Raw genomic sequence first — 253,584 nt, forward strand, 5'->3', positions numbered from 1 at the left:
CTCCCAAATCACATGTAACAAAATTGCTCAGTTCTTGCCATCAATGCAGATACTTTGATCAGAGCTAATATAAATAACCCTCCCAAAAAAAAAAAAAATAAATAAATAATAATAGATGCTGGGAAACAGTCTTCTTAAAATCTTTTCAAATTACATCAAATCAAAAAAAAAGTTGTTTTTTTAGCAGGTACACGTTATTCAAAAATAATTTGAACAGAATTCAGTTAAGGAGGCCATCCATATTTTGGTAATGTTTTTTAACATCAGTATGAAAAAAAAAGTTCAGAAGTCTTTTATCATTATGGTGAAAACTACTGCTAATATTATTTGACTACCTCATAATTATATTAAAATTATAAAATATGTTATATTTTTTATAGTGAACAAAAGCATCTTGCTTATTCAAATACAATTCAAGTAACAAAGTAAAAATTCATAATCCTAATAAAATTTTATGTACTGAATTCAAATATATATAAGTAGATACATTTTCTCCATCACCCACTGTGTTTTTTTATGATACACAACAGGTAAACTTTGAAAGAAATTAAGAACTTACATGCATGCAGGGCACTTTTCAACTTATCCAAAATGTGGTAGTTATTTTCCTTTTGTGTTTGGCATCTGTAACATCCCTCATTATAATTTGTGAACATTCTGCACTCCACTACCTGTTTTCCATAACTGAAATTCACTGGTGCGTTCCCTGTGCTCATAATTTATATTGAGACTGGAAAGAAATGTAGGTGCAAATGATTCTTTAGGGACATATTACACACCATATGTTTATATGATTAATAATTCACCCACGATGTCACGGTATTCGGGGATTTATGATTTCCTGAAAAGTTTTGCACAACACTTTTAACTGATTTCCATCAGACTTTTCAACAGTTCTTTGAACTGTCAACATCATTTTTATCCTCGACTGCCTTAACAAAATTTGAATAGCTTTAATTTTATATGGAGTGGAGGTAGATGAATCATTTCCAAGTTAACTAGTGGCGGATGTGCAACATATTTCTGTCTAGGCTTCATGCTTTTTAACCTACCAGGTTGGTCTTGTGGTAAACGTGTCTTCCCAAATCAGCTGATTTGGAAGTCGAGAGTCCTAGTAAAGGCAGTTACTTTTATATGGATTTGAATATTAGATCATGGATACCAGTGTTCTTTGGTGGTTGGATTTCAATTAACCACACATCTTAGGAATGGTCAAACTGAGACTGTACAAGATTACAATTCATTTACACTCATACATATCATCATCAAAATTAATACCTGAACGGTAATTCCTGGAGGCTAAACAGAAAAAAGAAAAGGCTTCATGCTTTGGCCATTCCTTCCTGATATGATTTGTCTTGTCCTGGTGTCCCATTCGCACGAAATGTAGTCCAGTGATACTTGTGCTGAATTTTTTCTAAGAGGATTTTCATATGTTTATTTCATGTTAGTTGTTTAGAAGCAAACAGCACAGAAATAAATTTGTTGCCATTGTCTAAAAGTATAGCTTTTAAACTAGTTTTCAAAGAATGAATGAACAGTCTCCATTCCATTATCATATATAAGTTGAAGTGCATCCATGATAGCATAATTATTGTACAGTACACTAAACTATTTTCTACAGAATATAAATCTTGAATGCAAAAGAGACTCAATTAAATGTCAATCCAACAAACTTCTCCATAGAAGATTGCACCCTTTCAGTCAAGATCCAAAATTAAATAAAATGAGGTTCACAGGAAGAGGATTCTGCTTCAAATGTAGTATCACCATGTTCCTCATGTCAAACTACAATGGTTACCTCATATTGCGATCAACTTTTAAAGTTAAATGTGTTGAAGGATGCAGTTCAAATAAGTCCTCACCATCAGGCACTAGCCTTATAGCAGACAATAAATTCAGGTACTGCACTGTGCTCAGATTCACTACTTATTCCTTTTAGCTTTGTGATACAGAAATTACAGTCAGACAAATTGTCTTGTGGTTCACACCACACCATCGGTATGTAGAAACTCATATGCGATTACCCCTAGCCCAATCTGTCAGACAGGACTAGCAGATGTGAGGGGTCCAGTTCTTATCTTGATCTCCAGTTTTACAACCAAAATATAGTTCATTACATTTTTTAATCAGCAGAGTCAAACTTTGTTATTCTTATACATCAAATCCCTACAAAAGTAATATTTACAGACACATTATTTATCTGACACATATTTACCAGCCACATTATTATTACAGACACATATTTACCTACACATTTATTCACAGACATAACACACTTAACATGGTAACTCTTAATCAAAAACAGAATGAAACTACAGTTTGTGCATACACAGCAAACATTTAAACAATACTGGTGTGTTTACTGTAAGACTCAGAAGACTCTCTGTTCTGACATATCAGACCTACAGTAAATGAATTATCATGCTGTACAGCTATTACATTCATAATGTTTATATTAATGTCAATATTAATTCATAGTTTTAAATAATACATTTTATCTATCAATGCCAATCATTATTAGCATTTGGTATAAATTTAAAACATATATTTACTTGAAAAATGTCAAAATCCTCTGATATATAATGCAATCAACTCAAATATTATATTTCTTTGATTATTATTTTATCATCCTACAATAGCTGAATAAAAATAGAATTGCCTTGAAAAATTGACAAACTGGGCAATTCCAAAAGATTTAATAAATAAGTACATTAAAAAAATATATTTTATTTTTTACTTTATTTACTATTACACAAGCGATCCCTTTTCAATAATAATAAAATTAAAATACTGCTCAAAATAAAATAGTTATAAACACTTAGAATACAAGTCATTTATGAATATACATATAACCAAAACACAGATTTCGTGCGAGTAAATGAGAAATAGTTTCACAACATAATTACAGAGATGTTTAATAAATATGTACATAAAAGTGATAAATAAATATAAATAAGAGCACATACAAAGAAGAATTTAATTCAATGTTTAGCAGTGAAAAAATATTCAGAATATAGATCAACATTTACTTATAAGATAATCTTCAAAAGGAATTTTTATTTTTATTTGCAATTTACAATAAACTTTTCATAAATAAACTTCTACCAACTAAAAACTACTATTATCTACGATACCTTTTACTCAAAATATATGCGTAGTTATGAAATTTCACACAACATAACTTTTGTTTCACATGATATAACTTTAAAGTTAGAATTTAATGCCATAGCTAATGAGATAACCATCATAATATACATTGGGTTGTAAAAAACAAATGCACAATTCAGCTTTATTTGATTAAAGATTTTCTAAGAATCTATTGTAGACACAAATGTAGCAGCACCTAATTGCTTTTATGGTTTCATTTTTATATAAATTTAGTCTGCAGTAAAAACAGTACAAATTTAAAATAAAAATGAAATACATCTAAAAAAGTAAACAATTTATTCAATTTAAAAATTACTTTTTTAAATTTAAATTCATAAGTACTGTATATTACATTTTATACTTTACACTTACATGCTTTATTTTATTACATTTCTTGATTCTTGCAAATAGTCATCATGAATGATTAAATAAAATTATTACTATCAACAAAATATGATGTGGTGCTAGATAATTAAGCCTGAGTGAGATATTGAGTCATTATAAAAGACTGTTTACTGTGTTTTCAATGCCTATTATTTCACAAAAGAAAATAAGCATATTTTTTTTTTAAGTATATTTTTTAATTTTAATATTCTACTAATGAAGAACACAAAAAACACAACTGGAAAAAGTAGTTTCTAATAATCATTCAATTCAATTGTTTTTTTAAACAGTTTTAAATAATGTTGATTCTTCAACAAGTAAATGTGAATATTTTTACTGTAATTCTTACGCAATGAATTATTATTGTTTTACAAAACTGTTCAATCAAATATTTATTGAAAAAATGGAGCAATTCAGAAATTGGAGTTGTCCTCTTTAGAACTTCAATTTCTGGAGTTTTACAAAGTTTTGAACTTTAATGCATTCATACAAACAATATAATGTATTAATGCATATAATTTGTATGGACCATCTGTGAAGAAATTCTTCAAGAAAATTAAATATTGATCTTCAGAAAACAAGCTGTAATGCTGGATAAAAATTTAAGAACATTAACAAGTCTCCTTTAATAAAATTCAAAGTAATGGCTTGATTCTCCGAGTAAAATATTACTTGTATGAATTTGTAGATATATATACTGTAAGAAGAAACAGGTTTTTGATGCATTAAAATGTAGATTGGACTTCCTAAAAAAAGTCTACATTTCACAATTGTATTATTACTAGTACCATATTTCTGATCAAAGGTGAACATAACCATTTAGTAGGCGGTTGCTAGGACTGGCCAGCAAGTCCCAGTGATACGGGGGTTGATTGATATACGGTGATTGATATTACTATATAAACTAACCAGAAAAGTAAGGGAACAGTCAGAAAGTATTTTTAGCAGTAAATTATAACACTGTTTGCTGACAAACTTATTTTATGAATTCAATAAATTCCATGAAGCCTAAATTAATTTGAAAATTCTTATATTGTGTTTGATTTTGGTAGGTGTGTAATATAATCATTTGTATTAAATACATACATTTCAAAATTTTATGTAATTTTGAACTGATGTTATTAAACTGTTATAAACATTCATCATTATTATTTTTTGTTCAATTATTATATTTTACTCTTCTCATTAAAATCTAGGAGTAAATTAATTTCTGAAATTATAAAATACATAAAAAACAGTTAAACTGGAAAACTGCTAATTAAAAATATCTTATTATATGAAACATAGAAATATATCATTATAAAAAATATTTACAAGATTATAACTACACATAAGTGAAGATCATCACAGAAACATATTTTATATATCATTTATGAGGCTGGTATAAGAAAATTTTCCAGCTGATCTTTTGTTACATCACTTAAAATTGATTGCAGACGCGTAGAAAATCTTGATGCTACTGTTTCAATTACCGACTGTAAAATATAATTAAGGAAGCTATAACAAAATAATAAAAAAATCAACTAATTAAATATAAGTCATGAAATATCTTTATCTGATCATCTTTCTTCACAACTAAATTACATTCTTAAGAAATCAGTACTTCTTGTGTACTATTTTGAATAAAATTTAAAATCCTGTAAATTTGGATAAGTCTAATCATTTAACCTATAGATTTTTTTATATCATTGAAATATCTGCCTAACAGTACTATTTAAGGTAATTTTCAAGAAGATGCTCGCAGAAGAAAAGTGATCTGTAATTAGTCAGCTAGTTGTAAGATGGTGCCACTGCAGGGATAAAATAAATTAAAATTATAATAAATAAATAAATAATATAATCTAACCAAACGTAGCCTGCGCTCGCCTTGCTCACTAATCTTGACTAGTGAGCAAAGGTTAAGATTGGTTAGATTATATTTACACTTTTAGATTTATTTATTATATATAGTTACTTATATCAATTTATTATATTGATATAAGTGACTATTATATTATATAACTAACTACAGTGACCATAATTTAAAAACAAACTGCAGTGACTAACTGACTAACAGATCACCTGTGAGCATCTTCTTGAAGAGTATCCTGTTTAATTTTCAGATAAAAACAATAGCCAGACACTTTAATACTGACAGAAAGCTGAAGTAATCAGAAAAAATCTGATGTGTACTTTCCTATACACTTTTTAAATTGCATAAAAATTTTTTTTAAATAAAAAGAACAGAAAATTTTATTTCATTAATAACTTCTAATATATTTCATATTTTTTCTTTATTGTTATCGAATTATTATTTATTGTAAAATTTTTTTTACAATCAGAGGTTAATAATTATTAATAAATCAATATATTTAGATTAAAAAAAAAAAAGATGAAGTCGGATTTGAAACAATGAGTCTTCCCCTTGTAAGATCTAAATATTTCATTAATAAAAATTTTATTTGGCTATAATTCTGGAACCAATGAAAATAAGTACCACTTATGATATATCGAAAAGCTCTCAATGAGGGCTTATTACTGCAGTTAAAAAAAAGTCCAAAAACCAATTTTTTTTTGGATTTTGAGCACTTTTAGACCAATCAATTGCAATCAAAAGGGGAGGTACACAACTAGATGTTACAACAGTCCTAAATCCAAAATTTTAACATACTATGGCTATTGTTTTTGAGTTATGCAACATACATATATATATATATATATGTAAGTATGTCATGCCAAAATTAGTCAAAATGGATTCAGGGATAGTCAAAATGGACTAGGTCAGTTACCACCTTTCAGAGTAGTACCTTCTCGTCCATTCTCAGTCTATGTAATAGACTATGGAGGTCCACTTATGATTCATCATGGTGGGCAGCAGTCCAAAGCTTTAAGTAAATCCTAGTCGCTTTAAGATTATAGGTACAAGATATTTACACTTTCTAGCTAATGACACCGTGATAATTCAGGCCAGTGGACATATCTTCTCACAACAGATGCATCACGAATGACATATTTAAAGAAATCCTAGTCGCTACAAGATAACAGGTACAAGATCGATGCGATAAGTCACTAAATGTGCAATTATCATTATTACCTTTTCTAGCCAATGGTACCATGGTAATTTGAGCTATTGGACACATCTTCTTGAAATAGGTGCATCATGAACAACGTATTTTGAGAAATCCTAGTCGCTATAAGATTATAGGTACAAGTTTGCAAGAATATATATATATATATATATATATATATATACGTTTTTTTTGTCTTCAGTCATTTGACTGGTTTGATGCAGCTCTTCAAGATTCCCTATCTAATGCTAGTCGTTTCATTTCATTAAACCTTTTCTTCAGGTTTTTAAATCCCAATCTAGATTTCATTATTACTAAATTATGGTCACTATCAATGTCTGCTCCAGGGTAAGTTTTGCAGTCGGAAGTTTTGCAAGTTTAACGGAAAAAAGTAAGTCGAGTAGTAATTAACAGTTTGAATCCATTACAACATGTTTTCTATATTCTCTTGTCTAAAATTAGTTTATTGTGTTTTATATTTTAAGATTTGAAATGGTGCTAGAAGTTACTAGAATTCACGAGACAAATTCTTGAAAGAATGGTCTACAAGAAAAATAGAAGGAAAGTTCATGTTTATAGAAAATAAGTTTGCAAGTACTATAAAATGTTCAGACAGTAAAAGCGTTTCACTCAGCCATGCTGTGTGTTATTTTAAGTCTGATTTCAAGAAGAAATGGTCAGCAGCAAGTAATAAGGACGAATGATTACTGAAGCACAATTAAACATGATTCAATTCATCTATAACATTACCAAACTATGCTTCTTCAATTCCTGGTTGCCTTCAAAAAGAATTCAATAAATGCAGTAAATGGTTTTGAAGGAGAAAAACTGAAGAATTAAGAAACCAGGCTTCTTCAGAAGAAATAGTATATGCAGCAAGTATGAACTAGCAAGCTGCAGGAAACCACAATGCAGCTGAAATTATAAAAAAGAAACCCAGATGAAAGTTATAAAATTCAAAACAATTATCTCCTCTGCAGAAAAGAACTGGATCAAAAAACATACTCTATCAGAAGCGCTAGCAATATTTGTAGAAGCAGATCTGACCAGAAAACAGTATGAAGTCCGATAATCCGGCACGTTCGGGACCGGCTCGGTGCCGGACTACTGAAAATTCCGGTCTATCGGGCGGTAATTATAAGAACAATTAGGTTAATAATTAAACTACAAATACAGTAAGCAAATACATACAACAAAGTTTATTTTACATTTCATATAATGTATGTACACGTACTGTAAAACATATTTCACTTAGATTTAAAAAAGTCACGAATGTCTTTTTGTTTTCTTGACTTTTGGCGTTTAGTGTAAAATTTATTTCTAATGATATGGAAATCAATAATTTCTGAAGCATTGTAGCTAGTACTAGCCTCAGCAAAAGAGATAAAATTATTTAGTGATTCTGCAGCTTCTGCCTAGCTGATTTTTTCCTTTTCTTTAGTTTCGGCATCTGAGTCACTTTCTTCAAGATTTTGAGTAGGCTGAGGGTTTACTACAATGTTGATAATGTCCTCATCGGTTAGTTCTTGTTCAACAGGCTCATTCTCGTCGATTAGAAGCCACTCCTCTACCTCATCTTCAGGCAGGTTTTTCAAGAGATTGTCAGCACTTCTAACGACATCCAAAACTTTGGTCAGAGCGTCTTGATGGTTTTCTTCCTCATCAGTCTGTAGAGTTAGGTCAGATGCAGGGTTTGCAGCTGGCCAAAGTTTTCTCCAGCATTTTTGGAGTATTGTATTTTTTACCTGGTTCCAAGACAGTGCAATAGCATAGACGGCATCTTTTACTGTAAACTTTTTTTGAAAATCAGTCACGTCACAGTCGGCATTTAACAGGGCTTGAATAAACCCTTCTATAAAAGCATTTAAAATTTTGAATAACCCCTTGGTCCATGGGTTGAATCAAAGATGTTACGTTAGGTGGGAGCAGAGTAGTAACAATATTTCCAGAAACTAACTCATCTACTGGAGGGTGGGCTTTGCGATTGTCCAAAAGAAGAATGGCTTTAGTATCTTCTGGTAGACCAAGGCTTTTGAAGGATTCCTTGACCTCAGGCACAAAGTGGTGAAAAAACCAGTCTTTAAAGAGGGCGGCAGTCATCCACGCATTTGATTGAGCATCGTATTGAACAGGCAAGTGTGTAACATTCTTAAAAGCCCGGGGTTTTGCCGATTTACCTATCACAAAAGGGGTCACTCGGTGGTTTCTAGAGGCATTAGCACATAGCAAAACGGTTAATCTGTCTTTGTTTTTTTTAAAACCCTTGGCTGCTTTTTCTCCTCCCCCAGCTAGTGTAGATGTTGGTAAACATCGCCACAATAGCCCTGTTTCATCAGCATTGTAAATCTGTTCAGGTGTTAAATCATTATTAGCCACGATTTTCTCAAACTCGTCTTTGTATTTTTCTGCAGAGTTTTGGTTTGCTGAAAGTGTTTCTCCAGTTACATCAAGTCTTCGAATTCCATGCCGAAACTTAAAGTTTCTGAGCCAACCATCAGAATAATTACATTCACTTTCAGCAACTCCTAAATCTTGGCCGAATTTCTTTGCCTTTTCAACAATCATTGGCCCTGTTACCGTCTTTCCTTCAGAACGTACTGCACTAAACCATTTGAACAATACACTATCTAGCTGTTCCAGTTTTGGTTTTTTTTAATGTCTGTCTAAAAGCCAATTTTTCAGTTGTTACCGATTAGGAAGCAAACTTCATTAGTTCATCTTTTTGTTTTTTAATGTCATAAATAGTTGATGAGCCAATATTAAACTCATTCATTAAAACATTTCTATTCTCGCCTTTTTCTAGCCGTTTGACGATTTCTAGTTTCTGATTGAGAGTCAGTGTTACATGTTTTCGTTTCTCTCCTTTTGAACTCGAAGGCTTAGGTTTTGAAAACATGGTCACTGTACAGTTAGAACGAAAATCACTTTTTTTATAAACAGTTTCAAAAGTTATGTTTACTGCGATGTGAAAGGACACAAAACAACAACGCACAAAAAAAATGGCGAAGACGCTTCGTGATTGATTAACGGAGCTGCACTGCACCTGAATTTGTTGTGACAGCTGAGACTAGCCGGCCGCTAATTGTTCCCGAACAATACCGAGCGCTTCCGGATGATCCCAAACTACCTCGAAAACTTCCGAATAGCTCTCGAGCATTTTTATTTGCTTTAAAGACACACTTTTGGAGAAAACCAAAATTTTTACAATTTTCCTGAGCGATGCCGGACTATCGGGCATTCCGGACTGTTGGATGCCGGACTAATGGACTTCTACTGTAATTCAAGCTGCTACTAAAAATATCTACCAAACATATTCCTTTATAAAAGTCAAAAAAAGAATGCTACCCAAAAGAGAATTCTGTTTCTGTCACAGAAGAATGTCGAGGTAAATTTGCAGGATATTCTAGATCATACAGCCTTGATAGTGTGCAAGTACTTAAATGATGTGATTGAGAATCTATCAATAAAAGAAAAACAAACTTTTGTGTTAGTTTCTAAGTGGAGGTGTGATGGGTCTCAACAGACACAATTCAAACAAAAATTTCAAGATAGTGGTGAAAGTGATAGTAATACTTTTCAAAGTTCTTTCATACCATTGCAATTTTCATGTAACTCTCCAATCAGCAACCAAAAGAAAGTTGTTTGGCGAAATCCAGTATCATCATCTTTTAAGTTTTGTTGACCAATATGAATCCTTTTTACCAAACAACAAACCAAATAAATAAACAAATACATACAATATACTGAAAATAAAACAGAAATTGCAACAGATAGTGGTGTTGTAATTAAAATAAAACATGTACTGATACAGCTTATGGTAGTCGGGAAAGTCTGTAATGCAGCCATTGGCACATCATCAACAATGAGGTGTTACATTTATGGAAAGATATCAAAGATTTCAATAAATTGGATGCAGTTAACGAAGAAAATCCTGATTATTTTAAAATTTGGTCTGTCAATTTTACATGCAAGAATTCAATTTTTTGAATCTTTGCTGCATTTAGCGTATCAAATAGTGGCAAACTGAAACTCAATAAGAAAAGGAAATTGTTAAAAATTCAAAAAGAAAATACAAGATAGCTTTAAACAAGAAATGGGTCTTCTGGTAGACATCCCAAAGCAGAACTTTGTTAACACGAATGATGGTAACACGTCAGGCAAATATTTCTAACCCAGAAACGGCTGCTTATAGAAGTAGATGTATGTCTAATAAAAAACTGTGAAATTATTTTGGAGACAATCCCAAGCAAACACCAGATAGACTCCAAGAAGTTTCAAGTTTTTGCTTTGGCTACAGCAAAATTATATGTTGAACTGTATGGGTGGCACCCCATGACCCCAACCCAACATAAAATTTTGATTTATGGATCAACTGTAATTAAAAGTGCTATATTATTGATTGGTCAGCTATCAGAAGAAGCAGCTGAAGCAAGAAACAAACACTTTTGCCAATACAGATTAAAGTTCTCGAGGGAAAAGTATAACAGGGATATTTTAAATACGCTGTTTCTCAGTTCGGACCCCTTTTTGAATTGCACAAGAAAAATACCGAAGAAAAGGAGCAAGCCATTCAGCAAAAAAATAATAGAACTTCTACTGCCAAGAGCACCAACCTTGTTCATTTGAGAGAGATTATAGCAGTAAATGATGATGATAAGGATGAGAATGGCAAAGGGGTTGAAAGAAGATATTCAAGGGCAGACTGATGCCAAGGATTCAAATAGGACATAGAACTTTTGAAGCAATATATATTATTTAGTCAGTATATAATCTTTTTATTATTGTTTTGCATCACATACTTTTAGTAAGTTAAGCCTTCATAAGCAAATGTTTTGAAATCAATTTTTTATTTTTGTTTACTTGTTTTTATGTTGTTTACTGTTTATATTACCATACATAAATTTGTTTATAATACATGTTTAGTATTTAAGTAAATACAATAAACAATTTGTTCTTAGTGAAATAAACTTATTTATAATTACATGTAACTGCTTTTTTCATGAAATATTTTCTTGTCTGTATCTGCACTGCTAATCAAACAGATAAGTTTACTGTGAAAGTATACAATAACTCAAACATACAAATATACTATACAAAAACAATACTGGTATCTAAAAAGAAAAATTGTTATGCAAAATTGTCAAAAATGTGATTCATCACATAAGGATAGTTTTAAAGTAAGTAAATACAATTTAAAACAATCTCCATTGAAAAAGATTAGATTATAATAGTTAAGTAATTTTGGCCAGCTGTGGATGTCAATTACTCTATTGTGCGCCACCAGCAGTATACTGCATGTGTTTACCGTAATATATCTGTTTAATATATGTTTATCGTAATATATCTGATGATGATTATGATGGATTCAAAAGTCCATGAAAAGTGGTATCATGAACTTTGACTTTTTGTGAACTATATCATGGACTTTCTTCTTCATTCTAGTTCATACCCAAAGTCTGAGTTGAAACTGAAATACAGACTGACGGACACATGGTTAAAAAGAAATTATCACAACATCGACTGGGTTTAATGGAAGGCCTTGTTCTGTGAAGAATTATGTTCACAATTCGCTACGGTCTACACCAAAGGGTTGAAGAAAGTTGGTTTTGTACAATGTTTTCATAACAACATTTGGTTGATACTGAAGCATGGGCCAAAACTGAACTACAACAATTATTCATATCGCCATAATTCTGGTGGAAATTGTGCATTACAAAGCAGTTGTTTCTATATGGAGTGGATAATGCTTTGGATCTGGTAAAGGTATTCTGGATAGATTGCATTCATTTGAAAATGCAAATTGTAAAGAAAGAATTGGCCAAGAACGAGTTTTATTATTCTTTTAACAACTTGTATGTAAAATATTACTGGTGCTACGAGAATACTGAATCACGTAATTTGCATTCAATGAACTGCATTAAGGAAAACATACTGCTGTTAATAGTCTACTGTTCTGTGAAAAAAATTAATTGAACAGCAAAATCATAAAAGAAAAAGTAAAATAAAAAAAAAACCATTAAAAAATCTAAAAAACAAAATAATATGAAGAATGGTATCCAAGCACAGGATACCTTCTTTCTTTTTCCTGTTTAGCCTCCGGTAACTACCATTTAGATAATTCTTCAGAGGATGAATGAGGATGATATGTATGAGTGTAAATGAAGTGTTAGTCTTGTACATTCTCAGTTCGACCATTCCTGAGATGTGTGGTTAATTGAAACCCAACCACCAAAGAACACCGGTATCCACGATCTAGTATTCAAATCCATGTAAAAATATCTGGCTTTACTAGGACTTGAACGCTGTAACTCTCGACTTCCAAATCAGCTGATTTGTGAAGACGTGTTAACCACTAGACCAACCCGGTGGGTTACAGGATACCTTAAACTCAATTTAATACCATACGATTACTGTTAGATAGAAAATCAACATAGTTGTGAGGGAGTTACTGGATGAAAAGGTCCTAAGGCCTGTGCTGCAATCTGGTCCTCTTGTCAGATAATCATAAACGGCAAGGAAGATGTATGATGCTTGGCTAGTCGCAGTTTAACAATGGAGGTATGTATAGCATCATCGATGTGGTTGGTTAGATTTTTCCCATCAAAAAGCCATTGTGTAAGATAATTACAACATCTGTTTCTCACAATCTGTAGATTTCATCATTGATAAATGGTACCAGATAAATTTGTGAAAGATGGAGCACACATAATACTGTAGGAGTGTTGTCTTTTCCATCCAGAATGACACTGATTAACCATTTAACATTGTTCTTCCAAAAAAATTTGTTGATACACTGAGTGAAGAAGACCTCAACAAGGTTTTAGAGATGAAGGTGAAGTTGGTTTTCAAGGATTGAGTTGGAAGGGTCTTTGCGCAGAGTTCAACAAGGTCTCTATAGATGAGTAAGTAAACTGTCCTTTTCAGAACACCAAATGGCAGCTAATCAATAAAAGGCCCTTCAGGGCTGCTGCCCTAAAACCCCATATAGTAGTGTATAACTGTTGTTTGTTAAAAATGTATCTTTTTCAAACAACAGTTTACATATAAGTGGATGAAAAGGTCCAAAGGCCTTAATTGAGGTTTGAGTACATGTGTACATACATGTAAAATTTTGGTATAAATGGTAAGGGCATACAAAAAGAATAGGTGGTGATGGTGAGAGATAAGTCGATGTAACACAGTGAAGGAATTAATATTCCAAGATCACTTTGCACCATAACATTATGATAGAGCTCTTGAAAAAAGTAGATGTTTGGATTTTTAGTCAACATTTATCACCGACGTGTTTCAAACTAAAGATAATTATGTATACGTTGTTTAACTTAGCAGTCATATATTTAATAAAAATGGTGACAATTTAATTGTAAAGTTGAATTTCAAGCCACCATTAATCAAAAAGTTATATTGTGAATTTGGATATAATCACAACACTATTGCTCTTATTGGCAAAGAAATAATATTTTCTGTCTTGACAGTGAGGATGGTAGAGTGAAGGCCTTTACTTACACTGTAACTCTACAGATGAAAAAAAGTCCAGGTAACACAACCATCTACAAGAGACATTTAATGACAGGTTTTAACATACCACACTGTACCTTAAAACAGCAAGAAGCAAAAGACCAAGATCCACCAGGATTTAGATCAAATAAGTAGTCCTTTTCAAGACTATCTAAAACATTATAACACACATACAATCTAATAATGTACAAAACAAAAACACTTTAAACCTTTCCACACTGATATATGACTATTATTGGTTTTTTACAATAGTAGTTACTCATTGATGGATGAAAAGGTTTCAAGGCCTGCAAAAGAATCGATGACAGATGTATTTTCTGTCAAATTATGTTGCAAACGGTGAGGATTGTGTTTGACATGTACTATAAACAAAGAAATTTTACTTATTTTTATTTGGTCCATCTTATAACATTTTTCTCAATAGTTTTTTTGGTTTAAACATGATGAGTTTGGCATTGGCATATAATGAATGGACTGGCAATGTCCATTATGTGGGCTGGTACAAGTCCCAAAAGTCACTATAGATGTCACGATGCATGTCAGGAAGCTGTGCTTTTCTTCCATTGAAGCATACATGTACAAGTGCAAGCATACACTTTTAAAAGCATCTACTGTGCAATATCCTGTTTAATTAATATTTCCTCTGTGACAATGACTAGGACCATCCTCAGATATGTCTACCCACATGTTCTTCTTCAGTTGCACATCAAAACTCATACAATAAACTTGTACAAGAACTGTTGTTGCTTTCTGTGTCTCAGTGGGCACTGACCTCGACTAGAACATCATCCATCACCACCTCCCTTACAAGAGAAACAGCTGATGATTCTCCTGTTTTAGGAGACAGCAGCTGATGATTCATTTACGAAAACCCTTTGAAACATTCAAACAATTAAATAAGTAATATTTCAAAATAATTAGGTTGGCAACCCTGAGGGAAAAAGGAAAATTTCAAGATGGTGAGGCTGCAATAATAGTGCTCAAGATGATGGCACGTTCTAAATGTTGCTATCCTATTAGCTCCCGTGAGGAGGGGATTTGGGGTTCCAAATCCAATACGGAGGTGCTGTGACTAGTGCTCCTAGTGACAATCAGCAGAACTAGAGAAACAGTAATGACCAGCATTTTTTTACTACTTTACATGACCCTTTTAAGATCACTTTTTATAAACTGTAAACAACAAGAACAAAAATACATGTATACCAGTATCGTAGGAATTAATTAGAGCAGTGCATAGTAATAAAGATGTTGTTTCTAGACAAAATAAATGAAAATGAAGATAGAAAATTAAATTATGAGTTTTATCAAGGGGATGGCATTTTTGAAAGGTAGTGTACAGACTTCATGGGCATACAGACTCACATTAGGTAGATTTCATAAGAAAGCTACCTATTGCAATGGGTACCATGATTTGACTTCAAGAAAATTTTGACATCTTCATATTTCATATCCCCCACACTCCAAAGCCACCGTCAGCTCAAAAGTTTATACATACATATATTTCACTTCCTTGTGGACATGATAACTGCTGTAATTTCACACCAATCAGTTTCAAATTGTTCCTTAAAAATAACTCGTTCCAAAATCTTGGTCAAGTTTGTTAACAGTCAAAATCGGACTGTGGGGGTGGAAATAGGAGAGCTTTTTTTTAAAAAAAAAAAAACAATATATAGCCATAACTTAAAGCTATCGAATTTGTGTAAAGTTCCTACTATTCTCTGGATAGGGGCCTAAAATTTATATAAGTAAATTTTTTTTATATCACCAACCACTGGCCCAGGGGGTTGAAAAATGGGGCTTTGAAGAAAAAAAAAATCATACCTCCCTTAATAGGCACAATATCAAATCAGCTTAAAGTGATCGTTAGTCCTCTAAACATTACCTAAAACTTTTATCTGTAACAAATTTTGATATGACCAACCCTTACAGCAAGGGATGACCAAAATGTTACTGAAATTGTAAGAAGATGGGGATTGTCGTATGTTAAACTTTTTTCACATGCAACCACTGTCGTATTGTGTAAATTAAAAATTTTTCTTAACTTAAAGGTGGAAATCTTTTTTATCTTTGCACCGATGAAAGCTACGCCTTTCGGCATGCCGAAAGGAATTTTGTTAATAGCTTCAGCTACTTCTAAATCAACTATCTATTACAATATGCTTGAAACCATTTTTGATGAAAATATAGTCCATTCAAATGCCAAAAACGTATGATCGAACTGATAATCATTAATTAATTAGTTAATTTAAAATAATATATAAATATGTGGTAATAAAAAGGATATTGTCAATAGTATTCTGTAATTGCTGATATTCTAGATATGAAAGTAATAGTAACCCGGCTTGATCATCTTGACCTTCCATTAAAAGTAATTCTAAGGCTCGTTCAAATAGTCCAAGTGACATCATCAGTAATACTTCAAGATTCTGAAATATAATTCATAATATTAAATTAGTTGTAAAATAACGAGTAGATTAATTAATTAACAATATAAATAATATATTAATAAAGCAACAGGTAAAAAAAAAAAATATTTGATGAAGAGCCATACAAATGTTTGTTCTTTAAGTGATAAATGTTTTACAGCACATGACAGCAATTTGAACATTTATTCAACACTTATAAATTAAAAACAAAAATAAAATCAGTTCATGTATATTTCTTTCCATACCAGCTACAGCCTTTTTCCAAAACATGTATTCTTTGCAATGAGAGCCTCACCACCTTTTATGACATTATTACTTTAATAGATTTTTATAAGAGAATTTTTTTTAAATTTTTGCACAAACATTTTAAGTGAAAAAAGATATAAATTTGGTGGACTAAAAGTCAATTTTATAATTATTAATAAAATGTTTAACAGGCATTACAGAAAATGTACAAATACTCGTCCTTTTGGCTATATGCTCTTTTGTGGCAGTATGTAACCACTGAAATGCACATTCTTCCAGTGAAGTTTTGTTCCAATTTAAAAAAATAACTGCATTTCAGAATCGACAGATTTGAGAAAATTCAAGTAATTTGGATATGAAAATGTACCACATTGCTGATAATTTTCCAGAATGTAAAATGCAAGTCATTAAATAATATGAAATGGTTGTGGAAAATTAAGACAGTTTACATAGAATTCTTCACAAACAGAAGAAATATTAAATAAAAAGAAAAGAAACAAAAAACAATTTTTAAATATATTTTTGAAAATCAAATAATATATTTTGCTTATTTTCTTTTTGTTATGAGAATTTTCAAATAACAGCTTCATCCATTCGATTAGCAGTAATACATTGAACATTGAACAGTGGACATTGAAGTATAAAAAAACTAACTAGTTCTTGTTTTGTGTACTTATACGCTATTATTCTCATTACAGATATAAAATCGAACTTAATAACAATTGAATTGTAATTACATCAGTTGATTACTGCAGGATTGCAAACCAAAATTATCAACCTGTTAATTTAATATTCTTAAGCATTGTGGAAAACTCACCTTTAGCCCACGAAGCATACATTAATAATTGAATTCTTTTTTAATGTAGAAGATAATTTAATTTACATTATTATAATTGAAGTTTTATTGCACATAAATTTTAGTCAAAGCAAAATTAATGTGGTAGATATGAGCATAACAGAAAGTAAGTTAAACAAGAAAAAAGTCAATGTGATATAACTCTTTCAAAGGTTATGTGATTATAATTCTTTCAAATGTTATTATAGGCAACAAAAAACTAAATGATCTGAAAAAGCTATATCAATTCTTAAAAAAAAATCTATACCTTGTTTCCAGTTTTATGTAGATGTTCAGCCCATTTTCGCATAACTTCAACACTTTCATTCGGAGGAAGAATAGATTTACCTAACCATACAGCAGAATCCCAAAGTCCATAAGAAATTAAGTAACGACAACCATCTAGACCTTTACCGATGAGGCAAAGCAACTGCACACCTGAAAATTAAAACATACATTTTAATTAAATTTCAGAGAATATGAGTTGACTGATTCAATATAAAAGTATTGAACATAAAAATCAAAATCTTGTTATCATAAATTATAAATTTAACAAAATATTTGTACATTTTTAAAGGTTATTTTTATAAAAGAATTTGTTAATTTACCTTCCCATATTTTGCCATTAGCTATAAGATTTGTAGCAACTAATTTGATAGTACTTTGTGCTGCACCAGTTGATTGAATTGTTGCAATAAGGCATGCTCTAAAAAAAAGAGAACAATTTTTGACCCAAGTAAAAAGAAAATATATAAGTACTGAAAAAATTTTCATATTAAACATTAAAAATATGAGGAGAATATGTTACAAACTAACAAAAAAATACAGATGGTGTTTAATAGATTATGTCATTGTACTTGTAGAAAGGATAAACATACTATTTTTATTATGAGAGGAGATGAAGTTCGTATGATGTTTTTTGGCCGGATGCTTGACTTGTAAATGATCACAGTGGTCTTCATAAATACAAATTTTTTAGTTAAATCTTATTTTTTTTAGTTCTTTCAAGTAGTGTAACTTATGCAGATTTCGAAGTCGAGAGTCCTAAGGTTCAAATCCTAGTAAAAGCAATTATTTTTATATGGATTTGAATACTAGGTTGTGGATACCGGTGTTGTTTGGTGGTTGGGTTTCAATTAATCACACATCTCAGGGCTGGCTGGCTTGAGACTATACAAGACTAACTACACTTCATTTACATTCATCCTCTAAAGTAATACCTTACGATGGTTCCGAAGGCTAAACAGACAAAAATAAAGTGTAATTTATGTTGTCACTAAAATATTTAAGAAAATGAGGCTGAGAAAAATTTTCTACATTTCTGAATCCATTCATTTTAAGAGCAATTAAAAACAATTTGTTGTGTAGTTTATGAGAACAGATGTATACATAGTGCATTGTGTTTACTTTATTTGAAATCAACAGAATATAAAATATATGTACATTGAAATGATTTTTGAAAACTGATGTCATGTAACATTTTTAGAAGAAGTGCATGTAAGGGTGCATATATCATTTTGATTTACACCAATAAAATATATATATATATATGAAGCATGAATGTAAACAAAGATGAATTCATTTAAATTTTTACAAATCCTTTATTTAAATTTGTCTTGTGATTCCTTTTTTTCTGCTTGATGACACATTTTGGGAACAAGATGTCATTCATACCAGGTGCAAATGTTAGTACACTATTGTTCATTGTGGTGATAAAGGAAAAATATTAAAATAAAAAAAATTATCATAAAATACATTGAAACATATTACTGTTCAAGTAGATGAGGCAGATGTATGAATGTTCTGTTTGGTGGATTTGAGTAGACTAATGTTCAAATGTTTGTGTACAATCAACGGATGTTCTGACTAAAATTACAAATAATAGTATTTGAAAGGAAGATTGTTATTAAGTAATTTTTTTTTTATAATTTTTTATGGTTTATACATTTATAACTCCTGATGGCATTTGTATACTGTCTTTTATTACAAAAATTGTATAGGAATAACATTTCAGAAAAGCTATTATAAATATTTCGAGTTAAAACAAACATGCAGAAATCTATAGAGTATTGGTCAGGAATTAATAAAATTACATGCAGTGATTGTAATAAATCTATCAGTCAAACAGGAAGAAATTCACAGATAGATTTAAAGAACATTTAAACCAATGCATTCAATATAATATATTTAATAAATATTAATGAAATCACAGTAGTTTTTCTTAAATGTTTTATGCCCATAAGCTTTTGTGGTAAAAATCAATACATGAATACTATTTAAAAAACAAAGTGTTTCAAAAATAAAAATTACTGTACTTAATGATCATTTAGCTTTTAAATCTAGCACTTTCAATAACGTTATAATGCAAATGCAACTTCAGTTGAAACATATCCAAAATAAATTCTGAGTGAACATTTTAATATTATCTGTTAAAACCATTGTATAGTTCACATCTGCCAAAATCTACTTGAATAATGTACAGGGTGCGGCAGAACCAACTAAGAGGTTAGGAGAGGTCAATGCTCTGACAGTGGTGGAGGTAACTAGATGCATGTGGTCTCCCTCTGTTCCGTCGGTGACCCCATTTCAGTAGCAAACATGATTTGGACTGAAGCACATTGTGGCATATTTTGAAAGCATCCGATCTGTGATCACAATGCAAAGAGCTTTTCAACATTCTGTGCAACAATGACGTTCCTAATGTGAACACAAACCGATACTGGGTTAGGCAGTTTGAGGAAACTGGCAGCACACTAAAAAGAGGTACACATGGCTGATCCAGGTCCATTTGAACACCAGAAAATGTGCAGCTGGTGAGAGCAGTAATCGAGCAATCACCAAGATGATGTACTTGGAGGCATGTTGTTGCCTTGAGGATGTCAGACCACAGTTTGAGGAGTATTCTGCATTTCAATTTGAATTTTCAACCCTTCAAAATAATAATGTCTCAATGAGCCCAGTAGACTATGCCAACTGCCAAAATCTGTGTGAGCAAATGCTTGCACAGATCACTTCTGAGGTAGCTTTCTTCAGTACCGACAAGACACATTTTCACCACAGTGGGTCTGTGAATTAGCAAAATTTCCACTAAGCTGAATATAACCACCAAATTATTCATGAAAGACCATTACATTCCCCTAAACTGTGTGGTGTGCCATATAACAATTTGACATGATAGGTCTGTACTTCTTTGAGGAGGACAGCATGACTGTGACCATGAATTCTGAATGTTATGTCTCAATGTTGCTGCTACTGGCCACCATCTTGAGGGAATTATTTTCAAACTTAATGATTATTAAATGATATGTACTGCTAATTTAGAAAATAAACACATTTTTCTTTATATACCTCGATTACGTTTTTATAACTCTCAAAACTACTTAATCGGTTCTGCCACACTCTGTATTACAATAATAACTGAATAGTAAGTGTTTACATGTGTATTTATGTATTTTAATATTCCATCTTCATCACCACAACCTACAATAATAATAATAATAGATATATTTGCATCTGATGATGGAAATCTGTTTTCAAAAGATGTCATCAGACTGAGAAAACAAGTTACAAGATAGATTTAAATAAAATAATTAAAATTGTTTGAAAAGACAATAATCTGCATTCACATGGCAATAGCAGTAATTTTATAGGCATCTAGGCATCAATACACTCTGTAAGTCCAATTAAACTAGTTGTTCTGTGATTAGCAGATCTCACTCAGTTTTGCTGAAGAAGAAAGCAGTAAGCAGTCAACATATAATTTTAAAGCCTATTAAATCATATCATAAATATCTTCTATAACCAATCAATTCAAACAATGGCTCTAACAAAACAATTAGTAATGTGATTTAAATCAAAATAAAATTTTATATCCTATTTATCTTACATACTATCCACATACAAATAACAAATAATTGTACAAAAGATATAATTGTACCTTTTCAAGTATATTTATTGAATAATTTAGTAGAAATAATTTATTTATTTTAACTTCAATTATATTTATAACTAAAGTATTGCAATTGTAAAGCTATTTGTGATGCAAGTTTTCCCTCTCCTTTTGCATATTTAAGCATTTACACCCACTCACAAAACTGAGCATGTTTGTATGTAGAGCTTGTTGCAAACCATAAGTTTGTCCTTGTTGGTGTTTCCATACAAACAACACATTTTTGGCGGTGGGGGTATGCATTCATTCAATTTTTCACTGTTTGTTACTATGTTTGTATGAGTGTGTGTATAAAACATAAGTTTTTTTCACAAACATAAGTTTGTGTTTTTCACAAAACATAAGTTTTATGAAAACTTATTCAGGTATGTGGTATGTGTAGGTAACTTATTATTACAGGTTGTGTTTTGTTTATAAAAATTGTTGTCATTGTTACGATTTTTTAATTTTTACATTTTCTGTTGAAACAGATTGTGTTTCTTTAGATTACAATAGATTTAACACAGGGTAGTATTTATAATTCCATTTTATTACCAAGAAAGGTAAAACTAGTGGAGTATACAAGAAAAAATTGGGGAGGTTGTAAATTTAACCATAATCAGATGAGAGAAGTCGTGATTAATGTTTTTAATTTTATGCACAAGGTGGACTGATCCTTTTCAAAGAAGTTCAGAAACATGTTGCTCAAACTACGGGAATTTCACTCAGTATTGTTCAAAAAAATTTTTAAATGAAACAGAAGTTTATCCCAATAAAGACTTTAGCACTCCTAAAAAAAAATTGTAATGCTAAAAAAACTAAAATGTCTACGGATAACTTTGATAAAAGCGTCATTTGGTGAACAAGTATAATTTTCACATTGATAAAAGTGAACATATTGTTATTCAATTGCAATACCTATAAAAGAGAAAATCAATTTTCAACGAAGCCTTTCGTCTTTATATTGCATTATCAAAGACATGGGGTTCAAATGGGAAAAAAACTATGAACAGAAAATTTACAATTTGACTGCAGTTCAGATGCATGTTATGGTACGAAACACTATCTATGATTGAAGATTGAGTTAGGGGGAAGATTAGGAATTAATTTTTGTTCTACCCAGTGCTCGTAATTAACAGAATTCATATAGTCATGGTAATCTCCTGTTTTGGTAATATGTTTAAAATTAAGAAGCACGTTCTTGACAAAACCATTTTCGGGATCAGGATGAACTATGCAAACACGCTTGCCTTCAGAGATTGGAACAGCAAGGCTGCAGTCAGGGCAATACCACACTATATTTGGTTTGGAATCACTGGCATGTTCATAGGATTCATCAGTGTATCTTTTGGTGATTGTATCCTTTAATAGCTCTTAAGTAATGTGCTCTCAGTACTAGAGAATTTTTACTAAAAAAAGTTTCTAGTAATCTAAAAAAATGATGTACTTGCTCTCTTTCTTTACATGACACGCTGGGAATAAAACAAATTGGTGAGTATCATTAATGTTTCACTTTGTTCAGAACTTGAATATACAGGATAAAATGAAAAGAGTAATAGATAAACAAAAAATGCAAAAATAAAACTATACAACAGTACACTAATATATTTACAATGCAAGCATTTTATGGGTGAGTGTATGTGTATGTGCATACAAGTATTAATACTAAATATTTTAATAAGCAGTTATAAAAATGCTTATTGCACATATTATTTTTTTTAAATTCCTATGCATCTTGATTTTTTAATAACTTATTATTTACAAATAAAACAGTTACTTTATAGCATCTGTATAATAATTGGAATTATCCAAGTCAGTTTCAAGAAGTAACTGTACAGCTTTATCCATTTCACCAAGAAGAATCAAACGTTCAACTACTTTCTGTGTGTGCTGATAGTCACCCCGTCTCCATTCATACACACCTACTCGTTCAAGTTGATGTCTCTGAAAATCAGAAACAGTTCAATTTTAATAATTAAAATATTCTGTAACCTGAACATATCAGTTCATGCAGTATACTTGTATCTTTGAGGGCAGTTACAATAATCTATGAAATATAAAAACAATGATAAATATAAATTTTTCTGTTCTAAGTTTGTTATTGAAGAGGGCATTGCTCACGTTTTTAGTGATTATGGTTGACGGTTGTGTTGGTAAATAGTTGAGTTGTATGTGTGTGTTAGATGGCAGGTGTGTGTTTTGGTAGAAAAGTTATGTCTTATGGCCATATCTTCATGATTGTTGTGCGCTTGTCTTGTGTTAGCTTGATTGTATGAATGTGTGTGGTACATCTTAGTACCTGTCAGGTGTGATTTTTTTCTGGATGTTTTTCTCCTTTAGGTATTTGTGGTTTGCAGTGTATGCGTGTTGCGGTCTGGTATGGAAGATGTTTGCTTGTGGAGATCGAATGTATGTGTAGGAGCTTACACCCTCTCCTGAAGTAATGCTTTATTAGCGGTTTCCCAGGAGGTAGGGTCGCCAGTGGAGGAAGTTTAGTCAGTAAGTGCGCAGGAATAAATACGTATTTTCTGTAACAGCTTGTTGAACCTGTTAGTGAGTACACTGCTTTAGCGCCAATAAATGGGGTTCCTCCACCTCAAAAAAAAAAAAAAAGTTTCTTATTGATAAGTTAAATAATATTAGACAAATCTGCACTAATACAAATTTACATAAAGATAAGATTTTTTTCAAATAAAATGTAATTTATGTGATTCTATATCAATTCAGACAAGTATCAGCAGTATTTTTTTTAATAAAAAAAATAATCTACCATAGAATCCCATGATAAAGACCTTAAATAGCTTTATAAATGATAACAAATTATCAATTAATACGCAGCTCTAAGCAAGTAACAACGTATATAATACAAAAATGAACAAAACCATAGAAAATTAATAATAATAATTAGTTAAGGACATAATTAGTAATGCTAATTAACATTAAAAATTATGACTAAAATTTTATTTAATATATGATTGTACCACTCAAGCACTCATATCAAGTCAATATTATATATAATTCAATCAATATGTCTTTAGGAATAATAGGTATTAATGTTGATTAATGTGAGCAAGATGTAAATACCAGTATCTCCTTAAAACTTGATGGTTCTTCAACAACTGCAAGTCTCAGGGTGCAGTACTCTGGAAATAAGGTAAAATTGCAACATCAGTCACATTCAGTGAACTGGTTCACCAAAATCATACATGAAAAAAGTCAGGAGACTGATTTTTGCAGGGAAATTTAAAGTGTTCAAAGTGGCAGTCCTGAATTCATACAAGTACCCAATGTGTTGTCTAATTCCTGTGTTTATTTCAAGTTGATTGTTGTAATTATTCAGTTCCATGTCTCGTTTCCTTCTTATTGATGGTACACAAACTAACTGTTTCCTCTTCTTATTTCTTAAAAGCATATAAATTTGTTATTCCAATTGTTGAGTTCACCAGCTGATTTTTATGATATATTACATTTTATTTACTGTATTGTTAGTATAAATCATTCTTTCATATGTGTAACTTAACTATTAATCAAATATAAATACATTAATCATGATTCTAATGAAAACACTAATTAATTAACAAGTATGCTATTAAAACTTAATATAATGTGATATAAAGGATATCCTATCTAAATATGTTATAATCTACAAGGTATATTCAGAAAATAAGAGCCATTTGGTCATTAAAAAACATTAACTTGTGAGAAAAGGTTTTTATTTACAGATTTAGTTTACTACATACCTACTTCACTTTTCTACATAATCGCCATTCAGTTCTAAGCACTTTTCAAATGATGTACCAGTTTCTTTAACCCCTCTGCATAGAAGTTTGCCACCTGGGAATTGAACCAGTTGACAATGGCAGTCTTGCGTTCCTCATCGTTTTCAAACTGTTGTCCACCAAGCCACTTTTTCAAATGCAAGAAGAGGAATTAGTCGCTAGGTGCAAGGTCTGGACTATATGATCAAAAAGTTCCCAAAGAAAATCTTGAATCTTCTTCTTGGTTAAGGCAGTGGTGTGAGGACGCATGTTGTCGTGAAGGAGGATTACGCCGGACAACAGTTTCCCGCGTCATTGATTTTGGATCGCATGTCTTAGTTTAAAGAACGTTTCACAGTACACATCAGCCGTAATTGTTGATCCACATTCCATGAAATCAACCAAAATGAAGCCCTTTTCATCTCAAAAAACATTAGCCAATATTTTTTGACTCGTGTACGAAGATTGCTTAAACTTTTCAGTTTTGGGGAACTTGAATGGTGCCACTGCATTGACTGCTGTTTCAATTCTGTATAGGTGTAGGATATCCACGTCTTGTCGCCCGTAACAATGTGGGAAAATAAATCATCTCAATCTTGTCAATAGCAGTCCAAAAACACTCATCTACTGCACATTCTTTGCTCTTTGTGTTGGTCAATGAGCATTTTCAGTACCCACCTTGCACACAATTTGTGATAGCCAAGCTTTTCTGTGATAATTATGCAGTTAGAGGTGCATCCAACATGCAGAAATTCATCAGCCAGAGCACTAATCAATAATTGCCGATCACATCGCAGTTTTCGCTTCACTTGTTTAACGATTTCATCAATCTGTATACTGGGCCTGTCACTCTGCTCTTTATCATGCACATTTGTGCGGCCATTTTTAAATTCTTGACACCATTGTCTAACCTTTCCGTTACTCATTTCTGAAGGTCCATATACAAGGCACAACTCCAAATGAATTTCAGCAGCTGAAGATCCTTTTACCCAAAAACTGAATCATAGCTTGCGTGCACTTCACAACTGGCAGGAGAAACGATTGTCACAGACACTGCGATCTGCATTCACCGGCAGGCAAACATTTACTGAATCAAAACAGCAACTGCAGTGGCTTTGAAAATAGCCGATAGATGCCCTACATGCGTGAAAGTATGTTCAGAGCCGCTAATATTTAAATACAAGTTGATGGCCCTTACTTTATGAATACGCCTCGTATATATAAATATGTGATAATCTATATGCTAAATAAACATATTGAACAGACTAACAATGATTTAATTAGAAATATAAATGATCCAGTACCGTAAAGGTTCAGAATAATTAAAGGTGCAATAAGCATAGTTATTTGAACAGTAGTCATCGAGTGTCAGTAATCATTTGCCTAAAGTGTGTTGGCTAATCACCTCCATGGGAAAAAATACCATGTTACACAATTCAGTTTTGTGTCCATTTAAAAAAATCTTCTGAAATGTAACATTTTTAAAGAAGCATTCAATGAAGAGAATGGAAGACATGGCAAGAGTGGGTTGACTGGCATGTCGATTAATAATGTTTGTTATGGTGAAGCAAGCAATATTATTGGAGAAATCATCATATTGGTGAAGGGCAGTTGGGGGAACTGTTATAAATCTCAAAAAGCAGTGCACACAATTCTGAGTGAGCAGATGCATATGAAATACAGTGTGTATTGTTGGGTTTCACAGCTCCTAATGCTTGATCAAATGCTGAATCTCATATTCGTCTGCAAAAAATTGCTGGCTTGCTACAAGGAAGGAACATGCTTTTTGCATAATCTGGTAACCACTAACAAGTCTTGGATGTTCCATTATGACCCAAGATGAAAAATAAAGCTCCCAGTAGCAGTCAACTTCAACACCTCTGAAAAAAGCAAAAGCTGCACACAGTGCAGTTAAAGTCATGAAGATCACTTTTTTGATAATGAAGGATTTATTTCCCAATATCAGGTAGGTACTTGATGACCTACAGGCACAGGGATGACTGTAAATGCTATCAAGTACATCAATGTGCTGAAGATAATGCTGATTCACTTTAAAAAAAAATATGACCTGAAACAAATTTAAGAACTTCTGCCACATCATGATAATGTGTGTCCCTGTTTCTCAGATAATCCACAAATTTTTTAATGAAAAAGACTAAAACTGTTCTCAACCACTGTACAGCCCAGATCTATGTTCATGCGACTTCTGGCTGTTTCCAGAGGTGAAGAAGGATCTGAAAGGAGAAAATTTACTATGAATCTAAAGGTCATAAAAGCCAAGGAGGTGAAATGCAAAGTGCTTTAGAAAGATGGCCTGGATTTCGTGTTTGAAAAGTGGATCAAGAACTGGAAGCATTGTATTGCACTTAAAGGAGACTATTTTGAAGAGAAACATGTAAAAGTAAATTCAGAATAAAAAATCTTTTGAATTACAGTTGTGTGTTTAATTTTTGGTTCGCCCTCATATATTGGCTGGAGTTCATTGCAAACTATTGTTATTTTCAACAGATAATGACCATATACATCAGTGCCATTTCAAATAGAAAAAATTATTTTAATTACAATTATAAACTGAATCCTTGAAACCTGATGGTTATGCAATATCTGAAATCTCAAAAGATAGCATCATTGAAAAGTGTGAAGTGATGTTAAAATGCCAATGACCAAACCTAAAATGAAATGGTTTTCACAGATATAAAGAACTGAGAACAGTAAAACAATAAGATTCATCCCTTGCAATTTAAAGAATCTCCAACTCCTGAAACTTCTCTATGGAGCAGCATCCTGGAAGATGAAGGATGTAAAGTATAGGTAAACTCCAACAGGTAAACAAACACTTAATAAACCAGTGCCTATAGATCAATCAACAATGCTGTTATCAAATTTCATTCCTGCTATCAATGTTTATTAAACTGCAGTAGTTGATGATCCTTACAATTTACAAAACAGGAAGTTACAATAAAAGAAAGTAGCATCAAATGTTTAACAGAAAAAATAAGCCACAGATGAAATAAAACTGGCATAAAAAACAAAAAGTTAAAAACTGTTCTTTTTCCTTGCTAACATGTTCTCTAATTTACCTGTTTAACCTTTTCCCATCATAATGATCCGCGGTTGATTAGCGCTCAGCGAAAATATGTTGGTATCTGATTGCCTCCCTTCATAGTCTTATGCTACCCTCTTGTGAAAAAATTTCAAAAAATTACAGTATATTAAAGAGATTTAATAGATTCTGACAAAAAAAAACCGGTTACGATTGGATATTTTTTATTCCTGTAACAATAAAAAAATTGAAACAGTATAAAAATTACGATAATTTAATTTAATTGCAGAAATTTTTGCGCATTTCTACCGCGCTTTTTAATAGCAATTTTTTTTTTTTTTTGCTGTGTTTATGAAACATAGTTTTCTGATTTTAAAAATAATACTTTCAAGCAAATCGGTTGAAAATTGGGCAAAATATGATGAAAAACCCGTGTCATAAATCACACATTAGTAACACATGTTAGTATAAGTGAAAGCAGATTCAGAAAACTATGTTTTATAAAAATTCCCACCACTCAAAAGGCTATTCAGAATGACAAAAAAAACATTTTTACTGTATACTGTTATTCATTACAAATCAATATGTGTTACATGTTTACCGATATCATTTGTCAGAAAAGATATTTATAGACCTCAAGTAAAAGTGACGTATTTATGACCACAAATTCCTTCTTTTTTTTTGTGTCCCATATATCATAATTTATTATGTGTTTCAATACATCGATATGTTGCTAGTAAGATAAGCTATTTTTGTAAATAATAAATAAATCCGTAATCCTCATAGCAATTATAATACACAAGTCACACACACACATATACACAAGCACATTTCTGAGAAAAAATGGTCATATTCTTTCTAGTCTAAATAAAACATTTTACATTGTATAAACGTCGTTCAAATTGTGTAATAAAACTGATTCTTTTGTGAATATAAAAAAAAAATAACTGACTTAGATCCCATATAAAATGATTTTGTAACAGCGTTTTAAAACTGATGCCGCCATACATAACCAGTTCCAAGGCTACATGATGTGAAAAGGTTAATTAATTTTAAAAAAAGATTTGTCTAGTTGTTCAAATAACTAAAACTAGAAATACTGACTAATTGCTGCCTATTACTGTATTACCTATTGCCTAATTTACAAGTTACTTATTGCCTAATTATTTAAATAGATAATCTTAAAACAGAAATAATTCAAAATAATAATGATAAAAAAAATCTGATTTAGAAAAATGGAAAAACTAAAATTGAGATATCCTACAAACTTCACCAACATATTCTTCAGCTCAAAATGTTTTTAATAAAAATGCAAATTTAAGGCATTACATGTTAATTGTGCCAGAACGCTGTGTATATGAGTGCTTAACTTCCATAATTAAAACTGAAATTAAAAGTTTTTTAGATAAATTAAAAGTTTTTTTAGATAAATGAGAAAATTCTCTAAAAGCTTTTAGGAGCAAAAATGATAAATGGAGAAAAGAAAACGAGACCCAATGAAGATAATTACCAAAACCTGTAAAAAGTTTCACATGAAATTAAAAAGAGAAAAATCATTTTATATGGACATCTAAATAGAATGAATTTTGAAAGACCATTGTACAAGAAAACTGGAAACCAATGAATTAATCTTACAAGATATCTATTCAAAAAATAACCTTAATTTTTCTAAAAATAATTTTATTGAGCATTTTCAGTATTATAATAAATCTCCTTTAAAATATTCTCCTTCCTGTTATCTATGCTTTTCCCAGCATCCCTTCCTTTGAGAAGTAGTTCTTTAATGCACTTTTCATGAAAACAGCTTACAGGGCATCCAGCAAATTTTATTTATGAGCTCTGTTGTTTCAAATCTCTGTCCTTTTAATGTAAATTTTAATTCTCAAAATAAACAAAAATCAGCCAGACTAGATCAGATGAGTACAATGGGTGGGGGGATGATACTGAAAGAATTGTTTTACTAAACTCATGAACTAGCAGTGATCCGTGGGTTGGTACACTGTAATGTTGAAGGAACTATAAGTTATCATCATGACTGAGACTTTGTCTCCACATCCATCCATGCCTCTTCACTCATTATGATAGTGAAAAAGAAGGCTTAATCATCTTTTGCACAATTAAAAAGTTCCTGACAGATCACTACATAACTATCTTTTTGCTTCTGTACCAAAAATTTCAGAACAAACTTGGTGGTGACACAATGCATTCTGTATGAATACATTCTTTTTTTTTCTGTTTAGTTTACAGAACCACTGTAAGGTATTATTTCAGAGTATGATATATATGAATGCAAATGAAATGTAGTCTTGTACAGTCTCAGGTCGACCATTCCTGAGATGGGGTAAATTGAAACCCAACTACCAAAGAACACTGGTATCTACAATCTAGTATTCAAATCCATAGAAAAGTAACTTATAAAAGTATCTTATGAACGAACTGAGAAATTCCAATCTCTTCTGTTATCTTATGAACTGTTAAATGTTAATTTGACCTTACCAAACCAGGATGTCCACTAACATCGACATCACCTTCCTGGATAACCACCATCATAGATTCTCTACAACTTTTTAAAATACCTGAGCCACTCATAGCATTGTAGGTGGCTCAGAGAATCCTCCACCTGTAAACTTTTTGAATAACTTTGTGTGAATCAATGAAAGTTTTGCCAAGTTTAACAAAAAAATTTCACTGCAACTCTTTGTTTGTGTAAGTCGCTTATTGTAAAAATCAATGAAGTTACTAAACAGTTATTTCAAATGAAAGCTGTGTGTAACTATTAAAGTGTTTAAAGAGGTTCCAAGAGAAAAAGAACATTTTCCAAAATAGCATTCAATGGGAAGAGGGAAATGTTGAAAATGAAAGAATACTGGGCAAAGAGAAAAGCAAAAATCTAGTAAAAACGTTGTCACTCAAGCTATTTAGCCACAAAAAGTGATTCTTTGTTACATGTGTATTTTTCCAGAGTTAATGATTTTTATAGATATTTGTATGGAAGTGAGATGCCTTTTATTTTCCAACTGATCATGAGGTGAGATAATATTTACTTTTTAGACAAAATGTTATCATTTTGTTTGCTGAATTGGAAGAAACACAATTCTTTGTAAATGGGGAATACAAACAAAAAAAATATATATAAAACTGAAGTATTATACATTTATATTAAATGTTAATAGAATTAAGGGCTAAGAAAGGGTTGAAGAAAGGAATGTTAAAATAAATAAATACAAAACAAGCTTGTACATTAAAGAAAAAAAGCTGACAACTGTTGTTATACTTTACTGGCATTGATTATTTATTCTCATGTAGTGGAAAAATAATGGTTCATGAAGAAAGTTTAAAAAATCAATATTTTTATACTTTATACTCCCTCACATCCAAAATCACCACCAAGAAATTTTTTGATTTCTCTACATTTACTATGTCAAAAAAAATTCCAACAAAAAATTTACATCAATAAAAAGTTACCTAAAATTTCTTTTTTGGGGGTGGGAGTGAATTACGATGAAATTTTATTGAAATATTGTTAAAAGTTTAAATAAGGTTAAAAAAATTTTATATTTTTAAAATCTGATCTGCTCCCTCACTTACAGTACCGTGTCAAAGTATTTTTTTGCACCACTACCACTATGCTTAGAAAAACATAAAAATAGTCTGGTTAAAAAATATACAATAAATAAAAAGATAGCAGCTTTTTTGATTTTTGGGGAGGGGGAAAATTTGGGGGCAAATTTTTTTTTAAATGGTAAGATAAGCTTATATCCATCCATGTATTGAATCAGATGATTGGCATCCAAAGCAGCATTTGGGTTCAGAAGTCGATCCAATCCAAACACCAGCTACAGTACAAAAGAAGAAGAAGAGCTTAATAGAGCGATGTTATGTTTACAGAATTTTGAGAAAATTGACCCCAAAGAAACTATCTATCCCAGGGTGGGATGAATGTTCCGAGCCTGAATAAGAAAACATTTTCCTGGGTACACTTTGATTTATTTTTCAATATAGTCACCATTAAGGACTATACTCTTAGCCCAGATTTCCTCAAGCACTTATGCCAGTTCAATACATTGGTTTATCCAACTCCTTAAAATAACAATGTATGGTGACAATAACTTCAATATTGGTCGAAAATATCATCCCTTCAAGCCACTTTTTTTAGGTTAAGAAAGCAGTGATAGTCAATGGGAGCCAGATCAGTCTCAACAACCATCACAAGTTTACGTAAAAATTTGTCTGCATTGCATTGAAAGAGCTCGAGACAATCACTTCAAATAGTTTTTTTTTAACACTGTTTTTGGTTGGACGTGAGGAAATGCAACATCCATCTAGTGCACTTTTTCATGCCCAAATGTTCAAGTAAAATATTTTGCACGCATTCTGTTGACAAGTCCAGAGATTCTGCTACTTATTCACTGTCACTCATCGATCTGCCAAAACGATTTAATGCACTTTTTGCATCATTTCAAACGTAGTCACTTCAGAAGGGCGTCCGCTGTGTGGTTATTGCTAGTACGTGTTTGACCCATTTTAAACTCTGCGACCCACTGTTTAACTGTTGAATTTGATGGAGATAAGCCTCCCAATGTTGTATCAAGCTCCTTTTTAATTTAGTTTGGACTTAAGCCTTTCAGAAAAAGTATTTAATCACTGCACGAATTTCCAGTTTTTCCTTTTTCCCAAAAACACCCCAATTCTCCACTTTGACAGACTGTAAATACTATACTAACTGATGCAGTGACTTGAAACTCTTATAATAAACTAATGAAGAATGGAATCAATCATGTAATGCCACTGAGAAATTAAGTTTACTAACACTATCTCCATGTGTGGCCTGGAACTTTCACCCCACTCTCATACACACAGGTGTCTGTACAAATCAATTTATTCAGTAAAATTTTACTAAGCTTCAAACAAGCCAACACATGAACATATATATGCATGTGTGAACATTGCCACCCATTTGTTTTTTCTTTTTTTTTTGGTCCGTGGGTCATGAAATGTTGAGAAATGCAAAAAAACCTATACCCATTTTTTTGACTGATTACCATACTTTCCTTGTTACAGCACAACTCTAGAGTTATGATGCCAGGAAAATAAAAACGTACTACATATAGCCATTCATTCTGCAGTCAATTCTTGACTGCAAATATCTCTTTCAAGAATTCATTCATTTAGATTACAATGAAAAATTATATCTTTTTTAAATATACCACATTTTAGAATACTGCCAGAATATTTTACTTGTGAGCAAAACTTTTAAATTTAATGCGCAGTTTCTATTACAAAAACAACTATGCTAAATACATGTTATAATTCGGAATTAAAAGTAGTATATTTTTAAATTAAAGTGGTAATAATGATACAATATAATTAACATTAAAAAGAAACACAACAAAGAATTTTATTAACCATATCCACATCATTATGTACATAAATAATTTTGCATAATTTATACATGATTAATTTATATTTATAATTGTGTTACTTCTAATTAATAAACAAATTAATAAACAAATTCATTAATCTAAACATCTGTAACAGACAGCATAATATTAAAGAATGATTACCACTGAAGAAGCTTGCTTTATGTTACATATGAAAACCATGTCACAAATCAGGTTGGTCTAAAACCTAATAATTTGCATGTTGTTTGTCACAAAAAGTATCTAAATTATGGCAAGAAGTAAGTACTGAATGATGAAATAAGATTACAATAAATTAATACACAATAAGTGAAGCTGTCAAAAGAAAATGAAATTTGAGAAATTATAAAAATTACTTGAAATAACAGTATGAGAGTTGCGGCCCTTGAACTGAGTAATAAATTCTTTAACCAAACAGGAACTTCATACACTCATCCTATTAGGAAGCCTTGACAGAAGTCAAATCAAACTTTGGCACTTCTTAACAAGTCAATTAGTTAGGCTTAATAGATATAGGAATTAACACACTGTCATATAGTTAACAATGGAAATGATAAAAAATAATTATATGTTAAATAAACACTTGTAATTGATACTGACATACCTGATATGAGTATGGATCACACAAGGTGTCATAGCATGTATCTAAAGGTTCCAAGTCAGGATGTTTATTAACACGTTTTAAATCAGGAGGTGATGTTGATTCCATATGAAATAACATATTAGTTTTAGTCTCTCCACTTGAATATTCACTAGAATAACAAATTTAATTTTAAATAGATTGTAAAATTATGATAAAAAACTTTATTATTGTATAAAAATAAAGTTTGTTTGCTGGAGTAATCTCAAGAACTGCTAAGCTGATATGAAAAATTCCTACACTGTTTTAAAGATTACTCTTTCCTGAGCGACATATGCTAGACAGTAATTACAAAACCCTTATACACTGGGATGTACTAACATTAACAGGGCGGTGAAGTTAAGAATTTCACCCACTTTGGCACCCTATATATAGTAAAATATAATAAATAAATAAATATCAAAAAAATAATTTATAAATAAATTTAATTTATCTATAAATAAATAATAGTAAATATACTGACTAAAATAACATTTGATTGAAAATTCATATATACTCCCACTAAATTTTCTAATTAAACTCCACAGACCAGAAACATACCATCAGAAAATATGAAAACCTTTGAGACCCTTTTCCCCAATCTACTCCTGCATTAACATTTTCCTTTTAAAAGTGCATTCTAGCTTTAAAAAAATAATTTTAAAAAATCATAAAAGAGAAGATGCTCTAGCTCCTTTACTTTCCACGTGCCTCCACTTCATACTAAATTAACAAAAATTAAAGCAATGAGATGTTTAAAAAACATCACATTTATATAAAAAAGCTTTTCTTTCTACTTTAAGAAAATATTAAATATTAAAATAAACATTACTGTTCAACAGTTTCAGAATTCCTTGTTTACCACAGGCTCTACATGCTAGCCCCCAAAAATTGAAGTACTATTATATATGATAATTCAAATTTTTGTAAAAAAACTTTTAAATCCACAGATTTGAAAGATAATGTACTTCATCATAAATAATTAATCAACTATACAAATTAGTAAGTTTATATAAAGATTGCTACTTTGGATTTTTCATAAATTGTTATTATTAATTACAACAAACTAGACAACATGTATAAAAAAATTACATATATATATATTTCATATTATATAAGATAAAAACCATCATAGTAAATAAAAACCAACATAGTAACTTAAACTTACCTTTAATTACCAATAACCAGTTTTCACAGTATTCCACACCTTCAGTTGGTATTAAATTCTATTTTATAACATTAAAATTTGTTATTTTCAATTATTTTTCATTTTTTCCAGAAATTATATTTTTCTAATGTCAAAGTTTAAATAATATTGTACATGTACATGTATTCATGCAGTACAGCACTTAAATAATATAAATTTTAATTCTATTGTCATTATTACCAATTGTTAGATTGTAGTTTTATTACATTATTAATTAAATCATCATTCTCAAATGTGATCTGGTGATTCATCATCAACTAATACTTCTTGAGTATATTCATTTTTTTAAACATTATCAGAAATGTCCAAAATCCCTTCAGTTGTTTTTACAATCCGTAGTACCATGTTTGCATTCTAATAGATACTCAGTTACATTAGATATACCTCTTTTTCTATTTTTGTATTCTATGTAATGTTCTGTAAATACTTAAAAAACTGATCTATTGGTTTGACCTATAAAAATATTGCTGCATTCATTGCATCTACTTTTATATATTGCTCTTATTTTATTTAAGTAACTGTATTTTATATATAAAGAATTAATAATCTTTGTTTTTTTTTGCTTTTAATCAATTTTTTCTATAAGTTCACCATTAAAATCATTAAATACTACTGCTATTTGTTTTATTTTGTATATTCCTTTTTTGAGTTTAGTTTTATTATTTTTCGTATAATAAATTGCTCTGAATATCATGTTTTTATATGTATTAATTCTTTGTGACTATGGATGGTTAGAATTTAAATGTATAAATGTAGTAGAAATAATGAAGATGGTCCACTGAATATAAAAATAGGAAGAGAAAAGCTTATGGAAGTAGAAGAATCTTGTTATTTGGGAAGTCGAATTACTAAAGATGGACAAAGCAGGAGCGATATAAAATAACAAATAGCACAAGCGAAACAAGCTTTCAGTCAGAAATATAATTTGCTTACATCAAAAATTAATTTAAATGTCAGGAAAAACTTTCTGAAAGTATATGTTTGGAAAATAGTTTTATATGGAATTGAAACTTGGACAATCCGAGTACCTGAGAAGAAAAGATTAGAAACTTTTGAAATGTGATGCTACAGGAGAATGTTAAAAACCAGATGAGTGGATAAAGTGATAAATGAAGAGGTGTTGTGGCAAATTGATGAAGAAAGAAGCATTTGGAAAAATATAGTTAAAAGTTAAAAGATCACATATGAAGGCATCCTGGAATAGTTGCTTTGATATTGGAGGGACAGGTAGATGGGAAAAATTGTGCAAGCAGGCAATGTTTGGAATATGTAAAACAAATTGTTAGGAATGTAGGATGTAGGGGGTATTATACTGAAATGAAATGACTGGCACTTGATAGGGAATCTTGGAGAGCTGCATCAAACCATTCAAATGACTGAAGACAAAAAAAAAAATGTGTATTTAATTTAGGTAATTAGAGAAGTCCAGAGAGTTTTGGGGGTGATAGGTGATGGTTCTGATGGATGATTACATCTCTATATACCATCACCTCCAAAACTAAAATAAAAATATGAATATACTTGAGAAATATTACAATTATATAAATATAAAATTATGAACCACCACATCACATTTGAGAATGATGATTTAATTAACAACATAATAAAATCTAACAGTTGGCAACAATGACAGTAAAATTAAAAGAAGATAATACAATTTAAAGATTAGATTACTCTAGTACTGGATAGCACAAGTACATCTATTTTTACAATATTATTTAAACTTTGACAACGGAAAAATATAGAGGACAAAATAATAAAGTTTAATGTAATAAAACAGAATTTAATTCCAGCTGATGAGATGCAGGATACCGTCGTGAACTGGTTATTGAAAAAGAAGTTTAACTTATCGAATTACGGTATTTTGTAGTTTGTATTTTATATAATATTAAATTTTATTTCTACAATGGTCAAAATGATGCTGAATTATTTGGATTTTCAAAAAAGAAATATATATATGTACATGTACACGTATATTGTACTGTTTTATTAAATTTAATTAGTAAAACAACTGGGTGGCTATTTATAACCACAAAATTAAATATGTACACGCAATTACTTTACAATATCAAAGAAAATTAGTATTTCTTCCAGCATAATTACTACTATCAAATTTAATAAATTATAATATACATTTTGAAATAGGATTTTTTTATGCGAAAACTATTCTAAATAAAATCTTTAAATTGTGGGATTATAGAAAAATTTTGGAAATTATGTGGAATGATAAAGTACAAAATGAAGGGGTCTTAGTAAATAGACCAAAATGTTGCTGAACACACACAATACATACAAATACTGCTACAATGCAATATTACTGCTACAGATAGATTAGAAAAGAAATTTGTGGCAGATTCTTGTAAATATATTACCTAGATTAGTAGGCCAAATATTAAGATATCAAAGTTTAGTTAATTTGGTAATATGAAGATTTAAATAAAGTATAAATTAGAGAAAAACATAGATTGGATATTATAAAACAGATAACTTAGGATGCAGGAAATGGTAATTAAATATAAATATGAAGGTAAAGTATATATAGATCGGTCCAAAATTTTGATGTCAAGTTTTTTGTGAATGTCGATACTTCACAACCCCCTTAAGTCAAACAATGTAAAAAAAAAACACAGAAATTTCCAGAAAATGTATATATGTACATATTTGAGTTCACCGATATTTGATTACATTTAATTATAGACAAAATTAAAAAAAAGGGAAAGCTAAGTTTTACAAGATGAATTTTTGTAGTGATCGCAGGAAATTGGGCTTCAATAAAATGATAAGACCTAATAAGTTAAAGGTTATTTAAAATTCCAAACTTTTACGTAAATGGATTTAGGGAGAGTACTCAATATTATTTCTAAACAGTTTTTGCCCAATCTCAAAAACTTAACAAAAAAAAGTTGAAATGTGGTAGAAATATTTTATTTTTATTTTTTCCTGTTTAGCCTCCGGGAATTACCGTTCAGGTATTATTTCAGAGGATGAATGAGGATATGTATGAGTGTAAATGAAGTCTTGCCTTGTACAGTCTCAGTTTGACCACTTCTAAGATGTGTGGTTAATTGAAACCCAACCACCGAAGAACACCGGTATCCATGATCTAGTATTCAAAAGAAATATTTATCTACATGTATCCCACTTTTCATCTGATAATTAACAATAGGATAAAGAATCAGTCATTACAATAATATAAAATAATGTTCTTAAAAAGATATCATCTACAAAATAAATAAATTTGAAAAGTCTATCTTTAGAAATTAAGAAATTGCGGCTATCAAGAGTATTAATTAATCATTAATAGTCCTGTAAATATTAGTTTCACTGACAATGTTGACCCTTTTATTGTGAACAAAATGACAACTCATCAAGTTCAAGTGGTTCACAAAAATTATGTGTGAAAACAGGCACAAAATCTCTGACTGCATAATTTACAGTCTGCACTCCTACTAACAAGCAGTTGAAGTGGTTCTCAATTATACCAGTTTATTCGTTTTTTTCTAATGTCATTAAACAGATTTTGTATGAAATTAAAATATTTACTTTAAATATTTCCTTTTAAGGGAAATATTTATTATTAATATATATTAATCTTTTTGGATTTTTTAAAAATAATTTCTTAAACTTATCTGTTTTTCAAGTTTTAGCTGTTATTTAAAATGTTATACAAGCTAGACCCAAATGTTTTTACTAAAAATATAAATTAAAAAATTTTTTTTTTCTACAGCAATTATACTTTAAATACAGTATAAATTTGATGATAAAAATATAATTTGGTCAAGGAGTCAACATTTTTTACCAAGATTTCTGATTTTTGTTTTCAATTATACTTTTAATAAAGTACTAGCTTCTCCCAGCATGCCTAGGGCACACCCTCTGCAGCTAGGTCCTCCAGACGGGTTGTGTCTCAGAATGGGATTATTAGGTGTCCATAATTGATTACCTCTTGTGTAAAAATGTTTTTTTTTTTAATGATAAAAATCGATCAAGGAAAAGTGAAAAAATATCAGTAAATCTTCCCAATTAAATTTTGTTTAGATTAGTTTAGGCATAGATGCCAGAGTTTTATATATATTTTTTTTTTTGAGAGTGCTCAGAGAAAAATAAGGATAAAGGATAAGTTACAAAATGATATTAAACAGTATAATGTAAATTTATATATATATATATATATATATATATAAACTCAAACAGACAAACAAAAACACAAAGAAATCTCTTAATAAACATACAAACAAAAAACCTTGGTAACTCTTTTATTATATTTGAAATATTGGCCCTGAAGAGGACCATTGGGTTCGTCATTGTTCAGTTAAGCACCCTTCCTCATTAGGAAATAAGTTTTAGGGTGGATTACAATCATTGCGCTTTCTAAAACCAAAATAACTTCAAAACAAAATATCTGCTTGGACTTTTAAACTCTTCTCTTCAATAAATAAAAATCACTGTTCTATTTATCAGTCTAGACCATCCAAAATTTCTCTAAAAACAATATTTTTCACTTGTTTATACTCTGGAAACAATTTCACTTTCACTCCACTCCATGCTCTTACTTTTGATGATATTTAACAATGTTAGAATAAGAATTACCTTAAAAGAAAAACTACACATAATTCAGAGTACTCTGTAATGGGCTCTAAATAGAACTATAAAAATATATTTAAAATTAATAAAAATTCAATATTAAATAATAATAGAAAACTTGAATTTATAAGGTGAATTAAAACATCGGTATTAATAATAAAAAAAGTGTTAGCAGTTCCTTTTTTTAAATTAAAATAAATATTCAATGAATAATGAATGGGAAAATTAAATGAAATCAGGAAAGGTTAATGAAGGATGGTCAGAAGAAACAGTTTTCCAGTTGTATCATGGTTAATTTGAGTAATTACTTTTTGGTTATAGTTCACTATTTTATGAAGAAAAACAGTCATATAGAAAAAAAAAATTATTAACATACATTTTGCATATATACCGATTAAAGAAATAAATGTATATTACAAGTATAAATAATAACAAGCACAAGTAATGAATATATAGTAATAAAAAGTATACACTTGACCACCACGAGACATGTACTAACAAATCAGGATTTTCCATTAGTGATCATTACATTCTAGTGCCTGTTATCTGAGCACATTATTACTTATTGTTGTACGGAATGACATCGCTCAGAATACTGATATTTTGTGTGCTACGCTAAGGGGGATGGACACACAACAGACAGACACACATACAAATGCCCTTTGGTAGAGTAGAATAATTTTTAAGTAAAAACATCATTTGATCAAGGAGATCAAATTTTTTTATTCATTTTGATTGTTTTCTTAATTGGAATCAAAATATTGCATGCATTTAAGTTATTAATAATTAAAAACCATACAGCTATTTTTTTTTAAACAGAAATATATTCAGATTCAGTTCTCACCCCAGATCACTTGGTTTAGGTTTTAATCTCAAGACTCATTATAGTTTCCTTACAATTTAATTTTTGTATGATGGGAAATGAATTCAGAGAGTGAAAAATACCAAACCCGATAGAGTTTTAGTCCAGAACTTTCAAGATGAAAGGCAAACTTTCTCACTCTTTATTCATTGAATCTCTGAATCTGAAATTTTATCACTCTACAAAACTTTTCAGCTTCTTTCTATTTAATACCACCTTCTGTAAATTATGTGCACAAGTTATAATACAATAACTATTAAATGAGTGTTGCAGATGATTTTTTTTTAAATTTTCTTCCAACAAGGTTTGACCCATTCTGAAATTTCTACTGTACTTAGCATCTGCCATCAAAAGTCATTTTGATGGCAAAATAATCAAGCCTCATTTTCTTGCCTTATGTTATTTTTAATAGTTTGTTTACTGACATCACTTAGCTAAATCTGACACATCATTCCACTCAAAATGACTTTTAACATTTTTCTTTTTGTAACATCCTTTTTTATTTTTTACATGGTTTGATGCATGTTTTTTTACATCGAATGCATCTTTAAGTAATGTGTAATATGGAAGCAAAGAACCCCTGATTGCTCTTTTCTAAATGACTTGATCCAATTTTCCATAACTTCAATAGTTACACACTTTTTATGAGCTTCTACATAAGCCTTACCCAATGTTTTACATAGCTTATATTTATTTTTTTCATACTTTTAAATTTACAAGATATATAAAACCACATAAGTCTCATGAGTTTACTATTTGGCTAAATATAAATACATAATTTTTGTATACACTTCTTATTAACCTGATGGTAAATTAAAATTATAGAAAATAAAAAGTTTTATTCCAAAATTTGTCTGTAAACTATAGTAAATGGATGGCTCAAGGAAAATTCTCACCAATGCACAATCTATCACACCAATCTTTCTAGTGCAAAGAATTTTTGCTGCCAATGTATGAATAGCTTCTATACAATGTACGTGATTATGATAAATGTTAAAGCTCCTTCAATTATATGGTACATTCTATTTTCTTCTTCTTCTTTCCATAACCCTTTAACTTAGTCTCAGGTTTCAACCAACATCAATTCAACACCTCCACCCTCCTCTGTCCACAAATCAGACATATTGTACTACCTATATCTATTTTTCTAGTTTTTTACACTCTCAATTACCCTCTTTCATCTGTCTGTCCTCCTGCAGGTTCACTTTCCTCTGGTCTCAGTCGCAAATAATGCTTTACTCTGCCATTACCATTTGCTAACTTGCAAGTTCAAACAACTTTAAATTATATTCCTGAGAATGCTTAGCATTATTTGCTCATTGCTGTTGCCTGATGAGTTTCTTCATCATGGGTAAAAAAAGATTGGTAAAGAGTTGCATAACTTTCCTAAATAGACATAACTTTTTATAAATAGAACACATGGTGACTGTGTCTTTCTCCCCTCTAAATAAATTGCATAACCATAATAATTGGCACCAATGACATATTCACAAGTCATCAAACAAGATTTCATAAAAACTGGTTAATCAGTCTGAAGATATCAAGCAATATGATAACTGAAGTAAAAGCAAAATTACATACATCTATATGTATGTACAAACATATATGTGCATACATATATCTTTCCAGAATTTTTCAATGCTAAATTGTGTTTGTTTTTTTTTTTTTGTTAGAGGGATGTTGTGAAACATCAAGATCTGTAAAAATTTTGATGTGAAAAATCTGACTTGATAAGCAAACTTTTCCTAATATAGGTATACTGTATACAGTATACTACACAGCAGTAAAACTAAAACTATCAATGAAATCAATATTGATATGCACACTAATATGCATGAAAACAATAGATGAAATCCACAATACTATAATGTTATTTATTAACAAATAAAAAAATGAATCTCACTATTAACAGACTAACAAAGTTTTACTTTATCGTAAAAATATATATCTTTTTATATACCTTTTTGTTAGGTAATTCTAGGTTTAAGTGGGTGGGATATGACAATTTTTTAATAAGCAATTACCTTTTAAACATCAACCTGGTATATATCAATGGCTGATAATATACTATATTATTACTATATACTGTTTACTACACATAGATGAACTTAAAAACAATAATACAGAAATTCATATAAATATCCTGGTCAGGCATGGCATTTTTTCATACCTTAAAACAACTCCCACAACACAACCTTTGAGCTTATGTGGTAAATTAATCATAAAAAAAAGATAATTAACAAAACCAGAGGATTTTTCAATTTTTCTCAGAATAATAAGGAAACTGAAAAATCAAGAAATTCTTGCATTAAAAAAACCCTACTGAAATATCAATATCTAGAGAATAATAAATGTTTATGCTACCAATATAAAAACAGTACTTTGTAAATTTACAAGATGAATTTACACATACTAATACTGTAAATCCTCATAATGATTATTACCATCCTAAAAGTTCACTTTCCACAGTATTCAATGTTACTAAAAATAATGAAATATTATGTAGTCAAATTTTAATCTAATTACACAAATATTATTTGCAAACATACCGACGTGTTGCATCTGCAGCTGATACTTTCAAATAATACAAAGCTACAGTCCAAAAATCAATAGACTTTTGATCCCCCATCAAATGAGAAGCTAATAAGCAGCGTTCAGCAGTTTTCAATGTACTGTTAGATAACATATCTGTATTCATCATAGCCAACTGTTCATTAATCACTGAAATATCAACAACATAAATGTTTTATTAACAATAGTAAATAAAATATCACTTACTGCTTTTTTTTTTTTTAAATTCTTTTACATTACTGCTTTTGCATACTGCTTATCAAATGTATTTGAAAAAAGGATGTTACTCATTGTTATAACCCAGGCAGTAACTGTTTTAAAATGGACATATTTGAACTTTTTCTATATGATCACTAATTTTTGTTTTAATGCCTCTGGAGTATCATCAGAAATGATTATTTTGTTATGCGTCAGTTGAAAAGAGTGTGCTTAAATTTTTATTAAACAAAGTGTAAAAAAAAAAAAATAGCAAAATATTCATTTTTTCTCCCATTTTCCTAGATAACTCAATAACTGTTAATTTTAGAAAAAAAGCTAAAGAAAAAACATTTTATTAAATTTTACACACAATCATGGATTGCAAATCAAAAAATACATTATTATTGATGCAAAAATAACAACTGTCAAAAAAAAAGAAGAAAAAAAACGTTTTTGTGGGAATTTTTTAAGTACTTATATTACACACAGGACCTTCAAATTTTGCCTCAAAACATTTTTTGTTGTTTAAAGCAACACGGAAAATTGCAACAAAATCGGTCGGACAGTGTTTGCACAATAATTTTGTAATCCAGATTTAAAAACAACAAGTAATTTTTCCAAATTATGTAGAGCCTGAAATAAAGTTTCTAGATACTTGAAAATTTAATCATATATAAAAGAGTACTCAAATTTTCAGATGCATTTTGAAAAATTTAAATTGGTTAATTATGAGAGCCTAGAAAATTTTTCAAGCATACTTGCAATTTTAAAAAACAAAATTGTTTCTTTTTTTAATCGATGTTTTGTAAGCTAAAAAATTAAAATATTATACTGGCAAATGCAAATTATTGTAAAATATCAGTTTATTAATTTATACAAAATAATTTATTCCAAAATGCATAATGGTGGTCAACTTTGAAACTTGTTTTTTTTAAAAAAAAGCGTCTTTCCAAGTACTTTTAGGCTGGGCTTTTAAAATTAATTTAGATAAAAATTTTTGAAGATATTCAATTTGTGTAAAAGCAAAAAATTGCAAGTATGTTTGAAAGATTCCCTAGACTCATCTAATCAAATTTTTAAAAATGCACTTGAAAGTTCGAGTACTCTTTTATATGTGATTACATTTTCTATTATCTAGACTTTATTTCAGGCTCTAAACAATTTGGAAAAATCACATTTTTTTTAAAAATCTGGATTGAAAAATTATTGTGCAAAAACTGTCAAACCGATTTTGTTGAAATTTTGCAAGTTGCTTTATCATATCAAAAAGTTATTTGAGGCAAAATCTGGAGATCCTATGTGTAATATAATTACTGGAAAAAAATCACTAGTACTGGACATCACTATTTTGTATCACTATTATATTGTTTTTATTTGCAACCAATGATATTGTGAGTAATATTTAATAATAAAACTTTTTTCTCTCCTGATCTTTTCTCTAAAATAAACAGTTATCAAGTTATCTAGGAAAGTGAGAGAAAAAAATAGATATATTTTGTTATTTTTTTACATTTTGTTTAATAAAATTAAAGTACAAATTTTTCAACTGGTGCATAACAAAATAATCATTTCTATGATATTCTGGGGAGGCATTAAAGCAAAAATTAGCAATCATATAGAAAGAGTCCAACCTAAAACAAATACTGCCTGGGTTACTAGTCAAATTGTTAAATGGCAATTTATTTTATTTTCCAAATGTGTACGTTACAACCTGTGAACAATAAGCAACCCCCCCCCCCCCAGCCCAACGAGATGAGGATAAGTCTGAAATTTTCTTTAAACCATAAAGAAAATTTTCTCATCAGTCCACTTATCAATTACATAAATACATGTTTTTGTAAAATTTCCAAATTTATATCAGACTACTTAAAAAATAACATCAAACTTTATTAACATATACATCAAAAATTATTTTGAAGTTATAAAAAAATTAAAAGAAATAAAATTAAATAACAATGACAAGTTAGTTTCACGATATAAACAATATGTATACAAAAATTAAAAAAAACTGTAAATATTGAAAAAATTATTACATAAGGATAAAATAAACATTTCTATAAATCAAATAATAATATCACTGGAACTTGCCCTAAACATAATTATAGTACATTTAATAAAGAATTTTACTTACAGGAAGAAGGCTTACTAATAGGATCCCAATTAAGTTCTATTTTATCAGAAATATTTTTATAAAATACAGAAGAAATTATTATATTTAATATTAGGACATTTCACAACATAAAACTTTGGATTAGATATGTAGATGATATTTTTGTAATATTTAACAAACAAATAAATTGGAACACTTAATAATTCTTAATAAACTTAATGATTTCCATAAAAATATAACACATACTATAGAAATTGAGAATAATAACACTATAAATTTTCTTGACATATTCTGTTTTTTTTTAAAAAATGTTGGGTTTTAAAGTTATATAATATTTATTCAGTTTTACTTAATGATAAATTATACATTCAATGAAAGAGTAACTCAAACAGTTTCTCCTATAAGTGTTGAATGTGAGCACAGTTTGTGACAGGCACATATCCAGCTGATAGGAGAGTTCATCTCATCCTTTAACCAGCAAGTCTGGAGTAATTAATGAGACAGCTGCTTCAATCTGTGTCTGAAGTCGAGTAGATCAGCTGGTAACTGTGACATATACACTTGATTCTTTATAAATTCCCAAAGAAAAAGATCGCATGGGATCAGATCAGGCAAACATGGAGGCCATGGCAAACAAGCCCTGTCATCTGGTTCCCAGCAACCAATCCAGCGGTTGAGAAGAATTTCACCAATCACATACAGCATTATGCTAGTGAGGAGGTGCACGACCTTGTTGCTAAATAAAGTTCTGTGGTTCGTATTGCAGTTGAGGAAAGAGCCATAGTTATAGCATATCAAGATAGTTCATTCCAGACACACTTGCTTCCACAAAAAAGAATGATCTGTAAACTTGCCATCAGGATGTAGCACAAAAAACATTCAGTTTTGGGGAGTCTTGTTTACACTGCAATGTTTTGTGAGGATTTTCTGATCCCCAGATAAGCACATTATGAGTATTTACTTTTCCATTAACATGAAATGTTGATAGATCACTGAATACGACAAAATAAAGAAAGTCTTCATCACAATGGTGCATCATTTCATTTGCGAAGCTAGCACTCAAACCATAATCTGTAGGCTTTAGAGCTTGTAACAGCTGTAAACGATATGGACACAGTTGTAAGTGTTTCCTTAAAACCTTCCATACAGACATCACTGGGATTGCTAATTTCTGGCTACAATTCCTAACAGTTTCCAAGACTATGCACAAAAGACTCTTACACGTTCAACATTATCTTCAGCCACACTCAGCCATCCTGTATTCTTCCCTTTAGAAATACAACCACTGGTTTTAAATTGTTTATACCACCTATGAACATTATTTTCATTTGGGAGATTGCAAGAGAACTTCCAACAGAATGCATGTCGAATGGTAATTACAGATTTACACTTTGCAAACTGCAAGCACAGAACGCTTTCTGTTAGGGGGTTGCCATCTTTGCTACTAGCGCTTTCAAATGGAAGGTACAGGAAACAGTTTATGAGCATGTGCACAGATAAAACTGTTTGAGTTGCTCTTTCATTCTTGAAAATTAATTTCTAAAGGGAAACAATTGCTATATAGTTTTACGAGTAAAACCCTGATATTCATTTTGAGACACAATGTATATTAAGAAGGATAAAGGAAAATTGAAACTAGGAGTATACAGAAAACCAATTTTTACCAATAACAACTATAAATAACATTTCCATCCATTCATAAAAAAATTGCTACATACAATTAGGTGATAAACACAACTTTATAACACATTGATGAAAATATTAAAAAATGAATTAAATTTAATTAAACATATAGCAACTGAAAATGAATACAATGAAAACATCATTAATAATTTAACAAATAAATTAATATACAAATACAACAATAAAAAAACATTATCTACTCGTATAGTTAATGATAATAAAACTTTACTATCTAACCATCTGCATGAAGGTTAGATTTTTACGATTGTGGTTTGATCAACGACAGACGTGGGTTATACATTTAAACATCCAAAAATGCTGTTCTATCTAATACGCGTTGGGGAACTGATCGAGTGTGCATATTGCGCATCTACCAAGCTCTCGTCTGTTCTTGCTTGGCTTGTTGGCTTGTGGGTTATTCTTCTACACATGCCACTACTTTTAGAATGCTCGATGTGGTCTATCATTCATTTATTTGTCTTGCTATAGGTGCATTTCGTTCAAGCTCTGTGATAATCTACTAGTGGATAGTGGTGAGCCATTTCTTTGGTAGAAACAAAACAAATAATCTGCTCCTATGAAGCTTGCATTAAAGCGCAACCTAATCATCTGACTTTTGATGTGATGTTCTCCAAACAACATCTAAATCAATATAAGGAATGGCCAAGATCTACTGCCCTGCTAGGCATCAGAGCTCATGGCCTTCTCTTTTCTCTAAACCTATAATTACCTCCTGTTACTCAACATTATTACCACCCTTGGCAGCCTTGTTTTGTAAATTATTGTTTTACTTTTTTCGATATCATAAAAAATATACAAATCCTGTTATCTTACAAGAGAAATTCTACAATATTGTAAATAGCTTGAATCCAGGTGCTATTGTTTATACAGACGGCTCTAACACAGTATCTATGTTGGTTGTGCTTTTGTGGTTGGCAACAGCACATACATGTTTGGCTTTCCTAGCATTGCCAGTGTTTTTATCATGAACTGTTTGCTATTAATAAGTGTTAAATATACTTAGCCCGACATTCCAACATGTACTTGTCTGCTCAGATTCCTTGAGTGCCTTGCAGGCAATTAGTGACATGTACTCAAGACACCCCGTTGTGCATGAGATAGTCTGTTATTTCTGAAAAGACTCAACGTAACACAGGAATGAGCCAATGTGTTGGATCCACAGCCACACTGGAATTTCAAGCAATAACGCACTGATCATGCAGCAAAAGAGACTGGTTTTCCAGCCTCCTTTCACTGATTGTGTTATTTCTGAGGATCTTATCTGTTTTTTTGAAAAAGGTGATTAATAACGAGTGGCAAAGTGAATGACATGTTACTATCAATAATAAACTTCATTCAGTTATAGACAATGTGTCACCATGGGGCTTTTCAACCAGTAGTAATCAATGAGAGGAAGTTATTTGCTGTTTGCGAATAGGGCACACTAGACTCGCTCACGGATGTCTCATGACTTGGACTGATGCACCTGTTTGTGTTTGGCTGCGACTGCTAACTGATTGTACATTACATACTTGTATAACTTGTGGACTGTGCCATTTTGTAAAAATTTAAATTTGGGGCTAACATCAGAAATACAGAGTGTTTGGAAAGTTGCCGTATACTGGAATTATGAAAGTATAATGACAAAACATTTTTAATTATAACTCTGTATTATTTTTAACTCTATTTTATAACTCTATATATTTTAATTTCATTATTTTATAGAAATGAATACTACAATAACTGGAATAGTTTATAAAAGGTGTTGAAAACAACTTCCTCCAATATCAACACAACACTGCACATGTTTCAATTTGTTTTCAAACACTTTAACCAGCTAATGTACTGGAATGTCTAATATGTATGTCATTATGGCGGTTTTTAGTTTGTCAATCGTATGTGATTGCTGCAGTAGTTTTTTCTTGCTCCCCATAGAAAGTAATATGGAAGAATCAGATCAGAAATCAAATCAAGACAATTCATAAAAAAGTCAACCTGTTAGCTATGTACTCTGTGTCGGCATCTTGTTGGCACCAACCATAATTGATTTTCACATTTGCTAATTAACTAATGAAGTTTGTAAAAACAGTATTTATTAACTGTATTTTCAAAATAGAGTGGACCCACAATGCGCATTCTATTCACACCGACCCAACCTCCCACTTTTGCTTCGTGTAAAGATTGTTCATGTAATTCATGGAGGTTAGATACTGACTACAGTTGTATATTTTATGAATTAATATATCCTCCCAGATAAAACAATGCTTTAACTGTAAAAACCATAATGTTGAGGAAACCTAAGGAATTTTGTATATAAAACATTGACAATAATCTAGTCTTTTGGCATGATCTGTAGGTTTTAATTCTAGAATGCACATTACTTTGTAGGAGAAAAGTTTCAGTTCTTTCCTTACAGCTTTATATATGATAGCAAGCCCTCCGCTGCCTTGTGCGACGAATGCAATTTGCAAAGACGAGACCAAGCGTTTCTTCCAGTTTTTCTTCACAACAGCTCAAATTACGATTCGTATTTCATTGTCAAGGAGCTGGGATACATTGATATCTTGCTTTTATAATGAACCTAGAGGAAAACTAGCCTAATGCTGAAAGAAAAGAATGCACCACATAATTCTGAAGCATACTGAACAGCGACTTTCTGAACGCACTGTATTTTGGGTAACTGTAAAACTGTTATCCAATGTTACTATTTCTTAAGGCCATGCATCTGTATTCAAGTATTTGATTATTATTATGAGTTTTGTCGATTTGATCCGTTTGGCTTATGCAAGACAGCAATTTTGTTGTTTTAAGTTAAAATTTTTAATATTGTAGTTTTATTTACTTTTAGCAAACAGAATAGGTGTTTTAAATAAGTTAAACTTTTAAATTAATGTTTACTTGCTTAGAGTAGTAATATAATGTCCAGGCGCTGATAACAATATTGTGTGCCCAGGGAAAAAATAATAAATCAAATAGCTCCTAAAACTAACAATAACAAATTAAAAACATAATAAATAATAATAAATCATATAATAAAAACAATTATGATAAACCAGGTGTATATAGAATTAATTGTGGTAATAGGGATTATAATAAATTCTATGTAGGTATAACAAATAGAATATTTAAAGAAAGACTTAAAGAATAGTTACAAGTATTTAAATGAAGGTGGGTCAAATAAAACCGGCCCCAAGGAATAAAAATTAAAAAATGAAAAACAAAAAATTTTATTAAATTACTTACATTTATTTATTCTTGATTACAAAATGCTTTTGAAAAAAAATTATTATATTATTGCAATGTAATTTTAAAATCTCTGTTCAAAATGCTCACCACCAGTCACTAAACAAAGTTCAGCACGGCAAATCATATTCAGAAAAACTTTCTGTAATTCTCCAACTGGAATCCTGGAAATTTCTTGTCATATGCTGCCTTTCAACTCTACAAAGTCGTGAGTTGTTCTTGTAGACTATCCCTTTCAGACAGGCCCAGAAGTAAAACTTACATGGTGATAAGTCTGGAGATCGGCGTGGCCACAAGTCCTTCCTGATTGTTCTATACTTCGTGAAATGTTGGTGGATTCAAGTGACAGACTGATCAGAAGTGTGGCAAGTCTTGTTGGAAGTATCCATGAGAAAGATCTTCAGGAATCAAGTTATGCCTAAATTCCTTGTACAGCCATAACTAGATGTTGGTATTTAACAGTCTCCTCAAAGCCAATACATTCAATGATCCGGCTTCCAGAAAGTGCACACCAAACACTAATTTTTAAATCATGGAGTGGTTTCTGATGGGTTTCATTTTAGTTCTATGTAGTGTTGTGTATACTAAGAATTAATGTAGCCTGATAAATGAAATCGTGCTTTGTCTGTTGAAATGAAGAGATAAGAATCAAGGAATCCTTTGCTAATATTCTGTAATAAAAACTGGTAGCAATTCACTTGTTTACCCTTATCAAGTTTTTTTAATTTATGCACAACACTCATACGATAGGCTTTCATCTGTAAACTATCAAGTATACACCAACGCAATGTTTGAGAAACTCCTGTTTGTGCTGACTTGTAAGGACTCCTTCTAACACGATTTGCTACATCAGCGACAACTTCCAGAATTCAAACAGTTTGTTGTTTCACTCTTTTCGCATTGGTAACAGAACCGGTTGTTTGCCACTTTTTCATTAAATCTTGAATTGTTGGTTTTGCAGGAACATTACTTCTACGACATGTCCCTTGAAACCCTTCATGAACCAAATTTATTGAAGTATTCTGAACATCCTCCATGATGAAAACATGCTGCTCAATTGATTATACCATGATGCACTAACACTACAGACCCACTGAACAGGAGGGAAGGCTGAAAGGCTTATGAGTGAGTCAATGAATTTTAATTAATATGTGTGCATGAAAAACACACCATCTTCTGATACATTCTATATCAGAAGATACTGTGCCAGACGGCTGAGACTGGTTTTATACCATAAAAAACTGGTATATTAAACAAAAATCAAACTATGCAGATCACATAAAATACAACACACATACATTTTCAAATCTACAAGACATAAATATATTAGAAATAACTAATAATAAATTAAAAACATAGTCTCTTGAAAAAATACATATAATAAAAAGCAATTATATTATTATAAATGTGCAAATAAAATTTGAATATGATGAATGGATTCCGAAAAAAAAAGAATTCATACAATTATAAATTCATCCAACAGATGGCAGTATATTGTTATCATCAGTAAATATTTTCCTTCATATTGCCATTTATCCCTCTGGGCTGGTCTGGTTAACTCGTCGCAAATCAGCTGATTTTTGAAGTTGAAAGGTTCTGAGATTGAAATGCTAGTAAACGTTAGTTGGTGTTATATGTTTCTGAATACTAGACAGTGAACATCGGTGTACTTTGGTGGTAGAGGTTTAACCACACATCTCAGGAATGAGTGGCCTGAGTCTGTACAAGACCTACATCTTATTTACATGTCATACATATTATCCTCATTTCATCTGGCTATGATGGGGCAGGGGGGTTGCTTATTGTTCACTAGTTCAGACTGTAACATACACATTAGGAAAATAAAATAAAATAATAAATTGCCATTTAACAATCTGTCTAAGGAGTAACATCCTTTTTTAAAATTAAAATTTTTTTAAAAGTTTTTTATACATCAGATAAAGCACTGTGACCACAAAAGCACTAATGTAGAAGAATTTAAAAAAAAAAATAAGCAGTAAGTGATACTTTTATGTTATTTATTACTGATAATAATCATTATATATTGCTAAGATGCTGAACTACAAATTCATTAACATAAAAGTATCATTATTATTATTATTTTCTTTTTAAACAAATTTTACATAATAAAAATGTTATTATTTTCAATATTGTGAAGTACATCACAAATATTTTAAATTGTAAATTTTTAAACTGAATAATCATTATATATGAAAATTGCAGGACAAAAACTGAAAATAGATATAACAATCTACCAGGTGCTTCAAAAAGGACTTCACAACTTTAAAAGCAAATGAAAATTTATTGAGATAAATTACAGATTTGGTTGAAGTCTCACTTTATAGAAAAACACATAAACTTTGTCATTCAACATTCACTTTGGTTCGATATGGCTTCCATTTGTAAGGCGACATACATCCCACCTAAAGTAAATTTCATTCAAGACTGTAGTCAGCAAGTCAGACATTACCTCTGCAGCTGCGGCATTAATTCGAAGTCTTAGCTCAAGATCAGAAGGCAAACCTGATGCTTAATGAAACCCCACAAGAAAAAATCTAGCGGGGTCAAATCAGGGGAGCGAGATGGCCGTGAAATTGGGCCTTTGCAACCAATCCACAGACCTGGGAATAAAGTATCAAAAAAATCATGTACTTCTAGGTGGTGACCATCTTGATGATAGTAATGATGTCCATCTGGGTCATCATCATCTAACTGAGGAATAAGAAAATTTGGAAGCATATCCAGATGAACTATACCATTTACAGTTGCCTCCTGGAAGAAGAATGGGCCGTACAGTTTTTGTTTGCTTAGGGCAGCCTTTCTCAACTTTTCCGTATTTGCGACCCAATTTTCAATCATAATTTTAGTCAGCAAGTCAGACATTACCTCTGCAGCTGCGGCATTAATTCGAAGTCTTAGCTCAAGATCAGAAGGCAAACCTGATGCTTAATGAAACCCCACAAGAAAAAATCTAGCGGGGTCAAATCAGGGGAGCGAGATGGCCGTGAAATTGGGCCTTTGCAACCAATCCACAGACCTGGGAATAAAGTATCAAAAAAATCATGTACTTCTAGGTGGTGACCATCTTGATGATAGTAATGATGTCCATCGGGTCATCATCATCTAACTGAGGAATAAGAAAATTTGGAAGCATATCCAGATGAACTATACCATTTACAGTTGCCTCCTGGAAGAAGAATGGGCCGTACAGTTTTTGTTTGCTTAGGGCAGCCTTTCTCAACTTTTCCGTATTTGCGACCCAATTTTCAATCATAATTTTCACTGCACTCCCCTTCTCATACAATAATAATATATTCTGACAGTAAAGCTACACTACAACCTTACAAATTATCAAGAATAAGTAAATTTATTGATATTTGGCAACACACATTCGCTGCAGTGACAAAACCAGAATTGATGCCTCTCTACTGCTCTCTGTCTTATGTCTACCATATCAGACATTCTCGCGACTTCGCAAGAAGTTCTGATTTGTCTCAAACATTTTGGAACGTCTGCGTGATCAACTGTGCAAACATGTATAAATGCTGCACCTCGTTTAATTCCAGCCAGTATTAGTCGAGTTGATCCTTCTATCGTTATTGAATCTACAGGGTGTCCCATATAAAACGCAACCCATCAATCACTCATCCATGAAATTTCAAAAGTCAAGCTTACTCCCCTACTTGTTACTGAAATGGACTCGTCCAACATCTAAACATCACGACGACGCAGTAGAACACTACCGATAGTAACAACAATGCATTAACGTTCAGTGTATTGCTAGAGACAAGATGGTGTTTTCGCTAGATGAACGTGTTTTCATTGTTGAGTCGTACTTCAGTATGAAATCAGTGGTTGCAGTGCAAGATTTGTTTCGCCATAAGTACCCATATAAACCAGCTCCATCAGCATTAAGGTTAGTTGCAAAATTTAGAGAGACTGGTTCTGTTAATAACAAGGAACACAAAAGATCTGTGTCAGTGTTGAATACAGATACAGTCACTGAAATCAAAGACCGATTACTCGCCTCGCCAAATAAATCGATCAGACGTTTGTCTGCTGAAATTAATTTGTCTAAATTAACTGTTCATCGGGCGACCAAACAATTACAATTACAACCTTATCGCATTCAAACGGTTCATCAACTTCTTGAGCCCGACAAAGAAAATCGGCTACAATATTGTCAATGGTTCCGTCGATTTCTGCATGAGGGAATTACTGTTATGGATTCGTTATTTTTCACAGATGAACCATGGTTTCATTTGGATGGCTACGTAAACAGCCAAAACAGTAGAATTTGGAGCGCTGAATATCCCCACGTTTATCACGAAAAACAATTACACCCGCAGAAGTTGGGCGTGTGGTGCACGATATCGCAGAAGAAAATAATCGGTCCTATTTTTTTAGAGTACACCATTAATGCAGAACAATATCAGGATATTTTATTTCAGTTCATTGCACTCTTGGAAGAGGAAGACAGACACTGCTGGCTACAACATGACAGTGCGACATCGCACTACGCAGGTTCAACTTTTGATTTTGTTGAGGAATTCTTTGGTATTCGTGTTATTGGTTGAGGCTAGTGGCCACCAAGATCTCGAGATTTGACTGCGGCGGATTTTTTTCTATGGGGTTACCTCAAAGAAAAAGCCTACAGCAACAAACCACGAACACTTGAACAATTGAAAGTCAATATTGAACAAGCTGTATTAAATATCCAGCCACAAACTTTGAAAAAAGTTGCAAGAAACGCTGTAAAAAGAATTTAAGCTTGTATTCAAGAAGATGGCGGCCACTTCCAACATTTACTCTAAATGTAAGGTAATGGATGGTAATAATAAAAATTACATTTACAGTTACACATGCCTTTTTATTATTTCAATACCTACCAATATAAGGTTGGGTTGCGTTTTATATGGGACACCCTGTATTATGAATGTATATGTTCTAACTTGCACGTTAATTGCGATTCATGATATTAAATATTCATGGCAGTTGATTTATACAGAATCATGGATAAATTTTTAAGTAGGCGAAGTGAGCATTAGACAATAGTGAAGCATCAACAAGTGCAAGACGAGCATGGTTACAAAAATAAAATCAATAAAATATTCTCAAGAATACTTAAATTTTGGGTTTACCAATACTGAAATAAATGAAGAAGAAAGACCCCTATGTGTCATTAGCTCAAAAATTTTGGTAGGAGATACCATGAAACATAATAAACTTAAACAACATTTGGAAATGCTTCATAGTGAGTATGTTAACAAACTCTGAGAATTCTTCGGATTAAAATTAAAATCATATGAAAAGCAAACATCATTTTTAAATAAAACTTTGTCTGCAAATGAAAAAGCTTCACTTGCATCTTACAAAGTTTCTCATATAAACAAGCCAGATTTAAAAAGCCTCACTCAATTGTTAAAACGCTTATTTTACCAGCTGCAATTGAGATTGTAGAAACTATGTTTGGAGATAATTTTGCCAAAAAATTGCAGTCCATACCTTTATCAAATGTTACTGTTGCCCGTTGAATTGGTGATATAGCTGAAGATGTACAGCATTAACTTTTCAGAAAGTTGTGTGACAATTGCTTTCAATTCAGCTTGATGAGGCAACAGATAGCAATAAAGATGTAAATTTCATTGCCTATGTTCAATTTTCTGATGGTATGTCAGCAGCAGCAGAACTATCTTTCTGCACCAATAGAACTCAAAGCAACAGCACTTGCATTATTTGCTATCTTAAATGATTTTATAAATGAGACAAACGTAGAGTGGAAAAATTGTGTTGGAATATGCACTGATGGTGCTTGTTCAATGTCTGGAAGATTCCAAAGTATACAAGCACTTGTGGAACAAAAATCTCCACGGTGTGTCTGGACATATTGCAAGATCCATAGAGAAGCTCAGGCTTCCAAAGAAATGAGTCCTGGTTTGAATATTGTGCTAATGACGGTTGTAACCATAGTAAATTATATAAAAATGAGATCCCTAAAGTCAAGAATCTTTTCTGCACTTTGTAAAGACATTGGTGCAGTACATTCAGCGTTACTATTTTACTGCGAGGCAAGATGGTTATCACGTGGGAAATTTTTGCAACGTATTTATGAATTAAGTAATGAAATTGCTGCCATTTTTATAGAAGAGGAAAACAGATCGAAAGCTGAGAAGTTTCAACATGTCTTATTTGTGATGGAACTGAGCTACTTGGTCAACATATTCGAGAAATTAAATACCTTGAACCTTCAACTCCATAAAGCAAATATACATATGTTGGATACGAGTGATAAAGTTAATACTTTTTGTACAAAATTGGAATTGTGGAGCAGAAATTTAAAGCAAAAACCTAGAAATGTTTGCAAATGTGGATAAATGTGTTAAGACTTAGAAGGCTGAAGAACATGTGAAAGTAGTTTTTGTAACCACTGAAAATCATTTAACCATGTTGACAAAGAATTTAAAAACATATTTTACTGCTGACAACTTGGTAACAAGTTAAGAATTACTCGGTAGCAATAAATCACTTTGAATTTTGGGCAAGGGTGGATGATGAGTTTTCTGTACTGAAAACAAGAGCACTTCATATACTATTTCCGTTTTTAACATCTTGCCTTTGCGAAACCAGATTTTCTGCAGAGGCTGCTTTGAAGACAAAATATAGATCTCAGCTAAATACAGAAAAAGAACTCAGAATGTCTAGCTCTAATATTAAACCTACCTTCGAAAAAATTTGCTCTGCAAGACAGGCTCAAGGGAGTCACTAATAATTATTAAACTTGTTTTTAATTTAGTACTGATAAGTTATTATTAAATACATTGTGAAGTACTGATACAATCCTTTCTATAAATGTATATCAGTGTAAATGTGTATTTTATTATTTATGTCAGAATGCATTTTTTTTGCTTTCCTTCTAGTAAAGTAATACATTTTTTGAATAATATTTTCTTTTCAATATGCTCATGCCCCCCTACGAAGGTGCATCCCACAGGTTGAACTGGTTTAAGACACAAAAAAACATTGACCCTAGGGCTATCACGAATTTGCTACAAAGTTTCACGAGGGTTTTCACTACCCCATATTCGGCAGCTATTTTGATATTTTATTTGTAAAATTTACTGTTTTTATTTGGGAATGTTCACCTCGTCACTAATGTGAAATGTTGACTCATCACTCAAAAATTACATTGTCTAAAAATGTACCGTCTGCAATTCTATCCATTATTTCTACACATAACTGCGGCTGAACAACTTTGTCATCATACATAATGTGTTGAACCATGGCTAATTTATATGGCTTCAAGTACAATTGTTTATGTAATATGCACCAAAATGTTTGCGGAATGCCAATCTCATGTGGCACACATCAAGTTGATTTTGGACTAAATGCAAAGTTTTCTCTGAATTGTTCCACAGTAGTTTGAGAGGGGCATACTGTTGATTTTGTATGTTTACCATAACAACCAGTCTCAACGAAGGTTTGGGGCCAAGTATAAATTATATACCTACTAGGAGGGGCTCCCTAACTTACACTATGAAAATTATGTTGAACTGCAGTTGCCGACTGCAAATTATGAAACCACAACACACAGCAAGCATGTTTCGTACCAGTAAATGTATCCATTTTTAACATCACTGGTGGCCGAATTCAGTACTAATACTATTACTATGCTAATCAAAACTTGATAACTTTTGCTACGAAACGACACCTCAACTGAATCTGTAAGTTATCTAAATAAATTTTTTTATGATGTTAAAGTTGTGAAGTTTTTTTGAATCGCCTGGTATAATACAATCCAAACAAAGAAAAATAAAAAAATAAATTTTATAAATAAAATATCAAACTTATAACAAACCATGAACATCAGCAGGAGAAAATCCATCAGACACCGAAAAATTTGAATAATTTGGAAAATCTTTCCAAAACTGTGTTGAAAGCAATAACTGAACATGTGAAGCAATTTTTGATGGCAAAAAGGCAGGACAACACACTGGATCTATAAAAATGTGAAGATATTAGGATTTAATATTAGGATATTAAAGACTAATTATATGTACATATATATATATATATATATATATATAGTATGTGTAAACTAATAAATAGATATAAAATGTTACAAATAAAATAAATAAAAATACAATCACAGTTAATAGTATAAAATAATCTGGTTTTTTTCCTGCTAGTACTCAATTAGAGATATATGTTATATATTCAACACACTTGACATTTAACTCTACAATTCCATCTGAATTTTTGTTTATATTGTTTTCAACATGTCTGATTTTTAAGGTTTTGCTGAAACCCTCAAGGTGACTCACCTATTGAATGGTCACTTATTGGAAACAAATTATAGCTGGCTCATTAACCTAAAAATTGTTAATCTGCCATTTAAGTGTATTTACTGTGATTTGTCATTTTTTGATTGCTAATAAAAAAAAAAAGAAAAAATAATATTTTTCCACACAAAAAATTTACCATACATTATATGATTATTTTAAATTTACTCGCTGCTACACCAGAAAAAATATACACTATCTTAACTTTTTCTAAATTATTATCAGCCCAAAAAATCTAACATACATTACCTCTATCAAACAATTTATTATTACAAAATAACAATATGATGGATATTTCTAAATTTAATAAGTAGTCAACTTTCTTTATTTTTGAATGACATGTGAAACTATTTTTTTATGATCTTTCACACTTGACTAATTTCATGATTGCAAGGTAATTCATAAAAACATCATAAATATTTTAAACAAAATTTTGATCAGAAATGAACAATTAATTTAATTTTTTATTGATTAAGTAATAGATACAAAAATAGTAAAAAATTATTGACAACAAATAACCAATCCTTTATTGAATAGTGCATGTATAAAATGATTTTTTCTTAAAAAAAAAAAGGTACGTTACTTTTACACTTTACATGAACTGACCCAGTTGTTTCAACAATTAATTGACACATGTAAAGTGTCTAAGCTAAAAGAAACCTCAATCAAAGCGGTTTTCTCTGAGATAATTATGATTATTTATAAACCTTTAATGAACTGAGTGAAGATGTATCCTCTAGAGGTCAGAAAATCATATGTATAATGCTGAGCTCAATATACAGTTATGAAACATTATGATACTTTGTAAGTGAAATAAGTGATAGTAAACCAGTTTATTTCTAACTTTATCTAGTAAGCCTGATTATCTTGTTATTCTTAAGGATGACTATGCTAATTTCAGAAGTAACTTGACTTCATCTCAGTTCACCGTTCACCTATAACCTATCGACTACAGCTATTAACACAGATGCCAAATAAACCACATATGCATACAGCATGAGTATGTAACTGTACAATACTTACAAATGCAGCCTAAAATAAAAACAAAGATTAAAATAAATCAATTACAACAGTTACCTTCAAAAGTATACTCTTCAACTGGTGAACTACAAGTGGTTAATTTAATATCCATAATACGTATACACCCATCTTCTGTAGCAAGTACAACTGTATCTTGAGTTGCCCAGTCAATATCAATTATCTTGACCATATCACGAGGGCATTTTAGTTGGGCAATGCGTTCATATTGATGCTATAAAAAATTTAAAAAAAATTAAATACACTTTTAACACATACATATATATATATATATATATATATATATATATATATATATATATAAATTCTATTAAATAAACCACCTAGTACATAATATTGAGATAAGAAATATCTTATCTCAATTTTAAAACAAAAAAAACTATGTTTTTCGACAACCAGTTATTCTGTTTTATGTTGGATATTATGAAAACTATTACTGATGTGGTTCTGAAACCTGTTATATCCAATTTGTCAGATCAAAAATCATAAGAAGCCATCATGTTTACCCCTAAATTTGGATTCCTAGAATTTCAGTATGGTTTTACTTCACGGTTTGCCCAGGAATCAAGGTGAAATCTTTCACTAGTCGTAACTCGCGAGCGAGTGTTTCCAGACCCATGTTTATAAAAATCTTTTTCATTATTTTCACTACTAGAATGAGCTCAGAAACTGTCAGTAACATTACACGAATCACTCTATATAATATGCTAAGGAAAGGCATAACGATTGTGCACCATTTATAAGACGCCATTAACACAATCCCCCATAAATGTAGTATTGCTTGATAGAGAATTACTCCCCAGGTGCACATCACACAGATTTAAGATCGGAAGTGAAAAAGTGTAATTAGTGCAAAAAAGTTAAAATTAAAATATGTTTAACTGGCCCACTAAGGCATCCAATCGCCACCGATGTATCACCATCACCAGCCAGTTCTTTTATACATTTGTATATATATTTCAATCATTGTACAACAGTGTTTTTCATTTTGCAAAATTTTCACATGTGTCTGCAAGCTGTAGACATTCTGACATGGGTAAGAAATGACAATTACCAGGGAAAGTATAGAGTGAAAAGGTTTCCAGTTGTCTTTTTTACTGAGCCAAGCATACAGTTACTTATTGGTATGCCAAACTTACCAAAACACAGGTGATATTCAGCCTTACAACTGATATCATAAATCTGTTCTCCACAGAGACTGGCTGTATAGTGAACATAATTACTATCAGAAAAAGCAGACTGGTCCATTTTGAACCTAAGTCAATTTTACATGTTTCACAGCCATAAAGAAAAATCAGGTCAGATCATGTAAACCAATAGATTCTTAGTTCAGTAATTTTTTTAGAAAAAAAATTACGACAAACTATGGTTAAGATTGTAAAAAAAACCACTGTAAAAAACATTTATCTTTCTAAATATGCAGAAATGTGGTTCTAAATATGTGAAATTGTTTCATGCTATTATGCCTAAGATCTGTAAGAATATTTAAACAAAGTTAGATAGCGTTTTGTATTTTAACTTAAATAGAATATTTAAATAAGTTAGTAACAACATTATAATTACTCTAAATATGTTTTAACAAAATTTATGACAATAAAACTATTAAAGAATTTCTAAATTAACACTACAGTAAATTTAATTTACACTAAGATTAAATCAAACCTGTTTCAAATCAACTACATCAACACCATCAGTAAAGAGAACAAGTAATTTAAGATTTCCTTTAGCAGGAGCAAATTTCATTTTACGAATCCACCCTCTTGCAGTACTTATATTACAAGATGAACGACCTTTAAGATCCCAAATATTTAAAGAACCATCAACATCGCCTTGAATAATCTGATTACTCTTGAATGCTATCGATGTTACCATCCCCACACCAGACTAAAACAAGAAATAAAATCATTAAAGTTATCGCTTCATAACTTTTTAGGTTTTTTTTTTATTATGGCCTTCCCTGCAAGTCCAATTTAGTTTACATAAAATCATTGAATTATAAGTTATTGACTATTATGCTAGTTAAATAAAAAGTTCAGTATTTTAATTAAATATTATTTTTAATTGTTTAAAAAATCCTAAATTATACTTGTATGATTTAGTACGTAATACGTTCATCTTCCAATGCCTATATTCATTCACTTTTCTAATCTAACTAGAATGAATAACTAATTCAATTATAGTAAGTTTTAGATATCACTAATTTTAGAAGTAACTCATAAGAATTATGACAAACATCGTCCTTGTTCATTTTTTCAATGAATTCTCAATTAACACCAAATTACATCACATCATAAATAATAATTTATGTATTACTTACTTGTCTGTTTAATTGTTTCTTTGTTTATTAATCACAAATTAGTAGCCACCATTGTTCACTGTAATTATAACAAAATGACTAAATAAAAATACCTTAAAAGGTTTCAGGTATGTATACAACTAATTTTGTGTATTAATCTATTAAAGAATCCCAATCTTGTAATTAAACATTTTTAGATTACAGATTTTTTTCTAATTGTGCAATCTAATGATAGTTATAGAGAATTTTTTTTTAATAACATGCAGAACTCACTACTAATTTTGTTTACCTAGTGTGTAATTTATAAATTTTGTGATATCAAACTCAAGGTGTACTGAAATAGTGCTTAAGTGCTCTTGTACAAAATTGTAATCAATTTTTATACTGAATGGTTATTATTTTAATTATCTTATAATAATACTGTTCTCATAGGAAAATATCATCACAGCTTTACGTTTAGTTAATGGTATGTAACCTCGGTTATTGCCAATTCTCTGAAAGTGCAGGCCAAAGAAGAATGAAGAGGTCATCGGAAGAAGAAGAGGCAGAAGATGAAGAAGAAGGAAGATCCTCTACTTGACCCAACATCACGGACAGGAGTCCGGAAAAGAGCCCAGCAGAGATGCGTTCCGAAAGGCAGCCATCACAGAAGTGGATGAAGAGCTTCTACTCAACCTCTCTCTTTAAAACTTACATTTAAATTAACTTAAATCAGCAATTGCGACTCCTCCGAAGAAGGGAGCGCATTGCTCCCTCCATACAGTTAGTGCCCCGTTGTGGCGTATTCCTGCTAGCCTATGAAGCGTTAGCACCGAAAGGACTTCAGTGGATGGTCTGAGGGGGAATTACATCGGGAGAACAGGTTTCATAAGCCTAGCCTTCCACGGTCGGCCCATAAAATGGGTTTGATAACGCTGGTTTAACAACGGATTGGAATGCAATTAAATCCGTCCTTAAAAACACAAAATATTAAATAAGTCAAAAATTGAAAAATTAGACCCGTCACCTAAAATAAACCTCTAAAAACACGCCTGATAGAATCATCCAGCAGCAAGGGACTCTGTCCTGGTTCTGCGATCCTTAAGGAGAATCTATAAACTCCCGCCAACTTTGCATTCCATTCCATTCCTTTATGTTTTTTTTTAAAGTTGATAATATTACATTTTAAAAATGTTCAAGACAGTATGACAGACATCAACCCAAATGATTTTTCCACTTAATTCATTTTCCAATACATCTATTATAGCAGCAACTAATGTTTCCATAATTAATTATTTGCATTTCATTGAAGATTACATTAAAAGCCATGATACATGAAAATAAAATTTGATATGCCCAGACCTATAATTAATTGCAATAAAATAAATTAATGAAATAATGTATCTTTGGCTACAGATCATATAACTACCTCAGGTGGAATTTTGATTCCATCTTTAACCACACTACCTTCCACAGAGAAATGATATAATTGACTTTCTGTATCACTGAATACAAAGTGTTCACGAGCCACAATCTGCTCCACATTCTGTGACGCTGAAGATGAGCTTATGACTGGAGCTAATTAAAAAACAGAAATTGCAATAAAAAGATTAATAATTTTTAAAGCAAAAATTACATTTAATATAAAATTTATGAAAATTTCTTACAACAATTTAAATTTTACTGGTAAGACATTTCTATATATAATTGCAATTTGAAAAATTATCTCAATTCATCAGGTTCTTTAAAAATCATAAATCCAATACGGTTTCTCATTTCAAAATTCACATTTAATTTGTACTAATTTAACACCAAACCTGAAATCTACAGTATAAGAAAACAAATAATTTTATGTGTCTAAAAATACCTTGTTCTCCAACTGGACTCATAACAACAGGTATAGGTTCTTCAGCAAGAGGTTTTTTCTTTGTTTTCAAAGATTTTACACTATGAATTGGAGACCATTCCTAAAACATAAGCTTCTTTTAAAAATTTTAAAATAAACTTAGATATTCACTAAATTACTTATAATAGGTAGGTATTATAGCATGGTCCATTGATTTCCTAGCACCAGAAGTTAATTTCTTGCATTCAATGATAAAATTAAAGTTCTCAATTTAAAACTTGGTAGGATGCTATTCATCCAAATCCTAGTAGTTATTATAAAATGTACATTAAGAGCTACCACATAATTAAAATTAATGCAGTTTAATGTACTGCCAACCTCCATGGCAGAATGGCAGTATCTGTAAATTTTATACAAAAGATTCTTGATTTAAATCCTTGACAGGCATTTTTCATCAATACATTACAAAATTCATTTCTCATTAATTGGTGTCAGCCTGTTGTTAGAGAAACAGTTAAAATAACTTCAGTTTAAACTTAAAAAAATAAATAAATATACATCAATGAGGATTGTTATTTATAATTAATTATTTGTAATGATGATGATGATGATATAAATATAATATGTCATATATATTCTTATATAAACAACATGAGCAACTTAAAACCAAACTGAGGTGAGCCAGCTCAAACTCCAGTTATCTTACTGTTGTACTACTGGTGCCATTATTGATCATATACATTGTTACTATTTTCTATAGTTGGAAGTTGAAAACTTTTATGCTTCACTGCAGTATAGTTTTATTCTTTACAGTTGTATTTTCTAAAAAGGCTTATTCAATCAAGCAAGGGTTGTAGTGGAAGATTATTTGCATTCTCAAAAACATTGTCGATGAGCAGATAGACCTGATGTTGTATTCATGTAAGAAGAGGCATGGTTTCTTAAATCTTTTTCTTTCTTTTTCCTGTTTAGCCTCTGGTAACTACCATTTAGATAATTCTTCAGAGGATAAATGAGGATGAATGTATGAGTGCAAATGAAGTGTAGTCTTGTACATTCTCAGTTCGACCATTCCTGAGATGTGTGGTTAATTGAAACCCAACCACCAAAGAACACCGGTATCCACGATCTAGTATTCAAATCCGTGTAAAAATAACTGGCTTTACTAGGACTTGAACGCTGTAATTCTCGAGGGCACATTAATTTGCACAATAGCAGGTACTGGATTACTGAGCATCTTCATTCTGTTAATTGAAGAGTGGAACTATATTTTTTGATCACAGAATGTCAATATAGAAGTGCACCACAAAATTTTCAAAGAATCCTACGCTCTGTTAAAAGATCATGAAAAAAGAAACAGCTTCTTCCAAAAAGACAAAGAAATATGTCACATATCTAACAATTCACCAGCATATGTTCAAGTGGGTTTTACAGAAGAATGAACTGTCAGCAAAAGGTGGTGGCTTCCACATTCCCCAGATATGTCTAATTGAAATTTTTCCCTTTGGGGCTTTGAAGGAAAGTTTATGAAACAAATACGGATTTTAATATAATTTACAATTCATTTTTTCATTTCATTAATAAAATGTTACATGTTGCATCTGTGTTTAGTCTGAGTGGTTCAGTTTTAAGTTGTTCAACTCTTTTCAGTAGTTGTTAAGTCAGGATGACTAAAACGGCCATATCAACATCACTCAATCCTCTGAGTACTGCGCAGCTGAAAGTAATGGAAAACTACAGCTGCTTTTTTTCAGGATAAAGAAGGAAGTGCCTTCCTTGGTAAAATATTCCTGAGGTAAACTAGCCCCCTGTTCAGATCTCCGGGTGGGGACTACTGAGGAAGGGGTCACCAGAAAATTAAAAAATAACATTTTACAAGTCGAAGCATAGAATGTTAGAAGTCTAAAAAAGGTTGGAAGGTTAGAAAATTTAAAAAGGGAAATGTATAGGATAAATATAGATGTAGTAGGAATTAGTGAGATTCGGTGGGAAGAGGAAAATGACTTTTGGTCAGGCGATTTTAGAATAATTAACTCAGCGTCAAATAATGGGCAGGCAGGAGTATGTTTTGTAGTGAACAAGAAGATAAAAAAGAAAGTAAAGTATTTCAAAATGCATAGCGATAGAATCATTGTAACAAGGATAAAATCAAAACCTAAACCGACAATGATTGTTAACGTCTATATGCCTACAAGCACTTATGATGATGATGATGAGGTAGAGTGTGTATACAAAGAAACTGACGAAGCAATTAAACATATAAAAGGGGATGAAAATTTAATAATAGTTAGAGATTGGAATGCAAGCTTTGGAAAAGGGAAGGAAGGAAATATAGTGGGTGAATAAGGGCTGGGCAGAAGGAATGAAAGAGTGGACCGACTTATAGAGTTTTGCACAAAGTATAATTTAGAAATAGCCAACACCCAGTTTAAAAATCATAATAAAAGAATATACACATGGAAAAAGCCAGGTGATACTGCAAGGTATCAGACAGATTATATCATGGTTAAGCAAAGATTTAGAAATCAAGTCATCAATTGCAAAACTTACCCTGGAGCAGACATTGATAGCAACCATCATTTAGTGATAGATTGGGGTTTAAAAACCTGAAGAAAAGGTGTCAGATGAATTGATGGAATTTAGAAAAGCTTGAGGAAGAGGAGGTAAAGAAGAGTTTTGAGGAGGACATCGCAAGAGGTCTGAGTAAAGCAGGTAAGGTAGAAAATGTAGAAGAAGAATGGGAGAATGTTAAAAAGGAAATTCTTAAATCAGCAGAAGCGAACTTAGGTGGAACAAAAAGAACTGGTAGAACCTTGGATTTCAGATGATATATTGCAGTTGATAGATGAATGTAAAAAATATAAGAATGCTAGTGATGAAGAAAATAAAAGAAACTATCGACAATTAAGAAATACTATAAACAGGAAGTGCAAACTAGTGAAAGAAGAGTGGATTAAAGAAAAGTGTTCAGAATTGGAAAGAGAAATGAACATTGGTAAAATGGACGAAGCATACAAGAAAGTTAAGGAAAATTTTGGGGTACATAAATTAAAATCTAATAATGTGTTAAACAAAGATGGTACACCAATTTATAATATGAAAGGCAAAGTCGATAGGTGGGTGGAATATGTTGAGGAGTTATAGAGGAAATTTAAATTATAAAGGAAATCCTATCAGTAAAGTATTCTATTGTATGTAATACATGTTATTAAATTTGAAATAATTCTGTTGGCATATGTTCCTAATGATGGTAACAATATTATCTATAAATTTTGGGTCCTCAGTATTATATTTCAATTTATTTTTTATTACACAAATACAAAGGTAAGTCAATTATTATCCACAATATAGTTTTTAAATTTTATTGCAATACAAATAGGAAACTTACATGTACATCATTTTTGATCAACTGATGATGAGAGAAAATCCTTGAAAGCACTTTTGATGTATAAATGAAGAAGTAATAAGGTAAGAAATATTATTAGATTCTCTGCTGTGGTAGATTGCTGAGTTTTACTTTTAGTAATATAATTAGTACAGAGGAAGATAACGACGACAACAATAAAGGAAGAATTGATTTTACTAAATTAATAAATATATATCAAAAAATTTTCATTCTCATTATATGAGGGCAGTCCAGAAAATAACTTAGTTTGTGCCTAGCGTGGAGATGAGTGGGGATAGAGCCGCCATCTTAGTGTTAAAACACTTCTACACTCAGTACGCATCAAAGTGTCATAGCATGTGGACTGTGATTTTTCTACTTTGTTTGTTGTGAATTATTGAAGTGTGCGCTTCAATAGAAAATCCCACAAACTGTGAGGTGTGTTCAGTGATTACGTTTTTACTGGCAAAACACCACAAACCAATTGAAATTCATCGACAACTTTGTGAGGTGTATGGAGATGGAATAATGAGTGAAGGTGGAGTGAGCAAGTGATGCATTCAGTTTAAAAATGGTAGCACTAATGTTCATGATGAGGATTGCAGTGGTCGGCCTAGTCTTGTGACTGATGAACTGATGATGAAAATCAACGATAAAAGTCTGTGAAAATCGCCGCATTACGATTACGGAACTCTTGCTTTATTTTCCCCAAATTTCAGAAAGTTTACTGCAAGAAATTGTATTGAGTACCTACAATTGTGGGTAGGTTTTAACTACTACTACCTTTTACTATGACAAAATATTTAAACAAACAGGGTAACAATGTAGAATGGTAGCATAAATAAAAAAACTTTTTTAACAATATCTTTACTAGTTCTAAGTTTTGATTGTATTAAAAAACATACCTTACGTAAAAATAACTCTCATATATACTTAAAAAAAAAAATTCTGATGTGGACACTATATGACTTCCTTGTACACCTATTAAATTGCATACACACATTTTTTGCTGCATTTAATTTAAACTAATTTCATTTGAAAGTGAGATACGAATGTCCAATTCTTTAATTGTGGTGGACACCACATGCATCTAATTTTTTTGTGGTGTCCATATCAGCATTTTATCCGTGCATACATTGGTTCAAACCTAACTTCATGTATATATATATTTTTTAACTATTTTTTTTTAAATTTAAATGATTTATTAATAATTATTAATCTTTGTAAAAATTTTTGAAATAAAATAAAAAGTACATAAAACTTCATTTCACTAATAACTTCTAATTTTTTTCATATTCTTTTTTTATTGTTAAATTGAATTATTATTTATTGTAAAAATTTTTTACAATCAAAGGTTAATAATTATTAATAAATCAATATATTTAAATTATAAAAAAAAGTTAAAAAAATATATGTACATGAAGTCAGATTCGAACCGATGTGCCTTCGCCTTATAAGATCCAAATATTTCATTAATTAAAATTTTATTTGGTTATAACTCTGGAACCAATGAAAATAAGTACCACTTATGATATATTGAAAAGCTCTCAATGAGGGCTTATTACTGCAGTTACGAAAAAGTCCAAAATCCAAATTTTTTGGATTTTTGTTTTTTTTGGGCACTTTTGGACCAGTCAATTGCAATCAAAAGGGGAGGTGCAGAACTAGATGTTACAACAGTCCTAAATCAAAAATGTTAACATCCTATGGCTATTGTTTTTGGGTTATGCAACACACATAACATACATACATACATACATATATGTATGTCATGCCAAAATTAGTCAAAATGGATTCAGGGATGGTCAAAATTTCTTTTGAAATCTGAAAACCAGAATTTTTTGCTATCACAATACTTCCTTTACTTCATACAAGGAAATAAAAACACATAAATTTTAACACATAATTCTATTTTTTGTAAGTAACTTTGCAGGATTTGCTGTTCTCTGACTCTAACTTTACCTGCTGTGTAAACATATACACAAATGTATTTTAGATATACCTAATAATTCGCTGTTTATGGTTTTTAAAACTTTTATGATGTTCCAAAAGTGCACTATGCAGTCAGCAAGGTATAACAGTAAAAATATTTACAGTTTTAACTTTCTGTTCTTAGTTCTGCTGATCCAACAAAATACACTAAGAAACTCTCATAATAAATGAACATTACTGAAACATACTGAAATTTTAACCAAAAAAGACTGTGATCATAACCAGGGCCATAAATTAAATTAAAAGGTCAATTTTGCACAATGTGGACCTCATTGAATTTCCAATCAATATAACAAAAACTAATTTAAGAACTACAGATCTCATCAATAATATTTACATAATGTTTTTTTAAACAAATAAATCATATTTAGATAGTTACAATTTTTTATTATTGAAAATAATAATAATAATAATTTAAAATTTAATATAATAAATTAAATTTAAAATAATTTTTTATTATTTTTTTTAATTAAAGGTTGACGTATCAACCTTTAATATGCATTAACAAATTATAGATTATTTTAAAATAATATATTATACTTGCCAAAGCAGTAACAAAGGGAAATTTCTTTGGCATTGTCCTAAGCAATGTAAGATTTTTTAAATCCCAAAGTTCAAATGGACCATCCTTCATTACAACAACAAAATACTGCCTGAAAAAGAAATTATTATGTCAATACTACTAATAATACTTTAATTAAAGCGGTAATATACTTCAGTTATAACAGCTAAATACTTCAGTTATATATATTTTTTTATATAATAAGCCATTAAGCAGGTATTACATACCATTTCATTCCATTCATTTCCATAATATCCATTCAGTTCCAGTTCATTATTTCAGTGTATTTCTCAAATCATGCTTTCAGTATGGTAACTTCATTATAACTAACATCAATAATTAAAAAAAAATTAATTTAATTAAATTTAAAAACAGGAATAAGATACAAAAAAAAATCATAGTACCTTAAGGGTGAAACTCGTACTATTTCAATTGGATTTTCTTCCCCATGATCTTTACGAAGAGGTATGGACTGTCCAGTACTGACATCAGTCAAAAGCACTTCATTTCTAACAACAGTATTTGTACTAGAATATGCATATGTTATAAATGATGATAAACTTGTCCACTCAATACCCCTATAAAATAATATATAAGATAATAAATATTATTTAACATAATATATAACAAAAAACTTAAAAATTAATAATTTGAGATTAAATACAAAAAGTGATACTTTTAATACGCCAAATTATTATGGCTATTAATATTATTATTAATACAGTTTAATAATTATATTAGCATACCAAAACTTTCTCTATTTTCAGGATATCACAAAATAAAAATGGGGTTTTCTGTTGCTAAGGAATTAGAAATCTTGAGAAATTTCATTGGATTTACAAGATACCCCCTTTTCAAAAAGAATATTTTCTTAGTGACTGTTATAATTATAAAAAGAATGTCAACAGCATGCAATAAAAAAAATAATAACTGCATCAACACTGTCAAACTCTTTGATGGTATTCTGGAACCAATTTATTAAATGTGAATTTTTTGTTATTGGCATTTTGAATTTCTTCACACCCATCTAGTTCCAGGAACCTATTCTCTGAAACATTCCAATCATTGCAGAACTATCTATGTTATGAAGAATAAAATTTATCATTTCACTTATACAAGGATGGTTTGATTCATATTTCTACTCTTATTTATCTATTCCTTATTCCTACTCCCATTAACTCTACTTACTTTAATTAACCTTTTATTTATTACTTTTTTGTTTTTATTGTTTATTTTAAATCTATTTTTTCTAGTAAAGTACAGTAATCCATCTAAATCAAAAGGTATAAATAAATCTGACAGAAATTTTTTACTCTATAAATCTGTTAATACTTGTTAATTAAGTTATAAGTATTTATATCATTCAGTTATCTGCACAAAGGAAGGTTCCCCTTGAACCACATCCATCTTTATTTTTTCCAGCTAAACAAGGATCACAAGAGCTCCTTCTAAATTTTCTATAATTTTCACTCTTTTCTGGCCTCTTTCCTTTGAATCTTCTTTGATCTTTCTAAAACTCTCAAGCCTCTTCCTCTAATGATGTGTTCCAGTTAGCTTTCCTGTTCTGAAATTTTCTAAATAAGTATAATTTTTATTATTGATTCAGAATAATATCTGTTAAGGAATATTCTGATAACATCAGTACTAATCTACAACTTATTAATTCAAGAGAAATTTTTCACTGAAAAACTTTTTTATTTTTTTAACTGCTAACTGTTGAGTTTTATACTTTAACACTGACATGGGCCAGATTTTTTAAAAATCTTAGGAATGAAATGTAATTTAATTTAATTTAATGACTAAGATAAATGTACGTCCTGTTACAAATTATTCAATATTATAATTTGTTATAAATCAGAAAATATATGAATACAAAAATTGTTAAGACTATTGTTATTGCAGTAAAAAACTTGAATTCTCACTTCTCTCTTTTGTTTTGCTGCTGACTATTAGTTTACACATTCACTCTTTCCAAACTACTTTAATTAACAACAATGTTAGAAAAAAAAAAATTACTTCATAAACTTCTAATTTTGAATTAAAATAAAATGATATCTCATTAGTTACAATAGTAAGCAAACTATTTACCTGACATGTTTTAAAACAATGACTGGCTAGTAAATAGTTGCTAAGAATTCAATGATTTCAGAAGTATAAAAATACTTTTATTCAAATTGTAACTCATTGCAATTATAAAACACCATAGGCTACACCTACTTAGATTCTGAAACTAACATTATAAAAAAATTAGAATCAAGTTTAGAATAAATAACATGATGAGTAACGTAATGAAGTTTATTCAAATTCAACAGTACTGAATAAATAATTGTTTCTTTATATTTTTGTATATGAAAAATATGGATAGAATGTTAATGGCATTGATAAACATTATTGTGTAGAAAATAATGGTACAGAAAACATTTATCCTCTACAATATAAATTCTATAACTAAACAAAAATTATTAAGAAATTTCAAAGACAAATAAGACTAATTATCAAACTAAACATTTCAGTATGGAATGGTGTTCAAAAATAATGAAAAAAGAATTAAATAGTCAGCCATTTTATCATGACTGCCTGATGGTACAAATCTGTGAAGAAGAAATGACTTTAAATCCAGAGGCTGCATTGTACAAGACAGAAAGAAAGATATTAACTAATATCAATCCCTTATCATTTAAATATTCGGCAATGAAAACAAACATCAGTCAACCTGACAGACCAGCAACAGCAGTAAATAAAAATAAATAATACATGAAAACTTACTACCAATAAAATAAAATAAAATCAATTTTATGTATATTTAAAAGAGAGAAAATAAAGTAATAATGAATATAATTTGTGTTAGCCTCAATCAATATCACACAGTCCAAGGACAAAGGAAAATTAAGCATTCTGCATTCCCCATTACTGAGTAGTAAGATCAGAAAATGAAAGCAATAAATAACTGAAGTACTGATTCAACCAATTAACCAATGCATAGCAGATTCAGAAAAGAACACTACAACTATGTGCCTGAACAGGTCTAAATTAAATAAATATCTTCTACAGCAAAGAACACGTGAGTTCATTTAAAGTTAATTAATTTACTTTTAATTACGAAAAGCTACTCTTCAAGTTACTGTTTTAGTTTTCAAATTTTCTAGTCAAAGTTAAAATGAAGTAAACATATCCTCCCTTTAATAATAACATCTCAACTCTTGATAACGTTTAACTATATAAATATTATTTATATTAACAGTACTGTAATAAACTTTGTAATAAAGCTTATTGAATGCTATAATATAACGACAAAAACATCATCTTCCTTTAAACTTCTTGGTCGAAGGAAAGAGCAATACCTCAAGAACTGCTGGAATTGGTAGCAAACATTTTGGAACAAAAAAAGAAAATTATAATGATCAATTTTTTAAAATATTATTTGTCAATATATATATTATTTTTTAATTAATATTATTACCTCACAGGATATGAATGGATTGCAAATTCTTTATCAACAGTTCCTCTTGCCATATTATAAACTTGAATTATACCAGTATTTGTCCCAGCGGCCATTAAGGGTAAATAATGTTGCCTGTTTTTTGTTGTCATAGGAGGACACATACGTATAACAGACAATGGACTAGAAACACTACTCAATAAACCTTCCAAGAGTAGACGCAACTGAGGAATAACAGTCATTTCCTAAAATAAAAGTAACAAATATCAATAAAAATAATTTATTTTAAGAACTGATAATAGTGATTTTGGTGCACAATAACAAATGAAAAAAAAAGTAAAAATGTATAACAGGTATTATCTGCCTTCAAAAGATATTAGCTCTTAACAGTTATCAATTAAATAAAACAATCTCATTATAAACTAATAATGTACTGTTGTAGTCTGAAGTAATGAAAAAAGTTCTGCGCCTAACCTTATCTTTGCAATCACTTTTATTAACTCAGCTACATTTAACAATTTATTGATGATACCTTTTTGTGCCATACTTATGTATACATTTTCATAGCTATTTTCTCCATGTAAATAACTCACTATCCAATTTCAATCCAATGTTTGTATAACACAAAAAAATCATAATTCTTGTTTATATTCTGATAAAAATAATCTATTTTTGTATGTTACAATTATAATAACTGTTATAAAATATAATAAAAAAATAAAAATTGTGACAATTGTCAGATTGTTTAAAAAAAAAGAATTCACATGCTTCTGGCTAATTATTACTGAAAAGTTTAATATCAAATTTGTAAACATCAAAAATGAATTTATTAAAATTTTATTTTAAAAAAATACTTTTAATTCTGAGTCTTACATAACTGATTAAAGCCCACCCATTTATGTTAATACCCGACATCATGTATATTAGTAATAATAATAATATAAAATGATCAATATTTGATAATAATAGTAATAGATGAATTGTTATTACAAATTAGGCAATAATTATAACATAAATATTATTTATTATATTAATTACATCTGATATAATGTGAATACAAAACTTTCAACATAATGTTTACATTAAAAATATAGTAGTAGTTACAATAATTAACATCTTAATTTTATTGTATAATCAGCTTTCAGCCTGCAAACAGTTATGATACAAACTGTTCTGTCAGGTGGGCAAGGTCTCAACTAGTCTTGTGTCTCATCCACAGTAAATACTGAGTTTGGTTTCCTTTCTGTATTAGTTCCTAACTAATATCCAGAAAGAAAATTCCAGTTAAAATTTTCAAATATTTCCTATGAAAATTATTTCATATTTTGTTTTAATTCTTGTTTCCTGAAATATTTTACTAAAATATATCCCCAGCAAGCAAATCACAAATGTAATGTTCCTGTACAGGAAAGTAACTTTCTTTGTTTTAATTTTCAAAAGATTCTATGAAAATTGTTTAAAACTCTACTCAATTAAAATTCTCATAATCTGAAATTGTTCACTAAAACAAACATTCAGCCATTAAATCCAAAACTGTTTATACAGTAATTGGATTACAAATATTTTTGGATCTGGTTTATATAAAGCCACTGTGACTGAAACCTAATCAGTAGGGGTTAAGTAATGCAGACTGAAGAATATTATGAATTGAAAAGTTATTCAAAAAGTATTGGGTTTGAAAACTCCTGATGATTAAGTATATTTAAAAAACAATATAAAACAATTTACTTAAAACTGTTACGTGAAACAGTTTCACATAACTTAAAAAAAAAAATAACTTACATCAGTAGATGGTCCAAACAACTGATTTAGTGATACTTCAGTACCTCCACCAACTCGTTCTAATTCAAGAAACACTAATTTACCAGAACTTAACAACAAACCTATAGAAAAAGAGAAGCATTTTAGAAAATTGCAAAAATACTAATCCAATACGATTAGCTGTAAAATACTCATGATCTAAACATTCAGTTTCTCCTAAAAAGCTACATTAGGAGGCATCAAATTACATTTAAATTAACCTTCATGAAACAAAAGAAATAAAAAAAAGGCAGACATGTTGCACAGCTATATCTTACCACCTTATCAAATACAGTCAATCACATGGATATATATAAATACAGGAAATGTAAAATATCTTTTTTACAAACAAATTTCTAAAAAATTATGAATACTTTATAAACTGACTATAATTTCAAACTTAATAAATTACACAATTATCACATTACAAGTATTCTAATATAAATACATTCAAAAATCAACAAAAAAAAAAGAAAAAATCAAGAAGAAAAAAATACTAACATACCTAGATTTTTCTCTGATATTGGATTGCAGGTTAAACCTAATACACGAGAACCTTTCATCTGTCTAATAACTTCACTTTGACAACGGTGTTCATAAGAACATATGAATACACACATATCAGCATTGTACGTAGTGATATCTGTAAAAATAAAAATACATAATAACTGCAGTTTTGAAATCTGAAACTTAAATGAATAAATTAGTTGAAAGTTTATTTTACATTTGGGTTGGTTGGTTGGTAATAAAACAATTAATAAATCTAATTTTATAATTCTTTGTATCAATTAATGAATGTATATTATTATTATTGTGTATTGTACTATTAGAAAAATTTATATAAGCAACAAATAAAATAATCAAATACTAATCAGTATAACCTACAGAAACCTCTGATAAAAGAAAAACTACATACAAGACTGTTTATGTTTTAAACTATAATACTAAATATCACTAAACTAATTAACTTCTACTTGTTTTTAAAATAAGCTTTAGAAAAAACATTAGAGAAAAATATACACAATTTCTTAACAATACCAAGGCTAGATAAACTCTCAGCAGGTGCATCAAGTGGTGATGCAATATATGGAACATGACCTCCTTTTCGTCGTACTCTGACACTAACGCTACCAGACTCATGTAAACAGTATATAACATCACGCTGACGAGCTGATATTATCTGTGGGTAAAAAATTAAAGCTTATAATAATTATATAATAAAACTAAATTAAAAAACAAAAACCATATTTCTAACTGCTGTCATATACGAGGTGCGACAATAAAGTAATGAGACTGATGTGAAAAAAATGTTGCTTACTGTTTTAGTCATGTTTACTGTTGTCTCCTTCAAAGTAGTTCTCCTCTGATTGCACACACTTATTCCAGCGCTTCTGCCATTGATGGTAACATTTCTGGAACTCATCTTCTGTAATATCCTCCAAGACCCTCGTCACAGCTTTTTGGACATCTTGTGTTGTTTGAAAATGGTGTCCCTTGACCGCCATTTTGACTCTTGGAAATAGAAAAAAGTCGCACGGAGCGATATCTGGTGAATAAGGTGGCTGTGGTAGTACTGAAATTTGTTTTGAGGTTAAAAATTGCTGAACTGACAGAGCAGTATGGGATGGCGCATTATCGTGATGCAGAATCCAATTATCAGCAATGTTGGCACGGACACGAAGAACTCGTTTACGAAGCCTTTCTAAAATTTCTTTGTAGAAATATTGGTTAACTGTTTGTCCAGGAGGCACCCACTCTTTATGAACAATTCCCTTGGAATCTAAGAAGCACACAAGCATGCATTTCACTTTTGACTTTGACATGCGAGCTTTTTTTGGTCTGGGTAATCCCTTTGAGCACCATTGCGAACTTTGGCGTTTTTTCTCTGGATTGTATTGAAAAAACCAACCTTCATCACCAGTGATAACACGGTGATGAACAAATCTGGATTGATTTCCGTTTACTCTAACAGATCGGCTGCCACATTTTTCCGTGTTTCTCGCTGTTATTGTGTGAGATTTTTGGGGACAATTTTTGCACAAATCTTTCTCATACCAAGATCTTCAGTTAATATTAGACGAACCGTTTCTCGATTGATGTTGAGTTCTTCTGCAATCATTTTCACGGATAATCTTCGATCAGATCGTACGATTTCACGCACCCTGGTCAAGTTGACATCTGTCCGTAAGGTTGATGGTCGTCCACTGCGGTCTTCTTCTTCAACATTCGTTCTGCCTTCACTAAAAATGTTATGCCAACGAAAAACTTGAGCTCTTGACATAATCTCCTCTCCAAAAGCCTTCTGAAGCTTACCGTAAGTTGTCGTCGCGTTTTCACCCAATTTAACGCAAAAAGAAATGGCATACCATTGCGCAATATTTTGCAGTTTCATCTCTGTGACGAGCAACACAAACACGTGTTCACTTATTACAGCACAACTCACGACTGAGCAGTTGCATCAATGTGCCACTTGGACTAGAAGTAGCTTATAGACCAAGGTCAAAGATGGTGTGCCTACGCAAGCTGCAGGATTGCCACATCTTGCAAAGAAAAATCAGTCTCATTACTTTATTGTCGCACCTCATATAACACTTCAAGTAAAGAAGAACCTAAGTCCAAAATATAAATTTATACACTTATGTTATACTTAAGCCATAGTAAATGGAAGATGGGTCACCTTTGTGAAGATCTTCAAAAACTGAATGTTAATAAAACAAAAACACAGACCATACTTATCTCATACTTTAATCAAACCTTTTATGTTCCTATAGGAAACATTTATTTTTTTGAGGTACAAGAACACTATTTTTTACCTCTTGTAAATGATTTTCTTGTTAATAATATACTGACAGTTATAACTTTGAATACTAGAAGGTCATATGCTAAAGTAAGAATTATTTTTCACTAAAAACCAAGGTGTTTTGGACGTCATGAATTTGATAAAATACCAAATGAAAGCTATGGGATGATTTTAATATGAAAATTCTCATATGGAGTGATTTCAAGTACCAGGGAGAGACCTCCTTTCTCCTAAATTATCAGCAATTAAGTTTATCTATCATGAAGAGAAAGAAGGATGAAGACAATCAATAAATCTTATTACCAACTGTATATATATATATATATATATATATCCAAAGTTGATTTCCCCACTCAACTTACCTTTTTCGTTCATATTTGAATATTATGCTTTTAATTCTGAGGTCCTAACAAAAAAATTTCAAATCCATGAATAGCTCAACTGCTTCCACATCACTTGATAGTTATCATAGTATTTATCAAGATGATTTGGTAATACATAGTATTTACTGACCAACATACAATTCCTAAAATATTGCTGGTACATAAATCTGTGCCAGTGAAGATGAGGCAAAGTAGTCACCATACTTTCTGACTTAGCACCAGAATGATTTCTTTCTTACTTGAAATCAACTCTGAAAGGAAAATAATAATGTTACTATTAATATAACACTGTTCACAACATAAAAAAGGTTACCAATACGAACGAATTCGATGAACACTTTAAAGAAATCAATCAACACAGGCAAAAGTGCGTAACTGCCAAAGAAAACTACTTTGAAATAAATATAATTACTTAGAAACATAATAAGATTATTTTTAATGTGAACAATGTTTGTAAAATAAAAGTATCAAACAATTTTTTAAGTTATCTTACATCATCTTTTGTAACCTTTTATCCAGGCTTTGCATCACAGAGCATTTTTTGAGGAAGAAAGGGTAGTTATTGCCATAATTCCAGAGCTAGTTCATCTTATCACTGCTATTTGAGCTTTGCTAAAATCTTGTGGTAACATTAGTGAAAATCAAATTAATTATTAATTTTTATATAACTAAATAAATTACCTGAACAAGGGGGGACATAGCCTTTTCAATGCTAATGATTCCAACAGTCTGATTAATGTGTAAATCAACAATCAGTATATCTCTTGGATAAAGAAGTAATATATGATCTCTTTGTGATCTATGATAAATAAGTTGTAAACATTCCGAAACTGTCATTGCATCTTCAGGTCTGAAACAAAATGTACTTAGAATAAAACATACATGCAATAATATTTACACAAATTAGAATTACTTATAATAAACACTTGAATATATATAAAGTCTGAATGCTTAAGTATCCATATAATGAAAGTATCAAAATCGTTAAGAGGAGTAAGTATTACATAAAATTATTTTTGAAAATTGCCATATTTTTCCAATTTAAATAAAATAAAGAAAAACATGTTCTAAGCTATTATGTCAACCAAAAAATCAGTCATCATGAAAGTACCAAAAATCTGATCTTTTTTACAATCATTCGCCTAGATACAAGTTGGTCATGTAGAAAGAAAAGAGATCATTGGAAAGGAACAAACACACTGGAAAGGAACAATAGTTACTCATCAACACAGAAACCAGATCCAATTGTAACATTAACAAACACAATAGTGCTGTTCCAAACTGTTGTCATCTGTGGAATGAAAAATATGTCACAAACAACACCAGTGATGAAAGGTTATTACTTTAGGAAAGGGATGAAAGGATGAAATTCATTTTATTTAATATAATTTTATATTTTAATAATATTTTTAAATAAAAATTGTGTATTCATATTGTCTATGAAAAAGTAATGAATAAATGAAAGTGCTTCAACAAAAAATCACAAAACAATAGTAAGCATTATATGGTAAATCAACATTTTAATATCTATTTACCGTATATTATACCTAGGATGCATTTTAATAAGCTATTGCATTATATTAGGTCTATTTACAATTCAATTTATATTGTACACTCAAAATAAAAATTAAACAAAAAATATACTCTACCAAAATAAAAAATAGACAAGTAAACTGTCCTCTAACACTGGAGTGAAGAGTTATATAATGTTAAAAACTATTTATTTAAGCACTAAATATTGTTAAATCTAAATCCAAGTTTTTAATCTACACCTTGGCCTAGCCTTTTCTAGACGATACAGCTAAACACCAATAATATTTGTCATTAATCCAAACAACAATTGCATCCATCAATGTTAACAGACAACAAAATGATTTAAATAAAGATGATATTTTTTTTAAATAAAAAATTGTTTTATTAAATTAAAATTCTTAATGACCTAGGTTTAGTTTCAGCAACAACTAATCCTTTCATTAAACGTTTAAGTCTATCACGAGTTCTAACAGAATCTTCAGGACCATCTGATAATCTTGGGCTTGAAATATAAAACTTTGTTCCATTTGTTGAAGGAATTTTATTTGGATTAAAATCATCAACAAATAATATGCAATCAGGACATAAAACTGAAACACAAAAAAAAATTAAATTTCAAACATAAAACTGAAATGGATTATGAGAAAAAAATCTTATAAAACATCATGAGTTATAAAATAAAAATAAGTACACAGTAAAACAATAATAAAAATATTATAAATACATTCCCATCTAATGACCTGAATGATAATAAGCAAATGATTGTGTTCGGGTCATGGTAAGGAAATCTTGTCATGTGCATGATCTTGATTCAGAGCTCACTGATTAGTATAAAGTTTAATGGTGTCATGTGAGCTCAACTTCAATGTAAAGTATTCTCATGTTGGTTAGCAGTTTAATTATATAATAATGCATTGTGTAGCGTAGATTGTTTCAAAAGATTTTTGTAGTTGTAGTAACCTTAAGTGAAGTTTTTATCATTACACTGTGCTTTTTTAGTTTATTTGCTTTATATTATAGCTAATTTAATGTTAATGATTTAGGTTTTACTTTTAATATGAGGGTGAACCAAATATAAATGGTAATGTTTCTTAATAAATTTATTGATTAATAATATACACCAATTCATACCTTCATCATTTCCCTATAAGTCTCCTGCACAATCTACACACTTTTGCCAACAATTTGGAAGCTTGAATGTTCCTTATTCATAAAAAGTCTGAGGACAAGTCATTAACCAATTGCGCATCCACTCCTCGATGTCTTCACTGTGAATTGTTCCCCTCCAAGCGATTCTTTCAATGGTGCAAACAAAAAATAGTTACAGGTGGATAAATCTGCACTGTAGGGAGAGTGGTCAAGGGTTCCACATTGCATTTTTTTCTAATTTATTGCTTGTCAAAATCGCAGTATGCGGCCTGGCATAGTCATGGAGAAGGACGACATCTTTGATATCCCATCTTTTGTTTCAGTAGGTGGCTTTTGTTGACTGTAATAGCTGGCAATAGTAAACCACATTCACAATTTGTTGATTGTGCAAAAAATACATGTAAAACACAACTTGAGCAAAAAAAATCGTTGCAAGAACTTTCTGGCTGACAGACAGGTTTTAGCCTTCACTAGGCAGCCCTCACCCTTCCTTTGACACTCCTTACTCCTTACTCATCCATTTTTGAATCCAGAGTGTAATGATGGACCCATATCTCAACATGTGATGATGCGCCTCAAAAAATCATTCCCTTCTTGCTGAAATCGATTCAGAAGTCTATCACAGATCTCCAACCTGACCTGTTTTTGATTTTCAGTCAACTATCTCAGAACCCATCAAGCACTAATTTTTTTGGATTGAGCATTCCCATAGCTGATATCCACTTCTGGTGCAATTTCTTCAACAGTGAACCAGTGATCACCTTCAATAAGCTCTCGAATGGCATGGATGTTGTCAGCTGTGAGAGTTGACCTTGAGCATCAATCATGACTTTTGTTTTCTACACTTTCTCGCCCGCGTAGATTGTCTGATCCATATATACATTCGGTTCTGTGACAGTGTAGCATCCCCAAAGTGTACCTTTAAACTAATTAAAATTTCCATGTGTTTACTGTCTTCATTAGTTAAAAACTTTATGATTATATGTTGTCCAAAAGACGATAGAACGTCTTGCTCACTCATGGCTGTTCTGATAACAGAACAGAGTGGAGCTAACCAAGGTGTTTTCCCCTCTCTAACACACCAACCATTAACTCCCCACACTGTTATCCAGCTCGGAACTGCTTGTTGCATAAAATAGCAAAATTGCTGGTTAAATTTGATTCAGCCTCGTATTATTGTGTGTGTGTGTGTGTGTGTGTGTGTGTGTGTGTGTATTTACAATGGCTGGTTTAAATGAAACTTTGGTAACCAAAATGAAAATGAACTTGACTAAGATGATTTTTTTAACAATGTCAGTATAGACAGTGGTAGTGATATTGTCTTAGATCACAGTGAGGATGGTGAATTGGATATGAAACCAAACCCATTATGGCATAAAAATTATAGTGGCTTAAAAAAAATATCCCATTTACCAGGGAAAAAAAATTAGTTTTTCATTTGCTGCAGATGCACAACTGAATGACAATTTTAACATACTTTATGTGATATATTTCTTGAAAATATTTTTAATTAAACTGACAGATGCAGTTCACAAATTGCCCCCAAAGGGCCAAATCACATACAACACATTTTAAAACATTGACAGTAGATGAACTTAAAACATTTACTGATTTATTTTTGCATACTGGAACAACAAAGATGAACTATCTTCAAAACTAGGGGAAGACGCATTGCTCATTTCACTGAGAATGCTTTCAACAGTATATGAGTGGCAATCAATTTTTTTTAATTATTAGGTATCTTTTTTTTGTAAAAAATAGAGATGATATCACAGATCATGATCATAGAGTGAGGTATTCACAGTCAACTTTAACAAAAATTGCTCGACATTTCTCTCTTACTAGAGAACTTAATATTGATGAGGTGATGGTTTTATGAAGAAGATAGTGATATGCCAATATATAAAAAACAAAAAAAGTATAAGATTAAAATGTACTCCCTTGTGGAACCCCATGGCCCAAATTTAAGATTCACAATTTTTGGTGGGAAAAATTATCCTTTGTTGAAGAAAGATAAAACAAAATGCAGACATGTAATTTTTTAAAAATTTTATCGATTGTGGTCACTCTGTCTATATGGACAATTTCTACAACAGCTTTAGTCTTACATCCACATTACTATCATACTATCAAAAGAAACTTATTGCACTGGTACATTACATGTAAATTGATATATAACCCAGCTGTGATTGGTGCAAACCTTATAAAGGGCCAAACTGTAGCATAACATAATAACAGAATTTTAATCAAACAAAAGGATATGATTAATTATATATCGTCTGAACAAGAAAATGGTAAGGTCACTTTTCTAAATAAGCATTATACAAAACAAGGAAACCACTTCCAGTAGTGAAATATAATGCCTTTATGTAATTAATGGCTTTATATTATTAACAATTACTAATTTTTAATTAGTATTAAGTAATTGTAAATTAGTGTATAAATAAATATTTATAACAATAAACTCAGTTGAGTTTATCTGTCAGTTGTTTACAATAGAAGCAATATTTCTAGCATTTGTTCAAAACAAGGGTAAAATTCCCTGTTTAAATCTGAATAAGTGGTGTATTGTTCGATTACATGGTTTAATGTTTCATGACATACTGCATGACTATCCTTAATTATAAATAATTTTGGTAGCATCTCAAGTCTGTAACAGTGAATAGGTAGATATTATTAAAAAAATTATAACATTTTAAGTAAATGATGCAACTACTGCCCAACAAGTTTGAAGTAAGTGTACTGGTACATATAATATACATACTGTTATATATTTTTCACATTAATAAGGCTTTTAAAATCTAATTCATAAAAATAAAATTCTTACATGCCAATTTTGTGCTATCAAATGGATTGAAATTGAAACTTATGAGTGTATCAGTAAAACCTTTCTTCCATATCTTAGAATGTTTCATTAAATCCCAAATAATCAAGTAATATGGTGAGTGTAAAGTAGCTAAATGTAATTGTCCATCTTCTAAACCTGGAATCCACTCCATTCCTAACAAAAAAAAAGAAACAATATAACAACAATAAAAGGATTTATTCAAGTCTACTTTTCTCTAGTTTTTTGATCTTAGATAAAAGGGATTTTGTAGCTGGATGCTATCAAATTATAAATGTGGTAACATGATAATATTAATATAAGTCTATTAGCAAAAACTTACCTTTTTGCAAAAATTGAAAAATTTAACTTAATTAACTAGCTATATTTAACAAGAAATATCATAAGAAACAATCAGGTAGAATATCTCTTTATTAAATTTGAACTGAATAGCACAAACTTGTCATGTCAACCACTGAGTGGTTGACACGACAATTGGACAATTGGTTGTTCAGTGCAAATGGCAACTCTTGAACTAAATCTGCAGGCACTCATATCAGAAACTTTATCTATTACAGATTGATTTTGATCATATAAATCAGCATTAAATACTCCAGATAAGGTGAGTGCTTATTTCCCTACAAAATTTCATACATTTTTGCAGTTACATGAGCATTTTAGTTCACTATATTGTGTGGTTATAAGTTAAAAAAAGAATCTAAAGTTAGACGACATTTTATTTAACTTATAATCCTGCTGAAGATACCAACAATGATGAAATGGGAAGATGATGATATAAAGAGTAAAAATAACATGCTAAAAAGAAAAAGGCATATTAGAAGAAAAAATCTTATGAGAAAAGACTTTCTTAGAAAGACTGTAAAGAAAAACTTCATTCAGCAAAGGTATTTGATCATCCAAGCTCTAAAAAAAATATATAGATGAAAATCTGATCATACAATCTATTGTATGGCTTTACACAATACTTAAAGCCATTAAATACTTGTGACTGGAATGAAATATCCATTTTTTGTTTTGAGACAATGAGGTTTCATACCTGCCCCATTGGGGTGTCTGATTAATTTATCACTAAAGACAGAAATCTTTCCAGATTTACCTAAATTTGCTAACAAAATACCAGTTTTCAAAAAAGGTTCAAAATCTGATTTTAATGATTTATCACCCAATTGTGATTCTTCCTGCACTATCAAAGGTCTTTGAGAAGGCTATAGCTTCCCAGCTACTCTCTTTGAAAATAATAAATTGTTGCATTATACACAGTTTGGTTTCATAAAGGTAAGAAAGGTAAGAATTAAAGCTATAAATGAATTTTTAACAAAAATTGTTGATTCTCTTGAAGGTCACAACTGGATCTTGATGTCTTCTATGACTTACCAAAGGTGTTTGACTGTGTGAATTACAAGCTGCTGTTCCAAAAGCTTGAGTACTATGGCATTTGTGAAGCTGCTCTAACTTTTCTTAAATCCTATTTAAAAGACTGAAGGCAGAGTGTTCATGACAGATTATTAAACAGTAGTAGCAACTACGAGTTGATACCTAATGGTGTACCTCCGGGGTCTATTCTCAGGCTAATATTATTTTTGATTTATGTAGATTTACCAAATTCGATGCGTCTTTCAAGGCTGATTATGTCTGCTGATGATACCATGGTGGCTTTTACAAATTTAAATTATTCAAATCTCTCTAATTTAATGAGTAGTGATCTTATTAGAATGAACAAATGATTTCTGACTAATGGCTTGCTACTTAATTCCAATAAAACACAAGCAATAAGGTTTCAGTTGAATCACAAAAGTTACCGACACTCCATTTCTGGGTGTCTTGAAATTTTCAGGCTATGATAATTTTCTGGATCTCACGATTGATGATGTCCAAATGACAGAGAAATAATATTTATTTTTTATAATAGTAAACATCAATCACAGTTAAGGGGTATTCTTTGCTGTTAGCCTTGGCAACACAATATAATAGAGTACTTGATTGCTATGCTGTTTGGGAAGGCTCAACACATGAAAAACTAGCAGACATCACTGTTAAATCAATGCCATGTATTGTATCTGGATGTCTTAAACCAACAACTACACAATAATTGTGAATCCCTTCTTGGTATTGTATCCCTAATATTCAAAGAAACATGATCATATGTATAGATGTTGAAAAGTAGAAACAGGAACAAGATCCTTGGCACCTTTTGTATGGATGCCAACAGGCAATCTGATTACTTCATTCAAGAGCTATCTATCAAGATCCCATGATCTTCAGAGCGCCCAAATAAACAATCATATTAATAAATAGAAATTAAGGTATTTCTTAATAAAGGCAAATTAAGGTATAAATCACTATCAACCTTATAACAGAAATTTTTGCTTATTTTCCTAAAACAAATAAGACAAGTTTAAAAGGAATTTAATAAATAATAATGTTTTTAATAAATAAGTGTAATAATGGAGAAATGTTTAATAATAAAAGACAACTACAGCACAAATATTAACACAGGGCAAGTAAAGATTAGAATATATATATTTCATTAATTAATACTTACAAATAATTCATTTTTATCATCAACAAGTCCTGTAATGATGTCATAATAAAATAGAATTGGGCATTAATTAATGCAATGGATTAACAAGGATTGGATGGAGAAGACCTTGTAGAGGTGGCAAATTCAGCTTAATTATATAAAATTAAGTTTTAAAATGAAGAAAATAAATAGGTACAACAAATTGATAGATTGAACAAAAAAAATCTTACAACTGAATTTTCTCATAACAGCAGCCATTTAAAGAAGGCAAGTGTTATATCAAATGTGCTGAGTTTTTCTTCAGAAACTACTGATCAAGTTTTTTACTTTAAATAAAATCCTTTTAAGCAATACACCTTCATAAAAAAATTGTTATTTAGAGTTGTTTGTTAACAAAGATTCTAATTTGTCAGGGCATTTTAAAAAATTCAGGAGAAAATTTTGAAAAATGGATGAAAAATGTTTTATGGAAAAGATTAGAAGGAATAATACTATATAATTGTAAATTATATACAAATGATTATTTAATATTAAAAAAATACATACAGTGAAACCTATGCAAAATGGAACTTCTTAAAAACAGAAACTTTCTTAAAACGTATAGTTTCCAAAGTTTCAATTTATTTTAATAGAGATTAATTTTTTCATGAGTATAATACAGAAATGTGTTTTTTAATCACCTTATTTTATTATAGGCTATTCCATTTTTTATTTTCTTTCTGTCTGTTAAGATTCACTCTATTTTTTTCTTATTAATTTATAAATACATAAACTGTCTCGTTCTTCTTACTCTTTTGTAAAAGTAAATAAATTTGTATATTCAGCTAGCCTATTTTATCAGCTGATATTTTATATTAATAATTCATTATTATTAATGCATTGTTCAGTCTAAATTTAGAGTTCATTACATTAATATTTAATCATCAACTGAACATGTCTTTTATTTATTACAAAATATGAACTAGAAATTGTGTTGTATTTCATAGTAGTAAAACAGAAAAGAAAAGAATATTACTGGACCTTTTTTAACATGGTATTACAGAAAGAGGTTAAAAACTGATCTGGATTGACAAAGTTCAAAATGCAAGTGTCTAAAGAATTAGAAACTAGTTCATGAATAGTTTTAATAGACAACATCCTAGCAGTAAATATATTAATTTACTATAATTAATGAAAAACTGTTTCACTCACTGCTTATCTTTTTGTTTGTGTTAAGAGCACTTTCACAGAGATATCTGTTTTTTAGAACAGACTTTTCTGTTTTAATAAATTAATTGAAATAACAAAAATAAATTTGAAAATTGTAGAGAAAGGTGTTTACTACCTCAGTCCCTGCAATAAAATGAATTATTTCTGTTGCAATTATAATAAACTAATAGATAAATTATTCTGATATATCACATTTAAATAAATTTTTAATGTAAATTATAATTAATTTAAATTAAATTTACTATTTTTCTAAGCTAATCTTCATATTCAAATATTACTAGTTCATTAATTAATCTTCAATTTTTTTTCAAGAACAAGAGATTTAAATTTGTCAGTATTCTGAAGAAGCAGAGATATCAGCAAAAGTGTAATGGGGACACAAAATAGAAAAGCAATTCTTTTTAATTAATTTTAATAAATTAAAAAACGTAACATTTGGTAGGCCATATGCTAAGACATGCAGGTGTACTTATTTTTTAACAGACTGTAAGAAGATTTCTAACAGAAGAAAAAATAAGGAATGGTATTCATAAATTGGATTAACAGAGGATGTAGAATATAATAAAAATGTTGGGGTTAAGAAATTATTTTTAGAAAGAAACTGAAAGTAGCAATTAAAGTAGTAAATGAGTCAAATAAAAAATAACCGTATTTTGTGGTTTTTCAGGAGAACTGCTGGCAAAAATACGTCATTTGAAAGTATAACATTGATTAGGGGTGCTGATTTAAATGAATCAAAGTACTTAAAAATAAAACAATGCAATAAGATGATAAAAATTAAATTATTTTACCTAAAACAGGTTTATTTCCATCTTGTAATGCTGTAATTACAGAAGCACCTTTGACATCCCAGTAAATAATCTGACCACCAATATCAGAGGATATCAAAGTTACACGATCATGGTTGTCAGTTTTAGGAGCCCATAACACCTGAAATTTAATTTAAATCAATTACTGTTATTCATATAATAAAAAAATATAATTCACACAATCTTATCTTCTGGTTGGCACTGTCCACTATTTCCAAAATTGGTGAATTATTTTGTAATCACCTTCATCAGTCATTTCTAACAGCATCACTTAAACAGTATCCAACATATATTTGCTTAATCCATTTAGCACTAAATAATAATTTCATTATTGTGATCGACAATTCTTGTATTACAGTAATGAAAGACCATCAGTACTTTGTAACTGGACACAGAATTTTGATCAATGAGGCAGACTAAAAAAGAATATTCTTGACTGGACAAAATAAAAAGAGTAGCTACTACTACCTTCCTATTTTAACAGAAACTAACTTTTTTTATCTTATTAAATACTTAATGCTTTTAACTGTATGTAATAGGCCTGCCACATTGTTCAATTATATTTCAAGAATTTTAGAGTTTATATTACATAATTACTATTTTTTTTAAATTATTTCTTATTATTTATTAATTACTTTGATTAAGAAATTGCATCTTAAATATGTTAAACCACATAATGGGAATTTAATACTATGCAAACATTAAACAATTCCTCAATATAATTTTTACAGGTAATCTATGTCTTTCTGTTCAATATATCAAACTACTTTAACTTTTCTACTTTGACTATAAAAATAGATTATTTATGAATTGTTAGATCTACAACATTCCAAATATATATTTTACTATTGTCAGTAATACACATGATTCATCATTAAATCATTCTGTAATAATTCATCATATGATTCATCATTACAATGATTAATTATGTAATTATTACAGTTCATTATTCTGTTGGATAAATTAAACTAAATTAACTTTTAATGTTTGTTATAAAAATAGATTATTTTATAAGTTAGTTACAATATTCCAAATATATAAATTATATGTATGAATAATACGTATCATTCATCATTAAATAATTTGTAAGCATTATTTAATACTGTTATCAACTACCATTTGTCTTTTTTTTAAGCACTAAAATAAAAATGATTGACAAGAAATTTCTAAACTTAAAATAAAAATTTATTTTTAAATATATATTTTCATTTCTGCTTTGTAATTCATTCCAACAAACAATATTTCAGAACAAATCATCATAGGCGGTGACAAGTTAGTGTATGTCCCAACCTGCAGTGTAGCCATGATAGACACTGTTTTAGTATAATTTGCCTTTTAGCTGTGTTAGTGAAAAGAAGTATTGATGTAATCATGGTCAAAAACTGAATACCGAGTAATTTTCCACTACAATTATGCATATAGTTAAGTATTTACCAGTCTTTAGAGGAAATGAATCCTGTACTTGGAGAGGATTGTCCTCATCGTACAAAAACATTTAGGTGGTACAGAGAGTTAGAAAGAGGAATTAGGCTTGAGGTTGCTCCAAGGTCAGACTGACCATCTTTGTCTGTGTCTGAGGGAAACATTGTAGTAGTAAAAAATTCTTAAAGACAGGCATGAGGACCTACCATCAAATTGATGTGACCTTGGGCATAAATGTTCAATGCTGGTGCTACTCTGCAAGAACAATTCAAGTTAGAAAGCTTTGTTTCCTTTGGTTGTCATGTAACTTAACTGAAGATAAAATAACACATTGTATTTCGTGTTTCACAGTGTTTTTGTGTTTCATTGTGTTTTTTAGCATTTCACAAAAATGTGAAATGCTGAAAAAGTTTGAAAATTGGAAATCTCCCCATGTAATCAATACTGTGACAGGTGAAAAAACTTGACTGTACTATTAAAACGTCCCACCCAAGGCTCAGAACAAAATGTGGGTGTTTGAAGATGAGGAGACCCATGTTGCTACTCAAAAATCCAGATCAGTGAAGAAGAGAATGGCGGCTGTATTTTTTTAGTTTGAGGAGTTTTAGAGTGAGTTGTGTTGGAAACTCAGAAGACAGAAACAGGAAAGTGGTCTACTGAAACATGCCTGCCTGAAGTTGTTGAAGCTCTCAAAAAGCTGTGCCAAAACCCAAGGATGGACACATGGTTTCTTCACCATGATAACATTCCAGAGTTAACTCCATGATAACTGCTCTAAAGTTTGATCCAAGTATCTGGCCAGCACTGAAATAAAATTGTTAAAGTACTCTCCCTACAGTTCTGACCTCACTCCATGTGACTTCACCCTGTTCCCCCAAGTAAAAAACTAACTGAAAGGAAGATATTTTATGAGTGATGATGATCTCCTGCAGGCCTGGGACGTCCGGGTTGGTCTAGTGGTGAACGTGTCTTCCCAAATCAGCTGATTTGGAAGTCGAGAGTTCCAGCGTTCAAGTCCTAGTAAAGCCAGTTATTTTTACACGGATTTGAATACTAGATCGTGGATACCGGTGTTCTTTGGTGGTTGGGTTTCAATTAACCACACATCTCAGGAATGGTCGAACTGAGAATGTACAAGACTACACTTCATTTACACTCATACATATCATCCTCAGTAATCCTCTGAAGAATTATCTAAACGGTAGTTACCGGAGGCTAAACAGGAAAGAAAGAAGAAGAAGAAGGCCTGGGATGAGCTGATTTCAAAGTTGAGAGTTCTAAGGTTCAAATCCTAGTAAAGGCAGTAATATGGATTTGAATACTAGATCGTGGATCATGTTCTTTGGTGGTTGGGTTTCAATTAACCAATATAATGAAGTAGACTATTAGCAGTAGCTATAACAAAGCAATCAGAACACTCAATGCATTGTTAATGAGAAGATGGCATTTTTACAGAGGAACATGTTTTTATTAGCGAGTAATACTTCAGTGCACAATCAGTCAGTACCAAGATAGATCAGTTCCTAATAAAACATCATACTGAGGTTAGTGTTTAAATTCAGAGAAGCATGTTCTATCAGTGGAGGGAACATAAAAGATCAAGGACAGTGTTGAATGCAGCCACAGTTGCAGAAATCAATGACCAATTAACAAACTCACAAAAAATCAATTAGATGCTTATCAGCTGCAATTAATTTAGCAAATTAATTTAACAATTCATCAAATGAAAAAAAAAGACAGTTAATCTGTAGAGTTTTTGTGCTACAAGGCACGTGGCAATGACTGCTGGTGTAAGGACCACTACAACAAGCAAGGGTTTGGCAAGGTAGGACTCGCTCTAGTCCTGCTTGTGCTCTTTTCAGAGTGGGGGGGACTGTAATCAATGTTTTTGTAATTTACCTGCATAAACAATACAGCTGCAGCGAAGAGTGACCAGAGGACAATCAGGGCTCTGGCTGCTTGTATCTTGCTGCAAGCAGTTGTCACATTTATCTACTACATTATTGGCTTGCCAACAATGTAGTAGATATCAGCCAGTAAGTACATAGATACGCTTAACTTATCTTATTTACTTAGGGATGCACTGATGATGAAGATGTTGACTATAGAATCTGGAGAGTCTACGGGAAAACCCATGTCTGTTAGAAATGAAGAGGTTGTCAGGAGGGAAGTGGAGGATATTTCCGTATTCTCCTCAGATGATGAACGCCAAGCTCATCAAGTAGGTATGTCCACCCACGTACCAAAACATAGTCTGATTAGTGGCTTCATTAAGGCTGGGGGGCAGGGCTGGTAGGTATGTCCCTCTAGTAATACAATTTGAGGCACAATGTGAGCAGTTGCTGGGGTTTCATGAAGACACTCAGTGCCTCTGAAGCGGTTCACAGATGAGCGAGTGATCCTGAGACTTAATGAGTTTAAGACAATGTTCTCTGCTTAGGTGAAGAGATTTGAGGCGCTCTCCTCTAAGCCAACTGAAGTCAAGGAGATTATAGTTAAAAAGTCAGCTTGAGTTCCGGTATCAGCGCCTGTGCCTATTAGGGCAGAGTGGAAATGATACACCGAGGTGCTTAAAGGCAAGTAGGAGGCCAGCTTAGTCTATAAGCAGCCAAAACTCAGAAGGGCTCCACAAAAACAATTAAAGAAATTAATAAGGATTTTGCCCTTCAGGGCAAGAGATCAAATTTGAAAATTAGGAACATAAAGGATACTAGGTAGTCTGGTTGTCATAGCAAATGACAAAAACAGTTAGAATTATTTCAGAATCTGTTGTTAGTAAAATGTTGGAGGTCAAGGTGGATCAGAAATGTAAAAGGAGACCTTGAGTCACTGTCTATGATAAAGATTGTCACCTGTCCAAGCAGGAGGAGGTTGTTCTATCATATGGGAGAAAAACGGTGACTTGAATGAAGTGACATTCAAGTCTGCGTACAGGTTTTTGTTCAAAACTGGTAGATGTAATGCCCAAAAGTATCATGGTGTATTTGAAGTTGGGCCTACAGTTTAATAAGTTTGTTGCTGAGGGTAGGTTGTTTGTGGATTTCTCTTCTTGTAGAGTAAATGAGTACACTAATGTTCAGAGACATTTTAAGTATTGTAGATTTGGTCATAGGGCAAAATTCTGTCAATAGCTACACTCTGTGTGCATTGTGGTGATAAGGGTCAAAAGCGTGAAGAGTGTTCAAAAAAGTCTAAAGCTCCTACTTGTGCAAATTGCAGAAGGTTGCACAAGGATTACAAACACTCAGTTGAAAGTAAGGACTGTTGAGATATATTTTAATTCACTGCATGGTTAAATTTAAACAGATAAAATTCTCAAGGTGCTTACATTGCTCAAATCGAGTTAGGTAAAACTGTTGAAAGGAGGTCCCTATATAATTCTTCTGCAACATCCATACATGGTACAGAATGTTCTGCAGGGTTTTAATAGTTGGCAAAAATGTTATACTGGAAGTAACAGTGTCTGCAGTTCTGTATAGGAGGACATTGGAAGAATTCTTGATCTTGTTGGTAACTGTCCTGTTAGGGGCTGATGTAAATGGTAAGTCGCTTCTTTGGTGTACTGGAATCACAGATGTTAGTGGTGAATTAGCTGAAGGATTTGTTGTGCAGTATGGATTAGAGGTATTAATGATTTCGGTGAGTTACCAACATATGTTAGAATGGTAGATGGAAGGAGATTATTTGCTGGAACAAATATTGATTTTACTGTTGCTTGGAATATTCCTGATAGTTGATGATTTTTCAAGTCATCATTGATTAACAATCTTTAAGTTGGTTAGGAAGTTGCGAGATGCTTGTATATGCAATGTCACTATTCATCAGGGGCACTTCCTGCACAAGAAGGCAGACTGGCCTAAATTTGTTAATATTCTCTTGGCTAGACTCCATATCTTAGACAGGAGTCTGAATGATATTCAATTGGAAGACTTGACAGAAATATTTTCTCTAGCTTTCATCAATAACACTGAGAAATCAATTCCCCATAGTTCAGATTGAGAGAAGTGGTCCTTGGTGGACTCGACAGTTGTCATTGTTGAAACAGTTCGTGAAGCATCTCAGGAGAGCTGCTCCATAGCAGAGAACCTGAACAGCAAGTGATCTAGGTAGATGACTATCAAAGGCAGAAATCTGAATATTTCCAATTGGTGAGGACATAAAAAAGGGACTCTTGGTGTTCTTTTGTTAGAGGGTAAGGAAAAACGATCCTGGGGATCTTATGTACAGATGCCTAGGGCATATTGTAAGAAAACTATTCTTTTACCAGCTCTCAACCCAGCAGGGTGTTGTTTCTAATAAAGTTGAAATTTTAGATATTCTATTGAATGATTTATTGTTGAACGATGTTGTTACTAATGAAACTTCATATTATCTGCGATTTCAGGAGGAAGTTACTGCTTATTATTCTGATATTTTATCTGTGGAAATTACAGAAGCAGAGTTACATCAGGTAATTTGCAGTTCTGGTAGTAATAAAGCTCCGGGTTTCAATTAAATCATGGTGGAGCTCTTTGTCTGTTATGTTGGAATTTATGTTGGTACTTTGACTAGAACTTTTAATAGGATGCTTTTTGCTGGCTATTTCCTTGTTTGGTGGAAAAAAGATCTTCTAAAATTATTGTTTATATGTGGTGACATGAACCCCACTGTGAGCTTCTCTTACTGGACTTAACGCTCCTGCCAGTTATTGAAAAGGTTTTGAATCCTCATATTACTGATAAGATTGAATTCTAGAAAGTTATTAATGGATGGTCTATATGCTTTTCGTCTAGGCAAGGCCATAGAAGATGCTATTTTTAAGGTTATCAACATTGTTTCTTATTGTGAGTCTGAGTATGTTTTAGGCATTTTCTTGGACATACCAGGGGCTTTTCATAATTTGTGGTCGTCCTCTGCCCTATTTCAGCTCCAGAAGTGTGACTGTAAGCAAAACAAGCTGAATGTATTATCTAGTTACTTCAGCAATCAAGATGTCATTCTTCAAGACAGCATTTCAGAAGTAGGAAAAACGCTAACTAAAGATAGTCTGCAGGGTAGTGTTTTCATTAGAGGCTTATTAAATTTGTGAATCTGTTTCTTGATTTTTAAGAAAATCAAGAGGACTTTAAATAAGTTGAACTGTAGGACAAAATTGTTCCTGCAATCAACACTTGTTTAATTGCTTTGAGGATAGTATTTTTTTTGTTTAAAGACTCAATCAAGTAATGATCTGAGGACATAGTCTAATTGATGTTAGATATAGGAAGAGTCTTTGTGTGAAACCTTTGGTTTTAAAGAAAGGTGCAGGGTCGTGCTTCCGCTAGTCAGTTAATTTGATAATTGAGAGTTGTAAGTTATGGTAAGTGATTATGGTTGTAAGAGGCTGTACGAAAATGTTAGTAAGTTGTGTAAATACACTGAGGGAAATATCTGCTGAAGCATTTAGATCGGCATCTGACAGAGGTGAAACTGATGACTGTGATGTGTTATCAGGTTTAGAAGGTCTAAAGGACAACATCCGGAAACGCCCATCAGGGCTAGGAAAAGGGTGATGTGGTGACTGGGATCATCACATTCCAGGTGGGTGTCTTCCCCTATAGGAGTCAGTATGACAAACATAAAATGGCTAGAATATTATCACTAGTTTAATCAGTTTGTGGACGAAGGGATTCATGGTGTGGACTTGCTATTTTTCTCTGAAAAGGTATGGTTTCATTTGGACATAAACAGTCAAAACAGCACAATTTGGAATGCTGAAATTTCCAAACATATACCATAAAAACCCATTGCATTCACAGAAGACGCATGATATATGGAAAGTGACATCATGAAAAAGAATTGTTGGTCTTATTTTCTCTGAGTACATAATTAATGCAGAATGATATCCGAATATTTTATTGCAATTCATAAAATACAGGAAAGAAAAAAATTGATACTATTGATACTAACAAGATACTTTGTATCTTCATATCTGATACCAAAGAGTTTTCTTGGAAATTAATGGAAGAAAAATTCTAATCAACAAATCATGAACATTAGAACAAAATATCAAAGCATTAAATACCTAGTCACAAACTGAAAACTATTGCAACAAACATAGTGAAAAGGATAGAAGTATGCTTTCAGGTAGATGGTGGCCACTTTCAGTATTTACTCTAGAATTTAGGCAATATAAAATTTAATAACTTACTCAAGCCTTTTGTATTTAATACATTTACTGACATAATACTATGTTACTAGAAAATTGCATATTATATAATTATAATTCGACAAGCAAGACGACATTCTTTTATAAATTGTAGTCATAAGCTTCTGAGACATTCTTTAAACTTTAGCATAACTTATAATATTCAGTTCATAAACATCACAGATATGCTTATGAATTCCAGCCACAGAATTGATTTTTGCCATCTAAAATCAGATTACTCCATGTACTTGACAGGGTCACTAAATGTAGCATTCATTATTAATGGATGAATATTAACATCAAACAACAAAATGACTAAACTGTTGTTGCTAACAGCTATCAATTGAAATACCTAAGCAATAAAAGCATCATTTGTTTATATCAAACACAGGTAGCAATTTCAAAACAGAACTTAATTTAAAGACAAGCCTTGTATTAATGATGATCGCATCTTCACTTCTCTGATGATAGCATAATACTTCAAAAAACATTTCAGATAAATATTTACACTTTTTTGTGGTGATCAGCCACTCTTTCAATACTAGAGAATTTAGCAAACGCTTTTCTAGTCCAAGATTCAGCGAAGGGAAAATCCTAATATTCACTTTTCCATGGTAGAGAGAGGGCAAAAGTTATATATATTAAAAACAGCTAGTACGTACAAGTGGTTAATGAATGAAGGGCCAAAGTTACTCAGGTACAAGGAGTTTCCTCATTACAAGTGCCAACAGTGTCCTCAGAGGACAGTGAGCTGTGGTGGTACAGGAAACTCTATTGCCCTAGGGGTGGAAACTGCCCCCAAAAGTGGAGAAACTTCTTTAGCAAGTCAATGGAATTAGAGTACAAGAGGCAACAGAAAACCATGAATTAAAGATTCTAGTGATAACTTCTTGCATTATACTATGATGCTAGCTTTTTCTGTTAAATGTTCTGAAGTTAAAATAGTTTCTCATTCATATCTCTGAGAGAATCAGAAAAAGGACCTGTTGCATACAGAAACTTGGGATGTCAAGACTTTGTCACAGAGTGGAAGGTCAGGGAACCTCAAGAAGGGAAACAGATGCTAAATAAAATGGAATATTAGGATTAAGTGAAGTAGGGTAGGATGACAGGGTGAAATGAATGATGGAGAATTTTTACCATTTCTATTCTGGAAGGAAGGAAGAAAGAAAGAAAAGAAAAAGCAGAGTGGCAATAATTATGATGAATAAAGTAGCAAAACAAGTGTAGACGATACTGGAGAAACATATGAGTATTAAAGATGTAATAAAATCGGAAAAGGACTGCTGTAAGGTACTGATGGGAATTGAATGCTGTGGTTGGAGAATGTGAAGAAGTGTGGTAGAAAAATTTGACTTAGGGATAAGTAAAGGAAGGAGCAGATTATTAGAATTTTTCCATGATAAAAAATTATTCATAACCAAAATTCTATACAAAAACCATAAAAGGAGAAGATAAATATGGGTATTCCTTGAAGACAAAGCAAGCTATCTGTCTATACATCATAACTTAGTAGATAAACTAACTCCTATAAAGATAAAGGAATGCTGTAAAGAAAGCCTATCGATTACCAGGTGCAGATGTCAATAGTCATAGAATGTTGTGCTACTTATGATGGAAATGAGATTAGCTTTAAAAAAAATGAAGATCTCTTTAAAGAAAAAAGTAGAAAAACTGAAGATAGTTAAGAAATGGAATTTAGATAAGTTGAAGAAATTGAATGAGAAAAACTAGCTATGTCAATTAAAGAAAGGAAAAAAGAAAATGAGTATAGTGAGGAAACTTGGATGAGAATAAAAAATGTAAAAAAAATACAGCAGAGAATGTAGGCTATTATGAGAAAAATAAAGCCAAGAAACAATGTTTCCTATGGATTCTTGGCTTTATTTACCTCATACAGAGAAGATAATATTTTATTTTCACATATAGAGAGATAATAGAAATGCTAAAAAAATGGAAAAAAGGAGTGGTATAAGGAAAACACAGAAGAAAATGAAAGAGCAATATATCAAATATTTAGCAATGAATTAAACTAAAAGCTAGAAAAATGTTGAAGGAGGAATGCAATGTTATTTTTTAGAAAAAAAGGACAGTAAATTATGATAAATAGGAAGGTAAATAAAATTACATGGTATAAATGAGAAGGGAATGATAAGCTGTGAGAAATTGAGAATAAGGGTGGTAAAAAACTAAGAAGAAAGAAGGAGAAATAAATAAAAGAAAGATGGAAGGAATATGTGGAGAACCTGTATATGACAAAAAGAAACCTGAGGAACTAAACATAGAAAAGGAATGGAAGGTAGTAGAAGAAGATAAAGAACCCCCAATATTAAAATGTGAAATACAGAAAACAATTAAGGAAATGAAGAATAAGAAATGTACAAAATTATTAGAAAATTATTAGAAATTACTGGAGCAGGATTGAATTGTGTAACAGAATATACAATATGGGAGAATGACCTGAAGACTTATGAAAATGGTAATGATACAAATTCAGAAGAAAACTGATATCAGAAAATATACAGAGTACATATATGGATTGTCTTGAATGGAAGTGAAGCATGGATGACAAAGAGAAAGAGAGAAACTGGATTGAGGCTGGATGAAGTATGATTATGGAGAAAGTAAAACGGATGGATAAGGTGAGGGGAAAGTAATGAACTGGATTAAAGAAGAAAGAGCCCTTATACAGGAAGTACACAAAAGAAACAGGTTAGGACACATGAATAGAGGAAGAGGAATCTTGATAACTGCATTGAAAGGGCCAGTAGAAGGAGACAGGAAGTGAGATAGAAGGATATATGTTTCTAAATGTTTGTAACTTCTTTCCATAAAAGCAATTTTATATTTTCTTGAATAAGTTTATTAAACATACATATATCAATGTAAAAGAAATAGCAAACTTTTGTCATTAAATATATTCCTTTTTTTTTAAAAAAAGGAACATATTGAATGATTTTTACATATTAATATCCAGCTGCAAAAAATAATTTTCAAATAGAACTAATAATTATATCAATCATTTTTGCTAAAATTTACAAAAGCAAATGCTATCAAGAGATGCACAAATGAAAAATGTTAGGAACTGTTGAACTAAGTAATTTTAGAGATAAAAAAGTAAACAAAGTATAACTGAAAATAACTAATGAAACAGTAAATCAAAATAAAATACTAAAAAAAATTATGCAATATTTGCATGAATAGACATAAATCTGTTTTGTATAAAAGCTTCTATTATAACACATATACCTCTACATAAGGAATAAGATGGCAATTATTTTTTTTTAAAGAAAAAGCTTTATTCAAAGTTTTTTTATGGATTGACAATTACATTCTCAGCAATTAAATTTCAAGTTAGTATCTACTTTTAATAGTGCATGCATTCACATCTAAAAGACTGATAGAATGTTTAATAAGCGTACCTTATTAACAATACCTTTATGTTTGTTAAGACACTGTACAGGTTGTATGTTTACAGTATCAACAGCCACAACCGAACAGTTAGAACCAAATGCTAACATACCATGATATCCCCTGAAAATAATCACAAAAAGAGATTATACATATATTGATCAGAATTACTATTTCTTTTATAAATTATACTCCCAAATCATATTAAGTCATATAATATAAGAAAAATATTAGGGAAACTAAAAAAAAAAAACAATTGTTATAACAATTTAAAAATTCTGTTTAATAATGAACAAAAAAAATTAAAATTATAATTACTTTCCCGGTAAATATAGCAAGAATAGCTAAAATAGGGGGAAAGTATGGTGATTATCAATTTGTTTTTGCAAATATTTATGTCTATGGTCTAACTAGTTCATCTATACAAAAAAAAACATATATGTTTGTATCTACATATGTGTGACCCACTGCTTTTGGGCTTATATCTCAGGATCTATTTACCAAATGGATTTTCTTCAAATTTGGCGTAAGTATTTCTATATATAGAAAGACTATATTAATTTATATGCTGCTTTTTATAAAGAGCAGCATATAAATTAATTTTTTTAATCAATATTAATTTTGTAGTTCTGAGGAATGTATTATGTGCTGAAAAAGCTGTAATCTTTTTAATAAATTTTGTGAAAATCAAAAAACATATTTTGTTTTAATTTTATTTTTATTATGTAAAAGAATAAACTAAAACTATTTGAGTTCTTGTTGACATGCCTGATATAGAAAATACAGTTCTTCAGAAAGAATTTCCAATATTATAACCTTTTTTGTTTATTTCAAAAAATTGCCTTTGCTTGAAACATGATTATGGAAGAACAACATATTGTGGTAAAATTTTTATTTTCTGAAAGTGTAAAACCAGCTGAAATTTACTCATAGATGTTAAAACAGTATGGTAAAAATGTATTTAACTATATCAATTTTTATAAGCAGTTAAATCAAGCAGTATAAGCGTCACAAATTTTCATCATAACAGAAAACTCATGGAAGTTTTGATTGAGGCTTTGCAAAATCACATGCATCTTGTTCACGATATACAAATAAAAAATTTGGGAAATTGCTGACATTTGTAGCCCAAGTAACACACTCTCCACTCCATTATCCATGATAAGCAAATTACTGAAAAATATGTTCAAGGTGGGCTCTGAAACAATTCTCAAAATCACAGACACCCAAATTCACAATTGTACAAAAATCAAACAGCGGAAGGTAAAATCTTCCTTTAAAACCTTTTTTTAAATCACATAATAACTTGTAATGAAACTTCGATTCATCATTTTGGGCCGGAATCCAAACATCAGAGTATGGAATGGAAAAATACAAATTCAACCTTCACAAAAATAAAAACCTATACACGTTAGCTGGTAAAACGATGCTAACAGTGTTTTGGTACTACAAAAGCCCAAATTATTGTGCTTTTTTGGAAAAACAACTTACAATCAATAGCAAGTACTACTGTAACATGCTAGAAAATAAAATGAACCTGCAAAAAGGAGAAAACATTCTGGTTCTCTCTCAAACGGCGTAATTCATCTGAATGATAATGCCCACCCTCATACCACTCAATAAACATGGAAAGCTATTCATAAGTTGGATTGGGAAATGTTGTCAAATCCACCTTAGTGTCCTAATCTCACACTATCAGATTTTTTCTGCTAGATCCTCTCAAAGAGTTTTTAAGTAGTACCAAGTTCAACAATCAGCAAGTCAAGAATACACTAAAAAAATGGCTGACACCAAGTTAAACAATAATTGCTCACTACTGAAATAAGTAAGTTCAGAGAAAGATGAACTAATCCTAAATATAGCCAGCATTAGTTTCATTGTCATTAAATAAATAATCATTTTTCTACAGACATTTGTCTCTTTAATTATTAAATAACCCTTCTATAACCAAATTAAATTTTTAACTTATTTGTATATTACATAAAAGAAAATTAAATAACTTTATTTTAATATTACCAAAGATTGAAAATTATTCATAAAAGCTATTTTTTACAGGACTCCTCAAAAAGAGTGTAGTGTATATTTGTTCCACCATAGCAGCTAAATGACTAAACCAATTTAGATGTATGACCGCACATTGGAATCTTTATGTTACAAGGAGTGTCATACGCTACATAAATATATATATATGTTTAAATAAATTTTAAAAATTGAAAAAAAATTATACTAAACACAAAATTGTCACCTGCACGCTCTTTAATTATCCTGTATTAAAGATAAATGTTTGTCAGCAATGTTTTTTTTTGGCAGTTGTGTTTTTTAATTTTTTATATTTATCAGTTATTTATCTTAGGTTTAAGATACACTAACATGTACTTCAACAGCTTTAAAAAATAAAATGAATTATGACAAATAGTTTATCAAACAATTTACTGTATGTTTAAAAACATCATAATATTGTAATATCTGACTAAAAAATATTTTTTTAAAGAAAAGAATGATTTACAGATAAATCAACAGATTTTTTAGACTTTGCAAAATTGTTAATTCACTTGGAAGATTTTTAATTTTTTTTTATAAATAAATTTAGCAAATAAGCAATGTTTACAAAAAGCAATTCAGCATAAGATTTTCAGCTAATAAATGAAAACATCTAATGATGATGTTGGCTTGGTTATAATAATCCAAACTTTCATTACATATTCAAAGAATTATTAATAATCAAATTTATAAATCACCCCTTTCGTGCTAATACTGACTTTAAAGTAGAGTTTACAAATCTTTAAATGAAAACTTACCAATCAACTGAACCTCTATTAAATGATAATTGGTTTGTAACTCCAGTAATTGTTCTGGGAGCAACAGCATGTATGAGGGTTCCTGTTGGTTGTTTTAATTCTAAATCTTCTGGCGACAGAAGTTTCTCTACCATTAAATCTTTTGGTGTTTTATCACCTTCAACATCATCATTTGACTTTTCATTCATTGTTATTTCTGAAACAAGGAAAAAACTGAAAATAAGATAAATTAAAATGATGTACTTAACAGATTTTTCCTGAAATATTTTTCAGTGAATTCCATCATTAGAAAACTATTACTAAAATCTAACAAATCAAACTGTTTTAAACAATTTTGATGTACAGCAATAATTCTTTGTATAAAATTGTTCTTTTCATAACTAATAGAAAATTTATATGAATATAGAATTTATTATACTACTTTGAATTCTTAGAATACTACTAACTTAAAGTAATCCATCACTTTCATAATTATCAAATTTAACAGAATACTTAATTAAAAATAAATATATCACCAATACAGATAGTATGAGTAGAAAAGCTTAGAAATGATTCATTCTAATTTAGAAGAAATTTTAAATAGAAAATTAGAAAAATTTTGAAGCAATGATTTGTTCAATGAATTAATTATAACTGGAAAAATTATAGATTTAACAATTTATGAGGGATGTTTACTGAAATTATAATACTGTTAGAATAAATAGTACAAGAAATTTTATATTCATCTCACTATTCTATTAGTAACGAATAAAAAAGTTGTTATTGACAATTATTATATAAAATGATTTTTTTCCCAAATTTTAGGGAGTTGCATATGAAATTTAGCAAAGTGCGAGTGTATTTTTTTTTTTGTATTTTTAATTATCATTAGATGAGTTTTACTGCAGTTATATTGGACAATTTAGTAGCACATTTGGAATGTATCAGACCAGTATACCATAATTAACGCTTTTTCTTAGGGTTATTGGGCCATTTTTAGTGTAGTACTTTCAAGAAAAACAATATGAATTCAGTATTGTTTTCTTCTGCAGATGGAAGAAAAAGATTAAGTTTTATCACTGCACATTTTTGTAGAAGCATACACACTAATAATAAGTAGTTATGTCATAATTTTTGTTATTTTATTTTATGCTTAGTAATTATCCTAAATTGATTATTGTTTTCGTTCTATATAATTTAACTTTTTCAAAAAATGTATTATAACAATGGACTAGTTTATTACATTGTGCCAAAGATCACATTTCACTATACTAATTTTCTTTGATTCTACAATAACAATTAAATTCAATTTATTGTAATATTTTAAGTTTTTAAAGGTAATTATGATCAATTTGAACCAACTTTTACCATTCTTTAAAAAACTGAAAAATGATCTTAAAAACAATCGTCTGCAAACAAAAAATTAAATTAGTAATTTGAATCTCATTCTCACTAAAAATTAAAACAGTAAAATTAAAAAACTGTTATTGGAAAATTGTGATTCTTACAGAAATATTACAAAAAATTTGGATGGAAGAACAAAACACCTGGTTTTTTTTTGTGTTGTGGAAAATGACAATGAATATTTTGAAAAATTGGAATATTAAATATTTTCAATAAAATAATGTAAGTAAATGTTTTAGAAAGTGAATTTAATTCTGTCTGCAGACTAGGGAGTCTTTATTAGAAAGTACTTTTATTTCTTATTTCTAATATGAAGAAAATTAATTAAAGTAATTAAAAAATATAATAAAAATCAATTTGTTCACTACTGAAATAAGAAACAAAAGGGAAGTGATTTTTTTTAAATCAAGGTCTGAATCAATAAAATAAATTAAAATAAAAAATTGCCATAAATTAAGACTGTAAAATTATGAAGCAATGAGTTGGTAGTGAATTTCTTATTTGCAGGGCCGGATTTACAAGTTTTGTGCCCATGGACCCAGGCAAAATTGCTGCCATCTATCTCATCCCTGCCCCTTGGCTGACCTTCTGGATCCAATCTTTAACCAACACTATTCCAGCTATCCTACTAAATCACCTTCATAAATCATGAAAGTTTGTAATAATTTTCTTTTAAAATTCTGAACCAACATAAACAAGTTACACACTGATATACCCTACTGTATACTTACTATGTTAACTTTTTGTACTTTATTACTGTATTTCAAAGGTGAAAATCAAACTATGGTATAAAAGGTAAAATAACAATTATGTGTAATAGATAACAACAATTTTCAACTATAATATGGAGGTTATATTACCTAAAAAACTAACTCTTAAATATGTAAGTTTCTTACACAAGTGAAACTGTAATACGCCATAACTGCTTACATCTTGCTTTGATATGAAAAATCATTAATAACATCATGAAAATGAAGTTTCATAGTCAAGTATTTTTCAGTTGCTGAAACAGCTAGATGAACCATCTCTTCTGAGTAAGAATAGATCTCAAATAATTTTTGATTGTTGACAGTGTGGAATATGATCTTTCAGTTGCACACATAAATACTCTTTATGGCAAATACTTATGTTAGGATATAAGTCCTGAAGACTTTTCAATGTTAGAAAAATGTTAAGTTGTGAAATGACATTTCTTCAACATTAGTATCGTCTAATTTGTCTTGAGCTAAAGGTCCTTTTAAATGAAGATACCCAAAAACAAAAAAAGATTTTTTAATGCCAGTTACATAAATTTTTCTGCAAAGATGCTGCAGTGGAGATTTCCTTGCCATTCAGGCTGCATAGATTTGTTAAGAAGGAGAATCTGCTAAGAAACTCAGTAAAGACAGTGATTCTCTTATCCAAGTCAGAAAGAAGCTTATTAAGGATTACATCAAAGCTATTTGAAAACTATAGTCAGTGTTTTCTTCTTCCTCCTCCTCTCCTGGTTCCAATGAGTCAGATTCATCAAAAAACTTCTTCCTTTTCTTGTACTTTTAGGCCTATCTTCTACACATTCACTACCGAATTCAGTTTCAAGAACAGTTTGGATAGTTTTTAATTTTTTTTTCACCATCTCATAGAAGTAAAACAGATCTTTCAGTTCATCGACAAATGCAATCACAGATTTGTACAGCATTACATCTGTAGCTACAATCACATGGAGCAATTGTATCTTTTCACTAACAGAGCTAAATTTATTGACATAAGGCTGTCATAAACAAAGTACAGCGTTATATTGCTAAGTCGAGTGAACTGACTTCAGAGAAAATAAAGGAGATAGAACAGCCTGGTGTCGCCCTGTGGCAGGCCAGATGGGATGAAACAGAGTGTAGGCGTTTTTGATCTGCAGGACACCTCTTGGGTACACCCAAACATGTATGTGATGGAATTTCTTTCAGGGCATGGCACTTTTCAGAACAGACTACAGAAATTCAGCCAGACGGAGTCTGGTATGTGTTTGCAATGCAGATTATTGGACGATGCTTATCATGTGGTTATGAATGTGCTAGGTATGACTTAATGCGCACAGAGACCGTTTGTCAGCTTGATATTCTTGGGTTGACAATTGATCTCTGTGTTAATTGAGAAAGCCAGGTTGAATGGGTGATCATAGAAAGTTTTATTGCATATTTGGCAAAAGAAAGGATTGCTGAAGGGGTGTGATGTTCCACTTGGACTTTCCTTCTTTGTGTAGTATGGTTTTATTGTTATTTTGTTTTATGGTTTGCTAACCTGTTGCTGTTTTTGTTTGTTTATAGGTTTTTTTTTCATTCATTATGTTTTATGTTACAATTATGTTACACTATTTATTATTACTGTTGTTTTGTTAGTATTTTTGGATTGCACTTTTTGATTCATTGTGCGTCGAACTCATTTTTACCTTTAGAGTTCAGTTCCTTCATACTTCGAAAGTCATTCACTCTTGTTTGAGACTTGGCTCAAGTGTTTTGTTTGAAGTTTATGTTAGTAGTACACTAATAAAACTGTTGCTTGTAGCATTCGCATCAGTGGCATCCTGTGAGGGTTGACTGAAAGATGTCATTTCCAAGGTACTGAAGATGACCTCTGGTAAAGCCCATAAGGGATGAGTACGAAGGGAGTGGCATGGCGACCAAAACCATCACATGGAAGATGTCTTCTCCTATGGGGTCAGGTTGGTCGAGAGAGTTGGCTTGAAAGGTGGCCTGTACAGGGACAAGCATACATGCACATGGCATATGAGACAGCATTACCCTCTGCGTACATTGCCTGCTGCTGCCCTCTCCAACTAATGTATGTATAATCGATCATACACTTACTGACTTCACATGCTTTCTGGCAAATGACAATGTTGTGCTGCAACTGATTGCTGCAATTACTATGCTTTAGACTAGTTTGATAATCACATTTTTTTGAGAATATTAACTTAATGCTACTGCACTAATAGTAACAGCAAATTTACCTAATAATTGGGCAACAAATTTCATGTGTTATACCTGTATCTTTGTGCTATATCGAAGTAGTTATTACTTTTTATTGATAAACTGTTAATACTTCTTTCAAATGTTTTCTGATCTTCCAGGGTCTGCAAGGTTTGTATTAATCATATTAAATTGTTCAATAAAATTCTCCCACTGCTTTTCAAGTCAAAACTAAAAAATCACTAATCATACTGAGTACATTAGAGAAAAGTGTAGAAGTATATAGTTTCTGATCATATGATTACATTGTAAATGTTTACTACAATTATTCAAAATTGTTTGCCAACAATATATGTCAATTTAAATAAAATATATTTTCAAAAAAATTATGTTCAATATACAATATCAATGAATGCATGAATGTCTTTTTAAGTTATTGAAGACCGATTTTGACAATACAGAGTCAATAATTAAAGTTACATGAATAATATAATAGTTTATAAGGTGACAAGAAGTAGCTTTATTAAAATAAATGTGTAAATAGTTTTAAATAAAAAGCTCTAGGGTTCTAAAAATTGATTTATTCCTTCAGGAAGAAAAAGAGTATCAAATGGATAAATATAAATATCAGAATGTGTGGTCCATTTTAAATACTTTAAATCCATTATTACACCTAAAGTTATATGAAACTATGTAGAAAACAAAGTTCCAGAAGCATCCTTTTCCATACAAGTGCTAAACATTGTTTTAAAGAAAGCTAAAGATAACAAAGCTCCTGATGGTGTTGATGATATTTCACATGAGTTTTAAGAATGACCCATCAAAAAAAATTGAAAGTTATGAAATTGGAATTATCTTTTACAGTTTCATAAAAAAGTTGATTTTAGTGATATTTCAAAATACAAAGGCACTTTGGAATACTATAGGCAAGTTATTTGCTTGGGTGTTACATAACAGACTCATTTTCTGGAGAAAGTTTCATGAACAAAATTTGCCATTACGGTTTTTAGTTATAATTCTTGGTAACACAATCTTGAAACTAATATAAAGTTTTCTGTGAAACTCAAAATATTTAGTGGAATTTCCTGAGCAATACTGTGCTATGCTCCTAAAGTGTATAATAATGTTAATTTGAGGAGAAAGTTCAGCTGTTCTTAAAAGTGAAAAAAAAAATAGCTTTTAATCTTTCAAGAATATTTCATGTAATTGTCTATTCACAAATGTTTTAACTATTTCTCCATGGGCTATTTTTACTCTTAAAATACATTCATAAATCTATGAATCTGTTTTCAGACACATATCCGTACATTTAGCTGAAAGAGATAATTAGAAGAAAATATTTCGGAGTGATAAGATTTTTTAAACAGATAAAAAAAAAATTAAGTGGGTTTGATATTATTACTGCCTTAAATAAGGTCAAAAATGTAATTTGGAATAAATTTAAAATTCAATTTGGAAATAGTTATTAGGCACAATTATTTCACATCAATTTTGATGTGAACTATGTAAATAGTGTCATTTCATAAATTAATTATCTATTACATATACAAATATTGAGTGGTTTCTGCAAGTCTGTTACTCTTTCATGCAAATCTACTCAACCAAATAGGATGAAATTTTGCATTAACAGTTTTTATACCTGGCTTGTGGTATTAACCAGATTATGTTCCTTGCCAGTATTCAACTTTACTATGGCAAAACTGCTGGTCAAATTGAATTCAGACATCATTTACAGAATTTGAAATAAATTTTCTCTAAAAAAAGGTTTCTGTCTTTTTAGATGTCCCTTTTGGTTATTGAGAAAAGTAGTTTTAAAGGTGAGATGCTGTATGGCATACATTCATTTAGATTTGCCCTTCACTTTCAAGCGGCTCCAGTTTCCACTCAAATTGCTTTTTTGATGACAATAAATAAGTCACAAAAGTAGATACTTCTTGTAGCTGATCTCCTATTGGAGAGTCTATACTTCTCGCATGGACTCTTGTGGAATCAGTATACATACATTCCCAAAGCAAAAGGCTGTAAACATTGTATAGAAGTTCATCCCTTTAATTATGTTAACAAACTGATCTAAAAAAAAAGTTAAAAACATTAAAAGAAAGAAAGAAAGAAAGAGAAATGAAGTATGGCGACCTCCTTGTGGTGTTTGGTTAAGCTAAGAACCATCCAAAATAATTTTTACCTGAACGAAGCATAGGTAAACTGCTATTTTTAGTATGAGGGCTGACTATTCTGAAATACACATACAGAAAGTTTCAAGTCTTGCACTGGCCAAACTGTGGCTCTGAAGAAATTAAAATACACTGATAATTTTTATAAATTGAACAGGCTTTAATTGTTATTAGTATTATTTTCACAAACAAGAGGATAAAAAACAGTGGTGGTCCAGGGGTTGGAAACCCCTAGCTAGATGGAAAAGCAAGTCCTGACTTGCTATTCATTTATTGAAATGCTTATTTTAAACTAGACATAACTCTTCCACTTAATTACACATATTTTAAGTTTGTGTCAAGACTATGGTAACATAGCAAGAAGAGGGTGCCTAACATTTCATGTGCAATAGTTATAATTTAAAATAAATTTATTAAATATATTTAAAAAAATCAGTATTGAGTAAACAAGATGAAAGATTAACTACACGGTAAAAATTTTAAATTATACTGTATCTTTTACAAAACTGCACTAATGATATCATCGCAGTATACCAGTATTTTACTCTGAACCAGAATGTCCCAGTAAACTTTTAGGACTGATATATTTAATACACAACAACTAGCAAGAGATGCCTGTACATAAATGGTTGTACAAATACAAACATTTATGGTTGTATTGATCCTACCTGCTTTGATCTCAGTACTGCAATGACTGGTAGTGAAATTATGTAACCCACGCTCGCTAAAGATCAGACAAGTTAATTTTTTTTTTTGGACTTGATTTGGAAAACATTTTATTTAATAACTAGCAGTTCTTTCAATTTCAAAGTTTAGTCAAAGAACCATATTCTACATTTTTTTCAGATTTTTACAATTAATAGGCATTAATTAATGACATAGGATTAATGGCATTTCACAACCTACTGCTCTTATCAGTATATATAGTCTTCACTCAATAGGCAGTTATAGTAAAGTAATCCCTTACTTATCTAGTTTTTCTTTGTAATTTTCATTTGTGGTTCTGTAAAAGACTGAAAAAATAAAAATGTCCAGTCCAAAACCACATATATTACTTTTTCTGTCAAATACATCCTAGTTGTAATCACTAGACCCAAGCATTAGCAGCTTTCCAAAGCAAAAATTGCCAGAATTAGGCTTTCAGAAGATTTCAGTTTAAAATAAAAGACCAGAATAGACAGCAATAAATACTAATTTTTTTCTAATTTAATTAAAAACTTAAAGCTAACAATAGCATTTTATGCCTGTAAAAACTATCATTCTTATTCTACTCACTTGCTATCTATGGTTTTAATGTTCTCAGAATTTTGAGAATGTAACTGAATGATTGCTGTACTTGTAAATTCCAATTTTGACTGACTGACAGCCAATCAGAAATAAGTTTAACCACACTATATACAAGTTTTTTTTAACCAAACTAGTTTTTTTTTCAGTGTTAAATTTAATAAATATTTCAAAGACAGTAAATAAGACATTTTTTTAACAACTTCCTGTCAAAGAAATAGGTTTTAAAATTTTAAATGACCTTCCATTCAAAATTTGTACTTGTTCGATTTCAGAAATTTCTTTAGTAATTACTCAGAGAATAAGTAGTAAAAAAAGGTAAAAATAAGTAGTAAAATTTAATTTTAACAAATAAATGTCAATGGACAAGAATACATAATTTTAAGCAATTTTTATAATAAACATTTTTTTTAGAATTTTATTTTGAGGGTTCCTTCAAGGTGACAGATCACTTCTGAACTCCATGACAGATCTGAATCTTCAACATCTTTCACCAAAAAATCCAAGTTCAAATTTGTATCATGCTTAGCATTTTTCACAACTTAAAAAAAATTATCATGACAATGTAATGCAGGTAGACGTAATTGATAATCAGCCATACTTCTCACAACAGATAAATAACTGATGAAATGGCAGCTACCTAATTCATCTACAGTTCATTCCATCTAAATTACAACGAAGTTATGGAGTACAGTATTATCATGCAGAATAAAATGGATGCATAGAAATAACTCACAATGCTAATGCTATCAATCATCAACTTGACTAGATCATGTTGTATATTTCTCATTTTATTTAATTTAGTTAATAAATACCATTATCAAAGCTTATATGCATTATTAACTATAAAATTTATTTTCTTTCTTTTTTCACATAATAGATTATCTTTTTGCTACTTCTATTCTTTTCCAAAACATTATGTCCAACTGGTTTTCTTGACCAATATGTATAAAACTGTTTGTTTCTTCTTGATTTCATTTCAAAATGAAGTAACTGAGGCTCCATTATTCTTCACTTAAAGATTTATTTCCTTTCTTGCCACACTTCAGACACATTTCCAGAAAAATAACTTCATACAAAAAAACCATTACAAAATTAAATAGTAACTAACAATACCAGAGATGCAATAGAAAATTCATATTATAATAAAAATAATATTCATTGCAACATTCTAATAAATATATAACAGATATTTTACAGCACAAATATAATTTAAAAGATGATCTGAAAAGCAGAAAATATAATAAATAAATATTGGGGAAACCATATAATAAAATTAAAGAATCTTATTGAAAAGGAAATGTGTAAGTAAAGGAGATCTTTTAATGGCATAAATCATTACAAAGTCCAAGCATCATCCTTTGTTCGAATCAGAGAAAGTTACTTTCTTCACAAGTTTTTAATAATAGTAATTAAATAAATCTGAAATTTCTGCCACCTTGTTTAATGTGTACAAATATTATTTCTTCAGATAATTCCAATTTACTGCCAAATTATCATTTCATTTCATGGTGATTTTATCTTTTGCAACACCATTAGTATATATAAAAGTTTTTACACAAATAACTATGAACACTTTTCTTAATACTTAATTCTGAATTTAATCACAGTTTCAATCAAGATTTTCTTAAGGTATTCCTTCATCCTTTCATTCTAATGCATAGAGAAGAGGCAGATCCTTTTTTATCAAAGTAGTGAAAGTCCCCTTTCACCTTTCTAACATGATATACATAATGTATAATTGTATAGAGATTTTAACCAAATATTTACAATTAATGCCCTGAGTTATATCAAGATTCTTTTTTTTTTTTATTAGTCTAGATCACTGTAAAATATTACTTCAGAGGATGAGATATTTGTAGTACATGAGAAAGCCATGCCTCACCAGGATTCAAACCCAGGACCTCCGGATGAAAGGCCGAGATGCTAGCAATCATGCCATGGAGGCCGGCTATGGATTATACAATTGATACTTCTTATCTATTCTAGTCTGAACTTCATCTAACAATTGAACGTATCACAGAAAATAATTCTGAGCATTTTTCTTACTACACAATATATATCTATCTCTTACAAAAAAATTTTCACGCTTGTACAAAAAATGAATATTGAATAATATTCATTTTATAATAATAATAATATCTAATAGAACAAAAAAGTTATAAACTACAATTATCTAAAGAAACAAAGTCAGTAAACGATGTTAAATTCTAAGTTTCACAGTGACTTTGTAACAATTCTTTACTGAAGATAATACTTTGATGTGGTGATTATTTTGTATGGTAATTTTTTTTAAATGGGAAATTTTGAAAAATCTGGCAGCAGCACACTTAAGAAAAAGGATGCTGTTTTAGGAATTTGACAGAACCATATAATACTAACTGTAGCATAAAGATAAGACAAGCTGTAATTAAAAGCATATGTAAAATATAATTTTTATATTGACTGAATTTTTCATTAAATTAACACACTATTTGTCCCAAAATTCAGTTAGTAGTAAAAGAAAAATTCTACATGTACTTTCTTGCAGAGAGCAAATAAATTAAATTTTTTATTTGCATTGTTCATTCTTTAGAATAAACAATTTCTAGTTTATTCTAACTGTAAAAAAATACAAAGATACATCCAATTAGATCTTAAAAGTACAAAATCAATCAACTAAATTTAATGAAACCAGCAATGATGAAAACATCAGTATTTAAAAATAACTTTATTTTACACTACATTATAAGCAGTCAAGCTGTTTAAATAAAGGAATAAATAATAAAAATCAAGTTAAGTGCTTTAACTTTTCCCACTATAAAATAAATGACCGCTACTCTTCAGAAATTGTTATTTGGCTTGGTATTCAGAAGTAGCACTAATCATCTGATTACATAAGGAAGCTCTGGAGCTTGTGGATTTTAAAATACCATACAACGCTTTACTTGAAGAAGGTGACAAATTTTGACGATTACCACGATCAGAAAAAAATGACTGATTTTCAACCACTGGAGTTTGCGTCGATATACTTTGAACCCTCCCAGATGGTAAACTTATAATAAATTGTCCCCAAATTAAAGTACCAACACCAAAAAATACACTCCAGCACCACAACTCTAAAGAAAGTTTCTCAGTATTAAAAACTTGTCCACCATATTGAACAATAATAATCTGAGCAAGAATAGAGATGAACCAAATGTTCACAAACAACAGATTTGAAGTTAATCCTTCAAATACATTCCTTTCTTCATTAAGTTTTCTGGTATTTATTTCATTAAACAAAGTCATTAACACAAATGTGTTAAACACCATAGTAAAATGCACTGAAGATGGAGATCTAACCGTTACATTTGGAGTTATTCCAGAAGGAATATCAAAAATCTTATCTCCAAAAAAAACAAGAAAAAACACAACAATTAACTGATAAATTGCATGGCCAATTATACTCTTCAACATTATGGCAGAAATAAGTGGTCTAGTACGACCATAAGGTTTTCTTAACAATAACCTTTTTGAAGGTAACTCTGTAGCAAGAGCAAGAGATGCAAATGTATCCATTATGAGGTTTACCCATAACATTTGTACTGCTTTTATCGGGGTTTCCTGAACTGTGCAAGCACCAATGAAAGCGACAATAACTGCCACAATATTAACTGTTAGCTGGAACTGTAAAAACTTAGAAATGCTATCATAAACATTTCTACCCCACACAACCGCTTTAACTATGCTAGAAAAATTATCATCAGTCAGAATAATATCTGAAGCTAGCTTTGCAACATCTGTCCCGGCAATACCCATTGCAAATCCAACATCAGACTTCTTAAGAGCTGGACCATCATTTGTGCCATCACCAGTAACTGCAACTACTTCACGACAACCACTAATTTTACTGTTAATAATACCTTTAACAAGATTATATTTATCTCGAGGAGAAGAACGAGCCAACACACGCAATTTTGGCCAAATTTTATCAAATTTATTCTGATTTATATTCCCATCTGAATCACAAATCAATTTGTTAAATTCCTTTCCTTCAATCACATATGAGCCATCATTCTTTGTTATTATTCCACATTTTAATGCTATAGATTGAGCGGTATGAATATTGTCCCCAGTTACCATTCGTACAGTAATTCCAGCAGTTTGGCAAGATTTTATGGCAGAAGGCACTTCTGGTCGAACAGGATCCTCAATTCCAACAATACATATCCCAGTTAAATCCTTGATAATATAGTCTTCATTCTCCCATAGTGGCTCATGTTTAATTAGAACCTGGTTCTCAATTGTCTTTTCAACAACAAAATCACAGTGAGCTAACATTATAGTTCTCAACCCATCTGAAGCCATGGGTTCAATAACTTTATGAATCAATCTATTTTTAACTGATGCTGTAAGGTTTACCAAAGAACCTTCACTACCATACATATACTTACACTTATTCAATACAATCTCAGATGCTCCCTTTGTATAAAGACGGTATCCATTCTCTTTAAAACGAACAACTGTACTCATTGATTTTCGATCAGAATTGAACGTATATACATGAATAAAAGTTGATTCTGGATTAGATTCTCTGATGCGTCCATAACTTTCACCTAACATCTCCACAAACCCAAGCAGAGCACATTCTGTTTTATTTCCTACTTGCTTTGGGAGCTCAGTTGGTTGACTTGAAGGTTTAATTTCAGATGTGTAAATAGTGTTAATAGAAATCCCATACACTAATAATTTACCAATGTTTGAAGGAATAGAAGAATAGTTTGGAGTATTAAAATGCCTCACTTCACAAATATATGATTGTACTACTGTCATTCTGTTAGTAGTTAAAGTTCCAGTTTTATCAGAACAGATTGTAGTAGCATTCCCCATAGTTTCACATGCATCCAGATGTCTAACTAGATTATTATCTTTCATCATTTTTTTAACAGAATAAGCTAATGAAAGAGTGACAGCAAGAGGCAAACCTTCAGGTACAGCAACAACAAGAATTGTTACACCAATAATAAAAAAATGAACAAAATTACTAATATATTTTCCACTCCATGGTTTATTATTTATTGTAAATTCTTGCAAACAAAACCGAATGATCAAAATAAGTACTGTCAGAAATGCAATTACTGAACCAGCATAACCTATCTGCATGGCAAGTACAGTAAGCTTTTCTTGAAGAACAGACTGTTCTTTTTTTGAATGTTCGGAAAAACTAGTTCTAAGATTTTCACCATCTGAGGTCGCATTTTTAAGACCTTTTACCCTTTTCACACCACTCCTTCTTAATAAATGCTCTGGTGTATTACCACCTGCACCCAAAAGACAAAAAATTATACCTGCCTGTGAATTAATACCTACTGCGGTAATAAGTATTCTACCTGTACCTTCCATTACTTGCGTACCCGAGAGTACGACTGGATCAACATCAATACTTTTTTTAATATTTGTTGACTCACCAGTTAAATTAGATTCATCAACAAGAAGATCATTACTCTGTATAATTATACCATCTGCTGGGATAACATCACCATATTTTATCTGGCAAATATCACCAACAACAATGCTACTTATTGTTTTATACAATAGTTCACCATCACGAATAACAAAAAACTTTTGTTCAGTTTGAAGCCGGCTCTGCAGACTAAGAAACTGACGTTCTTTTGTATAATCATTAAAAGATGATATTATCACAACCACAATAACTGACAAACAAATCGCCAGTCCCTCAATCCAACCACTTTTACCTTCATCTGGATCATAAATATATTCTGCTGGATGATAAAATGAAAGAGCTAAAGATAAAAGTGCAGAAATTTGTAGAACTATTAATGTTACATCCTGAAGTGCTTCCCACATTAATTGCCATATAGATTTTGGAGGTTTCACAGGCAAAACATTTGAACCATATACATTCTGTCTGTGCAATAATTCTCCAGGAATTTCTTTCAAACCATTCACTGGGGATGTATTAAGTTTTTTGCACAGTTCTTTAATACCTCCATAAAATTGTATTTTTTCTACAGCTTCTTTCCCACGTAATTCCATGAGTTCTTTCAGTTCTTCAAGAGAAAGTGCATAAGTATAATGTGCCTTCTGTTGATGAGGCATTATAAACCAGTTTTTAAAAAGTTGCCAAAAATCTTAAAAGAAAAATAAATTTACAATATTTGAAACAATTCAGTTAAGTATGATTCAAAAGATTAAAAACTGACCAATCTTTGTAAAAAAAATGTAACAATATCAAAAATACACTTTCAGTAATCTTTACAAAACATATATGAACATGTGCTGCTGAATAATATTGATCTTTGTTGTGATTAATAGTTCAATGTAATAATGGATAATATAAAATACATTTAAGAGGCAAGCACCATACTTAACCATATTCAATCACACAAAAAATTACAAATGCTATTTCAAAATTATGGTAATGTTGTATATTCACAGGTCTACTATCACAGCCACTATACAGAAAATACATTCTCATTAAGTTAATTTCAAGTAAACTAACAAAAAAATCCTTCTTAATAATAAATGCAACAAATAGGTCACTTTATTGAAATATTTCAAAATTTATTTTGAAATCATAACCTTCTTAATCACAGCAGTAATATACTAAATATACTCAAAGCAGTGAAAATACTATACTCAGAAAAAATACGGGAATTATAGACAACAATAAGAAGCAAAAACTATTTTATATCTTTCCTAAATTTCAATTAATATTTTTTTTTTTTTTAATTAGCCTCTCACATAACAGGAACCGTTTATTGGTTATATAAGATATGCTTTCAATCACAACATACGAAAAAATATCCTAAATCATTTGAAATATGTAAATATTAGAAATATAAAGCTTCCACAAGGAAAGCATTTTATTGAAATAAAAAATCAACAGAAAAGAAACACCGCCCACAACTACTTTCAAAGAGTAAATTTTAATAATTAACAGAAAAGTAAGGTATGAAAACGGTGAAGGGGAAAACAAACCATTGATTACAATAAAATAACTCATTATAAGAAAAACATAAACAGGTACCCAATTTTAATACAGTTAAATAAGAACATAATTACGGGAAAACAATGCCCCTAAGAGTAATTATTTGTAAAAAATTATAATTAAATGCACCACTGACATCTATCACCGTACGATGACTTGAGCAACCCTTATCAACAAAACGAAAACCGACGATCCCGACGTGACAAAACTGTTATTACGATTACTGCGTGAATACTTCGTAATACAGTACTGCCATCTCTAGAAAATGCATTTTATTAATCTTCCTACATTTATAAGTTTTCCTTCTTACACATTTAGTGCTTTCTACCTTACACGTATATGAGTGTATGAGTGTGTGCGTGCATGTGTGTATATATATATATATATATATATAAATAATTATTAAAACGTAGCAATTGTATGATCAGGATAATTCATGATTTTTTTTATTATTGGTATATTGTACTTTGAGAAGGGGAACTTTTAAATTGAATATTTAAAGTAAAATGTAAATAAAAACAAGATAAAAAATGCTATGAATGTTTAATTTCTTAAGAATACTTTAAATAAATTTGTAACTTGTTTTATACTGTTAGTTTTTCTCGATAAACGTATCGAACGTTTCAGAATAGAACAAATTGTTTATAACTAATCCTAAGTGAAAAATGTACCAACATAACGATTTAAATTCAACAAACCACTATATTTTCATTCAAGTATTTGGTCTCAGCTGTTTCAGTATGACATCATCATTGTTTTCTAAATATAGTTTTACAGGGCATGCGCAACGAGACAGACAATCCATCCGCCATTCTCATTCATCATTTTTAGTCTTTCAATGTTTTTATTAGTTAAATAATTATTTTAAGATTATGCGAATTGTACGTTGTAATTAGTTTTATATTTTATGTAAAATGTCTCCCTATTTACTTAATAATCGAGATCAAGAGAAAATATAAGGTAATTTAGGCTTTTAAGAATTAATCAAATTAATTTTATGTTATTTTTAAAAAATACTATTGAGGTCTGTGGTGGCTTTTAGTAATTAGACCTCAATACAGTGAATTAATTTCGTATTAGAATTTAAGAGTGGATTCTAAAAAAAATTAAAAGTAGGAATAATTAAGTAGTGAAATAATAGGAATTACTTCGTGTTTGAATTTATTTAACTGTGTTATACATCGTTCGACTTATAAAGTTTTGGTTATAATATTGTCAGTTAATCCTAATTTGCACTGTATGTGTGTATTTTGTGATTTAAACTTTTCCTATGTATGTGTAATTTTGTTTGATGATGTGTGTCTTGTGTCTAATTATTGTGATTTGCAAGATCAAGTTCTCCAATTTACATTCAGTTCAAAAGTCTTCTGTCATCGTTTTGTAATTATTTTATATAAGGTAACATGCATATTAATTGCTTTCCATTTTATTACCCTGTTCTTTATTTGTTTGAAAAATTCAGTGTGTTATACATTATGTGAACCTTAGATCATTTATCTGATTGGTTTCCTCAAAAATGTCTTGTGAGGTTGACAAGTACTAGTTCATTGCATTTTATGTAATTGTATTGTGAAATTTTGTCTTTATAGGAAATATGTTAAGATACTTTTGTACATGTCAGGATTCTGTTTTAGGAATTCGGTTGAAGTCTGATTTCCATTGTTTAAAAAAAAGTACAATATATTTACATCTTTTTTTTTGTAGTGCTTATCAACCCTATATTAATATATAGTAACCTGTGTATTAAGTAAATAAATAATTTCTGTGTAGCCAAATTTGTTCATTTCTACAAATTATTTAGGTATACTGAAGAAATTATGAATTATTGTATTCTATTTTGATTATTATTTTTAATGAATTTTTATAATTTTCATTTTATTATATAGTTATGTAAGTTATGCATGTTGTAATTTTCCCAAGATATTATTGAGGTGGTGTTTTTTCATATCCCGATACGATTTTGCTGTAAAATAGTTAGAAATAATTTATTGTCTACTTTGAGAAAAATTATTCTCCTTTATTAAAAAAGTTATTATCTCTAATTCTCCATCAGTATGAAAAACAAGTAATGAATTAAGAAGAGGTAATTTCATTCCAAAATTTCCATTTTCTTAATAGGCTTTCTTTTGTTTTATTGTGTATATTTTAACATAGCTAATAATTTTTAAATGATATGGAAAAATGCAAAATTAAGCTAAGGTTATGTCTTAAAATGATATGTTTGTAATAAAACCCCACAACTAGATTACTTTCTTGATTCTGGGGTAATTTATCTCATTTTTTCTAATATAAATTTTTGTTTAAATATAATTAATTATTTTATTATAACAGAATTCATTTCAACAGAAATATTTATTATAAGATATAAATATGTAGTATTTTACTAAATCATTTAGACAGAAACTAGATACCATGCTGTAATTACTAATAAACTTGCATTACATTCTAAAACCAAGTAAAAATTGATTTCTTAAGTATATATATTATATCTTGAATATTTCTATTCCATTTATTAAGACATTCTTTTATCTTGTTACATTAAGTTATTTAAAACTAATCAATTTACTTTGGTTTCATTTTATTTATTTGTATTGTACTTATAATTATTTATGGTATATCATATAAAAATTAATACAAAAAGTTAAAAATAAAATATTAATTCTTTTAGTCCCAATCCTCTTGAAGTGTTTGAAACTTTCTTTTATCTTGATGTTTTCCCAAGTATATAGATATTTGTCAACTAATTTGCCATTTTTCACATTTAAAAGTTTTTGTTTTGTATTCCTTTTAACAATTCTCAAGCTTGTGGCTTATTAATTGTCTACGTAAAGAAAAATTATTATTTTGTTTTATTTGTACTATTTGCATACATTGTGGTGGATGCTGAACTGTTTTACAGAGTATTTTGAATGCTACCAGATTACTTGAATTATTTTGATTGATTATTGCCTCAATTGATCATAATAAACAAGATTTTTGTGTTAATTACTATTTACAGAATGAAATGTTTGGATTTGTGTGATTTTATATTTTGTTGGGCTAGAAGAATTCATATGGAACTCAGTATAAATTGTGTGTGTTTTTACCAAATAATAGCAGGTTATCAGTCCAGTAATAGTTAATCTATTCCAAATAAAGGCTGAAAATTCTTATTTAGGAGTTTTTTGTTGACATTAAGTTTTTTGAATTTGGCATGAGCTTGTCAAATTAAAAAAAAAAAATAGTAGTGCCAGTATTTTTATTGGAAATTAGCTTCTGTTAAATAATTAAATTTTGAAATATTGTCAGGAGGTTGATTAATTTAATTGTTTTTATTATTATGTGTTATTAAATAGAAATATTATTGTGCTGATTTACAGTCATTTCTTCTTTTTTTTAGGTACTGAAGATGGTAGAACGATAATTTAATTAAAATTGGGGTAATTTGAATAATGGGAACCTTTTTAGATAAGCCAAAAACAGATAAACATAATGAACATGGTTGTGGCAATGGCCTTCGATATGGGGTATCCAGCATGCAAGGGTGGCGTGTTGAGATGGAAGATGCACATTGCGCAATAACTGGTTTAGGTGAAGAATTAAGAGATTGGTCATTCTTTGCTGTATTTGATGGCCATGCAGGGGCGAGTGTTTCAGCGCATTGTGCAGAACATCTATTAGAGTGTATTGTTGGAACGGAGGAATTTAGACGATCTGATATCACCAAAGGCATACGTTCTGGATTTTTAAATCTGGATGATAGAATGAGGGAATTACCTGAGCTTGCAAGCGGTGAGGATAAATCAGGGTCTACTGCTGTTTGTGCTTTGATTTCACCAAAGCAGGTATTTGTTGCAAATTGTGGTGATTCACGAGCTGTGTTATGTAGTAATGGTGAACCTGTGTTTTCAACTCAAGATCATAAACCTATATTACCAACAGAAAAAGAAAGAATTCAACAAGCTGGAGGAAGTGTTATGATACAACGCATCAATGGATCTCTAGCAGTATCACGGGCTCTTGGTGATTATGATTACAAAAATGTTGAAGGAAGAGGACCCTGTGAGCAGCTGGTATCACCAGAACCAGAAGTATTTGTTAAGGACAGAGATGAAGAAAATGATGAATTCCTTGTATTAGCTTGTGATGGAGTCTGGGATGTAATGACTAATGAAGATGTATGTGATTACATTAGATCAAGGCTTGCAATTACTGATGATTTGGAAGCCATTACTAATCAAGTTATTGACACCTGTCTATATAAAGTAGGTTATTATTATTATTATTTATTTATTTTTATCATTCTTTTGCAGTATTTAAGATCAATTATGTCATATTTTAATTCTTTTGCTTAGAAATTAGATTTTATTTCAGAAAGGTAAATGAGGTCAATATTACTTTATAAAAAGTCCATTCTATATTGAGTTTAATTGTTCAAAACATTACTATAGAACTGTTATTATTTGCTGAGCCTATAATATTACTGAATATTATTATATGCCCCTCCTAACAACACTTAATCTTTGTGTTGGTCATAACATGTTGCACAATGTTATTTAGGTGTTAATGAGGAAGTTCTGCTATGATTGGATTTATTTCTGTAGTTTGTAATTGTAAGTTTAGCATCCAGTATATGAGCTCTTAGTTAAGGTTTTTATTTTATAATATTCCTCAAACATATGACATTTTAATGAGGATGAAATAGTGAAAAAAAGTTTACGGTATTTCAAAGTAAAGGTGTATAAAAATTTGAAAAAGAAAATCTCTTTTTATATATTTCTTTATGTTGAAAGTAATATAATAGTCAATTATATAAATAATTTTGAAATTCTGCTTCTCTATATTTCTTATTATCTTTTGAAAATAATATTACTAACTGCTTTAATTTTAAATAAACACATTTAAACAAAAATTAACTATGCAATTTCTATTAAAAGTTTTTTACAAGTTTAATATTTTCATCAGGATTTATTTGTTATTATTCAATAAAATTATCTCTATATATTTTTTTATTTAACATTTAATGCAATTTTGTAGTTTTGTAATTATAACCAGTTATTTGATATTATTATTTATTATTCTATTTTATTAAAGGGTAGCCAAGATAACATGAGTATAGTGCTGGTTACATTCCCTGCTGCTCCTACTCCATCACCTGAGGCTATTCAACGGGAAGCAGAACTAGAAGCCACGATAGAGAGGAGAATTCAAGGTTAGTTATTATTTAGGTTTGGCTTTTATTGATTGTTAGTAGGAATTACATGCTTTTTGTTGACAGAGAAATTATTATGATAAATTATTACTACAGATTAAATTTTGGACCTGCAGTTCTGCATTTAAGCACTTTAATAACCTAATTTAAGATGCATGTCATTCTGTATATCTGTTTCAAAATTCTTCATTAATAATTTTACTACCTTTAATAATTCTTTTTTTCATCACTGTATGTGATGACATTTCCTGATTTAATTAAAAATAAGAAATCGCTACATAAAACAAAAAGAACAAAATTGAATGTGGCTAACAGCGATAGTATTGACAATATTGAGCTTAAAAACACTACAGAAAAATTCAATTTGTTATATTCACATTGTTAATAAAATTAATTTGTTTATATGATGTTTTATTGATTCTTCTAAGAAAAATGTTCAAAGAATAAAAAGGTGATATTGATATTAATAATTGTAAAACAAGTATATTTTGTAATGAAAACTTTTATGTAATGTGTGTGTGTTAGGTGTTATATGTTGATGTTAATGTTACGTATTAGGCACTAGATGTTAGGTTTTAATTATTTCGATCTCTGATTTCTTTATTTGTATTGCCCCTGATAAAAGTTCCATTAGGTAAGGTTTTTCACCTTTACACCGAGCGGGGGTCATGCCGCTTCAATGTTTAGAGTAGGTTTCTTCATGGATGTTGGGATGGCTGTTAATGGAGAGAGGGCCATCTATACTAAAAAAAAAAATTATTGTTAAATGCTGCTTGTCATTGCCATTCTTATTTTCACCTTCACAATCTTCTGCTTAGAGTATCTTTGCAAATGGTTCCTAACTACTTGTATTGTTTTAATTATTCAGTACTTCCTTGTTTTATAGAAATTTATTGGCTAATTTTAATACCATATTACCACCAACAGTTGTTATTAGCCTAATTGTCACCTGTATATATCCCTCTGGGATCATATTAAGAAATATATATACAAAAGGCCTATCTCTGAGATGCACATCAATTACTTAATTTCAGTTATGGTTTTGATGCATAACTTCTGTAAAGATTAATGTAATTTAAAACCATAAAAAATATTTTGTATAAATTGTGTTTTATTAAAAATTATTGTAGTAAATCTACATATTCAGGATGTATTTTCACTTAAGTCTTGCAAGTGTTTTTTGCGAGTTATGGTTTTATTGTTATACGATACTCAACTATCCTCCATTCAGGTACCAGATATTAATTGATTAACTGGAAATGAACCTTCAGACAAAATTACAATAATTTATTTTTAGTTGCTTTAATGTTATCACCTAAAAAATTTGTTATTAGCTTCATCCTTAAGAGTGTAAATCACAAGAACCTCTGTCAGAAAGAAGAAAAGGAATTGTCTTTGAAATGTCAAAGATGTTTCTGTTAAAAGAGTTTACAATCTGTTTATTTTTTTAAATAAGTCTTAAAATGTTTAAATACATAAAGAGAACAGTGTGATTTATTATAGTTTTTTGGGGTTGTGTATCCTGAGTAAGTAAATGGCAAAAATAAATTTTTGATCAAGTGAGGTCAGCCCACTGATTTATATTTCAAGTTAAAAAAATAGTAAATATTATTAAGGTTTCAGATTTGTAATTGTTGTATCTTGTCAAAATATATTCATTCTTTAAGTGTCAATGAAACAGGTTAGGTTATTTATGTATAATACTAGAAAAGACAGTAAATAGCTGGTCTAAATTGAAATAAACAAAGTGATATCAAAGTAAAAGCCTGTTTATTGTAACTTTTTTAGGGTATGCTAAGGTAAAATGAAAACAAATTTTGGTTTCCTGCTTACATGCATAGCTTTAATTATGTGTACAGACATAGGAAATGCTTATGGAAATTTATGTGTTATATTCATCCACGATCATGTTACAATAAAATTTTCTATTTAATAGTTCACATCTCAAAAATAGTTTATTCAATTTTGATTTATGAAATACCAAAATAAAATTAATCTTATTCTAAATTTTATTATCTCATACAGAATGTGATTTATAATGCATGATATATAACGCAAATATTAGCATGTAAAAAAATAATACTGTTAAATACCAAGTACAGTATAGCTCTGTTTTAAGTTTTTTTGTTCATTCAGAATACAGTAATAGAGCTGCTTGAATAAATATATCCCTCAAACCATCCTCAAATTTCTGAAAACATTGATAAAAAGAATCATTCAGATCTGCTTAGAAGCACTTGGGTTTTAAGTGAATATTAGTACATATATATAAATATTCTGATGTATATATGCATACATACACAAGGGTAAGTCAAAAATTATCTACACGTCTGCTATAACACACCTTCAAGGTTGCCAAACTGCCATCTACGCATGAGTGCTTGAGTTAGTACAATTGCAGTCACATGTGCGAAATTTGATCCCGATTGGATCATTTGCCTTTTGACTATTACAATGTAATCATGTCTGCTGTGCTAGCAGTTTCCATCAAGGAGGACCAATGAGCAGTGATCTGATTTCTCTAGTCATATGGTGCGAAGGGGCTGAAGTATTATAAACTTTTACAGTAATATTGAAACAATGCTTTATTATCACATAAAAGTGTTTTTTCATGGATTAAGTGATTTAAAAGTGGCTGGATGAGAGTGATGCATGTAAAGGGAGCAGGACATAGTCATCCTCTACCACAGACAACAAGATTAGGAAGCTTTGAGAGATGGTTGTAGCGAATAGATGAGTTACCATCGATGAGGTAGTGTTTTCTTTCGACATCAGTCATGGTTCTGCTCATCAAGTCATCCACGATGAGCTCAACTCCCTTAGTCTATTGTCAAAGAAAGTGTTGTTGCATCACAACACCTGCCCTTACATGACTCACCATATTGTTAAAAAAATAAATTTAATTTTGAGGTGCTAGAACACGCTCCCTAAAGCCCAAATCTTGCTCCCTCAAACTTTCTGTTTGGGCTTCCCAAGGGTGCTTTGCAAAGTCATTGATTTTCAACAGGCTTAATGTGCAGGAAACAATGATATTGGCTTTGTGATTAACTGAAAACTTTCTTAGAAGGATTATACAAGTTTGTGGACAGCTGGACCAAGTGCATTGTTAAGAGAAGTGACTTCGAAATTTGAAATTTGCTATCATTGTCTTATTAATTGCCATAACCAAACGGTTGTTGGTTACCTGAACTGTTATTTGTCAAACATTGCCCATGTAGCGTTCATGTCAAACGATTGTAGCAGACAGAGTGATTGTTTTCTTAAGTCCCTCGCAACACTCTGTGATTTTGTGATGCCAAACTTTAAGGAACTCCAACATCAAATTCTATTTACTGTTAACAAAATCAGCAACAGAGACAGTTTCAATGCTTCAGGAAGATTATGGGAAGGAAGCTCTTGAATCACGCAAGAATTTACAAATAGTTTCCCCTTTCAAAAGTGACCAATCACTTGAAGGTGAACCCTGTTTGGGTTACCCCTCAATGTCCACAACAGACAAAAATGTTGCCATTATGTGCATCATGCCATCATGTTTAATTGATGCAGGACAATCGATAAATTGGAGAAAATAATTGGAACTTCCTGGAGTTCATGCCATCCTAACATGACGCATCATGGCAAAGTTAGTTCCACAACTACTTTCTTCCAATGATCAAGGGGAGAACCGTTTGAGAGTGCAGGAATTGAAAGAACAGGCACAAACTAACCTGGATTTTTTATCAAAAGTCATAACAGGGGTTACCTCTTGGTGTTATGGCTATGACCCTGAAACAAAGTAGCAATTCAGCCAATGGAAGACAGATTCATCATCCAAACCAAAAAAAGCACTGCAAATGGAATCAAATTTGAAGTCAATGGTTTGTTTTTTGACATCAGAGGAGTCATTCATTTGAATTTGTACCCCAAGGCACCACTCTGAACCAACATTACTATCTGCAAATGCTGAAGCAATTGCATGAAGCAGTAAGAAAAAAACAACCTGAATTGTAGCAATCATGGGACTGGCTGCTTCATCACAATGCACCTGCCCACACTGTTGAAAATCAACCAGTTTTTGACGAAAAGCAGTATGAAAACTGTTTCTCACTCCTCATACTGGCCAACCTAGTCCCCTGTAACTTTTTTCCCAATAATAAAGAAAAACCTAAAGGGAATTTTTACAGGATGAAGAAGAGGTTACAAAAACATCACTGGAGGCCCTCAACAGCATTAGTTACGAAGAATATAAAAAGTGTTGCGAACTGTGAAAAAATTGTTGGGACAAGCACATATCATCTAGTGGACAGTATTTTGAAGATGATTGATGTTTTCACAATTTTTTCTTTAATGAAAATTTGAATAAATAAATAATTCTCATTTTTTCGAGTACCCCCTCGTACATATTATCTATGTAACTCTCAAATGATTCCACATATTCAGTGTAGAACTGTGCAGTGTATATGGCTAACCTTGTGGATTTTTACAAACTTAATTATAAATATTTCACTTGCATTTTTAAAGTAATAATTACTATGAAGTGTTATTCATTTGTAATGATATTCATATAATTGTTTACATTAATGGTAAATGTAGAGGGATGCATGTACACATGGAACTTTAAAACAAATAAGTTGAATAAGTTATATTGTCATGAAAGTGTACGGTTACATATTTTATATATAATCTAATATTCTATTTTGGTTATTTCATGTTTAATTATGTACATACATTTTGTTTTATGTTTGAGCCAATATGGGCGTACACAGTATGTGTGAAAAGTCCCTGAACTAAATTAAATAAAAATACAGATTCAAAAATGAACAAATTTACTCACATCAGCCCTCTACATAGAATTCTTTTGTAGTTATACAGTTGTTGCAGCACTGGTAGAGCCCATAAATGCTCAGGAGAAATCACTTTGTGAGATCGCCTTCAACTGCTCTGTGCAAGCCCTTTGGATGGCCAGAATATTGTTGAAAAAGCGGCCTTTCATCTTCAACTTGAGTTTCGGGAACAGAAATTAGTGTACTGCAGCCAAGTCGGGTGAGTAGGGTAAGACGGTGATTTGATTTGCGGCATAATAACATGTTGAAACTGTTGCCATGTGTGCCGGGCATTGTCGTGCAAGAGAGTCCATTGTTCGGATCTTGGTACTCGAGCTGGATTTGACAAATGTGACGCATCAGGGGTTTTATTACTTCCAAACAGAAATTAGAATTTACAGTTTGAACAATTGGGACAAATTCAAGATGAATCAGACCCTTTGAATCGAAGATGCAATCAACATTGTTTTCACTCTTGATTTTTGCTGCCTGACATTTGCTGGTCTTTGTGCTCCAGGACTCAACCAAGCAGCGGATTGACACTTGGTTTGCGGATCATACATGAAGCACCAGCTTTCACCCTCAGTTAATATTTGTTTGTAAAAAATTCGGGTCACTATAGGCAGTTTCAATGAAGTCTTGAGCACTTGTTTTTTGTTCTTCAGTCAAGAAGTGTGGAACAAAATGAGAGCATACCTTTCGGCGGTTCATTTTTTCTGTTAGAATTATTCATACCTCATTTTTACCGATGTTTAGCTCTTCTGCTATGGCCCAAATGGTAAGATGAGATGTTGTTTGAGCTAGAGTGTGCGCACTTTCTCAACATTTTGTCGTGAACAGCTGCTGACTGCTTCCCGCTTCGTTCATCATCATCATCTAATGTTTACTGTTTTTAATCCGCTTCCACCATGTGTATGTTATAGTAAAAGATGCAGCTTCATCACCGAGTGCTTGCTGTATCAAAGAATAAGTATCAATGAAAGATTTTTGAATTCAAACACAAAATTTTATCACACATTCTGTTCAATGTTGTGAGCTCATACAGTGTCACATGAATACAACATACGCGGCTAAATATAACTCAAGACTGGAGTGATGAAACTGAAATTTTGTACACACACACTCATCAGACTTCATACTACATAGGTCCTTGGTTGTCCAAGAGATGGTGCTACTTGTATAGACTACAGAAATTTTGTTTGGGAACTTGCTGTGGGAACCTACTGTGTATATTCAGGTTACATTTCAGTTGTTGCATGGTTATTTTTTAAGTTTCTTCACATCAAATTTTATTACAACACTATATATGATTGTTAAATTCAGGTAATTCCTGTCCAGATATATATTTCCTACTGACAAATTACACTGGTTGATAACAAATCTGATACTTCAATCATTTATAACAGTTTCTAATTAGTCTCATTTTAAAATCAGAAATGCTTCAAAAGATTTCATTATTTAATGTAACAGAAATATATTTACTACATTAATTATTTATCTTTCATTCTTTTTTATTTGAAAAACTTCTAGAGGTGGTTGCTGAGAAGTCCGATATTGATTTTGGAACATTATTGCAGACTCTAACAGAAGACAATATACTGGGATTACCTCCTGGTGGAGGTCTTAGCGCAAAGTATGTATTTATTTATAACCATAATTTATTATTATTTTTCTATTTTAGGGTTCTGTTAGAGTTTTTCTTATTTTGTTTATTATTAGTTCTAGCTGAACATTGTTGCCATGAAGGTATAAAATTGTGAAGTAATGTGAACCACTCAGGTGCTGAATTCATTAAAATAAAAATTGGCAGTTCTAAGTGAACATTTTCACTATGAAGATGACACAACAGTTATCAGTTCATTTTCAAATAGAATTTCCCTTTGTAGTTTTGTTAATTTCTTCAGGAAACTGAAGAATATCATTGTAGAGCATCTCAAGCCTGATAAGACGACTATTTAAAAGCAAAAACCCTAAAACAGTTTTTTTTGTACTTGGAAGTGTTTGTAATGCTTGCAATGTTAAAGTGCTGTTCTTTGTCATAAAGTAAGACAAGAAATAAAATTAAATGTAAAATAAAATCAGTGAATCATCAAGATTTAATTAACATTTTTTGAGTTTTGTTAATTCTTTTTTATCATTAAGTGTAATTTTCAATTAGACAGTGATGCAGTAGAGTTTTTAGATTCTTGATATTATAAAATTTCCCTTCAGCAAAAATTTCTGTACAATTTTTAAACCGCTGGATTTCCATGTACTTTTGAATTTGACAAGTTATTTACATAGCATTTATCCAGAAAAACGGTACGACCATTTTCAAACTGCTGCTACATATTTCTATATTCTGAATAGATAACTTCTGTTCTATTAGAAAAAAAAATTATGAATCAACATGAAATATCAGTAATTTATTTATTTTGATAATACATGAATTGGACTAAAAGATTTTCAAAAAGAAAATAGTTTAAAGTTTTAGCCTCGTTATGATTTTAGTAGTTGGGTTCCAGATTGAACATGTATGATTAAATTCTACAGAGCTTTTGTAAGATTAGATTATTCTTCAATATAATCTTTCGCAAACAAACATGGGTTTAACATTTTAAGGATGTTAAGGACATCCAAGAACATTTTAAGGATGTGCATCTGTAGCAACTTCTTCATTCTTGAACCTGTGGGTTATAGTCTAGTTCAGTACTAATCATTTTAAAGAACAGTATTGAATTTTCTTTCCAGCAGTGACAAAATTGGCTAACAATGGCTTATGTATGTTCTAAGGCATAACCTTAGTATCCATTTAGTGATATTATTTTTAGGAGTAAATAACTGGTTTACCAGTCATAGAGCAAGTATATATTTTCTACATACAGATTTCAAACTGCCTGCTATTTTTCTGTCCATCAGAGTATTTTTTTTTATATCGCACATTTCCACTACATACTTTGTAGTTGTTCCCATATAGGAATCTCAGCCAATGAAAGAGCTAATATAACTACTAGGAATCTTTCAGTTGGCCAACTTTCTTCAAATATTTTATCTATTTGATTATGGTATACCTTGTGAGTTTGTAGAATGAGCAGTTGACAATTGTCAATAATTAGCTGCTTCATTTTATAACTTATACATTGTGTGATAGTTGCTATGAAGTGATAATCACTGTGAAAAAGTTGTCTACATTTAGGGTACACCATGTTAATGCATCGATTCAAGTCATATGATTATGCTCCAAATGCTTTTTCGAGACTATTACCTAAACGTTAATGTATTTTTTCAGTTATTTGGTTGGAGCCCTTTACACTTATAATTTAATTACTTGCAGCTTACATATGTGTCTGCATATCTCTTTGTGTATGTATGTACGTACATGTATTAATGATGAAAAAATAATTTTAGATTTCTACCCTTCTCTTTGCCTATCTCTTTCTTAATGTTATGTCCTTTTGTCGTTATGCTGCTGCATATTGTTAACTTTTATCACAATCTCCAGTTTTAACATAACTAAAAGAGATTATCTCTGTAAACTAAAGATTGTTTCATTGTAAAAAAAATGTATTCTGAAAACTTTATAAATATTATTTATTTTTCTTAAACTACATACCTTATACTACTTCTCTATATGATCACCATATGAATTAAGACATTTATCCTAGTGATACACCAGATTCAGTATGTCTTCATCATATTCTCCACCAGTTCATTTAGCCACTGATTGACAGCATTTTTAAGTTAATTGTCACCTGCGAATTTTTTACCATCTAAAAATCTTTCAATTTCCCAAACAAATTGTAATCAGAAGGAGCTTAGTCCAGACTATATGGTAGGTGTATGTAAATTTCCCATCCAAATGTTCTCAGTAAATCATGTGTCAGACCTGCAACATGTGAGTGAATATTCATTATCGTGCAGCAGGACGATGGTGTTAGCTGCCTATATCGCCAATTTTTAATGGCACGCTGTCAGGTTGGTAGAGTTTCTCAGTAGGCTTCTGTATTTATAGTCATTCCTCGTTGCATGAAATCAATCAGCAGTATGCCAAACCGATTCCAAAAGACTGTGGTCATCAGGTTGTGTCCAAATGGCTGTGGCTTTGTTGGTCTGGTTGGTGATTGAAGAAGATGATGCCATTTTCTCTCTGGCATGTAATACGAAATCCATGTATCATTGCCGGTAACAATTGAATTAAGGAACTCATCACCTTTTTCTGTGTAGCTCATCAAAAATTGCAAAGCAGATCCCATTTGGGTTCTTTTTTGTGACATTCCATTGAGACGTGAGGCACTCAACATGAACAAACCTTTCTGAAGCCTAAATGGTCATGAACAATGCGACCAATAACAGCTCTTGAAACGTCAGGAAAGAGAAGGGCCAGTTTGGAAATTGTTGAGTGACAATCTTTTCTGATTTCATCATCGACACATTTCAAAAGTCCTCAGTAGTTATCAAGGGCCTCCCTGAATGTTCTTCATCGTGCACATTAATTCTGTTATTTCTAAACCTTTCACACTATTTTCATAGTTTCTTTCATTCATTATTTAATCACCATACACACAATCAACTGCCTATGAATTTTGGCTAGCTTAACGTTTTGTTTGTTTAAAAGTACAACTCCATGTATTTCACACTTTGTGGCAACATCGATTTTCCTATATATTTTATAACGTAATAACTCGCACATAATCAAAGGTACTGCAATGCGACAACAACAAACAACAAATGCAGTGTGTACATTATTAGCGTGGCCATGAACATCACAGGTTCACCAACCTTAAGGAAAGAAATTTCCCAGCGGTCTTTACTTTAGAGATATCCATCATAATTGTTTTTCAGTTTATTTATTATTTTTGCATTTTAAAACTGCTTGTACTACCACAGCTAACAAATGCCAGCAGTATGCAGTGTAGTATTAGTTTATTCTAAAGGAACCAGTTATTGTTGGTTCCTGGTTTTGCTTATTTTGTATATAAGCCTCCTTAAATAGTCAAAAAATTAAAATTGATTGTTCTAACTTTTCTGAATATTTACATTTTTTCTTTTAATTTTAGTTTTCATTTGCTTTTTTCTAGGAGACAGTTCATAGAGACAGTGTACATGAAGCTGTGTCCAAACAAGGCAGAGAGTGTAAGTCTTAAATTAGGTTATGGTATGTTATGAGATGTCAAAACCACTGTTTTAAGTTATTCTAAATAATTCATTAAAAAATGAAACTACAAAAAATATGTGTATTCTATATTTTACATCCAGTGAGTCTGGCAAGTATGATGAAATTTATATATGTTAATTGAAGATTGAATTTAGTTCCATGCTCTTGTCCCATACTCCTCTTCAGTTGGCTGGCCTTGTTAAAGATCTTTTTATTAGAAAATTTTGTGCATTAGATTTTATATGCATAATGAGTGATGTTGATAAGGTTTGTGTCGTATTTTGTTGTGTTCAATCTGCTCTGTTATAACTAAAAATTTGAACATTTATTTTCTTTTCTAGAATTTGTAAAGTTGCTGTATTTTATTTTTCCATTAAATAAGTATGAACTCCATGACAGATTGGATATACATCTACAATTACATCAACATTACATTTTTACACATTTCATTCACAAAGTTGTTACATATATACATCAGAAAAAACTTGTTCGGGTTTTCTATGTAATGTAAGTATTACTAAAATAGCTACGAATGATTTATGTGTCAGTTATATTTACTGCAATTCATTAACTGGAAATTTTAAGTAGATTTTATAAATCATGTACTTTGTAGGGTTCTAGGTTTATCACGCAAATTTATTTTTATATGGTTTTACTTTTATGTGTTTTTCTTAACCTGGTAGTTAAACAATTAATATTTTTAAATGCTTGTTTTTAACTAAACATTAATTTATTGGATAATTAAAATAAGAAAAAACGTGTCAAAAAATAGCATATAATGCATTTTGTACAAATATATATGCATTTTGTTCATTAACCTCCATGAAATGGTTCCTCTTACCTGGATATTTCCCTTGAAACTGTAAAAAAAAATTTCAGTGTAAAAAATGTTAACTACTGTGTATTCAGATATATTACTTGAGTTACATACTTCAAATTGCAGGAAAAGGGCAGTTTTTATTTATTTATTCAGTGAGTGAGGACAGTTTTTATTTATTTATTCAGTGAGTGAGGACAGTTTAGTCGTCATAAAAATATTTTATGTTGCATCTTCAATGATTTGTCTATTTAGGATTCCCAAAATCAAACTAGCTAATTGTACCAAAAGCATTTGTATGTATGTGCATCCACGTGTAACTGAGTAGCCTGTGCACAAGTGTTATTTGTATTACTGATGATTGTGATAGTCTAAAAGCCAACCAACCAATTTTAAGATTATCTTTATAAAATATTAAGTCTGTTAGGGTTATACCTTTTTTTGTTTTAATCTGATTTAAAACTTAATATGGTTTTGGTTACATTAGGCCAAAAAATCAATTAGGCTGAATAAATCTGATTTAAATAACTAAACAGAAAAATTACTGTATAATTCTTGACTATTTTTCATTTTTACATACACATATATAATTATAAATGATTATTTACGAGTTTCGGCTAGTGAAAAATTAAAGTAGAAGATAATGTCAGATTTCAGCTACTCTGGTGAAACAAAATTTTTAGGACGTTTATTAAGGGACAGAATTAATCATTTCTTATGGTTTTTTACCTGAAAAATTTAATAAAATAGGTCCCAGAACTTTATTTCCAGTTGTTTTTGAGAAATCTAGGATGAAAACAGAGTAAAAAACCCTGTTTTTATGTTTGCGTATAATAACGTTGTTAAATGGGTAAAAATGCATAAGAATAAAACAAAACTAGAGAATTTAATTCTGAAGAAAATTGTGTATTATAAGTTGAATAAAACTAAGAAAAGTTAGAAAAATTCAAATTTTATTTAGAAACTGTAGACTACTACATTTATCAGAAGCATACTTATTTATTGTAAATAAAAACAAATTCTTTTTTGGTGATATGAAAAGTTTTTAAAAACAAAATTTACTGTTAAAAATTTTCGTTGAAAAATGAAAAAAAACTTGAAATTACATAACGATTATAAAATAAAAATGAGCTTATATGGACAGAAGTAAATTCTCATGAAACTGTGGAAAGCAGTTTTCAACAGCATTTGCATAAATCGCAAATGAACTGTTTTAAGATATATGTTTATATGAACTTTTCCATTATTTTCATGAGTAGGATAGGTTATTAATGTCCTGAGGGAACTTCATTATTCATCCAATATATATATATACTTGATACTTGAAGAACATAAGAAAGAAGCCGTAATACAAAAGGGAGTCTAACAAGAGTGTCCCTATCACTGTTACTAGCAGTTAATGATGTTAAAGAACAATTTAGATCCAGAGTAACAGTACAAGGTGAAAAGATAAGTATGCTACAATTTGCTACTAAAGATGGATGATGCAGAAACAATATAAAATGCCGAATAGCACAGGCAAGATGAGCCTTCAGTCAGAAATATAATTTGCTAATATCAAAAATTAATTTAAACCTCAGGAAAACATCTTTTAAAGTATATTTTCGGAGCATAGCTTTATATGGAAGTGAAACTTTTGGACAATTGGAGTACCTGAGAAGAAAAGATTAGAAGAAGCTTTTGAAATGTGGTGCTATAGGAGATTGTTAAAAATCAGATGGATGGATAAAATGGCAAATGAAGAGGTTGTTGCAGCAAATTGATGAAAAAGAAGCATTTGGAAAAATGTATTTAAAAGAAAAGACAGACTTATAGGCCACATATTAAGACATCATGAAATAGTCGTTTTGTTATTGGAGGAACAGGTAGAAGGGAAAAATTGTGCAGGCAGGCAGTGTTTGGAATATGTAAAACAAATTGTTAGGAATGAAGGATGTAGGGGGTATACCAAAATGAAACGACTGGCACTAGATAGGGAATCTTGGAGAGCTGCATCAAACCAGTCAAATGAAGACAAAAAAAATATATATATATATATATATATTATATGTATTGTATTTTATAATCAAAAAACAAACTTGAACAATCCATGTACAGAATTACAAAGTAAATGCCTTATTTTTATTTCAAAAGCATTTTCGCAGGATCCCGCAACATCGGTTGTATATAAGATACTATACTTATATAAAATTACATATCAAACCTTTTTTTTTTTTTTATATATATATATATATATAAATCAGATATACATCATAATTAAAAAGGAAATCAAACATGCATATTATAAAAGAAATTTAATAAATAGAAAGTTGTACAATACAAAACTCCAGTTAGTGCAGGTCTTGGTAGTTGTAATGTTTGCTTATGTTTTTAATTTGATCAAACTAACATTGAAATTCTTAAAAATAAACTTAATCAATCCAAACATATTAAAATTAATAATTTGATAAAAACTAGAAATAATATGATAGTAATTATAATTATAGGGGTTTAGATGATTGTAAGTTGCGGGAAGACATTGTAACAAATGATACTCGTAATGATGTACATTTTAAAGATGGACATGTAGATTCAAAGTTATTTAATAGTAATTGTATTGATTTGATTAATTTTTACTGATGTTGACTTTGATAAGGAAAAGTTTAATGCATTTAAATTTAATTTGAGTGATGGTAAAAGAATAATATTATGAAAAATATAGTAACTGATTCTGAAATAAGTATTAATAAAGTAAATCTCAATGACAAAGAACAATTACGTAACATGATCAGCAGTAAAACTCATAAAATTAAAAGTAAAAAATTTGACTTGCAAACCAATTTCCAAAAACTTTAATAAAAAAGTAATTTAACAATTAAAAAATAAATTAAAAAGATTAATTGCATTATCTTAAAATCGGGCGAAACTAAGACACCTGCCATTATTTGTATTAAAAAAATATAATCATCTGATGAAACAGTATTTATTAGAAAATAATTTCAAAGAAACATATGACCGCTCTAACAAATTTCTAAAAGTAACTTAAAATATCATTCCCATTTAAAATATACCCATTTGAACCAAGTGCACAAAAATTGACAGGACTCCTAAAAATACCTGGTATAACTATGCGACCTTTGGTTGATTTCACAACTGCTCCATCGTATGTTATATCAAAATTTACAGGTAAAATACTTAGGATAAAAATTAATTTGGATTATAAAATACAACATAAAAAACAGATTTGATAAAAGATTTAACAATTGGAGAAAAAACTAAGTTACAATATAATATAATATGGATGGTAAGTTACAATATTAGTAATATGTACCGTACCACACCCATAGATAAAACAGTTCAAATAATAAACAAACAAATTAATATACAATAATGAAGACCTGTTGTTTATTGATAATGTTATTATTTACTATATTGTTAAAAATATTTGCCAACAAAATTACTTAATGATAAATATCATATTCAGGATGCGGTATATTCAGGAAAATACTTTACCAATGGGTTTTCCATTATCAGCTATCATTTCTGAGATTTATTTACAGGGTTTTGAAGATAAAATATATATGGCATTATTCATACATAGGATATTCTATTATGGACTAGATATGTTGTTGATATTTTTGTAGTTTATAATCCAATTATACACAATGAACATTTAATAATTTTGAGTAAAATTAATTCATATTATAATAGTTTGAAATTGACGTAAAAAATAAATTTTGTAAATGTTAGTATCAAAATTAACAAAAATAATCAATTTATAATGTCAGTATATAGGAAATCCACAACCAATAAAACGACAATACATAGAAATTCAGATCACAAAAAATAATATTTTTAACATTAATTGAACATATTAAGCATATCAAAATTATATGGAATCATATATTTTGAATCATGTATATGGAGTCATAGAAAACACATTTCCACACTACTCGTCTGTCATATTTAAAAAAATAAAATAATTAACATTAACAATACAATAAAATAATTTTTTAATATTAGTTAAACATATTATTTATATCAGAATTATATGGAATCATATATTTTGAATCATATATATGGAATCATAGAAAACACATTTCCACACTACTCGTCTGTCATATTTAAAAAAAATATCTTATCATTAATTTTTCTCTTCATATACATAAGGATACTTTCTTGCACATATAAAAATAATGATGACCTCGCATCGAATACACCTATTTACCCAGTCTCACTGTACTGTCTCATCGAACAAAGAACACATCACCACTTCCTTGCGATCCAACTCAAAACACGTCTCCACTCCAAGACTGCTAAATTCACACTAGCCCCGAAACAAAGAATGTCAGTCTGGCTTCCCCCACCAGATGCTCGTTCGTATTTATTCACGTATACACCTTTTCTGAGAATGTATATGCTCTCACCAGCCCACAATGACATCACCGTCTGGCTATCCAGACCATGTCAGACATCAAAAGACAAAGTTATATAATACAATTTCTTATCAAACTAATTACGTTTATTTAACTATTAAAATAATATAATACTATCTTGCCTATTTTCTGTTTTTAATATCAACTAAGCCAAATGAATATTAACTACCTTTTAAAATATTGAAACTTTTTTCTTTATGACATGATATATATTGTTCGTAACCAACAAAATTTAGAATGGTTACAAATGTTGAAAACATAACCAATATTTATGATAAAAGTAAATTTAAATCGACATACTAGACAAACATATAATAAAATATTTAAAAAATAACAACACTGACATGCAGAATTTATAAAATAAAGTGTAATGATTGTGACCATCCATACAGATAAAATTAACAGGTCTTTTAAAACTAAATTTTTAGAACACATTAGAAATTATAAAAATGGTAAATTGGGTATATTTAATATTGCTAACTACCCCTTATTAATAACAAACATACAGTATCTGATATTTGAACAAATTTGGAAATAGTGGAAATCAAGAAATTTAATTTATTAATAGTAGTAAAAGTTTGGACATTTTGGAGAGATTTTATATTTATAAATACAAAAGAATTTCAATTTTCAGACAGAATATGAAGATGACATTCTTATAAAAGCGGCAACAAATGACAGCAAATTTTTAGATAAAAATAGATATAATCATAAGTACTTAAGTAATTTAATTCAAATCCACTCAGTAATGTAACATTGGCTGGCCAGGTTACCTAGTATAAATTTCTATTTATTTTATTTAAAATGTTTAATTATGACATCATATATAAACATTATGACAACTGCACATAAACTACATATATATATGTAGTTATTTTATTTATTTGACTTCATATGTTTTTGTATATATGATTGTAAGTTTAATAATTTTTATCTTTTAATTTTACAAAAAAAAATTCTGTTTGATATGTAATTTTATAAAAATATATCTTATACAACTGATGATGTGGAATCCTGTGAAAGTGCTTTTGGAATAAAAAAAAAAGAAGGTAAGTGTCATTTCATATACTTTGTAATTCTGTATTTGGGTTGTTCAAGTTGGTTTTTGATTATAAAAGTACAATATATTGGTACAGAAGAATGTGGGTCTTTAATAGCATCTTTGTCGGCCTTTCATTGAAGTGAAGGCTTAATCAAGCTGGTCACAGCTTGTATTTGTATTACTTATTTGTATCACAGGCTTTGTATTTTACAATTTTTACATATCAGACTGGTGTTAAATTAATAAAAAAAAAGAGTGAAAGAGATCAGTTTCAATATTATCATGATAAAGAGAAAGCGTGTGAAAAGTCCAATACTTATAGGATCCCATGGAAGCATAATGTGTGATATGTGAAACAGTTTATTAGTAAACAGTTTTATACTGCAGCAGGAGTTTTTTCTGAGCAGTTTATAGTTAAATCTTAAACCTTCACACACTGCACAATTATATGAATGAACTACTGGTATTTTTCCGAATCTTTTCTTGGCTGGCTGTTCTTAAAAAAAATAAATACAAATGAATGGTTGCTGCATTTACAAATATAAGTTAGTATTTCTTCTGTTCAATGCAAAATTGTTGATCAATAGTGTGCTTTGCTATCATCCAGGTAAAAATGGGCTAAACCACCAGGTTGGTCTAGTGGTGAACGCCCAAATCAGCTGATTTGGAAGTAGAGAGCTCCAGCGTTCAAGTCCTAGTAAAGTCAGTTATTTTTACATGGATTTGAATAATAGATTGTGGATACCGGTGTTCTTTGATGTTTGGGTTTCAATTAACTACACATCTCAGGAATGGTCGAACTGAGAATGTACAAAACTACACTCAAACATATCATCCTCTGAAATATTATCTGAACGGTAATTACTGTAGGCTAAACAGGAAAAAGAAAGAAAGGTAAAAATGGGCTGATATCCTGAGGGATTATAGATTTAATGGGCTTCTACTGAATGGAGAGGGCTTTGGGCTTTCTTCCAGGTAACATGCACTCCTTTCAAGGCTAGATCATCCTTTTCTTTATTTTTTTCCTGTGGATCTAACCCTGCTTGCTAGGTATTTGCTGAAATGCCTAGAAAATACAATTAAGAAATTCTGAAAATAGATCTAATTCAAAACATCTGGAAAAAAGTTTTACTTGCTAGAGAGTAAAATATAAAAACAGAAAATGAAAAATTACACCAGCTAACATAAAATTTGTATCTAATATGTTTCACAACTTTTCTCACTGTAATTGTGGTGCTGATTTCAAATATACTATTGAAATTGTGTTAACCACGTAAAGGTTTTTTGCAGGTCGTCAATTATTTTTGTAATAAACTCATTTTGATGAATTACTGCTTACAATTAAGAATAGTTCTGTATTTTTACTTTTAAACAAAATGTATAAATGCTTAATAAAGAAAAAAAAATAAATATATGCACTTTATCGTGAGAAGTAGATGCGTACAAACATGTCTATATAATGACATCATCTGTGGTTGACTACTACAGAGGTTATAATCTTATTCAGTCTAACTCCACTTGTCTATATGATATGTTGTCATATCACAGAGTTATTAGTCTTTTGCTACATTTTCGTCAATTCTTTATAATACAAAAGTGATTTTCTCATTTTTGCAAATGATTGTGGATGTTTAAATCATCCAGACAATTTTTATTATGTCTGGTAAGAAAACTTAACGCTTAAATTTCTAAATTTATAAAAACAGCTTACAGAATTTTATTTTGATTGTGCACTCTTGGATCAAGATGAAATCTGGGCACCTCATGTTGTTTGCACATCTTACTCAGTAACTCTAACTGAATGTTTGGAGGGGAAACGACGTGACATGCCACTTGCTGTACCAGTGGTTTGGCGTGAACCTATGGATCACTTCACAGACTACTACTTTTGTATGACAAACATATTTTCATTCAAAAATGGAAAGTTATAAAACATACAAATATATATTCAGCTTTAAAGCCGGTATCACACAGGGAGAGAGTTACCTGTACCACTGTCTAATCCGACATTACTAGAACAATCTGAAAATGAAGCAGATAATGTAGAGGATGTTGAAGAATTTCTTCCTGAATCTGATGAGAAATCTCATTTAATTTAACTACATGAACTTAATTTAGCACTACTTCATGATTTAATGTTAGCAAACTGAACTTGTGAGATGTAGACTGCAACAGTGGAATCTTTTAGTGGAAAAAACAGAAGTTACTACGTTTAGAACATGAATTTCAACTTATTTTACTCTGAATAATTCATTGTGCATTTGTGATGTTTATGGCCTGATGTTTAAAGCTTGGAATTCAACATATTCGTGAAAAATTATGTCTTTAACTCTTCTGAAGTTTGCATTAAAGCAGTTTTAGTGTATAATGTAACAAACAGCCATCCATTCCATTAGCTCATGCTATCGACATGAATGAAACTATGGTTTCAGTATTAGAAGCAATAAAATGCAAAGAGCATATGTGGCAAGTTTGCAGTGATGTTGAAAGTTGCGTTACTTCTTACGGTCAGTTTGGGATATGGGATAGTCATGATACAAAAGTCATTTACAAAGTAAAGAACTGGCCATTTCAGTAGAACTTTGTGGCTGGTGAAAAAAATGTAAAGTATTTATCATTAATTGAGAATGGTAAAATCATACTGCCACCACTTCACTAAAACAAAGACTCATGAAAGATTTTGTAAGGCACTAGACCAAGATGGACCAGGATTTAATCATTTAAAAATTGGTTTTCCTAAATTGAGTGATGTAAGCTCAAGGAGGGTATATTTATCGGTGCACAAATCAATTGCTTAAGGGCTCAACTTTCTTGAAAATTCAGGCTCATGTCACTGATGAGCAAGGAGAGTTATTCAATCAGGATATTCTGGCCATGGAACGTTGGTACCTAGGAAGATGGCATCCTGGAATGATTGGTAACTATTGTTGGTTTTTGTTTAGAGAAACTGATCAAACATCGTACAAATGAAAAAGTTTGTCAACATATTTTAAAAATTAAAGGCAAGACAATTGCAATGATTTAAAACTTTTAAAAACTGATATTTTAAAAACATTTCCAGTGATTTAGACTTTTAAAACTGTTACTTTAAAATTGTATTGATGTATTTCAATTTATCTGGGTTTGAATAAATAAAAATTTAGTTGATTTAAACAAATTTAAAAAAAATGAAACGCAGATAATCATTTTTTTAAATAGTGATTTCATAGTGATTATGCATTTATTTGTAAATAAATCATATTTATCTAAAACGAATGTGTTGTATTACACAAATTCTCATAACAGTTTTGAATTCAGCACCCAAAAATTAGTTAAAATCACTGTGTATAATTCCATATAAATGAAAAAAGATTTTTTGTTGACTAGTGTTATCAGCTCTTACCTTTTAGCACAGATTAAAAAGATTAATCAAAAGATGTACTTTTGGTGTAGCAAGTATTTAATGAAACTATATCAAATGAAAACTGATGAAATGAAATGAGTGTAATGCAAGACAGCAAAAATGAAGAAATGTACATTAATGAAAATGTGGCAACAGTGAAATAACTAATATCCATCCCTTCAGTCCAAGAAATTCATGATAAAGAACTATCTGTAATCACATGGTTGAAAGTGTGAAAACCTACAAATTAATGGAGCTGTTAAATTTCTTTCTGCCAAAAATCATATTTATAGAGTAAACTGTCAAAAACACCTCTAATAACATACAGTTAGAAAAAATTGTTTTTTTATATAATGTTACTTGAGATTAAAAACTTATTTATTCTTCCCCGGTTGAGTTATTTCTTGTAATTTAAAGATTATCTTTTATTCGTATTAGATTTAAAAAATTTTCTTCAAGTATACATTTTTAAATAAAGTAAATTTATTTTCTATTTTTTTTACAAATACTATATTAAATTCTTACTTAAACATGTTTATTACAGGACTGTGTTCCTGTTGTGTTTTTTAGAATTAATATTAGTCATAAATATTCTCAAACTGTTTACAGCATAAACCATAAAAATGAGAAAATGCAATTCATATGGCAAGTAAGGCTGCCATGTGTTTATGTCTCCCTTTAATTGTTGTATAACCATGGAGTCCTTCCTGTAGGTTCAAGAATATTTTCAGTGTTCTTCTGGTGTTAACATTTTATGTTTAGGATTGTGGGTATTGTCATAGATTGTAGCATGAGCTTGCAGTACTGTTTTATTATCAGTCTGTTTTAATGTTATTGATTATGTTTTGTACAGTTTTGTATTAGAAATAGTACCCATTAATATGAATAAAAGTTATATTGAGGTATAACTGTTTATTCAGAGGTTGCTCATATTGTAAGCTAAAAATATCAGGTTTCTTATAGTTTATACATTAAAATAAGCTTGAGATTAAGATAAAAGGTCAGTTGAACTTGTGTAGATTCTTTCTTGATCGTGTTTGCTAGTAAACTTGTTCTTCATAAATTAGTTTACATGTAATATATTGAATGATTTTTATTAGGGATTTTAGTTCTGATTTTTAATTGACAAAAACCTTTTTCAATATGTTATTAAATTAAGTTCAATAAATTTTTCTTTCTGTTTTAATGTGTTTGTTGATTTGATGTTACATTGTGATCGGCATTTTTACAATGAAAGCGAGTATTTAAATAACTCAATATTTTGAACAGTGAAATTTGCTAACATAATAAAATAAAAAATAACTAAGAGTACTGAATAAAGACTGCGTAAATCCAATCAGTTTATGAATACCTATAGAGTTGTTTCTCTGACTGCTCAAAAATATATGCAATTAAAGACTGACCTTGCATGAAACAAAGCAGAAACTCGCCTAATAAAGGAATTAAATTGAAGTTTTAAGCAAAAACTGCAGTATTGTTCATCTCTTTTATAACCTATAGAAAGTAGGAAGTGAAGAGTGAATTACTTTATTTTCAAATTTTTTATTGTTTTTTATTTTGTTTTTATTCTTGTTTATTAAGATTCATCAGCATATATTTATTTTTTTATGTTTTGTGCTGTAGGTAATAACATATTTTCAATTTTTGTTAATATGCATTTATGTATTATAGCATGTCTGATTTATCCGTAATTCCTCAGGTTTTACCATTCGTCAATCCAAATCCTTCTTTATTGGCTCCTTCGACTTTTTTCTCCATCCTCCCAGGTGACAATTATAATGATGGAAATGGTGATGATGATGATGACGATAATGATGATTGGAGTGATGATAATTCTGATGTTTTAAGTGTTAATGTAGTTAAAAATGATGCTGATAACATTGAAAGTGGCCAGAATTCTTCAGACATTGATAATCCTGTAGCTCAAGACTAAATTACTAACTTATATTAATATATTTTTAATTACTAATCCTCTCTTACTGACAATAACTGAATTTTCGTTAAACATCTTGAACTGAATTTTGTAAATATATTATTTTGTTTTTTAAGTTTGTGGTGTATGATCATGTTTTTTTATGAGTAGTTTATTAGTGATTTTTTAAAAATATTTTTTGTGTGTCTTAATTTCTTATGTTTTATTGGTATTAAATTTTTGTTAAAGCACTTAACTTTGTTATTTCTCACAATTTTATACAAATAATATTTCAAATATTCTTACACACACACACATATATATATATATATATATATATATATATATATATTAATTTAAATGAAGTATTAATTTTTATTGGCTTGACGTTTAAAAAAAAAATACACTTCAAGTATGTATAGAAAAAATTATTTACGTTAGTGTATTTTTTTTTTTTTTAAGAATTTACTTTTTATGAATTATTATTTATTTATTAATAAATATTTTATTGTTATAAACTGGTGACAAAATATCCATTATATTGTAACTCTATTGTGTTTGTAATGATGTATTAGTAAAGCTCTACTACTTTTTAATTCATAAATTGAATTTGATTTTAATAAATTTCTCCTTCAAAAGATTTTTTTTAAAGAATTTCTTTACCTTGCATTCATTTTTCATACCTTTGTTAATGATTTGATACTCTGTAATTCATATTAGAATTGTTGAATAATTGTTTTAAAATAAAGTAAGAGTAATGTTATTTATTTTATATATAGTATAAAAATTTACGCAAGACTATTAACAACAAAAATAACAATTTTTAAAATTGTTATTTTTAATTTGGAAAGTTTTTTTTTTATTATTTTTTTTTAAGTTTTTTTTAATTTGGAGTAAGTTATAATTTTATTAAATTATAATAAAAGTATTTATCAGTATTTAATAGCAACTTTTAAAAAATAGATTAATGTCAAAAGTGAAACTTAAAAATAAAAATACAATTTTTTACACTGGTATTTTTTTTTTCAAATTTGTTAATACTGAAACACATATAAGTTTGTTAGTGAACATTTTAAATGGTAGGTTAACTATTTTGAGCTGCCTTAAATGGTAGGTTAACTATTTTGAGCTGCCTTTTTGCATTCATGGTTCGTGTTCTGTGCTGTTATTCTTACTTACATGGCATTGCTATATTCAAAACAGGACTTCTAAGAAGTCCATATTCTGAAAAATTTATGGCAAAAACGGCTGTATTACCACAAACACTCATATACTTATTAGATTAAAAGAGTTATCTTTTTCTTTTGTAACATTATATGATGTACCTGCTTAACAAATAGGAAACTTTCAATTTTTATTTTATTTTTCTCATAACACTTTTCATGAAAATAATTAAACACAATAGTAAATAGAAGAAAGTTACAGAATTAATTCACTAATTTCTATTACCTGTTTTATGAGTCATCAGAATCTTCACACAAAAAAAAAAATTCTTTTAATACATGCCATGTAATGGTAAGAATGTATGAATCGTTAACTGTTAATGCATTCACTGTAAACCATAAAAAAATAAGTCCAAAATACAGTTTTTATTTTTTACATGTAAGTTTTCCTTTTTTTTATGGACAATCTTTACCAAGGTAATTTTCATTCTTTGCCATTTTATTTGGTGATTGATTTAATTAATTTCCTGTTTTAATTCTGAGGTTTCATTTATCTTTTGAATGCAGAATAAGGAATGCTTATTCTGCATTATTAAGTGCACAATTATTAACTTATGTAACAATCTGTTGGATTTTTTTAAATAAAATAAATAGAAATTACTGGTAAGGGAAGCTGAGGTTATTTGCTTCTTGTGAGATTATCTTTGATTTAACATTAGGTGATTTAATGTTATAGATTTTGTAAAAGTATAATCATATAGAGTTACCTGTACATCTTAGAAGTTTACCTGTGTAGGTAACTTTATTATTGTAATAGTCTGTACCAATATTTACATGTAATTGCAATTTTTTATAAGTAACAAGTTAATAATGAGTTCAAAAGTTTATAAAAGAAATATAATTTACAAACCATCAATTAATTTCAATTCATTTTAGTACTAATACTTGCATGGTTGTTATGCTTTTTATAGTTTAAAGTATGTATGTTTTAAGAATAACTTTTAGTAAATAACAAAATTTTAATTTTATTGGTTTTAACAAGCTGTATTAGTTTTGTAATGTGTAACCTATATATTGTAGAACTAGATTTTCTAGACTTAGATTTTTGTAATGATTTTGTTTCACCAAAAATAATTTGAGTTTTAAATTACACCATATTCTAAAATTAGCTTATTTATTAAAAAAGTAAATTTTATTTTCAATTTTAAACAGAAAGAATCAACTAAACTAACTTAAATAATTTTTTTAAATTTTGATTATTTAAAAAATTTGTAACAAATTGTAGGAAATTAAATCTGCCATATTTTCAAGTGCCCCTGGGGTGCTATTTGAAAATTGGGGAGGGGCTGTGATGGGGTATACCAAAATATCTTTGCTATCTGGAAATTAAATCGTTGAGTCCTATATTTTGATTGCACTCACCCACCTTAAAACATACCGATTTGATCTTTTGCTAAAAAAGCTCAAATCTGTGCGCTAGCGCTGCTCTATAAGTATAAACTTAAGAAGACTAAAAAGTAGAAAATAAAAATTATGTAAAAAAGTTTTTAAAACACTTCTCTTAAATTAAACATACTAAGAGGTTGTTTAAATAATAATTTTAGGACGGTATCTCAGAATGGATTTGACAACAAGCTTTGATGGTGATACATAAGATTATGTGAAAGTCATAGCTTCAAATAAAAATGAGATATTTTTGCCAATTTTTTTATATGCATGATGAATGACCTAAAGAGTGGGTTGCAAGCACCCCAGTCCACTTTAAAAATGTGTTGCCGTTCATCTGAGAATGGTAATCACCAAAGGAATATTTGGCTTTCCATACTTTCAACCAATTTGAAACAAATTCCATTTCACTACCAGTGTGAATAATTATTATCCTTTCTCCTTTGCACAGCAGACTTAAACTTTCTCACTTTGCACTCGGGCACATCTGAAGGTTGCCTAGATTTCTGTTGGCAATAAGAACTTAAAATAAAAATCTCATTAACCTAGACAATTGGTCTTCCTTCAACTATATTTTCTTGGTCTTCTTCAACTTTATTCAAATACACAAACGTTTGTACTGAATATACAAACGTTTGCAAATATTTTTTATATTTTCTATGGCATTCTGATCAAAACTATCCGGGTTTCTCACTTCCTTTTTGTGTTTTATTCCTTTGTGAGGAGGACTGAATTTTTTCTGAAGCTGTTTCACCAGTAATTCGTTAAACTGTTCGTTTTGAGACTCCTGTGTCAAACGCAGCATGTTATACAACTTTTTTGGTGTCGCTAACAAACTTTCCAACTGTAGCTTTCCTGCCATGTGATGTGTATAATGTCTTTTTCATGTAAATTAAACGTAATATGCAAAATAATAAAATCAGTCCACTACCATAAGAACAGAGCTGACAAAAATCTACTAATTTAACATGAATAAATTACTTTTAAAATTTCACTTAAGACTTCAACTATTATCAAAATTGAACTCAAAGAATGCTATAATTTGACAATAACCTTACTCTTTGGATATACATAATTAACTGGACAAGTTTTAACTACAAATACAGTATAGATTAGAATGGAATCATTTACAAAAACAAGTTAGTATCTGAAGGAATCAGGAACAGTTTGTATAAATAAAGATTTAATGTTTCATTTGAATGTTTAGAATGACACATCGTTTAGTTATTATTAACACAAACCTGCTTAAAGAAATTTTTCTTATGTATGAATCATAGCTTAGGCTAGTGTACGGTTGTTCACCACTCCCAGAACAAAGGGCAAAGAGTGTAGCAAAAACAGTAGACATCTGTTTTTTTTTAAAAACAATAGCAACAGTAGAATCTGTTTTTATAAACACACACAATCTTGTGTGTGTTTGGCTTGGATATTTTATACAGTTATAAAACTGTAACAGCCAATTGGTCTGCATAATATATCTATTTCAGTTTATAATAAAGAAGAATTATTAATTTATTATATAAACTCAGGATTAAATTCATGACTGAATTTGTTCATTGATTGGAATAAACAATAGTCGTACCATATACATACTACTATCTTTAATCGAGTAGTATTATAAACCCATACTTGTTAGGCAGCAAGATATACAGCTATGCTGCTATTTATCAGACCTGTACCAATTCGGCTTGGATACCATCTTATGTTACGAAAGTCATAACAGTCACTTTTAGATTGTGTATTATTGTTTATTTAAGTCTGTGAATGAAAAGTAACAATCATTGTTGGAACTGAAAGGGCATGCCTTCCAGTACCATTTTCTCTAAATTGTTCGCAATGCAAACAGATGTATATATAATAGAGAGCAACTTATTACAGAAAATCCTGTAGTAAATTCATGGATATAAACATTTTTTAACATTTAAAAAATTTCAGCTTTTCAAATACATGAAAATAACATTTATTAGGAGAAGGTGTTAGCAGCACTGTGGAGAAATATGACCAAAAATGATTTGATGGGATGAGACACAAGTAGTTTGTATTAGTAGTAATAATATGCCAACACCATCCACAGTGAAGGTTATAAGTTTGTGGCAATTTTTTTTACAATCACCCTTGCTAGAAAGTTAAATTGTTGAAACAAATTCATTAACATTGTCCTAAAAGGTTTAGTATGCTGTTTGTTAATTTTTTCTTGAGAAAATTTTTTCACCTATATGATATATTGGTAACTCTTTTAAAAACCAATTCTTAGTAGATTAAAGATTAAAATTCAATAACAGTTCTGTTCAGCTTAATTAAACTGTACATAATATTTCTCTAAAATAATTACTTAACTAAAACTCACTTTACCTTATTACTAATAAAAAAATCAATTATGTAAGTTTTATATTATGAGATTAAACATTACAAATGTGTACGTCAATCAGTGAAATCTTATGACACTAACAATTATATTTAAATTGTACTTGATATTATGTAAATAATGTTATCCAAATTAATTAATTCACCTAAGCAATAAGTTTAAGAAAAATATTCTTACTTGAAGTATTATTATTTTACTTAGACTGAAGAACTTATTTTCATATACACCTTAATTAGTTATTATTAAAAAAAAAAATTTAATTTGTTGTAAGCTGATGTTACTTAGTCAAATTGTTAAATGTAATTCACTGTTTATCATTAATAACGTAGAAAGATTTGTACCAAGTAACACTGTTTTTTAAATTCTTAAATTTTATTTTATCTTCATCATATAATTTTAGAATTTAATAAGCCATTTTTATATATGAAATAATAAATGATACATTAAACTACAATATGTTCCTTAAAATTCACTGCTTGGACAAATCATTAACTTGGATAATATCAAATTAAAAGCAATGGTATTTGTAAGAAAAGTTTTAGCAAAATCATATTATATACTTATATACTTTTTTAAATTAATGTTGCACTTAAAACACAAACTTACCTTCCTCCTCCCATTTTACCAATAATAATTTATAATTTGTATAACTCATATTGAGGGAATGTGATCATCATTAATTGGTAATTTTAAACTAAACAAACAATTTGAAAAAAAATTCATAAGTTTTTGAAAAATGGGAGAATTAAACAAAAAAAACTTGGAAGGGAGTAAGAAAAATTTACATTTTCTTTTTGGAAACTATATTTTTAAAAAATCCTTATTTTCTGTCAATGTACAAATCACTACACTAGACAAACTAAAATTTGCAAGCAAGAACACTTTATTGCATTTATATAAAAATTAGTAAATTGAATTTTACATAAAATTAGAAAAAAAGATAATTTTATATAAGTACATATATACATTCAGTAAATAGTGAGATCACTTATCACTAATTTCAGGATTACTTTTATTATGTTACCATAAAAGAAAAACCTCAGCTAATAGTTATTTAAATATAATTTGTTAAAAATTATTGCAACTATATATTTGTTATTAGCCCAAATTTAAAAAAAAAAAAAAAAAATTTATGCAATTTTAGCATAAATGAGTAAATTCTTAAATTAAGATTTTAAGTTGAATTTTCAATAACAATTCTGTTCAGTTTAATTAAACTGTACATAATAATTTTCTAAAATAATTACTGGTGGGCTAAAACTCAGTTTCCCCAATTAAAAATTTATATATTTTTTTATTGCACATTCAGTGCTACATTGAGGAAGTATTCAGTGTTATTCTTGTGCTTTTACACATTTAACCATTGAATTAAAAACATTTATAATGATAAAGTTTTGTCTCAATATAAAATTATTCTTATAAATTGAATTGAGTTCGATAACTTGAACCAGTTTATCATTTGGATTTTAAGAAAATACTGTGTCTTGTTGATAGCCAAGATCAAAAAATTGAAAAGCATAAATCAACCATTCATTTAACAGTCATCATATCCATTCAAGAAGATTTTGATTGAGTTAGTCTTTAACTTTAAGAAAAGCACAATAAGGAAGTGCTCAACCTTAGTGCCAAGCATGAGGCTAGCAAATGTTAAGTACAAGTTGTGTAGTAACTCAGGAATAACATTGTGTAATATCTGAAGGTATGAATGAATCGTCTATTACACTAATGTCTATGAAGGAAGTTCTTAGCAGTTCTTTTTTGTGACCTACACCAAACCTGAACTCCAGATACATTAACTTTCTTCTCAATAATATGCAAGTATTTTCATAGACCAAGAAACGCAATTATGATGGTTTACTAGGCCATTCAATTTGAAGCATGCTTTATCAGATCTTATAACTGGGCTAGAGAAGTGATACAACAAATAATAAGTTCCTCAAAAAAATCTACCTTTCTGTCTAAATCATCTTTGTAAAGTGCATGAAGTAAAGTTGACAAATTTTTATAAAGTTTTTAACCTTAATTCCTATAGAATGTTTGATGAACTTGTTTTCTCAAGTCAAGTAAAGAGAGTGGCAACAAAGTTTTACGACTTTCCCATCATGCAGCTTTTTTCTGATGCACAGCTTAACACACACACACACACAACTTAATATAAAATATTTATCACTTATTTAAATATAATATTTTTCTATAACAGCTGTATGTTGGAGCTACTCTAGTGCTTCTTGTGATGCAGGTGATACTACTGACACAGTACACCCACTTAGTTACTAGTTTAGAACATTTTTGGGGTGGGGATGTGATTTTGAAAAAGTTTTTTGCAAATATTACTTTTAATTGTTAACAAATTAGCCTAAGAAAAATAAAATTTTAATTAGGCGAAAGCTTGAGATACTGAGGTTGACCTTGCTCTACAGCCTCACCCCCTTGACCTTTTAAATTGAAAATGTAATGGCATCAGTGGCCCATATACAGAAGTAATCTGACCAAGTTTGGTCAAAATCGGTCCAGTAGTTCTGGAGATATAAGACCTTAATTAGGCAAAATCTTAAGATACGAGGGTGACCTTACTGTGCAGCCTCACCCCCTTAACCTTTTAAGTTGAGATTTTAATGGCATCATTGCCCCATATGCAGAAGTAATCTAACCGAGTTAGGTCAAAATCGGTCCAATAGATATGGAGATATAAGGTGTGAGGCACCAAACATGTACATATGAACATCTGGTTTTTTGGGTTCCTTAAGTGTCAAAATGTTACGATCCGGTGAAAACCATATATGCTCAAATTGGACCAATTACAATGCTTTCCCTGCTACAGCACTAGAGGGAAGGTAAAAATGAACTGAACAGTTTTGTAATATCAGCCAATAATTATAAACTGCATATATTTTTGTCCACATTACAAAATCTTGTAACTGATTTTTAAAGTTTATTACTTGCTCTTCATGTTTGCATTTTTAACATGCACCTGTAAACAGTTTCCTGAATAATTTGTCTTTCTTTTTTTTTTTAAATACGAGTATATAAAAAAGCTTACTGACATAAACAAGTGATAAACTTTTGTCATGCATTTTTTTAATTTCTGATGCAGCCCATACTTAAGAAAGAATTTTAAAACTTGAAAAAGTCTGAATTGAAAAGGCTACTTATGTTTTATTTAAAGATATCATTAACTGAAAACAGGTTTCAGTTTTTTATCCAAAATATCTAACAATGATTAAACTGGTAATGTTAAAATAGCTTAAATTGGATTTATGTTCATTCTCAGTTTTGAATAATTTTCATTAATTAAATTTCCAACAGAACTGTCAATAATTAACAATGCTTAATTAGCATTAGCCTGGGACAGTATTTTAGTACTGTCCCAGGTCATTTGTTCCAAACTGTTGCAACCCAATTTTTCATCGAACTTTAAGCTGTAATTTATAACCGGTTGTTACAAGAATCAGTGCTAGCATAAATATTCATGTATGTTTTTATATTATTGAAGTGTTTTAATAATAACACTTTTCACACTTTGTCATCGTCAGTCATTTTACTTGGTTTTTTAAAGAAAACGGGTGTGAGGGTAGCTTATCAGATACTATTTGTAATTTTAAAAGTACTATTAAAATAACATATAGTTATTTTATTTTCTTAGTTTATGTACATTTATGTGTCTGAGTGATTCTATTGTTATAATTTTCTTGCATTTTTTTTACTGGTAGTACAAAAAGTTTTACATTTCATAAATTTCAAGTCTATACTGTGATTGCTTTAAACTTATTTTTTGGCTCAGTCTGATTCTCAAGCCTTTGTTTTAAAATTAAGTCACATGACTAAGCATTCATTTTTTTACCTTTCTGAATGCATTTTATATGTTTTAGGAATGTGAAACACTTTAAAAAAATTTTTTTTTTTTGCTTGATGATATCAAGCTTGAAACTTATGCCACATAAGCTTGAAACTTATCTATGGGATATGGAAATGAAAGTTTTGTAATGTATGAAAAATGCCATGCCTGACTGGGATTTGAACCCAGGACCTCCGTATGAAAGTCCGAGACGCTACCACTAGTGCCATGAAAATTATTTTTACAATTTTCTAATATTTACACTACTAATATCAAATTCATAATTTGCTTCTCTGTTATCTTTTCTTTCAGCTAGAGAATAACACATAATTTAAACGGGATTGTATAATTTTCCCTTAACTGTACCACGGCAGCAGAAAAATAAATAGTAGCTCACAATCTTAACTTGAATAAAATTCAAAATGTGCAGCAATTAGAAATAAAAAAAATTGTTATAACGATATTAGGAGTTATTTTTTCCTGCTTAATGAATTACATCTACTGAGTTATGCCATAGTTTTGATGCAATGTAAAAATAATTCCAAGTATTGTCAGTATCCAATATCTTCTTGATTTGTGTATTTAATTCACATTACTAGACCTTGCAGTGGATATAAAAGAGGTTATACTTATTAAGCTGAATAAGATATTTTATAAGAATTGTTTATATTTATAGTATGTAGTACTTGTACAATATTTTGATGAAAAATTTAATAGATATTTCAAGTCCTGGTCATGTCATTTTTTGACAGTTTTTTTGGTATTTAGCCAATTGTTGTTATTAAATAAATCCTATCTATGATTAAATACAGCATTACACTACTACTAGCAAATATGTGTTACCATTGCAGTTAATAAGCTGCCTATGTCCATTGGCTACATATTTATTGCCTCATGATAATTTTTACTATTATGATGTTAATTTATATTTACATCAGTTAATAAATTTAAAGATTTCTTATTTTTTTCCAACATCATTTAAATTACACAGCAATGTTATTATATTATTGCAATGGAGCAGCCTATACTTTACTAGTGTAAATTAGGGGTTATATTGAATATTTTTTAATAGTTCAATCTTCTTTTTTTTTACTAATGAATTAATTCACCACAGAAGCTTGTATGTGGAAATAGAGATTTGTAGCATTTGGAAAATGCCAGGCCTAATTGGAATTTGAACCTGGGATCTCTGACTGAAAGGCTGAGATGCTACATACCACCATGGAGATTGGCCTTGAGTTTTATAATAAATATAAAGTATTAATATAAATTTATACTAAATGTAATATAGAGACCATAATTTTATAGTATTTATTTTTTTTATCAATAAATAAAACATACACTTGTAGATGTCTTAAGTATCATATAAATAAATCATGTAACTTCTGAAATAGTTTTCTAAAAATAAAAAAAATTATAAAGTAGAGGTAAATATAATCTTTAAATTCAATTATAACTATCCTATTGCACATTTAAAACAATGAATGTGTGCGTTCACATTTACAAATTCAAAACCTGAAACTTGTGTGCTTTAAATCCATTGTGTATGCAAATATAAATTGAAAAATTTTCTTAACTTTTAAAGTATATGTAAAAAAAATCTTTAGAACTGTCCAGAAAAGATTTCTGAAAAAACTACTTAGCATTTTTTTAAGCCTTAAAATTGTTAAATTATAACCAAAATCTAGTTTGTTCCCATTGGTGTTGGGCATTAATACAATATTTAACTGTTTGAAAAACTGTTAGTTATAAAGGTACAATGTTTTTAATGAATTACAAATACTGTGTTTCATACTTTTTTTGTATATCCAATTTCTGAGCTTTTTACAAAACAGTTGTATAAAATCTCTAGCAAACTTATGTTAAAATATGGACTTTTATATTTACCCTCTTAAAATTAGGTCATGTCAATAATATGTTGTTGATGGTTGGGGTTTTATTTTTAAATTGTTATTCTTAAACCAGTATCATCATCTGTTGTTCCGTCTGGTGGCAGTTCCTTATGCCACCGCTGTCTCAAGCCTTCTCCTTCAATCCCATATAGTTTCCAAACTTCAGATATTCATCTATTAACTTCTTCCTCATTTCCTTTCACCTTCTACTGACCTTTCTAGTGCATTTGTAAAGATTTCACTTCCTCTAACCATATGTCCTAATCAGTTTTCTTTTGTATACGTCCCGGATACATGTTCTTTCTTCTTTAATCCTCATTTCTCACTTTTTCCATCCTCCATATTAACATCTCAAAAGCCTTAATCCAGTTACTTTTTTTTTGCTTATCATCCATGCTTCACTTCCATACAAGATACTTACTTCATACGTAGCATTTGCCTAACCTCTTTCATAACTTAAAGTCCTTGATATTCTGACTTTTACTACATGTTAATTATTTTTTATTGAAGGCTTCCTTTGCCATCACCATCCTTACTTTTATTTCCATTGCACTCTTCTGTCGCCATATTACCTAAATATCTGTAATTTTTACTTTTTCTATTCTTCATTCGCTTGTCCTTGCCACTAAATCCCTTTGTTGTTTACTTCCATTACTTTAGTTTTTTCGTATAATTACAAGGTTGGGCTGTAAAGTTTCCATCCTGACAATGAAAATAGTTTAATTATTTTGCTTTTATCTTTCAACATAATTTCCGCAAAGACTAATACACTTTTAATAACAGTGCTCCAATGCAGTTTACCAACTTTATAATGTGATTCATTGAGCTCCTCAAAATACCCATTTACTTACAGCTCCAATGACTTCCTCTTTGCTCACAAATCGTTATCTACCAAGCCATTTTTTGAGATTAGGAAATAGGTGATAGTCACTGGGTGCTAAATCTGGCAATTAAGGTAGTTGGGAAAGTAATTGGAACTTCAATTAATTGATTTTAGCCATTGCGGCAGTTGACGAATGTACTGGTGCATTATCAGGTGAATCAAGATTTTTTTTCGCTAGATGTGGTCATTTTCTTTTTACTTTGTTGCTCAAATGTTGCATTAAGTTTGTGTAGTACTAACCATTGATTGTTTTACTGTTTTTTATAGGTAATCAATACAAATAATTTGTTTTGTGTCCAGTAAATAGTCACCATAACCTTATCGGATGACAAAGTTGTTTTTGCCTTCTTTGGGGTCGGTTCACCTGATCCTGGCTATTGTTTATTTTCAGGAGCTTAGTTGTGGACTCAAGGCTGATCCCCAGTTATGAATCAATGCAAAAATTCTTTGGGGTTCCAACAGTTTTCCATCACAACTTTTGCTTGAGCATTAACAAACATGGCACCCACCTTCGCAAAGCTCTCCATGCCCAAATGATTTTGTAAAATATCACCTACACATTCATTTGACATTTTAACAGTCTCAGCTACCTCATTTATTTATAATCTGTGGTCCTCCAGCACAATTATATAATGATTTTTTGTGTCATTTCAGGAGTTGTGTCCTTGATGGAGATCTGAAGCATGGTTCATCTTTAGTGCTTTTGCAACCTTTTTTTAAATTCAGAAACCCACTGTTTTTATAATTGAATATGATGGAGAAAAGTGTTTTAGTGTTGAATCCATTTCTTGTTTGATCTCAAATGGAGTTATATATTTCAAATAGAAATATTTTTTAAATTTCTCCATTTTCATGAAAATACAAAGACGTTTCTTTCAATAGGTTGTCAAAACTATACCAACAAGGCTACTAACTTGAAATTTGGTTTACAAGTTAGAGAAGGGTAATATTATAGAATGACAGTAAGAAATTAGACCTGCTGGCATAGTCTATCTGTCAGGTCAGAATCTTCTCAGCCCACCCTCATATTTTTATTCGTTCATCCTGGATTGTTAATGATCTTTGAAGCTTTTTTGTGCCATTCGCTAGAATTACCATATCATCAGCAAACCTTATACGAGTATATCTTATTTTTTATCCTCCTATTCCTACTTCTACACCTCCTCTTATTTTTTGTACTATCCCTGCTTCTCTTTCTTTAGTACATCCCTTAACATATCTTCTATGTAAACGTTGTACAGTAATAATCCTATTAAAAATTAGTTACTTTTATAGTTTTGAATACTAACAGTGGATACTGGTGTACTTTGGTGGTAGGGGTTCAATTAACCAACCGTACATGTCGAGAATGGTTGATCTGAGTCTGTTCAAGACTACATCTCATTTACATGTTATACAAATCATCCTCATCTCATAGGGCCATGTGAGAGGAGGTTGTTTATTGTTCACTAGTTGAACAGATTGCAATGTACACAGTAAAATAAAATAGATTTTTCATCTTTAATAGGTTGGAAAAAAAGATAAATTAAAAACTTCATTTCAGACTTTCATTTAAATTATTAATTAAAATAATGAATAATATGTGTTTATATAATGCATTTTTTCATAAAGAAGAAAATACAGTCGCTTGCAAATGATAAAAGTATTAGTAACTACTTTTATAATCCTACTATCCATTTTTTAATTTCATTTTATTATATAAAACTACCTCCTTTTAATTAATCATTTCAATTAGGTTTTTTCATGTTTGCGTGTCTGTGGTTTGTATGTATTATATTTATATATATGACAACTACATAGTTTGTTTTTGATTTTTTCATTACTGTAGTTTAATAGTAAGCTGAAGTTATACAAAAATTTAATCACCATTTTCAAGTATAGATTTACTGTTACATTTATATTTTACTTATTGGCTGAAACATGAATCTATTATTTCAGATATGAGATTTACACGTATTAGAATTTATGTAAAAGATAACATTGTATGTAAATTATTGTAATAGCAATGTGAATTTATAGAATGTATATTGTTTTGTGTATCTATTGAAATCATAACAAAAGTTAATCTAAAGAACATAATTCTACTCAGCAAGTACAATTTTATTATATTATTTATATTATAATTACATTACCAGTTCACATAGATCAGTTCTAATACTTTCAAAAATGTATTTTCTTCTTATCAATTCAATCTAATAATTGGTCAGTAGCTGTTCATCTTCATTGCTTCATTATTCTCAGCTCTGGCATCTTTGGTAACTTGGTTTAAAAATAATTTAATTGTTCCTTGTAGTCAGAAAATAATTAAATTACAATAGCTACTGTAGTAAATATTATAACCTTTGTTAACATTTATACAAGTAGATTTAGCTTAAATAAACATTTTTATTGTAAACTTTTGTAGGCATTAGAGCCAATTAATGTGAAGTGTTAATATAGTTATAAGTATATTAATAATAAACAACTTATACTTGCTGTATAGAAATATTTTCTTCAGATTAACTTTGATTTGATTCAATGAGTCGTAGATAAATAAGCAAAAAATGATATGTTCTATAAGCTCATATTGTTATTAAAATGGTATCAATGACAATGATATCTATAAACTTATTTTTTATAATCTGTTTACATCTCACAGTATCTGATTAATTGGATCATGTTTCTGCTATTTTAACCCAATTTTTAAAATGTAAAATCTATTACCTGTGGTGATTAAATTTTCATAACAACTTCAGATTAGTATTAAATTACAATAATTAAATAATACAAAACAAATTATGTAAGGATATATATACATTAGAGATGTCATAGAGAGTTGCTAACCTCATTTTTATAAAGAAAAAGAAAAGAGAAAAGATTTTCAACTATATATTAAAGGGTTTTTCTAATCAAGTTTAGTCAAGTACCCCTTACCATTGATAAAGGAGAAGAGGATAGCTTTGAAAAGTAATCTGAAAGCACATATTTCACAAGTCCTAAGTTTTGTAAAGAAGTGCTTAATTTTTTTTTTTAAATATATTGGCAGGAATTTGGAGTAATTATTTAGTAATAGAAACAACTTAATCATTTAAGATTTGAGGATAAGAAGCTATTGGACAAACATGTCTGTATCTACAAATGATGTTGAAACAAAAAATAAAAAAATAAAAATTTTTAATTAAAAAAAAATTTACAAAAAATTAAAAAAATGTTTAGCTGTGAATCTTTAAAAAAATGTAAATATATATGTAAATAAAACTAGACAGAATTTTATTTAAACCAGGAAAAGTTAATGCAATATTAAATCAAGAACACGAATAGGAAAGGCTGTTAGTTTTACTACAATATAGTATAGTGTAAATTGAACCACAGTCAAATTAAAGAAACTTATTCCGCAAAAACTCAATAAATATTTAATTTAAGATCAAATGTAAATGTTTATACACAGACATTTATAACATAGAGAAAGAAAAAAAATAATTATGCAATACTCCAGTTACTCAGTATCTAGTTGGAGATATGTTGAGACCTGTGGTGTAACTGGAAATGACTGCCTGCCTTATTGATTGTATTTTCTAATTTGTATTGAATATAGAGTAATTTTATATTGAGAAAATTCATACAACTCATTAATAAATTTATTTTCAGGTGTAAAAATCTGAAATTAGTTTTTGATTGAGTATAAAAAGAGACTATAATTAATCCCCTATCATAAGATCTGATATTCTTAAAAAACATAGAAAAACATTTGTAATGGGAACACAGTTTAGTACTTGTAATAAACAGAAATAATAAGATACTACATAAACTATTTATAAGTAATGAGTATTACAGTAATAAAAATAAATATATTTTAAAAGTTTACAAGAACACATTCTATGAATCTGTTTAATACATCATAACTTTTAATTTGCAAAAAAAAAAATTTATTCTATTTGATTATAGTCTCCAGTTTTTAGTTTTCTGTAACACCAGTTTTCAGCTTACAGTTTTCTTCATTTTTCTGTTGTTAACTTTGTAAAATATGATTGATTTGATTAAGTTGTAGACTTCTACTAAATTGGTGATTTTTGCATTAACTACTCTATTGGCAACTATTGGTTTATTCTGCCCAATCTCGAACTGAAGAAACATTGAATGCTTAAATTTTGTCTTCATCTTCATTTTCTTGAATTCCATCTATTTTCTTAAGTAATTAAATGTAGACAATCGATCTGTTACCATCAATATTTGCTCTCTACGCTACTAGAATTAATATTAAATGTGGTTCATAAGTGTATCTTGTAATTGATTAAAATTATTCGTTTATGCTGACAGTCCAAAAATTGATAATTATTCAGTTTTGAATTTTTTCATATTTACCATGAAATTTCACAAAACACTTATAGATTTTGTTATAAGATTAAATTTTCTTACAGAAGTAACTTTTCATGAAAAATATGCTGACATCATTTATGTATAATTTATTGGGAGCACTGTATTAAGTGTAGTCACTGCAGTTTAATTCATATACTCCTGTTCATCCAGTCTGCCTTATTCATTGATCACAACTTCAAATTTTACTCTTATAAAAACAATGATTCCACTGTACTTGAACGTTATGAAATTTACAATTGTGCTGACAATAGACAAAAACAATGTTTATGGAAACAAATATAAACTATATGACCACATACTAAAGGGATTTTGTAATTGCATCAAAATTAGTGTCATTTACAACTGCAATTACAGATGAACAAACTTGTTTATTCAAATCATCTGGAAGCATAATTACATCTGTTTGGAAACTGAGTCATACTTTTAATATTAAATATTAATATTTTTATTGTCTCATTAACATTAAAAATAATGTTAGTGTTTTCAAAATTAAGACAATTCTATTTTATTTTGAAATTATGTAATGAAATCAGCCTGACAAGTATAAAATTATTTGTTCCTATGAAACAAGTTGTCTATTTTATAATGTGAATACTGCAGGACTTGCCAATGTACCTGTTTCGAATTGCTCATTCTCTTTAGCAATATTTTGAAGCATGTAAAAATTAATTTGATATTAATAGATATACAAATGTTAAGTTTTTTAACTTATTTATTTAGTTTGTAATATATCAAAGTATATTTCAGATTCAGTGGGGAAAACTTCCAAAGAACCACTGTGAATAGTCTAAAGTTCACTAAATTGAATTATACAATACAGTTAGTTAAATTTAGTACAATTATTTTAATTATGTTTAATGTGCTAAAGTGAACACATATTTTGATATGAATAAATTTGATAGTTTTTTATTAAGCGTATTCAGTAATTTCTTGCATGTTATGATGATTATTATTCCAAGTAACTGTTGTTTGTATAGATTAATTTACATTTTAACTTGATTAACTGTACATTGAGTTTTCATTGGGAATTAACTTACTAAGATTTAGCTCTGATTGTAAGTTATACCTTGCTCTGCTGTGCTATAATAGAACAGACATCCTGTAAAATATTAGCCCCTTTTATTTATGTTCTGAATTTAACACTGCATTATTTTTTCTTAGCTTAAATAACTTTTTTTACTTATCTCTTCCTTTCAGCATGCTTTTTGAATCTGTTTCAACATCAATTGTAGGTACAGACATCTTTACCTATTAGCATTTCATAATCTAAAAATCTTTAATGATTAACTAAGTTGTGTCAGTTAATAAATAATTATTCCACATTTCTGCCAATCTTATTTTCAAAAAACATTTTCTAAAATATTCTTTATAATGTATAGGACTAACTTGTGAAGAATGTGGAATATTTTCTTCCAGATGACTAAAACTGTCCTCAACTCCTTCACCAACGTAATTGCAAGCAGTACTATTGTAAATAGCATTGACCTGGAATTGTGTAGAAAATCCCTTTAATGTGTGGTTAAATTTTTTTTGTAAAAATATTCTTAAAACCCCTATTGGCATTATCTTTAATCTACACAATGTAGAAGATGTAAAAAGACTAACTACAGTCTTATTTCTGAGTTTACTCTTTTTAAGTTGGTTTAAATAAGCGTTTACACTTACTGTAGTGATGTCCATATTCCTTAGTTGAGATATTATTAAAATCCTTTTTGTTATCTAAAATGTAATTTACAGGGAAATTTATTAATTTGTAATTTTATTTTAATGATCATCACTATTGAACTAAGATATCAATGTGCTTGAACTGTGTGTATTTATAACTAACTATCTTGTTTGGTCATTACTCTGAATTTATTAAAATTTAAACACTAGACTTTGAGGCAGTTTGATGTGCAGAATGTTCAAAATGATAAAATGGTTGCTCATGGCCTTGTCACTATCCAGTTTTAGGAAATTCCATTATCCATTGCATTTTTTTATTACACGAGTTAGAATTTTACCAAATATATCTGACTGTACAATTGACATTTGAGAACGAGTGTGAGTGAATAGTTGTAGTCTGGTAACTATGGTTCCATTTGCCCTGACCTTGTCATCCTTCTACCGATAAACTCCAAATAATCTTTGAATCAGACTAATTGACAAGTGATTTTCTATTATTTTATTTCTTTTATAACTAAAATAGTTATTATGTAATCCTACTCATTTGTTTTTCATCAGAGATTCAAACATTTCTGTTTATTGAAGTTGTTCAGTTTTAACAAATTTCTTTCATATTGATTATTTGTAATGAAATTTCATATTTTTTTTAAAGGAAGATTCTTCACTTAAAATATTTTCAAAATGTTGACTGTATTTATTTATGTATATATGATTATTTTTAAAATGTAAGAAATTAATAATAGTTTTCTTTACTGATTTCAGGATGAAGCAGAAACTAAATAATAAAAATTAACTATTAAAAAATAAAATTAAACAGGGAAGCATTCATAAAAGGGTACATCCTATTTGAATTAATACAAATAAATAAAGTACATGACATAGTGGATTCTTGTAGTTATAGGGCTGTAATAATTTTGATGTATAGCCAAGTTAATTAATTATTAAGTCTTGTGTTTTTGTATGCATGTATGTAAAATGCAAAAGAATGTATGAATGTAAGAATGGAGATATATGATACAAAAATATATATTTTGAGTGAGTGTGTTTGTATTATTGCACAGTTTCTGTAGTATAAATATCTTGGTTTTCTTTTTATTAATTATTATAATAAATGAAGTTTCCTTATTTGATCATCAGTTAACAAACATGGTATATGCATAAATATTTTTTTATTAATTAGTTGATACCTATAATTATAAAAGTAGTTTGTTATACACAAAGAGTTTTTAAATAATGATAATATTATTTATTATATTTTATTGTTTGTTGTATTTTATTTTCCCTTATAGTAATTATTGTTTTCCCATTACTTAAGTTGTATTTTAAAAATGACAAGGTAATGATGTATTATGTTGTTGATTATTTTAAATAGTGTCAATATTTTAGTTTTTCTTATTTTATTTTTTTCTTTGTCTGGTTAGTAGCAGTTATAGTCATTGTAACTAATATTTAATAATAGCATAATAGTAAAAAAAGAAGAAATCAATGTGATAGAAATAAAAATGGTTATTTAGCACTTAAAATTATCATATTTTTATGTTTCTTATTTTGTTATAATTTTTACACCATAATGTATAACTGAGACTACATTTTTCTAAAGTACAAGGTTATGAATGCAGTGTATATTAATAATATTATTATTACATTATATTATAAAATACTTTGTCAATCAATAATTAATTATAATTTCATCTGATAAAATTTATATAATATATGATAATAATAATTATAAGTACATATTGTTATTAGAAATTTTTTTGTGAACTATATTTTAATCTTTCAAAATTGTAATGTTGTTAAGGGTAGCTTATTACAAATTAATTATTATTATATTACTATTATTACTTTGATTATTATTATATTAGTGAAGGATAATTGTTGTTTTTACAAGGTAAAATAAAATATGCTCTTAAAAAGACTATAATTTTTATTGTACCCTTAATTACTAATAACATTGAATGTAATGTTTGCTAAAATTATTTTTAGAAAGAATTTTAAGGAAAAATCCCTTCAGGGTTATTTTCTTGATGAAAGTTTTATGACAAAGAGCTGAGGAATATCACCAGATTCATATGAGTCATTTATTATGAAACTATGTAATTGGATCTGATCAGTATATGGTATAGAACTATTTAATTTTAAAAAGTGACAAATGTGGGAAAAATTCAACCAGCTTCTGAGAAATAATAGCTTATATGTAAAGATTACTAGGAAAGGTTATTTATTTTCACTGAATAATCCCTTTTATACATTAAACAAAACATGAAATTCTGCGATGCTTGTCTTACATCATAATGAAATACGCAGGAGAATGAGTTGATTACATTATAGCTCCTACAAAAATAATCCAATAAAATCAAATACATGTCAGCATTATGAAATATGAAATTATAGTAATGGTTGAAAATAGCTTCTTCCTTAAGAAGTTCATGTCAGATCTTATGAATTTCGTGTATGGATCAGGATTTGTACTTTCCTTGTAGATGTGCTTTATTTTTAGCATTTGTTTCTATCTGTCTTTCCATGTTTATTGTTCTGTTTAAAGAAGTCTTAAAACTGAATAAGTCCCATTAAACTTTATTTAATCCTTTAGTGTGTCTGTTTTGTATAATTTTTTTTATTATAAATCATTTTTTTTACAGTTTTTTTTTTATAAACCATTAACAAGCTGTTAACTTACCATTTGATTAGATTGCTTTATTTATAACTTTTGTATGTATGATGGCTAATGCAAATTTTTTGATGGAATGAAGAAATTTTTGACATAAAAAAATAGTCTACAAAAAGGGAGAAGCTATGAATGCATGTTTTGTGCATTATACTGTTTATACTGTCTATATTTAGAGTATCAATTGTTTTATCTAATTTTGTTGGTCTTAATAATGTTTAAATTTTTTATCTGTTTGACATTACATGTATGTCTGTTTATTTAACTGATATGGCAAAGAGCCATTATCTGAGCTAAAAAAATAGATATGAATTTAAAATTACAATAATTAGCATCTTATGAAAGTAAATAGTAAGGTTGATACTATGCAGGATTGTAAAAAGACCCTACTACTTTCTACCTCATAGATTGTCACTGGATATATCACATTTATCCTGTCAGGTCAATTGTTTGAGTCACAGCTGCAATAGCAAATTAATTTTGCTATGCGTATCCTTTAAAAAATTCTTCAAATGTAATAAAATAAAATTTAATTACTTCATCTTCAATTATTCTTTTAAATATTTTTTTTTTTAAATTCCAATAGTCATAGTCATGACTACTGATGATCTCAAAAATGTGCTGAATGAACTAAGCTAAAAAGTATGTTATGCGAGTACATATTGTATAACCAATTGATGATCGGATTGATAATACAGATAGTAGTAGTTAACCTTATAAATATAACTTAATTTTGTACATCATAGGAACTGGCTGTGTAATCAACATCATTTCTCTCAAAGAAAATCATGACTGTTTCTAAGGCTTTAAAAAAAAAGAACAGTGACAGACAGTTGTTCAGTCTTCCCAGCAGAAATAATTGTGTACCCCTTTCCATGGAAAATAAAAACACTGCCTTTATTTAGTATGGAAAAGGTTATTTACAAAACAATCTGAATTGTACAAAATTTATGGTAGGTTGCAGAAAATCTCTTAAAAACTGTAGAGCTTAAGTTTATGTAATATATCCTTTGTCTATTCAGTTTAACAAAACATATTTCTTTCAAAGCCTTTATGCTAAACTGTACATAGAGCAATTGTGTAATAAAATACTTTAGACAAAATAACAAATACTTTAGTTATAAATTTAGACAAGATAATTTACAACTGGAAAGAGCAGCATAATAGCAAACTGGAAGTAGGTAACAATTCATTAACTTTATATTGACATGATCAGCCAGGTTCCAGTTACACTCCATAGTCCAAATAACCTATAATTTATCTTCTAACAGGGTAACATCCTGTTTTTCAGATCAACTAATTTTCATAAGTTTGTCTAATTAAGACGTAAACTTTGCAAGAAAGTCTACCTTGGTTATCAAACATTGTCTTTTTCTAAGCTTATGTTTCATAGAGTTACATAAAATTACGTTCAGGTAAGTTTAGTAGTATAATAAAACAAAAATATATTATCTATATCATTTATCCATCCTTATCCCTCAGGGGAAGACTTTATACTGTATTTAAAAATATGGCCTTGTATGATCCCGGTTGCACACACCACCCCCCTTCGTTCCCAGCCCTGATGGGCTTTACCAGAGGTCATCTTCTAGACCCTCAATACCCAATTACAATTTTAGTCATCAGGATAGCACCAATGCAAATGCCTCAAAAGACATTTCCGTCAGTATTAAAACCCATCAACTAACAAAAGATATTTTTCAAACTGACCTAAACGAAATCAAAAAAAAAACTGAAACAATAAGAATTTATTACAAACTGAGCTATAGAAAACAATCTCATACCCTCAAAAATTGAAATTGTTCGCAACATCACAATTTTGACCTTCAGTACTACAGCAACCAAAATTACCAATCAAGCCACAAACATACCAAACAACTTGGCACAATTGCCGAATGCACCTAATCTGGTGAAAAAGCACCCAATCCCAGGCTACTATTCCACATACCCTTTGCAGTCCTTTAAAGCACCAAAAACCTTAAAAATTATTTAACAATGTGCCACTGTAGGCTAACTTTCTAGTTAGCCTACAGATTCAGACTTGAACCAATACTCTCTAACTCCCTGACCATCTCTGCATGCCTTAACTAATATTTTGAGCAGATGTATAGCACGTGATATGCATCATCTGATATTAAGCATTGAAGACACTGATCTGAATCTGATAAGCCAGCCAGCCAGCCTGTCCCGAAAGGAACTGAGTGACATATCGGTTCTAGGAGTTGCAAGAGGTGATTCTCAATGCACTTATGTCTGAAAAGAGATTGTGATACTGTTAAGACACAAGGTATTTAAATGACAAACTTTAAATTTTATTTAAACAAGGACTTTTAAAAATTAAAAGTTTGAACAGCTACATTCAGCTCCATATGGTCCACATAGCTCCTGGCAGCTTGCTCAGCTCCGTCCATGATATAAAAGCTGGCTCCGCACTAAATAGTGGGGTCTAGTTTCTTCATCCAGATTCAATTTGTGTTTGTTATGAATGTACAAGTAATTAATATAATAATGTTAAATATATAATTTACAAATTCATGATTATAATAAAAACAATTTATATTATAAATGAAGTCTTATTTATTTATTTATTTAAGTCTTACTTATTTATTTGTATGAACCAGCGAACAACTAATATTTAGAATAATTTAAACCCAACTGAGGTATTAAACCAAGGTGACAAATTATTCGACACATACACCATCCACCTGTTGTCTCATCCCACCTGCCCTGCCAATACCAAAACCTTCCTCCTCTATTTCACAAATACACTGAGCAGTCACCATAATGTAACTGATGTTCCGACATAAGGACATCAATTGGTTTAATACCCGTGTTAACTAGAACTGGCTCACATGAAATATATACCCCTATCACAGTAACAGGAGACACTGAGCCCCCAACAGAATATCGCTTTTATACCTCATTCTGTTACCCCAAACAGGTGCTGGATAAAGCATAATCACCTCGCATATATCTTTATACAAAATTTTCATTGTATTAAAATTTAGATCCCAATCAGGGTGGACCACCCTACAAATGCTGAAAAAGGCTTCACACGCCTTTGAAAGTGCTCCTTGAATCTGAAATTCTCATAACATTGCAACGAGACAAAAGAATTAGATGGCCAGTCATTAATTCATGGGCTCGCTGCATAGCAACCCTTTTAGCAGTATCATAGTGGTGGTCTTCTCAGAACTAATTACCATTTTTATTAACTGCTCCCACATCTCTACTACTCTACAAGCTTGAGTTGCTCAAAATTCAATCTCTTTTGACCAGCAGAAGCTCTTCATCATTATAAGCGATGACATGACAACCACTGGGCAACCTCAACCGCATAATAGTCACAACCCAAAGCAGAGGATCCAGCAAACTGCCTTGAGGACACCCCTTCAACAGCATCTTGCTTACCTCAGTGCCACAATCACCAAGCACTATATATAGGTTACAAAAGTAACTTTGTGGCACCCCAATTTCATCACAACTACATGCCTGCTCAACAGCAGGACATGTCTATTTATACTTGTCACTGCCTTATATCAATTAGTTGTAATTGATAGTCAGAGGGCCACCACATGTTGTTAAATACCTCAGATATATCCAAAAATATACGCAGTCACAGTTAGTGATGATATCAGTTACTTTTAAAATTGCATTCTTTGCATCTTTCCCCAGTTGAAAACCGTACTGGTCCTCCATCAAGAGATTTTGCAAGGCCAACCTTCCATTAATCCACAAGTACAGCAGCTTCTCAAACACCTTACCAAGCAGTGGCAGAAGCCTGTATGACAAACTCTCAGTAGGATTCTTGACACCATCTTTAAAAAGAAGCTTAATTATACCTCTTTTCCACAAAGTGGAAAATAGCCAGCAAAAAGCATTCTATTCAGAACCTTCATTTTTGGACCTACACTTAGGCACAATGAGTGAACTAGAAGTTCCACAGTGATTCCATCATACCCAGGAGCCTTATGCCTTGCAAAACTGCAAACAACCTGCCGCATCTCAGGCTCAGTAATCTCCAAAGATGCTATACCAGAACGAAAAGAAGCGACCTCACCTAAGATCCAGATTTTACTGACACTCACCCTCCATCACGCAACTACCACTTGCATAATTCCCATACTTCTGATCACATGTGCTGAACTATATCAACAAGACAATGCAAAACCTGCACATAATGAAGATTCTTCAATAACCGTTTGGATTTCTGGTACGTGTTCATGATGTACAATTAGCAAAAAACAGTTATCTTCTCTTCATTGCTTATTTATGCTTTCTTCAACCTTGGTAATGAATGTGATATTCACTGTGTGACAACTGAGTTTTAGTTTTTGGACTGACCCTGTGGACCCCAGGATTCATGGTGGCCTTATATGGGCCCACTCCAGCATACCTTGAGCAACATCAAGACCAATCTCTTTTTGTTCAAGCAAAAATAACTTTGGCACAAATTCTCAGATCATCCATTAAAATTCTGAATGAAACTATTGTCTATCCCATTGTAAATTTGTACTTCTTGTAGAGCGATTCATTTCTGATCAATCAACAGCCCCTTCTTATAATCAGCCATTGATTTTACATTATCAAACTTTGCAAATAGTGAATGACATTTGGATTTTGGCTTGAAGATCTAATAATGTGCTGGTTACTCTCAACTGAAGTTTGGCATTTTAAAAGAGTTGTCACTTTAATTTGTGTAACTTCCATAGCTCCATTACCAAAAACCTTCTTAATCTTACAAATTGTTTCACTTTGGGATCAAGAAGCAGTAACGCTGTTCAATGATTTTTGTTATGTACAAAATAGAAATGCAATACAAAAGCACCTGTTACACTAATACATACAATGGGTGATAAACAACTAATTTGTTCTATAATGTTATAAAAACATACGCATCCCTACTGTTAAGAGTCACTATTTTTCTTCTTATTAATCTATATATACATACACTGTCTTGTTCTTCTTACCCTTTTGTAAAAGTAAATAAATTTATATATTCAGCTAATCTATTTTATCAGCTGATATTTTATATCAGTAATTTATTATTTAGTCTAAATTTAGATCTCATTATGTCAAATACACTTTCATTAACAATGTAATCTTCTTTTAATATAACTCAAACATTAAACATGTTATGATCATTACAGCTTATTAAAATTAATATTTAATCACCAACTGGGCATTGCCTTTTATTTATTACAAAATATGAACCAGCAAAGTTAATATATAATTACACCAAACTGAAGTATTACACTGAAGCAGTTACTTATTCAAACACCTACTCCTTGACCCTAAAACTTTTTATTGGTTGCATTCATCAAATACTTTGCAAGAAAAAAATTATGTTATTATAAATAGATCTTGAGTATATAATGTTTTTATTATTATATTATTATATAATCTGTTCTTTACAAACTAAATGAAGCAAGTAAAAATGTAGAAAAACTCATTTTTATTTTTTGCATTGAAATAAACAAGCAAAACATATAATTCTGCTTATATTAATTTAGACATATTTAACACTAAGAAAGATTATTACTTTTTTAACTTAATTTTCTTGAGAATTTAACTAAAAAATTATCACAATGAAAATAGAAACAGATGAGTTGGCAGATAAGATTACAGAGATCCACTAGCGATTACATAAGTGTTTTACCATTATAATGGGTGTTAAAAAAGTGATGGAAAAATCACCTTATGGAACCTTATGGAAAAATCTTTTCTTCTTTTGTTGCAGGTTTGGTTGAAGAAAAATGGGTAACACAATGCAGCAGAGAATATTAACTGTCTCCAAATATAATAGATGTGCCAGTTATGCCCAGACCCAGAATACCATCACAGAAAAGTATGGTGTGGATGTACCAAAGAAGTCCTCAATCAAACGCCTGTATGACAAGTTCCAAGAGACAGGGAATGTAGTAGATACAGACAAAAGTGCTAACACCAGAAAATTTGATCGGCATGCAAGCTGTATATTCTGTTTTTCCCAAGAAGTCTGTGTGACACCTGCTTAGCCAGTCTGATCTCTCTGTAGACAGGGCCTACACAGCATTTTGCAAGTATTTAAAGATGCATCCGTACAGAATTTGTGTTGCAGGCACTGGAAAAAGTGTAGCTTTCTGTCAGTGGTTAAGCTCATCTAACATGCCAGATGGGAAAGAACTCTATGATTGTTTGGTCTGACGAGGCATGACTTCACCTTGATGGTTATGCGAATGCAAAGAATTCATGCGTTTGGTGTACAAAAAATCTACATTACTGCATGAATCCCTCTGCACGGACAAAAAGTGGGTGTTTGGTATGCAATTTCACGTAGGCAAATCCTCATGACATTCTTTCATGGCACATTGAACAGTAAGCGCTACATACAGATAGTGCAACAATTTGTAAATACTACACCTGCAGACAGCTAAAGTTAATGTGGTTTCACCAGGACAATGCTACGGCTGATATAGCCAATAATACTATCATTTTTTTGGATCTCAAAGGGGTTGTGGTTCCATTGGTCTCCTGGTTTATCCCCTGCTGGCTTTTTCTTGTGAAAAAAATTGCAGAGCGAAATTGAACGATGTGTCACTGCAATTCCTCAATAGACACATTCGATTACATGAATTGCATACCGGAGGCCACTTTCAACAATTATTGTAACTTACTCATTTTCCCATAAGGTTGTGTCACTTTTTGAACACCTGTATGTTGCAACAATCAAAGGAGTAATAGAATTGAAAAAAGATAAATTTTCTGGTTTAAGGAGGGGAAAAGTTTAATTTTTCATTCACAAAAATAATTATGATCAGTGAAAACAATTTACAAATTTTTGCAGTTAAAATAACTTGTAAAACAGTGTTAAAAAAAATTGTTCAAGTTTAATTATTGTTTATAATTTGTGTAATATTGAACCATAATGAACAATAAAAGCTATTCACACAGTTTAATAAACACATCTAATAAGAAATATCATTTGTTGTCAATATTTATATGGAAGAGCAGTAAATGAATAACTCTGCTGTAATTTACCTTATACTCTTATACGTATACATATTGTTTTTCCTGAATATGCACTTTTTTTTGTAGAATTTAATGAAATGATAAAAAAATGTTCATACATTACCTAAGAGCGATAAAATTAGGTTATTTTCAACTATAGGAACTTATATGTATATAAAAGCTTATTATTTTTACTGAAATTAATATTTTTAAGATTCATATTATTCCTCTGTACTGCTAAATTATATTTAAATAAAGTTTAAATGTTTATTTAATAGAATTTAAGTACACTTATGTATGTGAGGAGTGTGTTTATGTATATATATATATATATTTTTATTTTTTTTCATTAATGTTTATTGTTTTAATAGAAAATAAGAATTATAATTAATTTTAAAACATTAATTTTATAGCTAAATTATTAAATACTATATTTAAAGCAAGTTTTAATGAAGAAAACTAAGAAAGTTTTAAGCAAAAAAATATAATGGTGCAACTAGAGTTATATAAGCAGGTGAAATTTAAAACAATCCTGAATGGCAAAGATGCATCTTTCCAAGCAGCAAAGTTAACATAATTTTTTACTTTGGGACCATTTTTTATAAATTAAGCACAGAAAGTTTATAAAACAATTGTAGTAAAAGACTAAAATTAGTACTATTAAATTTACCTTATAAAGTGTGACTTCTGTTTTATTTTAGTGTCATTAAAATTTATCTTATAAGGGCTTAAATTATCATTATAATTATCATAAATGATAAGTTTATATTAAATGATATATGATAAATGATAATTATATATTTATATTAAATGATAATTTAAGCCCTTAAGTTATTTTCAATTAGAGGGGATTTATGAATTTTTTTTGTTCTAATAAAAAACAATATACTTTTAAAAAATAAGAAAAATACAGCTTCCCCTGAGGCTCAAACTAATGAAACTGTACATAAAAAGGGTTGTTAAAGATACTGCTGCACATTAAACCTTTATAATTGCAATATTGACATCAATATAATGAAAAAGATGAATTTTAAACAAACTGTAGCTAATTTACTCTGCTGGTCTCTAGTAAAAATATTCTATATATAATAAACCTTAATTACTATCAGTAACCATATATATTCAATACTGTTTATTTATGAAGACTTCTGCAAGGAAAAATACACCAATAAAAATCACAAATATAAAAGATTTTTTCAACAATGAAAAAGCGAGTTTATTACACAAATAAAATTTGCTACAAAATGAAGTCTTGTTTTAAGTATCAAAATTTCATTACATTCTCAACAACTAAGATTAACAGAGATCAAAAACAAAGAAGTGATGTAACTTTAAAGAGGAAAGTTTTTTATTACATATATATAAATTTTATTTCCAAATATAACAATATCTGGGCAGCACTTGATCCACTGTGATTAAAATTAAATATCCTTTCCAAAATTGTTGGACAATTGTACCTGAAACATTAGTAAAAACTTATTAATCACAAAAAAAGGTTACATTTAAGTTAATTATCACAAATAACCATTACTGATAACAAAATGTACAATGGACAGCAGCACAGATTTAGCTGGTAAACAATGATCATGATACAGACAATATTCTAAACTCTCCCAACTGACTAATGAAGTTCTAAAATATCAAAATTTTGATAAAAATTGTAAAAATTTAATTTTTTGAAGTAATTTAATTAATTATTTTGTTTATGGAATAATAATGTTTGTTTTATGAAATTATTCTGTTATAATATTGCTAACTGGTTTTGTTATAATATTGTGTTTAATGTAATTTTTCTGTACCATTTTTATTGAAAATGCAAATTATTTACTTTCTGTGGTTTACTGTTTTTTCAACCTGTTTTATTTTTTGCAGTTTTTAAAATCTTTTCCTAAAATTGTAAAAGATAAATTTTTTGACTTTTTAATTATACAGAATAATTCAAAATGATCGATTCAATCTCATAACTCTGTATTCATTTAGAATTAATGACAAATATGAAGTAAATTACATCTGATAATACTCGCAATAAAATTTACAGATAAAATCCATAATGTTCAATGTGGCCCCCTCTGGTTGCATGGCACACATCTAAGCAGTAGCTGAACTCATCCCACATGCGAGGAAGCACATCTTGTGGTCATCTTGTAAGTTCAGCTGGGATGCAGTTCCACAGGTTGGCCACATTTGTTGGTGCTATTTGTAGGTGATATATAAACTACATCACACCCTCACAAGATAAAGTCATATGGCATAAGATCAGGTGATCAGGGCCAGAACTGAAGAGCTTGTCTTCATTTCCAATGCATTCATTGTTGAGGTAGAGATTCATTTAGATACCATCAAACATCAAGGGGCCAATGGGGCAGAACTCCATCCTGTTTCAAAATGAAGTCTTGTGAATCTTCATTTAGTTGAGGGAAAACCCAGTTTTCTAACATGTCCTGGTACATTATCCCAGTAACCATGTGTTCTACAAAAAAAGAATGGTTCATAAACATTTGTTTGTGATAGGGTGCAAAACATATTAACCTTGAGATTTTGTAGATCCCCATATGTGAGCATTGTGTCTATTCCCTTTTCTACTGAGATGGAATGTTGCATCATCGCTAAAAATTAAACATGGAAGAAAAGTGTCAACCTCCATGTTTTCAAGCAGTTGATCACAAAATTCAACACACTTTGGTTTGTCACCTCTGTGAAGAGTCTAAATATTGTAGGCAGTATGGCTTGAAAAGGAAACAACACATCAGACAGTTGATTGAGGTATTTTAAGTTTCTGCTTACTCTATGGGTTGATTTTCTTGGGCTTCATAAAAAACTTTCAATTCGTCTTGCGTTCTCCTCTGTCACACAAGACGGCCCATGCTCTTGCCTTTACAGAGATATCCTGTTTGTTCAAACTGGTGAAACCAACCGCATATGCTCTTCCTTGTTGAAGATCAATATTAAATTGGAGACAAAACAAACACTGCATTACAGTTGTTGACTGAGATTTGCCATACTCAAGAACACAAAAAACCTTGTTGCACTGTAGCCATCTTATTCACAATTGACACATAATGGCAGCACATGTACCCTAATGGTTATTTACGCAACTACATGCGCTCTAACAATGTTATTCAAAACTTTCAAACCTATTCTCTAAACTACTACACAGTTAATTCAGGTACAATGTATAGTTCAGGAAATATAGTGTTACTAAATTGAGTCCATCATTTAGAATTGCCCTGTATTTTACAGGTATTTTTCAAAAAGCAATCAGTGCAAGACACTGGGGCTAATTTAAAAAAATCTTTACATAAAATTACACTAAAATCATAAATTTAGCGATAATCTTTTTTCAAGTTCACCATCACATTCTTTTCAATAATTGAGCCAAAAAATGGGGAACAGTTTCAACTGACTGAAATTCAAAAACTAAGTGCTTACAAACCCATATTTGTATGAACTTTTTTCATTGCTTTAATCACAGGAATAGGCTTGTAAAGTTTGGTAGGAACCCATTTGGTATCTGTATTCACACTCAATGTTAATTTTGAAATTTCATTCAAAAAAGAAAGAAAAAGACAAGAATTAGCAAGAGAAAAACATCAGGGTAGGAGATAATTACGTAACTTGTTGCAGGACTAACCAGTGATAATAAAAATTCATTCAATCCATGTGAGTCCTTTATTAAAATTCAATGATGTCCCAAAAATTAACTTAAATACTATTAACTACTGTTGTAAAATGAAAAAGATAATAAGGTCCATCAAGAATCATTTAAATACTCTACAATTCTGAATTAAATGAATATTTCAATTTTTAGACACTCATCAATACTTATAAAGAAATTATTAAAAATACATATAAATACAAAAAAAATCTGATGTGGATACCATATGACTTTCTTTTATGCCTATTAAATTACATATACACAATTTTTTAAAATGAAAAGTTCATACAATTTTATTTCATTAACAACTTCTGATATTTTTTCATAATTTTTTTTTTTATTGAATTATTATTTATTGTACATTTTTTTTACAATCAGAGGTTATTAATTATTAATTAATCAATATATTTAAATTTAAAAAAAAGATAGAAAAAAAGGAGATGAAGTCAGATTCGAATTGATGTGCCTTTCCCTTGTAAGATCCAAATATTTTATTAATTAAAACTTTATTTGGCTATAACTCTGGAACCAATGAAAATAAGTACCACTTATGATATCACTGAAAAGATCTCAATGAGAGCTTATTACTGCAGTTAAGAAAAAGTCCAAATCCAAACTTTTTTGATTTTGGGCTTTTTTGGACACTTCTGGTTCAGTCGATTGCATTCAAAGGGGGAGGTGCACAACTATACGTTACAACAGTCCTAAATCCAAAATTTCAACATCCTACTGCAGCTAATCATTTTTGAGTTATGCGAGATACATACATATGTCATGCCAAAACTAGTCAAAATAGATTCAGGGATGGTCAAAATAGATATTTTTGTTGAAATCTGAAAACCGAAATTTTTCGCTATCACAATACTTCCTTTACTTCATACAAGTAAGTAATAAAACAAAAAAGATACAAGAATTATTGTTTTGTTTAAACATTTTATTTTTTAATTTATCTTGTTTTCAAACAAAATACCTTACTAGTGAATACAAAAGGTTTACCAGTATTAATAAAATAAAACATTGTTGAAATCTAAAAATGTAATAAAACTAGTTACCATCAGCACAAGTTCGAAAAGTTATCTTAAAAGTAGTCTCCAAGAAACTTTGTTCAAAGCAAACAGGGAAGACATTAGGACATGACCAAATACAAGTATAGTTACAGGTGACTGGTCATAGTAAGTTTTTTAGCTTTTGTAAATTACCTAATTTTATGTTGCTTTGTAAGCTGTTTTGCTGCAACTTATTTTTTTATGGTTTGTTTTACAAATTAGTTATCAAGTATGGATTACCATTGTTTAATGATCAAAATGCTCACTTAGTTTTAAATTTTTACATTATGTCAAAAGTTCTTGAATACTCTGCTAATTTTTTTTTTTTAATTCAAATAACTATTCAGCAAATTTCAATCTTTGTAAGTATCCACCTAATGAGTTTTCCAATGTTTTCTTATGTTATTGGTTCATTTTGCTCTGTCACTAAAATAAATTTTTCCTATTTCTAAAAAAGGTAATTCTCATCAGGTTTTCTGAAAAAAAGTGCTCTTCAAGCACTTTTTTTAATGACTATAATTTTCATTTACCAATAATCAGACACTATAATTCTTCCACTTTTCCATTAGACTGATTAAAAAAAATGAATTGTAGTATAAACAAACGACAACAAGCCAGTTATGAGTTATCAAATAAGCGAGTTATTAATATGAGATGACTTATATTATCATATTAGTTATAGTTATCAAAAGAATTACCAGCAAGAAAAAATGCAAATAACATTAAATTAATGCGATATAATTTACCTGCTATCTTTGCCCTGTCCATCCTTTCCATATGGAAGCAATGCTAGCTGCAGCTGAATTAACAAGGCCACTAGCAACACTTGTAGTTTGATTAGTATTAGCTGTGTATTGTTGAGAAATTTGGCCTGAACCAACCTCAGGACAAGACACATGTGGTACCTATGCATTAATAATAGTAATTAATTAAGGATTTAGCATAACAACCAGCTAATAATTACCTGGTTATATATATTATATATTTTTTTAAATGCTACTGTACACAAAAAGATAGATAAATAAACAGCTTATAAATTATTCAGATTGAATTTATATTTAACATTTTTTTTTTTTTTTTACAATTAACCACAAAAGTTTAAAGTTTTTGTTTGTAAACAAGGATTAAAAAGCTTGCAGCTCATTAAAAATGCCATGATTGTCCAGGATTTGAACCCAAGACCTTCCAGATGAAAGGCTGAGATGCTGTCTCATCATCTACATGTTTTTAGTTTGACACATATTGAAGGCCAACCTCAGTTGAAGGCCATTACACTTAAATGAAAAAAAATTGTCCAACCCTTTAGACATCCCAAAAATTCAATAATTTCATTGTCAACAAACTTTCTTTCTTCCAACCTTTTGTTTAGGTTTGAAAATAAATGTAAATTGCAGGAAGCCAAATCTGATGAGTAGGCCAGATGTGGTAGCAATTCAAACCCAATTTGGCCAGAAAAACCAACTTCATTTGTTTTCAATTGAAATGCTATCAACTTTTGGATGAACAATTTTTTGCTGGAATGCAATTAATGTAGCATCTAAAGCAAAATTTCTTAATAGCCAAATGTTATTGTGGGATGTTATACACATATTCAGTTGAGGACCTTCTCAGTCATTTCTCTGCCTTTCAATCGACAGTTTGCCAAATCAATTTTGCTCATTTTTGTAACCAATTCTTCAGTTGTAACCTCATTTGGGTGTTCCTTGCAGTTTTCGTCTTCACAACCCATTCAACTATGTTTAAACTTGACAATCAAGTGTGAACGGCTTTAAGTGAGAGACAGCTCACCAAAAACTGCATCTCACTTTTGTTCTTTAATTAGAAAATAGTTTTCTTAAAAAAAAAAATTGATTACAATATTTCTACGAAAGTTCCTTTTTCTCCTGTTTATCAAAATAACTGAAAGTAACTTCTTTATTGAACTGTCAAATATCAACTAAGTAATATTTATGATTTGAGCATTTCAACAATGAATAAAAACTGGCTGACAAAGAATGCTGTTAATAGTGCTACCTCCTATGCATCACTTATTTTAACTGTTCTCACATAATAATATTATGAATTAAACAACATACATATAAACATCCCCATATTATGTACAACATGGTATAGTACAGTAATAAAATAAAATTTTTGAATAGTAAGTCATGACTAGAAAAAAATAATACTAAGGAAACAACTACAAAAGAATTATAAAGAACCAACAGTAATTAAATTACATAAAATTTTTTCATCCCTCATCATAGTAAAATTTTCCATGCTGAAAAGCTCTATAAATATTTTCTCTCTTTTTTTAAAAAGAAATATAGTTCTTTAATAAAGGATTATAATAAAACTATACATTGTATTAAATAGCTCATGACAATACTAAAGAGACCAGATCTGTAGGAATTACTCAAGTAGTTTAACACAATAACCTGTTCACTCTAGTTCTAATCCAGGATTTCTTGGTCAAGCACAGAAATCCTCAAGTTCACTAGACTTCTTACTCTGCAGACATAGTTCCTTGTGATTTTTGGTCATTCCCCGAGCTGAAGGTACTACTGAAAGGGTACTCATTTAACAGGAGAGAAGACTCCTGATAATGGCAACTACAGAACAGCAGAGTTGCTAGCCATCTCTTTATGCATGCTTATAAAAGTGACAAATTTTATGGGCACAGCTGCTAAACATGTCACAGTGAGCACAGGAAAATGAAAATTCTTCCAGCAATGAAAGAACAGCTGGATTAAGTGTATGGAATCACAAAAAAAGACTACTTTAGAGAAGACTAGGAATAGAAGTCATTGACAGTAAGCTATTTTTCATTCAACAAATTTCCAACTTTTTCATGACTATAATCTATATTAAAGTGCATTTTGGTACACATAAATTAAGTAACCACTTAAACACATCCTGTTTCCTTCAACTGACTGTAACAGATGGTTGGTTTCTGTTTGATAACAGAACCCAACTGGAAGACACCAGTATTGGCAGAAGTGTTGAATGTGCTTAGGAATCCTATTCATATATAATGCAATTTATCTGTACATATAAATTAGGATATCAACTGTATGCATGTTAATACCAATATGCAATAAAAACTCTAGATCCACTGCAACAATCAGAATGATTCTTTTACAAATATGTTTACTGAAATTTAAGTATAGTTTGAAGTCTAAACTGATCCAGGTACCATTACCAGGGTAATAATTTTATTTTGGTAGTTCATTCAGGGTCAATCCATTTGAAGTGTCCCAAAAAAACCATAAGCTGGTTGCTTGACTAATTAAAAAAAAATTGAAGCTTACCCACTTGTTTCCTACATATCTCAGGACCTATTTTTTTTAATTTTTTATTTAAGCAGTTTACCTGTGGTGGCCATTTTTGTTACAGTGTGCACAGCTATTTTTGTGATCGTAAGGGTTTATGGAAAAGATCTTAACTAAAAAAACTATTGGTCCTGGAAGGATAAAACAAAAAGCAATTTATTCATACTTTCTCAAGGTAAAAAATTGGTTCAGTGGTTAATTTACCTATTACTCTTCTTTCTATGAGAAAATTACCAATAGAATTGAATGTGAAAAATGGTGAAATTTCACTTTTGATAATTTTTTTTAAGAGGCAGGGATAGCATACACAGTTTGAATTATTTTTTTATGTGCAGGTATATGTTAGTAGTTTTACAATAAATAATATTAATAATGGTGATATACTTACCCCTAAATGTTTATGAATTTTTGAAAATTTGAATATTTGAATTTTTTTTTAAATTCAAATTTTGGCTTCAAATAACTGTGATAAAAATCTTAAATTTGCACAACTTGCAGTGTTTCTATAGATGTTTATGGAAAATAGAAAAGTTTCTTGTGTATTGTACTAATAAAAGCGTTTTAACCTTTCAAACATCATGAAAAACTTGTTGAAAGTGAAACAATTTTGACATCTTGAAGACAATTCTTGTCTTCTTTGCACATTTTGTTTTTTTATATTTATCCCCTATGTTGTTGAAGTTGATATTTTCAATATTTTTAAAATAGTTTATTTTTAAATTATTAATGACAGATCATAATTTAATGATAAATAAACCAATACCAGCAATCTAATAAAATTTTTATTCAAAAATGACTGTAAAAGTTACCTGAACTGAGAATTCAATGAGTAGCCTACATCTTTTTTCTAGAATTCATTTTCATTTTTATATTGCTTTATTTTTGTAAACACTATCGAAGAAAAAATAAATTGTAGAAAAATTTTAATTATTCTTCAATGAAATAGCCTAGCCTATTTTTATAGCAATGAAAGTTTAACGTTTATTAAAATGACTGAAAAATGCTTCCAACAATGGAACATGGCAGTGATACATGTGTTACATCACAAGCAATCTACTTTTATGGGGGAAAAGTCATTAAACTAAATAAATTAAATATTTTTGTTTTTATGACCCAAGGTTGGATACTTTTTGACTACATCTCGTAAGTTACATGATGTGCAGAAGCAGAAATGAAATACTAGATCGTGTTTGGTGGTTGGGTTTCAATTAACCACACATCTCAAGAATAGTCGAACTGAGACTGTACAAGACTACACTTCATTTACACTCACACATGTCATCCTCAGTCATCCTCTGAAGAAATAGCTGAACAATAATTCCTGAAGGCTAAACAGGAAAAAGAAAAAGAAAGGCAGAAATTAAATATCAATTGGTATTTTCTGAGCCACACAGAGCCTGCACACTGAATGTTATTGATTTCAATAATAAATTAATTGAATAGGTAAAAAAACTGTAGGATGTGAAGAATCCAATAAATAAGACAGCAAATATCAAAGTTTTTTTAATTGAAGTTTTAAACTCTACCAATATTTTATAATAGTTCTGGAAATATTTAAGTTATCCTAAAAAAAAATTAACTGCTCTGAAACAGATGTAGTCTATGTGAAATCATTACAATTAAAAAAAATTTTGAAATTATACTCGGTCATTTACCATGGATTGGCAAAAAATTTATATCCACATAACAGATTTCAAATTATTTATCAGCCAATATAATTATTACTACAAACTATTTTTCGTATTGTAGGAAAAACAATATCTGTAAACTAAAAGGGCTGTAAAATGAAGTGGTTTAAAAAACTAATAAATAAATCTTTAAATTTGCCTAGAATAAAGTAATTATACTCATACATTCACAAGTAACCAACAGTTCAACACAATTGTATATCTGACAAGATTTTATCCTCATCAAAACTTGAACTGGTAATACTATTTTGACACTTAATTAAATAAAATATAAAAATTTAATTAACCCAAAATACTTACAGCTTCCCATTCGCAAGGCAAATGGTCACTATCTTCTTCAGAACTGGAATCATCAGAATTTTCTTCGATTTGTTTGCGTAACTGGTCTTCTAATGAGTGAGCCATGACAGGATCTACTTCTACAGGGCCAACCCTAAAGCATAAAATATTATACTCTTACAGTACAAAAGAGCTAAAAAAAATTAATAAATTAAAATAACAATAGTATCTCCAATAACAATATTTTGTTTTCTTTACAACAGACTACAGTAAGTAAATAAAAAGGTGGTCCAAATTGTAATAAGACAATTGTAGTTTGAAAAAACTTTATTCTGAATTTTACATTTACATGTTCCTCTTCAAAATAGGCTTCCCTAAGTACAATACACTGCTCCCAGTGCTTCATTCACTTTTCAAACATCAAATCCAGTCCATCCTTCAAAAGCACTTTGCATTTTGTCTCCATAGCTTTTATAACCTCTGTTAATTTTCTAATTTTCATCCTTTCACGTTTTTCGTCACCTCTGGAAACAGCCAGAAATCCAACGGGGTAGTTCTGGGCGAATGGTGGATGAGGAATCATTTTAATTTTTCGTAAAGCGAGTACCGAGTAAAGCGAGTTTAATATCTTCAGCACACTGATGAACCAGAGAGAATTTACAGTCATTCCTGTAAATATCTAAGTCTGAAAATGAATCCTTCACGACCAAAAAAAAGATGATCATCGTGATTTTACCCACTTTCATGAAAAAAATGAAAGCATACAACTTCATTTTTTCAGAGATGGTGAAAAAGATTTCTTCCATTATCTGGATACTAGTAAGCATGCAGGAGGACTGCCACTTTGTATACTTTAAATTTCTCTGTGAAAATCAGTTTCATTACTTTTTGGAACACCTCAAATGAATCTCAACCTGATAGGTATTGACAGAAAACTAATCTCTGTCATAATTAAAAGACGATTATCAGTTAAGGCATATAGAGTTTAAAATCAAGAAGAATCAAAGCAGCTCATACCAAATTTAGTACTATTGTACAATTGTATACAAATTTATATATATGATTTATATATATAAATCAACTTCCACATGAGTCTCTCTCAGAAAGCTGTTCTAGTTATATATCTACTTATATATATACTTTATATTTACTTATAATAGTGGACTCAAAAACATTCTATTTACTAAAATTTACATACAAAATTTCATGGCACAACTTTAGAAAATAAAGAATAACAAGCATACAATACAGATTTCATTATCTCTAAAAAAGTTTTTTTCCTTAAATTATTAAAAAACAAAACAAAAATTATCTCTTGTTTTACTTAGAAATTATGTCTCAAGTTAATTCTACTGTTCAGTTCATATCCTTCTTCTTCTTCTTCTATCAAGTTTATAAATCCTTACAATACACATGTTATTTTATAATTTCACAGTATTTTTTGATAAAAAGGTAGTTAAATGAAAATTTATACAATACTTAGAAATAGTAGAGATCAATACGAAAAAACTAATTACAATTTGACTGAATTGCTTTAACTAAACAGAATATTGTTATGTTATCAAAACATCAAATTTTATGATGGCAATAGTTTGATTAAAAAACAAGGTATTTTAGAAGCTATTAAAACATTTTGCTGTTTTTTAAACAATTTAAATTGAACAAGAAAATTTTTGCCTGCATTTGCAATATTCTTTTTTTAATAAGAAAAAAAGAATACTACTTAGTTTATGAAATATATGTTAGTTACAGTATGTAATTAAAAAAAAAAGAAAAGTTACCCTTATAATAATAATTAAATATTGACACACACACATTAAATATTGTACACACACACACACACACACAATATTTAATGTGTGTGTGTGTGTGTGTGTGTGTGTGTGTGTGTGTGTGTGTGTGTGTGTGTGTGTGTGTGTGTGTGTGTGTGTGTGTGCAGAAAGTGACAATTATCATATATCTATATAGCTTAACAACTGATATTTATCTTCTTAAATAATTCAACACACAATAATATTTTTTTAATAATTACATAGTATTAGAATAAAATAAAACAAAACAGAATTTGCTATAGTGAATATCAACCCAAATGTTTTTGATTATGGGCCCATCAGTTTTCTGAATCTCTTGCCTTAGGCCTTTTGGTCTCACAATTTCAATTAAATTTTTCTTAACTGAAATTGTTGCTTATGTGAAATTAACAGTGGAATTTTATATTTAATCTACATTGAACATTAGAAAATAAAACCAAATAAAATGTTAAAATTCAGTTTTTTTTCTATAAAAATTTGTTCACTTAAAGACTCAACCCAAACACAATAAGGAAAGATTTAATGCACACTGAATGCATAATTTATTATTCCACTTTATTTTCTTAACCAATTACAGTAAGTGACACAAATGGAAAGTAATTTCTTATCACCATTTTTAAATAATATATACCAAATTTAATTTATACATATATATATATATATAATCATATATATACATATATATACATATATAATCATAATCTTATTACGATTTCATAAATACTAAAGAATATTTAGTGATCTGATTTCCATTTTTTCAAGCACAATTTTATATATTAGTTGACTAAAAAAAAATGCATTACATGAACATTTTCATTACTTCATTTATTAAAATAAACTACAAGTGAACATACCTGCCAAGATCACTGACTTTCGTATCTAACAGACGTAATAAATTGTGTAAAGTATGAGCAGGTTTTAATAAATTAGGATCTACACTTTGAGAGAAGCAAAGATGCAATACATTCCAATTTAAACGAGCTACTCTTCGAGCAAACTTCTGTTCACTCAATTCTGGACCACAAAACTCACTGAAATTGAACACATCAAACATATAGTATCATGAAGATATATTTCTACTTTCACAATCAAATAATTAAAATCAGCTTCATTAATAACTTCAGTCAATTATCATAACAAAATTCTATAGCACTAGGCCATAATGAAATTCTCTCCTAGTTGCAACAGCTTTTTAGAGGTAATCAGAATATTACTGAACTATATAAACATCAACTTAATTAAATGACTTAATATATTAAAGAGTTTCATAGAGAAACAAAAATTACAAAGATCCATTTCGATTAAAATGTTGTATTTAGACATTCTATTAAAATATTAACAGTAGTTTTAAAACATTTATAATTTGTTCCTTTATTTACTTATCTCACATATCAATACATTTTTTCAGTGACTTTATTTTTAATATATAGTTCTAGATATGCACTTCAATATAGATCTTTTATGGTGAAAGATTTAAAGTTCCAGTAAAAAAACAAAATATTTTTTAAAAAATTACAACTAAAACAAAACCAATATCACAAACTACTATACATGTAATTTAATTTAATCATCAATTTGATGTCAAACTAAAATACCAAATGTTAAGTTTTAATAAAAACTATTTTCAGCAACAGGTTCATCAAAAGCATTAACAGCCTGTTTACAGTATGTGCTGTAATTAAGCAATTTAAACTGCTTTTTTATGTTTTCCAAATGGAGCTTATAACCCTCTGAACAATAAAAATTCTAATACCCAGAATAATGAATGTGGAATAAATTCCAAACATGGGAAAATTCTGACTGCAAAAAAAATGCATTTTCTTGTTTTAAACTTTATACATATAATTACTAATCAGTAAATTTTGACATAATTATAACATTTAATTTGTTCACTGATGTCATTATACAGATGAACTTAAAAATGTACATAATTGTAAATAAAATATTTATGTAATACTACAGATTCAGCTTTAAATTAAACATTCACCTTTTTTTCTACTCTAGTAATGGATTTCAGGTTTTTTTATTATAATCACAACTATTCATTTTGTTTATGTCATATCACACAACATGTGAATAAGGTGTGAAAATTTGAAGATGTGAGACAAAAAAAGAAAATAATCTACAATAACACTTTTAAACTGTAACTCCTCTCTGAGCAGTCACCACAGACAAATAAACAAAAATGATAAAAACCATGATAAAAAAGACATGAACTTAAGTTCATGTCTTTACCATATACATGATGCAGCACACTTGCCTGTAAAAGATTAATCAGGTTGATGACTAATCCCACACACAAATACCTATATCACTAAGATATTTATGTTTATACAATACAGTACATTTTACTACATAACAGGATTTTCTTAGAATCATATGATTAAGATTCTTTAATAGGTCACTAGATCAACTGAATAAATATGATTTTTTTCATAAAAACAGGTAAAATTAAGTATCTATTATACAAATTTTCAATTTTACTAAGTGAAATAGAAAGCAAAAGTACAAAAGTTTTATTTTTATTACTTTCTCCAGTTCTCTTTATTTCTGGTCGTGAGAGAATATGGAACTGAAGTTAGGATAAGGGAATTATTTTAGAAATTGAGATTTGGTTAATTTTAGAAATTGACATTATATTAGAAGTACTTAAAATTAATGCTGAAGTACCATATTATTCTTTCAGCTATTCTTACAAAAAATAAATATTCAAAAGGACTATTAGGCCTTTATCTGCATAATCTGTAAGAATTAAACCAGTTTTTAATTACATGAATAAACTGTAGTAAAATTTATATAAGGAAATAATAATAATAGATATCCATTCAATTAAAAAATAACTATAAAGAGATTAAAAAACAAAATAAAGAAATAAATACATTAAAAATAACAAATATAAAAAGTTACAACTTAAAACAAAATAGCTTCAATACTCATACCTATAACATAATTTGGAAGGCAATCTGACATCAAGATAAAATGCCAAGACATTAATAAGTTGAGTGGTATACGTAAGAGCAGCACTAATATTATACGCAGGATTATGTAGAACATTTTCACTATGACTAACAGGTACTATACCATCTTTATTAGCTGCAACTAAGTAAATAGAAAGAAAAGTATTTAAAAATAGAACAATGTGAGTAATTAATAAATTATGATACTAAATTATAAAAAAGGTTTTATTTAATCCTTTCAGTGTGTGAGAATATAGTTAAAATGTGAAACATTTGAAAATGGGAAAATCAGTCAGGGGAAATTAGTAGAGCTGATGCAAGAGGATATGTCAAAAAGTACAAGTTTAATATGAAATATAAAAGTACCACTAAAATTTAAGTTTTTAAAAGTTCTACTTCCTTAACCTAATACATAGTTCACAGCCAAGACAGTTACCTGAGAAGAGGAAATTTAGATATAAATAATTGAGATACGCTTTTAAGAAATACAGTAGTTGAAACCAGATGAGGTAACTAAAAAATTCTGAAGTAGAAGAATATGTAGGTTATAGAACACTGCAGAAGAGAACTGAACAGTGTAGACTAAGATAATTTAGACACAATTTTTATTAAACAAACAGTTGGAAGAGGATGTAGAGGAAGACCAAGAAAGAGATAGACTCAGTTAAGTCAAAAAAGAGATCTATGAGAAGTTTTTGAGGAAAAATGGTTAAGCGAAAGTCCATGATGTATAGCCTGACTTAATAAAGGCTGAATTAAGGTAAAGGATGATGATTAAAAGTTTTTACTTAATTACCTACAATTCATCCTCAAATATTTAAAATGAGTTACTAGTAACATATAAAGTAACACTGGTTTTTCACCAATACTTACATAACCAAATTAATAGAAAAATCAGAAATTGATGAGGAAAATTAAGTAAATCTCATAAACTAAAGGTAATTGGCATTCACACATAAAACAACAAATATTTAATTAGTTAATCCACTAAGCACTACAGGTCATCATGGAATGTATCATATACCAGAATACCATAATGAACAATGGCAGAATATCATAGAAAATCTGATAAGTTAGAAGTAATACCTTTTAACAGTAACATGTCAGGACAAAAATTTTAACATATTACATCGATCAAAGTAAACACATAATAAACAAAGTAAACACCATAATGAACAATGGCAGAATATCATAGAAAATCTGATAAGTTAGAAGTAATACCTTTTAACAGTAACATGTCAGGACAAAAATTTTAACATATTACATCGATCAAAGTAAACACATAAACCTGAGTCTGTAGTTATTTTACTAAAGAAAATACATCAATTTTTAGTTTGTTTTAAAGTTTTTTTTTTGGTCAAATTTTCACTTTCATAATTTTGAACAGTAAGCATTTAAAAAATAAGAATATTTTTAATTTGTATTTATATTTAACAGATTTCAATTACTTTTACCACACAAGACACTAATTTGGAAAATAAAATTTAATAAATAATTTTTTTGATTCCCTATATAATAAAATTCTCCCAATTTGATATTCTGAGTACCCCTGTCTTAAAATTTAATTCCTCACTATTCTCATTTCTGCCATATTTCATTACCTTTATATTATTCTTATTTATTTTTTTTTACATCAAAAGAACAATTTCATCAGTGAATCTGATATTTTTATTTTCTCATTTTGAATATTAACTCTACTCTCAAATTTGTCCTTCAATTCCTGTATTACTTCTTCTACATAAAGCTGACAAATAACCAGCAACACTCTACAGCCTTGTCTCACTAGTTTGTGAATCAGAGCCTGCCTGGGGTTTTTCATGTTTTACTCTCTTTTCAATTTCCTACCTGGTCTTATATTTATTTATTTACCTCAATATGAAACTTATACATTTTCTGTAAAATATATAAGTAATTGTGAATTTAGCTGTTTTATCCATAAATTCTGTGAAACCTTTCTTTGGCAGGGGCACGCAAACTAATTTCATTTATAAAAATGAAGCGACCATACCAGCAATCAGCAGATAAAAGGGAATAACTGGATGGGTCATTATTGCTGAAAATTATGGCCAATAAATACCCATCATTATAGAAAGCAAATTTTTAGAAAAAAAGTAAATGAATAAACATAATAAAAAAAAATCTTATTTTTTAAGAACTACAAACTACAATATCATAACAGATGTCAGATTTTAACAATAAAAATAAAACTGAAAAATGTGCATATATATGTACCTATATTCAAACATACAAAATATTTTTTTTATTCAAATACAAAGAAGATAAATATTTGTATTTATTTATGCATTTATTAATATTGAAAAATTTCAGAAGTGTGTCAGAGAATGTTGATTTAGAATTAAATAGTAGAAGTAGTAATGTCTTCAGGTTCATATGCATATGGGGAAAGAAAGATTCATACATAGAGTGAACTTGTAATAATAGAAGGATAAAATAGATCACTCACCTCTGGATACTTAAAATGTACTAGATTATATGTAAACATGTTTTCCTTTATTTTTAACAAGTACAATTTGTCTGCCCATTAATTCTTTATTACCAAACTCTTTACTGCACTTCTATTTTTCCTGTAAAGCTCTGCTATCAATCCCAGGACATTACTTTAATGAATGCATAGAATACAGAAAGGAGCGGTTTTGAAAAACTGTTCACAATTGGGATTACTTCCCAGATGATATTTATAAATGAACTCGTACTTTGAAAATTGGAGAAGCTTTAACATTCTGATTAACCAATGGTAATAAATTTCTAATATTAGTTTTAAATTTATTGTAATGGGGTAGCTTAATTTTTTAAAATGATTTATTAATGGATTATTTATAAGCTGTTTTTGTTTTAATTTATATTTGTTGATAATAGTTAATATAACCAAGTATATTGACAAATGCATTTAATAAAGTTAATTAAAATATATCAAGAAATTCATCTGAGTTCACAGCTATCAAATACAGACTGTTTATTATTTACCTATGTTTGTTTTAATATTACATTTTTGTTAATTTATATTTGATTCATAATTTATGTATTGACAAGCACAATTTGAGTATATTAGCAGATGTCTAATGTTTATTTTTGATTTATCTTCATGTAGATCATTGATTTTTGTCTTCTGGCATATTTTTTTATTATATGAGATGCATTTGCATTTATTGTAAATTTAAGTAAACCATAATTTGGTTTTTTTCTTGTTGTTCAGATAAGCTGAACTCCTTGCTAAAGGACTGTAAATTCCTGTATACAATAAATAAATATTAAAACACATCAAGTGAGATAAGCATGTAAACTGACCAAAATAATTCGTCAACTAAAACTGAATTAAATTTTAAACATAAGTCTGAGTGATTTCAGCTAATTTTATATGTAATTCACAAACAAAAAACCGACATTAAATAGTAGTGAACACAATTAGAACATTTATTTCATAATAATAATCACTAATTTAATAATTATACTCACAGACCAATAACAAAGACATCATATATTATAAACAAAGAAAAAACTAGTCAATGAACTGACTAGTCATTATTAAACAGGAATGAAACTAAACATAAAAAAGTATGAATAAAGAACTTCAACTAATAAAGTTTAATTGAACTCTTGATTGTCAAAACAAGATCTCTCAAGTAAATATAGTTAAGCCTTCTAGTAAAATGACTTCCATATCAGATTGTACATTGTTTACTGATAAAACCAGTGCTATATTTTAACTGTAAACGTAAATTGGCATTTGGTTCTTTAATTCTAATCTGTAGTTCATAACAGTCCTGTTATCTGAATTATTTCACTGGTTGTCATAGTGTACAATACAACTAGTGAAAAAAGTCAGAATACTTAGCTGGAATGAAGCTAAGTCATTTTAGAATTATTCCGACTGATGATGATAAAGGATTAAAGTTTCAGTTACTAACCCTTAATTTTATTTACTGTTAATAATAAACACCTTACCCCAATCACTATATGAGGAATAATCCCCAGACCCAGGAAGAGTAGGTGCTACAATACAATGATGCAATTCACCAGAACTGTGAGTGTAAACCCAACGACCCCTTATATATGCAGTTCGTGTTGCTTCAGCTAAGGCACTTACAGTATCACAGTCTTCTTGGCTAAAAAAAATAATTACAAAATATATTAACATAGATGGTTACACATATCTTGTTTTCAACCAATTTAGACAATGTATACCTTTTCTTTTTCCTGTTTAGCCTCCGGTAACTACCGTTTAGATAATTCTTCAGAGGATGAATGAGGATGATATGTATGAGTGTAAATGAGTGTATAAGTCTTGTACATTCTCAGTTCAACCATTCCTGAGATGTGTGGTTAATTGAAACCCAACCACCAAAGAACACCGGTATCCACGATCTAGTATTCAAATCCGTGTAAAAATAACTGGCTTTACTAGGACTTGAACGCTGTAACTCTCGACTTCCAAATCAGCTGATTTGGGAAGACGCGTTGTTAACCACTAGACCAACCCGGTGGGTTAGACAATGTATACCTGAGAGTCAAAAACTACACAAAAATATTAATGTAAAAGAAAAAGAGAACGAAGATATATAATTCCATATAAGCACATCAGAAATGGTGTACTAACCCATCAATTATGCTGCATTAAATAATGAGAATGGAAGGTTAATTTATATGGAAAACATAATAACAAATACAACCATTGTTTAATTGCAAAATGTAACAATTTCTCAAAAAATTTCATTTTGTCAATTCCAATTTTATTTGAAAACTAAAATTAAAACTGATTTAATACAAAAATCTAAACTAACTCAATTAAGTGTAGAAAAGACAATAAGTATGGCATGAAGAAAGTAAGTTTAGAATGAAATAAAAATTATTTAGTGTCAGTAATAAACGATTGAAAAATCATAATTTTGTAATTTAAGATATGCTAAATTTGATACATTAGTGGAAGGTAATTGCAATTTATTACAGAAGTATATAGCTTTGAATCAGAGCATACCACAATTAAATATTCATGCAATAAGCGCATATATCTTATTATAGATAATATACTATAAATAGAAGATATTTCAACAGGAAATGTATAAAATAATGTATTTATTCCTCAGGGATGCTTTAAATCTGTTATTAATTACAATAATAAGTGTAATTATAAGTAAGTTAACTGTATCTTCGTAAGCTTAACTTTAGACATTGTAAGCTTAAAGTAATTTAGGTAAGGTGAAGTTATAATTACAAAGTTTTATAAACTTTGTAACTTTATAAAGTAAATGAAGCTTATAAAATTCTGAAGAGATTGGTTTTTTTTATTTCTGTAGTTGCAAAACGAACCAAATTATGCCTTGATGAAGGTAACTTTTTTTCACTGAAAACTGAAGTCAAGCCTTTCAACATTAAACTAATGGAAAAACAGAAAATTTTTGGAGGAAAACTGATAGGATATTTTTCAAAATACTTGAAGTATATTTTTAAAAATAAATTTTTTTTAAAATAAACTGAGACAGTAGGAAAAGATATTACCGTCTACAAAACATAAGAATTAACCCAAATTTCATGTGTATGTATTTACATATAAGTTGAAGTATTTATGTATATGTATACAGATATATATATAAAATAAAGACAGAAATAAACACTATAATAAAATAAAATCTACACCATAAACAGGAGGAAAAAACCATTTATGAATATAGTGTTTGTTTTTTAATCTGGAACTTGATTTGTTCTGTTTTTTTACCATTTATTTATTCATTTTTTTTTTTTATAGACATGATTTGTTGGGTGAATACCAATCATACAGCCAATAAAATTCCAATTATAAACCAATACCAATCATAAAATTATAAACTGCTTTCTAATAAATATAAGAAATTGTTTCTTAAACATCTGTAATTGTAGATTCGGTATTTCTGAATCACATTCTAGCTATTGCAAACTGCATCCTGTACATTGGTTATTGATGGATGATTCCCTAGGTATAAAAAAGTTCAATTCCTAATTAAAAATACTGAATTCTTACTCATTTAATGTATAAAACTAATAATGTATTGTGTATGTACATGCGCATGCACATATAAGAAAGAAAAATGATATTAATGTTTACAGAAATATCTGTCATACAACACAGATGTTTAGTTATAAATGAGTAGGAAAGAAATTTTTTTGGTAAATATAAATAAAGAAGGAATCAAGATTTATTAGCACAAAAGATTCCTTGTTTTGCATTATGATTTTCATTAGGTCAATCCAATTTTCTTTTTAGTACTAGTATAATGCAAATCTATAAAAGGCAATTTTTTTAAAATAGTAAGTTTTTTAAAACTATTACTAAAACATTTATTTAACATCCTTAGTTAATAACTATTTATATTATTATCCTGTTTCTTGAATGGTCTCTCAGTAAGATTTATTTAATTTTTTTTCTTCACTTTATGAGTAAACCATACATTAATAATTCATAAATACATTATTACAGTTTTGAATGATCTGCAACCTTAAAAATTAAAATGATCATTGGCAAATACGAAATGAAAATGGGTAACTGATATATATCATGAGACAGTACTTCTCAAAATATATTTCTAGAACAAATGACCGCCACACTCAAGAGGAACTTAGTGCTGCTACACCACAGACAAACTCAAAATAACAACTGTGCCTTAAACTGCAGTAAATGCAGTAAACTGCAGGAATTCTACTTCAAAAATGGATTACTCTACAAAAACTTGGTACAGATGTTTAATCTGACATTTTCTATAAAATATTCAAATTTGTACTTTTACATTTTTAAGATTTCAAACCAGCTGCCATTCCAATTTCTTAACAGATTTAATATCTTACTAACTCTTTGTAAAATTATGTTTTATAAGGTAAAATCTGGAACTGAACCAACTAATCAGTTCCAATATAATTTCAATAAAATTAATGTTGCCAGAAACCATTATTGATGCTCCAACCAAACTAGTAAAAAATAGACTGAACTTTGAATGTTTTTTATTTCCTTTACTATGAAAAACAAAATAATCTTTAATAATGAATGTGCTGTAAACACTAGTGATACAAAAGACTATTTTTATCACAGATGAAAATATAAAAGTATATCCTACCATCAGTGACAGAATTACTTCCTATTATTTTTTTGAATCTTACATTTATAGTAATATGGTGAAGCATAAATATAAGTAAGGTCTTTAGTATATTTTTACACATACTATTTTGCTAATAATGCCCTGAATAATTTCTCAAAGTTATGCTGTTCAATAAAATCTACGTAAAATAGGTAATAAATAAAAAATACCTTCTAGAAGGTTTAACTTCAGATATAGGAAATATATATTGCACAAGTTGTTTCACATGTTTTCTTATATGCTGTTTTATTTCAACATGTAACTGTGTTATTCTGTCTTTCCTTATGGAAGCTTCATTGCAGTGAGCTTTAACAAAACCTTCTAATTTGTTCACTCTTGACTCATAACGTGGTAAACGTAACTGTCTCTTTTGATTACATTCTCTTAAATCTTGTGACCGCTTTTTCTCTAACATAAAAAGACAAAAACCATTTAAATATGATAAACACTTCTAACAGATTAAATTTCAAATAACTAAATAAAATAATTTAATTGGTAACAATAGTACAACCAATAAACTGTCTAATTCTATTAATTCAACTTATAACTCTATTTGTTGCAAACCATGCAACATGGAAAAGTTGCAAATACAATAATCAGAAATATAAGTAAATGGGGAATAAAAGGTATAAAATACAAGCAGATAATAAAAGTTCAAATAAAACATCAAATTAGATTAATACAATCTAATAGAAATCATAAATAATAAATTATTAATAGATTTAATAAAATTAGATCACTGGTAACAATGATCTAATATATTTTGATAGATGGTTATCAAATAATTAATTTAGAAATGAATTCAGTAGGTTAGAAAATGAACAAGAAAGAGAAAGTTTGATGCTGAAACCCTGAGGTATCCCATAAATAATATACCAAATAATTAAAAGAACAAACAAAACGGATGATTGCCCTTTGCTTCCTATCTTCAAAATAAGAACAACTCAAAATGATGTTCCAGTGAATTCTTAAATCCAATCGGAAAACACTGATTTGCAAAATAAAAATTGTTTTTGAAAGATTACATAACTTTCCAGGGTAACAAGAGTTATAAAATTATTATCTGCCCCATTGATATATTTAATCTTACAGAAATCAAACTAGATTTTTTAACAGATTATAATATTTTAGAATCTAAGAACATATTGAATAATACATTAATTAATTAATGGATCTGGTAATAAATTTTGTGAAATGTTTTAATAGAGAAAGAGATAATTCATCTTTGACAGGTTTCCTAAACAAGTTTAACATAGTTTTGTTTACGCTCAACAACTGATGAACTGAAGGTAAAAGTAAACAACTACCAGTAAACAACTACCATGCAGTTTACACATGTTATGATCATAAAGATCATCAAACATACTACTTAAGTACTAATGTAAGTAATTTAATGAAAATCTAAGATTGGAGACATTTTTACTATTAAAATTTAATGCTGACTTATGTGAAAATGCATAAAATAATTAACTATGATAAACAACTTATTTTGGAAAGAATTAATTACACTATGATATCATTATACTTACCTAATTTATTTTGCTAACTTAACATACACAAGCAAATAAATTGTTAAGGAATGGTACTTACGGTAGGAAAACAATCATCTTAGAATACAGTAATAATATAGATTATAGCAATATTGAGAACAATGACAGGACAGCATCAGCTCTAACAATTGACGAGTCTTTCAAAAAGAAGTCTAATGCAATAAAGAAGTTGCTTCATAAATAACCTGCTGTTTGCCAAAGATCAAGCTATTCTGGCTGTGAGAAGGACGACATAGTTTATAGGGAGGAAACTGATACCTTAGACTGACCCTTTGTAATTCAGTCTGTGATATTATATTGCAAATTGGGATGATGAAATGTGTAAAGAAGATTTCATGTATTTGAGATTCACGCTTTCACCAGCAGAGATAGGACTAGAAAATGTAAAGAAATATTCCAGCATGAGGGAGACATATACTAAAAACTGCTTAACAGTGAGTATATAAAAAATTTAAAGCTAGCCACCAAGTATGTATTCTATGTCAAGTTCTGACATAAATTTTGGCAGTTAATAAAAAATCCAATTTTGACCCGATTTGAATAATCATTAAGTAATGTTATCTTAATAAAAACACAATAGAGTTATATATTACATCATTACTTACTTTACTTGATGATGAGTTAAAAATTTCAATAATGAATCTGTTAGCCAGCAATATTAGAAATATTTATTGATAAAAGTGAAGATCCTTGAAAATTTTTTTCAGGATTCAAAAAACAACAGAGTGAAATCAACTGAGAGTGGTATTTTTAAATGCTATGAATAAATCAAGACTGGATAGCAGCAGAAAAATTTGGTTGTTTTACTATTTCAATAAAAACAAAAATCATTCTTTAATATGTACAGCTGAAATAGATGATTGGATTAATACATAATTAGAAGGTAAATATATAAAAAACTTAAAAATAATGTTACAAACTTAATATGTTTATACAATTAAGGTGACTTCTGCAAGTCATACAAGAAATTTTTACGGAAAAAGGTTGATATTAGAGGTCAAATAATTAACAACAAAAATTACTATTTGGTACTGTAATATTTTTTATTTATGTTTTGGATTATGAAATTAGAAAATAAGCTCATTTACTCACTTCTCTCGTCTACTGTATCAGATGTTAACAGAATGAGTACCGACTGGCAAGTGGTTAGAGGTAAATGTGAGTTTTATCATATTCTCATAATAATCCCTAAACTTTTCAAGATAACTATTTTTATTTATTTTTTTAAATAGAGAGATTTTGCCTAATTTGTTGGTATAATACTTACTTTTAGATATACTTTCCTTAGTTTCAGTAGTTAACTGTTTTAATAATTCTATACGTTCCCTATATAAATCAATGTCACTTGCCTAGAAAAAAAATTATTTCATATTAACAAAAATAAATCACAGCTTCATAAATAAAGAATAAAAAAGTAAAGAAATACAATATCTTAATATGACAAACAATTGATTATACACTTTGTCCCTTTCAAAACTCAACAGAAAAGATCATTTTAAATCTGACTTTCTGATTACAACATGAAAAGTTTTTAACTGTATCAATTTTTGAGTCCCTTGTCAAAACTGATGGCATAAAAAAAGTTTCTAAAGTAACAGTTAATAAGACAATATCCCAATGTGCTGTACATATTAAAAAATTATAAAATAATTCTAATAATAATCATTATCATACTTATGCTGCCTAAAATTAAATCTAAAGCCTAGCTTTAAATCCAAACAGTTTATCAGTTCAACATCATAAAAATATAATTCAACACTTATTTTTCCAAATAAACAAATAAACTTGAGAAGTTTATTTGTAAACCTTAAACCATTAATAAAAAAGATTTAAACCATTTTTTAAATAGCTTTTTATGATAAATGCTATAAAGCAATTCTTTATACAAAATATTATTCTTCAGAAGGAATAGGAATATTCTCTTATATGTTTTTATTATGTCAGTGGGTAAGTCATCTAATGCAGGGGATAATTTTATTTATTCTTAATTACTTTTTGTTTCTACCGATTTTGATTCAATCAATGTTTCTGAAAAAAAAGAACTACCACATTAGTGTAAACAATGTTAACACAAGATAAAAAATATATAATTTATACTGACTAGATACCGTAACAAACTAACCAAAACAGATACTATAGGTTAGGTACTATGACGAAACCTACAGGTTAAAAATGACCTGACATATCTAAGTACTTAAAATGACATAGGCACTCTCAAGAAGAACAACATACCATGCCAGGCATAGGGAAAGTGAAGCATGAAGTGTTTTCTCATTACCTTCTTCATTCATCCAAATATGACTCCAGTAAATCAGCGTACCAAACCCATTGAAATGCAAGCAATATTCAGTCCTACAAGAGACATATTCACTCAGTTAACCACAGGTATTGTCTGTCTAGTAAACATTATTACTCTCAGAGAACACAATTCTTGTTTTGTGTCTCATATACTTTAACGTGCTTTACATACCATAAGAATGACTGGATAAATAAATAAATATATATATATATATATACTGCTGAATTACATGAACCAAATTTGTAAACACATGGATTAAGATAGCTTTCAACTTCAGTATGCTCGTATGATGTTTAGAATAATTAAAATTTATAGCATAATGGTTCTTGGCTTGTCTTAGCTCTGATCTATGTTTTTCACTAACAGAAAGGTTTAAAGGTAATTTGGAATTATACCAGCAACATTTTTTTGGATACTATTGCCTTTATAGTTAGATAACTCAGCTTTACTAATTGGCTAATAACTATGAATTGAAGATGACTAAAAGTATAGTTTTTTTTTTTAATTTTACTAAAATATGGGAACATTTTGGAATGTCCATTCTTATTGACCCCTAACATTAATGTGAGTTTTTCAAGGCATCCAACTGCCTTAAGTTATGTATGTCAGTCATGAATCCTTTATAAGATTCATCAGTTTAAGGGTAGGTACTAAACGGACAAGTACAAAATGATCTAAAGTTGAAAAATACAAAAAATTTCCCCAATTGTAATATTTGTAACAGTGATTTCTGTTATTACTATAACTTCCAAGAGTCAATAATTACTTAGCTGTCTGTTATATAAAAAAATAAATGTGAGCAGTGTGTTCTGCTCACTACTTGCCACCACTTTGACAGAACAACATGGTAATAACTGTTAGATTTAAATACCATTCTGCTGATTTCTGTGGCAGAGTGGTTGTGCCTCAGACTTTTATTCAGGAGTCCAGGTTCAAATTCCAGTCAGGCATGACATTTTTCATACGCTACATTCCAAATAGAACTATTTGGAAAAAACTGAAATATGAATGTGAAGAACACTGACTAATTGTTTGTAAGGCAAGTGCTCAATTTTTTTAATCCAAAAGAATAAAACAAAATTTAATGTGGAAAAACATCAATTTAATGTATAGAAACATCTATAATCTCCTATATAAAAATAAACCAAAACCTAAATGTTAATTTCCTGCAGAAAATTTTCACATTTCTGCAAAAAACTAATGATAATAATCTGGAATATCAACATCCCTTTTTTTCATCTTAGGAGAAACATTTAATAGTAAGAGCTATTGCAGGAACTGAAGCAAAAAATTGGATAAAAAAATATGGGAAAGATTCCACAAATAATCTTCACTCAGGAAAATATTTGACTTCAACACTCAACAAATATCTCTTAGCCTTATGGAGATAAGATCTTTGCCTTAGGATCTTGGTTCTGAGTAATTTATCATCCACCAAATAGCTTTGAATGGGCTCCAAACAACTTTCCACTCTTTGGCTCAATGAAAGAACTAAGAAGATAATAAATAAACATCTACATCAGATTTAGAGGTCTATGAAACAATGAAAATAATTCCAAGTTTCTTTCAGCATAAAACTCAAAACCTCATTAAAAAAGACTACATTAAAAGTGGGTGCCATTATTTTGAAAAAACTATTCTTGTAAGAATAATTAAGGGAAGTGATATCTAAGATGTCCTTTTACTTTTTTCAAGTTAAACAGTAGTTTTTCTAATTTTATGCCTAATATTCAAACACAAGAGTTATCGTTTCTTCTAGAACATATACCAACCATCTTCTGCTTCTCTCAGAATTCCTAATTTATGTATCTGAAGCTGCATGTATCTATCCCAAGTCAGTAAATTTCAATATTTCTCATCTAGTTTATTTTTAACCTTAGTTAAAAAGATAATTTTCTTTTATCTTAAAAGGTAAGGTAAATTTCTTTTACCTTAGTTAAGCTACATCAGTTATTAATTTTTCAAATTAATGATCAGCATCACATTTGAGCAATTTATATGACTCGATTTCCTTCCAATTTCAAATTTTCTAATCTAAATATTTTCTTTTTTATAATCAGAAACAGATTTGATGTATTTAATCTGGAACTTATAAACAGTGGTATCAACACTTCTGCACAAAATATGATTCATAAAAATATAAACCTAGTATTTAAGTTTACTGAGAAAAAATTATTAATTTTTTAATAAAACAAAAATAATAGATCAGATACAAACCAATTGTGATTTTCTTAGTCTATTAACTAACTTAGCTTCACATAACATTTCCATTTCTTTTCTATCCTTTTTTAAACGTATTAAACGAAGCTGCTTCTCAGCAAACCTAATAATAGATAGAACACAAGCAAATTATATGGCTATTGAGAATGAGATTTATATTATATAAAAAAATTTAATTTTTTTGTTGTATATTTAGCTTATATGTCATATTACAAAGCACATTGCAAATTTACAAATTTTCAATAGCTGACTGTTATTGAATTAATAGGCCTCATTTTTTTACTACAATAAAAAATAAAAAGCTACTTCTTCCAATTATAAACACAATTTTTTTTTATAAGAATAATTAAAAAAAAAAATTATTTCTATTCTAATGAAAATAGAAATAATCAAACAATAAAAAGGCATATTCATAAAATTAATTAGCCACAAAAGATGAATTTAAATAAGAAATAATGTGTGAGGTCGGGGATTATCTTTCATAACATTATCTTGATAATTTCCATTCGAAACGAAGAAACTGCATTGAAGTTAAAAAAACTTAATCCTTAAATATAACATAACCTAGGTTAATAATTTAGTAACACAGAGCATTAAAGTAACTCTAAAAAATAAAGTATAGTAGTACAGATAATATTTATAAAAATATTTTTCAGTTCCTAATTTTCTTTTCATGCAATATAAAACTGCTTCATTTCTGGCATATTTAAAATAAAATCTATGATTGTAATTTATTAAATGAGAAAAAATATACATATTTCACCACAACTAATAGGCTGAGAAGTGTCAATAGCCCATAAATCTAATTTAATATTTTATGCCCAGAAATGGAAAATGAAAGATAATTTACATAACAGCATAACAGACAGTGGTGATATGTAGAAGCTTAGTAGAAGGTATTTAAAAATGCAACTTGTGCGTACGTGCATGTAGATGTATGTATGTAAGTATGTATATATATATATATATTTATAAAAGGTGTTTGGGGGCGCGTGCACATGTGTATATTCCAACCCCCATATAGGGGAAGACACCCACCTTGTGACGCTTCCAGTCATCACATCCCCCCCCGGTCATAGCACTTATGGGTTTGATCAACAATGCTTTACATATTTATTAATGCTTTATAGAGAACAAAATTTTAATTCACTGACACCCACTCAAGCACTACTGTAATCACCTCTACTGCTACAATAAATTACAAATAAAATAATATTATTAATGAATAGTATTAATTAATTTAATAAAATAAAATAACAGTTTGGATAAATTTTTCAAAATACAATGAAGCCTAATGAAAGACATTTTGTAACCAACTTCTGCAAGTACAACTTGAAATATTTTCGACTTTCATTATTTTAAATAAACATTACAAAAAAAGCATTACAAGCTGAAACACATTTATAATAATAAATTCCTTTTGATTTCCAAACAAAAAAAGAAGAGGATTAGGGATTCCCTTGAATACACCCTTGCATGCTTCAAATTAGCTATTTTTCTTCTAATATTTATTTCAAGTAAAAATTACAGCATTACCCATGTAACATTAAAAAAAAAATCACGTATTGCAAAGTACTAGATACTCACCTCTCGGCAATGTGTGACGACGAATGAACAAAATCTCCATTGCGAACACAAATTTTACAGTAAAATACCTTCCTAGCTTTGCTACATAATGGGCATTCTTCTGCTGGCGAACTAAATTTGCTATTATCATCTAATGAGTTAGATACATGAAATTCTAAAGGAGCAGAACTGTCATCAGAACTCGTTGTAGTCATTTCCATCTGTATACTTTCTTTTCACACTCATGAAAGCAAAATATTATGAGCGATCAGCTGTTCTTCAGCAGCTGTCTTAAGTAGAACACTACCAACGCTAAATCCATCTTAAGTTAAAAAATAAATTATAACAAGTGTATTAAACAATACGATAATAATTTGTATTTTATTGGATTTGTTCGGTAATAATAGGAAAGGATAATAATTTTTTTATTGGATGTATTCAAGACAACTATTCAAGACAAAAAATTGTCCTAACATGAAAAAAATTAGAATTGTATTGTAACTTAAACTTTTATGGAAATTGTAGTAACTTGTAAAATTAGGTTTATATATATTTAAATTAATAATTCCAGGATTTTTCCAGTATCAGTAAAAATAAACTGTACTTTAGGAAAAGTTTCTGCAATACGAAACCTTTTTGGAGGAGTTTTTGAATGTGACGAATAGTAGGGCGGGTTGATGGCAGCATATTTAAGAATAGTTCGCTACTTACTGTATTTGTTTTCAAACCGTATTACTTCACTTCAACGTTTATTTCTAACGAAATTTCTTAATTCATCAACAGAAAATTATAAATACGGCATCATTTGAAAGAGCATATAAAGTGGATCTGTTAATTATAATTTATATATTTCAATTAGTATTTATTTAAAAATTAATTACATTTCTTAATGTTTGATATCAATTAATGAAAATATATTCATATATAATTATCAAAATATAATATAATGGCAATATTTTTATTAATTTATATCAAACAATTACAATTAAATTTTAATAACTGGACCCATTCTGTACTTTGTTATCAAAAAAAAATTATATTCTTTATAAGGTTATTTCAAATAAAGAAGTTATTTGGTTTAGGTTACTCTGAGCATAGGTTCAAAGCAGCTAATCAAAACTTAACTGCTTCTTGTGGTCAGTTTAAACAACTTTTTTCTCTCCTAAAAATACACAGCCTATTTGGATGACACAATTATAGTTATGACATTAATTTTTTTCTTTGATTAAGTGGTAGAAAGAGATGAATTGACATGCATTAAAAAGCATCTGATGCTGGTAGCAAGGGATCCTGAATGGTTTACTGTGGAGGATCAGTGAACGGCCTTTTACACCATCTATCTGATTTTAAAATGTATTTACGTTTTTTAATATAAGTGTTTAATAATTTTTTTGTGTAGTGGTGAAATGTATTTGATAATTTTGATGTTTTGTTAGAAATGGTTTATGTTTATAAGTGACAAGAGTCATTTACACCCTTACAATTTTGTGTTGCTTTTTTGGGTTTTTTAATAACTTTTTGACAACTCTATATTTAGATGATATGTTTTGACAAAACTAGTCTGTCAACTATGTTGAATTAATGGCAAGGGAAAGAAAAATTTCTCCCCTTTTTCTTTTTTGGTGTGGAAAGGGAATAATGACATGTAGTCGATACCCGTAAAACCTCAAAAAAAAAAAAATTGGATTGAATTTTATTTCCATATAAACATTACAGGTTTTATAAACCTACACAGGTTTTTCAGGTTTTATACTATAAGGCCTATCCATGCTAATTAAAGCTTATTGGAGTGGTTTATATACTCTATGACATATAAATTTCAATTCAAACTTCATAAAACATTTATATTACATAAACACTGACACAAATAATAGACATATTGCACTTTACAATACTACTACTTGGTACTTTAAAAGCTGTGGGATTCATGGGTTGCCAACATTGTTACACATAATTAGCAACCCATTTACTGTGTGTATAATTATACTGTGTATGAAGAATTTCATCAAATGAAATGTTTAAATTAAACGTCATAATTGCAATACCATGAATGATACAATACTGACATTTTACATAATTTTAAAATCAAACTTAATAAAAATCTTCTCAAAAATAAATAAATAAAAAATAAAATAATACAAATTATCACCACAAAACTAACTGCAAAAAAACAACATCTAAATTCTTTAGAATATTTATCACTGTTACAATAATTTCAAATGTATGTGTACTAATTTCTATTATGTTTACTATGACCGACTAACCTCACTGTTTGTTATTAAAATGCTATATTTATGTCTACTAAATTTCCTAGTTTGAAATTTAAATCTGTACTATTATATAAAGTAGAAAAGGGTTTTTATTTGTTTGGGATAAACAAAAAATTCTCGATCAATCACAACCAAATTTTTAACCATGTTTCTTGGCATAACTGAGAAGATTTTTAGATATATTTCATCTCGAAAAAAAAAATATAATGTACTAGTGGAGATTTGCCAGTTGAAGCACAAATATTAATGAATTGTGAGTTTCTATCACCGTGTGAACTGGGTTTGAACTGAATGATTCGAATTGGTCAAATGAATAATATTACAAAAATAATAGAATTAAATTTACACTAAATAAAGTAATATTAAATAAATTAAACAAATTTCTATTTAACAGTAATGGGCTTCCCATGAAAACTGCATGTGAGGCTAGGGTAGTGAGGTATGCGAGCATATCATATGTGGATATATACATACCTAGCCAAGTTCTGGCTAGACGGGTCGGCTGGTATAGTTATAAATTAATAATAATAATTTTTATCTTATTTGTATTATTTTACACTAGAACAGACATAGATCTTAGTATAGTACACACAGAAAACTACAACAACTAGAATATGTATATAGTTCAGTTTATGTATAATCACATAGCCCATATACTAATAAACATATACAGATAGAAATCCTTAATAGTGATTTCAAGTTGTAATCATTATTGAAAACAAACAATAAGCAGAAAATAAGTAAAATATTAAATAAAACAAATCTCTTTTATATTTTTGAAAAATTGAAAAAAAGGTTAAAAGGAATCAATTTGAATTCCCAAATGAGATGCTAGATTGACATATAGGGTGAGACATCATAAGGGATTGACACATAGAGTATTGACATCATAAGGTGAGATGGAGTGATTTTGCAAGATGCAGAGACATGTGTTATGAGAATTCAAATGAGGAACACGCAAGTAGGTGAAGGAAGTGACCATGCAGATGCTTATAAAAGAAAAGGAGATCAAGAAGTCCCTTCTATCTGTTAACATTGGAAGACTGAACAGATGACAGTTTTGTGTCCTGAGATCGAAAAAGTTGAATTTAAACCATAGCCAGAAGAGAAAACTATTATGAACCCCTTCTGTTTTGTTGCAGATGTGTAACTTTGTTTTCTGTTCCAAATACATGCGTTATATTCAAGTAGGCTGCATACCAAAATCTATACAAAACCAATGCTTAAGGAACACCAAAATTAGGAACATCCAAAACCAACATACTTGAGGAAAATGAAAAGGTATCACAACCCATTTGATAAGACCAAGATTACGTCTTGCTCTACGAAAAATTCAATCAATATGATCATATAAATAAAGTTTGGAGTCCAGTAAGACACCCAAATCCATTACAGTGTATCTCTCTGTACAATTTTTCACATAGAGAGTATTAAAAAAATAAGAAATCTTTGTCTTTGTTGAAAAAGAATTGAACTTAATTTGATGAAAATTTAAGGGCGTAAAATTCTGTAAAGACCATTGGAGAACATCGTATATATTCTTCTGTAACAGGCAATGGTCAGCAGGAGAAAATATAGTCCAAAAAATCTTTAAATCGTCCATACATATGGCAAAATCAATGGAAATGACATCAGCAACATTATTTATGAATAGAAGGAAGAACAAGGGGACAAGATTGGACCTTGTGGAACTCCAGATGTTGCAAGAAACTCATGGTTAGATGTAGCACCAGCACAGCAAACAACAAATCATCTTTCGCTAAGGTAAGAAGAAATCCATCTTATGTGATAATTACTGAAGCCAAAATTCTGCATCTTATGAACAAGCAGGTGGTGGAGTATCTTATCAAATACCTTCTGAAAGTCGAATAAAACCACATTGACCTGTCCCTGATCCTTCACAATCCTCCCAGTAACATTAAAAAATGAAGCAAGATTTGAAAACGTAACGCAACCACTCAGAAAACAATGTATGTTGAGAAAAGTAGATAGTATGATCAACATGATTAAATACGTGGAACTATCTTTTCTACAACTTTTAAAAAAGAAATAAGATCAAATATGGGATGATAATTTTGAGTAGAGAGAATACCGGGCTTAGGAAAGGGGGTTACAGAAGCTTTATCCAAAAATCAGGGGATATGCTGGTCCAAAGACTCCATCTTCATAAAGATGTTAGAATAATAAATGATATAACATCAACAATGCCTTTGACTTTGATGACAAAAGGGGAAACACCATCAGGACTAACATCAGACCTAGGATTCAAGGATCTTATCATGTCAATAACGACCTCTACATCCATATTAGGAACATCAACATCAGCACAGTTCAACTACTCCAGAAGTAAACTCTGGGGCTTAAATCCTCCTCAAAAGCCTGATACATCAACTGAAACTGAACACCGAAGTGATAACAAAGTTCAATTGTATCAATCACACAATTGCCATTAAGCAAAGAAGTAATGGTTCTCCAACTGCCAGTTCTAAGTTTGGAAATATAATCCCAAAACTGAGATGATTTACTTGAAAAATCCTGGTTGCAATCCTGAGCATACCTTAATTTGTCTCGTCTCAGAGTGCTCTTGACTCGGTGTTTAAACTGTGCAAAGATCTCATAAACAGTATAACATAATGACAATAGGTGTTTTTCTTAATTTTAATGAGTCCAACGTGATGCTGGGAAAACCAAGATGGAAATCTTGAAGACTTACACCTAAAGTGTGGTACATTGTATCTATGGCATTGATTATGACATGCTGAAAAGCCGACAAGGAGTCATTTAGGTTGTTTAAAAGTAAAATGTTGGACCAGCCAGCACTTTTGGAAAAATATAAAAATGTAATTATAAAAATGTATTATGATACAATGAAATAAAATCACCTTTGAAGAAGTTAAAAGTAGAAGATCATTCAAAATGAATGTACTTAATATCCCTAACAAACACGATAATTGGAGGATGGAATTTGTCAGGCCTAACTAACTTCATCAGAATGAGAAACATCAACAAGAAAGTTGGGTAATATTAAATCAAGTTGTGACAGCATAGCTGGATTCGAATTACATGATAAATAAATAAAAATTTTTTTAATGAAGCGTGATAGCATTTCTTGAATTGCATTTTGTGTACACTACAGATCTGTAAATGCAACTTTTTTATTACCTTTAATTTGAAATAAATTACACTTAAAAAAAATTAAGGAAAAGTATAGTTAAAACCTGTAAAATTTATAATTTTGCATGGCCATACCTGTGTTAGAATGATTTCGCTGATGCTTTTCTTTTATATACAGCCTCAGGCACATCCTGAATTAATGTTCAACAGTAATTGGCTAGCATGTTAGTTCCATTTCCCTTTATAGTGGCTTTCCATTACCAAAATGACTTGGTGGAAACGTTCACCGTGTTTGTCACTTATGTCTCCGAGGTAGTCTGGGAAAAAAACCAGTGTAAGTGAAGGAAATGTATTTTCAAAACCATATTACATCCCATACTTCTTTATGAAGTAAGAAGTTGATTAATATATTATGGTAATTGTCGGATTTTTATTTACCGATAAAAGTTTTGCAAACGTCTAAATGAAACCCAAGCTGCACTTTCTACATTACTTAACATTGAGTTAACGACATCATCTTTGACCAACTCTCTTATTTGAGGACCAACAAATATTACTTCTTTAATTTTTCCTTCACTTACATTTGGAAATTTCTGTCTGATGTACAAAAATCTGAGACTATCCTTCTTCATTGCTTTTACAAAATTTTTCATTAGTTCTAGCTTGTTATGGGGAGGGGATAAAAATATTTTTTTTTGTTTTCAACTAAGGGCTCATGAATAATATTTTTCCCATTTGCATTTAAGTTGTCTTGTTTTTTCCACTTGTTTAAAATAATGTTTATCCCTAGCTTGGCTGTCCCATTCGCAAAGAAAACACATGTACTTAGTAAAGTCTAACTGCATGCATAACAAAATAGCTACTTTCAAATCACCACATATGTTCCAGCTATGTTTTTTATAATTTATTTTTTCAAGAATGTCTTTCATCGCATCATATGTCTCTTTCAAATTAATACCATAAGTGATTGGTATCGAGGGATATTTGTTACTGTTGTGTAGTAGAACTACTTTTGAACTGTACTTGGACAAAACTATGAAAAGTTCTCAGGTTTATGAACTTGTCCTAAGTGCAACATAAGCTCATCAATATTTGTGCAATAAACCAAATTATTTTCATCAATAAAATACCGAGAAAGTTCTTTCTGACAGCTTCGAAAGCCCAAAATTTTTGTATTTTTTTTAAGTTAATTCCAACCTTGCAGTCTTGATCATAACAGTTCAGCTTGATTTTTTGATAAATTTAAATCCCTAACCAAGTCATTTAATTCACCTTGTGATATAAGATTGACTTATTGGAAGATAATTCAAAATCAAAATCATTGTTGTCTTCTTCAGTACTGTCTAATTTTTCATCGCTGCTTTTGAAACATACATTCACAGGTGGCTCGGTGGCTCAGGAACTGGAATAATTTCACTGTGAGGGTACAGGCCTGATTACAGATTGCAATGAAGGATATTTTACAGTACGTTTAGATTTTTTAGAAACCAGACACACTTTTTAAACAAAAGTAACAATCAGTTACATGATGCTCTGGTTCACGCCAAACCATAGGTACACCAAATTGCAAAGCTTTCCATATACCTTTCCCCATCCTCTTAAATATACAGAACAATTAGTGCATACTATATACATCTTATCCTGATCACCAATTTTACACTGAAAGTACATATGATATGCTTTTTTAATTAAAGGTGTAATGTTTTTCTACTTGATTTTATGGTAAACTCACCATATATATAACAAAAGACATCCACATCATTTACACAATTTTGAGGCATTATGACACTGCACTGTTAACAAACTTAAGACAGCAATAAAACTGAACAAAATTAATTCAGTCCTTAATCCAATGCAATCCAATACAAACAACACAGCTGTGTTTTCAGCTACATGTTTTGACCTGCATAGACATGGCATAAAAGTTTACACCGGGGAAAAAGGAACAAGAGCACTAGACAATATCCAGTGGCATTAAAATCTCCAAGGATCAAGATATCAAAACAAAAAGAATCAATCAACTCCTTCCGAAAATTTTTATAACTTTTCAAAATAGAGGGCTGAAGAAAAGGGAAAAGTAGTGGTTCCCAATCAATAAGCTTCTTCTACCACTCCTAGGACTCTCGATCCAAACAGACTTCAGAGTTAACTCAAGGTTACCCCTCTGAAAGCAGGCGATGCTAGAGCTCACCGAAATTAGGGATCCAACACCACAAATCAGTGAAGACTTGTAGTCGTGATCAATTCTAAGGATTTTATATGAAGTTGAAAGAAATCAAAGTTACAGTCAACAGACAACCAGGTATCAGACAATGCAATACATCATACACACAGGCGACCAGGAAAGCTCATCCTGTTTACTCTGAAGACCATGAATGTTTTAATAGAAAATTGAAAAGTATATCAAGGATCAGTTGATGGTGAACTGTCTTCCATCAGTAAATGAGAATTTTTCACACTTCTTGAAAGATCTATAGAAGGGAGCAATCAGGACACCAAATGGTCATATGTCTAGATTATTAATCTTGTTAAACTCAAAATAATAGACTTCAACATGAAACAAATTATTAGTTGAGTGTTTCATTTTTAATTTAAAACGTTTCAAGATCTTTAAATCTACGACTTTGGGAAAATTTTCAATGTCGATCTCTGACTGAAGTATTAAATCTGGTCATGAACAAAGCATGTTTTCTGAAGCTGTTAGGAGCAACTAATTCAGGATTTGAAGGCAGTTTACTGAACTAGACTATTATTTAAAGATTTTCAGGACAGCAACTTGGCCACTTAATTTAGATTCATCAGTAGACTCCAAGTTCTGCTGTGATTCCCTTTAACAACAGTAGCCATGTGTGAGTAACATAATCGACATGATGAACATTATTTGTGTAATTTTGTTCAGGAAGAGGTGACATAATCCTATTAGATGAAAAAACATTCTTAGAAAAAAGCTATCCATATCAGAATGATGAGCCCTGCCAATATCATTATCTTGGTTATATTTGGTATTAAAAGCAATAGTATCTTTAGTAATAACATATTTGGAATTAGTTCAATCATCAACACCATTACTATAATTAATTTTGGATGCTGAACAATTCTTCTTGCGTTTTATCTTAGAGCTTTGTTATCTGAATTAGGTTTGTAAAGGTAACTAGTGAAAAGGTCAGATGTCTGAGAAGGAATCAAGGAAGCAACTGGAAATGAAGAGCTGAGAGATGCTTCCTTTTGAAGGTAGATAAGCTCAGATAAGAGGATTTTAAGATGAGTGTTCAAAGATCTTACAGATGCTAATTCATTCTTGACAATAACCAAATCACTGTGCTTATCATGAAGACCTTGATTTAGTATTCTTCGATTGCAATGAAGAAAGTTCTTCCATAAGAAAATTAGAATTGCAGTGCTCCAAAATCATACTCATTTCAAAGTCATGTTCACAGTTCTCCAATTAAGTCCAGAAATTTTTTCTCCATGTGAACTTATATGTTTTTGAAATGCAGAAAACATTTCTTGCATTGTAATGTGAACAGCATCATGAACAGATGAGTGAATGGAGGATATGACAGAAGACAACTCAGATTTTACTAAGTCAGTTTGTTTATTCATATGCGAAGATGACAACAAGACTTCTGCCAGACTAAAAATAGATCAAGTCCTAGTAAAGCCAGTTATTTTTACACGGATTTGAATACTAGATCGTGGATACCGGTGTTCTTTGGTGGTTGGGTTTCAATTAACCACACATCTCAGGAATGGTCGAACTAAGAATGTACCAGGCTATACTTCATTTACACTCAACATATCATCATCCTCTGAAGAATTATCTAAACGGTAGTTACGGAGGCTAAACAGGAAAAGAAAGACTAAAAATAGATGGACTTGTTAGACTGAAGAAAAGAACGTTCATCAGTTGAAACCAAAAATACTGAAATGGTTCCATCCAAAGGCTTAATGTCCTCCTTTGTCAGTATAAACGTTCTACCGAATGGTATATTTTAATTATTTAGTTGTGTTTTCCATACACATCTGTAGGTATTCTTTGTTAAATAAATTTCTTAATTATCCTTAGTCAATGTTTACGCCAACGCGTAAAGTTGTTTTATTCCAATGAATTCAAGGTTATGGTCGAGTCTTGTAGTTTACAGGCTTGGTAATTTATTTCGCATTTTTTGTAAGGCTTATCATACGTGTATTTTTAAAATAGGTTGTTTGGGTTTGTTTTCGATATCATTTCTCTCAGGCTCCAGCTTGACTGACTGTTGCATCATCTTTTTGGTGTTAGCTTATTTCATATCTCGCATTATTTATTGCTCTTTAGTTTTAATATATATATATATATATATTAGTCTTTAGTGTTTTTTATTCTCACCAATTTCAATATTGTCATAGTTCCTATAAGTCTATTTCTCTTGGTCTGCCTTGATGTCATTTCTTCAACTTGCGTATTCAGAAATTATTTTATCACTCTTACGTAATTCTTTAGTGGTCTGCTTGCTTGTAAATTATTTTTGTTATGTCTTCGTTCTCGAATTCCACACGTTTTCTCTAATCGTTCTCATACTAACACTAAGACACTACTCTTGTTGCCAACACACACTCTCTTAGGTCTGCCTAGGTGTGGTTTCCCCCTCCTTTCACTCATGCCATTTTTTCGGCAGAGTAGATCCAACATTCATCCTGTACAGTCGCCTATGGCCATTCTCTCTCAAACTTTGTGATAATATTTTCATCGCATTCATAGTCGCACAAACGTTGTGGTATTTCTCCGACGAAACATTCTCTAGCTCTACTCGGCAGTGTCTCGCAATTTCACCGATCTCTATGTTTTGTTTTGCCTCGTTTCTTCGTTAAGTTATTCTTCAAATTCTATATTACGTCTCTGTGGAAAGTGTTTCAATCACTACAAACTGCCAATTCTATCGACGCCGAATCTTCTCGAGCTCCTGATTACATTTTCATCGATGCAGAATCTCTCCAAACTCGTTGCTACATTTTTGAGACGCCACGTCCTGCTCAACCCCTAAACCACGTCTCACCCCTGCATTCCTGATATACCACTGCAGGCTACGCCCAGGATTACTGTATTTATTCATTTACCTTCATTCACGAGTTCGTCTCTTGTTAATATTTGCGTGCTACAGGCAAGTTCAATTTTAATTATTTATTACGTTAAACAGTTATTTTATCATTAAAATTTGTGGAACATTCCGTTCGTCATACCTTATGCCTTTCAAGTTTCAACTTCATGTGTAGTTTAAAAACCATTTATTCACTTAAGTGCAGTCACGAAAGGTGACTTATATAAGGTTGTGTCATTGTTCAGTTGCAACCTACTTTACGTGCCTAATTATTTCAATTTGTTGTTATGGTAATTAACTCTATAATTTAATCTTGTAACTTGTTAATCGCCGAGATTAATCCTTTTCTACTCATGAACTGTATTCATAATACCTCTCTAAATTAACCCAAAGCAAATTACTCCTGATGTGCAGTTATGTTTTAGGACTTTGTAATTTTATATTTTCAAGAATGCTTATTTACCAAAATGAACTCTATTTATATATTATTACATATTTTAATGTGATTATATTGTAATTAACTCTTTTTTATACTGAAATTATTGTAATTTATTTTTCTAAGTTAAGGACATCTGTTCTTTGTTAATTTTCACATTACAGTATATGTCAGTAGTGAAACTGTTTTCCAGTTACACTTTTCTATTTATGTTTTAAGTATCTAATTGAAAATAAGGTATTTTATGTTCTCTTGTTTTCAGTCTTTACTAAATTGTGTATTTAAAAAATGTTTATTCGTGTATTTGCTCATTTAATATCATTGTTCATATGTTGATTCAGTTGATATTTATTAAGTATCATTAAGTTATGTTAATTTAAGGTTATCCTTTAATATAAGTTCAGTTGTTTTACATAATTAAAGTCCAATTTCTTTTGGCAAATACAAGCTGTGTGTTTTTTGTTAACTTTACCCAACAGTCAAGTTGAGGCAGGTTAAGGGATGATGATGAATGGCAAAAATTGTGCAGGTAATTATTTTTTGTTTGCCATAAAACAGCTTATCATAAATGGGAAAAGAATCAGAACTACCTGGCACATTGGGGCTTATAGAGGAAGCCTAGTAAAATAAAGTTATAACTTAATGATTGAAAAATGAAGAACAAATAACTCTGAGACCAGCTGAAAGTGAAAGACTAATCAAATAAACAAAAATCAGCTGTGTTTTGTTTTGCCTGTAAATGCCAGCATTCCATGATTTAATTTTGTCCTTCATCTTTTACAATTGACACCAACAGTCTGGATTTTTCGGCCACCTGCAGATCATGGACAATTAAATGATTTGGAAATGGACTTATACTACATTTATAGTTGGCGAGGGTCAATGTTATTGCAGGTATAATGGAGACCCTTCTGTTGTCCACATGTTCCCTGTCATGTAGCGAAGGTGCCCATGTATGTTGGTGCATGGGAGCTCTGAAAGCTTCGGTGAGTAGGAGCTTGGAGTCTGTGCAGAGATTGTGCGCATCCACTCTTTGTTAGCACATATACCGGTTCCACTGGAGTACCAGATCAGACCTCCAAGGTACTAGCCCTGGAGTAGGGGTGTTCACCGGCAGCTAGCCTCGCTACAGAAGGGAGAGAGTGCTACAACATGGGAGAGGGTGCACATAAACCTTGTTTAGACACAGCCGATTCGCCACAAGCAAAGAGGAAATGTAGTAAGGAGACAGAGAAAATCAGAAAAGATGCTGACAGAATCAGTAGAGACTTGAAAAAAGCTTTGTTTGGTAATAATGCACCCAAACCAAGATATTTCGTTATTACGAAGGAGAATGAAAACAAAGGTTAGCCCATTCCTAATTGTGCTGGTGGTCTGGTCAAGGAGATTCAGAAGACTTTTAATGGATTTCACGACAAAACTGTTAACGATAGTTAAAGCCAAAAAGTTCAAACGTTGAAGAAGTTCAAAGAAGAATTCATGGTATCTATGCAACTGCATAATACGCTTAACTCATCAAAAGGAGTTGTTGTATGCATGAATTGTTGACCTTCTTAATTGCATGGAAGAAGAAATAGTAGAGGAAATCTGGAGTCAAAGAGTCATTCAATGCCACAGGCTAACCATGAGAAGAAATGGTGAAGTTTTTCCTTTGGCCTTGCATGTATTGACCTTCAATAGACCCAATTTTCCTGAAAAAGTACGAGCTGGCATATATTGGCTTGATGTACACACATTCATCCCGCAACCCATGTGATGTTTTAAGTGTCAATGTTTCAGACACGCTGTGGTCAGATGTGAGTGCAAGAAATCTGTGTGTGTGGAATGAAAACACGTGAGGGGGATCCATGTAAAGATCCCCCGGTGTGCATTAACTGCAAAGGACACCACTGCCAATCAAGGAACTGCCTGGTGTATAAATTGGAAACAGCCATCCAGGAGGTTAAAACACTTCAAAAGTTAAGCTAGCCTTAAGTGAAGAAAATTGTCAACCTTAGAACACCTCGACCGACAACTACTTATGCAGAAGCAGCTACTGCCCCTTCGTCATCTAAAGTTAATGTGGAGCAGTTGCTTACTACGATTGCACCAAGTCTTGCTACAATACTAGAGAGAATCATTAATACTAAGAGAGTCTAATCAGCAGAAAGAATCACTAAAACTTATCCCCAGACTGACATCGTTGATACAAGGATCATACCTGCACAACGTAAAGAATCAGTAAAACCTGTGACCATGACACCACCAATCGATGTAGTACATGAAGATCACGATGTATCTGGTAAAGCCAAAATAATCACTCCATCGACAAGTCATAAGGCAAAGGAGAGTGTGGCAAGAGTACAGTAAAAATCTGAGAGTAGTGCAATGGAGGTGCAAGTAATTATAGAGAAAGCTCCAGACACAGATGATATAGAATCTGTATCTATAGAACCTCCAAAAGCCCAGAGGACGTGTATTTCAGCTGCCCTAAGTACACCTATAAAGATTGAATTGAGTTCCTCAGCTGCTGAAAATGTACCACTAGCGATAGCATCGAGTTTTGATTCAATAACAGCGATGCTAACTGCTCCATCTACGCTATCATTGCCCGATATCAGCTGTAGAACATCATTGCTATCAGAAAGGGAGGAAGATGCCATGTCCAAGGCCTCAGACACATTGTTATCAGAAGTCGAGGCCGTAAGAAGAATGGAAAAAATGTGCAAGAAAGGAAAGCCTAGGCAGTAAACAAAAATAAAATTTGTGATATATTGAAGAATCTAAATTGATCTAGATTAAATTTCTGCATTTGTTCGATTTTGTAAGTAAAAAAGAATTAACAGTGCTAGTATCATTGAAAGTATGAAAAGTTTAAGTTTTTTCCCCATCTTTTTTTTGAAGTGGGACGGGGCTAATGACCAAAGTAGTCAATGCCCCTAAAACCTACCTCCAAAAAAAAAAATAATAATGATAATGAATCAATAGATAAATAAGAAACAAAATATTATCATTCTAGTATGAATAAAACTAAATCTGATATACTCTTATTACATGAGAGTGTATGTGTTAGAGAAGAAATAGATTAAAAGCTTACTTATCTAAAAATAACAGTATTCAAAAAGATGTTATAAATTTAAATGAGGCTCAGCATATAATGAATAAAACATATAAATTATCATCAGAATTATATATGATAATATTACTGAAATTATTATTAAATATAACTGTTGAATACAAAAGAACTTTTATTTACAAACATTACATATAACATACTTATTTACTAATAATATAATGCAAACAAAGGTTGTGTACAAAAAATATGATAAGAATAATTTTTATCTTTATTGTCAAAAACTATTTTTGTCATTTTCATTTTTTAAATCTATAAAAAGGTTTTAAGTAATAATTATTAAAATCTGTTCTTTCACCTGTAGCAAAAATGAGGTGCATTAAAGATTTAACTGACAGATCTTTTTGTGACTGATGATCTCAAGAAGAGCTTGACTGGTTTTTATGCTTAAATATAATATGAATGAATCCCTGCTCATAAAACAAGGCCAGGCAAATATTTAGGTGAATTAGGCATACATACTACAATCAAGTAATTTGATTATTTTCTTTCCATTTTCTTAAAATACCCTTATATTATTTCTTTTATCTAGCTACAGAAAATAATGAACTAAATACAGAAATAAATTTGTAGTATGTAATTATTCTATATAGAGGTGTTTATAAGTAATAAAATTGTTTATTGCAATACCTCATTCAGTGTTCTTTAAATTTCTCTGCTTTTTTAAAAAGTCAGCATTGTAATTAGAGTTTAAACTATGATAACCTGTAACTAACAGAAGAATATATGACACAATTTTTTTTATTGGTAGGTTTATGGTAGAGAGCAAATGTAACCTAAAAAAAATTGAATTGAGTCCACTTAATAAATAACCATTTTATACATTATGTAGATCACATCTTTTTAAAATAAATTATAAATATAAAAACAAATTATAAGATACAAATTAGATGTGATTGAAGTCCATATAAATCATTTAACTACAAACACATGAAATAATGTAAACATAAATACTTGAATTTACTAAATATAAAAAATTTTGAAAATCATATCAAGAATATTTTTGAAAATCATTTCAAGAATATATTAATATACAAGTAGCAGATAAACAATCTTTTTTTTTAAAATGAGTATTATTTAAAATTCATCAACAAACTAATATTGTTTCAGCAAAAGAAAATCTTTAATTGTATTTTAAATATTATGGAGGGAAGATTTTTCAAATGGTTTGGCAATTTATTAAAAATGGCAACAGAATCACAAGATCCCTTCTTGTAAGCTAAAGTACTGTGTAGAGTTATACGAAAACAATTCTATTGTCTGATTTGGTTTAGAGAGTTATTGTAATTTTTTGATAATAAATGACACCTATTATTCTTAGCAAACATTGCCCATTCATAAATACACACACAAGAATTAGTTAAATGTTTAATTTTCTTAATATTGATTTATACGATCCATATTTATGGATACCAGATAATGATCTGCCTTTTTTTGTATCTTAAAATTTTATTCTGACTTTTTGATAGAGCTCCAAGAGATATTATTATACTTTATACAAGAATATGTGCAGGCATAACAAATATTTAATAATGATTACAAGTTTAGCGTTATATTAAGGCGCTTCAGAAAAGAACAGTAGGGCTGTTATTTTATTAGAAATGAAACCAATTTGGTCATCCCATGAGAACTTGTCATCTAATAAAGACCAGAAGTTTTGCTATGTGAGTAACAGAAATGTTAGCGTTATCATTAATAAGAATTTTATTCACACGATCAGCAATTTTATGTCTACCTGAGAAGCACATTGCAGGAGTTTTATTCATGTTTAAAGTTAAACAGTTTGAATAATTTTTTCAGTTGCTATTGTAGAATTTTCAATTCATTTTAAATAATTACATTAATATATGTATTTATAATATACATAGTTATATTCTGTATATGAACAACTAAATATTAACACATCACATCCTTCTTCAACAGCTTCAGAAACCTTAAGCTACTGAATCTAATTTTCATTAAAAAATTACTGTATCTTATTTACAGTGATAGTTATTTTTAGAGTAGAGTCGCATTCATATGCATTTATACTGCAATTTTTCAGTTATATTAACTCATAACCTACACGCATCACAAAAATCTTATAGAAATGTTAAAATATGATTATCAGTTCCACCTTCAAATAAATTAGTTAATTATTATTGTGGTGAAGTGTAATGGGGATTTATATACCAATATGTATAACTATTTGAATTCCAATATACTCGTGTGTGTGTGCGCGCGTGCATGTGTTAATACAGAGTGATTCAGGAGGATAGGGCAATACTTTGACAACTCATTCTAGAGGCTAAAAATAAGAAAAGAGTTCATATAAACATAGGTCCGAAAACGCTTCGTTAGCTAGTTATACAGGTGAAAGATTTCGCCCGAGTTTCAGTTCCTACGAATAAATTAAGGCTTTCTGAAATTCTGGGAAGGTCAATTAAGGGGCAAATTCAATTGTTTCTTATGGATTTTGAGCTGGGAAATATAAAAAAATAGGCCCCACAACTGTATCTCTCCTAGTTTCTAAGATATCCCATGTAAAACGCCAAAAATAGGGTAAAAAACACTTTTTTTTTACGTTTGACGTATAAAAATGTTGTTAAATTGGCAATAAATCATACATTTAAAAAAAATAAATTGTAGAGAATTTAATTATAAGAAGATTGATGTAAATAATGTCAACAGAAAACAAATCAAATTTTAAACATGTCGACTCTTATTAACAACCGACGAAAACTTAGAAGAAAATGTTACAAAAAAGAAAAAAAAAGATGTGTCTAGTAGGTGCAATAATTTTAGACCTACGAAGAACAAGTTGGCAACACTGATTTTTTCATCACAATTTGTATAAATACTACTCATTGTTGTCAGTTAATTGTGGTAATGTGTTAGATAACCATTCGCTGATCAATCGTGTTTGCAGTATTACGTCGAATTGATATCGTAAAAATTTCAGAAAACTGTTAAGAAGTGTAATTTTGCATTCATTTTACAGTGCATAAAAATCAAGTCTGTTAAAAGAATTGAAATTTTGTTTTGAAAAATGCCGTGTATCTTCAATAATGCCGCATATGCCGACATGATTTTCATCTATGGATTTTGCAATAGAATTGCTGCGGCAGCGGTTACGGAATATCCACATAGATATCCTGGTCGTGTTGTACCAAATGGTAAAGTATTTAAGAGAATTTTTAATAATCTTCTTGAGAATGGTACACATCCCAGCGCTCATCTGAACGACAAGCAAATCATGCTGATGGTTCAACGTAGTCCAGCAACGAGCACACGATTAATTGCAACACGGCTCAATATTTCACAAAGTAGAGTATGGAGGACATTAAATAATAATGGATTGCATCCTTTTCATGCTCAGAAAGTGCAACATCTCCAGCCTGGTGACTACGCCAGCCGGCTGCAGTTTTGTCAATGGGTTAATTGGAATCAACATTTAATTCCATTTATACTATTTTTGGATGAAGCTACTTTCACTCGAACGGAATAAACAACACACGGAATGCGCATCGGTGGTCTGAAGAAAACCCACATGTTACAGTGGAAAAAAATTTCCAGCAACGATTTTCAGTTAATATTTGGTGTGGTATCATAGATGACCAATTAATTGGTTCTTTCATACTACAACATCGTGTCACAGGGAGAAATTATCTGGAATTTTTACGTAATGAATTTATTATATTGCTGGAAAATATCCCCTTAGCAAAACGAATTGAAATTTATGACCAACTTGATGGAGCTCCTACACATTTCACTAATGAAGTAAGGCAATGTCTTGATGAAAAGTTTGCTGGTAAATGAATAGGATGTGGTGGGTCGGTTAATTGGCCACCGAGATCCTCAGACCTCACTCCGTTGGATTATTGTTTGTGGGGATGGTTGAAAAATGAGGTTTACAAGCAAAAAGTAGACTCACGCGATGAACTGATTGCTTGCATTCTCAACACTGGAGCTATAATAAAGGAACACAAAGATACCGATAGACTGACAACACAAAATCTAGTGCAACGCGTTGAAAAGTGCATTGAACACAATGATGGCATTTTTAAAAGTTATTAAACCACATGAAATACTACTTGTAAGCAGCATTTTATCATTATCATAAAAAAAAACAGTAAGTATTCTTTCTTCCTCAGTTATTTTCTACTGTAATAACGAAAAAGTTTTTTCAATCTGTTAAAAATTAATCTGTTTTGTTGTTAATAAAAGTCAACATGTTTAAAATTTTATTTGTTTTCTGTTTACATCAATCTTCTTATAATTAAATTCTATACAATTTATTTTTTAAAAATGTATGATTTATTGCCAATTTAACAACGTTATTGTACGTCAAACGTAAAAAAATGTGTTTTTGAGCCTATTTTTGGCGTTTTACATGGGATATCTTAGAAACTAAGAGAGATACAGTTGTGGGACCTATTTTTTCGATTTCCCAGCTCAAAATCCATAAGAAACAATTGAATTTGCCCCTTAATTGACCTTCCCAGAATTTCAGAAAGCCTTAATTTTTTCGTTGGAACTGAAACTCGGGCAAAATCTTTCACTCTGTATAACTCGCTAACGAAGCATTTTGGGACCTATGTTTATATGAACTTTTTTCTTATTTTTAGCCTCTAGAATGAGTTATCAAAGTATTGCCCTAAACTCCTGAATCACTCTGTATACATATAGTATTTTTTGGTAGTATTAGTTGGTTTTTGATTATAAAAAGAAAAACAATATAATGGTACAGAGGAATATGGGTCTTATAAGTACTGACTTTAGAAAAGTCACTATATATATAATTTAATCAATATGTATTATGGATTTTGAAAATCTTAAATATACACAACACTGAATTTTTGTTGTATGAGGTTTAACATTATTACATTGTTAAATTAATTAATTCTGCATCACAAACTTATTGTATTCTGTTAGTGAAATATTACATACATTTGATACAACACATCAATAATAAATAAATAAATTATTCATTACATATGAGTATACAACCGTCAATAGTTTTTTAAAAATAATTTAGCAATTTGACTTGTTCAATTTTTTTACAACATTAACTAAATTATAATTTCAATATGATACATCAAAATTTGTTATGAAAATCTACTCCTTGTGTTGCTATCAAAATCACAAGCAAAATACACAAAATTACACAACTTACTAACAACACAGTATGTATAATTGCCACACATATAAGCATTACATATTAAAGAATCCCCCTTTGAAAATCAACTCATCGAAATCAGATACTTGTACAAAGATATTATTCCTATTATTATTTAAGAATAACGCCATTTGGAATTTTATAAACATCACTTGCATAATGTGATCTAGTCCTTTGAGATCTGTTTTTGTCTACTTTACCGAGACTGTATGTAACAACTGGAATTGTTGAAAATGTGTTCTTATTATATGTTTACTGTTATTATTATCATTTTTTCCTTTGTGTTGGAGATTACAATACAAATACCATTGATTTGCTTTTATTTCAAAAGAGGAGGTATTGAGATTATCAAGACTCAGATCTAGAGGTACAACTGGTGTTAAATGCTACTCCACCATTTACAATCAAAGGCCTGAATGATTGTGTTGCTCTAGTATTGTAAAACCGTTCTATTTAAGTATAATAAGTGGAATTTTTCCCACTTGAAAGAAGAAAGCCCTGGGTCCTCTGTTCCTGAAAAGATACATCTCCATTTAATTTTGAACAAAAGGTCTCTTGATCAATATTGCATGTGGTTTCAAGTCTGAAAAAATTATCCACCAATATTTATATTACAGAATACTCTGTTTCATAGTATCTTGCCTTGTCAACATGGTTTTGTGATTTTTTTGTCAATATGTATGAGATTTACCTTAACTATTGTTAATGCAAAGTCATTATTCATGGGTCTTGAGATTGAAGGTAGAAAACAGGTTGGTATAAATTTTGTTTTTCAGATACTCTTTGACATGATTTACTTTTGTAAAAACTTCCTCTCTTTAATGTCAAAGTGTATATGTTAAGTTTTTCTTATGTCCAACCATTTTGAGTAAACATTTAAATTAAAGGTGCTGGGAGAATTTCTAGTATGTGTATTGCTCGATTAGGTATTCCTCTGGTAAATGACATTACCACTTTTATTTCTTCTAAGAAATAAAAGACATTTTCTTGGCAGATAATGTCAAAATTTGTGCTAAGATGAATAATTGATTTTCCAGACTGACATTAACACATTCACAGACAGAACTGCTATAGAATTCACGTGAAAGACTGTTGTCCTGTGGCAAGTGGATTTCAGCTGGGACAGGAATGATGTAGCAGCCAATATGATTCCATATTTTACTGTCCAGATAGCTCTGGTAGCATCATTGTAATGCTGTGTACTTGTTCTTTCAACATACCTCTGTTGGTACAACATGCGAAACAACTGGACGCACTTTTAATTTAAGGTTGGCAGCCCTTTTTCTCTTCTCCTGCCACTCATGAGTGTTGTACTGTTCTCGCTGTTGTTCGTTTGTGCTATTAGTTCCTGTATCCTTTACACTGTAATTATTGTGTTCACAATTTATTGGATTTGTGTAGTTTTGTGAGTAATATAAAGTACTTATTAATAATGAACCTGTTTTCAGATTTATTTCATGAAACTGTATTTTACAAGAGAGTAGTGATGATGCTGAACTGTATAATAAGGTAATGAGTGGCAATGTAAATTGTATTTCTAGTAATTTAAGTAGATGTCATGATAATCAGTCAAATATTGATGGCATAAATATGACTGAGGTAAACAGGCCAACTATGAACATTTTTCATGATCATAATTATAATAATAGCAATGAAACAATTAGTTATGATACCATTAATAAATTAGAAATAAATATTCCTAACACTTCAAACAGTTATGACAGTGAATTAGAATTAGATGTTCCCAATATGTTATATATTAAAATTAGTGATTCAAAATTGAATGTTCCAAATACCAGTACTTCAAATAGTAATAACAGTGATTTGCAATTAGATGTTTTCAGTATATTAAACAGCAGCACCAGTGATTTAGAATTGAATGTGGCAGCTGCTTCAAATGTTTCTATCAATTGTGAGTCAAATATAACTAAGTTTTCTGTAAATAATTCAACTGACAAGTCTAATGAAGAAAATGTTTATGAAACAGATAGCTCACTAGATGATGACCTTGTTCAGATGATTCAGATTCATCTTCAGAAACAAACACTAGTGAAGATGTAATTAGCCCTGCTTCATTTTCTTCTCAGGATGAATCCTTTACTTGACAAGTAAGTAATATGATAAATTCGATGATGATGATGATGTTTGGGTAAACTCACTAGCTCCAATTCCTGACTTTGGATTTGATGAATCTGCTGTTGGAATAAGAATGCCAATTGACAATAACACAGACCCTTTTCATGTTTTTAGTAAATTATGGGATAATAATCTGATGCACGTTATTTCTAAATCTGTTAATAATTACGTCAATAAGGTAAAAACAATTGTACTACTACATACCAAGAACAAACAAATACTTTTAAAGCAATAACATTTGAAGAAGTTCAAAAACATTTAGGCCTTTGTTTGCTCGATGGTCAAGTGAAATTTCTAACTTTGCAGAAAATGTTTTCAAACAACCCACAGTACTATCACCCCATTTTTGTAGCTAGTATGTCTGGCGCATGTTTTGAGCAGATTCTTAGATGCTTCAGTTGTTTTGTTTTCCTGATTTTTATACAAGTGACAGATGTTACAAAGTGAATATATTAATAGAAAAACTTATTAAAAAGTTCCAAGAAGAATATTATCTTGGGATGAAAGTTTGCTGCTTTTTTGAAACTGACTTGTAATGCATCAATATTTGAAAGGTAAGATATGAAATTAAGTTTTATGAGCTCTGCACACCAAATGATTTTGTTTTGAATTTACAAATATATAAAGGCAAATCTAACAATAACCAAGAAAGGGGAAAAATTTATGATATTGTTTTAAGGTTGGTGGAACCATATTTAGGAAAGCATCATCATGTTTATGCGATAATTATTACAACAGCACCAGCCTTTCTGAAAAATTATTGTGGGAAAAAATGCATTCAACGGGAACGTTACGAAAAGACCGACAGGGAAATCCACCAGGAGTGATAAAACATAATATTAAAAAAATGATCATATATGGTTTAGGAAAGGCAATATTTACATTCCTAAATGGAAAGATAAGCAAGAGATCTTATGTATTACAACTGGACACCATCCTGAGATGACTGAAGTAGAAAATCATTATGGTAAAAAACAACTTAAACCAGTCAAATAGTTTTTTTCAATCGAAGCATTTCTGGGATTGATCGATGTGAACAAATGACATGGTATTATTCGTGTCCAAGAAGAACCGTAAGATGGTATAAAAAAGTAATGTTTTATTAGCTTGATATTGCAATATGTAATGCATACCTCTTATTTAAGAAAAAAAATGAATTCAAACTGCCTTTTATTGGCTTCTGAGACATGATTATTTTAAAATTAATACATCTACCAGAAGATGTAATGCACGGTAAGTAGTTAATTAAGTTAGCTTAAACCAAGACCTAAGAAAAATAATTTAATAACATTGCTTTCTGTTGAAGGTGATGAAATACATTTTCAAGAGAATATTCCAATCCCTGAAGGTTGGAAATGTAAAATGGTTTACTACCGTAAGTGTCGGAAATGCACTCAAAACAAATCGTAAAAACAGACTCGATATAGATGTAAGATTTGTCTTATGTCATTATGTTCCAGTAAGTGTTTTGAAGAATGGCATAAAAATCTTAACAAACTTTAAAAATATAAGTTTACTATTTTTGAGTGGTTTTTTGTAATATTTATACAAATTTCAATATAGTGTCTGTGAAAGAACTGAAGTAATAGTGAATTATTAAGTGTTTATGAACTTATCTAAATATTATAATAGTTAATATAATAGTTAGATAATATCTAATAGGTTTAGTTAATTTAACTGTATAAAACTTACATTGATTTTAGTAATAATGGTTTTACTATATTACAAAAAGAAAGGTTTACAGGTGTGGAATAATGAAATTCAAGATGCCATTTCAAGGGAAAAAAAGACTTATATTAAATGATTGACTAATCCCATGCATCAGAATAGGAATAAATATAAAAGAGTAAGGAATTATGTTAAACTTGTTGGTAGGCAGGCTTATGAAAGCTCGTGGGAAAGATTAATTGCTAACATTGAGGATGATCTGTATGGCAGACAGGAGCTAGCTTATACATTTTTAATGTCGACGGGACAAACATAAAGAGAACATGTGCGAATAGATTGTGTGTCAGGGGAGGAGTGGATAAAGCATTATATGGGTCTATAGTTTGACGTAGCTTCCCCTGCTTCTGAATTTGTTGACTGCTCTGACATACTGGATATCATCATGGATGAGCTTCAGAAAGCTATTAAGAGTTTAAAAAACCGCAAAGCAACAGATTTAGATGGTGTGAATGCTGAGATTATAAAATATGGTGGTTTGTTCTTTCATTTGAGGTTATTACACCTTTATAACATGTGTTGGAAGAAACACCGAATGCCATAGGCCTGGGCTTCTTCAAAAGTAATATCTATTTATAAGAAAGGACTGAAATCACAGCTAGGAAATTACTGCGGGATCAGTCTTCTTAATGTTGCTTATAAATGTCAGCCTTATAATGCTGCCTTTATTTTGAATCAGTGCTTGCTAGCAACAACAGACTGTTTAATTGGAGAAGAGCAAATGGGTTTTCACCAAAGTCAGTCGTGTATAAATGCAGTTTTTGTTTTATCCCAAGTTATAGAAAAGCATCACGAATTATAACTATGAAAGTCACATGGTTTTTATAGACTGGAAAAAGCTTTTGATAACGTTCAGAGGCCCATGGTATAGAATATAATGCTTGGAGATGGATATCTGACACTTCTTGTAGCAGCTATTGCAGGAATGTATGTTGACACACCCATAGTGATTTCCTAGAATGGAAATAAAATAATGGGAAAATTAAAGATTAATAAGGGAGTGTACAAGGTTGTCCAGTGTCTTTGACACTTTTTAATATTTATCTGGATAAAATCTTAAAGATTTGGAAACATCAGGTTGACTCAGGTATTAGGCTTTGTGATGGTACTTACTTAAATTCTTTGTTGTATGCAGACGACATTGTAATTATTTTTGATAGTAAGGTTAAGTTACAACTTGCAACTTATGTCCTAAATCAAACAAGTTAGAAATTGGGTATGAAAATCTCGCCTGCAAAATCAAAAATTGTGGCTTTTAAAGGTAAATGGCCAGTATGCTTGAAAATAATCTTGGAAGGGCAGATCTTGGAACAAGTATGAGTTTTTATCTTGGTTATGATCTATCATACGACAGAAAAACAGATGTTGATAAGAAGCTGAGCCGATTTGGGTGAGTCTGTGGTTTAATACCAGGACATTAGGGAAATAGGCCAGACAGGAGACTCAGTTAAGATTCTACATAACAACGGCCATGCCTACTGTTACTTATGGTAATGAAGTGTGGGTTTTGTGGAGTTGGGATGAGTCATGGATTCAGGCTGCTGAGATGAGGTTTTTAGAGCGGTCAAAGGATGTACTCGAGTAGACTGCATAAGGAATGAGGAGATAAGAAGACAGCTAAGTGTGATGCCACTGTTGGGTACATTAAAGGAATATCATAGAAGATCATTTGATGTGTATGCCACTTTGTAGACTTCCTTCTCAAGTATGGAGATACAAACTGAGGGGAAGAAGAAATATAGGACGTCCAAGAAAACGATGGATGCTGGAACAGGCCAATGAGCCTAACCCATGACAAATGATGATGATAATTTTATTATAATTCTTAGTTAAGTGAGAGAAATATTCAAATCCATTACTTGCGAATTATTTTGTTTTAATTCGTAATTTCTAAGTCAATTTTTACTGTATTCAAAATAGCTAATTATTATTTCATTTATGTTCTTTTAAAATATTAGTCATTAAATATATTTTTTTAAATAAATAACAAAAAGAAAAATCACTGCAAACTTTTATAATACATATAATTCATTCATAAAGAGCAAGTGAAATACGTGCAGCATGCGACTGCTATAGCAGTCCTGACCTATAAGAGAAAAACTAACAAAATGGGTAAGGTATGCTATAGCAATCGTATGTTTAATTATGTGTTTTTCGCCCTTTTATTATCATAATGTAGTAAAAATTTTAAATTGATTGGAAAGTATTTTTGGAAATTTGAAAGTGCTACTGGGAGAGCTCTCTTAATCACGACTGCTATAGCAGTCGTGTCAAACTGTCCGCGAACGTGTTAATAGAGTAGATCAATGGTTAATAGAATGTCCCTCAATCTATAAACTGTTGTCATTACTATACTTTATCAAGAGTTACCATATATACTAACTGTAGTCGTTACATACTGTAAGAGACGTTAAAAGCTAAATAATTTTATATGTATTTTAAATATTTGCGTATATGTAGAGAAGAAGCAGTTATGGACTTGGGTGTTTTGTTTGCCAACTGTTGTTTAATGAACATATTTTTCTAGTGACATCCAAAGCAAGAGAAACCTTGCGCTGCTGTTGTGGAACCTCTATTTCAAGATGTTCAATCGATCCTTATCTGTATAAGAAAATGGTTAGGCCACTGCTTAAATTCTACACCCAATATCGAATTATAATAAAAACAACAATTCTAATTTAATTGAAGGTGTTCAGAGACATCTTTTTTTCATTTTTGACACATACAGGTTTTGTAGTGTCTTATTACAAAATGTTCGGAAAGTTGTTGTACAGTATGCTTTAAAATTATATGGTGTATTCTATTCTTTCGGCGTTAGGTTCGCTGCCCTGTGGGTTCGTTGGGCGTTGCACAGTAATAAACCAAGATTTCAGTTGGTGAGTTGTGATTGAACATGCTTCATTTCGTGTTGTTTCGTTTATCGGAATCAATAGTTGCGAAAAACGTAATGATTCTTTCGGTAGAGGAACACATTTTTCTCGTTGAACATGTCTTTCATGAAGGTATACTAATTAAGTGAAGCATAAGTTTTCTGAAAAGTTTCCAAATATTCCTGTTCGACATCGCTATGCAGTTCGAACAATTATCGAAAAATTTCGGGCAAAAGACTTTATTGAAGACGCTGATCGAAGATGAATGATTTGTAGCGCGTGAGAAAATGCCATGCGGTCCCGGGTTCGAATCTTGGTCAGGCATGACATTTTCACACACGCTACAAATCATTCATCTCATCCTCTGACGCAATACCTAACGGTGGTCCCGAAGGTAAAAAAAAAAAAAAAAAAATGAACGGAAGCTGCTTGATATTTCGGATATTGTGGCCGAAAGTCCATCAAAGTCAATGCGTAAGTTAGCAAAGCACCAAGATATCGGATTGCTACTGCACATAGAGCTAGAAGAAAAGAACTGAAACTTCTCCATTACAAGGAAATGTGTGTCCAAGAACTGAAACTGAAATTTTAAATCACCTTAAAATAAAATGAATTAAAATAAATGAATATTTGCTTGCCTCTGTAGCTCTCTCTTCATTAAGCCAAAACATAAAATGGCATGAGTCTGTCTCTAAAACTATTGCATGCCTACTGAGGCTTATTTTCCAGCAAGCGCTTAGGTATTCTGCACGATATATTTTAGCCTTCACCTGTTTAGTGAATATAAAACATACACAGTATGTCTGAAGAGTTCCCGAACAAAATTAAATAAAAATACAGAAACGAATAAAGAACAAATAAAGATAAACGAATTACTCACATCAGCCCTCTACATAGAATCCTTCTCTAGTTATATGTACACTCGTTGCACCGCCGGTAGAGCCCGTAAACGTTCTGGAGAAATCACTTTGTGGGATTTTACCCTTTTCTATAGCATAATGCTATAGATATATGCGTATGACAGGGCCATAGCAGTAAGATGATGTTGTTCAAACAAGAGCGCGCGCACTTTCTCAACATTTGCTTCGTGAACAGCTGTTGACAGCTTCCCGCTTCGTTCATCGTCATCCAACAACTCCCTACCATCTATAAACCGCTGCTGTATCATACAATAAGTTTCAACAAAAGACTTTTGAAGTCAAACACAAAATTTTACCGAGCGTCTCTGTTCCATGTCACGAGTTAGAGGACGAAAGACGACTCCCATTAAAGCCCATCAGGCAAGGAACGGGGGCAGGTGTGGCGACAATAATTGTCACAAGGCGGGTGTCTGCCCCTACAGGGTTGGGATGTTCCATGTCACGGGCTCGCGTAAGGTCAATTAAACTCGGGGCTGGAGGGATGAAATTTTACACACACTCGTCAGACATCGTAATACATAGTCCCTTGGTTCTCCAAGACATAGCGCTACTTGTATCAACTACAGAAATTTAGTTCAGGAACTTTTCATACCTACTGTGTATGTGTAAAAGAAGACCATTCTGTGGTTATATGTATAATTGTGCCACCTCAGAAATAAAATCTTTCTGTTTCACCTGGATACAGACAGTAAATTGATGAGACTTGTTTTGTTTTATCAGACCTTATGTCAAGAAAAGTCATTACACGTTAGAGAGAATGATGAGTGTCCAGGCATAAAAATGTCTCCCTCCAGTATGCAGGACTAACTCAGGACTAAACTGCTAACTGGGTCTTGGTAATTATGCATTGATTCAATAGACTTAACCTACAGCTACGTGCAATAAGGAAATTATGAATATGATTATATGAATTAAAATTATAATTTATATGAAATTATAAGAAATGACGGTAGGAGTGCTCCTGAAACCTTGTAGATTATTTTTTCCTTCACAGTACATTGCTGAACTGCCCTTCACCTTACCAGAATACCAATCATAATCCATTGCTTCACTTCAGATCGACTTGATGTCTGGCATAGAAGAAATGTTATTCCCCACTTTTGACCTAACAGATGCCTACAACCCATTAGTGATACTTGGATTTTTTGATAATCTTATCCACATATATTTTCAATTTAGGAAACTATGATATTAATTACAAGATTTTTAAACTCATTTGAACACTCCAAAATGATATCAGCCTATTAGCCTGATAATACTAGTTCCCTCAGGCGAAATAGTGGACTCTTGTGTTCAAGTAGAATCTGATGGCAAAAAATGTGTAAGAAATATCTAACAGTTGCATTGCTTCCCTACTAACCTGTATGAACTGGCATGCATAACAGCCTGATCATGGACAATTGCTGAACAGGTACCAACAACTGCTTATTTCCTATATATCCAGTGTTTTACTTCCACACTCATCAACATAGAGCATTCACTCTAGAAAGTAACTCCTCACATTTTTTGGAATAAAATTTTGTTTTATTTTTTTATAATAAAAACAAAGATATTTCATGAAAATAAAAAATAAACATTTCATGAACTATTTTTTTAAATCAACTTATTTTTCATTGTGAAGGGTTTGTTTCAAAATATTTTTGACAAGATGTATAAGAAATATAATTCCACATTCATTTACTGCATTTATTATATACCTTATTATGAATGCAATTCTTAGAAATTGAGATTAAAGTACTTGTTGAAAGCATTCTGATTGGAAATACTTTCTTACAGTAATAATTTTTTTACTTATTGTTCAATCAGTTACATCATAAAGATGTAATTCTAAATATCAGTTATTATTCATCAACATTAATTCATTATAAATAAATGCAGTAAAAAAAGGTGTAAGTTTGAAGACAAGTAATGTGTTTCAAAATTGTATTTCACATATCAAATCTAATAAATATTTAAACAACATATTAATTCAAAAATGTATTGTGTTGGTTATATTCTAAATTATAAATTTAATAATGTGTAGTCACAAATCTATTTAATAATTATTCAACAACCTATCTTTCATGTAAATTGATTTTTGGAGTATATTATAAAAAGTGGTTTATAATTTGGTCATTTTATGAAACACTGAGTTGTGAATGATTTTATTTAAACATTGAAGTACTTTATTCAGATTCAACTTAAAATGACTCTCAAACTAAAAAATTTGATAGCAGTATTCCTGCTTACTCAGGTACTTATAAAAGATTTAATTAATCAAATATTAATATTTTACATTATCACTTATTTAACTCACTGATTAATTATTACTCTTAAATAATTGTTTGTTATGGATTAAAATCTCATTCATTAATATTTCATTCATCATCATCCAACTTCATCAACCTTAATATTTCATCATTATTTCTAATCGTTAGAAATAATGACAAAATATTATAGTCCAAGAAGTATTTTCTTTTGATTCATTCATGGAAACATTTACTGTATTTTGTGTTATTTACGTTCTCTTTTCTTTTTTTGGTTTGATGATTGCAAACATGATCACTATTTTTACTGTGTTCTAATAAGTATACTGTACTAAGTCTAGCATTTTTTTACCATCAATTTATTCATGTACTTCTTAAAATAAAAAATAAAATAAAAATTAATAGAGTTAAATCAGTTCTGAGGAATATTCATTTTCAAATAAATCCAACTGAAATATACTGGTACAAAGGACCTAAAAATTCAAATAAAGAAAAAACTTTCCTTGAAGTATGCTATTGACCTGGATTGATCTAAAAGCACATGCAATAAGACAAAGAAAAGCATGATGTACGGCACAGTTTATGATGTGGCCATATTAATATCCAAGAGAACTCAGTGGTAACTATAATTAGTTTTTAAAAAATTGTCTACAATATGTTTTTTGAAGGTAATGTTATAAAAATTTGATCTGTTTTTAGTAGAGGTTCTGACACAGCTTTTTAAGTTCAACTTTGAGTGAAAGGTAGCTCAGATACAGATAACATTTTAATACAACCTTTTAATAAATGTACAGGAGATGATTTTTATAACCGACAATTTTCTGAATTATGGTGCATCATGATTATCACTATTCAAACTTATAGTTAATTATTGTGCTTAATTACAACACATACTATTTCAAATAATTACTAAAGTAAAAATAAAACTATAAATTTTTAAGAAACAATTAATTTAATATATTGAAAGAGCTATGCTAAACGGTTACTTAATTTTACAAAAAGCAAAAAGAAAACACTCAAGAACCATTGAAAAAATATAAATGTCCTTTTAACTAGATAACTTTTAACTGCTGAATACTCATCACAGTCAGTAAAGAATTGTATAAATAAAATCCTTGCTAATATTATAAATGTGAATGTGAGTTTGTTTGTTTGTTACGCTTTCACGCAGAAACTACTCAACCGATCATCATGAAACTTCATACACATATTCTCAAAGGTATTGCGATGGACATAGGACACTTTTTAGTAAAAAAAAACAATATTTTTCGGGAGGGTAAAAACATTTATATAGTAGGTATGATCGTCCGACAAAAAATTTGACCAAATTCAACGCCATCTAGCGTTCCAGTAAGTAAATGAAATAAAGTGCCAATCCAACACTGTAATACCGACGGTCAAGTCACTATTCAATTGAGTATAGTGCTTCTGCTGTTTCGAATCCTTCTATATTTATTGTTATTTTTCTGTCACTTCTAAGCAATACTAAAACTTTTCCAGTTTTTGAAGTTAGGTGCCTGTTTATTGTGGAACGCTATTTTCAGTTTTGGGTTTTTACCCTGTTTTTTTCTAAAGTGCCTCGGAAGCGCAAATCTAACCTGTCCAGGGATTCATAACGGGCCCGGGCGGCAAAAGTTGCTCGAACTCAAGAATCTTCCGCTCACGCAGAACTAAGACGACAACAAGCGAGGGAACAATGTGGTTTGAGGGCTGGTGAAACAACTTCTCAGAGACAAGAAAGGTTGAATGAGCAAGCTGAACGCCAAGCTACCTTAAGAGCAGCTGAAACGCAATTCAAACACCAATTCGTTTTGAAAGACAAGCTGAACAGCAGGCAGCTATAAGAGCGAGAGAAACCCAGAACAATCGCAGGCGAGAAGAATCGTTCATGCAGAAATGCAAATCGCGCGCCGTCGAAATTTCATGCGTAACAGTTGGTCTGTATTTAATAATTCTGGATTTCAATATGATCCTTCACTTGAATACTATAAGCATTCTTTAAGTGGTATTGGCTCAATGAATAAAAAATGTCAGGATTGCGATGCTTTGAAATGGAAAGATGAAACTGCTGGAATGTAAAGTTTTGCTTCCTTTACTTGGTGAACCAGAGGATCCTTTGAAAACTCCATATTTAGGTGTTATAGATGAGTCGAAGCAATTTTTAAGTAAAATCAGAAAGTATAACTCTTGCTTCCAAATGACATCCTTTGGAGTAGATAAAGTGATAAGAATGCCCGGATTTTCACAAACTTTTACTGTGCAAGGACAGATATATCATCAAATTGGATAACTTTTTCCAGCAGATAATGAACAGCAAAAATTTTTGCAGGTGTATTTTATGGGTGATGAAGAAAATGAAGTAAACCGTCGTTGTCAGTTTATTGAAGGAGTCGAAAGAGATACAGTATTGAAAATTGAACGAATGTTATACAGCCACAATTTGTTGGTAAATACCTTTAAAAGTGCAATAGAATACTGGCCTCCAGATAATTACATAGTGGTCAGTCATGCTGATCGGACTCCACGTGGCGAACATGAGAGGCGTTATAATGCGCCGATGATCAATGAAGTTGCTGTTTTGGTTTCTGGTGTCCACGAGAAATAGTGTTACGGGCACATGATAATATGCTGAAACGCGTAGCCGATACTCATAAATTGTATGGTGCTTTGCAGTACCTGTTAATTTTCAGTAAAGGTGAGTCAGGATATCATTTCAATATTCCAGTCATTAATCCAACAAGACAGCCAGTTCCCAATAAAAAGGTTTTCTGCATGGATTTTTATGCGTATCACATGATGCTTCGAGAGCACGACTTCAATTTCCTTTCACGGTCAAGGCAACTCTTTCATCAATTCTTGGTAGATATGTATATTAAAGTAGAGCCTTCGTTATATTTCTATAAACCAGACGAAATTACGAGCTGAAAATTACATTCATCTACAAGATGCGATTAGCGCAGATGGTAATATTAGACCTAACGACAAAGGTAAGATGGTTATTCTGCCTTCTACTTTTATGAACAGTTCCCGTTATCTGCATGAATACACTCAAGACGCTTTCGCTTGTGTACGAACTTACGGCAGGCTCTTTGTAACATTTACCTGTAATCCTTCGTGGCAGGATGTAACTAAACAGCTAATGCCCGGACAAAAAGCCACTGATCGACATGACATAGTTGCTCGCGTGTTTCGTTTAAAGCTTCACCGCGAGTGAAGCCGCGGGTAAAAGCTAGTATAAATATAAAATCAAAGCATAAAAAATTAAATAAATAAATAGGCATAATAAGAACAAATTAATAAACAAAACAAAAAACATAATAAAATTGTTTACTTTATATAAAATAATTAAAGAAAATTAATTAATTAAACATATATATATATATATATATATATATATATATATATGTGTTAGTTTATATATTTCAGTTTATTAGTTTATAATATATAATATAATATCATAATATAATATAATATATAATATAATATTAGTTTATAATATAATATATATATATATATATATATATATATATATATATGTGTTAGTTTATATATTTCAGTTTATTAGTTTATATATATATATATATATATATATATATATATATATATATACACACTAACATCCTGTTGCGCCTATGTTTACTTACATTTCCTGTCACGATCAAGGGATGTTTAGCCAGTCAGAGCCTGAACAAGCTGTGTTTATAAAACACATGCTTTTGAGAATAGTAATGATAAATAAAAATTAAAACCTGTTTAATTTATAATCAATGTATTGTAATTTCTTCAGAACAAAAGTTTGATCAATACAGGACAGGTCAGTTCACTAACTGGTTTCTAAATTTCCCATCTCAGCTTCACTTGTGAATTACACAATCAGAATTACAAACATAAATTACCATCACAATGTTACCAAATCTCATAAAGATTGATTTATTAGCGGTAGCATAAAACACCAAAGATGTAAAAAAACAATTTGTGTTTTTTTACCCCTTAAAATATTAAAATTAAAAATACTTGAAAATGGTTTTTTTATATTTATCTGGAGATTGTTTGCAAGCTCAAATCCAGTGAATATTTCCTTTAGTATAGTTGGAATGGGGAAAATTTTCAATTATTGTTCAAAGTTGTTTTACCTTTCTTCATCCTTTTCTAGAGAGAGAGAGAGAGAGATTTTTTTTACAAAAAAATCTCTCTCTCTCTCTCTCTAGAAATATTTTATATATTCACATGAACATTAAACACACCAAAAATCAAGTTGATATCATCATTTGTTACCAAGAAATTAAAAAAAAAAAAAAAAAAAAAAATTGTAAATTGTAACACTAATCTAAAAAAAATCCTTTCTTAGTGCACACTTACACTATAAGAAGAGCGTGTAACCAAAATTTCATCAATTTCTCTATTGAAACTAATCTCTTGAAATTTTTCAAGGTATTTTCAAAAATAAGCTTTGTCCTCCCTTCACCCTTGTAGTATGAAGTACAATTAATATTTTTTTAAACATTTCTTTCCATAGCAAGTATGTATTTTTAAACACAAACAAATATTTAATTTAGTTTTTTATCATAATCTACTTTTCCCAGATTTAAATAGTTTTTACTTAAGTACCTAGTGGTTATGAGAGAAGATCGTAATTTTGAGCAGCTAAGCCCTTTTCTTATTGCTTGTGAAGTCAGTAGTGCTAGTGCCTCGGTAAAAGAAATATGCAAAACTTGTAGTCAGTGGTCTTTATATCCAAACAACCAATCTGAGAATATTTTAGTTTTAAGAAATATAGTTGCATATGCTTTAGGTGTTGAGCCTCACAGCACTTTCAATACATCGAAGAGTGTTGTGATTTATCACAACTTATTTAATTGCTCTGAGCAGGGAATTGTTGAGGAGTTGTCAACACAGGTTGTAATAGAATGCCTAGAAGATATTTCATGAGAAGAAATGGTGAAGTTCTACTTTCTGCTTCTGATGTGTTCACTTTTAACAGATCCTCCTTGCCCAAGAAAGTGTGCGTTGGCATACATCATCTAGATTTCAGAACTTTTGAGTTGCAACCAATGTAATGCTCATATGCCAGTTATTTGGCCATACTGCAGTTCAGTGAGAGAGACTGTAATTATGTGTATATGGCAAGAAAATCACAAAGGTGAACCATGTAGAGATCTTCTCCTCTGTGTCAACTGCAAAGGACAACATACATAACGGTTCAAAAAACTGTCCTGTTTACAAAGATGAAATAGTTGTTCATAAACTGAAAACATTGTGGAAGATCAGCTATTATAAAGCCAAAAAAAAATGTTAACAGCTGTAAACCAAAAGCAACAATTTATATTCAGGCAGTGGCAACAGCTTCCACCACAAATATTGATGCAGATCAATTCCTCAATTAGACATCTCAAGTTGATTCTGCTGTCAAAGCAAAGTAATAAGCCTACAATACTTTTAAGCCCTAATGCAGGGAAATCTTATCCTTTTTAAGAAATGCAGAGCATATGCCAAGAAAACAGTTTTTTAATGCCAAAAGAACATCAAAGCAGAAATATGTATGGATAAATATCTCCTACATGAGATCTAAGGTGTGGAAGAAAGTTAAATCTGTAGCTGCTCAGTCTTCCTCTAATTATTTGTCTACAAAATGAAGACAATTTAGTTCACTCCTTGAAAGACATTGTTGAACTTCTCATAACTAATTTGAACCTTTCAGTAAAACAGGAAACTATTGCAATGACTACAAAAAGAAATAACAAAAATAACCAAAAATTCCATAATAAAACAAACCTGTCTTACAATGTGGAATTCAATATTAAAGAATTTATGTTTGCATTGTCAAAAGTTGCTAATTCCTTATTGGACCAGATAATATTCAATACATTATGTTAAAACAGCTAAATCTATGTCCAAAAAGAAGAATCCTGGAGCTCATAATGAGATATGGCATAAAGGAGTTTTTCCAAAGCAGTAGAAAGAAACAATTTAACACTACTACAAAAGAGAGACAAACATTTTACAGAGCCTCAAAGTTACAGGCCAATATTTCTTGCACAATTGGCAAAATATTTGAGCTTATGATTAATAACAGACTCACATGACAATTAGAAAAGGCAGGCTACAAATCACATCAATCTTGTTGACAGCTGTCAAAAGTTTCACTCTACTATTGATCAGTAGTCAATTTGGAAGACGCCATCCTGAGTGCTTTTAAGCACAGAAAGCACCATGTTGAAGTTTTCTTTGACTTAAAGAAGGTATCCGACATGACATGGAGATATGGCATATCAGAACAACCATATGTATGAAGGTTTAGAGATGAGATGCCCAAATTCAGTTTGGGTGTCTCGCCTCAAAACCTCTAAAGCTTTACCTGTAAAGTAAACAAACTTAATTAACTTTTTAGTGGGATCACTCACATGGAAAATACTGCAACATAATGTAAAACAGCTTTAACATTTCAACACAATATATATAATATATTCAAATGTTTTTGAATACTAGCTAGGTTGTAGAAAAAACAAACACTATTACAATTTTATAAATTGTTAATTCATTCAAAAATTAACTATGGATTTATAGTACATTCACCTTCTAGAAAGTTGCAGTTAAAGAAATTAGAGATTCTTAACAAACAATTAGGTACAATTAAAAATGCTAAATTTAGGTGAAAAAGTGATGCTGCCCTTTCCCATGAAGAACAAGTCACTTGACAAAGCTACACATATGTCGCACAAAGCTCATGCAGTTGTATTTTTAACAGGAGCAAAGAGATCTTTAAGTGTTTATTGAAATGCTCTTCTTACATATAATATATAATAGAGGAATATACTATTTATGATGACCTGAGACAAAAGTTGAACATAAAGGGCAAGATCATTTATGAACTTAGAAAAAGAAAAATCGTTGAGATATTTTTTATTTTATATCACAACAGAAAAAGTTAATATAAGAAAACAGACCAATAAGCAGTATATAGATTGTTTTATGTTTTGATTTTATTTCCATTTAAGGGCCCTTTATACCCGTACATCTTCATGTTATTTGTTTGTGTTGTCTGGCACAATATAAGGAACTTTACATCTTATGGAATGACATTTTAATTGTATTAAGATTTGTATCAAATTATCTATAATATGTATTTGTTGTGTTGTACTCCATAAGGCAATTTCATAAGGTGTAAATTTTAATTATGAAAATACAATGTAAATTTAATATAAATTAAACAGAATATAATAAAGAAAAGTCAGACTCCTTGTGCAGAACTGCGCAACAATTGTTTTCAATTGATAACTGAGGGAAGGTATAGTAATGAATCAATTGTACTTTTAATGTTTAAATAATAAAAAAAACTTTCCTCAATTCATTTTTATCTGAATTTATATTTATGACATTTTTATAACAAAAAAGGTCAAACTATACTTAAATAATGATGGATTAATTGGTTCTTGAATGTGATCTTTTTAATAAAAACTTAAACATAATTATTTTCAGATAATTAATTTATATATATATAGTTATTTAAAAATTCAAATATAACTTAAAAATTATAGTTATATATTAATTCAATAAAAGCAGATGGATAATTTGTGTTTGAAAAAAACTGAATTAATTTGATTTGATATTTCTTATAGGTTACAACCTATACATATTAAATATTTAATTTAATAATGAGAAACAATTTATTTTAAATGTGTACAAAGGTCCAATCCAATTAATGTAATTGATATTGTTACTATACCACTGTAACATAAAACTAAATGTCAAAGATTGATAACTGTCTCTAGTTGATACCTTTATGCAGGCCACCATGGTGCGAGTGGTAGCATCTCAGCCTTTCACCCGGAGGTCCTGGGTTTAAATCCCAGTCAGGCATGGCATTTTTCACACAAAATATTCATCTCATTCTCTGCGGAATGAATTGCTTGACTGCGGTATCAACATAAAGTTGATGATACCTTTATGCAAAGTGCAAAGAAGCTAACTGGAGTAGATGGTTATACTACTTGGTTTACTAACAACATGCAATTATTTCAGTTATCATAATAAAGAAAGTGTCCTTTCCTATAACTATTGAAATGTGAGATGTGTATTATGTAAATAAGTATGAATGTATGTGTGTATGCATGCACACATCTGGTACTTGTTTCTGTGTTACATACCATAAGTCCCTTCACACCTTGTACAGTGTAATGTTTACTAATAATCATGTAATGTATAATCTTCAAACACTACAATTAAAAATAATTTCATATAAAATATTTTATCATTTAGCATTATTCAACTTATATTCATAAATCTTCTTTCATTCCCCCTTATAATATTTTTACAGTAAAATAAATATAACTATTATAATAAATTAAAATACAAATAGTTGCAATATTTGACTTTAAACAATAACAAAAAAAAGAAAAAACTTCCTTCCTGTTTAACTTCCTGTCTTTTATTCTTTATATCAAGAACTGTCTATCACAATTTAGGTTCTGTTCCCCTTCACAAAAGGCAGAATATTGCCTTGGGATTGCCATGGGAATAAATTGAACATATTACTAAAAAGTGTTTAAAGTTCAAGATCTTAGACATTACAGATATTACATCACCATCATTAATTTTTCATCACCTTTTTTATCATCATTACTTTTTTAATTTTTCATCATTATATCATTAATTTTCATCACCTTCAAATTTGTGTCATGCCCTCCTAAAATAAATTTGATGTCGAAGTTATAAGCTTTGCCAAACTAAACTGACTAACCAATCTTTGTTTTTAGATTGGTATGCTTAATCTTATGTTTTTTTTGTCAGCTCCAATAGTACTCTCTAACTGATAAAGATAATTATAATTTAAAATATTATTGACATCATTACCTACACATTTAAATTAAGACCAAGCTCTTAATCTTAATATGTCTTCCCTAAGATTTTGAAAATCTTTTTTCAGTAGATTGTGTTCAGTCAATACCTCCTTTATACTCCTTTCATTTGCATTTTCCTATTTAAGTTCATTCTATCCTTCCCTTCATTATCCAGCTCCATTAGCATTTTCAAATAAATATTTGACAGTCAATCATCATCTATCTGCTTCACTTTCGTTCAACAATTATTTCATCATTCTGTAATATTCTTGAACTTCCAATGATTGGATTCTCACCTCCACTCATATAAAATGATTGGGTGTTTTGTTGTCTATAATATAGTACAATTGAATAATATCATGGTACACATATTAAAATTTTATTTTTTAATTACAAACTGAACAAAATTTAAACCTGTTTCATTTTCAACTATGTTTGTGACCATTGGTGAAATTAAAATTATTGTTCTACCATGAATTTATGGCTGAAGTTTTTTTTACATTGTAGTCTAATATTGTATTAATTTCGATTCAATTTACTTCCATAATTCCACACAAATTTACAAATATTTAATTATACAGTAGTAAAGTACGAATGTTTCTGTGTCTGTTCTTTAATTGTAATAGTATATCTGTTTGTGAGTTTAGATGTATAACACAAGTCAAAAAAAATAATAATAATTTGGAACTGAGATAAAAAAGTAGGTGAATTAGAATGTATTTTTTATGCTGATCTTAAAATGAAATCAGTTTCTCTTCATCACCCAAAAATTTTTAGTTATGACCCTTTAAAATATTGAGAAACTACTTAAATAATAGAATACAAAAATAATAATATTAATAATAATAATAATAATAATAATAATTGCAATTAAAATTCCTACCTTTATTTTGCAGACCTTTACCTTAATTTCTTTTTTCTTATTTTCCTTTTGTGTTCAGTGAAGTCTTCTCTTTTTATCATCCAGCAGTAGTCACTCAACATAGATTCAGCCCTGCCTTGATAATGTTGTTCCACATGCAATATATCTTGTATATATATATATATATATATATATGTATATGTAATGACCCCTTTGAATGACTTCCATACTACTAGTTCTTTGGGATTCAGTTTGCTGTCAAATATATTTTCACGGATTAATTTTCTTATTTTTGGCCTAATAAATATTCGCTTAATTGTGAAAAAACCACAGCTAATTATGTAAAGCCGCCTCCACCTTTATCTAATGCTTTTACAAAATTCTTCATCAGGCCTAGTTTTATGTGTAGAGGTGTTAAAATAATACGATCTACTTCAACAAATGGAATATTGACAACTTTTTCCTTTCCTGATTTCTTTTTAGCCAGTCTTTAAATGCATAGTGTTTATCTGTAGCCCTTTAGCCTGTAAGGATGTTGATTGGATTCATGACTGAATGATTGACTTAAAAATGAAATGCCTTTGAATCTTGACAAAATTGTAGTTACGACTTATACTAAGAAGACACTACTAGTTAAACACCAGTATATGATAGATACTCAAGAAACTGATGAATAAATTCAATCTATGATTTAGAAGTTAACTCTGATGCAAAGCTTTTATTTGCACAACACATAGATATTATGAGATTCTAAGCACAAAGGAAGAAACCATGGGTTGATTTTACAGATGAGTAGATTTTTTCAGCAGATCAACACTACTTGGTACCTCTATCAAACACTGATCAGATCAGTACTGTTCTCTAATTTGGTACTACAATAGGGAGGTTACCAATCTGAATATTGAAGCAGTAAAGGAGTGAGTACCTTTGGAATTTGTGACAGAGAGGGATGATTGTGCATCTAAATTCTTAGAAGTGGAATGCAATAATTTGGGCATATGTCCTTGGAGACAAGGGGAAAGATACAAAATGTAATGTTTATATATAAGGTAATTCATTGGTACCCTCATATTCCTATACCCATAAATCAGTATTTTACAACTACCATATTCTGAGGCTTTTTGTTTAGTAATGCCAAATATGTATCATGATCTACTGATAGTTTTGGTGGTTTCTGCTGGTATGATTAGTGTTGATATCATGGTTTGTTGAGAGAATACCCTTAGACAGAATACCCTTAGATACCCTGAGACAGAATATCCCTAGATACCCTAGATAGAATTTGAAGAATCAGAGAAGCTGAAAATCAAGCCAAAAAATTTCTGTAAATATATTAAATTGTGATTTTGTTTGTTGGCATATGTCCTATCGCCATAAAAAGTATTGGTTAATTGCAGCAACTGTAATGTATTGGTTTTTAATCTGAGCTTAAAGTCTGTTGATTTTACCAACATTTGGAAAACTGCAATGCAATATGTCTTGTGCCAAACAGGAGAGATTTACATGATGTTAGTAACACAGGCCAATTTATGTGATTAGTATAAAATAAAAAATAATTGCAAAAATTGTTCATGCACATTTTTTAATTCCATCTTTCATCTGATCCATCTGCAAAACATGGTTTTATAACTGGACAATCGGCTGCTACCAATCTAGTTGAAATAATGTCATTTGTTGCTCCTATTTTTGAAAATAGAGAACTGGACATTTTGACTTTAAGAATCTTTTAATACAATCCTTCAAAACACCTTCTTACAGAAGATTTATTTTGTTGGAATAGTTTGTAATATGTATTAGCAAACCAAGATTTACCTTGAAGATAGAAAATTTAGGATTTATGATGGGAGGATAAACTTCTTTATTAACTGCACACCTGGTGTCCCACTATCTAATCTTGGACCATTATTATATTTGCTTTTTATTAATGATCTACCTGTTGGTTTAAATTCAAAAGACTCTTGAACGCAGATAATCTGAAAATATTTGTTAACATAAGCAGTGAACATGATTTTTTCCAGAATGATATTGATAAGGTGATAGATAGGTGATTCAATTGATGTTTCCTAATCACATGAGGTTGAATTTTAATAATATAGTTGTGATCTGTAATTAAAATTTAGTGCAAAAATATGAACATAAGATAAAGTCCAGCAATATTAAGAAAGTAAGTATGGTAAAGGATTTTAATGTTTTGTTAGAAACCAAAATTTTTTTTCATAAACATTTGAGGGAAATAACAAGTTTAGCAAAAAGGAATCTTGGTCTTGTGTTTTAGGTGAGCAATTATTTTAAAAATATCATTCTAATTATATCCCTGTATAAATCACAATTTAGGTCCATTCCTGAAGTATCTACACACTCAGTAATAACAGAAGAAGCACTATTTACTTCTTCAAATTTGTGAATGACTTCATCTTGGATAAAGTTTCTTCTCAAATCTAATCAAATTTTTCCAATCAAATTTAAACCCAAATCAAATCTTAAACTAAATCCATCTGATTTGGGTTTAAATCTTAAACCCAAATTTAAATCTTTCTAATCAAATTTAAACCCAATACTATTCTCACAAAAATTCAAGATTTTTCTTTACAAACACTTCATCTCTTTCTATAGGAAGATTTATTGCTATTGCCAACACAGTGGGAGAAGAAATTAACTTATTTGGGGGTAATATGTCTAAACCAAATAAAGATTAGATGTCTGATAAGGGAAAACTAACTACAGATCAACTGATTTGTATTAGCTAGATTATGTGTATATGATACGCATTATTTTTAATTTCTTTGTGTTTGCATATGTAAAATATGTTATATCAAATACGAGTACATAAATAACTTCTTTCACTTGACATTTATTCACCAGTATTCGCAAGGGAACCCCATATTGCTTTCATGGCCAGCCAGGATTCTGTTGTCCTAGAAACACATAATTCAATATCTGCAGAGGATTGCAATCTGCATGCACACATAGCAAGCAATTGTATATAATTGTAATAAATAGCATTACAAAATAAGAAAATAGTAAAAATACTAATCTCAGAAGGTCCCTTACAGAATCTCCAGAAACCACCAGATCATCTGTAAAAGTAATTAATTTAAGGAGTTTAATTTCCAATTCTGTTGTTTAGACTATTTAATTGTTATCTTACATTAACTTTTAAATATCTATTTGAAGATAAAATGAAAAACCACAACTCAATGAAGGTAAAATATTTTGATTTGCATATTATACCATTTTATGTACTACTATTGTACAATACCCAGCTTCACATAAGCGCTTCCGAAATAATTCTTGTCATGTTTTCCATTTTGAAAAATGCATAATAATTTTTTTTTTCTTCACAGGAAATGATTGGATATTAATTAAAAGTTTTTTAGTGATCCAATTAAACTTGATATATATATATATATATATATATATAATTAAATTAAATTACATTTAAAAATTTAATAATGTTCAAATTATTAGCTATACATTGAGGTGATTAAGATTTGTAAAAGTTGTGATCTGCGATCCAATACCAACACTGCAATACACATATGTCTCACAAAGGCCTATTTTCTGTTAGGTAATGAAGCAAATGTTATGCTACAAAAGGATAGTAGAATGATGCGAAGTGCATCTGTTGTTGCCGTGGCACTAAGCATCAAGATTGGTTGTGCCACCTATACCTTTAAGTGAATTTGCATTCAGGCAGTTAGATACAGTAATTTTTTGTTGTAACTGGTATTCTATATCAGATATCTCCCACAGATACAAGATCTGTGTGCATGTTCTTTATCTGTGCACAATATACAGAACTACAGAATCAACCTTTGCAAATTCCCTTACAGAAACAGAACATGTATGAAAAGGCATTAGCCAGAGCGTGCAAATTTTACACATAACATAAAAATCACACAATCAGTACACTTCAGTTATATGAAATTTCAGAGAAAAAAAAAATTATTTTGGCATCATGTAAAATGAACATAATATAATGATTAGTATAATGATATTTTTATATAACAAAAATATCGGGGAACAGCTAAGATTAGACAGACTGTTAAATATCTTGACATTCCCTCTGCTAAAAGACCAGTGCCTTGGATGTAATATGCCACTAAAAATCAATTTCTTATACTCTCACCTGGATTTTCCCTACCAAACTTGGAGTTGTGAGAGACAAACATGCAGAATGCTTTTACCAAGAAATATGCACCTTGGAAACACAGTATCAGGGAAAATGAAACTCAAGAATGCTGGAATACCTACAGCAAACTAAACCAGAAAGTACAAAAGAAGCAGATTTTAAGGATGTAGAAATTACACTACCATGTAATCATTACACTACCGTCACAATGCTTTTTTATTACAACAAAAAATGGTAATATATAAAAAAAAACCATGCATGATAAAAAGAAATAACTTACATATTTGAAATCAATGTCAAAAAATACTGTAAGATTCAGCTATTAACATTCTTCTAACAAACAAAAAATGAAATTTTGTGGTCCAGTGTAACAGATAACTATGTGAACATAACAAATATCATATAAGTATAATAATAACTTTTTATATCACTAGATAATTTATTTAAAATAATAATAACAATAACGATAATAATTCCCTGAGATAGATAATCCCCACATCTGGAACACAACACCTAAGTTCCACATCCAGGGTGGCAACAGCTGTACATATGTACATTAGATACAGCTGGCTTACGGGGCTCTGAGTCTTTTCCTCAGAATATGTTCTTTTGTTTGACCTGTCTTCCACCTTCAGGTCACCAAGATGGACTGGAGTATTTTCACCTGCAAATCATGGACACTTAAATGATTTGGAAATGGACCTATACTAGACTTAGAGCTGGTGATGTGCTGGCCAGAGTCGATGTTATTGCATGTGTAACGGAGACCCTTCCATTGTCCACATGCGCCCTGCGATGGCAAGCATGTAGTGAAGGTGCCCATGTATGTCGGTGCATGGAAGCTCTGAAAGCTTCGGTGAGTAGGAGCCTGGAGTCAGTGCAGAGATTGTGCGCATCCACTCTTTGCTAGGACATATGCTGATTCCACCAGAGTACCAGATCAGACCTCCAAGGTTGGTAGCCCTGGAGTGGGGATGTACCCCAGCGACTAGCCTTGCTACAGAAGCAAACTAGCCAGAAGCTAGTAACTAGCTAGCCTAGCTACAGAAGTTGGAAGCTAGCCTTGCTTCCAACTTTAATGTATCACCTTGAACAAATCAATGTGGAGAGGGTGCACGTAAACACCCTCGTTTACAAGGGTGTTTACACCCTTGTAAACGAGGGTTTTTTTCGTTACAAGGGTGTAAACACCCTTGTAACGAAACATCTGATTCACCAGAAGCAAAGAGGAAATGCAGCAAGGAATCTGCAAGAATTAAGAAAGACACTGACAGAATTAGAAAAGATTTGTGTAAAGTTCTGTTCAGCAGCAATGGGCCCAAACCTAGGCATCTAGTGATAACGAGAAAGAATGGAAACTTGCAGAAAGTCAGTCCATTGCTGCTCATGATTGCTCGAGAAATTACAAATTGTGCTGGTAGTGCTGTTAAGGAGATTTGCAAGACTTTTAACAGTTTGTACGTCAAAACCGTAAATGATAACCAAAGTTTAAATATTCAAGCTCTAAAGAAGATCGGTGAGTTCCCTGTGTCTGTTCAACCTCACAGTACACTTAACTCATCGAAAGGAGTCATTTGCTTCTTAATTGCACAGAAGAGAAAATAATAGATGAGATGTCGAGAGTCAAGGAGTGATTCATTGCCGCAGGTTAACAATGAGGAGAAATGGTGAAGTTCTTCCTTCAGTATCACATGTGTTAACCTTCAATCGACCTTATTTGCCTGAAGGAGTATGTGCTGGAATTCATCATCTGGATGTGCGTGCATTTATCCCACAGCCTATGCGATGTTTTAAATGTCAACAATTTAGACACACTGCAGTCAGATGTATAAGACAAGAAATCTGTGTGTGCAGAGTTGAAACTCATGAAGGCGATCCATATAAAGATCCTCCTGTTTGCATTAATTGCAAAGGGCATCATAATAGTTCAAGAAACTGTCGTGTATATAAATTGGAAAGAAATTTAGGAAGTCAAGATGCTTCAGAAAATAAGTTACCCTGAAGCCAGGAAAATCGTTAGTAGTAGAACTCCTTGACCAGCAACAACATATGCTGAAGCAGCTGCTGCCCTTCCATCATCCAAAGTTAATGTGGAGCAGCTGCTTTCCATGCTTGCACCAAGCCTTGCGACTATGACAGAAAGAATCATCGACACAAAGTTGGAAACTAGTCAGCGAATGGAAATAACTTCTCCTGTGAAAACTCACACACAGATGGATGTTGGAATGGAACACCTTCCACGGATAGAACAATAAAACCTGTGATCATGGGACCACCAACTGATGTGAGTAAGGACAGAGTAACATCTGAAAAAGCCAAATCCATCACTCCTTCGACCAGCCATAAGGTGAGGGAGAGTGTAGCAAGGGCACAGAAAAAGCATGAAAATAGTTCGATGGAGGGGCAAGTAACAATTGAGAAAATACCAGATGTACAAGTTATTGAACTGGCACCTATGAAACCTCCAAAAGCCCAGAGGGCATCAAAGGACAGTTTGAGTGCTTCAGCCAGGCCAAGTTTATCACTAGAGATTGAATCGAGTTTGGAATCAGTAACATGTATGTTGATCGTTCCGTCTAAATTATCATCACCAGATGACAGCCGCAGAACATTGTTGGTATTTGAAAGGAAGGAAGATGCCATGTCCGGGGCTTCAGACACATTGTCATCTGAAGTAGAAGCTGTAAAGAGGATGGAGAAAAACCTCAAAAAAGGATGGCCGAAAGGAAAGCCTAGGAGGTAAACTAGCTAACATCAATTAACATTTTCAAGAATGAAGCTTTTTCATAATTGTTTTTCTTTATCTGTTCATGTAAATCAGGATTTAAGTGATAGTGATTAGTTTCATGTGAAATGTCATGATTTAAAATTATTTTTTTTTATGTGGATGGGGCTAATGACCAAAATAGTCGATGCCCCTGAAAACCTCAAGAATAATAATAATCAAACAGAATAAACATAAGAATGAAAAGATACTTCACAATCTTTAAATTCTGTTTAATTACTATGGTTGATTTATTAATATGCTCGTACTAAACTATGATCAATAAGGTACAAGGATACAACATTTAAATAATTTCAATTATTAATATTTATATGCATTATTATTACCACATAGGATCACTTTGGTCCGTCCATTATCCAAATCTCTTTGATGGGACTGTTTGGGGCTTGCAGTCCTTCCAATAATTTTTCTTATGTTCCAATTTTTGTACCCTTTCTAGTGTTGAAAATATTTGTGTAGTGAGTTTTTTCTTGTGAGTGTGAAGCCAGGGTTTTTGATCTTGATTTTCCTGTTTAATTTTTCTTAAATGTGGTGTCTTCTTTTCTTCTGGTGTAAGGCCAATTCCTTCAGATCCTCTCTTATTTATCTGATCCACCTGTATCCTGTCTTGGTGTTTTTCAAGTCAAGATTGTACTGTGCTAGCTGTTTCAGAAGTCTTGAATCTTGCATCCTCATGATATGTCCAAAAAATCCTGGACTTTCATTATGCATGGTATCAATGATGGGTTCTAACTCACTGTACATGACTTTGTCGGGCACAATCCACCACTGCCTGTCTTTTTGGAACTTTTTATTGACACAGGATCTTCCAATTCTTTTTTGGATTTTCTGGAGCCTATCTGTCTTGATTGTTCATTCAGATGAAAGAGTGTTTCTGCTGCATAAGTTGCTTCTGGTTTTATAACTGTTGTAGTGTCTTGTATGTAACTGTGTTTGTATATATATATATTATTTATTATATAATATTATATATATATAATACCTTGTTTTATGTATATATAAATTCTGAAACTAAATAAACCTCATATATATATTTTTTTAAACACTGTTTTCAATTTTTCAGTTGTGGTCTGCATTTGTTATATCTTCAGCAGCTTTAGTTGAAAAACCATCTTCCTCACCTGAGAAAAATGGAGTTAATTCAAATGATAAACCAGAGTCTGGTCCTTCTCCAAATCCAGAGTCTCCTCCTAAAGAAAGTCCTTCAGAAACTCAGACTAAGCTAACAACATCATCTTCTGACAAAGTTTCTACACACACAGCTCAAGAAATGGCTTTACCAGTAATTGAACCAGTTAAATCTAAGTCTTCATCAAGCGTAACAGCTATTAGTGAAAACCAATCTTCTAACACCCAACCTAAGATTTCAGATCCACCCACTTCAGCTGCTGAGACCAACTTGAATAATAAAGAAATAACACCTAATTCCTCTGCTACCACTATGATAAATTCAAATAATTCTAAACAGGAAAATCAGGAAATAGATCTAAATTCATTGTTTTTTAACCCTATTAATAAATTAGTTAATAATTTGAGTGGTACTATAAGTAATAATATTAAAAAAATAGAATTTATTTTAACTCAAGCTTCTGATATCGTAATTAACTTTATCAATATATCATGGGGAAAACTTGGTTCACCGTTACCTGATGATTTACCAGACCTAAACAAAATACGAAACCAAATTTTACAAACAATGTTGAATGTTTTAGATAACATAATTAAAACAGTTGAAAAAAATAAAGTAACTTCTACTCAAACATCTAAAATTAGCATAACAGATTTAGGATTTCCTATTCCACTTTTGGGATCTGACTTGTTCAAAAATTTATCAATGTCTAACAGTGAATCCAAAAACTCATATGCACAAGATAGTAAAAAGTATTTAGAATTATTTAAATCTGCCACTCAACTTGTAGTTGATGAATACAGTAAAAAATTAAAATCACCATTCAATCAAGTAAATGCACCAGAAATTATACAAAATTTCCTTCTAGAATCAATGAAGCCTGTTCTAGATAGCTTAAATCAAAGTAATAATTTAACTGATATAATATCTCCAATAGTTAAAAACATTCAAGACATAAAAAAAGTATTAAAAATTCCTGGTTAACCTTAACAGTCAAATATTGTAGAGTAAATATTTTATTTTTCACATCAGTTTACACAATATTCTACTGTAAAAAAAACTAGAAAATACATAACAAAAAAAAAGGTTAGTACTCATGGGATGCAATAACCAGCACATGTTAAGATAAGATAATATATATATATATATATATAATATTATGTGTGAATAGTAAATTAAAAAAATAAAATGCAATTTTAAAAATTCTCCAATTATTTATTTTTCAATTATTTTGTGTTTCCGGTTCACTACTGTATGTTGAACTTCAAATTATTAAATATTGTGCTATGTACTGTTTGAATTTGATGACAAAATAAAATTTAATAGAATAGCAGTGTCATCTACAATAGAAATAATATAGCATCTGTAGCACAAACTTCAATTGATAGTGAGATTGGTGCTGTAATATGCTCCTATTATTTTACTATGTAATACATGAAATAATAATTGCATTTAGCTGAAGATGCACTGCAATAGTGTGAAATCTCTATCAACACTATACAAGTAATTGAGTGGTTCTATTAATTTGGTGTTCAACAAATAAATTATTTATATTATGTCCATTTTTTTTTTATCTGAAGTTTCATATAACTGAAGTGTACTGAATGTGTGATTTTTATGTTATGTGTAAAATTTGAATGCTCTAGCTAACACCTTTTCATACATGTTCTGTTTCTGTAAGGGAATTTGCAAAGGTTGATTCTGTAGTTCTGTATAATGTACACAGATAAGGAACATGTACACAGATAAGGAACATGTACACAGATCTTGTATCTGTGGGTGATATCTGATGTAGAATACCAGTTACAACAAAAAATTACTGTATCTAACTGCCTGAATGCAAATTCACTTAAAGGTATAGCTGGCACAACCAGTCTTGGTGCTTGGTCCCACAGAAACAACAGATGTATTTTGAATCATTTTACTATCCTTTTAGCATAACATTTGCTTCATTATCTAACAGCGAATAGGCCTTTCTAAGGCAAATGTGTACTGTGGTGTTACTATTGGATTGCAGATCACAATTTTTACACATCTTAATCACCTCAATATATAGCTAATATTTTGAACATTATTTAATTTTTTAATTTAATTAAATTAAATTATATATATGTCAAATTTAATTGGATCACTAAAAAACTTTTTATTAATATCTGACCATTTTCTGTAAAAAAAAAAAATTATTATGCATTTTTAAAAATGGTAAACATGACAAGAATTAGTACAAAAGTGCTAGTGTGAAGCTGGGTATTGTACAATAGTAGGCCTACACATAAAGTGGTATAACACGTAAATCAAAATGTATTACCTTCATCGAGTTGTGGTGTTTCATTTTATTTTCAAATAAATATTTAAAAGTTAATGTAAGATAACGATTAAATACTCTAAATAGTGGAATCGGAAATTACAGAAGAAACTAATTATTTTTTAAATGTTAAAACAAAATAAAACTATTCTAATTAAAGAGGTGAATGCCAACCACTTTGCAAGAAATATTAGAATTTCTATGGTTACTGTCCAGAATCATCATAATCATCACTGTCACGTTCACTATCTTCTTTCAAAGAAATAATTAATGATCCATAGTATTGTCAATAATCTATTCTTGTAGCATATATTCAGTTTCTGTTTCCTTAACATTATAACAATGCATTTTCTAGTCTTTTTCATTCATGTTGGCCACTTTATTTTTGCATAGCCTTTGAATATCTTTGATATCAAAGGTTATGCACTTGCTATGTATCCTTTAACTTCTGACCAAACTATCTCGATAGGATTTAAATCTGGGTGGTATGAAGGTAGTCGGAGAATGTCATACCATTTTTTTAAAAAGTTCGTCAAACACAGAGACAGTAAATTTTTCCCTGTTTGGTTTTACCAAATTGTACAAATGTGGTTTCAGCATCGAGGAAGAATGAGGAGCAGTAAATGCTTCTGCAATCATTTTATCTTATCTTCTTTTCTTGAATGGAAATTGGTGGTTTTTCTAAAACGGCACTGTGATAGGGTGCCTTGTTAGCAATTATCACAGAATAATTGGGAAGTTTTTGGAATTAGTATTTCTTCTGTCCATTTTCAATAATTTTCCTTTCATTTGAAAGGAAAATTATTGCTACATTTCATTCCCCTGTAATTGCTACATTTTAAACTTGCTTGCCAAGTTAGTAAGGCGTTTGTGATGAAACCCATTTCTCCTCTGTCATGCTAGAATAAGTTTTCTGCCTTTTGAAATAGGAACTTTCTGCCCATCAGTTAAATCAATACATCACAGATTATTTTTAGTGTGAGAAGATAATTGATATGGCTCGTCAAGGTAAGTAAATAAAATATGCCGTTGAAGCGCAAATTCAAGGTCATTCGATGCCGCCAGGTGAGGTGTTTTTCTAAATTGTCCCTCCTTCGTACTTGTTTTTATATTTCGAAAAGAAATAAAAAGTTATTTTCATATTTCGAAAAGTAATAAAAATTAATTACTGGAGATTAGTTTTATATTTTAAAAGGAAATAAACATAATTGCTATTGAAGGTTATTTTTATATTTCTAACCAACACTTCCTTTTCGTTACATTATTAAAAGCCTAAAAGTTTTTAAGTTTAAAAGCTCCACTTTTCTTCTACAAATCCATCATCATATTAGCGACGTTAACCACTGCTTTTTCTGAAGGTAACGATGCTGTGATGTTGCTAACATTGTCAGCAGACTTATTTTTTGATTATGATGATAGGGTAGTGTTGTAAAAAATGAGCACCGCTTCCACCGTTGATGAATTACACCATATTAACGGAATGCCAACCAGCGATGGCGCAGAAAAATCCACTCTACATCGTATCGGTTTCATGCGAAAAGTCTCCCATTAATAGTTCGAATTTAAATACCTCCCGCATTACATAACCTTTTTCACTATTCCTGCAAGCGGAGTGTATGTGACGATGGTATCATGCATGATGAAAGTTACTTTCATCATGGTATCATGTATCATGAGACAGTAGGCGGTCGTGTGGGCTGGTATATTGCTTTTGGTCTCGAAATCAATACCCACATCTACGGTTTCTGTTTTAAGCGAATCGTTCTGACGGGACAGTCCATAACTATTAATGGTACTCTGGTCTTGAAATCTGCCAAACTGTAAGCTGGACTCTCGTTCTCCGGTATGTTGTAATAACCGGACTGAAAGCTGGCGACATACATCATATTCACATCACTCTGTAGATTGTCGTACAGATAGTATTGCGAATTCAAATACAGACGAACGTTTGTCACGCTACCTTAGTCACTTTCAACTTGGAATCGGGTGCCTCTTTGGAAGATACTAGTGCGTTCACGTCGTTGGAAGATCTAAGCAAAACCAATTCTTGTTTGACGTTCAATATTATGTGTTTGTAGTCTTCGGCAAAACCCATCAGTATACGCAGCGGTGAGTAGAAGAAAAATCTTCCCATGTTTTCATCCAAATCGAATTTATTCATCACATCGAACTTCCAGCCGAAATTTTCCAAAATATCTTTTTCGCTTTTACGCAACGATAGGATATTCTTTATCGTTGTCGTTATTCCTAACTTTTGTACACGACACATCTCCGTTCCGTTTACCTCGTATCGTATCTCCTCGAAGAGAAATGGTATCGCGTTGTTTGTTAACCACGATTCTATTGCCATTTTATCACCTGCCTTAGTAGTTAGCAGTCCTTCGACCATCAAAATGCTTTTATGCGGTAACGTGTACACATCCTGTTGGTGTATCGGTATCCGAATTTCATCGTTGTTGTTGTAAGTCGACGAAGCGTACGGTAGATGAGTGTGATATTCGTACTGGGTGATCGTGTTGTCGAAAGAAACACTTTCACTAACGTCCAACATATTCACCCTATTGCTGCCATTACGGTTCACCACAACTGTAAAACCAAGTTTTTGAAGGAAGAAAACGTCACGCGATGTTAACGCTTTGGTGTTTGCACTTGACTGACCAATTTACGTGTCGTTTCGCTACTACTACCACCGTTATTGTATATTATCCCCATCGGTCGGTTTTCCTTTTATTTTGGTTTTCTTTGTAAATACAATCTCACCGTTACGGTTTCACCACGGAAAATTTATCAGTTTTCCGTCTTAATCGGCAAACTTTATAGCGATCTCGTCTACGCTCTTTGTATTTACCGGTAGATATATTATATTCTTCGGCGATTCGATTATTTTGAAACCAAGCGGTACGCTTATCGTAAATTCATGCAACACGTGTCCTTCTGATCCGGTCGTATAGGAGCCTGGTATAAGGTTGCATTCGACCCGTACGGTGTTCACGTTGTTAATGGCAATTGGCTTCGATGACTCGTGCCATATATTCGCCGCTAGATTAGTTTCATCAAACCCCAACAGCGGTGCCAAACTATCTCTTGATGACAGATCGATCACAGCACTGCATTTAAGTTCGCATTTTAACGTATTGTTATTCGGTCGCATAAGTAAATCTTTGGTGTTTTTTTTTTTTTGAGTTCATCGCTCAACCGTTTAGCGATATCATCCACTTCGTACGATCCGGTCGGTAGTGTCAAGTTAATCGTTTTTTAAATTTCTTTGAAACGACAATAATTGTGTTGTTGATTCCCTCTTCGATATTCGGAATCGAGTTATATGTTGTTAGGTTTATCAACGCCAATTCCCAATCGCCATCAGACAAATTCAATGGCGGAAAGAATGTAGCGTGTAATAACGACATATTTCCACTTATGCAGAACATGTTGATGATGTTTACTTGTAGGCTGACGAACCACGACTGAGAAATTCAAGACATAAATGTCCGCAGATAACCGTGTTTATATTCTGTCTGGCTTTATAATTGAAATTTATAATCGAATAGAATGGAAAATAACGCATCAATTCGTTAGGTGGGCGCAAATTACCGAAACTATCAAAATAGTCCACCATTCGTCCGCGTTTTCTATAACATACCCAGTGTGTTCCACGACCGGTACTGCGATCAAGATTAACTATCGCAGACTCATTAGTCTTCAAT

At 30.2% G+C, this 253,584-nt stretch overlaps 3 protein-coding genes and 1 pseudogene across 5 annotated transcripts; 1 reads left to right on the top strand and 3 right to left on the bottom strand.

Annotated features, from left to right (window-relative positions):
- Positions 1-2,722: 2,722 nt before the first annotated feature.
- On the bottom strand, positions 2,723-117,648 carry LOC142325216 (WD repeat-containing protein 11-like). The gene is made up of 25 exons (XM_075366679.1): positions 117,444-117,648; positions 102,555-102,750; positions 99,768-99,879; positions 88,740-88,878; positions 84,201-84,374; positions 80,631-80,814; positions 79,373-79,541; positions 76,547-76,688; positions 76,014-76,151; positions 75,491-75,591; positions 73,730-73,953; positions 70,674-70,847; positions 70,252-70,360; positions 64,352-64,451; positions 63,914-64,062; positions 61,872-62,093; positions 60,249-60,423; positions 58,688-58,828; positions 43,577-43,748; positions 34,360-34,507; positions 23,312-23,478; positions 18,215-18,312; positions 17,875-18,044; positions 16,383-16,525; positions 2,723-5,010 (listed from the first exon to the last, which is right to left on the bottom strand). Exons 2-25 carry the CDS (start codon positions 102,740-102,742, stop codon positions 4,905-4,907), a joined length of 3,645 nt encoding a protein of 1,214 aa, XP_075222794.1. The 5' UTR covers positions 102,743-102,750; positions 117,444-117,648; the 3' UTR covers positions 2,723-4,904.
- Positions 113,167-116,415, bottom strand: LOC142325709 (plasma membrane calcium-transporting ATPase 2 pseudogene; annotated as a pseudogene).
- Positions 117,649-118,087: 439 nt separating the features above from the next.
- On the top strand, positions 118,088-163,525 carry LOC142325217 (protein phosphatase 1B-like). 3 transcript variants are annotated; one of them, XM_075366680.1, is made up of 6 exons: positions 118,088-118,267; positions 120,687-121,551; positions 122,381-122,498; positions 128,831-128,933; positions 132,358-132,412; positions 143,790-144,253. In XM_075366680.1, exons 2-6 carry the CDS (start codon positions 120,739-120,741, stop codon positions 144,021-144,023), a joined length of 1,323 nt encoding a protein of 440 aa, XP_075222795.1. In that variant the 5' UTR covers positions 118,088-118,267; positions 120,687-120,738; the 3' UTR covers positions 144,024-144,253. The 3 variants fall into 3 exon arrangements, with proteins under 3 accessions (XP_075222795.1, XP_075222796.1, XP_075222797.1); XM_075366681.1 differs by lacking the exon at positions 143,790-144,253 and adding an exon at positions 162,370-163,525 and having other exon boundaries at positions 118,090-118,267; positions 132,358-132,434; XM_075366682.1 differs by lacking the exon at positions 143,790-144,253 and adding an exon at positions 162,370-163,525 and having other exon boundaries at positions 118,091-118,267.
- An 8,930-nt stretch (positions 163,526-172,455) lies between these two features.
- Atg14 (autophagy related protein 14) lies at positions 172,456-201,057 on the bottom strand. The gene is made up of 10 exons (XM_075366683.1): positions 200,790-201,057; positions 199,200-199,305; positions 195,951-196,032; positions 193,304-193,541; positions 189,976-190,136; positions 185,995-186,154; positions 183,910-184,086; positions 181,266-181,398; positions 176,713-176,871; positions 172,456-172,722 (listed from the first exon to the last, which is right to left on the bottom strand). The coding sequence occupies exons 1-9, from the start codon at positions 200,987-200,989 to the stop codon at positions 176,716-176,718; spliced, it is 1,413 nt and encodes a 470-aa protein (XP_075222798.1). The 5' UTR covers positions 200,990-201,057; the 3' UTR covers positions 172,456-172,722; positions 176,713-176,715.
- Between the last annotated feature and the right edge of the window lie 52,527 nt (positions 201,058-253,584).

Source organism: Lycorma delicatula, chromosome 5, assembly GCF_047948215.1.
Source record: "Lycorma delicatula isolate Av1 chromosome 5, ASM4794821v1, whole genome shotgun sequence".
NCBI classification, from domain to species: Eukaryota; Metazoa; Arthropoda; class Insecta; order Hemiptera; family Fulgoridae; genus Lycorma; species Lycorma delicatula.

Excerpts from the sequence above, each read along its gene's own strand:
- LOC142325217 (XM_075366680.1), top strand. The coding sequence starts at position 120,739 with ATGGGAACCTTTTTAGATAAGCCAAAAACAGATAAACATAATGAACAT. Across the intron at positions 121,552-122,380 it reads TTGACACCTGTCTATATAAA|GGTAGCCAAGATAACATGAG; the intron begins GTAGGTTATTAT and ends ATTTTATTAAAG. Across the intron at positions 132,413-143,789 it reads GTCCAAACAAGGCAGAGAGT|GTTTTACCATTCGTCAATCC; the intron begins GTAAGTCTTAAA and ends GTAATTCCTCAG.
- Atg14 (XM_075366683.1), bottom strand. The coding sequence starts at position 200,989 with ATGGAAATGACTACAACGAGTTCTGATGACAGTTCTGCTCCTTTAGAA. Across the intron at positions 196,033-199,199 it reads GACTAAGAAAATCACAATTG|GCAAGTGACATTGATTTATA; the intron begins GTTTGTATCTGA and ends TTTTTTTTCTAG. Across the intron at positions 176,872-181,265 it reads TGCCTTGCGAATGGGAAGCT|GTACCACATGTGTCTTGTCC; the intron begins GTAAGTATTTTG and ends ATTAATGCATAG.
- LOC142325216 (XM_075366679.1), bottom strand. The coding sequence starts at position 102,742 with ATGAATGAAAAGTCAAATGATGATGTTGAAGGTGATAAAACACCAAAA. Across the intron at positions 99,880-102,554 it reads AATAGAGGTTCAGTTGATTG|GGGATATCATGGTATGTTAG; the intron begins GTAAGTTTTCAT and ends GATTATTTTCAG. Across the intron at positions 88,879-99,767 it reads ATAAAGGTATTGTTAATAAG|GTGTTATGGGCTCCTAAAAC; the intron begins GTACGCTTATTA and ends ATTAAATTTCAG.